We start from the raw sequence: 226,134 nt of genomic DNA on the forward strand, positions 1-226,134 counted from the left end.
TCATAACTGCCTTGGCTCAGAACAAGAACAAGAACACCATGAATCTGAGAGTTACTCCTTTATATAGTGTGGGCCTCTGATCTCATTTTCATGTAACAGGTGATCAGCTGACAAAGGTCCCCTCCTCAGGGCAGAGCGTCTTTCATACCCGAGGGAGTACTTTGCATGCACCTCCCTCTAGAGGTTTCCTGGGAACCCAGACCTAACTTCAAAAGTTCATTATCGTCTGACACATTGTTTGAAGCTCATAACACTTTCCAGGGTTTACATTAATCACGTCTCCCCTGCAGAGACGTTACATACAGTCCCACGGTAATACATAAACGTGTATTTTTAGTGCAATGAACTCCTCAGATACTTAATTCAATAAGGTTTAATGTAATTCATTAAGGTTTGTCCAGGATATTGCAGGGAATTGCCAGTTCTGTCACAACACTGACATTTTCAAACCTGCCGCTCAGCTGCTGCCTAATCTCTGAGGCACTTAAGCTTCCACTGATCAGCATTCGCCAAGCTGCCCAAGTCGTGATGCCACCCCACAGCTAACCAGCAAGGGCCCCAAACTGCTCAAGCCGAAGCTGGGGCAGTCCGAAAGGGGATTCTCAAACTAGGCTGGGGAACACTTCTCTCTCTACTGGGTCCTGATCCCTTAGGCATGCTCTGGGAGTGCCAAAGACCTGATACCTATCGGATCCTTTAGTGGAAGGCTGGATACAGGCCATTGATGGGGCCGGGAGACAGGGAGGACAGCAGTACAGCACCCACACAAGAGACAGCCAAGCGTCCTGGGAAACAGAGGGAGAACATGAGAAAGGTATCAAGCATGAGCAAGAGACGGAGAAACTGTTTCACCTGCCATGTGACCTGCTTTGGTGGCTAAGTCCAGGAGCGGATTTGTAGCTGACGATACTAAGCTGAGAGAGGCACCTATCTCTGGCCCACACCCACAGTCAGGTGTAACAGGACAGCTGTTTAGGTGCCTCAGACCCCTTTTCAGCATTTCACAGCTCGCTAGTTTAGGTGGCTCCCTAATCATTTTGCTGGCTTCTAAAGAGCCCTTTCTTAGGTGCCCAACTCTCCCCATTCACTGTATGGGGAGCCTGGGCACCTAGCTCAGGGTTGGAGATTTCACTAAGGGGAAGACCACCCATGGGTTAGGCATTGCAACACTGACTTGACCAACACTTAACTATCTCTGAGGCAGAGATATTAACACCTATACGATCAAAAGTTTCCATTGACTTTGAGTGCCCAATTTGAGATGACGAGAACCTGATTCCTTAGCATTATACAGCACTTGATAAGTTCAAAGTATGGCTTCCAATGACTTCCGCTGCAGCTGTGTGTGCTCCGCACTTCTGCAAATCAGACTCCAGGGTCTCCAGGCAAGCACCCAGAAAATGAGGAAGGTGGAATTAGTCATCATCTATGAAAAGTTTAGTTTAAGCCACTTGCCCAGCATCACACAGGAACTTCTTATCAGAGGCAGGCATGAAATCTCGTTCTCAGGGCAGCTTTCAACTGCCTTAATTTCAAGACTGTCTGGGACAGGATCACTTCTGGGGTCATGACCAACCACTACTAGGTTTTCAGTCAGGTGCACAAGGAAAAGACTGTCACCCCCTTCAAGCAGGGCACCACCTGCAGCAGTGTGATCCCACAATGACACATAAGGCACTAGTACCAAAATCAAACAATAATCCAACATCAGTCTGACCTTTCCTCAGGGAGCCTCTCAAGCAGTTCCCAGACCCAGCCAGGCTTATCTCTCAAAGTAATAGCTAAAAGTCTACTCTTCTTCCCAGCCAATTGAGGTCAGATATACACTACCACGGCTGGTCGACCTAAGCTAGGCAATTTGAGTTACGTTAGTAGCATAACTCAAGTCGACATAGCTTAGATCTACTTACCGCTGGGTCCACACTACGTGATGTTGATGGGAGACGCTCTCCTGCTGACACTGCTTCCACCTCTCGTTGAGGTGGAGCACTCTCCCATCGATTGAGCCTCTCTTCACTAGACCCGCTGCATCAATTTCCGCAGCACCGATTTAGCTCTGTAGTGAAGACAATCCTTAAGCTGGGCTCTTCTCTCCCCCTCTTAAACCCTTCCTCCAAGCTCGACACCTGTCACAGGTGTAGTAAGGTGGAGCTGACTGAACCCACACAAGCTTGTTAAGCCCTTTCTGTCCAGTGTGGGGTTTGTATAACCCATTACACCATCCAGTCTCTTCTTGCAATACCCTGAGTACCCTTGTACTCAGTCACTGCAAACCTTCCAACTTCTGGATCAAAATGAGGTAAGAGTAACAGTCTCCTTCACTACACAACCATGATTCAATCCCAGATCACTATTCATCCTGTCCACTGAATGAGGCAGGGGACCTGCGGGGGAAAAAAGTATGCAACCATATAATTAACGACTGTCTTGTAATGCATAGGTATCATGGGGCTGAATTAAGGCTCTAGAGGCCACCTTAATGCTGGCATTTCCTAACCTTTGAATGATTGACTTTGAAATTTTAATGTTCTTCTAACATAGTTTTAAAAAATAACTGAAAATACAGAAATTCTATCATATGGAACCAGATTATCTACAAACTTGGGTCATGAGTAAGACTTTTGGACAACAGCACAAACTTCTTCCACTCAAGCTAGCAGAATAATGGTTATCATAGCAGGTGGTTGTCCTCTGTGTGGACCTATCACAAGAGGGGGATGAGATATACACTTTGCAAGTGGGATTTACAGCTATTTGCTGAGAGCAGAGCAATATAGACACTCAGGATTTGTGGGTATGATTCCAGGCTCTGGAGGGGAGTGTAATCTAGTGCAGTGGTTCTCAACCTTGGGTACATGTAATCCCTGGGGATATGCAGAGGTATTCCACAGGGTACATCAACTCCTCTAGATATTTGCCTAGTTTTACAAGAGGCTACATAAAAAGCACTAGTGAAGCAGTGCAAACTAAAATTTCATACAGACAATGACTTCTTCATACTGTTCTATATACTATACACTGAAATGTAAGTACAACATTTATATTCCAATTGATTTATTTTATAATTATATGGTAAAAATGATAAAGTCAGCAATTTTTCAGTAATAGTGTGCTCGGTCACTTTTGTATTTTTATGTCTGACTTTGAAAGCAAGTAGTTTTTAAGAGAGGTGTAACTTGGGGGTACGCAAGACAAATCAGACTTCTGAAAGGGGTTTGGTAGTCTGGGAAGGTTGAGAGCCACCGATCTAGTTGTAATAGACTCTTCTTCCCCTGTACTACCCAAGCCTATCTCTATCGCCATCCCCTCCCATCATCCCCTGCCCTCTTCTCCCTGTATTATGCTTCCTAGCCATCTCTCAGCTCCTTCCCCCTTTACTCCTATTCACTCCCCACCTCTGTCTCCCCACCCCTTCTCCTCTGATTCACCCCCTCAACTTGACCCCCTGAGCTTTTCAACTAAGCAGTTGTCAGAATGTTTTTAACATGGGCAAAAGAATGTCTATTTCCCTAATGTGGTCTCAGAAACTGCTGAACCGTTTTAGCTGAAACGTCAAAAATAAATAAATAAAAATCACCCAGAGGCAGATACCAAGTATGGAAAATTTCAGCCAGAATGGTTAAGGGTTGGCAAAGTTATAAGCAACTGAAAACAGGGTCTTATAATGGAAAGTGTTGAGCAACCTTAACCATAGGTGATGTTACAAGCTCCACCTATAATGCTGTCACTTACCTTTCTTCCACCCCTGCTGGTAAATAGCTTTCACTACTAGGCTGTAATACTGGATTCCCATAGAAGAGACTTACCCCTATTGACCTTACCAGCTAAACTTTTCTTCTTAATACCAGCCTCAAGCAAAGGAAAATGTAGTCTGACTAATAGGAAACCATGCAAAACACCTGAAGTCCACTCGACTGATAAATGATCTCACAGGGGAAATAACGGCAGCTCCAACACGAGTTGTTTAAAAATAGACTGGACAAAGGTATTGAAGGATCCAACCCTACATTAGACCCGGCTGGAATAGAAAAGATTACTTGGTAGGTCTGTTCACCATGCCTAGTCATTGTAGTACTATTATTAACTGACACAATATATTCATTCTAGTCAACTGCAAACAATCCAAAAGTGCCCTGGAAAAGCAGGTTCTCACACCACAATTTCTCTCATTTAGCAGGGACATGTCAGATACCACAGAAAGGGAAAAGAGGCTAAAACCTGGCTGCTGCATCCTACATTGAGTAACGTGTTCCAAGGTTCACCATTGGGAACCTGCACTCCACACCACACAGGGTTTGTGTTGCCACTTGTATCGTTTGCGCCTACAATTATTCATCTAGACATTTAATCGCTGTAGCAGCCAAACCCGTTTGATTGACCACATGTAATTGAGTCACAAGTGACAGGTCAACCCATGGGCATGTCACTGTCACGCACATTTTCCTTTTGTGTTATGTTGTTGTCATTCGGCCCCAGCCTCTGGACATGTCTGGTCTGTCACCAACAGTGGTTCTTCTGCATGTAGCATCTGTCAGTAGCAAGGGAACTTATCCAGTAGTTGTGAGTTGAAGATTATAATGGTGTGTGGATAAAGCATGCTGTTAACTTATAGGGAGAAAACAGGAGCAGAAAATTTTGATCACACTTTCAGCATATGAAGCAAATAGGTGAGCAGTGAAAGCCAGATGTGTTTTATTTCAAAAAGTATAAGACTGGGCCTGATTCACCACCATGTTACTTTAGACTGGCACTGGCGTAACGCTACTGAACCAAGACAAGTACGTCCACATACATATCTGTGGCCCTGAACTTACTCCCATTGAAGGCAACGGTACAACCCTCACTGCCTTCAGAGAGTGTATAATCAGACTGGAGCATTGCACCTGAGTGGATTGTTAAAAAGCTAGTAGAAATTAGTGTATACTTCCACCTCTCTAACTTTATTAGCTGTAAAACAAATGTCTACAATGGCAATAGTCCTTATTATGGACTAATGACACGATCAACACCCACTGAATTGTCTCCTTTGACTTCCGTGCATATTGGCTTAGGCCCTACATTTTGTTGGCTTTTTTTAAAAAAAAAAAATCAATCCAAAGAGAACTATTTGAGTGATCTGAGTTGATAAAGGGCATCTGAAAACTGTTTTAACTGATAAAAATTACATTTGTATGCATAGAGATACCAAAACTATTCTAATGAAATTATGTTCAGCTTTCTCTTCCGTTTCCCATACCTGGCAACAGGGAGAGAAAATGCCCTGCCTGCTTGCCAGGAAGTGCTGCAGTCAACTGCTTCTCCAGTACTTTATTTCATTTTAAAACTCATTTATTTCTAATATTTGAACTCCAGGCACAGTCTGGCAGTCATTTGGGATCATACAGAGTTTTACTTCAATTTTTTAAAGCATTTCAGATCACTTCTAGACATAAATTCTGAACGTTTGTTCACTGTTACCTACAACGTTGATACTGTAGTACAGTGAGCTAATACATTAAAAGAATCTTCCGTATCCTTTATACGAACTCATGGATCAAATTTCTCTGTATAATAATGTGTCTCTTGGTAAATTTTAACAGGTACATTTGTAAGTATTATTATTACTAGTATTTCTAAATGGCTTTCACAAAACTCCTCGGAATCTGAGTACATACCCTAGCTGAAAATTTGCTCAAGTCTTTTCTGCAATACTAAATACTCCTTTGGCAGCATATGCAACATGCACATGACTAATGTATTCTGCACTTTATCTACATTGCTGGTATTTACTGTTTATGAACAAGCCCATTTAATTAAATGCATTTACTTGATAAGTCTATGAGGAGGAGGAAAAGTAGCAAGCAAGTGAATGGCTAGATCAGGGAACTGGAAATAGGCCCAGAGCCTTTTGGTCAGTGGATCAAATCCAGCTTGAGTGGTAGTGACTGAAAATTGTTAGCACTTGATGGCTCTTCAGTGCGTATGTGAAATAAGTCTTTAGTTTGAATTGAGTTCCTAATGGACGTGTATCTTCATCAGAATTGCAGTTATTAGCATTATCAGAAGGGAGGTCAGACGGACTGGTCATATGACTTGGCCAACGCCTATTTAAATCAATGGAAAGACTTCTGTTTACTTCAGTAGGTATTGGGACTAAAGTCGCTGAGACTGAACTGACACATATCCCGGGCGGGTTCCTTCCACAATAGGGATGGGGCAATGTTAACTTTGCAGGATATTTTCTGTTGATTTTTTAAGAATGTTTGCTCTATGGTAAAATTGTTAAAAGCAGCCAGTGACTTAGACGCCTGCGTCAATGGAACAGAGGATCCTAAGTGCCTAAGTCACTTTTGAAAATGGGTCTTAGGCTTCTAAGGCATTTAGGCACTTTTGATTTAGCTTAGAGCTTTGCCACCTCCCACAAGAAATGGGTTCACTTAAAAATAACTATAGATAAGTTGTAAAACCACAATTGTAAAAGCCAATTGTAAAACCACTTACTTTAAAGTACCGGGACACAGCAAGTCAAACACAAAGTTGTTTTCAGATTCACCAGAACTTCATTTCAATTAATCCAAACATCCTCAAGATTACTTGCTTTTGTAACATTTGGAGTTTTAGTATTGCAGACACACACCAGGTAAATCACATTTGTTTTGAGGCTTGACTCAGCAGTCAGAATCAGCAGTCTCTTAACATTGATCTGTAGGAGTTCATGTAGTACGTCAGGCTAAATGTTTAATACAAAGAGTTGCAAGCTTTATCATTATGACTCCCTGTTAAAAACCAGACTGATCTAAGGATAATACTAATATTTTGATACTTGGATATTAGCCCATAAATTATTTTATTTGGAGATAGCCCAGAGCCAAAACCGCACAGTCAAACCACCCTGCAACTTGGGAGAAAGGAAGGTTGAATTCTAAACTCTGATCTGAATTTTAGAATTGTCCCTTTTATCCAAAGGCCCTGTCCAAGACCCTAGATTCAAACACCCACAAATTGAGGAGTGAAAACCCTTATTTGATCTGAATTTGTACTTTGCATCCATCTTTATTTACTTCTAAGTAGCCAGGCATTAAATCTCCATTCATTTTTTCCTATAGAATTTGGCCTTTCTGCTCTTTTGTTCAAACTGAGCTCTAGGCACTTAATTTTATACTACTTCTCTTTGCTTACAAACATTCAGCTAAGTACTGTTTTGTCTGTTCTCATATGGTTAGCAAACTTATTTCCATACTTTAAGATCTCTTAATGGAAACATTTTCTGGGTTCTCCTGAGAAAACTATCCAGTCACATGCTGGAAGATGATCAAACCAAGCAGAGTTGTGGTTTTCATTATGTGACGCATGGCCAGAAAGGGTTAAGCATCCTGCAGAATAAATGACACAAATTCAACCTTTAGAGACATTTTAGAAAAGTATGTAAATGGTAATTAAGGCCATTCCATGTTAGATAGGCTAGAACTTTGAAATGCAAACCTGTATTGTTAGAGAATTAGAGGTGATACTATTTGTATGTGTTTACTTATATCTTGTTAGATGTTAGCCATATAAACAGATAGTTCCTGTCTATTACCTTAGCTATTGATTCAGAGATCAAAAGGAAATATTAACATTTAGATGACACTTGGGGAAGCTGTATATGAGCTACTTAATGGATACATTAATTTATGTTAATCCATGTGGTTGATTACGGGTGATGTTTGGGAAACAGAAGGTTACATCAAAAACCTACTGTTCACCCAGGACTGTATGATCAAGAGGTTACTAGAAAACTGTATAAAAGACTCTTGGGACCTGATCCTTTTTATTTCAGATCTGCTTGATGCTTCATGCAGAGGAAGTTTAAGTCATAAGCGGACGTTGGACTATAACCTACGGACTAATACTGAAAGAACTCTTTGAAACTGCAAAGCTCACCATCTCTACTATGAATCTGATCTCAGAACTGTACTCATGTCTGTATATATACTGATCTTTTAAACCAATACTCTCTCTTTTCTTTTTCAATAAATTTTAGTTTAGTTAATAAGCGTTAGCTGTAAGCATGTACTTGGGTAAGATCTGAAATATTCATTAACTTGTGGGGTAATGTGTCCGATCATTTGGGATTGGTAGAACTTTCTTATAAAATGAATAAGATTTTTCAGTAATCCTCATCATAGTTTACTTAAGTGTCTGGGTGGAGGCCCAAGGGTGAGTTGCTTTAAGGGAACTGTGTTGTTGGCTTCTGGGTAACCAGTAAGGTATTACAGAAGCTGATTTGTGCTGGCTTGGTAAATCTAAGTATTGGAATATCCACCAGCTTTGGGGATTGTCTGCCCCATTCTTTGCAGTTTACCCTAATTGAGTAACTTCAGTGTGGCTCCCCGTCACACATTATATAACTGAAACAGCAAATACAACACCTGAGAGCATGAGAGATATCTGAAGGGCATGGCCAGAATCTCATCACCACTCTACATAGTCCCCAGCTCTGAAAGGACAATGCAGGGAAAATTGCACTGGCAAAACATAAAACCTAATCAATACAGAGTTAATGCAGCTGTGCATAGGTGTGGTCTCCTTAAGCTCTCTCTGGCTAGATATGATAAAATTGATTGCCTTGCTGACCTGTGTGGCATTCAGTCATGGATTCACTTCTGAAATAGCTTATACCTCTTAGAGTCAAGGTCCCCTCTGTTAATACTTCTACATCTCCTTTCATCTGAGGATTTCAAAGTGCTTTAAAAATATTTAGCTTGAACGTCTGTAAGATAGGAAAGTATTCATGTCTGATAGATGGAGCAGCTCAGGCACAAAGAGGGGCAGTGACTTCCTCAAGAATACACAGGATCCGCAGAGCCAGAAATAACACCTTCATCTCCTGACTCCCATTTGTGGAAGCTGTTCTTCCAACTTTGTATTCATGCTGTACTTGGAAAGCCTAATCATCAGCCATTTGTAGGCAATGGTTTCTGTGCACTGCTTCTCATTTGTTAATATGTCTAGAACTTTATTAGCTCGTGCCTCTAGTGGGCATATCGAAGTTCCCCATGCTAGATACTCTCTGTGAAAAGCAGTAGCAGTTTGGTTCCTGTACTTCAGCATTCAGGACCAGAGCCTCAGCTGATGTAAACCAGCATAGTTCTGTTGAAGTCAATGGAGCTGTGGCGATTTAGACTGACTGGGAATCTTTACCACAAACGATAGGTTGTAACATACTCTGCAATATCTAAATTGGAGTTCTTACTGACTGTGCCCAGGTAAATCTCTTAATTTTGGATTGTCTCCTTCATTTGACCTCCAGTCACTGCTTACAGAGAGCAATGGAAATGATACCTTAGGGAATTATACTTCCATTCAGTTAGCATGCCATGGAGATAGAGGCTGCGTAACTACTTAGATTAGACAAACAGGTGTTCAAAGATTAGAATACTTAACCAAGCTATCCAAGCCAATCATGTCTTCAAAATTGGGCAGGGACTCTTGGGAGACCAGGATCTCATGTGGGATATCTAACACTTCCTGCGACTGTCAGGCTGAAAATATTGCAAGAACAGCCTTATCTATGATATTCTAGCATCTCCATTTCTGATTCTGGTCAGATTAAAGAAGCACAAAGAAACCCTCTACTACCGCTATTGCTGGCACTTTGCATTTCATAAAGGGTTCAAACTACTTTACAGATATTAAAATCCTTACAACAGCTCTGTGGGTTTTATCCCCATTTTACAGATGGGGAAAATGAGGCACAGAGAGGTTAAATGACTTGATTTAAGATCACACAAGGAATCCGCATCAGAGCTCATGGAAAAAGCAAGTAGAGCACACAGTCAGAATTTTCAACTAACACTCATCTAGGTGAGTGTTGAATCTGGTTACAAGGAGTTGTCATTTTGTTTTGCAACTTCTTTGTATTGCTGTAGCAACTAGGGGCCCCAGGCAGGGACTATGGCACCAGTTGTGCTAGGCACTGTACAGACATAAAACAAAAAAGAGCCTCTGCCCTGAAGAGCTTACAATCTATTGAACACTCAATTGACAAGAGTGCTGAACTGAATGGCGTTCTCAACCAAGCAAGCCCCCAACTCACATGTACATCTCTGGCACAGACTCTCTCTTTGGTATAAAGTATAGAAAAGCAGTAGGTGATCAAAAGGTGTGGGAGACAGTATACTGAAAACTGAGAAATAAAAATAAAAAAGCAAAGTGGGCAACTCTGGTTTCTCATCAGTGAGGGAAGTCAATTTTGGGAGTCTGACCTTGTCACAAAGCAGGGAAAAGTGACACATCTCAGACACAGCACATCTTCTGGGTAATTTCTAAACAAATTAACACACAACTGGTTGCAAGGGCTAGATTCTCAGCTGATGTAAGTCATCTTATTTCCACCGACTTCATTGATTTACATCTAAACACGAGTAACTGAAACATTGGTTTAGGGAAAAGGCCACGCTATCCTTTCAGGAATTAAAGAAAGGGAACTTTTCTCCTTTCCTACCCATAGAGATCAGCACCTTTGCTGAGCCATGGTGTTCCTGTAGGTGTCAGATGGGGATGAACAGAGATGCTTAATTCCTTACTTCCAGCAGGTTCAAAAATCTCAGGAACTTTGCGTAAATGAAGTAGGGCCTATCTGGAAAGCATGTTGCTGTGCTATCACAAGCAGCCAGTTTATGAGAGGATTAGACTGTCTGGCAAACTGTGGGCAAAGGCTGAAAGGAATGGGATTTCTGGGGCGGATTAGGGGAAGCAGTGTGCTCAAGGCAGCAATGAGATACATATTGGCTGAAAGGAAGAAAGTGGCCAACTGATGTTCAAAGTGGCCATTTTAAAGCTGCTTGTTTTGAATGCATGTAAAGGCCCAGAAAAAGCATGCAGAGAAAGACCCCTGTAAAAAGACATGAACTAGGGTGAGAGGTCAATTGTAGCCAGCTAGACAGAGAAATGATTGGCCAGGACTTTTGAGAGAAGCTCCTGTCCGGTATTGAACACCTTCAACTCCTGCTGAACTTTTTGAAGAGTTCTGGGCCCAAGCCTGCTGTCCAAATCTCCCACTTGCTTCAGTAAAAGTTGTGTGTGCGCGCAAGGACTGTAGGTCTAAATTCCCAAAACCTAATCCAGAATTTGGATGGCCAACTTCAGACTCCTTGAAGGGACCTGATCTTCAGAAAGTGTTGAGCACCTGGCCTTAGAAAATGTGGTCCTTTTAAGGGGTTGCATGTTGGGTACCCAAAAGTCCAGATATCCAGAATCACTGGTCACTTTTGGAAATGTAAGGCTGTATGTGATTTTTAGTAATTTTGTCCCTGACCCTGTAATCTGATCCATGAAGGCAGACCACTGACCAGCACCCACACACGCCGATCCAACTGCAGGATCAGGACCTTTTTCTATCCATTTAGTTGTATCTCACTGGAATTTTGTGTCCATCTGAAGTGGTTTGGTGGGTTTTCCCTATAAACTAAGTGCCTGATTGAACGCCCATGAAAGGCAGCAGAAAAACACCCAATTGAGCCAAATTCAGCTCTGGTTAGTCAATTAAGTTACACCAGGGTTGCATTTGTCCCATTTGCTTTAGTGAGAGTTGGATCAGGCAGTAACCTACAAAGGAATGAAAAAAGAATAGATAAAATAGTAAAGATGACAAATATCAAAATAGAGACAATGGATGCAAATTTTAACAGAGCAACAAAGTATGCAGGACATAAAGAGGAAGTGGAAATGGCCTTGATCTATTGGGCATATAGAGACAGATGATGAAGAAAAGAAGAAAAAGAGAAGTCCCACAAATAATACTTTCATTTTTGAAAATGGAGATATTTATTAAGTTAAATAAATTCAAATTATAAATATCGTAACATTTATTTCTGAAAAAGTTCCATCAAAATTAAACAAAGCAATGAACTTGTTCCTTCTGATCATGCTTGTTATGACTCAAGCTATGGAAAAAAAGGCATGGAGTACTATAAAATCTAGGTCTGTTATTGAATATTACAAATGGGACTTCGCTAAAAATCACAAGAAATTCTTATGGTATGTTTTGCAAAATGTGACTAGAAAAAAGACGACAACAATACAGTTGTTCAATAAGTTCTATCACAAAGAACTCTGCTACGTTGAGTCGTCTAGACATTGCTTGTGCACAGTCACCATAGCCATCTTGAAGGTAGACATTCTTTAAATCAGCACTGCACACTACTCGAAAATAAATAGATCAGACTGAAAGAACAGAACATGTGTTATTGCCACGCAAAGAAAAGTTATACTTTAGTCCTTGTAACAGTTTTAGCCATCAGCAAATATTTGCTACATTGGAAAGGATTAGATTTAAGCCCTAATCACAAGACTCTAAACAACAACACATTTTGTGATGTTTGAACACTTTGCACAAGTACTTTTGCCCCTGAGTGTGCCAAAATGATGCTGATTCAAGGAGATAGTGACACAGCATCCAGCTTGTGAAGGTTACATACATTATAAATGATGCAATAAATATTACATTTCATTCACAGGGGAAAAATGAGTTCATGGCATTTTACAATCTCAGAGCATAATTGTTTGCTAATTCACTTTAAATACCATGCCAAGAACATGAAATATTACATTACCATCACACTTTTCAATGAACTGGGCAAAACAGGAAGGAATGCAAATCCACAAATTTTTACAATGAGAGTGTGAAATTAACCACTGTGCATAGGGACTGCAAAATGTTGAAGACCTACATAACTCTGCCGCTTTGGGAATGGCTAGTATCACTAACCCGGAACCCTTGTTCTGTGTGAATGAGCAAGTACTGCAATTGTGGCCAGCCCCTAATGGCCAGATACAAGGAGAGAGAGGCTCCCTGCACCAACAGTCCCTTTCCCTCATGCATAAGATATCAGCTACAAACTGGTCCAGGTTAGCTCATCTTGTACCATTTTAACCACACACTACATTCCTGCTGACTAAAAATATGCAAAATTTCAAATCAATCTTCAAAAGTACTCATAATCAGCCTTGGTTTGAGTTTTGCTCGCATTCATGCTCCTTAAAGTTCCACAAACAAGGACTGTGATAGTTCACCCAGCTGGGTGGTTGGGGAATTTCTTCTCTCTCTAGTCAACCCTATTTCATCGCCATCGTTGGGACACCCCACTGCAAACACATTAAACTAAAAAGCAGAAAGTCCAAGCCTTGTTGAAAGGCAAAAAAGAGGCTGGAGGCAGGGATGGCTGTGTAGAGAGTCCCCTAGTGGGTTAGAGTTCACAGAGTTCAAACCTACAAAGACAAACTTTATGGGCTGCTTCACTTCTAGCTCCTGAGGGCCAAATTGCACTGTTTAGTTCCCAAAGAGAACACAGCATGGGTCACGCAGCCCTGTCACTGACCTCAGTGGACCTTCTGTGCAGTGTACTCACCAAGAGCAGAACTGTTTCCATTAAAATCAATGGAAGGTAGGAACCTTTGAAGATTTGGGCCTTAATCATCTTTGAAAAAATATTGGCCCAGGTTCATTTGACAACGACACATTTTTGCCTTTACCTGCATTCACGAATTCTCACCAGATTTATGGTTGCGTATACAAAATATCTATAATGAAAACACAAATTGTTGACCTGTTTTACCTTTCAGTTTGGTTTACTTACTAGAAGCCACTAACATACTGTGCCTATCTGCATTCACTTGTTTCCCATCCCTAGAATAGAATACTTGAGTCTATGTACTCAAAATATACAGTATGGAATTGTTGTTATTATGTTTAGACAGAGGCCCAAGTTAAAAAAAAAACACCAATAAAATGTAGGCTCGTGTCCATCTAGCATTACTCTGATGACATGATACAATCTCAGGCCATCGAGATTCTAGAAATACAAGGGGACAGACTTTTTCTGAGGCAGGAAAAAAGTGTGTTTACTTTCTGAAGAGATTATGTGCTTTCCTTGCAAGTTTCTTTATGGTTATAAAGAAAAAGCTTACGTTGCAATCTCCAGAACCACAGTAGGTGTCATGAAGAGAAGGTAAATGGAATATGAGTTGTAGCTAAAAGAAACCTTTCCTTCCTCAGTTTACCTCTCTTTTCAGTATTGTTACAAAATAGCCCAGCTCATTGGCACAACAGTTCTAATAATCTTTTACATTCACCATCATCCACATGCTAAATTTGACATTTCATTATTAAAGTGGTTTGCCACTATTTCTTCTTTGTTCATATTTTTTTTAAAAAATATCACTAGGCACCTTTAATCTGCCCTGCCCTTGTTTTTCACCATGGGCTTTCAGTGATAGTCAGAGGAAATCAGTAGTGACACATTACAAAATACAAGCATAAAGAAAATATATTGTACATATATCTAACTGAACAATTTAGAAGGCAATAAAGTTACACATACTTTCCACGAGTTTACATGACACCACTACTACTGCTGTAAAAATGGGGAAAGTAGAAAATGACTTACAAATGCAGATCTCATTTTTCTGATTTAGGAATAAGTGCTTTTTCTTCAAATGCAAAAAAACAAACAAAAATCTAGGTCTCTGAGTGACTGAAAATGTGTAGCATTTCTGTGCTATACGGGGTACTGTTTCATGGTTTTCAGCACTTTGGCCACATAATAGACTTCCTGATTTTTAAGTGTCTGGAAACATATGGGAATGCTTTGAATCGTCTTCAGTCCCACTTGTAACAAAGAATATTTGTAGTCCCCATGTGACTGCTACACTGAAAGCTTCTTCTGTTTTGAAAGAATCAACCAGTTTCAGGGATATTCCCAGAGCCAGATTCTCTGACTCAGTTCTGACCACATGGTGCTCCCTTAGTAGCACAAATAGCCCTGAATCGAGTCTCAGCTGGCTGGATCAGAATTACTTAGAGAACTCCACAGGTGTAAAGCTGGCCAAGCCAGTTCCTGTGCCAATTGCCCCTCCACTCTGGCACAGGGAGGATGTCAGCAAAGGGAAGGGCAGGGATGGACCAGAGTGCAGCTCTGCTAATTCTCAGCTGGTGGTGTATGAATAGTCTAGGATCTATTGCTGGTTGTCATAAATAAGACTAGCCATTAGGTACACAAAACAAATGCTGGGGAAGTTTGAGAATCAGGCAGCAGTAATTGACTCCTTCCGTTCTTGTGCCTTGTGGACCTCAGTGGATGAGAGAATCCAAATGTATTTAAAAGGCAGAATTATTGGTTTAGCTCCTTTAGAACAGTAGAAGCTTTATAAGGTGCATCTACTGTGTATAAACAGCCTATATATTATCTATTGGACACACATATGACATATATAAACTCACACATGAAAAAACGATGAAAATACTTTCTTTCATATATTATACTCCACACCGCTACTTTACACACATAAAAACGCTGCAGCAGGCTAACGATGACTATGAAACATGGCTTTCCACAAAAGGACCTAGGGAAGTACTTGCAGAGACTGATGCAAAACAAATGAGATCAAAACAACAGAAAAAAGATACCAAGACTAGAAAAACATACAATAAAACCAGGAAAGGTAACTAGAATAGTACAGAACAGAGGATGGATAGGAATTATGATGAGCTGTAGAATAATAATCAACATGTTTTTCTATTTGCAGTATTATAGACTATCGTTAAGTCAGGTTTATAAAGGAGGCCTAGATCTTTTCCCCAGAACTTTTGAAACTGACTTGCGTTTCATTGATGCTCTATTGACTGTAAGTGCATTACAAATATTATACAGATTCACTGTTTGGTTGCCCTCAGTCTAGGCTAAAACCAAGGACTATGTTACAGCCAGTCTATTTTCTAGTTCCTGATGATCATTGGTACTTAATGATCAAAACTAATTCCAGAGGTCCAGCGTCTATCACCATGCATTAGTATTGTGATGAAGAGAAATGGCACAGAACATGGGAAGAACAAACAGCAACTAAATTTTCAAGACAAGTAGCATCTGAGATTAGAATTGAACTTTTGATATAAATTATAGAAAGAACTTCCTAAACAATAAGTTTATTGCATGCAAAAGTCACCAGAAAAGGGGAAACGCCCCTCCTCCACCCCAAAAAGCAAGCGGGTGCTAGAAAAAAACCTATAATGGCCTCATTAAAGTCTAACAAAGTCTTTTGACAATGAGTGGAAAACATTAGTATGATTTGAATTCAGAGACAGACAATCTTTTATTTGAGGGTATGTATCTCTGTGAAACAGGTATTTATTGGTAAGTCTTCATTGCTATGATGAAGGTTTTTGTCTTTTTACTTGGTTCATAGAAACTTTATTTTTTACATTTTTTTCCCCCTAATGCACTATACTTGAATACACAGAATATTGTATGCTCCATTTATTTTACATATATATTGAAATAGGGTCTCATATTGGAAAACACATCCTGTCCCACTCAAAGTATGATTTGTTTTTGCACTATGATACCTTAATGTGGCAGGATTGTAAATTGCAATAACATGTCTGCTTCACAGTTGCAACCAACATATACCCATCCAAAGAAGCCACTTGTGCTTTGTATTTATGGAAAACAACTAGTTTACAGAAAAGTACCTTTAACTAAATAGCATAGTCTTAGAATAGTTTAAAAACGTATACATTTGAAAGGTTCGTAGGCATATTTCCATCAATTTTATAACTGTACAGCCAGACCCTCAGCTGGCTGAAATCTGCATAGCTCTATTGAAATGAAGAGTGCTACAATGATTTATGCCAGCTGAGAATCTGGCTCATAATTTGCTTCTGTGTTTTATCTGGACTTTCTTTTTTCCATTAAAAAGCAAAAACGTTCACTTACTGAGAGGGGTGGAAAACCCATACGGTCTGTTAAAACCTCTGACACAGTCTGAAGGCAGTATCCTCACTGTACCCTAAACCAGGAAGAGTGAACTGGCTGTTATCCAATAGGAACTATCTAAATTGCCAACAAAAACTTCAACCAACTTTTTTTAATTTTCAAAATAATCTTGCCATTGCACTCCCTGGTTCTGATCAGAATGGAAGTGCTGAAATAATAAATCAATCGTTTGTATAGTGATTTTCATTTTCAAAGCACTTCACAAACATCAACTAATTAATGCTTCAAACACCTTTAAGGCAGGTAAAATATTATTGCCATGTTCCAGAAGGGGAAACCCCAGCACGGAGGCAGGTCATTGTCAGAACTGGGATTAGAAACGAGAAGTTTGTGGCTCTGATGTAATCATGCCCCTCTCTGTGCATTACTAGTTGTATTTCCAGATTGACTGATATTGGAAGGACATGAAATCTCACATGCAAGCTTTTTCTTGCAAAATTTCCAGCTCTAATTAAACCTGAATCTTTTCCAGTGTGACTGTTACTATTTCTAGACTTAGGGCCTGGACCAAAGCTCACTGAAGTCAACAGAACATTGGCTTTGGATCAGCCCCTTCCTGAAATGTTTTTGAGCATCTTTCTTAGCTTTTATGGTGCCACTGTGATGTCTGCTGAGGAGATGGATAAGTTAACTGCTCCAGGGAGGAAGGGAGAGCTGGTAGTCTTTGACTAATTTAGGTCCTTATTCAGCAAAGCATTTAAGCATTTGCTTATGCCCCACTGCCTTACTATGTCATCATATATGTTTAACTCCACTACAATCCTGACTGGAATCTTTGTATGCTACTGCAAGACAGTATATATAATGGTAATGGAGGTTCACTGCCAGGGAAGGAGGATCAGGACCACAGAAGAGAAGTTACTTTTGACCAACATTTGAATCGTTCAATTTTTAGATTGCACCTGGGGGAACAATGCAGGTTTTCCAGTATCCCGTGCATGTCATTTTGCATACAGAGGCCCCAATCCAACAGGCAAAACTCCTAATTATTTAAATGAGACTAAATCCTTACTTGTCTCAGTCTCAAGAAGCACTTCAGAGCAACAAACAGGCTAATTTTCATAAGTGATAAGCCACTACCTCTCCTACTGATCTCAGTAGGAGCTGTCGTTGCTCAACATCTTTGTAAGTCAAGACAACAAAAAATATGTATTAACCTTGCAGTCACTGTATACTTCATAATATTGGTGGTAAATTAGGATCTGGTATAATACGCTGGTTTCAGAGCTGTGATGAAAGCAGGCCTAGCTCCAGCCACTAAGGTCACCTCCCAATACCCAGAAGCACTCAATGGAAGTAGGGCTTGTATGGTGCCATCCTGAGGTTGTAATGACCCCATACTCCCTTTGAATCAGACCAAAAGTCTTCACACTGTTGAGGGGAGAACATGGAATGCTGTTTCAACGTTCACAGAGTGCCCCATGTGGTTTGCTGGTTGGAGATACTATACAACAGCTTCATTTAGACACTTTTTATTTTCAAATGTTCATCATTTTGGAGATAGTCCTACCAGGGCTCAATATACACCAGTGAAAACAATTAACAGAAATCAGATAGCAAATGACATTCTGTCTTCCAGTAGCTGTATACCGTGTATAAACAGAAGGGAGTAAGTATAACTTCCTTTTGATATTTGAGGTTCTTTTAGGAACATTTGCCAGTTTATGTTTATTAAACAGGCTAGTAAATTTGTTAGTAATTTCATAACTTTCAACTATCAAAATCCTGTTTCAACTGCATTTTTAAAGCATTCACTGTACAAATGCCAGATGTCTACTGCCAAAGAGCAGTCCTAGTGACAAAACATTCTTGCCAGCATAAAACATGAAAATAATTGAAATAAATGTAAAACTAATACAAAAATATATCTGGAATTCCCCCAAAACCACCTAGAAATTATTTTAAAATAATATCCTCTATGAAAGTCTCAATACATGCTGCTTTATAGCCAAATTCTCCATTGGGTTTACACCCAGGACAACTCCATTCACTCCAATCGTATTTACGGGGTGTAAGTCAGCACAGAATTTGGACCTTTATCACCAAAATCCAGCCTATAGTTAGTTGGTAAGATTTAAAATGGATGATAACATCATTTATCAAAAGGTATGCTTTAAAGTGGTAGTTATGTATATATTTTTCCAGACTCCTTTTATTATTAATTATTTTAAAAATCAGTCAAAAGACTTCTGACTGATTTTAAAAATCATAATAAAAGGAGTTTGGAAAAATCTGACTTCAATAAGGCGACTGGACAGGAAAAAACGTGGAGGATTCCTTTAGAAAACCTTTACTTCTTAGTGAACCTGGACATGGCAAGGAAATCCTGGGCATCCAGAGAAGGAAAGTCCGTACAGAAGCAGGAAGGGAACAGTATCACATGGTATCCAGAGCCATCATTCCACAAAGGGCCCTACTGGTAGGCAATATAGCCCAAAAATGGATGGCACTGGACACAGTGGCATGGCCAGGGCACTCTGAGGATATGCCAAATTCAGCACATCTCCCAGGAAGTATTTGCCAACAGGACTCCCACAGAGCCCCAGCAACAGTTTAAAGCTGCCCTCCTGTGGAGGAATTACTGGGTGAAGGCAGCAGTGCAAATGTCACCTATCCAGTGGAGTGAATCAAGCCTATAGTGTTGCATCTGTGACATCGCAGTCTATTCCCGCAGCCATGACTGTGATGTTACAAACTCCTTGTTGACTAATTGCAGACTCAAGCAGAAGGCAGCAATGAGCTAAAATGAAGATATCCCAAATATTCTTTAGAAAACATACTGCAGTACTGTAGAGTAACGGTCCAAAACACTACAGCTTACAAAAGGGATGCTGCAGAATTTGGGGATATTCATTATAAGGGTACTCTTATGAAATGGCAAAGAAAATGATGGAAAACATGAGCTAGAAATTGAGGTTCATATTGTTACTAGGATACTTTAAAATGTTCTCCACTTTATATATTTCGGACCTGATCCAACACCCATTGCAGTCAATGGAAACACTCCCTTTGCCGTTAGTAAGCACTGGATCAGGCCCTTAAATAGAAAAACAGTAGATCTGGATAACTTGTACTGTAAATTTATACAGATCTGAAAAAACAAGACTCAGACTGCTCTGCAGATTGTTTTTAGTGCCAGACTAGTGCTTCCCACAGCTCCCATTGTCCGGGAACGGCGAACCGTGGCCACTGGGAGCTGCGGGGGGGCATGCCTGCAGTTGGTCAACGTAATGTCTCACAGCCCGCCAGCAGATTACCCTGATGGGCCGCGTGCCGAAGGGTTGCAATAGAGTTCCTCCCTGCAGAACCAAGAGGAGAAGTTTGTCCTGTGCCTCTGAAGTTATGTTATCCCTATTTCCCAAAACCACAAACTACTGAAACTTTAAAGCAACTTAAAAGAGAGTACCTTAGAGACACACTCTACTCTTAATCAATAGGAACTCTATGTGAGCTCTCCCACACCTCACCAACCGTGGGACAAGGAAGCCCTCACTTTTACCAGTACCAAGTGCAATGGCCTAACAAGATTCTACCAACCACAAGAGAGCTCTTGCTGCAGAGACATAGTGTAGTTATCTAGGGGAAGAAGAGTGGAATGCTTTCTTCGTCATCATCACCATCCATCTAAAGCATGAAGTTGCCTTCATGAAGGAGACAGTAACACAGGATATTAGCTTGTTGGAGGTGATATATGAGGGGGGGAACCTAGGATTTCATCAACTTCTTCATTGTGGCATGACTTCCCCTTCTGTTATAAACCTGTACTCTCCTCCTACACAGCTGCTGCAGCAACCACAGTTTACTTTACTTCCACTGGGACAGTGACAGGTAGCTTTTCCCGCAACATGGCAGCCTTCTGCTGATCACAAGAAAAACACAGACAAACCCAGGCAGCCTGAAATACAAAGTCTGTATCTGGAATTCTGAACTTTAATTATGCTTCAGGGTAGATCAAAAGCACATGAGGGAGCTTTTAGTGCACTGCAGTAGGGCCTACACAGACACTTAGTGTGTGTCGGGTTAGTGGGGGATAGATTCACACGCCAGCTTGTCATTAACTACGTGTTCATGTAGATAAGCCCTTAGAAATGTATGGGTAGAGCTATTACTTGATCCAGCAATATTCCTTATTCTTAAATAGGAAATACAGGTAGAATTGGTTAATATTCCCAGTACCAGAATGGAAGATTTTAAGTGTACCTTGGGCCTCTCTGGTTCTCTCAGCATTTTATAGGAGATCTCTCGGGATTCAGTATGATAGATTTCAAATGTCAGGAAGGACCCATAGAGATGATTAGGAAAAGATTCAGTAAGTCTGCTGCTTCAATAAAACAGAGAAGGAATGGGATGTCCCCCATGCACAAGACAATTGCTGAGGATCCCATCAGTGGCTCCAAGCCATAAGGTACGAACCCACCGTACTAAGCTTTCCAGTGAAGATACCAATTTTCTCATGATCCTGCTCAGATTATTTCCCCAAAGCCTGGGAGAACAGAATTCCAAACTGGTTACGTTCGTACAAACAATTTCTCAAGAAATACTTCACAATCCTGACATGTACAATAAAACACCAGTTATCTATTCTGGTCCCTTAAAAAGCTTAGTAAAACTTGCTACAACTTGCAGTAAGGAAATTTGATTCTCTGAAATCCTTCTTTGCTGAATACCCTTGCATAAATAAAATGAACAGGTCCATGATGAAAGAATTACCAGGTTATGCAGCATTTTGTCACATTTGTTGATTTTACCTTCTTAATATAGACAAAGATAAAGCAAATGATAGAACCCAGTCAAATTTGAGCATACAAATTTCTAAAACACTATGTAATCCAAATAATCTCCCACCTTCTTTTAAGACTGAAATGCAAACTTTAATAATGATACCCCTTTCATGTTCTGGAATATTAATCTTTAAAATGATTTTATTCTGAAATGTACAGTTAAAAAAAATCAGAAGTGTGAAGATTTCTCTGTTTCTGTCCTACACAGACATTTGAGGGATTTTTAAAATTATTATTTCCATATTGCAGGCAGCTGACACTAAAAATAAAATCATCATCAAAGCATGATAGGACATACCAAAAAAAAGCATTGCCTCTTTGGAACGAATATGCATAGCACAGGAAATACCTGTGGCAATCCAATGTCTGTTGTTCTCGTTTTTTGCCATTTTGACAGTTTGTAGCTACTAGTGATGGAGTAGAGAGCAACAAGGATGCAAATCTGAATTTAAAAGGCTAATCTTGCAGCAGAAATTGCAACAAAGATGACATACCAATATTTTAATTTTGTCACAGTCCTAAAAATAAGAGTACTAATTTACACTGCATTAGAAAGGTTCCAGGACCATGGGCCGGCTGAGAAATAAACAAAATGAAAACAGTCTGTGAAGCGATGAAAAGGCCAGAGCAGCCTAAGTGAAATGTACACACTTACATAACTCACTGATTTCAAGGAGAGTGACTGTGTTATGTAAGCACCTGACAGGGTCATTTACTTTTTGCTCACTATGTAGTTTTTAAAGAGTGCTCCCAAGGACAGTTTTATTTTTCAAACAATATCTTGGACCAGAGATGATCTGGGGAGAAAAATAAAAAAAATAAGACTTTACGGCCAGCATAGCAATACAAACAGGACGGGATCTAATCGCACAAACAGAACACCGCTTCAAGGAAAAAGGATTTTCATTGTTTTAACAAATTTTAAAAGACACCTGTACTCACTGTGTACCGTCTGTGCTAGAAGTAAATTAAGAACCTGGGCCTGCATTCCTTTGTGGACCTCAAACTCCCATTGAGATCAATGAGCATTTGACATAAGAAGGAATACAGAATTAGACTCAAAGAATGTACAGTAAATTGGTCAGGAGCAGCCCTTATTACAAAACGTACTATTCTACAACAATAGGCCAAAACCAAGCTACTTGAATTGTTTTTAGCTTCGACATTTCCCAAAGAATTTGTCAGCGTTTCATTAAAATTTATTACCATTTTCCAATCACCTCTAGTCCACAATGCTACATTAACATGGTTGTAAACTGAAGTGTTCTGGACTACCACTGCTAAACACTGTGGTTAGGTAGGGGTTTTCCAATATACAGGAACTGCTCTATTACAAAAACTGGGCACTGTTTCACCAGAGTCTAAGCACCCTCAGCTCCGTCCCTTGAAGTCACTGAGAGCTGGTGGCTTGAAGGAAGGTAGTAAGAAAGGAAAGAAAGAAAGGGGGTTGTGCTAATCTGGAATTAAATGGATTTTCAACAGCCAGTAGTATTTAGCACAGTCAGCCTCCATCCAACGCTTAATGCCCCTTTTAAATTGATCTTTTCAAATGAGAACCAATCAAGATCAGGGATGCTGCTTCCAACAGTAATTTCGTAATTATGCAGAGTGAATTCCATGAAAGCTACTTCTTTCTCTGTCCCATAACACTGTGTGTAAGGACTTGTCTCTTGTTTGGCCTTCATGTTATCAATGGAACATGTAGCATCTTTAAGGTCTCTGCAAATCCATAAATATTTTCCCCTTCTCTTTTAATTTTCTTTTTGGAGAATATGGAAATTAAAACAAAGAGGATCCCCCATGCTCTTCCTTATGGTCCTTAAGCAGAGGACTGGAGTAAAGGGGCCTCACATTGTTCTAGCTGCATTCTCAATACACCATTTTTATGAAGAAACCAGAGCTGTAGAAACTCTTCTGGCATGGCATGGAACCCAGAATCAGGCAACACATTGTCATAGTAATGATGGCTGATAAACCTTCCATGCAGGTCCACTGAAAAAGGCCAGAAGCCATAGATGGTTACTTCTTCGCACAGACCTAGGGCTGCGCTGACAAGGAAGAGACCTGTTGAAAGCCGCTTGGCATGGATTCCTTTGCTCTTCCAAAACTTGCCAATGTCACGGAGGAAGTTGGGATTGGCAAAGAGCACCGTCTGGTTGGCACCAAAGTCCTCCAGGGTGTAGTAAACCCGTAGGGATGGCTCTGTCCCTGTCTTCATAGAGAAGGCTGGCATATAGACGTAGCTATGGTTATAGACTTTAACACTATCCACAAAGGTTTTTCTAGACCAAAGCAGATTCTGGAATCTGTGAAAACAAAACAAAGGCATGGGGGTTACATATATTTTCCAGTTCATTTCAGAATCCAGCTCAAAACTAACCTCCCTGTATTTTCAACTATGCATGGATTTTCTCTAGCCAACCGTGTGGACTGTTTCTGCCATCGTGTCTACCCATTCCCTATGCTTGTTAACACTGGTCTCCTCTGTCCCTTTCTCCAATGCCATCTGGACCTGTCTTCCTGCATCTTTCCCCTCCAACTCTTCACTTCTTTTCAAATCTCATGTGAAAATGTACCTTCTCTCCTTCTTGTGCCTCTGAATTTCTCTGTCCCTCTGCTATTATTGTTTAGGTCCAGGAGAAAGAATGGGCTTGCAGTTGAGGCACTGGACTGTGATTCAGGAGAGCAGAGTTTGGTTCTTAGCTCTGCTAAAGACTAGACTTCCTGTGTGGACAAATCACTGAGGGTTTGTCTACGCTGCAGTAAAGAACCTGTGGCACCGAGTCTCAAAGCCCAGGCGAATTGACTCAGGCTCACAGGGATTGGGTTGCAGGGCTAAAAATTGCAATGTCAGTGTTCAGGCTCAGGCTATAGTCTGGGCTCTGAGATCCTCCCCCCTTGTGGGGTTTCAGAGCCAGGCTCCAGCTTGAGCCCAAACAGCGACACCTCAATTTTTAGTCTCCGTAACCTGAGGCCCATGAGCCCGGGCCAGCCATGGCCATGTTTTAGTGTAGATGTACTCCCAATCTCTGTATCTTAATTCCTCCTCTGTAACATAGGATACTTCTGTACCTCCAGGGCTTGGTAATGAAAAATCCATTATTGTTTGGGAGGCACTCAGGTACTACAGTAATGAGAGACATAAGTCAGGTATAGGTATAACTGAAATATGAAAAGCATTTTGGGATAGGGTTTATACAAAATAAATGAAAATTAAGCAAGTATATTGTAGCAATGGGTTGTACCTGTTTAGAGAAAAATTAGATCCAGTCAAATTTTTTTTTTTACCCTGTGAAAACTTACAAATTTTATTGAAATTTTTAGCAGAAAGTTTTAACATTTCACTGAAAATGTTTTGGTTTTTCAGCTGAACTGCCAACAACTGAAGAGTTTTCAGTCTAAGGGCAGCAGGGAGTGAGGATTTTTCAGGAAAACAAATATTTTCCTTTTATCCAAAACCCAATTTTCTGTCTGAAAACTTTTGGACAGAGAATTTTTTTTTACCAGCCCTAGTAAAAATCCTTGTTGTTCTGGCTCCTTAATAGTGATTAAAATTAAATTAAAAGGATCTCATTCAGATTCTACAGCAACAGCAGTAAGAAATATTTATATAACCAAAATGCATATATAAAGCCACAATCCATCATTTGTTTATGTTATATCTTTATGATTGCTTAAATATGGTGTTAGAGGTTAACATTGCTGCTAATTCTGTTTCTGGAACTACAAGGACTCTTAAGACCTGGCACTTGGCAAAAACAAGTTGCATGGAAGCCAATGTGTTGTTTAGGATAAATGGCACCACAGACCAAACAGACTGAGCTAAACTCGGAATTAATATACAAGATGGAGCAATGTTGTTAAGTGGGTTTACAGGTAGTTTATATTTCTAGATTACAAGTTAAGGAGCCAGAAAAATGTACAAGTAAAAAGACTCCTGTTGGCAACTACCAAGATGGTTTAAAATGGTGTAGATTTTTTTTCTGCTAAACGGCTCCTCTGACTTCTTGGCATGTAAATTACATCAGGTTAGACTTTTAAACCACTGACAAACACTTATTGATGAGTAAGGTTCACATTACTTTTGACTTCCACCCATGGTATCTAGTCCAAGGTAGTATTCTTTGATGAAAAGTAACCTCTCTATACTGAGGAATTAAATACTTCCAGAGATCCAAGATGAAGTGACTCTGGCAGGAAATTCCAGGTTAGTTTCGGATACACGCTTCCACTCACCATGGCGCACAGTGGCAAAGTACCATTGTTTGACACTGAAATGCCCTACTGAGTCATCCTGACAGGTCAGAGACTTTTCATGGACGATATTCAGGACCCAGTGGACAAACCTATTTAATTACAGGAGTCATATGCTTGGTGTGGGAGTCTGGACTGCACTGCTAGGGTTTGCCTATGTCTTGTCTTCTGCATGAATTCTGATTGCCTCAGGACAGAGTACATTTTTTTCTGCACAGACCTCAGAGAAAGCATCCCTAATATTAGCTCCTTTCCTAATAGTTGAGTTATTTTCTCTCTCACACACAAGCACCCTATATACATAAACGTCATTGCTGATATTTTCTCAGAGACAGAATTTATATTGTCTTCTCTCTACCCCTTATAGCACCCTACCCCTCTCAAATACTCAGCAGTCTTAAAAGTGTGACATTATATAGGAATGACATATAAGGTCCAATTTAATACTGGCATTGTGTAAGAGTCCAAACAGCAGAAAAACTAGGATTTCTGGTTACTCTTCCCCACTCTGCCACTGATATACTGCAAATCGTAATCTTTGTGCCTGAAAGATGGGTGTAAAAACATCTCCTTCACAGGGGTCTTAAGAGATCTAATTTTGTGTAAACAGTTTTGAAATGAGAGGCACTACATGAGCATACTAAAAAAAACAAATAAAAATAAAAACCTCATTGGTCTGAGTATGAAACTAGCTGACCTGGAGCAGTTGATTAACAGCTCCTACCAGATAGGGCTACCTAAACATGATAGATCATCCATGGGCACCAACATTGTGAGTGCACTTGACCTAATTCTAAAAGGAAATCACTTTCTTTTTAGCATTTACGGCCTAGTTGTTTGTCTAGCAATGGGGTTAAGCACAACCTAAATAGACAAATAGGACAATTCATTGCATAGTATATTGCATTTGGCAGCCTCTGATAAAGCTTATTGCATTTGGCAGACACTGATAAAGCATGTGAAGGTCAGCCATGACTGCAGTGTACTGGCAGAGGAGTGCAAAGGGGAGTTGCATTTCCCTTTACACACTGATGCACACAATAATGATTTGTAGAAGCCAGTACTCCAGTGCTATTCGTTCTTTGTTTTCACAAGTAAAGTGCAAGCCTCCCTGAATGAGGGGTTCACCCGCTGCCCATGTGGAAAAGCAAGAATCCTGGCCAGTTCTGGAACATTTGGGCTGATACATTTTGAGGCAAAATAATAAATAATAATAATAATTCCCCTCACAAGCACAAGCTAATGTTGGTAGCTGTGCAAACCCCAATATCCCAGTGCTAGCTTTGGGAGGCATTGCATACTGTCCACCCAGGATGCAGGGGGAACACCACCTCCTGCTACAACCTCAAAGGGGCAGAGTGCGTGCTTCCCTCCTCCACTGACCAGCTGTGCTACCCATTGCAGAGGGAGGGGTAGGGACATGTCTTCTCCCTGCTTCTTTCAGGGATTCTAGCAGCACCACTGCTGCTAACCTAGTGCAGGCATTGAGCTCAGGTGAGCACAAGAATGCATTTGTGGCCAGCCCCTGAACACCTGTGAGGAACTGGCCACACATTCTGGCCCTCTCCATCAAAACTGTACCAGATACAATAGGGGCAAAAAGGTTGGCAAATGCAGACTGAGACACCTGATGCTGGTATAAACAAATGGCTGCATTGTTTACCTCTGCAACACTTTGATCTCACAAAGCAGGACCAGCTAAGGATTAGCTTATTTCCCAACCAGCTCTGCAGCTCCTCCCCTTACACAGCCACCCACTGTTGTTACTTTCTCCCCAAATGGCAGCTCTAACTTCAGCCACAAATAGGTAAAACATCCTATCAGAAGCTGGAGATACAGCTGCACCAGTGGTAGGGGTGAGCTTCCACACACCCTCTCCCCCAAGTATGATTCAGCACTGAACAAGAGCAACCGCTTCTGGGGCCAGCAGATTTTTCAATCTCCATACATATTCAATTCTTGACTCCTCTGCTGGAATTTCTATATGGATGGAACCCCTGCAGAAAATATTGCTGATTATGGAGGCAATTCTTATGCTATGTGGACATCTGTCTACTAGGAACTGAAGTGACCGCAACTACCTCATCTCACACAGACCATTTAACAGCCACCAGATGGTAGTGACTCTGGACCTAATGCCACTTTCCTTGCAAATGCAATATCCCCATGTACTGAGCTCTGTGTTTGCAGGAAATGTGAAACTGGGTCCTTTCAATCCCTGTCAACCTGAGCTAGATTTAAAAATGATGAACTAAAGGTGACAGGTTCATTACCAATGCCTTCAACCAGCTAACCACCATCCTACCAGCAGTCCTGCTCAATCAATTAGAGTCACAAAGGTCAGAAATGGAAAAGACTAATTAGATCATTCAGTCCGACTCTCTGCCAGTATAGGAGATTGTTGCACGCAGCCCATTTCCCACCATTCATCCCACTTTGGTTTTGAATAACGAATAACTAAGCACATAGAGCCATGCTTTGACCTTTTGCAGTGTGCACATGTACACACAACTGTATACTTACATACACATAAAGAGGGCCTAACATTTATGTACAGTAGTAGCCAGATTCTGCAGGGTAGCGAGCATCTCCTGAAGACAGTGAGAGTTAAGAGGCTTAGCAGCTTGCAGAAACATGCCCTAGTACCTGGACTATATTGAGTGGAAGCAGGAAGACTGCTTTCACCAGAATTCTATCATCTCTTAATAGGTTTGAGACAGTTCACTTGCGGGATGTGTTAGCTCTTGGTTGTGACCATGAACAAGATCGCTTCTTCAGTGAAAGTTCTCCAGTCGGCAACACATGGCAAGTGTCAACTCAAAGGGACAGACTCTGAGTTGGTGCACATCACTATAGAGTCACTGAAGACACAGGAGTTATGGTGAGGTGCATCGGCTGTGGGGCACCCTAAGTATTGTGCTCTCTGACTATTGATGTCAATGCATCTAGGGGGAGCAGCAGAGAATGACATATCAATATGAGATCACAACTTTGTACTGACAGGCCCCCCAGGACTCCCACCCGCTATCCAACCGCTCCCTGACTGCCCCAACCCCTATCCACACCCCTGCTCCCGGACAGGTTCCCTGGGACTCCCACGCCTATCCAACTGCCCCTGTTCCCTGACTGCCTCCTGGGAACCCCTGCCCCTTATCCAACCCTCTGCCCCAGGCCCCCTTAGCATGCCGCTCAGAGCAGCATGTCTGGCAGCCGCGCCGCCTGGCCAGAGCCAGACATGCAGCCACACTGCCCAGCATGAGCATGCAGCCCCACTGCCCAGAGCGCTGTAGGAGAAGGGGAACAATGGGGGAGGGGCTGGGGGCTAGCCACCCCACCTGAGAGCTCGGGGCTGGGCTGGGCAGGATGGTCCCGCGGGCCGGATGTGGCCCGCTGGCTGTAGTTTGCCCACCTCTGTCCTAACCCCTTGCCAATGATGAGTGGCCTTTACAGACTGCAGTCTGCCCCAGTGAGTGGGGGCTAGGTGATGACTGGCAGTAGCTAATGAGGCAAGGGGGGTTTAGAGGGTTGGGGGTTCCCCTGGGAGGGGAGACCCAGAGTGTGGGGGTATTGCAGGGGCAGAACCCTGAGGTAAAGGGCACCGGGGTGTGGGAGGGACATGGGGGGGCCTGAGGCAGACGAGGCACTGGCCTGTAGAGCGTGCTCCGTATGCTGGAAAAGAGCTAATTCCCAGATGATCAGCAGGAGGTGCCGCGCCAGTGAGTCTCACTTCGCTACACAGATATTTTAAGAAAATGACATTACGTCATGGGGGGGGGCGAGGGGGGATCTCCCGGAATAGCTTCAGTCAGAGTTGGCAACCCTAGTGGGAGCTCCAGAAAGCATTGGTTGCAAAGTGGCTTTAAGCCACCTTTATGCTTCTCTGATCCTGAGCTAATTGGCTTGAAGTCTTCTCTGAATGACACCATTAGGATAGCTAGGGATCACTGATACACAGGATAGCCACTGCCATGCTCACTGACTCACCTCGCCACCCTGAGCTATGCCCCCTATACTGGCTGCTGGGAGAGATTGCGAGGCAGGAGCAATTCTGCTAGCATTATGCTTCTTAAGCATCATCCAATGGTAGTTATGTTGGCTGCACAGCCTGTCACAGCAGAGCAGGACAAATAGCACAAAGGTAGCTGAGTATCAGGACAGTAGACTTGACTGTTAGCATTTCATTCAACAGGAACAGTCCAAAATACATTTCAAAATAGTGATGCATTTGGGGTTCTTGCAGTACCTTACTGAAGTTCCCTTTTGTTTTACATACAAGGATGTGGTATGGGCAGTGGCGCATTAGCCACTGGGCCAGCAGGGCCCGTGCCGAGGGCCCCGGCCAATTGGGGGACCCCGGAAAAATGGGCACCCCAGCACCTTGACCTGTTCCGCCCACCCGGTGCTCCTGCTGGGGAGCGGGGCCAGAGCACAGGGGCTTGCAAGGAGCGACGGGCAGAGCAGAGCAAGCCCCTGTGCCCTGACCCTGCTCCCCGGCAGGAGCGCCGGGCAGGCAGAGCAGGGCAAGCCCTCCCGCCCCACTCCCATGTCCTCTGCAGGAGCGCTGGGGGAGGGGGGAGAAGAGAGCGACTGCAAGCAGAAGGGGTGAGGAGGGGCCCCCACTTGCTCTGGATCAGGGCTCCACAAAACCCTAATCTGCCTCTGGGTGTGAGAGGGGAACAGAGGCATTTTTACATGATTAAATTCTGTCTCGAAGCCAGCTTTGTCTTGCTCGACTGCTGCCAGGCCAACATGCTGCAGTGTACACTCAGTGGCTGCTTTGTATTTCCAGAGCAGTGCAAAGAACCCTGAGCATTCTGATCAATTCGTCCCTTAACTTGCAACACTAACAGAGTGGGGATTGTTAGTTAGAAAATGCAGGACCTTTCTTCACCCTCCCCCCCAACTTACAAAGAAAGTCCTAGAAAATTAATATTTTTAAAACGTTAAAGCATTTTTCATAATGCAAAATCAAGTCAGAAAATGTTATAGTTACAATTCAGGGCTAGTGTAAATCAGCCTGACTCCTCTGGAGCTACACTGATTTATATACGCTGAGGATCTGGCCCTCAGTCTATAATTACAAGATCCAAGTTATTTTAGGGATATTCATAAGTATCTAAAATTGTAGAACACACTCTACTACATTATATTATCTGAGAAGCAATTTGTGGACATGTACTAAAAGCCTGTACCATAATGCATGCACACAAAGGAGTGTTCATTCAATGTTAACATTTACAATTCCTGAATGCTGGGTGTTTAACTAGACAGAAGAAATGTGAATTGGCAATGACAGAACTGAAGGCATGAAGTGAGGAAAAATATAGGGGCCATCACAAGGAAGCTCCAACAGGAAGAAAGCATTTCTTTTCACCAGCTACATCCACTTCCATCTGCTGTTTAATGAAAGAAACTAGGATTGTAGATTCAAAGGCATAAACAATTTGCATCAGGTAGTACTAGTTTGCTTAATGACTCCCAATTCAAAAATCTAGTGAGTCAGGAAAAATGGTCTATTCAATGTGTGCCAGATGTTCCACTGGGTTATTTCTCATGCCTTTCTCTGCGTTTTAGGTGCTAAAGTACTAAGTAAGCAAAGTACTAAGCAAAGCAGGTATCCAAAAATTGCACCTGCAGTACACCCCCAGAACCAATCAGGAGATCAGCAATTTCTTCTTAAAGGTGACCTGCAAGCTGTTTACACAAAATTCCGTCACCTGCAACCATATGCCCTGAAGCTCCCCAACAGCCAGGAGAACAGAACATTAATGTCATTACTGGTTTAAAACTATTTTCTCTTTATATCTCATAATGTCCAAACCTCAGCCCAACCCTTGACTCCCACCTCGCTGCAACACGCATCTTAGATGTGTGCTAAACTCAGTGGTTTCAGCTGGCAGGGGTTTGTGCAAACCTTTGTTTGGTTTTGACCTGCACCACATCATGCCACTTAATTTCAAGCTTCAAAGCCAAAGGCAGGCAAAATTGTCTTCACTACTACCACGTTTCATATGGTATCCATATGAAACCATGAATGAGCCCATAATTGCTTTGAAATCACAGGGAACTTGGGCTGAGCTTTGCACAGTATTGGGTAAGACACAGAGTTTTGCAGAGTATAATCTGTTAGGTAGCACAGCAATGGTGTCACATCAGCAATAGGTTTCTGCTGAGAGATCAATCCCCTTATGGTCTGGTGAAAGTGCTCAGGTAAAGAGTTTTGAAATTCTAAAAAAACCAGGGATTTTTTAAAACTTTAATTATTGCACATGCTTTGAGGTATGAAATTCTAACAGGCTACATTATGCCATTGCCTTACTCAGCCAAGTAAGACCCCTCTGCATTCCCATGCTGAGCCTGCCAGGGATCTTAGGTCCACACCTGATACAGAGCCCTGCCCCTGCTCTCCAGATCCTCCTCCCCGCAAGCAACTGGGTAGGAAATGAGCAGAGAGGGGGTGAGGAGTAGACAGAGCACTGACTCTGCCAATGCTGCTCTCTGGACAGGAACAAGGAGGGAGAGTAAGCTGTTCCCTTTGAAGGGCTGCAGTAACTTATTTCACTCGGGAGCAAGAGAGGAATTCTGACTCTCTGAGTAAAAATTAATCCCAGCACTCTTGAGGCACAGCAATTATTTGACACCCCTAGAGGCCCAATCTAACCCAATATTAACAATACCAATTTTTGATAACTTCTCCTGGTATGGTCCTTCCATACAGATGACCTTCAGTGCTTTGGAAAGGTATGAATGACTGACAGAAGTTTTTCAGGTTTGGTCTCAGCCTGAACTTTAGTTCCCCTCCTCCCTTGGGTAAATCTGCACAAAATCCATAGTAGCCACTTTTCATTTACAATACTGAGAAAGACAAAAATACCTTCTTCCACAACCAAATTTTGAAACCTCTAAACTGAATAGTCCTCAGCAAGGAATGGATGCTTTTCTACATTTGAAAAATACTGATGCTAAAATACCAAAGCAAACCGGAAATTTGCATTTGCACAGTAGACAGTTTTAAGTCTCTGCTATGCCTTCTAAATATGGGGCAAAATTTTCAAAACTGAGAACACACTGAGTAACTTCAGTGCATAAGAGTAGTTTAAATCATACAACAAGGGGATGGGTCAATTCCACATTTTCTTTACACTAATCCAGCTCCTTCATTGGCATAAGAACCATAAGCACGTTTATTGCTATTTATTCATTAGGTGACAGATGACTGGTTGCTACTACTAGTGAGGTAAATGCTAACAAAGAGATGATGTAAAAATTAATAGGATCCTTCTAGTGTACTTTCCGCTCATATTCTCTTTGTGACCAACTGGACATAATTTGATTATTCAAGAAAACAAAACAGTGTTTAATCAATTTCTCCACCCACCTACTCTGCCTGTAGAGCATTACCATTGTTAATTTATTTACTACTGGCAGCATTCAGTGAGTGGGCTTAATTTCCACTTGTTATTTCTTACTGAAGGAATTCTTCCATGAGAACTACCTACACTCTCCTCCATTAATCTGCACTATGCAAAATAACACTGATTTTTTTCAGCTCATTCTGTTTCTTAGTGCAGATTTGTTCAGCCCCAGTGGAACGATGGCATTTGCCAGGTTTCAGTTTTCTTCTGCAACAAAAAAAGCTATTATGAATAAAGACTGGTCAGAGTACCAGCAAATCAGCTTAGCTATTTAATCTTATCCAAGGGTATGCATATATCTTTGGTCTGGAAATCTCAGTGATCTCAAGATTTCCAGCATCTGTGCTTTCAGCCAAGCCAGAAATAGGAGAATAGTCTTTTCTGAGGTATTTTGGTGGTACTTCTCCACATTCTAATCTAATTCTATTTAGGTTCTTATTTCTGACGTGTCTGAGCACAATCCAGACCCTGATGAAACCAGACTTTCACGGACCTGGTTGAGCTTTGTGCAAAAAAGTTCATGTGAGTTGTTATGTTATTCAAACCAATACACTCATAACTAAAATGCTTTGGCTTTCCATATAGCCTATATAACCTATAGTAGTCACCTGATAAAAGTCAATATTTGTTACCTGTTACCACAGAGTGATATTTGAGATGCTACAGTTTTTTCTCTTATATTTAAAAAAGAAAATAATTATAGTACTGTCACTGTTCGCTCACCTTAACTTTTTAATCATAATCACATTCTGTTTATTTTATGAATGGCTGCATCTAAGTTTATAATGGTACCATGATACCAGTTCTGTTATCATATAATACTGAGCCTGGGTATCAACTGGTCCATAAAACGAAACTGCTAAGCCACAGAGACTCCCTAACTAGCACTGTGGTACCAGAGGACAATATTATCGTAATGTTATTTATGGTAAGGAAGATGCTGGCCCTCTCTCTGTTTGGAGAATTTTTATTTTTTGAATAAAATTTTGTCTTTTTGTATGTTTGCTATTGGTTGCTGACTTTTCTGCCTTTTTAAGGTCCATTTGAATTTAAAATGCAAAATCCCAGGCCAGTCACCCACTTACAAAATATTTCCTCCACAGAGGTAAAGGACCAACCTCTTCATCTTTAATAGTACTTCATTCAAACTGCTGTTCCAATCCATGGCACCGCAACACTTGCTACCAAACTGGTCACTCCAGAAGTAATAGCAAGGAGGCATTCAGATATATATGGATCGATAGGGATCAGGGTCATGCTGATCAGCCGCCATGGACACAGGACTTAGGTGAGTGAACATGATACCAGAATTTAGAGTTGATGTTCCCAAAACCAATATGATTTTAGACACTTTCTTTCTGTAGATCAGTACTGTAAAAGGTATCCCATAAGGATGTACGAAGTCTAATATCCCATGAGGATGACACTATGTCTAATAGCACTGATATATGCCATGTACACTCCCTATGAACAACAATATACCACTAACTATACATTATTTTGTAATGCTTTACCCAAAATGTCAAGATAGCAAAGATACTAACTTAATCATTATTTATCAATGTTACTTACATAAAACCAAAGCATGATAGTAAAGGCCTGTCAGTCAGGTTGGGGATAACTAAAGTGTTCAGCTGATACTGTAGGAGCATCTTGTAAGTCATTCACAATGGAAAATAACACTCAGTGAAACAGTAATTAAACAAAACAATTCTTACCTGTCATTCAGGATTACAGGAAAGCTCACTACATAGGCATGGGAGGAAGGCACAGTGCTCTCAGTGGAAAGTTTTGTTCCAAGTGTCCTGAGTAACCTCTAAGTATAAGCAATACAATATACCTCTAACCACTGCTCCTGAGAACACTGTGTGCAATAGAGCCTGGAAGATGTTAAAGTGAACATAAGAATGGCCATACTGAGTCAGACCAAAGGTCCATCTAGCCCAGTATCCTGTCTTCTGACTGTGGTCAATGCTAGGTGCTTCGGAAGGAATGAACAGAACAGGTAATCATGAAGTGATCCATCCCTTCTCACCCATTCCCAGCTTCTGGCAAAGAGAGGCTAGGGAAACCATCCCTGTCCATCCTGGCTAATAGCCACTGATGGACCTATCCTCAATTAATTTATTCTTTTTTGAACCCTGTTATAGTCTTGTCCTTCACAACATCCTCTAGCAAAGAGTCCCACGGGTTGACTGTGTGTTGTGTGAAGAAATACTTCCTTTTGTTTGTTTTAAACCTGCTGTCTATTAATTTCATTTGGTGACCCCTAGTTCTTGTGTTATGAGAAGGAGTAATTAACATGTCCTTATTTACTTTCCCCACACCAGTCATGATTTTATAAACTTCGATCATATGCCCCCAGTCTCTTTTCCAAGTTGGAAAGTCCCAGTCTTATTAATCTCTCCTCAGATGGCAGCTGTTCCATACCCCTAATAATTTTTGTTGCCCTTTTCTGTACCTTTTCCAATTCCAATATATCTTATCTGAGATGGGGCGACCACATCTGCACGAAGTATTCAAAATGTGGGCAGACCATGGTTTTATATACAGGCAATACGATATTTTCTGTCTTATCTATCCCTTTCCTAATGATTCCCAACATTCTATTCGCTTTTTTGACTGCCGCTGCACATTGAGTGGATGTTGTCGGAGAACTATCCACAATCACTCCAAGATCACTTTCGTGAATGGTAACAGCTAATTGAGACCCCATCATTTTATATGTATAGTTGGGATATTTTCCAAAGTAAAGAAATATTTTACCTCTGCCTTTACTCTATCAAATGCTTTTTCTGGCATGAATCATCATCAATGCAAAGCTAGAGAGGTTTGCTCATGTTACGGTGCACCCAAGATGGAATTATAGCCTGAAAAGTGCAATTCTACCCAAAAAAGTGAGTGTACATGAAAACAGTAACTTATTATTCAACAGACTGGCTATATTCAGAGCCATAGCTACTATTTTAAGGACAAAGTTAAGTTTTTATTGCTGGCTTACTCCTGTTGGCCCTGAAAATCACACATCTAAGAGGGAGAGCACTGGATTCTATTACACTTTGTGCATCATCAACATTACTGATAAGGGATTGATCGAGCTCCCATTGACATCACTGAGCACTGGACCAGACTGTCGCTGCAATCAGTTATGTCTGTTGAAGGGAATCAGAAGAGAGCAAAAATGACCAATCCACTCTTTATGTCCTTAAAAGCACAGGATACTTAATTCATTGTGTTTTAAATATCCAACAATGACGGACAATGTTATATTGAGATGGGTGAAGGTGTCTAGCAGGGCAACACAGCATTGTGATTTGGAAGAGAAAATAAGCAGCATGCTAGTGATATTTCCAGGTGGTATTAAATTTGGATAAATGTCTCTAGGACAGAGAAATAATACAAAGGCACCTAAAGAGTTTAGAAATATGAGCAAAAATTAACAATTGTGAAAAAGCTCTGTCCTTGTCTCCGTGGGTCCCGCGTTTCCTGGTGGATTTTGCTAGCCTCAGAGGCTCACTGTGACCCTCCACATAACCCTTCTCTCTAGAGATAAGGGTCACAGTCTACTGAGTCATTTTCATCATAAGCCAGTGAGGGAGATGAGGAGAAGCTATCCTCCCTTGCACAGTCTCTGTTGTTTCTTAGTCACAGTGATTAATCGGGGGCGGGAGGGGGAGGGTGGGCAAAGGGGGGAGCCCAGGCCCGCCCTCTACTCCAGGCTCCAGCCCAGGGACCCTAATAGTATCAGCTATGGTAGATGACCTTTTAGAAACATGACATGTACAATTCCCTGGGCTACTTCCCCACAGTAGCCCCCACTTCCTCAAACTCCACTTCACCCTTACCTCAGGGCCTCCTTCCTTTTGTCTGATATGGTGTACTGCTCAGTCTTTCCAACAGCGCAATTTCCTCCCACAGCTCCTGACATCCGCCCCCACCTGACTGGCTGGGAGGCTTTTAACTAGTTTCAGCCAGTCCCTGATTGGCTTCAGGTGTCTCACTCAACCTAGCATTCTCCCTGCCTTCTGGAAAGTTCTTAATTGGCCCCAGGTGTCTTAATTGACCTGGAGCAGCTGCCATTTCACTTATCCTGGTACCAGGGATTTGTTTAGCCTGGAACTAATATATCTATCTCCCACTACTTTTCTATAGCCGTCTGGCCTTGCCCTGTCACATATCCGCCCCCTGCTCAACACCATAGAGTTGGGCGACTTGGGACGCCAAGCAGTATGCTCGTGAAGACCATCAGCGTTGCCATGGTGGCATCCAGCCCTGTGCCGTATGTGGAACTGGAATGGTTGGAGGGATAAGAACCACCTGGTGACCCTTGCATTCTTTTCCTTATTCCGCTGCATCCACTGGAGGGATGCATGGTCCGTCATAAGAGTAAATCGCCGGCCTAAGAGGTAATAATGCAGTGTCTCCATAGCCCATTTGACAGCAAGGCATTCTCTCTCGACTACTGCGTATTTCTGTTCTCTTGGGAGAAGCTTTCTGCTTAGGTAGAGAATTGGGTGTTCCTCTTCTCCCACCATTTGCGACAGAACCGCCCCCAACCCCACCTCGGAAGCATCTGTTTGTAAAATAAATTCCTTGTTAAAGTCCAGGGCTATGAGTATGGGGTCATTACAGAGGGCCATCCGAAGGTCTGTGAATGCCCCCTCTGCTGCGTCGGTCCACTTTACCATGTCTGGACCTCAGGCCTTCACCAGGTCCATTAGGGGACTTGCCCTAGTGGCCAAGTGGGTAATAAAACGTTGATAGTAGCCTACCATGCCTAGGAAAGCGCGGACTTGCTTCTTTCGGGTTGGCCGGGGCCAGTTTTGAATTGCCTCTAGCTTGTTCATTTGGGGCTTCACTATGCCCCTTCCCAAAATATATCCCAGGTACCTAGCCTCTGCTAGCCCTATGGGGCATTTAGCAGGATTAGCAGTGAGGCCAGTCCGCCTTAAGGTGTGCAGTACTGCCTCAACTTTCTCCAAATGGGTTCCCCAGTCTGGCGTATGGATGACAACATCATCTAGGTATGCGGCTGCATAACTAGTATGGGGGCGCAGCAGCTTATCCATGAGGCGCTGGAATGTGGCCGGGACCCCATGTAGCCCACAAGGGAGGACGGTGTACTGGAATAGCCCGTCCAGGGTGGAGAACGTTGTCTTTTCTTTAGCTTCTTTGGTCAAAGGAATCTGCCAGTACCCTTTTGTCAGATCGGGCACTACCCAGTCAGTCAACCAATTCGTTGATGCGTGGTATGGGGTATGCATCAAACTGGGATATTTCATTCAGTAAGTGAAAATCATTACAGAATCTCATGGTACCGTCAAGTTTAGGTACTAGAACAATTGAACTGGACCACTGACTGTAAGATTCTTCAATAATCCCTAATTCTAACATTTTCTTTACTTCGGCCTTGATTTCTTCTCTTTTGGCTGCTGGGATTCGGTAGGGTCTCAATGTTACCTTGGCTCCGGGGATCGTGCGGATATGGTGATAGGTCTCAGTTGTCCGCCCTGGTTTTGTAGAGAACACATCTCTGTTGCGATTAATCATGTCGGCTGCCTCGATCTTTTGGATCGGTGTCAAGTCGGATGATATCCTCACTTGCTCGTGTAAGTTATCCTCCTGGGGAAGGGTCTCCTGCATGACTAAGCATGCCTCTCGATTGTGCCAAGGTTTTAGAAGATTGATGTGGTAAACTTGCTCCAGTTTCCGGCGGCCTGGCTGCCGCACCTTTTGGTTCACCTCTCCCATGGCTTCGATTACTTCATAGGGTCCCTGCCACTGGGCCAACAGTTTACTTTTTGCTGTGGACACCAGTACCATCACCCGATCCCCTGGTTGGAACCGTCGAAGCTTCGCTTGGCGATTATAATGGGTTCGTTGGGTCTCCTGTGCTCTCTCCAAGCGTTCCCGTACAATGGGCGTAACTCGGGCTATCCGATCTCTCATCTGCAGTACATGCTCAACTATGTTCCTTCCGGGATTTGGCTCCTCTTCCCAGGCTTCTCTGGCTCTATCCAATATGCCCTGGGCGTGGCGCCCATATAGTAGTTCGAATGTAGAGAAACCCGTGGAGGCTTGCGGAACCTCCCGGATGGCGAAGATGAGGTAAGGCAATAGGGTATCCCACGCTTTCCCATCCTGGCTCACCACTTTCCTGATCATGGCCTTGAGGGTCCTATTGAACCTTTCCACAAGGCCATCTGTTTGCGGGTGGTATACAAAGGTCTGTAGGGCTTGTACATGGAGCAACAAACAGAGATCTTTCATCAACTTGGACATGAAAGGTGTCCCTTGATCAGTCAATATCTCCTTGGGTAGCCCAACCCAGGCAAAGATCTGTACTAGCTCCTTAGCTATTGTCTTGGAAGCTTATGTTGCGTAGGGGAACAGCTTCCGGGTACCTGGTTGCATAGTTCAGTACAACAAGCACATCTTGGTGGCCCCGAGTTGTCTTCTCTAGGGGCCCTACCAGATCCATGGCTATCCGTTCGAAAGGAACCTCTATTATTGGAAGAGGTATCAAAGGAGCTCTCAACTGCGGGTGAGGGCTATGTAACTGACACTCCAGACAAGAGGTGCAGTATCGTCGGACATCTTCCTGAACTCCTGGCCAGAAGAACCTCCACAGGATCCGTGCCTGGGTTTTCTCTACCCCTAGGTGCCCTCCAAACAGGTGACTGTGGGCGACACTCAATATGGCTTATTGATATTTTCATGGCACCAGAAGTTGTTGTATCTCTTGCTCCTGTATTGGCACCACACGGTACAGGAGATCTTTCTTCACTATAAAGTAAGGTCCAGGACCCCGGACCTTCCCATCCACAGGTATCCCATCGATCTCGGCCACCTCTTTCCTGGCGTTATCATATCTGGGGTCCTCCGCCTGGTCCCGCCCGAAAGTCTCTCTCCCGGACTAACCTGCCCAAGCTCCCAGGGGCCAGTTTCTGCTTCTTCCAATGGCTCGCCACCATCATGGCTGGGGGCAGCCTCTGGCTCACCTTCTGTGGTAGAAGTTTCTCTGCTGGCTGCTCGCATCCATCTGCCTACTAGGGAGGTCTTCTGGCTCCGGGTCAGGATCCGGGTTCCCAAGGCCTTCGCGGCCTTCCTTTCTTTTTTTGTCTTCCGGGTCTTTCAGGGGGCTGAGAACAGATCCTGAGAAATCTCAGCGAACATTGGGGGTTGACATTCCCCCGGTGATGAGTTGCTGTCCTCAGGGTCCCCACCTCCCTCCAGCTTCTCCGGGGGGGAAGTAAATTATCAAACCCTGGATAGTCCCTCCCAATGGCTACAGGATATGGGAGTTTAGGAACTACACCCATGGTCACCTCAATGGGGTTCCCCTGAACCTCTATCTCCACCGGGATGGTGGGGTAATGGCTCATGGCCCCATGCACACACGTCACTGCTACGTGTTTGGCTTGTAGCAGCTGACTACTTTTTACCAGCTTACCCGATATGAGGGTGATAACACTCCCAGAGTCCACAAGTGCTGTAGTCTCTGCTCCATTTATCTTCACTGACCTGGTGTAATTATGCGGGGCTAATGCGACCCCAGCGAGGTGGATAAGGGAGCATGGGACCTCCCAATCCCCCAAGTTACATTGCATAGGCTCCTCGGTGCTGGGACACTGTGCTGCTATGTGTCCCCACTCCCCACATGCATAACATCTATAATTGCTTTTAATCACTCCCCTATCCTGGGGCTTAGGGGGTTTAGTATCGGGGTTCCCCCCCTTCTTCCACCTAGGACTCCCTGGGGGTTTGGCTACCCAACCTTCCAGGGTTGGGGTCAGATGCTTCCTTCGAAAGGGGCCTTCCTTGGGTAGTCAGGTCAGTTCCCTGGATGTCATCCATCTTTCTACCACCGTGATCATCTCGTCGTAGGTGGACGGATCGTTCTGGCCTACCCATTTGCAGAGATCTGGTGGCAGTCCCCGCATGTAATGGTCCATGACCAGGGTCTCCAAAATCTCCTCCAGGCTGCACACCTCGGGCTGTAACCACTTCCGCACGAGGTGTATGAGGTCAAATAGCTGGGACCTTGGGGGTTTGTTCTCCTGGTATTTCCATTCATGGAACCTCTAGGCCCTTACTGCTGCCATCACCCTGATTGTGCTAGGATCTCTGCCTTCAGACGGGTATAGTCAGTGGCATCCGTGGCAGGTAAGTCAAAGTAGGCCTTCTGGGCTTCTCCACACAAAAAAGGGGCAAAAATGCTGGCCCACTGCTCCTGGGGCCACGCCTCAGGCTGAGCAGTCCTTTTGAATGAGAGGAGATATGCCTCTACGTCATCTCCTGACATCATCTTTGGCAGACAACCAGTGGCCCTCAGGGTTCGCGTCCCACCCACCAGCTGGTCCACCACCTCTCTCAAGAGGGCACGATCTTCGGTTGCCTGGCTCATCAATAATTGATTGGTTTCCTGCTGTAGCTGCATAGACTCCTGTTGCACCATCACCTGAACCCCGGTGGCCTCCTGCTGGGCTGCCATGGCTTGTACCAGAGCTCTCACCACCTCCTCCATTTTGGTACAAAGCAAACAAAAACCAAAAACAAACAAACAAAAATCCAAAACCCAAGTGCACTTTTTTTTTAAACCTCTTTCTTCCGCCATGCTGTGAATGACATCCCACTTCTCACACCAGTTGTGATAAAGCTCTGTACTTGTCTCCATGGGTCCCACATTTCCTGGCGGATTTTGCTAGCCTCAGAGGCTCACTGTGACCCTCCAAGTAACCCTCCTCTCTCTAGAGACAAGGGTCACAGTCTACTGAGCCAGCGAGGGAGGTGAGGAGAAGCTATCCTCCCTTGCACAGTCTCTGTTGTTTCTTAGTCTCAGTGATTAATTGAGGGGCAAAGGGGGAGCCCAGGCCCGCCCTTTACTCCGGGCTCCAGCCCAGGGACCCTAATAGTATCAGCTATGGTAGATGACCTTTTAGAAACATGACATGTACAATTCCCTGGGCTACTTCCCCACAGCAGCCCTCACTTCCTCAAGCTCCACTTCACCCTTACCTCAGGGCCTCCTTCCTTTTGCCTGATATGGTTTGTACTGCTCAATCTCTCCAGCAGTGCAATTTCCCCCCATAGCTCCTGACATCCACCCCCACCTGACTAACTGGGAGGCTTTTAACTAGTTTCAGCCAGTCCCTGATTGGCTTCAGGTGTCTCACTCAACCTAGCATTCTCCCTGCCTTCTGGAAAGTTCTTAATTGGCCCCAGGTGTCTTAATTGACCTGGAGCAGCTGCCATTTCACTTATCCTCGTACTGGGGATTTGTTTAGCCTGGAGCTAATATATCTATCTCCCACTACTTTTCTATAGCCATCTGGCCTTGCCCCGTCACACAATGCAATGCAGAGGTTTCCTGAGAGGGAGAAACACAGAACGAGAAATGGCAAAGGAGACCACAAAAATCAGAGATGTATATAATTCTTAGTGCTGTCTATTTTGTAATGAGTTTCGTTCTTAGAGATACAGACATGCACTCTGATACTTCCTACCAGAATGACCTTATAACATTCTGGGTTGTAACCTCATTTCCTAAGACTATTTCCACTAACATTCTTCCTTTTGAGTTTGTCTGTTATCTTCTTTGCCAGTTAATGTTATTTCCCTTCTCTTCCCCAGTCTGTTTTGTCTCATATGCTTCTTCCTTTTTTACTGATGGTTTTGGAACAAATTGCACACTAATGCCTTTCTCCTTACATTCCCTCCCCCTAACATATATAGAGAGGTCTATATTCCTTTACAAATACTTTAACAACTAGCTCCCCACAGAAAGATTCTCTTCACTAAAACTTGTAAGTGATGCTACAGGATTTGCTCTTTAAAATGCCAATCATTTTCCATACAGTGCAGATAAACAAAAGACTTTTCATTTATTTTACACCTAGAGAATAAAATAGAAAAACAAAGCAAAATAATTTGAACGGAATACATTCTTGAGTATTAGAGATTACCCACAAGGGGTTTTAGATGCTGCAAGTGTCCTTTCTATGACACGGAGAACCCCGTTTACAAACACAGGACATGCAAATATTACATTTGGGTGTTCAAAGGGATAGGGAAATCATGTAAAATGGCCATTCATGGGCATAAGTGCCAGGGAGAGTTCCCAGTTATGGGATCTGGAGTTCCTGTTAAGACACCCATTTTTGAAAATTATTCCCACAGTATGTTAGTGCATAACAATAAGCATAATAAAAGACAGTGTCCTGCGTTCTTATAGAAGTGTCAGTCACGGTCATAATTAAGATTGAAACAAAGTCTCCATCTTAGTCTTTGCCACCCCTACCTCCCAAGAGTTAGATATTAAAGCTGGGTGACATTTTTCAACTGAATCTTTTTTTGGCGGGTGGGGAGATGAAAAATGCAAATTCAGCTCAACCAAAACGTTTAACAAATTCATGCAGAGTTCCACAAATTGGTTTGGATACAAACCTAAAAAAACATTCTGCAAAAATCTAAATGTTTTGTGTGGACTTTTTTTTTTTTTTAAACCAAACATTTCAAATTTTCAATTTGAAACAACTTTTTGTTTCAAAATTTAAAGGTAAAATTTATTTTTTTAAATTTTCAAAATAGAAACAAAACATTTTGTTTTGACTCAAACACAACATTTAATAGGACCCAAAATTAATTATTTTTTCAACTTTTCAATTTGTCAAAAAATTCATTATTCACACAGCTGTACTAGAAACATGTATTTAAAAAAAATAGTTTGGACCAGGGCTGCAGGCTTCCTCTAGCCAAAGGCTGACTCTGCCAAGTCATATAGTTACTAATTGACTCTCCTCTATGGTACTGTACCTGAAAAGCAAAGGCATAGGAGAAAATAGAAGGGGTACAGTCATGAAAATTAGAATGACAAAGGTTATGCTGAGACACTAAGGATAAGGGGGCTTGAAATGACAGGAAAAAAACATGGAGCTGAGAAAGGGATGGGCACAGTGAAATACACACAGGAAGCCTGACAATCCCACCATGCATACAACATGCACCAGTGAGGAACATGTAACACATGTGCCATCCTGCAAAACAAAATTAGATGTGGCACAAAACAACAGGTGTTGCTCTGCCAGGCAACACCAGGGCAGCCTGTGCACAGATAATGCTCACAGGAGGAGAGTAATCAGGAGCCCAGCCAGCATGTCATGCTCACGAGGTCATGCTTCAGTTCAGAACCCTGAAAAATATGTGCATCCCCAGGCAGGAAATTGTGTATAAACTAAAACCAAACCACCCTCCCCCCTGCCCCCCCGCCCCAAAATCAGGCATCTTTAAAATGCACATCATGCTGCTGGGACCCAGGGGAGCATGAACAACAGAATCAAGCCAGATGTGCACAGCAGCTGGTGTGATCTGTAAGTGAGGGTCACATCCCTGATGGATTTTCTGTGTACAGACATAGTTCGTGAGGGAGTTGTCACTGTAATCCTGAGCAGGGTTACACATGCGCACACATGCTCTGTGTTGTGAGCTTGGTTTTCTCTCTCTTCTGTCCCCTCAATTATCCTCACTCCATATTGGGGACAGATTATAATATTTAGATCTTAGATAGTGCTACATATCTTCAAAGCACTGAGAGACAGCTATAATGAGATATAGAGATGGGACCAGAAGAGGCAGTCACACACACACACACGAGGCAGATGGAAACTTGGAAAATACAGCAATGGTGCACTTAAAAACATGCACCCAGAGGAGAAAAGATATAACATAAAAGAAAAAACCCATTCCTGATCTCATAAAATTCAATGGCAAAACTGTCATTGACTGTGATTGTGCAGGAAGAAGTTGCACAGATGCAATATATCATAACACTATTTGAGGAAACTGAAATTATCTTCACTTGATAAGAGTGGATTCATTATACGCTTATACGTTTATTGCACAAGAAAATTCACTGAGTGATGGAGTTATCCCAACCCAGCAAAGATTAATTCAGTGTCGTCATGATACTTATCCCATGTGTATGTACTTCACAGAGGATATATATTAGCTTAGCTTGAGGTATGGCATTTATCTTCATAAATTTAAGGGATGATGTATAGTGCACTGATGGTGTACTCGCAAGTGTGCTATGACAAGAAATCTTCTAGCAGGCAAAAAATAATGTGCTATCTGTAGCTAAAAATCTTACATAGGATGAAACAGTTACTCAACAGAATTATTAAAAATGACAAAGAGTCTGCCAGTGCAAATACTGACCACATACAAGGCACTATGCTGTATATAAACTGCTGATAACACACTAAAAGTATTGAAATATTTCAACACTTCACAAAGCTATATTATATTACTTCAGAACTGTGGAACTGTGCTATGTTCCAAGAATGATGGACCAAATTCTCTCTTCGTGGCATAACTCTATTTATGTCATGTCTAACACCAACAAAGTTACTCCAGTGGAGAATTTGGCCTAATATGTTTTAATCAATTTATCTGCAGAAGTTATGTAACACCTGCCCTGTTGGAGAAGAGAGAAAAGAACACCTTTTATAGGACCCAATCCAAAAACCCATAGGAGTCAATGGACATTTTTGCATTGACTTCAGTGGGCTTTGAATTGGGGCCCTCATGAAGAATGATACATAAAATTTAAGGTTTCAGAGTAACAGCCGTGTTAGTCTGTATTCGCAAAAAGAAAAAGGAGTACTTGTGGCACCTTAGAGACTAACCAATTTATTTGAGCATAAGCTTTCGTGAGCTACAGCTCACTTCATCAGATGCATACTGTGGAAAGTATAGAAGATCTTTTTATACACACAAAGCATGAAAAAATGCGTGTTTACCACTACAAAAGGTTTTCTCTCCCCCCACCCCACTCTCCTGCTGGTAATAGCTTATCTAAAGTGATCACTCTCCTTACAATGTGTATGATAATCAAGGTGGGCCATTTCCAGCACAAATCCAGGGTTTAACAAGAACTGCTGAGGGGGGGGGGGGCGGGTAGGAAAAAACAAGGGGAAATAGGTTACCTTGCATAATGACTTAGCCACTCCCAGTCTCTATTCAAGCCTAAGTTAATTGTATCCAATTTGCAAATGAATTCCAATTCAACAGTCTCTTGCTGGAGTCTGGTTTTGAAGTTTTTTTGTTGTAATATCGCAACTTTCATGTCTGTAATCGCGTGACCAGAGAGATTGAAGTGTTCTCTGACTGGTAAATTGGTTAGTCTCTAAGGTGCCACAAGTACTCCATTAAATTTAAGGAACAGCTTCTATAACAAACTTGCTTTTATCCCCTTGACAATAGAAAGAGAAACTGGGAGTGTGTGTTTGTGTATAATAGTTAGAGAAGAGTGATAAAAGTCTATAAAAATGAACACACAGCCACCAGTTTTTTTAAATAAACAACACGGTCACTGTCACTATCACAATCACTAAGAGAAACAAGCTCCATAATCATAATCTGACAGCCCGCTTGTGAAGCAGGAGTGTAGGTTGTCACACACCACGTACAGTACATCATACAATTTTTAATTTCCTAAGGCAACATTTCCTGTTGCAGCTGGCAACTTCTCTTTGTTCTTCATTACTAACACACATTGCTTGATCTCTTTATCTCACTGTCCTCATGGCCTGCATTGGGATCACTCACACAAAGCCATATCTACTTTGGAACACTATGGGTATGTTATGAATTGAAGTTGCAGCACAGACTGACATTAGCCAGGATACATAGACCATTCAGATTGCTACCTACACCCTTGTTGTGAGGACAGGGGGTGGAACATAATGAGGGAGAGCAGAAGGTAGAGACACTAAAGACATATCTAGGGGGTGCCTGAGGTCAGAGCCGGAAGAAAGTCGTTTTTGAGAAAAGCAGGCTCGAGGCAGAGAAGAGAAACTTCCCAATGTATCATCAAAAAGTGGTGAGGTCAGAATGAAAGTATGCAAGTAGTGATGGGCAAACCCTGAATGATTCAGAGTTCAGTCCAGGTCAAATAAGGGAGAGCAGAAGGACAAAAGTGACTTCAAAACATTTAAGCGATTTTCAAATTGAGGCTAGATTCAAAACCCAGTGAAAGTAATTGGTCGGAGGAAGGGCTTTCTATTGCCTTCACTGGTTGGATAAGGCACTAAGTGTCCAAATGTTTCAGAGTTTTTCTGAACATCCAAACTTCTTGTGGTTTGTTCATTGCTATTTATAAGATATTTATCTCCTAGCTTGATAATCATTGATCAGGCAGTTTACTGTAAAATCACTAGAACCCTTCATTGTCTCTATAAACTACATAAGGGCCTCACCCGCCCACTGAACAGTCCCATGATCAAGCACCTTCTGACTTCATTAAACTGAATCTCAAGACTAATCAGCTGATGACAGTATAATTATGTACAGTATGTGTGTCATAAATATAAAGGGAAGGGTAAACCCCTTTAAAATCCCTCCTGGCCAGAGGAAAAATCCTCTCACCTATAAAGGGTTAAGAAGCTAAAGGTAACCTCGCTGGCACCTGACCAAAATGACCAATGAGGAGACAAGATACTTTCAAAAGCTGGGAGGAGGGAGAGAAACAAAGGGTCTGTGTCTGTCTGTATGCTGCTTTTGCCCGGGATAGAACAGGAATGGAGTCTTAGAACTTTTAGTAAGTAATCTAGCTAGGTATGTGTTAGATTATGATTTCTTTAAATGGCTGAGAAAAGAACTGTGCTGAATAGAATGACTGTAGCTCACGAAAGCTTATGCTCAAATAAATTGGTTAGTCTCTAAGGTGCCACAAGTACTCCTTTTCTTTTTGCAAATACGGACTAACACAGCTGTTACTCTGAAACCTATCCCTGTCTGTGTGTCTTTTTTGTTACTTAAGGTTTTGCCTAGAGGGATTCTCTATGTTTTGAATCTGATTACCCTGTAAGGTATCTACCATCCTGATTTTACAGAGGTGATTCCTTTACTTCTATTAAAAGTCTTCTTGTAAGAAAACTGAATGCTTTTTCATTGTTCTAAGATCCAAGGGTTTGGGTGTGTGGTCACCTATGTAAATTGGTGAGGATTTTTACCAAACCTTCCTCAGGAAGTGGGGTGCAAGGGTTGGGAGGATTTTGGGGGGAAACTACGTGTCCAAGACGTGTCCAAACTACGTTTCCCAGTAAACCCAGTTAAAGTTTGGTGGTGGCAGTGGAAATTCCAAGGGCAAAGGGAAAAATTAATTTGTACCTTGGGGAAGTTTTAACCTAAGCTGGTAAAAGTAAGCTTAGGAGGTTTTCATGCAGGTCCCCACATCTGTACCCTAGAGTTCAGAGTGGGGGAGGAACCTTGACAAAGTGCCTTCACCAGTATAGCCTTATGCGGCAACATACAATTGGAAGTAAACTTCCCATTTAGCCCACTCTTCAGGGCGGGGGAGAACAAGATCTCACCATCCAAGGATCCTGCATCCCTTAGACCCACCAGCCTCTCCCTTGTACTTCCTTCCTGTCCTTTTAACTGTTCCTAGCTGACAGGTTGATTGCTCACATTAGCTCATCAGCCTCCTGCCTGATTAAGCCATTGAGTTCCCAGCACCCCAGTTAAATCCACTCAAGGGGCAAAATAGCTAGTACCTTAGTGACCGGAGAGCTGGGTCAGCTCTGGGCTGTTAGCACTCTTGTCACAAAGTGGCATAAAGAGGCCTCAGTGTAAATGAGAATCTGGTCCTTAATGTTCAGTTTTGGCCAGCACTGAAAATACTTCCTCGAGCATTCTTACTCAGCTATTCCTCCATTGGAGACATCCCCTGCACTGAAAGTAGGGGAAATAAGAACAGCTTCTCCCAAGCAACCATCATCCGTGGAGGTAACAAGAGATTCTCTACTTAAATAAAAAACCTTGATCAATGCCCCGGGCATACTAAGTTACACGATCAGGTCCAAACCAACCAGGAATAGATAAATCAATAAGGCATCACCACCAACACCATAAATTTTATGTTTTTCTGATCTTTTGTGGCCAGATCCTCAGCATAAATCAGCACAACCCTGTTTTTCACCATTGTGCTTTTTATGTTATTTTAAGGTGACTTTGAAAAAACATTTGTCATGCACCTGCAGTTGCAGATGGTGCAATTTTCATCCTTAAAACAAGACAGACATAAGGCACTGGATATAAGGCCTGTTCAAAGAGAGCTATTCCTACCCACCTGTACTCATTAGGCATTATCTGATAGCTCATCTGTCTGTAATTGAACTGGCATGAATTAAAATTGTATTATTCCTCTATAGAAGGAAACAACTTCTCTGTTGTAATATTCTCCATCTTCATAGCAATGGCAAAATATGGTGGAGCAGATCATCAGCTGTCATCCCTAGGGAGAGCTAGAACAATTTGCACCAGATGAGGATCTGCCCCTATATGTCTTGGTTTGGGCATCTCCTTAACGAAGTATCCAGCTGTGTGAGTGCTGCTTAGTGGTTACAGTGGTGGCCTGGTCTAGTCAGGTGCTGCACATCTCTTGAAAGTTACTGACCACCCTTCACTCCTATTAATTTCACTGGGAGTGGAGGGCATTTAGCACACTATATGGGATACTCAGCACTTGGCAGAATTGCACCCTCTGGACACAAGTAGTGCATTAGAGAGGAATGTTCAAAAGAGCAAATAAAGTCTGAGTGGTATTGCATTTTAAACGCTGCGCAAAAGATGGGTGGTTCAGGAGTCTTCTGGAAAGAAAGGAGGAGAGTGAGAATTGAATATCCTTTAGGGGGCTAATTGAAATAACAGTTGCAGTAAGAAGAAGGTTGAAGGTCGGGGGTCATCAAAGGAGACAAAAAGGCTGGTCCAGGGGAAAGGGGGTGTAGGATAGTTTTGGTGCTGGGAGGCCATTGGATCCATTTTTATGGTTTTTAACTACTTGATTTCTTTAAAAAGAAAACTGTACAGTGCCTAGGTGTTTTGATGACAAATGCATAATAAATCACGTAAACAAATAAAAGTAACATCTGCATTTTTGCACATTTTATTACCATAACAAGAGCTGTTTTCTACTGGGGACAATATTTCCTGCTGCCAACTTTACGTTGATATCTGTATAGAACAACAGGCCTGAATAAGGTTACTGGAGCTATGCATCTAAAAATCAATAGAGTCTCTCTACTGTAAATACAACAGAACTGATTTCTAAATATACAGATACAGATTTACCATTCATGGTAAGATTAAAGGGAGAAGAAAAAGAAAAAAAGAGAGAGTGTCCGTCTTCAGATCTGAGTTTTCAAACCCACCTAATTTCAACTACAGTCATAATCAATATTTTTTTACGTGTCTATTTAACCAAGTACACTTAGACATAACCAATCATTACTTTATGCATGTATCCATTCATCCACTATTTCTTCTTTCATCATGGTTGTATCTGAGCACCTTTCCTCTCCAGCCCCTCAAATTAAGAAGCCCCAGGACATACCCTACTTCTCATCTTAGATGTGTCTGAGGTGAGGGGGACATCCTGGGAATTGTTTTTGCGGGGTGTCCAGGTTCCTTCCCCACTCTGAACTCTAGGGTACAGATGTGGGGACCTGCACGAAAGACCCCCTAAGCTTATTCTTACCAGCTTAGGTTAAAAACTTCCTCAAGGTACAAACTTTGCCTTGTCCTTGAACCCTATGCTGCCACCACCAAGTGTGTTAAACAAAGAACGGGGAAAGAGCCCACTTGGAGACGTCTTCCCCCCAAAATATCCCCCCAAGCCCTACACCCCCTTTCCTGGGGAAGGCTTGATAAAAATCCTCAATTTGTACAGGTGAACACAGACCCAAACCCTTGGATCTTAAGAACAATGAAAAAACAATCAGGTTCTTAAAAGAAGAATTTTAATTAAAGAAAAGGTAAAAAAATCACCTCTGTAAAGTCAGGATGGTAAATACCTTACAGGGTAATCAGATTCAAAACATAGAGAATCACTCTAGGCAAAACCTTAAGTTACAAAAAGACGCTAAAACAGGAATATACATTCCATTCAGCACAGCTATTTTACAAGCCATTAAACAAAAGAAATCTAACACATTTCTAGCTAGATTACTTACTAACTTTTTACAGGAGTTCTGAGCTGCATTCCTGATCTGTTCCCGGAAAAAGCATCACACAGACAGACCCTTTGTTCTCCCTGCTCCAGCTTTGAAAATATCTTGTCATTTTGGTCATTTTGGTCAGGTGCCAGCAAGGTTATCTTAGCTTCTTAACCCTTTACAGGTGAAAGGGTTTTGCCTCTGGCCAGGAGGGCTTTTATAGCACTGGGGACAGAAAGGTGGTTACCCTTCCCTTTATATTTATGATGGGGGGGAAACCTGATTATAGAGGGGGTTGGCTATTGGTGTATTTCCGTGGAGATTCAAGTTGGTGAAATGTGAAACTCCAACTGAATCTGCTAGGGGTGATTCACTTCAAATTTCAAACCTCCAAGCAACTTTCACTGGCTTCTTATGTTAGTGAAGATCATCCTCTGCCCACTGAACTTTCATGTGTTTAGACTGAGGCTTATGACTGCATCCGATCTCAGACCCAAGGGTCAATTCAAGTGGATTGAGGTTCTGCAAAAAACCGTCGCATAGCTCAAGAAGAAATAACTGAGCCAACAGTGTAATCACTGGACTCACTATTATTCAAGGGTGTCTAGTTCTGCTTAGCTGAGATTTATGAATATGTAAATAACACCATTATTTTATTTCTCACATTAATTCAATCAGAAATGCGAGTTACAGCCAGCAATGTAGCAAACATTTGTTTTTCTTACGGGAACATTAGCAAAGTAATAATTAAACCCTGACAGTTTGATCATATGTTTTTCCCTTTGGGAATGAACATCAACTGCATTCAGAAACAAAATACAATCTGGTAATGTCTCCTTACAGAATAAAATATAACAAGCTGGTGCCAAGGAAAAATTCATGGAGCTATGATGATATTGGTAGCTTTCCCTTCTCCTTTCCTCCTCATCTTCCCTATTCCTCCCCATACATTGCTTAATGCACAGTATATCTGCTCTTCTCCTTCTACCCATTTCTCTCTCCCCACACCCAACACTTTTTTTCTTTCCCTCTTTGTTCTCTTCCTACATTTATTTGCATAGTGAAGTCTTACTGGAAATAAAGCAAATAATTTCATGATTTACATACTGCAATCTTATTGGCTGCAATTAAATAAGGCAGCAAACAACAATAGTGAGTAGCCTAACTGACATAGTCCTTATTGGCTGCATGCACACCTGGGTATATTTAGTTCTCCCCAGTAAATAACACACCACAGGAACCAACATATGCCTTAAAGAAAATGAAATGATCATTTTCAAGCTCATAGAAAATGGTTTCCCTCATCAACTCCCTTATGTGTAAATTTCCTTTCCAGAGAACCTCTAACAATTTCATTCACCTCAGACAGGAGAAAAAGCAGGTGCTGAACAAAATCGAGAAAGCCAAATACCCATATCAGCTTCATAGTCATCTTTGAACTGTTGCACAAAATACTTCTTTACCTGTGACAGATCTCTCATTAAAAAGCAAGGCACGTGAAACAAGGTGCTATATTGCCATTGCCTCTGCAAACACATGCCTGAGCATCTCGGGCCAGATTGTTGTTAGCCGTGCGTGGGGAGACCACACAAGGAGACCCTCATTCTTCTTCTGATCCTGTTCCAGTCCTTCAGCTTCCTGAACTGTGCGAGACTCGAGCTGGAGGCAACAAACAGGAGAGTCTAGCACCACCAGCAGCACAACTACCCTATGCTGGCAAAGAAGGGTAATGAAAGCCAGGATCACGGTTCTGCCTTCATCTTTTCAGGCTAGCCACCAAAAAGGAATAGTCTCAGAGGTGCACAGAGCAGCCTCTCTAAGGGTACTGCAGCCCCCATTCTGGGATAGTCTCATGCCGTTTCCTCAGAGAAACTGGTTGATGCCTTCAGAGCTTCTGCTTATGGAGATCTTCTCACAAATGCAGGCTGTGACATACATAGTCCTCAATATTTCGTCCTGCCATGAGTGAGCTGAGATACTTTATCTTTGATCTGTCCCCAAAGATAAAGTATCTCAGCTCACTCATGGCAGGACGAAATATTATCTCGACCATCCTTGATAGGTGTTTGTCTAACCAGCTCTTAAAAATCTCCAGTGACAGAGATTCCACAACCTCCCTAGGCAATTTATTCCAGTGTTTAACCACCCTGACAGTTAGGAAGTTTTCCCTTATGTCCAACCTAAACCACCCTTGCTGTAATTTGAGCCCATTGCTTCTTATCCTATCCTCAGAGGTTAAGGAGAACAATTTTTCTCCCTCCTTCTGGTAACAATCTCTGATGTACTTGAGAACTGTTATGTCTTCTTTTCTCCAGATTAAACAAACCCAATTTTTTCAACCTTCCCTCACAGGTCATGTTTTCTAGAATTTTAATCTTTTTTGTTGCTCTTCTCTGGACATTCTCCAATTTGTCCACATCTTTGCTGGTATGTGGCACCCGGAACTGGACACAATACTCCAGTTGAGGCCATATCAGCATGGAGTAGAGCAGAAGAATTACTTCTCGCATCTTGCTTACAACATTCCTGCTAATACATTCCAGAATGAGGTTTGCTTTTTTTGCAACAGTGTTTCACTGACTCATATTTAGCTTGTGGTCCACTATGACCAACAGATTTCGTTCCGCAGTACTCCTTCCTAGGCAGTTGTTTCCTATTTTGTGTGTGTGCAACTGATTATTCCTTCCTCAATTGAGTACTTTGCATTTGTCTTTATTAAATTTCATCCTGTTTACTTCAGATCACATCTCCAGTTTGTCCAGATCATTTTGAATTTTATTCCTGTCCTCCAAAGCACTTGCAACCTCTCCGAATTTGATATCATCTGCAAACTGTAAAAGTGTACTCTCTGCGCCACTAGCTAAATCATAGATGAAGATATTGGACAGAACTGGGCCCAGAACTGATCCCTGCGGGAGCCTACTTGATATGCTCTTCCACTGATAACTACTCTCTGGGAATGGTTTTCTAACCAGTTTTGCACACGCCTTATAGTAGCTCCATCTAGGTTGCATTTCCCTAGTTTGTTTATGAGAAGGTCACATGAGACAGAATCAAAAGCCTTACTAAAGTCAAGATATACCAAATCTACCCCTTCTTCACTATCCACAAGGCTTGTTACCCTGTCAAAGAAAGCTGTTAGTGTATTACCTTATTATCTTCTCAGATGCTTGCAAATTGATTGCTTAATTATTTGCTCCATTATTTTTCTGGGTACTGAAGTTAAGCTGACTGGTCTGTAATTCCCTGGGTTGTCCTTAATTCAATTTTTTATAGATTGGCACTATATTTGCCCGTTTCCAGTCCTCTGGAATCTCTCCCATCTTCCATGACTTTTCAAAGACAATTGCTAATGGCTCAGATATCTCCTCAGTCAGTTCCATGAGTATTCTAGGATGCATTTAATCAGGCCCTGGTGATTTAAAGACATCTAACTTGTCTAAGGAATGTTTAACTTCTTCTTTCCCTTTTTTAGCCTCTGATCCTCCCTCATTTTCACTGGCATTCACTATGTTAGACATCAAATCATTACTAACCTTTTTGGTGAAAACCGAAACAAAAAAGTCATTTAGCACTTCTGCCATTTCCACATTTCTTGTTATTGTTCCACCCTCCCCTCATTGAGTAAAGGGCCTACCCTGTCTTGGGTCTTCCTCTTGCTTCTAATTTATTTGTAGAATTTTCTTGTTACCCCCTATATCTCTAGCGAGTTTAATCTCGTTTTGTGCCTTGGCCTTTCTAATTTTGTCTCTACATACTTGTGTTATTTGTTTATATTCATCCTTTGTAATTTGACCGAATTTCTACTTTTTCTAGGACTCTGTTCTGAGTTTTAGATCATTGAAGATCTCCTGGTTAAGTCAGGGTGGTCTCTTGCCATACTTCCTATCTTTCCTACGCAGGGGAATAGTTTGCTCTTGTGCCCTTAATAATGTCTCTTTGAAAAACTGCCAATTCTCTTGAACTGCTTTTCCCTTTAGACTTGCCTCCCATGGGATCTTTCCTACCAACATCTCTAACTATGAATATGTACAACACCAAACAATCTCAAGGTGCTACTGTAACACAAATGTTAATAATGCACTAGATGCTGCAGTGCTGTTGTAATTTGATAATCATCTTTTTGCTTTTGCTGGCTCAGGTAAGCAATCATTGTGAGATCTCACTTGTTGTATGTAAAAATTGGTGAAGGTGAAACGGATACATTTATGACACTCATTGAAAAATACAGTAATTTTGCAGCGTTTGCCATTGTACAAAATAACATCGCTTCTAGAGGTAGGGTCGGGGCTGCCCTGGCTTCATGTACTTATATCCCACTGAATGACTGTACCTCTGATTTTTGAGTAAGCAACACACCTCGTAGCATTAACCATTACTTGTTCGTTTATTTGAATGTATTTCAGGATTTTTTTTTTTCCAAATTGATGATTAATGCTGTAAGAGAAACTGATGTCAATGGAGGTAAGCGTGCGATGTCAATGACAGCAAATTCAACAATAATAGGGCAGCTTCTCTGTTTGGTGTCTGATAGCAATGGGAAAAATATATGTATGTTTAAAGGTGATTAGAATATGTTTAGGAAGGGTGACTAGAAACACTGGCCCCAAATCTCAGTTTCATTAAGCCTCTTTTATAATGCCGTATGCTAGGTAGAGCTTTAAGATGATAAAGCAGGACCAAAACTAAGGCCAATTACTGTATTCAGTCTTTTTAGTCAATGCATAACCCATTAGAAGAAAGCATATTGTGAATGAAATCTTTTATGGGAGCCTGCAAATGCATTACAAATAAAGATGAGAAGCACAAGCTTCCTATCATAAATAATGTGCTGCTGTAGACATGTACTAAACACTGATAATTCCCAGAAAAATGAATGTTGGCATTATAATGAACAAAACTGGCCTGTTTTAAGGGAAGTCATCAAGAAGTCATGTTACAAAATGTTAGGCATCATCTTCTGCAACAAAGAATGAACTATCCAATTATATGTTCTAGGACCTGGTGAATCTCTGGTGTAGACACTGCAAAATATATAAGAACTCATAGCATTTTGCCTCACTAGGATTGTTGCTAACCTTAATCATAAATAGAAGGGCTTACTTAGCCATTTTTTAGTTGTTCATTGATCAGAACCAAAGTAAAAAACTGACATCAGCTACACATTGGTGGCTTCAATTCTCCTGCAAAAGACAAAGGACCACATTCAGCTCTCAGTTACACATGTGCAAATAAAGAGTAACCCTACCGATACTAGGTATTTCCGGGAGAACTTTATTCCATCTGTTTCTTAACATGTATTGAGTTTGCAAAAGGAAGTCATGATATTTCATATATTTAAAAAAAAGAGTTTGATAAGTTTCATGCTGGCATAAGGTGTCAAATGGAGAGTGACCTGTGAAGTGATGACCTCTATCCATTCACAGAAGAAGCACAACACAGGCAGTAGCAAATTACCCAAAATGGTAGCTCTGATGTGGCCTAGAGCCCTAGCCCTGACCAAAACCTAATCCAAATTGGGATCCCAATTTCTCACCTTCTCTTTTACTTTTTATCATGATTATTTATATGGTGCTAGTGCCTAGAGGCCTCAGTCATGGACTAGGACTGTACTGTGTGAATTACATAAAAGAAGGCAGTTCTTGCTCCTAAGAGTTTAAAGTCTAGGTAAACTCTAGTCATTACAAACCTAACTTGGATTTGAACAGGGAAAAGTGATAAGACCCAGGGCTTTTCATCTCCTCGAGCCATCCAAGTCACCTATTTGAAAAATGTTTGATACACAAATGGCAGCTGCTTTCAAATGTTACAAATAATTCCAGATAAACAAATTCAGTCCGAAGTAATAGTACTGTTCATTGTCATTCAAAGGCTTATTAGATGTGTCTCATCATTCGCTTGCCACTACCTTACAAACTCAAAGTCTTTTTTGAAGCATTAGAATGAGAATCACAATTCAGATACAGCTTCCCTAGCTACAGTAGATGAACATAACTATTGAATGAAGCACGTCTATTCACTGGCTCATGAAGCTCAAGGTTAACATTTTCTCTGGTTTTAAAGATAGGTTAAAAAGATAAAAAAAATAACATAAATGGGAATTTCCTTGACATTTACTGTACAATCAGAATCCTGCTTCCACTAAGTCAATGGGAGTGTTGCCATTGACCTAACTAGACATTAGAGAAGAAACAACTAATATTTCTCAAAAAGAAAAGGAGTACTTGTGGCACCTTAGAGACTAACCAGTTTATTTGAGCATAAGCTTTCGTGAGCTATAGCTCACTTCATCGGATGCATACTATGGAAAGTGTAGAAGATCTTGTTATATACACACAAAGCATGAAAAAATACCTCCTCCCATCCCACTCTCCTGCTGGTAATAGCTTATCTAAAGTGATATATGCCATCATGTGCCAGCAATGCCCCTCTGCCATGTACATTGGTCAAACTGGACAGTCTCTACGTAAAAGAGTAAATGGACACAAATCAGATGTCAAGAATTATAACATTCATAAACCAGTCGGAGAACACTTCAATCTCTCTGGTCACGCGATTACAGACATGAAAGTCGATATTTTACAACAAAAAACCTTCAAATCCAGACTCCAGCAAGAAACTGCTGAATTGGAATTCATTTGCAAGTTGGATACAATTAACTTAGGCTTGAATAGAGACTGGGAGTGGATTAGTCATTATGCAAGGTAGCCTATTTCCCCTTGTTTTTTCCTACCCCCCTACCCCCCCCCCCCGACGTTCTTGTTAAACCCTGGATTTGTGCTGGAAATGGCCCACCTTGATTATCATACACAATGTAAGGAGAGTGGTCACTTTGGATAAGCTATTACCAGCAGGAGAGTGAGTTTGTGGGGGGCGGGGGGGGGGAACCTGGATTTGTGTTGGAAATGGCCCACCTTGATTATCATACACATTGTAAGGAGAGTGGTCACTTTAGATAAGCTATTACCAGCAGGAGAGTGGGGTGGAAGGAGGTATTTTTTCATGTTTTGTGTGTATAAAATAAGATCTTCTACACTGTCCACAGTATGCATCCGATGAAGTGAGCTGTAGCTCACGAAAGCTTATGCTCAAATAAACTGGTTAGTCTCTAAGGTGCCACAAGTACTCCTTTTCTTTTTGCGAATACAGACTAACAGGGCTGTTACTCTGAAACTAATATTTCTATTATTGTGATTCACATTTACTGATTTTATAGAAGCCCCTTGCACAAGCCTCAAAACACTTCAGAGAAGGTGATATTTTCGAAGCTGCCTAAGTGATTTAGGGCCCAAGTCCCATTTTAAAAGTGACTTAGGCATTAAGTCCCATGGAGTTTCAAGAGTCTTTGGCTGCCAAGTACCTAAGACATTTTTGAAAATGGGACTTAGAAGCCTAAGTCACCTAGGCACTTTTAGAAATTTTACCCAGCATTGCAAACTAACATAACTTAAGCACTTGCCTAAATGCTTTGCTGAATATAAGCCAAAAGGCCCAGCCCTGTAAGGTGCTGAGTGGATCCCCACAAGGTGTCGAGATTACACTGAAGTCAACAAGAATCAAAGCTGCTCAGCATCTCACAGGAAGCATTAGCTACCTTGTAGGACTGCACCTTAAAATGTAGTGTTTCTGGAGTCATTTTAAGACAGGAAGTGAAGAATATCATATGGAAATGGAACTGCAATGAGAATTTAATAAGGCAGAAGGTAAATTATTTGTCAATGTATCTCTTTGGTTTTACTGTGGTGTTACTGCTGTGGTGAATCAGATCCTAAACTGGTAATTAACTAAGAAGTGTGATGGGGCAAGGCCAGATGGCTATAGAAAAGTAGGGGGAGATAGATATATTAGCTCCAGGCTAAACAAATCCCTGGTACCAGGAGAAGTGAAATGGCAGCTGCTCCAGGTCAATTAAGACACCTGGGGCCAATTAAGAACTTTCCAGAAGGCAGGGAGAATGCTAGGTTGATTGGGACACCTGAAGCCAATCAGGGGCTGGCTGAAACTAGTTAAAAGCCTCCCAGCCAGTCAGGTGGGGGTGCATGTCAGGAGCTGTGGGAGGAAATTGCACTGTTGGAGAGATTGAGCAGTACACACCATATCAGGCACAAGGAAGGAGGCCCTGAGCGAAGGGTGAAGTGGAGCTTGAGGAAGTGAGGGCTGCTGTGGGGGAAGTAGCCCAGGGAATTGTACATGTCATGTTTCTAAAAGGTCATCTACCATAGCTGATACTATTAGGGTCCCTGGGCTGGAGCCCAGAGTAGAGGGAGGGCCCAGGCTCCCCACCCTTTGCCCCCTGATTAATCACTGAGACTGGGAGACAACAGAGACTGTGCAAGGGAGGATAACTTCTCACCTCCCTCGCTGGCTTATGATGAAAATGGCTCAGTAGACTGTGACCCTTGTCTCTAGAGAGAGGAGGGTCACAGTGAGCCTCTGAGGCTAGCGAAATCCGCCAGGAAACATGAGACCCACGGAGGCAAGGACAGAGCTTTGTCACAGAAGCTAGGAATAATAAACCTCTTGCAAAACCATCATAGTGTTCCCTAGTGTACTATGTCTTTAAAGACTATGGGTCTGATTCTCTACTGTCTTGTGTAGTCATTTTATATCTGGCCACATTGGTTGTAAACCTCTACCACTGATGGGAGCAGTTTATCCCCAAATTGCAGTCAACTTGCACAGACTTAAATGACTACACAAGGCAAAAGGCCACAGAGAATCAGCCACCATTAGGTCCTTGGTTTTACATTTTGAAATGGTCTTATCAAAATATGAAATTCAGATCCTCTTTTACTTACCTAGCAAAATGTGAATGCAGCATTTTCTGCATTTTCCCTGAAACAGAAAATGAAAACACAAACACCTAAAGTATTTTGGGTCTGAACTTGCAAAGCATCAGCTTCGTGAAAGCAGAAAGAACTTAGCAGCCTGGAACGAAACTCCTAGGACCACACAGAACTGAGCTTACTGCCTACACACTCTGCCCTATTTCAAGTGTAAGGGATGCCATCAAGTATTGCAGAAGAAACACAAAGGCCTGAGCTCACATGTTGGCAGGAGAGAAAAGAGAAAGAGTCAGGGGGCTAGGCACTCACCTGGTATAATTTAGCATAGCTCCATTGGTTTCAATGGACCTATATAGATATATCAGCTGGGAATCTGACCCATTAGCTGTAACTTCTGCTGTGCTTACATTTCTAGTCCAATTGAATCCTCAAGTGGAGAAAGAAGCAGATTGTCATCATGTAGAGGGGCACCTGCCCCACTCCTGCAGAAAAGGGGTTAAAAGCAGCCCTAGAGAGGGCTGCAACAGGGAAAGGGATTAAGAACAGCTGTGGGAGGCTGACTGTGTAGCTGACCACAGCTGTGGCCAGCGCAATTAGGGCCCAGCTGGTCCTTATAAGAGGGCTGTGGGCCAGAAACTGGAGGAGTCTCACTCTAGCCCTGGAGTGGGAAGGGCTAGCTGCCTGGGAGCAAGGTACCAGAGCAGACAAATAGAGCTGGGGAGCTCCAGGCCTTGTTTAAGTCCCAAAAGGCACTGGGGCTGCAGAGGGGCAGCCCAGAGATAGGCAGAGGCAGCTGGTCCAACCTCCTTGCCAATGATGAGTGGCCATTACACTGCAGTCTGCCCCAGTGAGCAGGGCCTAGCTGATGACTGGCAGTAGTCACTGAGGCAAGGTGGGTTTAGAGGAGACCCAGAGTGGGGGTACTGCAGAGGGCAGAACCCCAGGGTAAAAGGGCACCAGGGTTCGGGAGGGACACAGGGCCAGCGGCAGGCAAGACACTGGCCTGCAGAGGGTGCTCCACATGCTGGAGAGCTAATTCCCAGATGACCAGCAGGAGGTGCTGCACTGGTGAGTCCTTGCTTTGCTACACATATGCAATTCAATATGAAAAAAGAAAACAGAGACTAGAGCTGGGAAAATAATCTGGAGCAAATAATTGACAACTTATGTTATGTTTTTCAGTTTCTGAGTTGTCCACAGACAGATTGAGATTTTTTTCAAATGTATTCATTATTCAAAGTTGTTAAAAATATTCCTGTCTGCAAATAATTCTTTGTCCGTATCTTGTTAGAGAGCAATTCACTGTGAGTATTGGATATTAAAAATTCAAGCAATTTTGAAGTCACAATGGTGGTTTTTCATTCTCTTAGTATGGAGGTTGATATACATTGATGTCAACAGAAATACACCCACTGACTTCAGTGGACTTTGAATTAGACCCCAAGACAGCAGGACTCTTTGACACTGGTTTCTTGTGCAGATATTTAAATTGTGAATTCAGTATTCACTTTTTATTAGTATTCTTCACTATTCACTTAAAAGTTACCGATTCAGTGAAAACTCCTGCCAATAAATATGAATATTTGCAGAAAGTGAAAGCAAACAAGGCACAAACATTGTGTGGGTGAATTTGTTAAAAAGTTTGAATGAATATTCACAGAAATATTGTCACAATGTTTGCCCAACTCCATTACTGACCCTCCTTCCTGAACACAGCCTGCATATCTTGGTGTATTAAGATGTCCTTTACTTTGAGGCAGTGAGGTACTGTCATGACAGCTGACTGAGATGTTTGCACTTCACAAATGCTTTGTGTGTACAACTGTTCATTCACTTTGCAGGACTCAAACTGCTGGCAAACTATGTAAAAGAAAGATACACAGATGTGCTGATCCATCCCAGCCAGCAGAGGAAGGGTGATGATCACTCCAGTCTACATGCCCTATGGAGAAGCACAAGGCTAGCTCTCAGCAGAGACATAGGGTTGCAACACAGTTACCGTTTCTCTGGTTAGGCTTCACTTCCAGCATGCCATTGTTTCATTGCCAAGTTATCCAAAAAGAAGCAATTTTGAACTTAGATTTGTAACGGTTGTTTGGGTGCTTATTTTTGGACTTCTTTTGACACCCATTTCAGCTTGTGGTTTTTGAAAAATCTGGCAACCCTCTGCAGCCTCGTGAGTGGGACTAATGGGGTCAGATGACAGACTTACAAACACATGGGCTTTATAAAAAGGGCAGAGAACTCAGGGAGACAAACTACAGGAAACAGGTTAGGCTCATGTGGAAGGTCTTGAGGTAGCGTATGCAGAATACAGTGAACACCAATGAGTGATAGATTGCAAGAGGAACTTCAAGGAAAGCAGCTTAGGAGTCAGCACTCTGTGACAGAACAAGGAAAGTTTTAAAGGTAGCCCAGGAGGGGCAGAAAAATCTTTTGGATATTTGGCTGGACTTTTGTTACCCTGGAAGGGGTTAAATTTGCTAAGTAACTTGGATGGGGGTCCAGACTACATCATGAACACCTTTCCATTTGGGAAAGGCCAAAGGGATGCACCTCGGAGAAGGGAAATGAGGCAGGAAGCACCTGCAAATGTCATCTTTGTCTAGAAGGGGTGCAATAGGATGACATATAGTTTAAGAGATTAAACCTACTACTAATACAATAGATAAGGAAAAATGAAGTGGCACAATACAATGAAATAAAACATGTATGTGATTACCTAGTATCCCAAATCAAGTGTTTGAGTCTAGACTATGACCTGTCAGGATAGCAAAAGAAAAATCACTCCAAGGATAAGTAATAATACTCATGCAATGCATTCAAGGATTTAAACTTTTTTTTAAAAAAAAAACCCACTTGTGCCAGAAAGTATAATTAACGCATTTTCTAAATGTGTAACTTGAAATGAAGGTGGGCTTGTCCACGGTCATACACCTAGTGAATGACACGGTTGGGAATGTCCTGATTCCCAGCTCCCTATCCTAACCATTAGACAACATTCCCTCTGCTTGCAGCAACTAATGTAATAAACTCAAAGTTTCTTCCAATTAGTGTTTCACACCTCTAAAACAAAAATGAATTGAAAATGTTGGGCCAGATGCTCAGGTGACATAATTGACAAAGTTAAGATGATTTACACCAGCTGAAGATGATTACACCCTCCAAGACATGGCATGGCTTCTGGTCAAAAATCATCGGAGGGTGGAATCTGTCCCTTAAAATACAGTTCTACCTAAGGGACAAAACTATGCTTTGTAACAAACAAGTGCAAAATAAAAAAGAACATGAATATCTTATGCCCATCTTGTATTTGCATTTAGAGTAAGAAACAACCACATTCATCACCACCAATCAAATTTTTTTTTTTTACCCCAGTTTCCAGGGTTGCAACTTCAGGTGGTTAGTTAAGGTTCTAAGAATCTGAAATTTTTCAGACAGCATGGCTAAGGGCACTATGTGAAGAAGTAAAAATAGTACTACAGAACTGAGCTGACCCAGTAATAGAGAGAAACACTGGTACAGAAAACAAAGGATGTTCAAGGCCTTTCAAAGGGCTCCCCACTGCTCTCAGTGATTGATTGGTAAATTGGCAGAATGGAATACTCTCCCCTGATCCTAATGGATAATCCCGACTCCACAGGAAAGTGAAAACGACAAGGTCCTGCCAACATGTGCTGGAGGAAAATTCTGACCACAGATTTGCTGAATGATGTAACCCTGTGCACATGGGCAAAGGAGCACCATGGATAAGAATCTAATGCCGCTATGCCTTGCCATAACATTGGTATCTGACAATCAACAGCAGTTTTTCAGACAACATGGGATCTGTAAATTAACACAGCATCCATCTAAAATTCTCTGTGAATTTAGTGCTGAATAACTATGCTGGATGGACAGGCCTGGACATAGAAGTCTACTGAGAACAGGTATAGTGGCCAGCTGTGGTCAATGAATTGAGCATTGGGTTAGGGGCCCAGGAAAGTTCTATCCTGGACTGTCACAGACTCATTGTGTGACCTTGCACAAGTCACGTAACTTCTTTGTGCCTCTGTTACCCTATTTGGAAAATGAGGGTGATGTTGCTTACCCACCTTTCCAAAGCACTTACGCCCCATACTGGCTTGCAACATCAAAATGACCTACTCTTGATGGACCAGAGATTGGCTTCCTTCAACACCTCCTATCTGTGGGCCAGAGACTACATTTCACACTCCATTCACAGGCCACACAAGTCTGCCATTGGCCACCTCCCTCCACTAAGGTCTGAAGATGCCACTGTCCCCCAGCAACTCTCCTGCTAGCAGTCTGATACCCATCCTAAGGTCCAGCTATCAACTCTGGGATGACTTACAGAACCCCAGGACTGAACTCACCCACACACGTCTTTCCTGAGATTCCTTTATACCTGACAAAGAAGCATGGAAGCAGCTTAAATAGTCATATAATGAAAGATCAGACTGTTGTAATTCACATTTGCATTAGGAGAGGATGGACATGAGCAAGAAGACAAGGTTAAACCTGGTGAAGCAAATTTAGCACTGAAGCTCCTCATGTTCCAATGTTTTTTTTTTTTTTTAAATCATCATTCAGATGCTGTAGTACTAAGTGACTACAAACCGCATGAAAGCACAGTTTAGGTTGTGAACAATTACACCTTCAATGGGCTAAATTCACTCCAAGGTTACACTAGCTTCTGCTGGCCTAGATCATGGTGCAGGGCCCCCTGCAGAAGAAATCTGCAAGGAAGGATTTGCAGTGCCACCCCCTCTTCTTTGCTGAGAGGTGTAAAGACAGAGTGCTGCCCTAACATGGGGAGGGGGCGCTGGCGGTGAAGGAGGAATGACTTGGACGCCTTGAGGATCTGCCCATTCAACACATCTGCATTTCAGCCTCCAGCTGTGGGACTCTTCAGGTGTTTCTGATGAAAACTAAAGCTACCTGCTCCCGGCAGAACTCAAGAGAGGACAAAAGTAGAAGTCCCTGCTATTCCCCTGTGGAGAATCATCCAGAGCATAACAGGCTTCATTGGTCCATGAAGTTGTGTTTCACACCCATCAGTGTATGCGTAGGGGTGAGGGGGTGGGAAGACCCTGGCCCTACATATACAGTGAGATCAAATCCTTATTTAACAATAGTCTGCTCTGCTCTCTTTACTCCTGACCTTTTCAGTTTTACAAGGCCGCCATCCAGGCTGTTCATCCTGTGTATCTTCCACAAACAATGATAACAAGAATAGCTCTGGTGCTGAGTCAGTATCCATGCTTTAGCGGTAGCCTTTAAGGGTGGGTCTCAAATGGGTGCTCTCAGCTTCTGGGAGTGTTTCCTCACAACTACCAGGGGAAGGTCAGTGTGGGAATAAACACTGGAAATGAATGAGCAAATAAGAATGAACCATTTAAAGGGACACTAATAGGTCAAGTTTCTCCTAACAGAGTCAGCAATGAATTTGGCTCAGCGTATTTAAGAAAGAAAAGCTCTCTTACCACATTGAAGTATGAAGTCGCATCTCAAAGTAAAAGACATTTTTAAAAAAATTCTTTTCACCATTTATGCTGCTTGCTACCTTTTGCCTTTCTTTCAGTTTTGAGAGTGACATTCTGTTTATACTGAATTTCAATTTATTTCTGGTTCTGATCTACCAGTGCAGTGTTATTTAGCTTCCAATCCAACAGGGAAATGAATAATACACTCCTGCAAACCCAAAAACTTAAAACTAAAATCTTCACAACTGTCGGGGGCGCAAAAAAAGAGATGAAAATATTTCTATATGTATTAAGCCTGACTTAAATAAAAGCAAAATCTTTAAACAAAATAGACCTTCAAGTTCAGAACAAATTGATGGTGTCCCTTTAATGTGTGTACAGGAGGTGGGGAGAAGAGTAGGCATGAAGAAAGAGGCAGAGGCTGTTATGCAGAGACCAAAAATGAACGTTAAAATCCCAAAAGAAAAAACAGAGAATCAATCTAGCTAAGCCCTCATCAGCCCCCAATCACTGTAATGTCTGAGCACTTCACAAATATTAATGCATGTATCCAACGCACACCTTTGTGAGGTAGGGAATTTTGACTATTGGATTAGGAACAGAGGCACAGAGAGAGATTATGTCCATGATTCTTCAGTGTCCTGCACCGTGTATAGTCATTTACACCTGTGCAAAGTGGAATCAGATTGGATAACATTTGACTGGTGATCATTCCGATTGGATAGTATTTTACAGCCACTTTCCAAAGGTGTAAGTTATTACACAAGGTGTAAGACAGTAGGAAATCAAGACCTAAAGCCCAGATCCTTAAAGGTGTTTAGGTACCTAACTCTTATTGATTTCAGTTGAAGATGAGGGCCTAAATGATTTGCACAAGGTCACAGAGGAATTCTGTGACAAAGGTTAGACTTGAACTCTGATCTCGCAGTCCCAGGACAATTTCTTAACCACAAGACACAAACAGAGGGCCTGATCCTCCACTCTGTTACACAGGTTTTATGCCAAAGTAATTCTACTGAAGTCAATATACTACCATAAAACCAGTGTGACAGTGGAAAATCAGGCCCAGAGTGTTTGAGTAGAACATAAGAATGGCCATACTGGGTCAGACCAAAGGTCCATCTAACCCAGTATCCTGTCTTCTGATAGTGGCCAATACCCGGTGCCCCACAACAAGAGGCTATTGTGAAGGCCAAGACTATAACAGAGTTCAAAAAAGAAGTAGATAAATTCATGGAGGATAGGTCCATCAATAGCTATTAGCCAGAATGGGCAGTGATGGTGTCCCAAGCTTCTGTTTGCCAGAAGCTGGGAATAAGCGATGGGGAATGGATCACTTTGATGATTACCCTCTCGGGACCTTGCATTGGCCACTGTCGGAAGACAGGATACTGGGCTAGATGGACCTTTGGTCTGATGCAGTATGGCCATTCTTATGTTATGTTCACAACATCCTCTGGCAAGGAGTTCCACAGGTTGACTGTGCATTGTGTGAAAAAATACTTCCTTTTGTTTGTTTTTAAACCTGCTGCCTATTAATTTCACTGGTGACCCCTAGTTCTTGTGTTATGAGTAGTAGTATATACCACTTTCTTATTTACTTTCTCCACACCAGTTATGATTTTATTGACCTCTATGATATCCACCGTTAGTCGTCTCTTTTCAAGCTGAAAAGTCCCACTTTTATTAATCTCTCATCATACGGTAGCTGCTCCATACCCCTAATCATTTCCGTTGCCCTTTTCGGAACCTTTTCCAATTCCAATATATCTTTTTTTGAGATGGGGTGACCACATCTGCACGCAGTATTCAAGATGTGGGCGTACCATGGATTTATATAAGAGCAATATGATATTTTCTCTTATTATCTATCCCTTTCTTAATGATTCCCAACATTCTGTTCGCTTTTTTGACTGCTGCTGCACATTGAGTGGATGTTTTCAGAGAACTATCCACAATGACTCCAAGATATTTCTTGTCTGGTAACAGCTAATTTAGACCCCATCATTTTGTGTGTTGTGTTGGGATTATGTTTTCCAATGTGCATTACTCTGCATTTATCAATATTGAATTTCATCTGCCATTTTGTTGCCCAGTCATCCAGTTCTGTGAGATCCTCTTGTGGCTCTTCGCAGTCTGCTTGGGACTTAACTATGTCGAGTAATTTTGTATCTGCAAATTTTGCTACCTCACTGTTCAACTCTTTTTACAGATCATTTATGAATATGTTGAAAGGACTGGTCCTAGTACAGACCCCTGGGGACACCACCATTTACCTCTCTCCATTCTGAAAACTGACCATTTATTCCTACCCTTTGTTTCCTATCTTTTAACCAGTTACCAATCCATGAGAGGACCCTCCCTCTTATCTCATGACTGCTTACTTTGCTTAAGAACCTTTGGTGAAGGACATGTTCATCATCATTATTGCTCTGAAATGTTTCTTTGCATATAAACCTTCTGTGAAGGTCCCCTTTCTGGAGAAATTGTGTCAACAGCATCAGAAGCAATAATTATCACACATGCACAAAACAACAATCTCGCACAGAACAATGGGGTAAATGAATTAAAAATTTTGGAATGTGTATATTTCAAATGGCATTTGCTGTTTTTATATGTAAAGAGGGGGAAATAGTGAGTTTAATTTGGGGAAAATGCATTTAAATTTTTTTAAAATATTTGCAAGAATAAACATTCTACACCTCCAAAGAAAAGGAAGTCCTAGAACTTTGTGACCTAAATTTTCTCTACCTTCTCTTTCTGAGAATGCAACATGGGGCAAAAATAATTTTAAAATACCCAAGCATAGATGACTTTATGTGCTCCAAATTGCTATAACATCAGCTATTAAATATCTGAAAATTGTTCATGTATGACATTTTAAAATAGCCTACATTAGGATGGAAGAATGTAAACTTTTTAGTATGTATTTTGCATGTAAGACACAGAACCTTAAAAGCCTGATATGTGCGCGAGTAGCCCCACAAATTTCAGTGAAACTCTTTCACATAGGTAAAGTTACACATGTGCATAAGCATTTGCCAGATGGGGCCTAAAGCTGTCCATTTAAGTACCCAAAAGTCAGAAAATGACAGTGATAAAGTTGTATGCTGTGTTTTTGTAGACCCGTCAGTCCCAGGACATTAAAGAGATAAGGTGAGTGAGGTAATATTTTTTTATTGGACCAACTTCTGTTAGTGAGAGTGTCAAGCTTTCAAGCTTACTCAGAGCTCTTCTTCAGATCTGGGAAACATACTCAGAGGGTATGTATACATAGCAATATAAGCCCAGGCTCAAGCCTAACCCCCCACACACCAATTGCGTTAACCTAGGGCTCGAGCCAAGGGTCCCAGGACTCTGCAGGCCTGGAGGGTCCGAGCCCATGTTAAGCTGGGATCAAGGGTCTGAGCCCTAGTGCTTTCCCGTATGCACAAGGCCCCAGCTTGACTCAGGTCCTAGAAGTCCTCTGACTGTATCCCAGAGTTCCTGGGGGCAACGTCCTTAGTCCTCTCTATGCTGACAATCATGGTGCAGTGTATTGTACTCCACTGCAAATGGAAGCCACACGTCTTTCAAATTGCAGCAGCTGAGGTCGGCATGAACCTTTTGTCTGAAGAACACCAGTCTGCAATCACACTATCAGAGAGCCTGCAGGGTTTTCAATGGAGAGCGATCGGAAGCTTTTTGCAAAGAGAGCCCGAGCGCAGAGTGGGGACTATGCCACGGCCCTGCAGCTCCTGGCTCAGCACAGCTTGGGGAGGGATGACCCCCAACACCCTGGCCACTCCCCCTCCCGCAGGGTAACCATTTGGTCCTGCTGCACTCTCTCTCCCTTGCTCCTGGGCCCCCCCTTCAGGGGCTACATGTGCAGAGGTACCTTGCCAGCATGCACCATGAGGGTGGTGTGTGGGAGTCAGCCCCAAAACTTCCCCATTGCCTCCCAGGGATCCCTTATCTGGGGAGGCACTTCACTGCCCCACAGCCAGCCAGGTTTTCTCTGAAACCTACATTTTTATATCAAACTTCAAAACAGACAAAAATCAATACAAAAACAATCCATCAAAAACACCTCCATCGAACATCCCATTTTAAAAAAGCATTGCAAAGTTTCATTTTAATAGTTTGACAACCCGGGAGACTGATATCTAGAGCCCTGCACATACGTGGATATCCGCTTTATATCTGCAGACAGCCACATCCATGGCTGTGGATAGGCGTGGATCATTTTTGCAGAGCAGATGCGGATACAAATTTTGTGTCTGCGCAGGGCTCTACCGATGTCCTAAATATCCTGAAAACAGGGGCATATGGGCATTTTCCTGCCATTGTGATTCAGCCTAGAGGTGGAGAGCCCAATTCTCAGATTAGATGGCAGGCTTCTCAAACGGTGCAGTTGTAGGCCTAAAATGTCAACACTTGGGGTGGGGGGCTGCTAGCCACTCTGGGATAGGGTTACTTTGACTCGGGTCTGTGCACTGCAGTGTGGACACCAGAGCCCTAGGTTCGAGCATGGGTCAGAAAATCCTTAACCTAGGGTTAAAATGCAGTGTAGATGCTCAAGCCCAGGGTTCCCTGACACTGGTCAGCTGACTCAAGTCCCATGAACTGCAGGCTTACATTGCTGTGTAGGCATACCCTGACTGTCACAGCTAAATACAAGGTGGACCAGATTGTTTAGCATTAGTAGTTAACACACATTTGAAGGGACCATTCAAGGTAAAGTGGAGCGTTAACACCCCTTCAGTCATAGGGGGGAATGGAGGGTGGGGAAAAGGCAACTGGAGGGCAGTGGTTGTTAGCGGCTTATAGATTCTTGCAATAGGCCTTAAATCCAGTATCTCTATTCAGTCCATGATTTTAAGTATCTAGCAAAGATATGAATTTAAGCTCCCACTCTTGTCTTTTGAAAGTGTTGTGCAGGTTTCCTTTGAGGATGAGGGCTGATAGGTCAGATATAGAGAGTAATCAGGCTGAGGAAACCCCATAGAGGGCACAGAGCCTATATGCAGATAACCTTGTCTCTCAGGAAGATACCAGAGATCTGCAGATTTCAGGGACTGAATCCACTGCTTGTCGGAAGAGGAATGCCAAACCCACCCCAAGGTGAATGTATCAGGAGGAAACTAGTTTTCTTAGTTTCCTTAAAGGGAATATTGTAGGATTTTCTTGCCCACTGCAACTCCTCCAGTTGTTTTTTCCATGAAAGGGTATGATAGGCTTACATGTTAAGTTCCTCATTTTCACACATATTAGATTCAGTCACAGATTTAATTAACTCACAAAAAGAAAAGGGAAATTGAAGAAAAAAATTCATCTTCATTAGGCATATGTTTGTGTCTATAACATATAAAGTTACTCTGATGTGCTTGCTACTGAGAGATTGAAGAAGAGTGTGTGTGTGTGTGAGTTTATTCTCTCAGTTTGCCAGGAGCATAAAACAATTATGCCTGCAATACATTTCAGAATATTTTTGCAATGACCTTTTAGGGCACAGTAAAGTTTGTAGGTAGAGCTGGTTGAAATGCGTTTTTGAAAAAAAATAAAATCACAAAATATATATCTGAAGTTTTCAAAATGGGATTTTTATTTTTTTTGGGGGGGGGGGGGAATCATGAATTATTAAACAGAAGCACTAATGCAGAATCTTGAAGCACTTCACTGTTCACTTTTTGCTATGATAAAAATTGACCATTCAAATCCTAGTTTTTGTTCCTAGTCTCCTAACCAGTTCTGGATTCATAACTATACTTTGTCTTTACCCTCAGGACTACTTAGTTCCCTTAGTAGCCTGTTGTGAGGTATTTTGTCAAAGGCCTTTTTAAAGTTTAAACAAAATATCAGCTGGTTTTCCGCAATCCACTACTTTATTGATCCATTTGAAGGACTTTCCTTTGCAGAAAATGTACTGGCTATATCCTACCACGACTGACGCGGTCTTTAATTCTACTTTTTGTTATAATTTCTGCCAATTTCCCTGATAGAGATATAAGGGCTTATTTGTCAATTTTCCAGGATCACCCCTAGAGTTTTATTAAAAATACATGTACAACATTTGCTTCCCCTCACTGCCTTGCTATAGCAGCAGTGAGAGAGAAATTAAGAGGCAGATTTTCTCTTAACATACTGTGACCGCTCATGACAGAGCCCCAGGCCAATTCACTTGTGTATTAGAAGAGATCAAAGTGATTATTAAATGTATAAGAGTATTTGATGTTTAAACTTCATGAAAACTAGTGGGATATTTCTTGCATTGTTTTCACTTATCTGTATCCCATTATAATGTAGTAGCAATAATAATAATTTTCCTTTCCTTAGCTAATAAACCTTAATTAGTTTACTATAGAATTGGCTGCCAGCGTTGTCTTTGGTGTAAGATCAAGATTACCAATTAATCTGGGGTAAGTGACTGGTCTCTTGGGACTGGAAGCAACCTAAATGTGGTGTGATTGTTGGTTTAAGTAACTTTTTAATCAAAGTCCTGTTTGTCTGAGTGGCAAGACAGGCTGGAGAGTCTAAGGCAGTGATGAGCAACCTGCGGCCCATCAGGGCAAGCCGCTGGCGGTCTGCCAGACTGTTTTGCACGGCCGCTCGTGGCCACTGGGAGCTACGGGCAGCCATGCAAGTGTAAACAAATGGTCTGGCAGACCACCAGCGGCTTGCCCTAACGGGCCAAATGCAACCCGCAGGCTGCCCACCACTGGTCTAAGGATACTTTCTGTGACTCCATGGTAAGACTGATATAGCGATCCAGGAGTTCACATTTGTTACTGGCTTGGTGAAATCTAATTGTAGAGCGCATCACCAGCTTGGGATGTCTGTCTTGTTTCTGACAGTTTGCCCTGAGGTAGTTACTCACAGTCATGAGCCACTCCAAATAGTGTGACACATACATGTACAAATACATTTAGCTTGCAGATGCTGTTAACTTGTTTCCCTTCCCCTGTTTGTTTATGCTTGTCTTTCCTCCTAATAGAGTATTTTTAAAAAAAAAAATTGAAGCAATCACTCACTGACTAATAACAAGATACATATTTTTCATTTGGCATCATTTTGGCTCTTGTACTTAGAGGGAACTGAGCTTAGATCTGAGGAAGTGAAAGGTGCATATAGAAAACAACCAATAAAACATACTGTCATGGCATCACACTCACCCACAAGCTAATGTTGAAATGTGAAGGAAGAGAAAGGGAAGGGGCTGCATTAGTTTGCACTCCTAAGAAGCAAACAATAATGCAGAGGAGGAGAGGAGGAAAGAGCTGCAGCAAGTGCATGTGATGCATCATGCATTGCCTATTTGTCATTCCAGGCACTAAATGGAAAGCAGACAAGTAATGTGACAAAGGCCCCTCTTGCACTTTGTCCGTGGTCCCCCACTGCAAAAAGTAAAAGTTGGATTCATTCTCCATGGTGACACTGCACGACAAGTGTCCTCACGGCTGAGTGGCCATTGAGATTAAACACTCCACACGTCGGTTTTAATAAAGGCAGGACAGTTTGGAGAGCACTGGTGGATAATAGATTCGGCTACCTAGTGCTGATATCCCTCCAGGCGTTCACCTGCTTCCTCACCTGTGGGCTGCTGTTCTTCAGGAAGGCAGCTGGTAGCCACATGCTCTAGCATAGTGTATTGTCAAAGCAATAGGTGTCTATTCATGCTTATGAAAGACACCCTCTCCACATTCCCTGTAGGGCGGCAGGTGCACCTACATGTCACTACTGATTCCACTGTGCTGAAATGACATTGAGTGGACATTGAGTGGCATTAAGAGCTGGCCAGACATTCCTCTTCAACTGGACATAGTGGAAGTGTCCCTCCATTATCCTACGTGCTTTCACAGAGAAGGGCTCCTCATGAACACAAGGGGCAATGCTGACAAGACTAGTCTTCAGGGCTGTCCCACAAAGATTTCTTGCTTGTCACGTCAGTGCAAAGATGTTTAGTCCCTGCTGCTGAATTGATACTTCTCCTCCAGAGCATGATGTTGGGCCATGTATGAAATTGCCAGATTCCATTTTTTGAGACACCAGTCCTGTTGACGTATGTTGTAGATGGCTGAGGTCTATCTGCCTGTTCCCTAGGAGAAAGGAAGCCAGATTGGATTTAAATCAGGGGTCAAGGTGCATGACCATAATGAAATGTTCCTTGCCCATTATGAATTGTGTGTGGCCATTACCAAGCAGTTTAGACATGTTCTCTACCAGGGATTCTCCAGTGAGGTCCTTTTTCTGGCTGTACAGGGTCTGCATGTGACTCAGTTTCTTCTCCAGTAGGCAAATCCAAGGTATAATTGGACTGATCCTTCAGTCATCACTGCTGGCAAGCTTTGTGGCCACATCAGAATGGCATAAGATGTCACACAGCTTCTTCATGAATGGCCAGTCAGAACAACCTAAATGCAGGCTGGTGTCAGACTGGGCCTAGGCAGTACCCTAGACAAAGTGTTTGTATGGCAACTCTCTTCACACAGCTGGCCTAGCATATGGAAGGAGGAATTCCACCTTGTCACCCCCTCCTGCTTCATCTGGAGACATGGTAGTTGCAAGCTCCCCTACAGCTTTCAGGATGCAGTGTGTTGTGCAAGATGGTTTGAAATGGCCGGGGGTCTTTCTGGCTGTGGTAAGAAGTGTCTTCACTTGCCTGTCCCCAGCCAGGAATTCTCCGACAACAAGATTCACCAGTGGGCAACATAAGGAATGCGTGCAAGTCCATCATCATGCCCTGCTTTCATTATGTTGACCACATTGCCAGATGACAGGAAGAGGGGCTGTAACCACTCCTCAGTGACAGCTGTCGGTTTCTGCAAGATGTCCTGGGCAGTCCAGTGAGTCTCGGAGCCACAAAATGAGAGTGGCACGCTGTCAATGAAGGGTGGTGCTGCCACTGCTGATCCAGTGTGCACTGACAGATATGTAATCTTTGGTCTGACCCCAAGTCCACGTGTCTGTGGGGAGGTGTACCCTCACACCTTCACCGTTGCCTGTGGCACCATGAACAACAGAACACAGCTCTGTCATTGCTTTCTTTGCAAAGAAAGCGTGACTGAGTATCCACCACCTTGGAGCAGCAGCAACCAACTCCGTGAAGCCTTCATTCTCCATGAGAGAGAAGGGGAGCATGTCCATAGCCAGCATCTTCATAGAGACTGCAGTCAGCAATCTTCCCTGTGAACAACTCCAAGTTGGAGATAGAAGATTGCAGATATATTTCTGTCCTCTCAAAATGCTCTCAGCTAGCATCTGCTGACTGGTGAGAGAAGAAGCACATGACAATACTCCTGAAGTCAATGGGGCTACAATGTTTTATATCAACTGAGAATCTGCCCCTCAGTGAGGAGCCCCACAAAGGGATCCTCATGGAGATTTCTTGGCCATCTCCCATTAGGTCTTACTGCAGGAGGTGATGATCCTGTCCCATATTTCTTAGCCCTCTAGGTCTCTATGTATTCTCTCTGGGTCTTCCAAAGAAAGCTAGTCAAAACACAAACATATAGTTGCATAGAAAATTTCAAAACTCTTTCTGTTTCACGGGTTCTAAATGGATTCATTTTCCATTTTTCCACAATGTTTTCCACAACATTTTTCTCTATTTTTTCTTTTAAATTTTTATCGAAACCATTACTAAGCATTTTGTTTGTTAAAATGAATTTTTGGAAATGAAAACTGTTGAATAACAATTTCAAACATGATCTGGAAGAAAATTTAAATGAAAAATATTGACAAATGTCTTGGAAACTGTAGCAAGAAAAAAAATTTCAAATGTTAATTATTCACAAAGAGTTCCACTTTTAAAATAAGGTAATTGTTCCTCTGAAAAATATTTTAATGTGAAGATTTTTGACCACTCATTGTCCTCCAGAATGTTTACAATGTGAAGATGAAGTTTTGGGCGGCTTTTTCAGTCACCAGCCCTCAATGGCCAGTCTAGCAACTTATGTCTCCCATCTCACGTTATTGGCCAGACTCAGATTCCTGAAATAACTTACTTCACAGTGGAGATCACTGTTGGAATGGATTCAGTGGCCCTGAAACCTTGCAACTTCGTACAAATCTGCACAGCTGTACTGTAATATGACATAGGAGTTTGTACATATATAATCTTTCATAATTTTTTTTAAAGCCTGTAAATTGGAATGCTCTCAGTAGACCTGGGCAGAAGTTGATTAAATTACTACTCTCCTCTGTTTTGTCACAATTTTTCTTTTATTCCATCTTCTCTTTCTCGTTTCCTTTCTTACTTCAGTTGTTACCTTTTGAATCCTGCTATTTAAAAAAGAAAATCTCCTTCTGTATTATGTTGAATCCGTTCATGAAATACATTATTTTTGCAGCAATATACACACACACACACACACACACACACACACACACACACACACACACACACGCTATCTCTATATCTGTGTAAGTGTCTTATATTTTTGCTTAACCAAACTCTAGAACAGTGGTTCCCAAACTTGTTCCACCGCTTGTTCAGGGAAAGCCCCTGGCGGGCCAGTTTGTTTACCTGCCGCATCCGCAGGTTCGGCCGATCGCGGCTCCCAGTGGCCGGTTTGTCTACCTGCCGCAATCGGCCGAACCTGCGGACGCAGCAGGTAAACAAATCAAAACATTGCTATTGAACCAAGAAGTGCTCAAAAGCTAGGAAATAACAAAGTTAACATTGCAAGTGCAGACTTGACTCTGCTTTTCTGTGCTGCTTTTCATTCTCACTTTCTCACGTTTTCATTTTGCTGGCAAACTGTAGCAGGAAAACTTGTTTCCCACTGTCTCCTTCAGAGACCATATTGAAGAGACAGCTGGCAAAACCAAACACAAACTTTCTTAGTAACATACCATTTCTCTGGATTGAGGCCAGAGCTCTCAGCACATTGCAGAATCAAGCCCTACAATAAGAAAATGAGGGGAGGGTGTGGGGAAGGGAGAAATCACGATTTTTTCCCCAAGCATTCCAAAACATGAAAACCCTCCTGTTTCACAAACCTAATAAGGGAAATTATGCAGCTAGGTATGTTACTAAGAAAGTTTGTGTTTGGTTTTGCCAGCTGTCTCTTCAATACAGTCTCTGAAGGAGACAGCGGGAAACAAGTTTTCCTGCTATAGTTTGCCAGCAAAATGAAAACGTGAGAATGAAAAGCAGCACATATGGGCTATAGTGATGATGTTGCTAAGACAAAAATTTGCATTTCAACAAAACAATGTTTTTTGCATTGGTGATTACTGTTATGATCACTATCAAACCCCCTAATTAAAACGTGAGTGAGATATACATGCATTTATTCATACAAAAACTACATTAAAATAACCCCTAAATCAGGAAATTCCATGGACAGACTTAATCCTGCTCGTTTCTGTGCCTGCTTTCAAAGTCATAAATTAGATGCTACTGTTCTACTAACAGAAGATCACACAATACTTCCTACAACCTTAGATATACATGTGTGGAATCTTCAAATACTACAATTAAAAATGGAGTAAAAGTAATTTATTATCAGAATGGTTCACTATATCATTACCCCATAGACATGGTATATGATAAGTTAACTTCTCTCTTAGATAAGTGACTTGCCCAAAGTCACACAGGAAATCTATGGCAGGGATAGGAATTCAACCTAGATCTCCCGAGACCCCTTCCCGTACCTTTATCACAAGATCATCCTTAAATGGGTATTCAAACACTTTTGTTAGTATCCATTTACTATATATTTTCTTTGCAACAAGCAGCGCAGAGACTTTAGGTGTAAGTTAGCCAGTTAATTACAAAGCAAAATTAGCTGTGAATTGAGGTGGTCAATATGCCAGCAAATTCTGACCATCAGTCAGGTCACATACAGGTTGTATAAGTAATGTTCATTGTGTCCTTGGCATACAGCATAAACGACTTTCTCTGATTGTCTGGCACTCCTAGAGCTATAGGTGAAACTGCAAGAAACTGTCCCTAGGTAACTAAGGCTGAAAAAAATATATATGATGTTATATTGAATGTTAGTAGTAGTATGTGACCGTGAAATTGAAGAATTATAGTGTACTTCAAATACAAAAGGGTGCAGAGTCAAGTCTGTACTTGCAATGTTAACTTTATTTCCTAGCTTTTGAGCACTTCTTGGTTCAATAGCAATGTTCTGATTTCAAAGCTTGACTGGCTTGCCAAAACTATCAATATCGCATGTAGGGCCTAATCTTTGGATGCTGTAAATCAGCATAGGTCCCTTGACTTCACTGGAGCTATGTTGCTTTACATCAACTGAGGATCTGTCCCATAGAATCCATTGTCTAGGATGGTTTGATTAGATACCACTGAAAGACTCTGCCCTATGTGTCTTAGGAGGACCACAGGAGGGAGCCCCTCTCCTGCAGAGCCAGAGAGTAGAAAGACATTACAGAGTGCCGTTGAAGTCAAAGCCTGCAACATTTTAAAGGATAAACCCCATAAACCCATCTATTAAGAGGGTAGAAGGAAAACAAGAAGGAGCTGTTTGTTTACTCTAACTTTTTTTGTTTCATCCATTTAAAATAGGGCTTGATCCTGCCCCCGTTGGTAAATGGGGATGGGAGAGTGAGTGGGATCAGACAATGTAAAACTTCCATTACTTAAATGGGGAACACTAGGCTCATAACATGGCAAAGTGACTTTTATCTGCTTTTTATGGATGAGATTCCAGTTATGCACCAAGTAGATGCACGATGATGACATAATCAAAAAGAGTCCTAATCAAAACATGGCCTTGTTCTGGCCCTGTGTGTTTGCATCCCTATGCTCATACACAGTAAAGTGAATCAGGAATTTGGGGTTCTATTCCTGGTTCTGCTTCTGGCTTGCTGACCTAGGGCAAGTCACCTTCATCTCTGTGCCTAAATTTCCACATCTGTTAAAGTGGGGACAAGAATGTGTGTTCCTCATGGAACTATTCCTAGGCTCAAGAACCTCATATTGAAAATAGTTATAGCAGTGCAAGATATTATTAAACCAGTAGGAAAGTGTTATCACTGAAAATCTGTACAAACTCTGAATGCCACGTGTGTTCCAATGTAATCTTCCATCTGTCACTGAAGCATTTGCTAGAGGTGATACTGTGGCAGCAAAAGACACTCACACGGATACTGTGGAGTAGACATACGTAGATGGCAGCTCTGTAAACTGAATTAAAACATAATTACTTGCATCATGAGGATTTCCTAATGAAACTCCTCAGTCAAAATAGGACTGGAGTGGGAATTAAATAGTGCATAGGTGTTGCACTAGCTGTCTGCACAGGGGAGAATTTTTACTCTAATTAAAACTTTGTATTAGTATCTTAGTATTGCCATCATCCATGTATTGTACGAAGACAGGTCAGGACTAGAGAATTCAAATTTTACATGCTCAGTTCAGGACACAGCATAATATTTTATATAAACAACTGAAAATTTTACGTCTAAACAATCAAATTCCCCCCTCTCCCCCAAAAAGCGAACATTTGTTCAGAATTTTGAAATGCCCAATCTGTTATAACATCATTTGGTTTTTCACTTCCCTGCTCAAAAGTTTTAATGCCCTTCATTATATTCCCGTAAACACTCAGATCATGATTAATATTCTAGCTCATCCCCATCTCTGTTACATTTGGGAGCTTGTTTTAAGTATAGAGGGAAATGATAGTAGCTCAGATACCACTGTCTGTGATTGTCAATAGTCTGATTTTTTTAACGGCATCTGATGTAGTTTTAATGTTCTAAAGAAAACTGCTTGTGCATCCTTGAAATAAAGTCCTTACCATGTCCAATATGTCTAACCATAAAATATCTGGTAAGGATAAGTCTTCTGGAAGGGGTGAATGGTGATGCAGCATCAATTCACTAAATCTGCCATAACACACTTAAGAGGTATTTGAGATGTCAAGCCTCATCAATATCAAAAACTACCTAAAGTAAGGACAAGAGGAGATCAGAAAAATGGTAATGAGTGTAGGAAATAACATTATCTGGGGCTAGCTAACTATAGTTTAAAGAGAGATTCAAATCAAAGCCAGAGATCTGAGTATCCTTGAACTTCATGGAAGTTTGGATCAATAGCCAGATCTAAACCTCAAAGGGAGTTTCTAACCCTAGAAAGGGACAAATCAAAATCCCAAATTGTTGTAAAAACTCAGATCTTCATTTGTATTCTACCTTTGAAGCCCAGGCCCATTTATAATATACTTACGATTAGCTGTAACTTAAAATGCAGCTGAAATCATGGAGTTTGGGGAACATGTGAAGGAAAGGTCAGAAAGACCTTTATAACATTCATCCCACTTTTCATTACTGATTCAGAAACCAGAGGTGGCTTAAAAATCATCTCCTCATGACCTGACTTTCTGGCAGAGAAAGAGGACTTTATCAACCTGTTTAAAAGCTGTCATCGCTCCAAGCAACTATGACAGTTTCCACCAATTTTCAACACTATATATTTGTCCTCCCTCCTTACATCTCTGCCATCTACCTCATTAAATGGCAAATTTCTCCTGACTGATCAACTCATATTGCTACAACCCTCATCGCCACTTTCTGCCCATCCCTCTTGCCTCAAGATATTGTGAGCTGCTTAAAGGAAAAAAACAAACAAATCAGACACTAACCAGCAGAAACTCTCCTCTTGCTTCGCCCCCTCCCACACTCACTATTCCATTCCTCCCTTCCTTCAGCTCTCACCTCCTACCCTCTGGTCTCTAAAGCTGAGGTGTCTCTTTTATTCTCCTCATCCACTCCCTCAACCATCTCGTTTCCTGTTCTATCACACTAGATAATTCCACAGTCGTCCTTACTTTCCATGCTTGGAAACGCTGTCACCTTTCACTCTTCTTTTCCCCTCACGCTCAGGCTATTGCTAAATCCTGCCACTTAATTTTGTAAACAAGTATCTAAAATCTCTTCTTTCCTAGACATCCTTACTGAAAAAACCTTTGTCTATGACCTGATAATCTCCTGCCTTGACTAACCTCCTTCCTGAAACTAACGCTGCTCATGACCCCCTCCCCTCCATTTTATCCAAAATGCCATAACCAAAATTAGTCTTCCTTGCCTGCTGCTCTAACCACTTCATCCCACTTTATAGATCCCTTCATTAGCTCCACAGTCCCTTCCACTGTGCTGCACTTTCAGCAAGTACTGCAGGCACTGCCCTGCCGTAATGGTAAAGGGCCTAGCACATTTGGGGTAATAAATAAATAAAAGAGCTGATTAAAAAACATGAACAGAAATTGAAATAGTGTCTACATTTTTCCCATTTTTGACTTCGCCTAAAACTGAAATTTTGAAAATTTCAACCAATTCTAATAAATAATGGGGGGGTTTCATACAGTGCAACAATCAGTTCTGGCTTTGGTTGCTTTCAAGATTGTCCTTGCTTACAACATAACTCTGTCACATCAACATCTATGATATAGATGAAACCTTCTCCTTGCTGAACAAAAAAGAATGTGCTTTCTACCTTTTCTCAATTATACTGGGATTAGCTGTCACCAGCTGGGTCTTGGATCCAACATCCTTGCTGTATTCACTGGACAGAGGAGGAAGGTTGCATCTGCAGAAACAAAGACATCCAAGGTTTTTAATTGTCATGTTCCAGTTTCAGGCTTTTTATACTGTAGGAATCCAGTTTGCACATAAGGTCATGCAAGCTGACAGAAAATTTGCAATACTAATACTGGGCCAAATGAAAAAATGGTTATGGGCTAAATCTTCAGAATTGCTTACACTTTATTTAAGCATCAAACTCTCCCAATATGTGTATCTACAACAGGGTATTTTTGCACTAAAATGTGGGTAAGTGCAAATTTATGCACTTTGGAAGGATGGTCCTATATTAGTGTATTGACAGTAAACTCTGAAGCAAATAATGAAAAGTGTCTAGATTTATATATCGAATGTCCCTGCTAACAGGCTATCGGCAAAAGGGGACATTATGCACAGAAATACATTTCAACTAACCTTTTTAAAATCCCATTCCCCTCAGTACATTTCCTTGTTGGCTGACTGTGTCCCAGAATGCATCATTCTGTGACATCACAACCATCATGGACTACCGTATCTTGCAAACTGTGAAGCCTGTGGTATTTTTGATGTCACATTCTGAAATCTCTTCAGTAGAACAGAAAGTACCAACGGGACTCCACAGGTGGAGGAAAAAATATTTTTTAGTGGTTACTTAACATGAATTTCTGGGTTTGAATGCCTCCCACAACCTGGCTGCGGGAGACATTAAGTACACTACTCTACTTTGCAGATCATTTTTAGGAAAGAAGATAGGTAAAGGGGAAGACTGGGAGGAAAAAAAAAAAAGAAGAGACAGAAACTCCTGTCACTGAAACTAGACCCAACTGCTCCACAATGAAGAGATGGAAGGTGGAAATAACACTAAATGTAGGCCAACGTGCACCAACACCAGGCATTGTTGTAATCCCAATGAATACATCTTGTGCAGAACCACATCCCTTGCCTGCTTCATTCACTGAAACTGCAGCATAGAGAAACAGAATATGATCGAAGGCAGCATTTCTCAAGCTGGGGGTCCTGACCCAAAAGGGGGTTTCAAGCCTATTGTAGAGGGATCACAGTATTGCCACCCTTACTTCTGTGCTGCCTTCAGAGCTGGACGGCCATAGAGCGGTGGCTGCTGGCCAGGCTCCCAGCTCTGAAGACAGTGCCGCTGCCAGCAGCAGTGTAGAAGGAAGGATGGCCTGGTATGGAGGGAGGAGGCGGCATGGGGGGCAGTCACTTCTTTTTGGGGGCAGGCTGTCATAGCTTGAAATATTTTCAAAGAGGGTCCCAGCAAAAAAAAAAAGTTTGAGAACCCCGATCTAAGGAAAGGGGGCATGGCCAAGTGTAATAGTCCTGCTTTTTATGCTCCCCCCCAAAAGTGCATGCTCAGAAGAGGTGTAAGCCAAGCAAAAAAGTAAAAAGCAGCCTCTGGTTCTTTTTCTTTTTCCTCTAACCTACACATGCAACTGCACTCAACCCAGTGGCTAGGGGGACTCAAAAGTCAAGCAGGGCAGGCTCCAGGATAGACAGCAACATCATTTCATATCCGTCTCCTTTTCTCCTGTTTTACCAGGATGACACAGATTTCTTTGGCCCAATTCAGATCCTCTTGCTCCTGTGAAAATCTACCTTATTTTTTGGCACTATACTCTCCCCCAACTCTCTTTAGCTCCCCTTTCCTAGATGTCCTGTGTTTATAGGACTGACCAGATACAAAAAAGTGTGCTCCATTAATCTGTTCCTTTGTGCACTACTTCCAGGCAATAGGTGTCATGTACCTGCAATGAACACTGGTTGCTCATTCCAAGCATCAACTAGATTCAGATTGCATGGGGCCTATATCCTGCCTCAGTAAAAGGTGGGAATTTGGGGGAATAGGGAATGGAATGAGCTCAGTTTCTGTGCCAATTTCTAGTATTACCGTAGAAAGGGTTAATGCTATAATGTTCACAGATTCTAAAGACCAGAAGGGTCATCTAGTTAGACCTCCTGAATAACACAGGCCATAGAACTTCCCTGAAATAATTCCTGTTTGAGCTAAAGCATCTCTTAGAAAAACTTCCAATTTTGACTTAAAATTTGCCAATGATGAATAATCCACCAGGATCCTTGGTAAGTTGCTCCAGAGTTTAATTACCCTCACTGTGAAAAATTTTGCACCTTATTTCCAGTCTGAAATGTTGATGCTGTAGTACGCATTCACTGCAGAGTGTCAATCAGGGCCAAGTAACAAGGAATGCTAGTACCATAGCAGTCTGACTGCTGCCCTTGGCAAGTATTTTCAGTGCATTCAATGAAGAGCCCCAAGCCCTTATAACATGAGGAGGAAGTACAGTGGCTGACCCCTTCTGCAATCCATACTATGTGTGCACTGTGTTATGTCCAGAGTTGGTGGGTGGGAGGATATTTGTGTGCACATTACACACCAATGTTTCTGTGCAATTTCAAGCATATTTATTACTAACGCAAATCTGCCAACATTCTCTAACAAAAACAGGACTGCACAAATTTGCATATATTTACATAAATTCAGATACAAGCCATCGGAAGCAAGGGTTTATATTCATGCTGTCAGAAAACTCCAATATGAAAAGATAGTTTAAGTCATTTGTAGAGAGCCATGTGTCACTATTATTTTCTCTTTTTCATGGTTGCAATTCTTAAAAAGAAGAAAAGGGGAATATTGACCCTTGAGCTGGCTGGGTTTTTGTTTTGTTTTTATTTCTTTTGATAATTGTTTTCTCATTAAAAAGGGGGCTTCAATAACGACAACATTTTTCTTGGAAAAAATTCTCTGTCGACATTGTTCAATGACGTTCCAAACAAAGAATTTCAATAAACATTTTTTTCAAAATTTTCAGTGTCAAAACCAGCAGGAAAATCCCACTCTGTCTTTCACTTTTTTGAAGTGGGAATTAGAGGGGTATAAAAAGAGAGAAAGTGTGAAATGAAAAATTTCATGAACTTTTTGATTAAATGAAAAAACTTGGGGTTCGGGGTTGGTGGCCTTCTTAATTTTTTTAATAAAATATACTTACCCCCTTCTAAACAAACTCTAATACCCCTTAGTTGTTATTTCATCACTCAAAAAAATCCCAACAAAGGCAGAAAGTCAAGCCACTTTCAACACTTTGTAGTGGTGCTCTCAGAAATCTTAACTATGAGGAAAGCATCATTAGCAACAAGATAAATATTTGCTTAGATTTCTGTCTTGCAAAGAAATCTGGGGAACCTGGATTTTGGATTATATAATGACGACAGAAGTCAAGGAAACAGAAGGTGACTTGGAGACATTTTAGGACCAGAGCTAATTCTTAACTCTCACAAATCACTTTCAAATTGCATGAGATCCCTCTATCAGGTCAAGTTCTGCCACCCTCATTGATGTTGCATAATATCTTAGACAGAGCAATGGGACTGCTTGAAAAGTAAGGTAATTACTCAGCGTGAGTAAGGGCGGCAAAATGGAGCTCCAACTGAGCACCAAGCACATCAAAAGAAACAGTAGATTGCTCCAGTTTCCCTGTAAACCTAGTCATCTGTTGTTACATGGAAATACAACAGATTGGCAATCCGGCTCATGGACTTTTTGCATTTGGGAGGATAAGTCTCAGCATCTTTATATTTAAACACACATGCACAGGCAGGTCAAGTTTTCACTGAATCAAGGTACACTCTTTTTCAATGCTTGTTTAAATCATTGTCCTTTATAATTGCATTGCCATAACTTTATCACCCAAACATATGAATAAATAAGTTTGATTTTATAAACCAGCCGCAGATGCATCATTTAAAATCAAGTTCCCTTCATCAATAAGTCTCTCTCCCAGCTTGTGCTGCAGCATGGAACATTAAGAAATTGGCTGAGGACCCAGCTGGAAATTCAGCAAGAAGCCAGCTGGTCAGCAGAAGTACCTTTCCTTTTTCAATTATTTTTTAGGCTGGTTCACACAATGACAAGTCCCAGATAGTTGTTGGACAGACTGTGAAGTGGAAGTTTCATACTTGCAAGGAGCATGCATTTTTAATTATACCACAACCACTTATTAGTCATTTAATGAATCTTTTGGTCTTGGGCAGGGGACGGGAGGGAAAAGAATTTCTTGAGGCCAAGAGCTTATGTAAATCCTCTGACTGTTGGTCTCAAAGCAATATGGATTTAAATACACTGGTCTTTGAATGGTATCTGTTGTATCTTCTCACTGAAACCAAAGCACTAGAAAAAATGCGATCAACATGCAGAGTTCCCTATGAGGTAGTACCCGTTTCACAGCTGAGACCCTCATGCCTTATAGGTATCTGGTGAACCAAGAAGAAACATAAAACTACCCAAGGCAGTAAGAACTGTACTATGATTATCCCACAAAGAAGTCACTCTTTCCATATCTTACTGGTAATTCTTTTACCATATTTGTTCTCTGTACTCCAAAAATCTAGGTGGGTGCATTGGCCATAAAAAGGCACTGGGTGTAATTCTTTAGACAGGACTAGAGGATTCACTAAGCTTTAAAATTATTGTTTTCAATGCATGGTCTTTTTGCCTTTCAATTATTAAACAGATGGAGGAGCAGCCAGCCCAAACCTGAGTGGCATTGTGACCCCAAGCACCAGGTCGTAAGCGCTAATCATTCAAATTTGGCTTGGTGTCATTCCCCTCCCGCTGTCCTGATGGAGGGGCAGCTGGGCCAGACCTAAGAGCTGCTGTGACCCTTCACACCAGGTCACAACATATGGAGCAGGGAGCAAAGCCTAACCCCCCAGGGCAGGGTGAGTTTATTAAAATCATGGAGACAAACAGAAAAACCACAGTATCCAAGAAATTTTCACCACTGTAATAAACCTGCAGCCCTAACGACAGTTTATGATACTTTATGGTACTATATAGTCTTACGCTCCCAGAGGAACTATTGTAGGTGGACCCTGCCCAGGGACAGTTCTTATTATGAAACCAGCTCAGTTAAACTCAATTGGTGGTCTCTCTTTTGGACAGGCCAAACAACTGACTTGCAAACCAGGCTTCAGGTGCACAGCTAGAGGTTAAGAAAGGAGTAGAAAGGGTTGCACAGAGATTGAAAAAGGTTAATGTAGTGCCAATCTTTAAAAAAGGGAAGAAGGAGGATCCTGGGAACTACAGGCCAGTCAGCCTCAACTCAGTCCCCGGAAAAATCATGGAGCAGGTCCTCAAAGAATCAATCCTGAAGCACTTACATGAGAGGAAAGTGATCAGGAACAGTCAGCATGGATTCACCAAGGGAAGGTCATGCCTGACTAATCTAATCGCCTTCTATGATGAGATTACTGGTTCTGTGGATGAAGGGAAAGCAGTGGATGTATTGTTTCTTGACTTTAGCAAAGCTTTTGACACGGTCTCCCACAGTATTCTTGTCAGCAAGTTAAAGAAGTATGGGCTGGATGAATGCACTATAAGGTTGGTAGAAAGTTGGCTAGATTGTCGGGCTCAACGGGTAGTGATCAATGGCTCCATGTCTAGTTGGCAGCCAGTGTCAAGTGGAGTGCCCCAGGGGTCGGTCCTGGGGCTGGTTTTGTTCAATATCTTCATAAATGATCTGGAGGATGGTGTGGATTGCACTCTCAGCAAATTTGCGGATGATACTAAACTAGAAGGAGTGGTAGATACGCTGGAGGGCAGGGATAGGATACAGAGGGACCTAGACAAATTGGAGGATTGGGCCAAAAGAAATCTGATGAGGTTCAATAAGGATAAGTGCAGGGTCCTGCACTTAGGATGGAAGAACCCAATGCACCGCTACAGACTAGGGACCGAATGGCTAGGCAGCAGTTCTGCGGAAAAGGACCTAGGGGTGACAGTGGACGAGAAGCTGGATATGAGTCAGCAGTGTGCCCTTGTTGCCAAGAAGGCCAATGGCATTTTGGGATGTATAAGTAGGGGCATAGCAAGCAGATCGAGGGACGTGATCGTTCCCCTCTATTTGACATTGGTGAGGCCTCATCTGGGGTACTGTGTCCAGTTTTGGGCCCCACACTACAAGAAGGATGTGGATAAATTGGAGAGAGTCCAGCGAAGGGCAACAAAAATGATTAGGCGTCTGGAACACATGACTTATGAGGAGAGGCTGAGGGAACTGGGATTGTTTAGTCTGCAGAAGAGAAGAATGAGGGGGGATTTGATAGCTGCTTTCAACTACCTGAGAGGTGGTTCCAGAGAGGATGGTTCTAGACTATTCTCAGTGGTAGAAGAGGACAGGACAAGGAGTAATGGTCTCAAGTTCCAGTGGGGGAGGTTTAGGTTGGATATTAGGAAAAACTTTTTCACTAGGAGGGTGGTGAAACACTGGAATGCGTTACCTAGGGAGGTGGTAGAATCTCCTTCCTTAGAAGTTTTAAGGTCAGGCTTGACAAAGCCCTGGCTGGGATGATTTGATTGGGGATTGGTCCTGCTTTGAGCAGGGGGTTGGACTAGATGACCTCCTGAGTCCCTTCCAACCCTGATATCTATGATTATATGATGCTGAATATTTGGTTCCATCTGTGGTTCTTTACTAAGAACCAAATTTAGCAAAATTTAACTGGGGATGGGAAATGTAGCAAATAGCAAGTGCACACAGTGCTTAGCAAATATATTTTTATCGGGTGGCCATGCCCTCTACTTCATCCTCTAGATAATCAAATGAAGAACAATGATTGTCTTCAGTCCTTGCAAGAGATCATTTAACCCATTTGCCCTCTTTGAGTGACCATGCAGAGGACAGGTACAATCATGACTACTTTCCCAAAAGACACTCAGGGTGTTTCCCTATTTTCAGGCTACTAAGCAGCATAATAAAGCAAGAACAGGAAACTGGTGACTGATTGGCTTTATGACTAAGATGCTTACACATCACTCAAACCAGCAAGGAACCATATTGAGGCGAAACAATACAATTATTATGGATGTGGATGGGCAATGGCAAGCTGATGTGGTAGACAAGCACAATGGTGTATAATCTGTATATCTGTAGAGGGATAAATATGCTGTCAATCTGGCTGGAGGTCAAAAGGACAAATCTGAATTTTTAAATGAAAAAATGTGTTTGAAAATGTTCATTTAGGTTCTTTATTCTAATGCACTGGCCTACCACTGTAGTACACATACCACTAGTGGGACAAAAGCCACCAGCAGGTGGCACCTGGGTTGGTTTAAAGCAGTGTTTCTCAACTGATGGGTCACGACCCACTGAAGCAGCTACAAAAGTTAATCAAGAGTGATTGCGGTGCATTGAAAATTTTATTTCAACCTAAAGCAAATAAATAAACAAACAAACAAACACACACACACTCAAACCACCTCGCTCCCCTTCTGCTGCCATGCACGATTTCCCTTCAAGGTCAAGTACTCTGTCAACATCTTAAAACACAAACAAATTATATAGGCTTATTGTTATCACTGATATAATTTCTATTCTTACTCTTACAGTAAACTTAAGGTAGGGTCACAAAAATGTGGTCTTCAAATAAGGGGAGGCAAACCTGAAAAGGTTCAGAAACACTGGTTTAAGGTATATTGTCAAAATAAGAATCCATTATGACTACCCTGAGTACAATTATGAAGGTGATATGCTAAATACTTTTGAATTTTAGGTCTGGTGGGCTACATCTTAAAGGCTGAGATCTGCTGCTCTAATGCAATCTTTGTATTATTGCAACATTATTTAGTGTATGTTCAAGCAACAGGTTTAAACTCCTCCATTTTCCACATTACTGTGTAATTAGCTAACTTCAGTGATTACAGTACATCAAAGAATATAACTGTAATCTTGTGACAGATCTCATAGGAGATGGATAGTAACTGAATAAATTTAAAATAAAAACATTTTGAACAGGGAAAAACTGCAATATGTTTAGAATTGGTATAATATTTGATGTTACTGAAGAGGTATTTTAAAGGAAGCTGCACAAAGATCTCTTATTAGCAAGCTGAAGCAACTTCATGTAATTTTTGGAGACATTACCAAGTAAAATATATATATTTTTACACTCAACTATAGAATTACAGCAATTAGATATGGAAAAGGCCAATTAAATCTAATGTACTCCACCTGCTAATGAAAAGCATTTCACCACCTATATATTATCCAGTACACTTAAAAGATCTTAAACCTTTCCCCATAAATATGACTGCGTGACTAATGCAATCCTGCTTGCAATCAGCTGCTAGATTTTGCAGGATTTCCCCCTACCACTTCTATCCAACTCACAATACACTAAAAATAGCCTATGGCCAAGTTCCCCTTTTGGTAGCGGGAAATGTTTTCCTATCAGTCCACAATAGATGCCCTTAAAAATGTTCTAATTGTCTTTGTAACTAATTTTCATTACTGAAGCACTCCTTAGGTATTCCATAAACCAGGTATAAGAAACTTTAGGGAATACTGTAATAATGTTATCTAGTTGCAAATGCAAAATGTAAATGTTTTAAGAGCAACCAATGCACTGTCCCCCTCCGTGCCTATTTTCTTTCCTGCATATATTTTAAGTGTACAGTACATATTTCTTTTTTCGGTAGTTTACTTCTCTGTTCTATTAAGGAAGGTATTTGGTCTCTTGAGTGCAAACCAGAATTATGGTAACAATGTTTGTTTTTTCACAAATTAGTAGTTTTATAATAAGCCATCAAAATCTGATCAGGGAACTCTTAGAAGTGGGAGTTAATTCTGCATCCATTTCAGAGCCATGAGAAACTCCTATAGAGATGAGAAATGGCACACTTAGCTTTCCTTCCTCCCCGCTTCCCCCACAACATTTTTCTTGTTCATGTTTAACAAAGAGGAACTAATTTCTTTTCCGCCCCTCCAATATCTAGAGTGCAGATCTAGATAGTGCCAAATTCAGTGAAGGAAGAACTATATAGCACAAGGTCCTGCTTGACAGATCCTAATACCTTCAGAAACGCAGGAGCAAAAAGAGAAGGAGGGGAGTTTAAAGAAAACTGTGCTGAGGAAAGAAGTCAGCTCTATTTTCAGATGGTCAGAACTGAATCTTAGGGGAGAAAAGTCACAGGAAAACATTTTAGCCCACTCTGTCTCATTTATGGGTCTCTCCCTGTCAAGTTCTGTGTACTCAGATTGACTTCAAAGGGGTGGGGATGAGGATATGAGTTTCATAAGAGGGCACTCAGCACCTTGTAGGATCAGACCCTGCCTAATGTAATTAGAAAGCAAAAGAAAAGGCGGCTTTCTCTCTCACTGCCATTGTGTTTGTCAGGCTAACGTCTAATGCGGCCTAATTCATCCATCTATGAGTCTCCCAGAGATAAGCTTCCCCATAGCCAGGGAGGGTATATAAGTCTGCCATTTCTGCCCTCCCCCCAAATCACTTGTGTAAATCACCCTGAAAAAGAAAAAAAAAAAAAAAAAAGGCAAGTTACAATTGATTAATCACAAACAAACGGCTTTGAAAGGTCGTAGACTTGGGGGGCGGGGGAGGAGGGAGGCAGTGCTGCAGCTGGGTTCTGTCTTACCGCATGACAAAATCTGCTTGATCTATTTGTCTGCCGCAGCCACTCTTCTTCAGAATCCCACCATTTCCCACCACGGAGCATTTCTTCAATGGGAGCTGTAATGGGGTAGCCTAGCAACAGAAAACAAGGCCAGTTTTTACAGAGAAGAACACACAATCTTTGTTTGTAGCAGCCACTCCTGAGGCCTATCAGGAACTAGGGGGGGATAGGGACAACAAAAAGGGCAAGAGGAGGGCGAAAGAAGCTTGGAAATTAGTCCAAAGTATGAGCAGTCTGACTCCCACTCCCAAAATCAGACTCCATCACTATCCAGCACTAAGATAATGTAGTTATTGTATGAAGCAGAATTTCAGAGTTATAAATTCCTGGTGTTCACAAACAGTTGTGCAGTAGGATGTATTTTCTATTCAAATTTACCAGGACAGAGTACAATAGAAGGAACACAAAAGAACAAGAGAGAGACAAAGTGGGTGAGGTAATATATTTTATTGGCCAACTTCGGTTGGTGGAAGAGAAGTTTTTTTGCTTCACAGAGCTCTTCTTCAGGTTTGGAAAAGGTAACAAGAGAGTCGTAGCTATATACAAGATGGGACAGATTGTTAAGCATAAGGGGTTAACACAGGTTGCAAGAAGCCACTTAAAACAAAGTGGGCAATTAACACCTCTGCAATCATAAGATAAAGGAGGGTTAAGTAGGTTGCAAATTGTTATGAGCCATAAAACCAGTGTCTTTGTTGTTACCATGATTTTTAGTGTCTAGCAGAATTATGAGTTTAAATTCCCAAACTTGTCTTTTGAAGGAGTTGGACAGGTTTTCTCTAAGGATGAGGACTTAGAGGTCGGATATGGAGTGATCACTTTGCGAAAAAATGTTTGCCCATGGATGATAGGGTGTTTTTCTCTTTTATTTTTCTGTGTGTGTTCATTCGAGAGCACAGTGATTGTCTGGTTTCACCTACATAGTTGTTGTTGGGGCCTTTGATGCACTGGATGAGGTATACCGCACGCTGTGATAAGCATGCGTAGGACCCATGGATCTTGAAAGGTTGTCTCTGGACCAACTTCTGTTGGTGGAAATCACCCACCTTGTCTCTCACATCTTGGGACCAAAACAGCTACAACACTACAAACCAAAGAATATAAAAGGCACCTTAATGAGATTATACACAAAAGACACATGGCAGGGGGGAAGGAATAAATGAGGAAGAAGTGTAGTTAGAGTAGGGTACTGGCCGCCAGGGCTCCTCCTAAATTCTATTCCTGGCACTAGCGCTGCTCATTCTGTGGCCTCAGGCAAGATATTTAGGGGTTGACTGCAACTCCCTAAAACCTCAGGCAATCAATCCTGGCATAAATTAAAGCTGCGGAGGAACAGCCTTTACTTACCATTGTTATAAGATCCCTTCTAGCACTTTAACAGTGGATCAATGCAGAGTTAAGGTATCATGAAAATGCTATGTGTTAACATTGTAGCAGTGCATGACAATGATAACATATTACATATAGACTAGTAGCTGAAAGCCTGTGCTCTCACACTGGTGTAATTCTTAAAGTCATGTGTGTACAAAAGCCAAAAATGGGGGGCATGCACTGTGTTATAGTGAGCAACATTGCTGTGGGAACATGTTCCCCAAATTTTTTGCACAGAGCTACCGGATGGCTGGAGGCACGACCACGGTTTGTTACCCATGTAACTGTTACCCCCACCTCCTCTGATCAGCTGTCACGTTCCAACTGCCACGGAACCTTCAGATGCCAACATTCCATCTGGTTCTCACGGGGCCCAGTGATGACTGAACCTGATGATATTCTGAACAAAACCAAGCTTGTAGTTGTTCCCAATCCTTCATGCTGACTCAAAAGACATTCTAGGCTTCAAAGTGCCATACAGAGTAACAATCCTGGAATCTTATTACATATTTCCTTTCATTTGGATTTTCATTTCTAAACTTACATGTAGAAGAGTCCTTTCATCTGCCTCTGAAATACATCCACCTGTGGGATCAGTTGTGACAGTGGTTTAAACAGCACACGGTAGCACTATCAATCAGTTTAGCACAGGAAATAAAAAAATACTCCATTAAATTGAAAATACCTGGGGAATTCAAAGTAGGTAGGATGAAGTTACCATTAATAGAATTTGTCCAGAAAACTTGGGTTAGTATTCTCTTCTTGTAAAAAAATGTGCAAGGATTTTTATCTCCCAAGGTTGTCAGAACCTCACTCACACAATAAAGACAGAATCATTCTATGCATCATCCTATGTCAATGCAAATGTCATGGTGCTGTGGTGGAGCTTCACAAGACAATTATTCTTCCCTGCGGGACAAATCAAAATGGTGGCAGTACTTATACTTGCCTAAGTATTGGAGGGGATGTATAGTGCAACATTATGCATTATTCTTATGTCTCCATAATGCACACACCAGGCATAACAGTGTAGTGAAGTACAGAGAACCAACCCAGAGTTTCAGTCTGAATTATGAATGTATCAGGCCTTTATGTTTTAAATCCATAATTTAGTTTCTTCCCCCTCAGCAAACTGGATTCTATTCAGCTGGTTATAAAGCCATCACCTGCTTTCTAATTAAGGATATCAAAACATTTTGTGTATGTTAATCCTGGATTACAATATGTTAAGGAAGAAAAACTAGTTTTGATTTACTGATGTCTGGCTACTGCTAGGAACACAGTGATAGCACGGCAAAGTGACACTAAGTATGCAACCACATTCTTGCTTGTGAATCTGCTTTCTCAAGAACATTTTTTTAATTTACACATTTATTGAACTAGGAATCTAGCTCACTTCAAAAGTGACCCTGACCAAATGACAACCTGCAGGCTGATTGAAAAAACATGTATAGAAATTTAGAATTGAAATTGTTGGTTTTCTTTAAATAGCAGTGCCTTCCTTACTCAAGTTATCACACAGTCCTTTACAAGCCAATTAGTTACATAACGATAGCTCAGTAATGGTGTATAGGCAAAATGCAGCAGCCATTAACTCTTCATTTTCAAGAGCTGTGAAAGACTTCATTATATAATTCCTGTTTTAATACATGTCACTGGGCTTAATCCCAAATTACAGTGAAAATGTAGGAGTTCCAAAATATTTAGCAATACTGTAGATCAGTCTTTCCAAAAGTGCGGTCCTTGGACTCCTAGGGTCCGCTGTGGGTTATGCCGAGGCCAGATTGCACCAGAACAGCATTCTGGCAATTTTGCCACATGGCAGGTGCCATTTTGTTCTCTCCACAGTGTGAACTCCTCTCACGCATGGTGAGTATGTCACTCTAGCAGGGATGTTACAGTAGTACCGGAAATGAAAGGGGTCTGGGATATTTAGTCAGATGCCAAAGGGGTCCTTTGGCTGAAAAAAGTTTGGGAACCACTGCTGTAGATTATAGTCTGTCCAGACATTCAAACCTACTTTATTGAGGTGGATTGTTGGCCAACACAGAGGGGTTTTCACTTATTGTTTCTAAAAGCAACAGTAATGTTTTACACTTGTATAACACTTTTAATTTCAAAATGCTTTATAAATGTCACCTACCACTGAAATGCAGTCACTTCTTTAGTTGAGGGAGAAATTTTGGCCAAAGACACCAAGGCAGACCCGTACTTACAAAGCGTGCCATGAGACCTTTAACATCCACGCAGGCCAGATAGATCCCCCAGTTTGAGATTATCAGAGGAGACTGGGGGATTGGCCACATAAACTCCCTTTGAAATCAATGAGGCTACAATCCCCTTGGAAAATCTGATCCTCAATTTTTAAACTAATAAATTTCAAGACCCAAGAAGGACAAACGGGGTAAGACCAAAGCACCAGGATTGCAGTCTGTGGTTCAGGGAGTCCAATAAAAAGAGTAGAGAGGTGTGTGTAGGAGGCAAGACATGGCTGTGCCCTTCTGCACCAGCCTGCAGAAGAGGTCAGTCACACCATACAAGGAAGGAGGATAGCAGGTGATACTTTTCCTAAAGGATGGAGGAGGATTTTGTGGAGGAGCTGTGGAATTCCACTGAGCTGATTGAGGCAAAATCCCTCCTCATGCTCCCCAGGTTTGCACCATTCCATGCACTAAATGTGTGGTGTCATATTATTTGACATACCTTGTGAAGGCATTGTACAAAATACCTGACTTCAACACATCAGAGATGGGAGTGTTTGTGAAGAGTTGAGGATTAAGTGTCCCTGCTGCTCTAAGGTATTTAAGATGTTCTTTAGCTTAATGAAGAGCAGTTGCTTGCTTAGGAAGCTCCAGGAGAAACTTCTCTTTCTTGTCTTACTCATAAATAGTTTATATTAAAGACCTGTATTATTGTTCAATTTGCAGAGGCTTTTGAGGGTCTCTGGTGTTAGCCTATTGGTACAGAAAAGCCCATCTGTTCATACAAATATCATACAAATCAAAATGTTGTCCATCACACAGTATGAAAAACAGTTTCTTTGTTTCTGTACACAGGCAATTTTATTTTTCATCTCAAAGAAATGGGTTAAAGGGCATAAGGTTAATCCTTAAAACCATATTCGTGTGACCCCCTCAACATGAAGTCGCTCAATTTAGAAGTAGCGTAAGCATCCCCACTGTAAGGTGTCAGTATAAGTGCTGTGCTACCCCTAGATGTCTGGAGGCATACTTCCTGTACCACTAGCTTGGACACAAGTGCTGTAGCTGCTCCAAGAACTAGGCTCTAGCCATCAGTAGGCTCCCAGGCTCTGAACACTCCATTTTCAGACCATTCCTTCCTTTGGGCTGCCAAAAATACAAGGAACAAATGCTCTAGGAACAATTAATTTAAACTACAGCATAAAGATCAAAACAACAGTCCCTAGTCCACTCTCAAGGGGTAGGTCCAGTACAAGGGCACACAGGTCAGATCCTCCTTTCAACCCTTCCACTGCACTGTCTTACTTGCTGGCTGCTTCCCTGCATCCTTCTCCTCCAGCTACCACTGGTCCCTTGTCAGCAACAAGCTGAGTCTCTGTCCAGCTCTCAGGCCACCTTCTACCAGGCAGCTGCCTATATTTGACTGCTCCCTGTTCTCATGCAACCTTCAGCTACCTCATCAGCTTGGTCTCCCCTCACCTAAAACGGTTCTTTTTCCTCTACTGGAGGGAGTAGGGAGCCCTCTCCCAGCTGGACACTGAACTGGTCCAGTAGGTTCATTCCAATAGTTTCAAGCACTACTCCTTCCCCATGTCAATGTTTGTGTTTTTACAATGATGTTTTCCTAATTTTGATAAATGTTTTTACCTCCCTTTGTTGCTGCAGGAAAGACCCACACAAACAGCAGGGGAAATTCACTAGAGCCCCAATTATGTAACAGATCCCACATGGACCAAATCAGTGGATTTATTGGAGCTCCGTGGGGGCACATGGGTCAGCTAAAATGAAAAAAAAAATAATCATGATTTTTATGCCAATGTCATGATTTTTTAATGCCTAGAGTTGTCATTACTAAGGGTGCACAGTGAAAATGGCAATACAAATAGCCATAGATTTAAATTAAGCAGTTTTCCCCTCATAGTAATCTCAGGTGTTACTTGTAACTTTGGTAGAAAAAAAAATTTAAACAGAATGTTGATATTTAAGTTGGTGTCCCTTTAAAGGGAAAATGACAGGTAGAACACATAGTGTAGTTCTAGTTATATCAGTCTCAGGATATGAGAGAGACAAGGCTGGCGAGGTAATATCTTTTATTGGACCAACTTCTCTCGGTGAGAGAGACAAGCTTTTGAGCCACACAGAGCTCTTCTTTATTTCTGGGAAAAGCACTTGAAACATACCTTTCCCAGACCTGAAGAAGAGCCCTGTGTGCCTCAAAGCTGGCTTCTCTCACCAACAGAAGTTGGTTCAATAAAAGATATTACCTCACCCACTTTGTCTCTCAAATAGAACACATTTGTTTTAAATTCCAAATCTATTTTACAAACCCCACCAAACACATTAACAAACCCCACAGAAATTAAAAACAAAAACAAAAACCACCACATGGATTTCCACCATTTATGCTCCATATTTTACTTGTTGCATTTCACTCACAGAGATAGCAAAACTTGACAGCTCAGTTCTCGGCCAGTTTCACTTAAGTGCTCATGTACTAGGGGGCCTGATTTTCATAAGTGCTGAGCTCTCACAACTACAGTTTTAGTCAGTAGGAGCTCTGTATACTTAGAGCATCTAGAAAGTCAGCCCTAGTTACTCTTCATTTTGGGTATCCAAAATGGACAAGGATAAGCTTCATTTTAAATGTATAGTTAAAAAATCATGAAAGCACTCATATTAAAATTACTCTTCTAAACTCTCGTTTAATTTTTGTAAACCAACAAAACCTAAAATGTTGGAACTAACCTATCAGACTTCCCTTTAAACGAGGTATCTATAGTAGAAAAAGGATATTTGACATCAGAAACACAGAAGGCCTGGTCTTTCCCACTGGTTCAAAACCAGTGGAAATCTATTGACATCAGTGAAGTTTCTCTGATCTACCCTAGCATAAAAGTTTGAGAAAAATCAGGTCCAAAATGTCTAATGACAAGCAACCACACAAAAACAATTCACTGAGAGACTCCCATTCAGTCCGGGGATAATTTAACAAAGCCTCTATCCAGCAATTCAACAATTAGTTTCTTCATTCATCTAGCAAAAATAAATCATTGCCATCAGTTTAAAGGATTATGATAAAACCCAGAGAATGTTACACACTGCTAAGGAAATAGAATTCATGTTAGATAATGCAAGTCTAATTCACTTCAGTTTCATTGTTATTTTGTTAAAACATTCATTTTTGTCCACTCACTGATAAAGACTTTAGCCAGCAGCCAGAGCCTTGCTGGGAAACTAAGAGTTACTAACATATTATGCAAACTCTCTGTTTTAACAGGGAAGAAGTTAAAAGTATCGGGAACATAAATGACAACAGAAAGGGTTTCTTTTTAATAAACACGGTTATAGAATTTGCTGCATTTTACTTTGTTCCTGGTGAGAAGCCAGCATCCTTATGAAAATGAGAAATTTCAAGTTGTTTCCTTTAGGGCTTGCTCCTATTGAAATCAGTGGCAACACTTCCCTTGAGTTATGTGGGAGCAGACTTCAGCCCTATTTTTCCTGCTCATTCGCTGAAAGAAATAAATGATACCTTTAATGAAAATTCTCTTTCTCCTGGTGTCTACATCATTTGACATGGCTTTAGTCCTTACACCTTCCTGTCAGACATCATAGGGGCGCCTTCCTTCCCCTCTTATTGTTTAGGAATAATCTTCAGTCTGATGGGCCTTTTGTTTCCCGTGGCAGAGCTGTCAACCAGGGAGAAGTGACAACTTTAGGCTGATTGGCCCTTATTTAAAAAAATGTTCCTAGCTAATAATGTCAATCAGGGACAGCATATTCCCCAAGTGGGAATGTCGAGAATAGTTTAGGCTATGCTCAATGGGTCCCTCCAGTGTCATTCTTCTGAGCCAAGCTGCCATTGTACTATATATTAACTGCACAGGGCCGGCCTAAGGAAAACTATGAGACTCTATAACAATCATTCTGGAATTTCACAGCCACTGTTGTGAGGAATTACCCCCTCCCTCCCCTTTGAAATAGTAACTCCACAGTTACTGGCCTGGGAGGTAGGCTGAGTAAAGCCGGTAAAAATTTTTCATTCAAAATGTTTTTTTGATTAAAAATGACTTGAGTCAAAACAAATGTTTCTATAGAAAAAGTACACATTTGACAAAAAAATTCTAGCTTTTTTTAAAAAAAAAACAAACGTTTTCAAAGAAAAAAATTCAACAGCAACAACAACAACAAACAACAAACACAACACCTTTCCTGTGTACATCAAAATTTTAGAAACCTGGATGCACCCTTAACTAGACATGTCTCATATTTGGTGATTTGTGTCGGATACTCAAATCCTTTTTGTATTAAACTCCACTTCTTAGTCTCACTTTCTAATTTTGCAATAGTAATTTAAATAAATACTGGGAGTATTAAATACAGCCAGTAAGACATACATTAGCAATAAACAAGATCTTGTATTTTTGTGTGAAAAACAGAAGTGCTGTGGGGTAGAAAGAAAATGTCCTTCTATGAATGCTAGGGAGATAGAAGAGGTTTTCTACATGACAAAATCATGCATATTCCAGCCCACCGTTTGACAATACATTATTAGTCACCAGTAACACAAAACGCATTATTATTTTAGCATCCTCATAAACAGCTATTGTCTCTATTTCACAGAGAATCAAGAAGACCAAACAGCCGCTGAATTTGAAATTCCTCCTGGAATTTTGAAAAAATTCCTATAATGATTCTCCAATTCAAGACTTTTTTCTTAATTGTGCTCTTTAAAAGGCATTGATTGACAGCTCTAGATATCTGAAACCCTCTGATTATGCACAGAACAAAAACAATACAGGCAACAGCTTCCCTGCACTTTCAGGCTATAGCGTTTCAACTATGACCTGGAGTATCCATATTAGCTGTGGGAGGATAGTAAAGTCTTCAAATCAGTTTAATCCTTGTGTTCTCTACAGAGACTGTTACGTTACTGCCATTTATGGTGCTGATTTTTATGATCCTTAGGGGTAGAGAACAGGAATTTAGGCAGGAAGGTTATGACAGGTACAGAGGTAGCAGTGGTAGTGACTGAAGCCATGGAAGAGACAATGAAGATGACGGGATGTGGAAGCTGTGGGATGTACATGATCCTAGAGCAGGTAATCTGAAAGAGCTTCATTAGTATGAAGTGCCGCCTGCTAGAGCTGATGGAAGAGAAGATCTGAGGAGATGCAGGTGGAAACTATGGTTGAGTTTCGAAGGGGGTTCCAGCAGATGATGGAGCAAAGGCAAGAGGAGGCTGAAGGGAAAAGTCAAGACTCACAGATGCAAACTGGACTGAAGAACTCGGAAGGGAGACTGCTGGGTGAGGGAAGTGGCCAATGGAAGCATGTGACTACAAAAACCAGGCAGAGGAAAAGATCAGCCAGTGAATGAGACAGAGCTCAGGAACAGGTTTGCTGAGCTGGAAAATAAAGGAGGGGCACAGACGGCCATAACTGAAGGAGGGTAGGCAAGGAAGAAGACAAAAGCAACTACCTATGAGAAGAAAAGAGCCAGTTGAGATACACAGAGTTCAGAGCCGCAGGAGGATACAGGATGGCTCACAGAAGATTGCAAGAGAGAATAAAAGACAAGAGGACGCACATCCAGAAAGAACAGGAGGAAGGCAAGATAATGACACCATCACCAGAAAAAGGCAGGTCTACGTGATTGGGGACTCTCTACTAAGAAGAACAGACAGGTCTGTCACCAGAGCTGATCCAGAGAACAGAAGGGTATCCTGTCTGCCAGGAACTAAGATACTGGATGCTGAATGGGAGCAGGAAAGAATCCACTGATAGTCCTTCACATGGGAACAAATGACACAGCTAGATTCTCACTGGAACACATCTATGCCAGCCTGAGGAAGACACTTAAGGAAATGAAGGCTCAGGTGATCTTCAGTGGGATTCTGCCTGTCCCTAGAGGAGGAGAATGAACGTGAGACAAGATTATGATGATCAACAGATGGCTCAGGCAGTGGTGCTATAAGGAGGGCTTTGGGATGTTTGACCACTGGGAGGCATTCATGGACAGAGGACAGATCTCATGGGATGGACTCCACCTGAGTTGGGAGGGAAATAGACTTCTGGGTTGGAGGTTGGCACAACTCATTAAAAAGAGCTTTAAACTTGGAACTCAGGAGAGACCATTGGGAGATGCTCATGTAATCTCCACCTCTAATTTTAATATTGAGAGGAAGGAAAATCAAGAAAGAAATGATACAGCAATGGAGAAAGGAACAGCAGTGGGGGTAGAATGGACATTAAGAGGAAGGATAGTGTTGATACCAGTCAGATAGGTGACACTGGCAGTAGAATGACTGTACCCAATTGGGCAGGAATGTGGGCAAAGCCAAGCAGCAATAGTTAAGATGTTTGCACCAATGCAAGGAGACTGGGTAACAAAAATTGAGGAACAAGAACTACTGGTATAGGATGTGAAACCAGATATTATAGGGATAACAGAAACATGGTGGAATAGTAGTTACGACTGGAGTACGTGTATTGAAGTGTATGTGCTGTTCAAGAAAGACAGAAATAAAGGCACACGTAGTGGAGTAGCATTGTATATAAATGATAGGGTTGACTGTAAAGAAATTAGAAGTGATAGAATGGATAAGACAGTGTCTGTCTGGGCCAAAATCACTTTGGGGAGGAAAACTACTAGAGGTTCCCCTGATATAGTGCTTGGGATGTGTTACAGACCACCAGGATTCCATTTGGATGTGGATAGAGACCTCTTGAATGTTTTAATGAAATAAATACTACTGGTAATTGCGTGATTATGGGAGGCTTTAACTTCCCAGACATAGATTGGAGGACAAGTGCTACTACTAACAGTAGGGCCCAGATTTTCTAGGATGTGATAGCTGACAATTTCCTCACCAAATAGTTGCTGAACCAACAAGAGGTGATGTCATTTTAGATTTGGTATTTGTGAGTAGTGAGGACCTCATAGAACTGGTTGTAGGGGACAACCTTGGTTTGCTCGATCATGGGCGAATTCAGTTTAAACTAAATGGAAGGATAAACAAAAAACAGATCTGCAACAAGGGTCCTTGATTTCAAAAGAACTAACTTTAAAAAATGAAGGGACTTAGTTAGCAAAGTGGAGTTGCCCGAAGAACTCAAGGATCTGAATGTGGAGGATGCTTGGAATTGTTTAAAACAAAGTTGCAGAAACTATCTGAAGCCTGCATCCCAAGCAAGGGGAAACAATTCTTAGGGAAGGGTTGCAGACCAAGCTGGATGAGCAAGCTTCTCAAACAGGTAATTAAGAGAAAGCAGAAAGCCTACAAGGAACAGAAGATGGGAAGGATCAGCAAGGAAAGCTACCTCATGGAGGTCAGAAAGTATAGGGATAAAGTGAGAACTGCCAAAAACAAAGCAGAGTTGGACCTTGCAAAGGGAATTAAAACCAACAGTGAAAGGTTCTACAGCTGTATAAATAAGAAGAAAACAAGGAAAGAAGAAGTGGGACCACTAAGCACTGAGGATGGGGTGGAAGTCCCAAAACCTAAACAAATACTTTGCCTCGGTTTTTAATGAGGCTAATGAAGAGATTGGGATTGTGGCAGAGTGGCTAATGACTATAAGGATATTGAGATAGAATTTACCACTTACAATGTGGAAGTGGAACTCAAACAGCTTAATGGGACTAAATTGGGGGTGGAGGGGAGACACAATCTCCATCCAAGAATATTAAAGGAACTGGCACATGAAATTGCAAGCCCAATAGCAAGGATTTTCATGAATCTGTAAACTCAGGGGTCATACCCTATGACTGGAGAATTGCTAATATAGTTCCTATTTTTTAAGAAAGGGGGGAAAGTGATCCAGGAAACTACAGGCCTGTTAGTTTGACCTCAGTAGTATGCAAGGTCTTGGAACAAATTTTGAAAGAGAAAGTAGTTAAGGACATAGAGATGAATGGTAATTAGGATAAAATACAACATGGTTTTACAAAAGGTAGATTGTGCCAGAGCAACTTGATCTCCTTCATTGAGAAGATAACTGATTTTTTAGACAAAGGAAATGCAGTAAATCTAAGCTACCTGGATTTCAGTAAGGCATTTGATATAGTTCCACATGGGAAATTATTAGATAAATGGGAGAAAATGGGGATCAATATGGAAATTGAAAGGTGGATAAGGAACTGATTAAAGGAGAGACACAGCAGGTCATACTGAAAGGTGAGCTGTGAGACTGGAGGGAGGTTACTAGTGGAGTTCCTCAGGGATTGGTTTTGGGAACAATTTTATTTAACATTTTTATTCCGGACCTTGGCACAAAAAGTGGATGTATGCTAATAAAATTTGCAGATGACACAAAGTGGGAAGGTATTGCCAATACAGAGGAGGACCGGAATATCATACAAGAAGATCTGGATGACCTTGTAAATTGGAGTAATAGAAATGGGATGGAATTTTATAGTGCAAAGTGCCAGGTCATGCATTTAGAGACTAACAAGAATTTTTGCTATAGGCTGGGGACTTATCTTTTGGGAAACTTTTGGGAAAATGGAGAGCCTATACAGGAAGAATGGGCTCCACCTAAACCAAAATGGAACCAGATTGCTGGCACTTAAAATTAAAAAGGTCGTTGAGCAGTTTTTAAACAAAGGGCTGAGGTAAAGCCGAACAGGTGCGGAGGAGCACGTGGTTCGACACAGACATCCCTTAAGGGAGGATCTATTAATGCAGATTCTTTATGTCAAAATAAGGAGGAGAGGATGGAAGATGATAAAATACAGGTAGGATCAGATGAGAAACAGTCAAATGAAAAAAGTCCCATTCAATTACATCAAGTAATGGCAGACAGCTAAAAAGTAGCAAGTTTTTAAAGTGCTTATATATCAATGCTAGAAGTCTAAATAATAAGAAGGGTGAACTAGAGTGCCTCGTATTAAATGTGGATATTGATATAATAGGCATCTCAAAAACTTGGTGGAATGAAGATAATCAATGGGACACAGTAATACCAGGGTACAAAATATATCGGAAGGACAGAACAGGTCATATTGGTGGGGGAGTGGCACTATATGTGAAAGAAAGAATAGAATCAAATGAAGTAAAAATCTTAAATGGACCAAACTGTACCATAGAATATCTATGGATAGTAATTCCATTCTCTAATAATAAGAATAAAGCAGTAGGGATATATTACCGACCACCAGACCAGGATGTTGATAGTGACTGTGAAATGCTCAGGGAGATTAGAGAAGCTATGAAATAAAAAAACTCAATAATGATGGGGGATTTCAACTATCCCCGTATTGACTGGGTACATGTCACCTCAGGATGGGATGCAGATATAAAGTTTCTTGACACCTTAAATGATAGCTTCTTGGAGCAGCTAGTCCTAGAACCTACAAGGGGGGGGGGGGCGGCAATTCTTGATTTAGTCCTAAGTGGAACACAGGATCAGGTCCAAGAAGAGAATATAGCTGAATCACTTGGTAATAGTGACCACAATATAATTAAAAAAGGAGGACTTGTGGCACCTTAGAGACTAACAAATTTATTTAAGCATAAGCTTTCGTGAGCTACAGCTCACTTCATCGGATGCATCTGATGAAGTGAGCTGTAGCTCACGAAAGCTTATGCCTAAATAAATTTGTTAGTCTCTAAGGTGCCACAAATCCTCCTTTTCCTTTTGCAGATACAGACTAACACAGCTGCTACTCTGAAACCACAATATAATTAAATTTAACATCCCTGTGCCAAGGAAAACGCCACAACAGCCCAACACTATAGCATTTAATTTCAGAAAGGGAAACTACACAAAAATGAGGAGGTTAGTTAAACAGAAATTAAAAGGTACAGTGCCAAAAGTGAAATCCCTTCAAGCTGCATGAAACATGTCCTATGCCTCAGCTGAACAGATAATGCTAACTATATCAAACTGTATTTGATGGTATGCTGATTTAGTGCCCTAAGCTCAAGCTGAAGCCATAACGTTCATTTTACTACATTTGGCTTCAAAATGTGTATTTCAGGAAAATTGAGTCAGGAAGCTACATCATCATCAGTTCAGAAAGAATTTGTTTGTTTTTATTTTAATGTCATGATATTAAGTAAATAGCAAGTGTGTGTGTGTGTGTGTGTGTGATCTTAAAAGGTGCTACTTTGCAGGCCTGGAAAAATCCAGTTAAAAATGGAAAACATTAAAAATAAAATATAATAATTAAATCCATTTCACTGCAGCATTGGGTAAATTTTGCGAGTAGGGAAGCTACTCTAGTTGAATAGTTGTTTAAAACACCCCTATGTAATAAAACTAGGCCTGGAAATTATTTCCCCAGAGTTCCAGGTTAATACATGTGCTAACTGGTGGAAATGCATTTTTGAAGCATGAGAGTTGCCCTGTTGTACATGAACAGCCATATTCCCCTATGGAAATGTGCATGGAACATATTAGCAAGCATGAAAGCCTTTAATGGCATTCTCTTACAGTCAAAGGCAATATTTACAAGCAAGCCGAGTATATTAATCAACATGTTTCCAAAATCAATTACAATCATGTTCAAACTAATAACTGTGTAAAAATAAGGGCAATACATACAGGGCCAGATTCTTTCCAGAGCCAAATCTACCTAGTACATGAAAGAAGGTGTCCCGCAGGGAGCCATTTATGATTCCCTGGCTCTCTTCCCTGCACAGCTGTGGCCCCAGTATAGGTCCCCAAGGTAGTTTCCAAAACCTAAGAATTGCAGGAACACAGCTGTGTTCTGATCACACCGCACCAGCCAGCTCCACTTATTTCACTCTCACTCCAGCTAAGAGCTCCCCTTCAACTAGGGAAAAATCTGAGCTGGCTAAATGCAATCAGTACAACCAGAGCCACATAAAAGGGGCCAGATCAGTGGAGAGAGAGTTTGTCCTATTGTTTCTATTTCAAAACAACAAAAACTGAAAAATAAACATTTTTAATGCATTCTGGAGACCATAAAAAAATTGAACAGTTTGCTTTTTCCCATGCAAATAAAAGGTTTGTAGGTCAAAGGAATTGACTCTCATATGCAAGAGTCCAAGGTAGTTAGTTTGAGAATTGGAATAAATCATAAATTAACCTCAGTGTCACTCTTGTGTGCAGTGAATTGGAGTACAGGGGCCTAAATATTGATTTAGGAGTTTATGTTTAGGCTTCTAATGTTGAAAATATTGGCCATGATGGGTCTGATCCGCTGTACATCCTTTGACACCAACATGATTACTCCTGATATATACAATGGGCACCAGAATCAAACCGTTCTCACGTATTTTAGAAATTATACATAAAAAGAAAGTGCAATCTTATAAATGTTTAATCTTTGCACTTAGAAAATTAATATTATATTCAAATAGTTAGATGCAATGTTATACAAATTTTGCTGGATGTTTTATATATACGTTTGTAAATATGGGATACGTTTGCTAAACATTTTGTAGAAAGCACCTGAATCACTCTAGCATCTCAGGACCAGAACAAGAGATAAATGGAGGGGCATCAATACTAGATTATTAAATGAAAACACAACAATTGTGGTCCATTTATGTTAATGTCAGATTTCTAGTCTGTCCAGCTGTAGCATACATGAGTGTGTCATAGCTGAACAGACTAGAAACTTTGAACAAATAGCAACATAGTCTTTTCACTTGGCCCAGTCAGTGTAAGTATATCAAAACATAATGGTTTTTCCAGAAAAGCGGGTTTGGGTTCTTATAAAATTGTGTTAGGAATATTATCCAGTTTATATTGAATAATATAGTAAAATGCCTGCAGAAAGAGCAGGTCCAGGAACTGCCTTTAATTAAACTGTAGCCTAGGGATATTTAGTGATTGTAACAGAATTAGAAATGTAGAGGCTATGTCTGGTTTCTAACTGGAAATGAGTGTGAATATGAACAAATACTATGTCATAGCACAAGGAGTTTTCAGTAAAGATTTTATCAGCATACATAAAACTGCTAATTACTTCCAGGATGCTGAATGGTGTTGTAAATGCATTAGTTTATACAGTATAATACCAAAATTCCATGTGGCTCAGTTAAGTATAATCTCAGAAAAGCAAGAATGAGAGGTATATTTTAAAAAGGTCTGTTGTGGCTGGAGCTATGTTGCTGTGTGGAGTTGCATCTTACTGAAATGAGGTAACAGGTTAAAAATAACTGAAGAGATCTTGAAATAACGTGCACAATAAGAAGAGTAACAGAGTTGTCACCGGTGACCCTCTAGGTGAGATATCATATAGTGTGGGTTCTAAACACAGTAGGTCCTCATTATCATTTGCACAGATATAAATGTAATTTACACCAACTTATGCTTCCTGTGACGGGGTGGACTAGGCCCAGAGGCCCTCTGCTAGACACCTCAGGGTCGTGTCACAGCCATTTCAGGAAAGGAGCAGTGGAATTAAGCCCTCTGAGCAGCCTAGAGAGACTGCACAGGAAGCAGCCAATCAGGGCCCAGGAGGGCCATATAAAAAGGAGCTGCAGCTCAGAGACAGTCAGTTCCTTGCTGGAGCCAGAGGAGGAGATCAGCGGTCCCCAAACTGTGGGATGTGCCCCCCTAAGGGGGCATGGAGGAACATTTGGGGGAGGGGGGAACATGGTGAGGCCGAGGCCATACCCTTGGGGGGTGAAGAGGGAGTGCCACTCAGCCCCGCTCTGCTCCGGCCCCGGCCCAAGCCCCAGCCACAGCTCTGACCTGGGTCCAGCCCCAGCCTCAGCCCCCACCGCAGCTCTGGCCTCTCCTCCTGGCCCTGGGCTCAGCTGCCGACCACAGCCCCCAACCCCAGCCACAGCTTTGGCCTTGCCTTCCAGCCATAACCCATAGCTCCAACCCCACTCCTGACCATGGCTCCCGACCAGGTTCTGTTATGGGTACGGGGGGGGGGGGGGGGGGGGGGACAGAAAAAGGTTGGGAACCACTGGTGTAGATGGTGCTCTTGGCTGGCCGAAAGGAACTGCAGTACCTTGGACAGCTCAGTGCTGGCATGGACCAAGGGAGCAAGAGAGAGTTCCTAGCTGGCTGTTGGGCCTAAACACAGAGGAGCCCTGAGCTAATGAAGCATCCGTGAAGGCTGGGGCCCTGGGGCTGTGGCCCAGAGAACTGAAAGCAGTTTCGTTAAAGGGACACAGTGGCACGTGGCTGCTATTCTTAGGGTCTCTGAACTGGGACCTAGAGTAGTGGGCGGGTCCAGGGCCCCCATAGACCACTGGGGAAGTGGCCTACAAATGGCCAGTGATTAAACCCCCAGAAGGGGATCTGAATTACTTACTGGCCAAGCTGGGGCCAGGAGAGCCCAGAGAATGCGAAACCAGGGAGAAAGCCCTGGGTGTATGGCCTAATACAGGGGCCAGGACTGTTTAAAGAGGGCCAGACACACACCCGTGAGAGATGGGTGCCATGCCATTACATTGACAGAGGGTGATAAAGGGGCCTTAGTGTAAATGAGAATCTGGCCCAGGAGTGTTTCAATTATTCAGACAAGCCGCTTTGCGGACAGGAAGAGGAATTAAAATATTTTCTGCATAGAGTTATATTTACTATCTGTATGGTTTCTGTAATTAACTTTTGTTACATAATATGGCAATGACAGACTCATTTCTCAATGCATGGTATCTACTATGTTGAATGTGTGTGTGTGGTTTGTTAATTCAAGTCATTCATATTTTGATCCTCGGTACATTCTGTTCACACCACTTCCAATGAAGTCAATGTGAGTTCCATAGCAACAAAGCTTGGGTAGGATCAGGTCCACAACAGAAAGTGTATTATAACTGGTTTTATGTATTTCTCTCCTAAAATGAATGCCCAATTACCCTACAAATCCAACCATCACATGTAATTTCCTACATTTTCTTAAATTTAACTTGCAGCACAGCATATCAATAGGCTCTGTAATTTCCATTTGACAACTTTCTAAAATTAAATCTAAAACTCATTTTTACAGAGAAGGTATTTCCTTCCCTCTCCCCACCCCCCACTAAGTAGCTGTTGTCTGTGAAAGAAATATCTGCAGATATGACAGTCAAACAAATGTAAAAGTTAAAGCCCTGGTTTTGAAATAGACTCCTTCTGACAGACATTTGTACCACTGTGCCGGAGAACAATGGCTGTGCATATTTAGCAAAACACAGAATGCCCTGGAAACACTTCAAGAAAAATGTTGTTCCTCTCTTCTAAAGAAGACTTAAATATTTCCCATCAGAACTCATAATACACATACACCTCTCACATTTTTGCATATTGTATCTTGTTTATATGGAAATACAACAGCATTGTATAAGAGTTCAACCCCATTTGCCTGATGATCCTAAGGAACATCCTTAAACCTTCAGATAAATGGGCTTTTGGATGAATGGGAAGCTGGCACGTTAGGACTGCCACCCATTCTGGATTTTCTCAGTTCATTCAGATTTTAAAGGGATTTGGGGGGTGGAGGAGGGCTAGCAATATCAGTCCTGCAAATAGGACCTGTCATCTTGATTTTTGTGATGTTTTCAGAAGTGCTACTTGCAGGATATTAAAGTAGTCCTTAAACCACTTTGTATTCCCATATTGACATTCATGCATTATTTGTTAACTGACAATGTGCTTAACCCTGTACAAATCAAAAAGGAGGCACAATCATTGCCCTGGGTAGTTTTGCAATCTTAAAAAAAAAAAAAAAAAAAATCAGACACAGAAACACGTTGAGACAAGCAGAGGAGGAAGCTGATAACATGAATATATTTTTAGATGATGATTAATGCCATGGGGTCGTGCTACAATGCTGTGTCTGAATGTGCCAAAGAAATGCACTGACATAATATTATACCATAAAGCTTTTTTTCTTTTCTTTTTTTTAAAAGCAGGAAAACTTTAATAAAAAAAAAAAAAAAAAAAAAAACCAACCAGATGCCAATTTTGGAGAAATAAACAAAGAAAAACATAACTCAGCTTTTGATAGGCAAAACCCAACTAATCAAAATTCCTGCCTGTGTGCTGTTATTCTGTACAATTAAAATCATTTTGCGTTTGATTTTCTACAATTAAATCTCTTACTATACCGATTATAATTTTATATTGTTTGATGGCATTTAGAAACAAGTCTGTTGCATTGTAAAGTTTTGTTGGCTATGTACAGTCAATGTTCTTAAAAAGTTCCATCAGTCTGAAAGAAACAGAATCTTTCAGACTTGTGGACCTTTTCAAAGGTTATTCTTTTGTTACTGTATTTTACTATATGTACTGGGCAAAACTGGAAGCCAAGTAAGTTAAATGGGTGTAAATGAGTGTAGAATTCCACCAGTTGTCGGTAAAAATTCATGATCTGAATATTTATAGATACATTATTGTGTCCCAAAGAAACAGTGGAATAGGAAGGAAGTGTGATCTCCATTGTCAAGTGCTTTGAGATCTATGGATAAAAAGCACTAAGTGCTACATATTATTATTAATTATAGCAAAAACTAATACCAGTTAATTAAAAAAAAAATCAAATCAATCAGTTAATTGAAAGTTCCTAAACAACAAAGTGTTGGTAACGTGCTGAGGTCTCCAGCACAAGGATTTTCTTCCCTATTTACCCAAAGTCCTATTTGTTAAAACATTTTGGATATCCCCAGAGAGGCAATAATTTTTAGGTCATGGGACTGGGAGTCCAGATTCTTGGGCTCTGTCCCAGCTCTGATACTGATCTTCAACAAAATCATTTAACCTTTCTATGCCTATTTACAGTTCACAAAGCAAGCATGAAAATAGGTAACTCAGGGGGTTATTTAATGTTTCTATGGCATTTTGAATTCCACTACAGAAGTGCAAATCATTATTACAGTTTTTGACAACTGGGCTTGCACTGGATTGGAAGAGCACTGTCCTTCCTTTGGGCCTCATTCAAAGCTCACTTACACTAGCATAAATCAGACATAACTTCATAGAAGGCAATGGAGCTACACCAATGTAAAACTGGGGAGAGATTAGAATCAGGCCCTTCCTCCTTAGACTTATAAGGACTGTTGGGAGTTTCTCTTTCTTAAGAACCAATACTTGAAATATGTTTGGGATTTCTTGTTTATTAAGTATAGGGGAGTTAATTCCCACCCCTCCCCCTGGTTGTTCAGTTTAAAAAAATCCATTGGGTTGACAGAGAGGAGGTTAAAGTCCCGCGACTGCTACTATCAAAGAATACATGACACTGTGGGATATTGCTTTTATTCCCTCTCAGTGGGCTGCCAGATCAAATTTCAATTTACAACTGAAGAGTTTATTTTTCTTTTCCAATTGACTGTTTTCAAAGTCCAACTGGGACCTAAAAGTAAAGTTTTGCTCTTTCTGGTTCACACGGACCCTCAGCAGCAGAGGAAAAAATCTGCTATTGGAACTTGTAACATTTTAAGATCTCCCCCAGTGCATCTGGTCCCATCGAGGTCTGCCTTGTAAACAGCTTGGGGCAAGTAACTGTCTTGTACAATGTCAGCACTTGACAAATAAATAATAAAAAAATGACTAAGCTGGCAATTCTGCTTAGGAGAGAGGCAACATAAAATCCAGCTTGCTTTTTCCTAGTTGAATGAGCTATGCAGGGTTGATGGGAGTGAAAATTTGCTTTTGATAGTAGAGTAAGTAGATATGACAGGGAGCGGGGCACACAAAGGAGAAGATCTGTTGCCTGAGAAGATGCCATTTTTGCATAGTCACATTTCTGAGCATAACTGCCCTTCCATGTGACTTGGTGTGATAAATGTAAGTGGGCGTAGCTCCCTTTTATGGACACCCAGTCAGCCAGTTAGCTATAAAATCCCTCTTAGTAGTTGTTCTCTACTCACCTTACCTGTAAAGGATTAAAAAGTCTTCCTGTGTAGGTAAAAGGAAGGGAGTGGGCACTTGACCGACAGAGTCAATGGGAAGGCTAGAACTTTTTAAAATTGGGAAAAACCTTCCCCTTTGTCTCTCTGTGTGGTTCTCCCGGAGAGAAGGGACAGAGCAGCTATGCTGTAAGAGTTTGGGCCAGGTATGAAAAAAATCATCAGATCATACCTAGAAGCTACTCATTTAAAACCCCAGATATGTACATATATCAGGAAATGTCTAGAAAGACGTGATTAGGTTTCTCTTTTTTTAACTTCTTTATGGCTTGTGTACTCCTCTGTGGTAACCCCAAATGCTTTTGTTTTGCTTGTAACTAAGTTGGACCTCAAGAAAACCATTCTTGATGCTTAATTATTGTATTTGCTTTTTTAAAATCTAGCAATAGCCTAAGTTTTCAAATGTATTTCTTTCTTTTTGTTTTTAATAAAATTTACAGGATTGGATTGTGTGTCCTAAGAGGTTTGTGCACATGTTTAATTAGCTGGTGGCAACAGCTGATTTCCTTTGTTTTCTTTCTCAGCTCTTCCCCAGAGGGAAGGGGTGAAAGGGCTTGAGGGTATGCCACAGGAAGGAATTCCCAAGTGCGTCTTCCTGGGTTCTCAAAGGGGTTTTTGCATTGGGTGATCGCAGCACCTACCCATCCAAGGTCAGAGAGAAGCTGTAACCTTGGGAGTTTAATACAAGCCTGGAGTGGCCAGTATTAAATCTTTAGAATTCTTGCAGGCCCCCCACCTTCTGCACTCAGTGCCAGAGTGGGGAATCAGCCTTAACACTTGGTTAATGTACCTCAGTGAGTGCATGTTAGACAAATGCCTTTAAACTCAAGCACTCTGGTTCCCAGCATTTTGATCAAGTCACTAGACCTCGCTGCTCAGAGACAGGCAGCATTGCTGCCTTTGTCAGGTTCAATCCAGCCTTAATATTATCTTACATCTGGTTATTTGTCTATTGATAAATGTTATCCCTCCAATAACACCAGTAAAGACAACAATTACTTCCTGAGCAAACACAGCAATACAAGACGACAGTGAGAATGGGGGGCGGGAGGGGGGAGGATAGTGAGACTGCAAACAGCTATTAACACACATCACACTTAAAGTAAGCCAATGTGAAAATCCAGTTTGCAGGTTTAAAAAGAGAGTTAGTTAATTGAAGGATACAGCTGGGATTTTCAATTTCTGAGTGCCTCAAAAAGTAGAAAGGTGGGTTTGACACTAAGCACCCATGTATTCACACCCTACACACTATTGTAATAATCTTTGTAAAAATGTGGCTTGTGAGTTATTTAAAAATTAATAACTCACAAATCATTAATATTCTTGCAAGATGTATGTACATGGTGGGTATAAAGGGTTATAGATATATGACAGAATTATAACTAAAGTGTGTTTAAATCAGGCATACCAGGGGATTTGTCCACAGGTCTGCACTAGACAAAGGAATGTGTTGTCCCTATATGGGAGTTACTTCCAAAGTACTTTGAAAATTAATGAAAATGGATTTTCATATCAGGTAAACAGACCCATCAAGCTAACAAGGGTTGGAGGCAACCCTCACACAAACAAGTGGGAGAGAAGATGGCATGGCATCTACCCCCAACAGGCAACAGAAGCCTGGGCTCTGTTTTACTTCTCAAATAATACATTGCAAAGATTTATTGGTCTGTAACGACAGGGAAGGCTGAACTTCAAGTAATAAGTAAGGCTGTCAAATCATTTTTAAAAAATTGCAATTAATCGTGAGATTAAAAAAGTAGTTGAGATTAATTGCCGTTTTAATCGCACCAGTAAACAATAGAATACCAATTTAAATTTATTATGAATATTTTGGATGTTTTTCTATATTTTTTAAACATACTGATTTCAGTTACAACACAGAATACAAAGTGTACAGCGCTCACTTTATACTATTATTTTGGATTACAAATATTTGCATTGTAAAAAAAGATAAACAAAAGAAATAGTATTTTTCAATTCACCTCATACAAGTCCATTCAGTCCTACTTCTTGTTCAGCCAATCACTAAGACAAACAAGTTTGTTTACATTTGCAGGAGATACTGCTGCCTGCTTCTTATTTACAATGTCACTTGAACGTGAGAACAGATGTTTGCATGGCACTGTTATAGCCGGCGCTGCAAAGTATTTACATGCCAGATATGGTAAACATTCGTATGCCCCTTCATGCTTTGACTTGTAGGCTCTAAAGTTTTATATTTTTTTATATGACTGCACTCAAAAACAAATAATTCTACTTTTGTAAGTTGCACTTTCACAATAAAGAGATTGCATTGCAGTACTTGCATGAGGTGAATTTGTTTTGCAATAATTGCATGCATTAACTGCGTTTGATACCCCTGTAAATAAGTAATTGAATCATATGATTTTATATATTACTACTGTATTATAAGACTGTATAGAGGTTTCTTCTGAAAGCTAATGATACTCGTGATTAATATCATTGTGAAACATATGTATTAACTATATAAGGAGTTATGGATATTCACGGATATTAGGCTGTACAGTCTGTACAGGAGGGAATGTCAAGCTGTCTCCTCTGTAAGTTAAGCATGGTATGACCAGAAATAATGGAAGCTCCATTTATACAGAAGTTAGCGGGGGGGGGGGGGGGGGTGCGGATGGGAAGACAACAGAAAGGGAAAAGCACCATGAGGTCATCATGCCTCTTGAAACAAAGTTACTGAACTTTGAAAGATATGAGCAAAGACAGCCGCTCTTTAGCATTCATCACTAGACAGTCCCAAGAGACCAGAGCTCTTGCAAAGAGAGAAAGATGAGTCCTTCAACCAAGGTCAGGGAGGGTGTTGAATTCTCTGGGACTGAACATAGTTGAGAAACCTGTTTAGGTAAAGATCTTTCACCCAACAAGGTGAAATCCTGTGACACTGAAGAAGTCATCTGTCACCATGTTTCACAGCATTTCTGTCAGTACAGAAGGCAATTTGGATGCATAAGTCCACCTCATAGAAGTAGTCTGGCTGGTGAAAGCAACTGCAACATGGCCCTTCCCTACATCAGACCAGAGCAATGCCTGCTATAGTAACCCTGAATCAATCATGCTGGATTACATCAGTCACATCCTTGAGTCATAGTGCACCAGATCCGCTCCCAAACCTTCTTATAGCAGACCTCACACGCTCCCTATGCAAAAAGACACACATGCATTTTCAAGAACCACCACATAATCTTGCAAATGAACTGTATCCATATTACCATTCTGTGGCAAGGGTGCTGCTAGAGAAGCCTTACTCAGCTCCTGCCACTCCAGCCCCTATCAGGGGGATTGGATTGGGACTGGGTAGATAGCATGATGCCAGCCTTGTTAGCAAGAGCTATAAGGCTGGGAGGAAGTGAGTGCAAGAAGGGAAGACCGGGAGGGGAAGGTCAGGCTCAGAAGAAGGTGGGAGTCTCCTAGTCTGTTGCTGGCCAGGCCTCTGGTAGGCCAAGCTGTTGTAAAAAGCCTGTATATAGTCGGAAACTGGTGGTGGGGACTTGATCACAAATAAAGAGCATGGATGTTGCACGAGCCTGAAGTGTTCCTGAGAAGAGGGGGAGAAGGGCCGGACCGAAGGGGCATGGCGTGCACCCCGTTACACCCTCACTAACACCTCCATAGCCAAAAGGAAACTTCGCAACCATTTTGAAGTCTACAAACTCAGCTAGAATAAAGCACACAAAGTCTTTGACACATTTGTAATATAGTGTGGCCCTGAAAGACATACCCTACCTATGGCCCACACACAATGCCTAACTCCTCTGTGCCTCTCCTGCACATCCCCCACCACCTCACTCCTGTGAGGAACAGAGGATGTGTGGGGGTTGTTTGTTTTAGGTGGGAACCACAGGCAATTTGGGTGCTCTGTGGCTCAAGCACCTACCAAAAAAAATAAGGGAGTGCTCAGCACCCACAGGGCCAGATTAATCTTTGGTGGGCCCCAGTGCCAGGACCAGGACCAGGACCAGGGCCCTGCCCCTGCTCTGAGACCCTGCCCACCACTTTCATGGGTGGCAGGGGTAGAGAGGAGCACCCATCGGCAAAAACAAAAGTCAGCACCTGTGGTGGGAACGCTATATCGGGAATGGACGTATGTTTAAGGAGGAGAAGAAAGCTGTATTATTCCTGACAATGGAACACTTTTGGGGCATAAGTTGATCTCCACATGTGTGAGCACTTCCCTGCAGTACAGGATTTGAATGCACAGTTAAGGAGTATGACTGGAGTTCAGTCTCCAGAGGGCACCACACGGAGCTACTCCATGACTGTGACATCAAATGGGCTTCCACAGAGTCTTCCCCATCTCAACAAAGTGCAGCACTGTTTCACTTTGACGAGTCAGTGTTTGCTATGTTCCCATATTTGCTTTGGAAACTTTAGTTAGGGAAATTCCTCACCGGCAAGTTTGTTTGCCCACTGCTGAGGCACCACGCACAGCATTGCGGTATTCAGAGCCGTAGTGTAGCTTGAAATACTCAGAGTCTTCTAAATTAGCTATGCTACTGGAAGCTACTTCCCAAACCATGTTAAAAAAAAAAAATCAAAACACTCAAAGTAGCAACATGCCCAGCAATCATTTGCATGCATTATCTTGTTGAAAACAGTGGCCCTTCTGTCTTAGCTGTACTACTCAGGGCACATTGCCCAAAAGTAGGAACCCTGGCCCCTTGACAAAGGAAGATTGTCATAACAAGTCCACTGATCACTCACAAAATTCAGCCAATGGTAGGGTTTGAATTCACAGTGCGTAGTTGGGGCTCAGGTTCAATGACCACAGCACTTCCCCTTAAGTGCTATGGGGTTTTTTTGCGGGGGGGGGGGGGGGGGGGGCATGCTCCACCTCAAGGACTCCACATACCAGACCTCCTCCATCACTCATGAAGTAAAAAAGGAAAGGAAACTTTGCATCTACCAGAACAGGGCCTCTAAGGGGTGTGGGGGAGAATCTCAAAGCACATTCCAAAACAATGTACTCACAACAGCATTCAAGGGAGTGGGGGGCTCAGGAGATTAGTTGTTATAAACTTTAGGTTTTAAGCCAGCATAGACTGGTAACAGGGATGGGACTGACCTCCAGTATTTAGAATGCTGAGGGCATCATGTGCAGTCTAGTAAATGCACCAACACAGCAGAAACACCAAATACTCATGGCTGGTAGGAGGACACTTGTGTTGATCATTTTCTTTCCTATGTAACATAAGTCACTCTCCATAATTGCTTTACAAATCTGCGTTACACACAACAGAATATGGTGTTGTGGGCATAGGTTTAATCCTACCATTCTTTGCCTTTTGGCAAACTTGACACTTTTCACTCTGATCCCCTCTTTCCCCCTCTCCTCCCTCCCTGCTCCCACACACACACACCCCTCTGCCCTTTGTCATCCTGAAAGTCTGCTGCCACTGCTGGCCATCCCAGGATTGCAACACTATTCAATAGTCACTGCTAGTTTTCCGATTCCAGAAATGGTACTGCACCACATGAAGCTGCTCCAGGAAAATCTTCACCCTCCTTCTCTTCCTCCTCTAGCCAATCTGGCTCAGCAGTGCGATAGCTGGCCTCCAAGTACAAAGCCACCCAAGCAACATGATTTCAAATACATGTGCAGCAGCCTCTGTGTGTTAATGACCCCCAGAATCATGGCATACAGCAGTGTTCTCTCCATGTTGGCTGAGAGCAGTTTGAAAATGGCACTAGCTCGCAAAAGAGAGATGAATCATGGGACACCACGAGAGAAATCATGGGAATAGGTAAGTCTTGGAATTCCAGTGGCTTCCGGCAAGTATCCCACAATATGCAGGAGAAATGTGTCAGAATGCATAAGAGCCCATCAGTGGAACAAAACACCATGGGACACCTGCCTAAAATGCTGACCTTATTTTGAAAAAAGTCAGTGCCACGTGCATGCACACGTTCTGAGGGAAGTAGGTGACCGCTGGTTGTGTGGATGCAATTATTTCAGAATAGTTATTCCACAACAGTTTGTTCACAAAATGATAATTAGCAAAAGCCCTCCCATGTAGACAAGCCTTTACCCAGTGCTAAACAAGAGAAGATTCAGGCTCCTTAAGTGGGAATTTGGAGCATTTGATCTTTATGGGTTATTTCTTATGTGTTAGTATAAGACTAGTATCATTTCTGGATAAGATACAGTAACATCCTCTCCTGTCTTAACAAAATATGCTCTCCTGTTTCGAATTATAAATCTTTTAAGAGATTCTCCTTTGAAGTATATAGATGTATTCTCCACTCCAAGACAAAGGAAAATGTGGACCATCACTAGATAACCCATCTTCATAACAGTCTGATGAGAAAAGAAATATCAACAAAGCACAGAAAAAGTTTTGGGGTAATATTAATATTCATTAAATGTAACTCAGAAGTCACCAGACTACTATATGTAGATGAAAAAGTTAAGGGTAGTAAGGAGAACCCAGACTATAAGCAAGAGCCTAGCCAAAGAGTATGAGCAAACTGTCACACAAAAGGAATTGTATGTAAGATCTGTAATTTTTTTCCTTTTCCAAATCAGCATTTCCTGAATGTATTTTCAACTGACTGTACAAATGGCATGTGAAGGGTATGCTTGTGTTCATTTTAAACAAAATGTGATTTAGAAGCTATGTATGCATAAAGAAGCATGCTGTGGCTCGCCACCCTAGGAACATTCTAGAAAAGGCCCAGGGGAGGAGGGTGAGCTCAACATGTGGAGTGGAGAAGTATAAGCATGTGATCAACAAATCCATATAAGGATTAAAAGGTTAAATATGATTGGCTCTAGAGGTTTGTGTTATGTAACTGCGATGTGCTATAAAATAGCAACAGGAGGGGCTCCTTGCTGGAGGGACTCTGGCTGATTTTTGTACCAGGGGCTCTCCCTTTCTGCACATTGAATAAAGTCTTGTTGAATTGAATAGAAAAAAGTATCAAAGACCCTTGATTCTGCCCGGCATCTGACTCATTTGGTTATTATTGGGAACCACAAAATCCCAGCACATGCCATGAACAGGACCATAGGATTTGCCATCCTGGATCTATCTGATCTAGTCCAATTTCAGAGAAAGACAATAAAACTCTAGTTAATTAAAGAATGTTGTAAAAGTCTTGGGGAATTAAAAATCCTTCCAGACCTCTGCTAATGCCCTGAATTAAGGAACTGTGTTCCCTATATTTTCACAAACATAGCTATAATTATTAGTGCTCATAAAAAGAAAAGGAGTACTTGTGGCACCTTAGAGACTAACCAATTTATTTGAGCATGTAAGCTGTAGCTCACGCTCAAATAAATTGGTTAGTCTCTAAGGTGCCACAAGTACTCCTTTTCTTTTTGCGAATACAGACTAACACGGCTGTTACTCTGAAACCTGTCATAGTGCTCATAAAGTTATTCAGTACTATTACATATCCAATCACAATTTATTTCCCATACACTTATTTAAAAAGTGTTACCTTTTATTTGTTCAAAATTTACAAACCTTTAACTTCACTTGGTGTAAAGTTGGATGAATCGTTTGTCAAATGTTACCTTTTTCCTGTTCACTAATTGTTCATGAATAACTTTTCTCAAATCCATCTGTGGTTTTTAATTATTCACTGGATCTCTCTGGCAAATACTTGTTGGCCTGTAGATTATTCACATGAAGTTCACTTCAAGTGGTCAGTATTCAAAACTCCAGCATGTGTTTCGATTGGACATAGAGGTTGCAAGGTAAGTGTTTGTTCCCTGATTGAACAGACATTCTGAGCATCATATTTATGGTGTGAAAACTTGTTTGGGTGAATTTAAAATTCTTTCTGCAAATATCTGTAAAAGTGGGCTTTTTCCAGTAACTGGCCTCAAAGCAGACTACTTCTAATTCACTTTTGTCCCTCAGGGTTTTGAGTTATATCTCGGCTATTTTCTTGATCTGAACCAAGTTTGCTTAACCTTTCCAAAAACTCCAAAAAAATTTAAAAAAAATTATATACATATATTTTGCCGGTCTCCTTTCAGTCCAGTCAAACAATAAAGGGCAGGAAATGCCAGCTACCCCTTACTACATACAGCTTCATCCCTAACAGCGGGTTCCTCAGTCCCTGCAGAATCTAACAAGATTTTTCTTGTCCCAAGTTCTGTAGGTTCCTGTGTTTTGTGCTGGATTAGGCCCTCCTGCCCTGACTCTTACTGAAAGTGTCCTGCCCCTAAGGAGAGCCCCTTTCTTCTGAGAGACAGGTCTTATCTGCTGGAATATTCCTGTCTCCCTCTGATTTAACCCTTGTTATGGCAATCTGCATGCAGGCTGTATATTCTTCCTCACACTCTTGCAGTTAATGTTTCCTAAGAAGAACTCAAAAGTGCAGAGCTGGTCAGTATACCATCAGTCTAGACAATTTTTTTGCTAGTGTGTTTGACCTTGTATTTATTCAAGTTCAGTTATAATCATGTTCCCATTTTCCCGGTGTGTTTAGGTCCACCTAGAGTTCTCTCAATCCTCAGCAGATATTACTAACTGAAATAACTTTGCATCAGTACCAAATTTCAACAGCTCTCTCTTTACTTCCTTCTTCAGGGTATCAGATATATTAAAGAAAACAGATCCCAGTGCCAAAACCCCACCATTAACTTATCCACTGCTCTGTTTCCTATAATTTTTATAACCTGCTTTCCATCCATAACGAGTTTCATCCCTTACCCTGTCACCACATGGGACTTTATCAAAGGCTTTTTTTAAATCCAAGTTTATTATGTCTCTTGGGTCACCATTATCTATTAACTTTTCAAAGAAATCGGTTAGATATCTTCTGTGATGGAAACCCATTACAGAAGAGGACTACAGCTGTAACCTCCAGAAAATGCACTGGTATGACCTGATCAAGTTATGCTAATATCCATCCTCACTGATCGTGTGTGTTACCTATTCTGTGTCAGATAACTCCTGTGTTTTCACATTAAAGTTCAGGCACACAGTATGAACTAATTTCTTTGAACGTGAACTGAAATCTTTAAAAAGAACCCTGGACCAACCATACTAGAACAAACATACTACTGGATGCGCAAAGATCAGCAGCTACAGCACAGAAAAAGTTACATTTTAAATGTAGTTTTGTTTTCCTGGGGGTAGGGGGAAGCTGCATCCTCTCCCTTTGCACTGCAGGGATCCCCCTTAACTAAGCTGTCCCAGCATGCACTGTCTTAGTATCATCAGTATACTTTGTGATCAGCTCTGGGGCAGGGAGTCTGCTTGCCAGTCAGTTTTTCACTCAGTCCATGGATTGCTTAAAAACTTAATATTTTTATTTTCTATTCCTCAGAGGGCACCTTGGCAGCAATCTGGAGTACAGTATAGGGAGCATGCCTCAGTGCACAAAAGGAAGGCAAATGGTGGAGGATTAGGAGAGTGACCATAGGACCTGCTGTGGTCCTCTGTCCTGCCACAGAACAGACATACAGAGGGTCATTTCAGCTAATGGGCTGGCGTGTGGTAGCCTTTGAAGAGTATGAGGTGCAAGTGGTGTTCTCATCCGTCCTCCCCGTGGAAGGAAGAGGCCGGGGTAGGGACCATTGCATCGTGGAAGTCAATGAATGGCTATGCAGGTGGTGTAGGAGAGAAGGCTTTGGATTCTTTGACCATGGGATGGTGTTCCATGAAGGAGGAGTGCTGGGCAGAGACGGGCTCCACCTAACGAAGAGACGGAAGAGCATCTTTGCGAGCAGGCTGGCTAACCTAGTGAGGAGGGCTTTAAACTAGGTTCCCCGGGGGAAGGAGACCAAAGCCCTGAGGTAAGTGGGCAAGTGGGATATCGGGAGGAAGCACAGGCAGGAACGTCTGTGAGGGGAGGGCTCCTACCTCATACTGAGAATGAGGGGCGATCAGCAGGTTATCTCAAGTGCCTATATACAAATGCACAAAGCCTTGGAAACAAGCAGGGAGAACTGGAGGCCTGGTGATGTCAAGGAATTATGATGTGATTGGAACAGAGACTTGGTGGGATAACTCACATGACTGGAGTACTGTCATAGATGGTTATAAACTGTTCAGGAAGGACAGGCAGGGCAGAAAAGGTGGGGGAGTAGCACTGTATGTAAGGGAGCAGTATGACTGCTCAGAGCTCTGGTATGAAACTGCAGAAAAACCTGAGTGTCTCTGGATTAAGTTTAGAAGTGTGAGCAACAAGAGTGATGTAGTGGTGGGAGTCTGCTATAGACCACCGGACCGGGGGATGAGGCTCTCTTCTGGCAACTCGCAGAAGCTACTAGATCGCACGCCCTGGTTCTCATGGGTGACTTTAATCATCCTGATATCTGCTGGGAGAGCACTACTGTGGTGCATAGACAATCCAGGAAGTTTTTGAAAAATGTAGGGGACAATTTCCTGGTGCAAGTGCTGGAGGAGCCAACTGTGGGGGGAGCTTTTCTTGACCTGCTGCTCACAAACCGGGAAGAATTAGTAGGGGAAGCAAAAGTGGATGGGAATTTGGGAGGCAGTGACCATGAGTTGGTTGAATTCAGGATCCTGACACAGGGAAGAAAGGTAAGCAGCAGAATACAGACCCTGGACTTCAGGAAAGTAGACTTCGACTCCCTCAGGGAACTGATGGGTAGGATCCCCTGGGGGAACAACATGAGGGGGAAAGGAGTCCAGGAGAGCTGGCTGTATTTCAAGGAATCCCTATTGAGGTTACAGGGACAAACCATCCCGATGTGTTGAAAGAATAGTAAATATGGCAGGCGACCAGCTTGGCTTAACGGTGAAATCCTTGCGGATCTTAAACATAAAAAAGAAGCTTACAAGAAGTGGAAGATTGGACAGATGACCAGGGAAGAGTATAAAAATATTGCTTGGGCATGTAGGAATGAAATCAGGAGGGCCAAATCACACCTGGAGCTGCAGCTAGCAGCAACAAGAAGGGTTTCTTCAGGTATGTTGGCAACAAGAAGAAAGCTGAGGAAAGTGTGGGCCCCTTACTGAATGAGGGGGCAACTTAGTGACAGAGGATGTGGAAAAAGCTAATGTACTCAATGCTTTCTTTGCCTCTGTCTTCACGAACAAGGTCAGCTCCCAGACTGCTGCGCTGGGCAACACAGCATGGGGAGTAGGTGGCCAGCCCTCTGTGGAGAAAGAGGTGGTTAGGGACTATTTAGAAAAGCTGGACATGCACAAGTCCATGGGGCCGGATGCGTTGCATCCGAGAGTGCTAAAGGAATTGGCAGCTGTGACTGCGGCGCCATTGGCCATTATCTTTGAAAACTCGTGGCGAACGGGGGGGAAGTCCCAGATGACTGGAAAAAGGCTAATATAGTGCCAATCTTTAAAAAAGGGAAGGAGGAGGATCCTGGGAACTACAGGCCAGTCAGCCTCACCTCAGTCCCCGGAAAAATCATGGAGCAGGTCCTCAAGGAATCTATCCTGAAGCACTTAGACCCTGCACTTAGAGAGGAAAGTGATCAGGAACAGTCAGCATGGATTCACCAAGGGAAGGTCATGCCTGACTAATCTAATCGCCTTCTATGATGAGATTACTGGTTCTGTGGATGAAGGGAAAGCAGTGGATGTATTGTTTCTTGACTTTAGCAAAGCTTTTGACATGGTCTCCCACAGTATTCTTGTCAGCAAGTTAAAGAAGTATGGGCTGGATGAATGCACTATAAGGTTGGTAGAAAGTTGGCTAGATTGTCGGGCTCAACGGGTAGTGATCAATGGCTCCATAACTAGTTGGCAGCCGGTGTCAAGTGGAGTGCCCCAGGGGTTGGTCCTGGGGCTGGTTTTGTTCAATATCTTCATAAATGATCTGGAGGATGGTGTGGATTGCACTCTCAGCAAATTTGCGGATGATACTAAACTAGGAGGAGTGGTAGATACGCTGGAGGGCAGGGATAGGATACAGAGGGACCTAGACAAATTGGAGGATTGGGCCAAAAGAAATCTGATGAGGTTCAATAAGGATAAGTGCAGGGTCCTGCACTCAGGACGGAAGAACCCAATGCACCGCTACAGACTAGGGACCGAATGGCTAGGCAGCAATTCTGCGGAAGAGGACCTAGGGGTGACAGTGGACAAGAAGCTGGATTTGAGTCAACAGCATGCCCCTGTTGCCAAGAAGGCCAATGGTATAAGTAGGGGCATAGCCAGCAGATCGAGGGACGTGATCGTTCCCCTCTATTCAACATTGGTGAGGCCTCATCTGGGGTACTGTGTCCAGTTTTGGGCCCCACACTACAAGAAGGATGTGGATAAATTGGAGAGAGTCCAGCGAAGGGCAACAAAAATGAGTAGGGGTCTGGAACACATGACTTATGAGGAGAGGCTGAGGGAACTGAGATCGTTTAGTCTGCAGAAGAGAAGAATGAGGGGGGATTTGATAGCTGCTTTCAACTACCTGAGAGGTGGTTCCAGAGAGGATGGTTCTAGACTATTCTCAGTGGTAGAAGAGGCAGGACAAGGAATAATGGTCTCAAGTTGCAGTGGGGGAGGTTTAGGTTGGATATTAGGAAAAACTTTTTCACTAGGAGGGTGGTGAAACACTGGAATGTGTTATCTAGGTAGATGGTAGAATCTCCTTTCTTAGAAGTTTTTAAGGTCAGGCTTGACAAAGCTCTGGCTGGGATGATTTAATTGGGGATTGGTCCTGCTTTGAGCAGGGGGTTGGACTAGATGACCTCCTGAGGTCCCTTCCAACCCTGATATTCTATGATCAGCACTGCAACTGCTTGTTCTATGTGGGTATGACTCCGACCCATTCCTGCCCTCATCATCATCGAATCCAACTCCACTTTTCAGGCCAAAGACTTGGCCCATAGTGCAAAAAGAAGATTAGGCCAACATTTTCAGAAGTGGTCACTGGAAAATCTTTGACCAGTTCCAGGGATGCATTTGTCTACAGGTATTACCTAACTTGACTGGTAGAATGTTTACTTTTCTGTAATACAATAATTTTTATATCAATGGCCTGAGAGCATCTAAATTGCATTTATATCAGTATCCCACTACTGCTTAATTTTTATGCATTTTAGTGTGTGTGTGTGTGTGTAATCAATAAAATTCAGTTTATTCTATTGCATCAAGTATGGCAAGTTCCCTAATTGGGCTGTGAGTTAGTTCCTACTGCAAACCAATGACTGGGTGATGATTTGAGGAATGAAGTCTTCTGTTAACCCAGAATGGCTTAGCACAGCAGATGGATGGTGATTAAGTGTTTTTATTCATCCTGGAGGAAATATTTCTCAGATTATATCAACATAGCTGTGATCATTTACGTTCCTGCTATATCTGCTGAGCATTTCAGAGTATTACCCATATTTTATAAAGCGGTTTGTTGTTAAGCTATTGAACACTTCTGAAAGGAATATTCATCTTTAGCTCACTAGCAATTGGCAAGCAATTTTCGTAATAGATGTCATTCTTCAAAGTAGGGGTTTGAAGTGTTAAGTCCAAGGTTTTACCTGAAATATGAAGCTAGACAAATACTTTATGAATTCACTATAAATAAACCTTCCTAGGCTTTTAAGTCTAGTGGGGTTTCACCTGTTAAAGGTTTATAAAATTCCTCTGTGTTAAAATGCACAGGGATAGCAAACCAAGTTACAGATGTTGCCAGAGTTGTGAGTTTTGTTGCTCTATGTTTTCCTTTAGTTTTTCTTCCTCCTTTCCCATTATGGTATGCTTACTGGGTGAGACTATACTTATTAAACATCTGTAGACTTGATAGGTAGATATCAAAGTTGGTCAGAAAAATTCCAATGAAACATTTTGTCAGAAAGTGCTGATTCATCAAAATGTCACATGAAGGGGATTTGATTTCAGCAGAATTCCAACAGAACCAAGGCAGAGGTCTGATGGATCCCTGCCTGCCAGGGTTTCCATCAGCCTGGTTTCCTATTGGTTCACCTGACAGTATCCTCAGTAACTTGGGCTTCCAGACTCCCAGCTCCTCAGCAGCCCATGTAACTGGCTCTGGGGAGCTGGGAGCCCCAATTCACAAACTCAGACCCTTGGCAAACCAAGCTCCAAGGGCTTCCTGAGATCATGGTTCCAGGGCTGTCAACTAGGCAGACTGCCACATTGACCAAGGCTCCATTTCCTTTGATGGAGAAATTTGAGGTTCTGAATCATAATAGACCCAAATTTGAAAATATCTAAATTTTCCCCAAAAGGGAATTGCCTCTCTGCCCAGCTCTGGTAGACAGCCATATTGATTCTAAACCTATTTTTTTTGAAATGTTCAAAAAAAAAAAGTAGTTGTGATGGCTGTAAAATTAGCATTTTTTTTAAACGAAAAAAGCTATGAAGATTCATCACAGCTTAGAAGCCTTAACAATGCAAAATGGTTCACATTCAAGCTGCTCGCACCATTACTGACAGAAGCGAGTAGGTCTAAAATCAAGCTGACCTATCCAGGAATGTATTGATGTCTTAATCTGAATGCAAAGCAATTTACAATCTCTCTGCACCAAAGAATGACAGAAGTCAATATAATGAACTGTCTCTCTAAAAAATACAATTTGTTTATTAATCCAGTAAAATATGTAACAACTTTAGATCAATGTTACAGCTTCTATGGGCATTCAGAATTCAATTCGTAGATTTCTTCGCCACCCATCCTCCCCCCAAACATATTTTCCAGACAAAAAATAAATTTTAACAAACCACCTAACAACAAAAATCACAATCAATCAAGGCTGTTAGGTGTTTTTCAAATCACATGTGGGCTGTGCTTTGTATTTTGTAATTTAAAACAGTAGAGTCCCAGAAAAGAGAGAGTTGCCAAGAAGTGAATAACTGGTAAGTAGAAGTTGGCATTGAGGGTGAAATCCCGGTCCCCTTGAAATCAATGGCAAAACTGCCATTGATTTCAATACAGTCAAGATTTCACTGTAAGTCTTTATAGGGAAAATTAATCATTTATTTACTAACTTCATCTTATTTAAAATACACCCACCCATTCTGGTTACAAATACAACATTTATCAATAACAAAACCATAGACAGTATCATGAGACCAAAGTCCCAAAATGAATTACCTTTTTGATACCCCCTAACCAAAACTCTCTCCTCACCCCATTCTATTAATCCATCCCTCTCCACCAGGAAAAAAAAAACAAAAACAAACAGAACTGGCACAATAGAGAAGCTCTGTAATGTGACTATCAGGTCAAACTTTAAGACCAGATTCTGATACTGTGGATCAACTTTACTCAGGATGAATAGCTCCTTATTCCACAAGAAGTCCCATTAACTTCAGTGGAACTATTTGTGGAGCAAGGTGTTACTAACTATGGTAAGTGACACACAATTTGGCTCTTAGACTCTGCAGGGGAACCAGAATTCTTCAGCAAGTCCTGAGGTTGAAGGCCTCATACACTGATGGTGCCCTACCTGCAACAGAAATGAGGAGGTGGCCCCAAAAGGATCCAAGTGAAGAAAGTAATTACACATAGGAGGTCATAGGACCAGGAGCAACTAGAGGGGGAAAAAAGGCTTTCTGGGAGAAGTAGAGTGTTTCCTTGGAGATCTGAGTTGTCAAACTAACATCTAAGAGAATTTGGAGGCACTGGTTGATGGCCAGCCTCTTGCAAATGAAATCACAGGGTTCAACTCACAAACATAGGCCTCTACTCAGGAAAGTACTTACGCAGGTGTTTCAGTCTTAGTGACTTCAATTGGATTACTCACACACAAAATTAAGCACATTTAATTATGCTGCTGGGTCATGCTTAGCTCAGAAGGTTCATAGATCCCTAACTCCAAATATATCACTTGAATTGATCCAAAGGGGTTCTTAATCCCTTTTGTACCATTTAAAACAGAAAATGTTACTCAGCAGTTTAGTAAATTCCTCCATCATTTTTCACCATTTCAAAATGAGATCAATTTAAAACAAATATTTGACCACAGGACATTTTTTGCCCTTCAGTATTACTTAAGAGGAAAGAAAGATCTCTGTGGTTTCATTTACACTGGAACTCAATTTATCAATATACTTTTTCATAAGAGAATAAAAATCAATTGCCAAATTTTAAAATGCAGAAATGTAAGTTACAGCTGCAAAACACAATGTACGTACACGCATTATACTTGCAAACGCCATGTTTGTGCTTGTAAGCAATTAGGTAGCTGCACAAATACCCAAAGTGCAAATGCCTGTTTTTTGTGGCTCGTTTGTTTATTGTTGGATTGTGCGTGCCCACCTGTTCCATTACCCTCTTTTGGAAACTGTGCTCCAATTTGTCCTTAATAGCCTCTGGTGACTGTAGGCTAGTTGTTAAGGACTGCAAGATTGGGCCCTAAAGACCTGAATGACAATTTTGCTTTCTTAGGGAATGCAGGATTGAGCCCTTGAAAAATAAATAGCCAGAATATCTTTATATTCTACGCCGTGGTCCATCTGCTATACTCAGTCAAACTGATGAAAATCAGAAGTAACCTCAATTCTTCCAAATTCTGAACTTGATGTGTTACTCCAGATTTAGACCCATATAATGGAGATCAGAATATAGCCCATCATATATATAAGATCTTTAAATTTAAATGCTAAGGACTAAACTCATCAATAATGTAAGTGGGTGAAACTCCAAGGACTTCAACTGAGCTGCTCCTGTTAAGACCAGCTGTGAATCTGGGTCTAAATATTATAGACCAGAAGCAGTCTTTCTAGAGAATGGGGAGGGACAAAAGGCTTAAGCCAAAAATATTGGCAAATCTCTGCATGCTATATAAGCAAGGAGAACTTTAAGATTCTTCACTGTATGTTTTGTAGTGTTGCCAACTCTTGTGATTTTATCACTAGCCTTGACATATTTGAGGTTTTATTTAAAGCTCCAGCTTCTGGAAATGTGAGAATTTAAGCATTTATTTAATGTAAGTTCCTAGCCCTTGTGGTTAAATAGAAAAGGTTGAAATATAACCGGAGTGCTCCCTGAAGGCTCAAAACCCAACAGGCAAATAAAAGGATCCAAAACATTTTTTAAAATATCATAATTTTTATGTTACTCTCATGATCTTTTGGGTCCTGACTCATGATTTGTAAACTTTTGGGGAGGGCAATACTGAGAAGTGGCCATGGGAGGAATTCAAACTATAGCTAGTCTTCCTGCTGTATATGCAATGGGGGTGGGGAGACAGAGGTTTGCAGTGCCCCTGGCTAAAAAAGGAATTACAAGAAAACTTCACTCCTTCACGATAAATGTTACAGATTATTCCTTACAACTAGCCTTTTAGCCAGCCTGATTTAACATATACAGTTATTGTCTGGAGAGGAAATAGAGGGGTAAAATGAAAAGAACAAGACAGTTACTGACCTGTGGGAAAAGGGAGTAAGTTGCATTGTCAATAGTGACAGAATGTAAAAATTCCCCATCAAACCAGAGGTTCTTTCCCAGTGGAGAGTTCTGTTTTGTCATAGCAAAGAGCTGACTGGGGTCACAACAGTCTTCCAGCTGTTTCCTAATAGCGGCAACAAAGAGAAAGAAATAAATGTATTAGTTAGGGCTCAGTTATGGAAATCTCATAGTGATGCTTCCCATCTTTACTTGAATCTCCACCCAACTGAGATTATGTAAATGCTGTTAAGTCAAGCCTCTTCTACTAATAAAGAGCCAAACAATAGAAGATTTCTACTCTGAATATTGGTATGATAAGTTTAATGGACTATTTAGAAAACAAGGTATTTAGACATTCAAATTCCAATCCAATGAGTTTGCAGTGATTACTGCACTTGCAGAGGAACTAATAATCGTGATTGTTATTGACATTCTTAGAGAAAGCTAGTCCAACATATTCCATCATTTTAATTTTTTTTAAATAAAATTGGGAACAGTTTTTAAGCAAAAAATATGCCCATTTTCAACTAGTTCTAATTAGTAAACATAAAAACCACAGGTCTCTAGTACCCTTTCAAGAGTCACAGGCATGGAAATTAAAGAAATCATAGTTTAAAAAAACTGTTTAATTACATAAAAGTTAAATACAATGTTTTATTGTTTATTACCAGGCCTATATAATACCCCACAACTGAATACTCCCCAAACTTTGGGAAAGTTGAGACCCAACTCCTAGTTTATCAGTTCAGGTTTGTTTCAAGTTACTAAAAATCCTTGTGCTACTTTCACAGCTTCTGCAATCTGACTGAAGTCCAACTTGGATAATTGTATTCTGCTATATTATGGATGCCATGTCGTTTTAATGGGATAGGGCATTCTCCTTTCCTCTCCTATAAATTGTTGTATCATTGTGCACTATTAAACAATGTTGTGTTCCGCCCAAGAGGCAGTTGGGTTTTTATGAAAGGACAAGGTTTCCTGTGTACAGTATATGGGCCCGATTCTGCAATTGCCATAAAGAGAAATCCTTACTGATAGGACTGGAGGATTACTCCCATGAGGAAGGCTCTCCAGTATTGGTGCCACAGTTTGCAATTGTGTTGTTGGGCTCTTTGAGCAGAACTGATGTCACAAAATTGCACATCAGAGCAGGATCTGATGTGGTGGGCTTCTCTGCATTGAAGCAGACAGGCATAGAGCTCCCCACAATCTCCCAACTGCCACCAAGTTTGATTGCACCCCAAGCGGGGTTTAGGTGGGTGGGGATTGTTTTGTGACTAAGTAGTTCTGGACCTCAGCAAGCTGGACTATGAATACTTGGAACTCTGGGGTAACAAAACTCCAGAGTTTTAAATATTTATATACAATAAAATGATTAAGAGATCCACTTCCAGGACACTACAGTGCTAATAAACGATGGTCACATAACCACCACCCTATACCGGAAACCTACTGACCGCTATTCCTACCTACATGCCTCCAGCTTTCACCCTGACCACACCACACGATCCATCGTCTACAGCCAAGCTCTGCGATACAACTGCATTTGCTCCAACCCCTCAGACAGAGACAAGCACCTACAAGATTTCTATCAAGCATTCTTACAACTACAATACCCACCTGCGGAAGTGAAGAAACAGATTGATAGAGCCAGAAGAGTTCCCAGAAGTCACCTACTACAGGACAGGCCTAACAAAGAAAAACAACAGAACGCCACTAGCCGTCACCTTCAGCCCCCAACTAAAACCCCTCCAACGCATTATTAAGGATCTACAACCTATCCTGAAGGATGACCCAACACTCTCACAAACCTTGGGAGACAGGCCAGTCCTTGCCTACAGACAGCCCCCCAATCTGAAGCAAATACTCACCAGCAAACACATACCACACAACAGAACCACTAACCCAGGAACCTATCCTTGCAACAAAGCCCGTTGCCAACTGTGCCCACATATCTATTCAAGGGACACCATCACAGGGCCTAATAACATCAACCACACTATCAGAGGCTCGTTCACCTGCACATCCACCAATGTGATATATGCCATCATGTGCCAGTAATGCCCCTCTGCCATGTACATTGGTCAAACTGGACAGTCTCTACGTAAAAGAATAAATGGACACAAATCAGATGTCAAGAATTATAACATTCATAAACCAGTCGGAGAACACTTCAATCTCTCTGGTCACGCAATTACAGACATGAAAGTTGCAATTCTTCAACAAAAAAAACTTCAAATCCAGACTCCAGTGAGAAATTGCTGAATTGGAATTCATTTGCAAATTGGATACAATTAACTTAGCCACTCCCAGTCTCTATTCAAGCCTAAGTCATTTTGCAAGGTAACCTATTTCCCCTTGTTTTTTCCTAACCCCCACCCCTCAGACGTTCTTAAACCCTGGATTTGTGCTGGAAATGGCCCAACTTGATCATCATACACATTGTAAGGAGAGTGATCACTTTAGATAAGCTATTGCCAGCAGGAGAGTGGGGGGGGGGGGGGAAGGTATTTTTTCATGTTTTGTGTGTATAGAAGATCTTCTACACTTTCCACAGTATGCATCTGATGAAGTGAGCTGTAGCTCACGAAAGCTTATGCTCAAATAAATTGGTTAGTCTCTAAGGTGCCATAAGTACTCCTTTTCTTTTTGGAAATACAGACTAACACAGCTGTTACTCTGAAATGTCTCTTTTTCCCCCAGAAAATGATACCGAGGTTCCATGACCTCAAGGATTCCTGAGTGCTTGTGAGTGGGTATGAAACACCTGCAAAAGTGACCAGAGAGGTTATATTTTAATTTCCCAGTGCCAGAAGTAGAAGTACAGCTGAGTAGAGGCTTGAGCCATAAGATTGTTTATTTTAGAAAAGAACCACTAGACAGATTGAACCTGAGCCTTAGTGCTGCCACTGGCTCTTGGCTGAAGGGTTATAGGTGAAAGGCACAACATAACTGATTAACGTGTTTTGAACATTTTTTTCTGTCAAAAATGGCCTTTATTTAAATGTTGCCTTTTCAATTTTTATTTTTTTTTTGGTAGTCACAACTTCATTTAAAAAAATCAAAAATATTTATTTACCAACATTCTGAAGCTTCTTAGTAAATGAAAAAATGTCTGGAACTGTTTCAATAACATTTGATACAAATTTCAAGTAGCACTAATACGAAAATGGGTCCATTTTGAACCTGGTAAAATGGAAACAGTGTCAACATATTTCACAATTTAAAAATAAAAAGTGATTCTCTGCACTCTAGTTATGATTTATTTCCCAAATCCTGGTCAGGATGTTGATTTACTTGCTTTGACGCTGTTGCTACCAGTGCACTATCTCCCAGGCTACCAGAGAGCAGCCCATTGAAGGAAACAGAAGAGGACAGGAAGAGCTGCTGGTGGCAGGGAGGAGAGAAGGATAGTAGATAATGATATAGGAAAGATGGATTGAGCCTGGTATTGAGACACTAAAGGCGACATCCAATGAAAATGAAATGCAGAAAGATTAAACTGGGAAAAAGAAATGCATTTGCACACAGTGCACAAATTGCCCATGAATTTCACAGGGTCACGGTAATAAGACCAGCGGTAGGAGTCCAAAAAGACCGAAAGCTTATATGATTAATAAGAATAAAAGCTTTGGAAGGGATGCAGATACTCCCATTAGTTAGAGGTTGATTTATGCCTAAAACCTGGAGTTAAGAAGAATTTTTCCATCAAGCAGGTTCCCCTATAACTGCAGGGTTTCCTCAAGACTTCTGAAGCAGCTTGTCCTGACCATTCTCAGAGCTTGTGCCTACACTTAAAACACTACAGCAGCACAGTTGCACTGCTGTAGCACTTCAGTGTAGACACTACCTACACTGACGGGAGGGATTCTTCTATCAGCATAGGTAATCCACCTCCCCAAGAGGCAGTAGCTATGTTGACAGAAGAATGCTTCCATTGACCTAGCACTGTCTATGCGGAGACTTAGGTTGGCTTAACTATGCTGCTCAGGGTGTGGATTTTTCACAACCCTGAATGTTGTTAAATCGATGTAATTTTCCAGTATAGACTGAGACTCTATGACAAGATACTGAGCTCCCTGGACCACTAGTCTGATCCAGTATGGCAATTCCTATATTCCTACACGTGCCCAGTGGTTGGGGTGAGGTTTTCCAATCTCTATACACTAGAGAGGTATTTCATGTCCTCCCCATCTTGAAATGAAATCCAAATGAAACCTCTACCACAGAGCTGTGATGACTGGAATGCATGATATTTTAAAACAACCACAAGAGATTTGAAATCATTCACTGAATCACATTTTGAAAAACAGCTTAGAGCAGACATGGAATAGAATGATATTCCCCATAGAAGATAGTCTTTCAGTTCAGGAGATCTGAGTTCAATTCCTGTCCCTGCTACAGAGAGCCTGTGTGACCTTGGACAAGTCACTTAACCACTCAATGACTCACCTCCCCACCTATAAAGTGAAGATATTCTTCTTTTCCTCACCCTTTTTCTATCTTTTCTATTCTAATAAGATTGTAAATATTTTGGGGGTAGAGACTCTTCGAGGAACTAGCACAACGAGACCCAATCTCAGCTGGGACCTTTAAGAGCTACTATATTACAAAAAAAATAATGGGCCAGAGCCTGCAGTTCTCATCTTCAGGGGAAGTCTGGCCCGAGTGCCAGCTCCTGTGAAAAATAGATCTATTCATCAGTGAGAAAACCATGTATGAAATGTTTTATACTCATTAGCCAGATCTTCAGCCAGTGTAAACTGGTATAATTTCATTGTCTTCAGTGGAGCTACACTGATTTACACCAGCTGAGGATCTGGCCTTCGTAGACGTTTTTCCTCAACATTTGAATACAGTCGTTACGTACATAAAGTTTCTGTAGGCTTCATCTTCCCAAAAGAACTGCTGTTGTTGCATATCTTGTTAGAACTGGAAGACCTGAAAAATGCTCGCTGTGTTACAGAGATTATTAAAGCCTGCCATTCTTATCTTGTTCATTACACAAGAAATTACCCATTCCTCTGCCAACACCATGTCTTGACTATAAGCATTGGATTGTAACAAGATGTTTTTAGAGAGAAAAAAGCTATAAGCAACTTTGTGGGTAAAATGAAACCCTCCTGGTAACAGCTTATATGAAAATCCTACATCTGACATGGGAAAAAAAATCCTCTTCCACACAGAGTCTAGAGCCTGAAGTTTTGGTTTACAGTGAGTTTTCTGAAACTTTTGTTTCTGTTTACACTGGCTTGAACCCAGAGCAAAACTCAGAAAAAAAAATGTAAAATTAGAACATTTCCCAAGGTTATAAGTCAAAACCAAAAATCCCTCCCATGCATTAAGATGATTTGTGGCCATAACTGAGGCCAAGGTACGGGTGGGCTTTTGGGCTTCAACAGGAAAGGATTACTAAGCTGTACTTGAACTGCGCCACCTAATCAGGTCCATCTAATCATTACACAAACACGGAAGTACAGACATAGTGGTAGGCTGTCTGACTATCTTTGGTAACTGAATATCGAATGGGGGACTGTTGGGATGGTGCTGGATAGATGTGGCCATACTGAATGAATCGTGAGAACATGGTTTGACATGACTGAACTGCAAAAGAATTCTGGGAGCAGAATCCTTCTCTTAGCATCAGGCAGATGGTAGAAGTGAAACTGACTGGCTCCATGCTGCGTGTATGATCAATACTGATGTTTGAGTCAAATATGTCCACTTGAAAGCAAACATGTGTAGAACATCCTGAGTGGAACATGGGCTGACTCATCACACAGGGAGCTGAAGTGAATAACGGATAAGGGAGTGAATGTGCGGTAATGTTCAGTTGGCACCACTCTGCAGTCTCCTCCTAAAATATTAGTCAGGTAAAAATCGGTAGTCACATGCCCACTGGGCATGCTTTTAAGACATGTGACTCCTTTGAGGAGAAAGTATAAAAATCAAGCAAATTCAATTACTGTTGGGGGAATTCCTTAACTGACGCTGCTAGACAAAGTAGCCAAAACTCTGCTCCGTGGGCTCAAGTAAGACTGATCAAAGGGGTTTCCAGGCAACCAAGACCTTGCCTCGAGGGAATCTGAGACAGACCAGAAGGCTGAGGAGACCAGACCTGGAGAGAAGAAGTCATCCATAAAATTTGGGTAACCACCTTTTCTGTTTGCCAAGCAGAAACTCTGTGAGGCCAGTACAGGGCTGGTTTCTGTACATTTGTGAAAGAGGCTCACCAAGAGGAATGTATAGCTCTTACTGTATAGTTCTTTAATGCCTAACATAGGAGTTATGTGCTTAATGTAACCCTTTACTGTTTGTGTAATTCCTTCTCAAATAAACTACAGTGTATGCAAGTTATTGTGGACCTTTTTCACTGGTATGACAGTAATCTGCTCCTCTGGGAGCCATTAAAGATCCATTCAGGCTGCTACTCTGAAATTCAGGGGTAGTATCCCCCTGGTGCCAACACTGATAGCAGAGGATGGTTACTGTCATGTCCAAGAAAAAAAAAAAAAAAAAAAAAGATCTTTAAACTGAATCAAACTGTTTTCTGAACTGGTGGCCTTTGAGGAGCTTGGTCTCCTGAATCACTGGTGTTAACCAACTGATTTAAATATTGTTCTGAATCAGTTCTGACTTATATTAATTTTAGCTTGGGGGACCAGATTTAGTTACAGTATGCAGAGAGGAAAATATACTGGTGAGCGGGGTTGTATTGGTCGTTCCTAGAGTTGACGATGTTTTGCAAACACAGACAGGAAAGGGTTGAACCAGAGGACAACGGAGATGCCCCGAATCCTCCGGGTGTGGTTGATGAGTGTTTATTAAGACAGGTGTTTAAAAGCTTGGGGTCTGATCAATATCTGGTTGATGCAGTCCCCACAAGTTGTTTTGGACAACTTGCTGCTGAGGTACTGAAAAGGTTACGCTCCCGAGAAAGCCCAAACAGAAGCACATGTCATCTGTGCTATGTATTGTGCTGTAGATAAGCTTGTAAAGGAGCAAGATGTTGTGCAAGAAAGTTTGGAACAGGAATGGGAAAAACTAAAATTGCAGAATGAAAGCCTCAAATGTGACTTGAAAACTTATAGCACAAAATGTAACCAAGGCTCAGCAGATAACAGCTTTAACCCATAAATGTTCAGAAATAATAAATATACAGGTGGAAGAGAAAGAGGAGCCCCTTCCAGGTCCTCCGGCAGTCCAGCCAGTAGTGATAGCAAAAATGCCTCAGCCTTCACGGCAAATACAAGAGGAAGTAAATCATCCTCTGGCTGAGCCTAAAAAACAGGCACTGGCTAAACAAATGGACTCTTTGACTAAGAGAACATGTTTGTCTTGGCTGTTTGAATACATGGTTAGAAAACATTTAGATCTTGAAGATTTAAGAGAACTGATAATAACTTGTGCTGGCCCTACGGAAGGAATGGCTTTGTTCGCAGAAATTGAGGCAGAGTTAAACAAAGGTGACCAAGATGGTGTTATCCAGAAGTAGCCTGATACTTTCTGACCCCCTCTGAATTGAGAAGGGCAGCTTTGTTGATATATCAGAAGGAAGGAGAATCTGTTATGGCTTATTGTTCTAGGTTTAATTGGTATGCTCTCTGGCTGAAATTGAGGAGGAACAGCTGACAGGTTTTATCTATGATCGTTTAAGGAAACCTATTAAGGTGTTCATAGGATCCTGGATGGATTTAGATCAGGTTGAATGGATTAAAGCAGCTCAGGAGGCAGAAAGGGTAGTAAGTGGAAAAGGTAGTTCTTCTCAGAAAGTGATTAGTGAGGCTCCCAACAACAATCAAGCAGGCTAGAATGGCTCCAACCACATGAATATGGGACATGGTAGTTGCAATGAAATAGGACGAGGACGGTATGGTAGGAGATGTGAAGTGTTTAGTTGTGGGGGGGGGGGGGGTGTGAATCATTGAGAGCACAGGTATGGACTCAACTTCAGGAAAGAGGGGCAGATATGGCTCATTTGGATGGGCAACCTCTGAAGACTTTGCTAACTGCTTTAAGTGATTTGATGGCAAGGACTAGATCACAGTCAATGCTGCAGCCAGGAGTTAAGGCTGTTGAGGCTGTGGGAACAGGTACAGAAGATCTGCTAGTAAGTTCTTATGGCTTGTTATCCCTGGAATTGGCTCAGATGAAACTGGCAGCTCCCTGTCAGGGTTGCTCCACATTTCAGAAAAGATGCCTTGGCCTTAGCAACCCCTGTCCCCAAAGGTAGATGTTAGTAGCCAAATTACAGCCATACAAAATTGTTAAAAATCTTACATGGAAGAGGGGACAGAAGAAAACATAATGGTTCCTTACATTAATCAATACAGGAGCAAAGGCAACTTTAAGTATTAAAACACCTGCCGTGGGTTGTTGATCAAACTGCATTTTAAATACAGTGGTTTGTAACAGCATAACTGAAAAAGCTATATTAAAAGTAGATATGGTACAACTGGAAAAGTGAATGATTAATTTGGCAGAAAGGCTGGTTATGAAGAAAGACTGTAAATAACCTGGTTGTTTCAGAAGGATTACGAACGTGAGCCTGTAAAGCTATGGCACTGCCAGACAATAAGTGAATAAGGGAAATTTCTCATGGTTTGGGCTAGAAAGAAAAGGCAGTGGTAAAGATAGTGGGGGGGGCGGGGAGGGAAGAAAAATGTGTAAAGCAGCTCCTCAGTATTCCTATCCAGCGGAAACTGTTCCCCACATTAAAAAAACCACACCCCTGTTGCAGGATCTAAAAGCACAAGGGGTAGTAGTAAAGTGTCAAAGCCCCTGCAACTCCCCAATCAGGCTTGTACAGAAAGCAGATGGCAGGTGACATGCCATGATTATAGAAATATAATTGTAAGTCTACCCTTGTTGTAGCCAACCTTCCAACTATAATGGCCAGAGCAGTGGACAACGCTAAATGGTTCTGTGTACTGAATTTGTTAATTGTTTCCTTATTATGTCATTAACCTATTTGAATTAATAACAGGTTAAATTATAAGAACTCCTGAGTTCCTGTTAACACCAAAAAAAAAATGCCTGAACAGGTACAGAAGATGATCTGGGTAGCAAATTTGATGCAAACACTGGAAAACATTTGGACAGAGAAATCAACACAAACAAAAGGAAGAGCCAAAGAAATTAAAATATTGATGAAAAATAGAAAACACAGTAATGCTTAAAATTGGTAAGCAAAGGTAAAATAATCCCTATATAAAGGAAACCCTTTCCAGTTAACAGATAAGTATATGGCCAGTCCCATGGCAGTTTTAGTAACCACTCCAGATAGAGACGTGTAAAAAATTCTGATCAAATCCACTTATACTTGCCAAGGGACTAAATATAACCATTTTCAGAAATGAATGCATAGTATGTACTAACCTATAAGATCCAGTCAGAGGCCTTGTGTGTTTTGTTTTTGTTGCTTATGTTTTTGCAGGTTAATCTATAAATTTATGGAAGCAAGAAGTATGCTGTGAAATTTGCTATGACTTGTTGGCAATGTGATTACTAGACCTATCTGAAGAATAAGCCAGAAGATTGTTAAATTACACAAATTTCAATACAATGAGCACCCTTCTTTGAGGCATAAGCATAAAAACATGCTGGGTCAAACTAAAGGTCCATCTAGCCAAGCATTCTGTCTTTTAACAATGACCAATGCCAGGTGTTTCAGAGAAAAATCAACAGACCAGGCAATGATTCCATTGCAGCCCATTCCCAGCTTCCGGCAAACAAAGGCCAGGGACACCATCCCTGCCCATGTTGGCTAATAGCCTTTATGAATTTCTCTTTTTACAACAATAAAAAACCACCTTGTATAGTCTTGGCCTTTACAATATTTTCTGACAAGAAGTTCCACAGGTTAAATTTTCCTGTATTTATTTCCTTTTGTTTATTTTAAAACTGCTGCTTAGCAATCTTAATTGCTAACCCCTAGTTCTTTTGTTATAAAAAAGGAAGTAAACACTTTATTTACTTTCTCAGTCAGGATTTCATAGACCTCTATTTTATTCCCCCTTTAGCTGTCTCTTTTTTCTAAGTTGGAAAGTCCTAGTCTTGTTAATCTTTTCTTATATAAAGTTGTTCCAGATCCCTGATTATTGTTGCTTTTTTCCCTTGTGCCCCCCTTCCCCACCCCCCACCCCCAATAAGGCTGTTGCACATTAAGTGAATGTTTTTAGGGATCTATACACAATGATTCCAGAACCTTCTCTCTTTTGGGTGGTAGCGGCTAATTTAAACCCCATTCTTTTATATGTATAGTTGGAATTATGTTTTCCCAACGTGCATTACTTTGCATTTGTCAGCACTGAATTTCATCTGCTTAGTCACCCACTTCTGTAAAATCCCTTTGCAACTCTTTAAAGTCTGTTTTGGACTTGACTATCTTGAGTTTGTGTCATCTGAATTTTTGCCACTTCATTGTTTGCCTTTTTAATATATAGATCATTTAACAGTATTACCTTTTCCCTGTACAGACCCCGGAAACACTACTGTTTACCTCTCTCCATTCTAAAAACTAACCAGTTATTCTTGCCTTTTGTCTCTTATCTTTTAACCAGTTATTGATCCATAAAGAACTTTCTCTCTTATCCTGTAACAGATCACCTTGCCTAAAAACCTTCCATAAGGGTTCAAAGACTTTCTGAAGATCTGAGTACACTATGTTCACTAAATCACCTTTTCTATATCCTTGTTAGTCCTCTCAAAGAATTCTAGTAAACTAATCTTTACTATAATTTCTTAATTGTAAAAGATAAATGCAAATTTCTTTAGTTCTTCTATACTGGCTTTATTCTTCTTGGTAATTAAGATCTTCTTAGCACCTTGGAACACCCCAGCAGCCTTACTGGGTGTGTAGTAGGCTTCCTGTTTTGATGTATTATCAGTATAGGAAAACCTCAAAATCTGAAAGCAGCCTCCAGGTTTAATTCTCTGAGGAGGGGAAAGTTTAAAAAAAAACAAACAGCTTTTGGAAAGTGTAAATTCCAGTATTGGGATAGATAACAGTGCAGATTTATTCAAAGTCCTAGCCAAAGTAAACCTTACTGTGGGCAACAACTTGAAGCCAACCTCTTCAAAATGTCCTGTACAAAAGTCATGTTAAAGTTGTTTCCCTGATAATGTTTACTCTAGCAGCATTTTAAAAAACAGGGCTAAAAAAAAAAAAAAAAAGCAAAGTAAAAGGGAATAAAAAAATTTTCTATCCGGGTAACTGATTTTCCAGTACAAAAGCTCTCCACAACTCAATAAAGGAATATCAAGTTGATAAACCCAGTAAAGGGGATAAGAAGGAAGAATGTGGAAGATGGGGAAATCTCGCACTCTATGGTAACAGAATCTGCTATTCCCTTTGAGGCCATAAAAGACACTCAGGGAATTTGGACATTTCATGTACCAAATAAGGCATGTATTTCTGTGTGGGTACAGGGATTAACATCCAAGATATTAACAAAAAGGTGCCAAGAAGCTTCAGGAAAAAATTCTTTAGTAGTTAAGAGGGAATATAAGCCAACTAACAAAAGGTGTTTAGGGACCTCAAGTGTAACAAATGGTGCATATGCATTGGGGCCAACGTATCCCAAGCAATTAATACCAAAACTGGGGAATTGTGGGACCCACATATGCCACCATAAAAAAAACCCCTCAGACACACCAACACCATTGGAAAATTATGAATACATAATTCAAAAGGCTTGGGTTTAAAAATTAAACTAAAATTCCAGTCATAAATATACAGTCAACTGTAATATTGTATAACATCCCTGAGAATATAAAAATGTGTCAATAAAGATATAATTGGTGCACATAGAATACATGTTTACTGGGATATGGTAATAAATCTGTATTTAAAGTGTCCAAACAAAAGTACCCTAACATAAATGTGCTTTAAGATGCCATACATCATATGGGGACAATATGTAATACATGGAAGGATAAACATGGCTTAATGTAACCTAATCAACAAAAAAACATCATAATGTTCCTGAATGTATAAAATGATTAATTCAAAATTGTAATCATAGTGTGCATATATATATATACACACACACACACGGAATCTAAATTTAAGACTTCTGTAATCTTAGTCCCTAAGGAGTGAATAATCAATAGTCTGTTACAGAGTTACCAGACTAATGCTCTAAAACTGCTCTACAAAGCCAGTCAAAACCTTGGTAAGGTATGCCTCCCCTCACACTATTACCGGGGCAAAAAAGCCTAAGTGGTCTTGGCCTTCCTGTGTCTGACTTTGGGGAATTTAGCATCCCTGCAGTGAGTCCACCTGTGTGTGGCTCCTAGGGAAGCCAAAGGGCTGTATAATTCTCAGCCAACATGGTAAAAGGGAGGGTTTATTAATCAACAGGTACACAATGTGGAAAGGACTTGTTGGCACAGGAATCGGTAACTTTAAGATAAATCCATCTTGGACTCCCCACCTCTCCCTCAATCACAGACTGCTCAGCTTCTAGCAACCCAACCTCCAACACACCCATCGCCCCTCCTCCTGGTCTTTGGCTCACTTCCCAGACAAAGTGGCACCTAGTTGCATCCCTCCCTAGGTTTTAGGTTATGAAGGGCACATTCTATAGCTTACATGCAGGCAACTGGAGTAGCCTTTCCTGCCCTCAAGGGTTTTAGCAAGTCACACGCCCTTCTTCCTACCACCTAAGCATTGGTGCAACAGGAAAACTAAGGCACCACATAGTGTTTTTTTTTTCTTCATAAAGAGTCAAAACTCAGACTCATGACAAAAAATGTACCAGGTAATATATGCCAGCACCTCAAAAATAAAACAGGGTACTACGGAATAGTACCAGAAGGAAATGGATTATGGTAAATACCTAAAGTGAAATGATACAAATTGGAATATGAAAATACAAACTAATCAAGGCACACTAGACCAAATAGAACAGTCAACTAGATTTACAGATATTATCAAAGGTATGCTTGCTTAAAAATATAAAATTGTTTAAAAAGCTGTAGGAAAAATAAGATCTCAAATGTGTGCTTGGTATAATGTTGTATGTCAAGTAACAGCATAAAATGGAGTTAATGTTATTTTAAACATTTCTGAAACTGCAGCCTTATTCCTTATGTTTCTGTTTTAAATACCAAATGTGTAAGCAATAAGAAAAAACAAGCTTTATGGAATTGAGCTGTTGGATTATATTACTAAAAATCTTTTTAAAATGCTTTAAGTTTTATAAAAACCAGAAAAGGACACACATGATCAAATAGTGTACAAATTGCAGGTATGATTGATGGGATATTACAATTATCTTTAATAACTGACTATCAAATGGGGGACTCTTGGGACGGTGCTGTATTGATGCAGCCATACAGAATGAAAGGTGAGAACATGGCTGAACTGCGAAAGAGGATTCTGGGAGCAAAATCCTTCTCTTAGCATCAGGCAGACGGCAGAAGTGAAACTGACTGGCTCCATGCTGCGTGTATGATCAATACTGATGTTTGAGTCAGCAAATATGTCCACTTGAAAGCAAACATGTATAGAACATCCTGAGTGGAGCATGGGCTGACAGGGTCGTATCGACCCAGTTGAAGGACATCACATGGGAGGGCTGAAGTGAATGATTGATAAGGGAGTGAATGTTGGGTAATGTTCAGTTAGTAACACTCTGCAGTCTCCTCCTAAAGTATTAATTAGGTTAAAAAAAAATCAATAGCCACACCACCACTGGGCATGTTTTTAAGACATGTGATTCCTTTGTTTGTGTATGTTTGTGAAAGAGAAGCTTGCTAAGAGGAATGTATAGCTCTTACTGTATAGTTCTTTAATGTGTAACATAGGAGTTGTGCTTAATGTAACTCTTTACCTCTTGTGTAATTCCTTCTCAAATAAACTGCTTTGTATGCAAAGTTAATTACTGTGGACCTTTTTCACTGGTATGACAGTAATCTGCTCTGCTGGGAGCCATTAAAGATCCATTCAGGGGTAGTAGCCTCCTGCTGCCATCAGGACTCACTCAAAAGGACCCCAGCAAGTGCCTAAACCACTAATGGCATAGGCCCAATTAAACAAAATATCTTACTCTCCTAACTCTGAGTGCTCGAATGTGTTTCTGTAAGGCCACCATACAGCTGTAACCAGAGAACCCCAGCACTGCTAGAATCAGTCAATAGGACATGAATTTATGGTGAAAGACAATAATGTGCCCGAGGGGCTTATTTTTAGCCTTCAAGAGCCAAAACCAAACCCAATTCAATAGTTTATGGATTTGGGACTGATCTGAGTTGAGGATTACAAGGGTTTCAGACCCTTTTTCTAGGTTTCGATCCTTGGTCCCCAACATGAAAGCCCATCTTCCTCCAATAAGAAGTAAATACCACCACCCAAATTCTTTAGCAAAAAGAACTGACCCAAAAAATTAACCCCGCTCTGTCAGCCAGACAGGTTGGAGGTGTTCCAACAATATGGCACAGAACCACCTCTTCTACAGGAAAGGAGTACTTGTGGCACCTTAGAGACTAACATCGTATGCATCCGATGAAGTGAGCTGTAGCTCACGAAAGCTTATGCTCAAATAAATTTGTTAGTCTAAGGTGCCACAAGTACTCCTTTTCTTTTTGCGAATATAGACTAACACGGCTGCTACTCTGAAACCTCTCCTACAGGGTTCATGGACTATGAAGCCCGAAGGAACCATTTTGATCACCTCGTCTTACAAGCTGCATAACACGGCCATAAGATTTCCCTGAATTAATTCCTGTTTGAGTTAGAGCATTTCTTTTAGAAAAAAACATCCAATCTTGATTTTAAAGATTGCAAGCAACGGAGAATTCATCACAAACTTGGTAAATTGTTCCAATGGTTAATTACTCTGTTAAAAATTTGAACCTTATTTCCAGACTGAATTGGTCTACCTTCATCTTCCAGCCATTAGACGGCATTATACCGGTCTCTGCTAGACTTGAGATCTCTCTATGGTGCAGTATTCTGGGACCAATTTAGAAAACTTTGATCAGCTTCTTAAGGTTTTGGAAATTCTACATGTGACAGAACAATGTTTCTTTTTCAGAAATGCTCAATTTGTCACAGAGTTTTTTAAAAAGCCAATTTAGTGCTCCAGATTTCTGCAGGCTGGAGTCTTCCATTCATACACAGAAAATAGATAGCACTGGCAGCATCAATAGGAGTTTCCCCAACAAAACCCCACCCATACACCTCATCTCTAATCTAGAGGGGCCATTTCTCAAGATGAAATAGTTATAGTCCTTGGCTTCTGGCCCTTCAGGTAACTCCTGATTGTTTTATCTATGGCACAGACTTAGAAACTTGTCTATACTTTGAATCATTGTACTGCAAGCCAGGTGTGACTCTGCAGTGCACAAGCTAGTGATGTGTGAACATTGCTACAGCCAAGCCATACTCCAGGACTTTCAATGTAACATAGCAGTGTTCACACAGGATGTTACTGCACAGCAAGTTAGCATACTGTAGATTGCTGGCTTGCCACACAGGAATTCACCGTGTAGCCAAGCCCTGAGTTTCTTGGGAGCTGCGGGGGGGGGGGGGGAAGGGGGGGAAGGGAGGGGGCGAGTTTAAACTTACATTTCTCATACTATAATAAAAGAGCTGAATTTATTTCAGTGATTATGCTCTCTCGCTGTGATAAAGTTCTTTTTTTAAATAAAGTAAATTCAGGGACAAATTTCCCACCTACGTAAATAGATGAAACTTCATTGGCTTAAACAGAGTTGCATCCACTTACACTACTGCTGAATTTGAATTAATCTCACGGGTGCAACAGAGAGAGAATTTCTAGACACTAAAATTATACAGGTACAGCTGAGGCCACAGTTTGCCATATAGTATCTGCATTATTATTAATAAAGATGCATGAGCCACAGAGAACTCAGCTTGTGCCTCTGACCCTATGCTAAATTTGCAGAGCAGGCAATTACTAATCTCCTTTCCTACCAACCGTTTTAGTTCTGAACTGAGCAAGTTTGATCTAGAAGCCACTGAGAGAATAAGTATGGAACCCCACAGTGTAATTGTTAGAGAGTGTGATTCTGCTCTGAAAAGTGAGTCTAATATACTTTGATTTTGATGTATTTTATTCCTACAAGTCTGTTTTAAACTGCTGTGTACAAAGCATGCTTATGAGCTTTTGAAATATGAATCACAATGCATGAATTCTAATTCAATTAATTAGGCTAAAGAAAGCTTTTCCAAAATGGTTATGTCAGACAGATGAAGGGCCATATACTTCCTTCGGAAAAAAAAAAAAAAAAAAGAGTAATTTTTAGCCATAGCTCAAGAACCCTATGGTAGCACCATTTTAAGCCTTGATTTTTCCAGTGAAATCCACTAGAATGGACCTATACATGCAGGTGGAGTCCCACTGAAGTCAATGGCACTTTATGTAGATTCAGGGATATATGCTAATGGAGCCTGATAAAGAACCTAACCCTTAATTTGTAGCAGTTGGGGCCATGATGCACACACGATAGATGTGAGAAATCAGTTTCTCTCTGCTATAAAGGAAAAATAGGGCTTCATCAGATATTTCCATATTTCAAATAAAAGGCCTTTGCAAACATCTTACAGCATATCAATGTTGACCTCAAGAGCTCTCAGGCTCGGATACAAAGCCCATTAAAGTCAACAGAAGTGTTGTGGGGCGACGACTCACCGATGCGGCACTTCCTGTCGGTCATCCTGGGAATTAGTTCTTCCTGCCAGAGCGCCCTCTGCAGGCCAGTGTCTCGCCTGCTGCTGGCCCCTGTGTCCCTCCTGGACCCTGGTGCCCTCATCAGGGTTCCGCCCCAGCAGTAACCCACAATCTGAGTCTCCCCACCCAGAGGATCCCCCAACCCTCTACCCCCACCATGCCTCAGTGGCCACTGCCAGTCACAGCCATCTAGCCCCTGCTCTCTGGGGCAGACTGCAGTCTATGAACCACTCATCGGCAATGGGGGTTGGACCAGCTGCCTCTGCCTATCTCCGGGCTGCCCCTCTGCAGCCCCAGTACCCTTTTATAGGCCTTTCACTAGGCCTGCAGCCTGGGGCTTTGCTAGGCTGGAGCTCCCCAGCTCCCTCTGCCCTTCCTGAGTACTGGTCCACTTCAGGTACCCTGCTAGTACCTTTTGTGTGTCCTTAACTAGGCCTGCATCCTGGGGGTTTGCTTGGCTGGAGTTCCCTCTGCCCTTCCCCAGCACTGCTCCACCCTAGGTACCCTTCTTAGCATCCCAGGAAGCCAGGTCCTTCTCTCTCTAGGAAGCTAGAGAGGATGTGTCTTTCCTCACTTCTGGCCCACAGCCCTCTTATAAGGGCCAGCTGGACCCTGATTAAGCTAGCCACAGCTGTGGCTGCTTTCCCAATCAGCCTGCTTTTCCCATTCACAGGCCTCCCAGGCTGCTTTAACCCCTTCAGGGCAGGAGCGGGGTAGTCACCCCGCTACAAGGAGTCTTTCCACTGTCTTCGGTTGGTTTTAGATCAGGCCCCTGAAAAGAACAGGGACTGGCTAAAAGGAGGTGGTTTTGTACCCTGCACTACTAGCACAGACTTTAGCATCTTGAAATCTGTGAAAACTCAGGCTATCCACCACACGTGTGCACGCACGCACGCTATCCTGCTGGGGTGAGCTAACTGTTTTCATTGCTTCTAGAGGCAGAGATATGCGGCAGCTAGGTTGTCATATGTCTGTATGTATAGTATAGAGAAGAAAATGTTAAATCATCAAGTGAACAGTTTAAAATAACCATATGTTTTCATGGTCAGACAGCTGGGTGCTTGGGAGAGTTTTATCCACCCACGCCTGCCCGCCAAAATGCACTAATAAAAAAAATGCTCTGAGTCTGGAACAAAACTCATTTATTATTTCACTTCTAGTGAGAAAATTTAGCCACAGTATAAAACAAATTAAAGCATTACTTTTTAAAATATGAGTAAAAAGGAATGACTGAAAAAATTCTAAACAATGATCTTCATCCTGGGTTTCTTGACATAAATTCTGCAACATCTGTAAGCTGTGAATTATCAGTCGTGTCCTTGTATACATATAAAATCATACACCGGCTGAGCTGTGATTGTCCCATTTTGGATTGAAGCCACATTTTAATACAATGTAGAGCACTGAAACTATGCTCACTTATCATATTGGTTGCTGGTACCACTAAAATCATCTGATTAAACTTCAGCACTTCAGAAGACAGCTGACATTTGGTATAGCTGAGCAAACGGATATTTCCGACTGGACTTCAGTGATCTTTCCTTAAAGTGACAGTTGGCTTGCAACAGAAGAAGCTGAGTAGTCAGTCAGTTATGGTTGAAGTTGTAACCATACACTTGAAGCATGTCTTGAACTTGCATTTCTGTTATGTTTGGGGTTATGAAAGTTTCAAGATTTTGAAAAACCTTGTAGCCTCTCTATTCAAATCTCAATTGAATACTGGACATTGTAAAATCAATTATTTCGAAGTAGATGTACATATAAAGTTCCTTTGCTGAATTTGGGTAGCTAGGTCCCTATTTGCATTTTCTTGGGAACTTTCTTTCTTGGAAGCTCTGGCTTTCCAAGTCTCTCCAACTTTAAACTTTTCTGGTGGATTTGCTCCAAGAATAAGTTGCAGCTTTCATCCAATCAGAGGGAATGAAGTGAATTACATGTAATTTTCATGAGAGATTGGCCATCTGTTGCTGAAATATCTGACCCTTGCAGAGTTTGGGACAGGTTGTCTATGATGTTTAGGACTTGTCGACCTAGTTCAATGTCAAAAAGGAAGTCAGACTTTTCCATTTGATCTGCAGTGCCACCAATTTGAGCTCTCATTTCAGGGTCTTTTGTTGCATCCTTCACAACCTTCCAAGTTGCACACAATGCATGGTAGTTCTTAGAAACTGAAGCCAGTGTTTCTGCATGGAGAGTCCAGATGCCTGGTAACCTACTTAACACTTCACAGTTTATGTCCTGAATTATAGCATCTCATTTGGGCGATTTCCTAAACAGTTTCAAGAGTATCTCTTAGGAGAGTGTTGTTCTTAATAGTGCCCTGGCATATCAAATTCAAAGCACGCCCATAGCAATGCGTATATGCAGTTCATGGGTCCTCCTGTTGCAGTCTGGTTGCTACACCTGATACTAAGCCTGTCATATTAGTGACACCATCATAGAATTGTACACAACAGTTGTTGCTCCTCACATTTAGACTCAGTAATATCTTTCATTACTGAGATGATTACCTCTGCTGATATACAGGCTACATTGAACAGAGCAGTGAACTCTTCATGAGCATCCACTTATCACGGACATAAAACCACTAGCTCTTTGTTAGAGGAGTCTGTTTCATCTACCATAACAGCATAGTGAAGCACTTTCCAGAAATTTTCTTAGATCTCTCTCTTTCACACAATTTTAAGAGCCATGATTTTCCATGATCTCATTTTGAACAAGTGTACTTGAGAATTTGCCTTGACTGTTTCAGCCACTTTGAAACATCAGGATCATATTCTTCCAAACAAAGCAGTTCAATAAAGTTGCAGTCAACTATTCCACTTATGGGCATAATTTCAGCTCATTCAGTATGATGGCATTGCAGTGCAAGTCCTTGTTTGGAAAGATACCATATACGGCTCAGTATTTCCTTTAGGATCTTCCTGCTTTCTTTGGGAACGTACTGTAACCTCAGCATGTTCTTTGTTGTCTTTTGAAGAGTATCAACCGCTTCATGATGACAAGGAAGCTTGCTGCCTCTCAAATCTGTCTCGAGCCTTTTTCCAGTTAGACAATCAAGACTATATGAAGCATCATCTGTATAATTAGTCAAAAGTAGCTTGCACCTAAAAGCTGTGGAACAGTAGAAACTAAGTATGTCTCTGTCACCAGCTTCAGAATAATGGAGCTGTTGAGTCATTATACCAGGATGAGCTGCAAGAATAGCCTTATTTTCCAACGTTACACAGAGAGAAAGGTTTAAGTCCTGGTTGATAAGGTGTCTCAGAAATGCTAACAGTGTCAGACAACTGGTGTTTGGTTCCTTCCTGGTGCAGGTGATGGTGGAGACAGCTCAGTAGTGCAGTCAGCGGAAGTTGACCCACTCCTTGTTGGAAGTTTAGTTTCCTCCTTTCTATTAGCCATGGTTTTAAGTGATTTTATTTTTGAAAATATACAATTTATTTTTCTACTTCACTTAGTCACTACACAGTTAGTAAGAATGGTGTAGGATTGCTGAATTAAAACACACCCTCTTCCCCACTCTCTGACAAAATCAAAACATTTAGCTGGCCTCTTGGCTTTATATAATCACTGCGTTCTTTGCAGACTGATCTAGAATGTGGCAGAATGAAGAAAGTGGACAGCCCCTGATCCGCTGATTACACTAGAAAATGATTGCTTTTAATGTTTTGCTTATGTAACCCCCTGGGTTCCTCTCTCACTCAGACTCTGACAAATAAAAGGGCAGCTGGAAGTCCTTTGACCCTCAGGCATGATGGAACTGGGGTAAGAGTCTACAAAATGACAGCCAAAGAATCACAGCCTCCATGATGTCTGGGCTCCTCTTCCCTTTGTGAAAAAAAGCACACGACACTCAGGGAGGAAGCAGGCAGAGGAAAGAAGAGAAGAGCCAATCAGGAGGCTCTGGGAATAAGTCCCAGAGAACTGGCAGCTAGCTGAATGATCCCAGGTCTCCCAGGGGTGGGGGGCGGGGAGAGGGGCTCAGCAGTCTTTGTGCACAGAGAGGTGGGGAATCAGTAGCCTCTGGGAGAGAAGAAAGGGAAACAACCAGATAGTTGCAGAAAGAATGGAAGCAGCACAGACTGGTGAGCCTAACCCAAGTACACCGAGTTCCCCTTCACAAGGAGACCCTGCTTGCTGAGCCAGTTCCCAGCCAGGGTAGAAAAGAACCAGAGCCTATTGCAGGAAAGACCTTCCACCCGTTCCTGGCTACCAAGAGCTGCTGATCCCTGCATGGAAAGAGGGGGATGTCAAGCAGTCAAGACCGTCAGAGGTTTGGGCGCTTCTTGGGCTGAACAAACTGAGTTATATGGGGACTGTCCCCTACAATAATTAGATAGGATATTCAACAGCTTTTATTATTTATTAACTCCACACACCCAAATGCACCCCCGGTTTTAACAAGCATATTTCTTCTCAAACAATGGAAGACAATTCACGGACAAGAACCAGTCACTCACCCCACTGAGCATAGCCAACAGCCTTTCAATCATGTTACTGAAAAGGACAGTTCAACCCTTAAACCGAGGTCCTGAATCTCCTCTCACTTACAGCAATATAAATCATCAGGTGTAATTCCATTTAAATTACTGGGGTGATGCCAGTGTAAAACTGTTGCAAGTGCAAAGAGGATCAGGCCCAGGAACTTTTAACACTATAATGGCCGAGTCTTGACTCTATTATGGCCTGATCCAAAACCCAGTGAAGTCAATGGCAAGACTCATTGACTTCAGTGGACTTTGGATCAGGACCTCAGAGTCCATTCTAACAGTGGACATCAGCTTGGATGCTTTGGTTAACAATCCCATTATATGAATTGTGAGACCTGGAGGCAGGGTGCTGTCAGTGACGGTAATTTGCTTCCCTGGTTGGCCTAATGACCCCAAGTTTGTTGACCCTCAGGGCACACTGCAAAACCTCTCTTTTGATTCAGGTTCTTGCCTGAGGGGGTGACTTCAGGAAGCAGAATTTCTTTTGAAGTCTGGGAAGTCTGAGTCAACATTCTGTCATCCTGGCTGTCCATTAATGTGTGGTGCTTTGAAACTGATGCCTATGCACCAAGAGGCTTCAATAGGCATGCATTATTGATGTATTTAAACTCTAGGTGAAGCGCATAGAATATAAAACACAACCTTTGGCCAAATAAAAAAATAAAAGAACTTCAGTGGAATTGAAAGCTTAAAAGGAGAGAGAAAATTTTTAGAGGAAAAAAAGTAACTCTCATGGATACCAGTGATGGCTCCATCAGAACTTCTCATCCATCCCATGCCACCGCCCACCCACACCGTGAAAAGCATAGCAATAATTAAAATTTTGAAAGGATGAAAATCTCTAAAGGGCAAAAGCATTTAAATAGAAAAACAAAAGCCACTTACAATGTACAAGGAGAACAGACGGCTCCAGAGAGAATCAGACAGAAAGTTCCTTTTGGTCTCCACTGCCATTCAAACACATTATGCCATCAGAAAAGCTGGCCAGATTTTTTCAGCAGCTAGTTTATTCACCAAAAAAAGCAGCTTCAGTTGACCTGAAACTATTCACAAATGTATGTCAAGTTTGCTAAATAGTTTTGACTGAAGCAAAAACTGAAATGTTTCAGAAATGTTGAAATGAAACATTTCATTTTCACCCAACCTGAAATATTTTGTTTCAGATACAAGCATGTTGGAAAAAAAAAAAAGCAAAGGAGGACTAGATTTATAACATGACAGGAACCTCACTTGTAATCTTTAGCCCAGTGGTTAGGGAATTCATCCAGAATGTAGGAGAACCCTGTTCAATTCTGCCCTCTGCAATGAAGAGATTTGAGCACAGGTATCCCATATTGCAGGATAGTGCCCTAGCCATCAGGCTGTGTGATATTCTTCGATGAGTGTTTCTCAGTCTCCCCGTTGAAGCTGTTCTACTTTCTATAAATAATGAAGTAGTTATTGGAGCAGGGACTCTGGTCTCCCACATCCTAGGTAAGTACCCTATCAGGCTATACAGTCATTCTCTCTCTCTCTCTCTCTCTCTCTCTCTCACCCGACTATCCATTGTCAATAGGAACTGCCACTATAAATAGCAATGAATCAAGTTCTCTTCCTTTGATCTTGTCAAAAAGCCAGAAAACAAAACAAAAAATGTCTGGTCAAAATGAAACATTTCAGCCTGACTCAAAATTGTTTACTGTTTGATTCACCAAAATTTGGGGGGCGGTAGGGGGATTGACCCAAAATTTAACTTTTTTTAAAATTCTATTTTTGAATTGCTAGTGAACTAAAAAGTAAATTATTCACCCAGCTCTAGACGGAGCCCCTTAAATACATTACAGTATGCTTCTACTTTAAAGTGGTGTAGGGCTGAGGGTTTTGGTTTTGTGGAACATTGGTCCACCTTCTATGGGGATAGGAAGCTGTATAGTTTGAATGACCTCCACCTCAGTATATGGGGAACCAACTTCCTTTGGAACAGGCCAACTAGAGTAGTCGAGAGGGGGGTCAAACTAATAGAAAAAGGGGAGGTTAAGAGACAAACATGGGCACTCAGCACAAAATTGAGATATTGAGAACAAAGGACTTGAAGAGAATAATTTCTGAATTGCTATACACCAGTGCGAGGACCCTGGGTAACAAACAAAAAGAACTAGAATTGCTCATTTCTGAGTATAAATTTGATCTAGTTGGTATTACTGAAATTGATGGGACAATCTGCACAACTGAAATCTTAAAATCAATGGTAATAACCTATTTAGAAAGGATTGAGTGGTCAGAAGGAGAGGGGGAGTGGCGCTATGTCAATAATGGCATTACCTGTTTCCAAGTCACTGATAACTCAGAAGAAAATGCTCTTGAATGCTCATGGATCAATGTCCTAACAGATAAAACACAAGACAAGGTACTAGTTCGTGTCTGCTACAGGCCACCAAATCAAACTAGGAAACAGGATGATTGGCTTTTTACGCACTTATTGACAGTGTGTAGGGGGGGAAAGCTGCATGGTCATGGGAGACTGCAATGTGAGTGACATATGCTGGAGATCTCAGCTTCCAGTACTAAAACATCCAACACAAGGGAATTCTATATTAGACCTTGTCTTGACAGATAAAGAGGAACTAAATCACAGAACAAAAAATTAGTGGTAGTATAGGTACAAGTGATTGTGACTTGATCGTGTTTACGATGTAGAAGTATAATAAAGTCCAGACAAGTAATATATATTCTTGGTTCTTTAATAGGGCCAATTTCTCAAAGTTGAAAAACAATCTGGAAGGAAGAATGTATATCAGAAAAAGTGTGAATGATAATTGGGAATAATTTCTGGAAAACCTTAATAGATGCCCCAAAAGCCACAATTCTACAATCAAGGACAAACACTGTATGGTTAAAAACTGGCCTTGTTTAGCGGGGAAGTGATGGCAACTAAAAAAAAAGTATATATGATATAAACATCAGAAGTTAGGAATTGTAGAAAATTGATAAGGGAAGCCAAGGGATACAACGAAAAATATGTGGCCAGCAGAGTTAAGAACAATAAGAAGAGTTTTTTTTAAAATATATTAGGAACTAGAAGAATGCTGACAATGGTACTGATCCATTACTAGATGGAAACTGTAATATTATCAATAATAATGCAGAAAATGCAGAATTGTTCAATAAACATTTCTCTTTTGTGTCTGGGGAAAAACAGATAGTATAGTCTCATCATATAGTGAAGATAACACTCTTTCCATTCCACTAGTATCTCAGGAGGATGTTAAACTGAATCTACTAAAGTTAAACACTGTTAGGTCAGCAGGTCCAGAGAGCTTGCATCCAAAAGTTTTAAAAGAACTGGCTGAGGAGCTCACTGGACCATTAATGTTGATTTTCAATATGTCTTGGATCACTGGGGAAGTTCCAAAGGACTGGAAGAAAGTCAATATTGTGACAATTTTTTAAAAGGGTAAATGAGATAACCTGCGTAATTATAGGTCAGTCAGCCTAACTTCGATCCCAGGCAATGGAGCAGTTGATACAGGACTCATTTAATAAAGAATTAAAGAAGGGTATGGAAAATAGATCCTGTCAGATGAACTTGATATCTTTTTTTAAATGAGATTATAAGCTTGGTTGGTAAAGGTAATAGTGTTGACATAATATTTAGACTTTGGTAAGGCATTTGACATTTTGATTGAAAAACTAGAAAGATATCAAATAAACATGGTGCACATTAAATAGATTAAAAACTGGCTAACAGCTTGAATCATCACCAAGCAGGTGTGTGTCCAGTGGGGTCCCAGAGGGACTGGTTCTTGGCCCTACGCTATTTAACATTTTTTATCAATGTCTTGGAGGAAAAGATAAAAACACCACTTTATAAAGTTTGCAGGTGACACAAAAATTGGGGGACTGGTAAATAACAAAGAGGACAAGTTACTGATTCAGTGCAATCTGGTTCACTTGATCAACTGGGCACAAGCAAACAAGATGCATTTTAATATGGCTAAATGTATACATCTAGGAACAAAGAATGTACCCCATGCTTACAGGATGGGGGATTCATATTGAGGAAGTGGTGACTCTGAATAAGATTTGGTGGTCCTATGGAGTGGGAGGGTCCCAGAGCTTGAGCTCCAGCCTGAACCAGGAAATCGATACACCAGTGAAACAGCTCCACAGGCCAAACCTCATGAGCCCAAGTCAACTGGCACAGGCCAGCTGCGGGTTTTTCTTTGCTGTGTAAACATACCCTTAGGAGGCCCCAGCCACAAATACATAACAAAGAAACAGGCCCTGTCCCAAATAGCTTACAGTCGGTTGATCTGGCTTCTATGCTCTGAGGTATGGAGTCTTTTATGTCTGTATTTAAGTCTGGCTAAATTCAGCGGTGACTATAAATCATTATTATCTATTGCCTATTCAGTTGCTTATGTGATAGGAGCTGATGACCTCAAAGCAGATCCTTTTGGACATATGTCTACATCACAAAATATCAGCACAACTGACCCTCTTCTAGATTCCCAGCAGAGGGGATAAAGTGTCAATACAGAAGCATCAATTCACAAACTACAATACTGCCAACTTTAGAGAACACAGTAAATATGCCTATAAGACAGGTTTCCAAATTGAACATGCACAAACCCATTCTCAGTATTTATACATCTGTCTTGTGCATGTTTGTTGCTAGGAGCATCTTGTCCTATAAAGGACTGGAACGTTACAGGAAAATAGTGTAAGAACAGTCAATTTTGAATTCCCTCTTTGAGTTATATTGTTTCCATTTCACATCATCTCCTCACCAGCAACCACATATGGAGCAACTCTCTTTTGCTGAGTATGTAATCCCAGTCAGTCCCTAGCCCACCTTTATGCTTTTGCAATTGTCAGGAAGTGCATATCGTTTCCTGGAAGAGAATTAGATGACCCTAGACCTAAGTTACCATTATTTCCCCCAGAATCCCAGGAAGAAAAACATTCCATTGTCTTTGTTTTGTTTTAAATTATATACACACACATATCTGAGACACTCTAGCAGTGAATCCCAGCTTACAGGATTCTCCCTACCCCCACACACTTCACTTGACCAAATTTATATTGATTCCCCAGCCCTGAGGGCACTAAGAATAACCATGGGGTTAGATGTTGATTGATGTTTGGCTGCGTGTGTGTGTTCCCCCTGTGTGCCGCCCCAGCCCTGCGCAGACAGCTAACAGACCTTGGGCAAACCACCCAGTGACCACAAGACCCATTAAGGCACGAAGACACCCAGCCAGGTTTATTGTCGACAAAGTGCGGTACTAGTATCCCACAGACTTTACCAGACCAGTAATATATGTATGCCCGTAACAATGGACCAGCTCAGTGAACGGCGGGACTTTCTGTTCCTCCCTAGGCTAAACAAAGATACTCCTTCTGAGAAAAAAGAAAAGGAGTACTTGTGGCACCTTAGAGACTAACAAATTTATTTGAGCATAGCTCACGAAAGCTTATGCTCAAATAAATTTGTTAGTCTCTAAGGTGCCACAAGTACTCCTTTTCTTTTTTGCGAATACAGACTAACACGGCTGCTACTCTGAATCCTTCAGAGATACATCTTTATACCACAGTACAAACAAGTCTGTTACTGCCCTTCTGACATGGCTAGTTATTACCCATCACCTTGTACATGCTGGTTCATTAAAACATCTCTACTACATACTGTCATCCTGACCTTATCTTTTAGGAAGTGTAAGTGTGTTCCTGTTATCCTCAGGGAACGTTTTTATACCATCCTTGATATCAGGATGTTCTGGTACTACTTGATATCAGGATGTGTTTGTATGAGTACTCTGTGACTAGCACTTCTTAGGAATGTGTATTTCTGCGCTATCAGCCTGTTCTTGCCAGGTTCTGTGAGCAGGTCTGGTCTCATACCAGGCCTCTGATACAAGGGCTTATGTCTCAGGCTCTCTTCCTACTACAAACCATGACCTAGTGCAAGCAGAGAACATAAGCCTGGCTTTTCAGGGCAGATCTTCAACTGGAACTGAAGGTGGAAACAGTAAGGCAAGCTTCAGTCCTCTCTCAGACTTTCAAAATAGCCCTGGTTTTCACAGGCACATTCCACATCCTGCCAGGGCTCTTAAATATTTCCTAACATAATCCAGGCTTAAAAATCAGAACGCAGCATCAACCACCTGCACACCACACTTCACCATTAGGCTACAGCATCCCACACAAAATTTTGCCTTTAGCGTGAATTTTTACATATACAATATGTAATTATTAACTGTTTATATCCCAAAGCACTCTAAAGGGAAGGCACAAACATGGCAGCACTGCATCACTGCTATTTTGTCTGTCAAGACAGAGAGGGCAAAGGTAGAATCCCTAAGCAAGCAGCTGCTGGCATAGGAGCAGGTGAAGTACCACCAACCACATTCTATTCTACTCTAGTCCAGTCTACATAGGTTCTTATACATGCTTATCACTGTATTACCCAGAGCAATAAAACAGCTTCCCCGTGAATAAACCTGAATCATCTAGGATGCCTGTTTGGATCTGAAAACCTGAAAAGAAAGCAGCACAGTTAGCTTTGCCTCCTCTACCCAACGTGACCTTTACGAGTTAACACTGTATATAAGGGAGCTGATTAAGTCTGTCACATATAAAACTGAACTGATTACTACATGCTGCAACTTTTGCTTAACCTTGTTGAGATGCTCATTTGCCATTTACCTTCTCACCTCCTGCCATCTGATGAAGCTGGCCCCAGCTGTGTAATTTCTTTCCCCACCCACTCCACACAGAACTTTGCTAACATTTTATGGTTCCAGTTCTGTGAAATGGCCTTCCTGTGGCTATTGGAAACACTCCTTGTCAGAGAATACAATTTTGGAATTTTTTTTCCTCTTCCCACATTAGAGTCACATTTTCACATTTCTTAGACCCAGAAGACAGGCAGATGCTGTCGGTGGGATGATAATCTGTGAATTGTTGTTGTTTAGTTGGCTGCCTGGCATGCTGCATTAATGTGAAACATGCTACCGTGTAACGCTTGAGAGAATATATATCGTGGAGCGTTAATGAAATGCCAAATAAAAACTGAACCTGAAGTGTTTGACACATACAGCTGTACGCATCACAGAAAACTACCTTTGCCTGAAGGATCCCTGCAATCCTGTATATAATTAGCTGCTGTGCTCTCGTTTTCACACAGCCTATAACCCAGATAAACGTGCATCAAATGCTGAAGTTGGATTTGTAATGGGACTGGGATAATGGTGATATTGGTTAATAAATTATCTGTAACTATGAGAGAAAGGGTAAATGATCCTGCAGCCAGCTCCATGACAGGTCTCCCTGGCAGTGGAACTAATGCGGGTCTGCTGTACAGGAAAGGATAGGATTTGAGCAGCTGCTCAAAGGTTGTGCTGACCTTGAGGCACAGTCAACACCACCCTTCTGCATAGCGGTGCTAGGGGACTGACTGGGGTCAGGAGGGCCACCGTTGCTCAGATCTTCTTGTCTTCCATCGCCATCTCACAGTGGGCATTCATGAGGAAGACGGAAAGTTACTTCAACTGGTGAGGAATTAATTAACCTCTGTGGAGCAGCTCTTTCTCAGCTGTTTGGCCTAGGCAGGGAGATTCTTCTCCAACTCTATCCATTCTCTCCCCCACCCCCACATGGGCCCCAGCATACAGTTCAACTTACTCAGGCTGGACGCTGTATTGAGCAATCCCTATCCTCCTCTGGCCCATGCACAGATCACAGTTCTGAGTTTTCTGTTACGTGGGTGTCTGTCCCCTGCCGCAGTATGATTGAATATTCTGAGATGCTGCTGGCAATGGAAGTTTCCTGACTGGTCTGGCATTTATACTGGAAATATACCAATCTGGGGTGACAGTAACCTGCAACAACTCATTATTGTCTAGATCCAGCCAGGGATCAGACCCATTATGTTAGACACTGTACAGACATATAGCAAAAAAGGGACCAAAGAGCTTATTATCTGGTGTTCATTCCTTTCCTGCAATATTTCTTCAATGGGCATGTGACTGATGTGATGAATTGCCCATATCCATTCAATCAGTATATGCAAATCCAGTATGTCTCCTGGGTCTATGACTGTTCTTTCTATTATCCAGTGGTCATCACAAACATTTCTTGACATCCCGAGGAATGGTAAAGTATGAGAGAGTGCAGGAACACTTCTACATTTTGGAGCCATGAGGCACAACAGTAGTTGGGTACCACAAATTAATGCAACAGCTACCCTTTGAGAATTCCTGAGGCTGAGCATTTAGGTAGATTCACAGCCCCCCAAAGCAGATGGGGGCAGCCAGAGCAGGAGTCACCGTTTTCAGGACTTCCACCCACAGCTTTGAAAATTCTCCTAGTTTTTTAAGAGCATTCCATAACTAATCACGCTGATTCCCTGCCACATACACCTTTGAAACTTGTCCTACACAAGGTCACATCTCATCGTGATGTTCACTTTTCTTTGAAAAAAGGATGTACAGCAGTGTATTGTCACAGGAGAGTCCCTTTCTAAGTTTCTACCAGATATTCAGATAGTTAATTATTTAATAACGACAATCATATTTCAGCAGCAATAACTGCACTTTTAAGAGCATTAATCTGATTTCCTCTGTGGCTAAGCCATTTAGCACAGGGAGTGAGCTGCATTATTAGTTTTTTGGCAGAGAAGATAGTACTTTTTCTGGTGGAATGCTACAAAGTGTTAATATGAACAAGATTTTCTTATAAGTTTGAAAAGTAAGTAATTTACTGAATAAGGAGATGTGAGGCAGAGAAGTCAGAGAAAAGAGAAAGCAGCTGTCTAAGAACAGCATGTATACATTTTACAAAATGTTAAGGAGGACCAAAATCCAAGTATTCCTGAATTTGAAAACTAACCCTAACAAGATTCAAATAGGGATTGGTTACTCATGTGGATACCAGTAATATCTAATAGGCTAACAGACGTATTGGAGCATAAGCTTTCATAGGTGAATACCCACTTCATTGGATACATGTAGTGGAAATTTCCAGAAGCAGGTATAATATAATATAATATGCTTGCATATTTATACCTGCCTCTGGAAATTTCCACTACACGCATCCGACGAAGTGGGTATTCACCCACAAAAGCTTATGCTCCAATACGTCTGTTAGCCTATAAGGTGCCACAGGACTCTTTGCTGCTTTTACAGATCCAGACTAACACGGCTACCCCTCTGATACTTGACAATAATATCTAGTGTTGGTAAATTAATATTGACAAATTTTGGAAGAGATCATAAACCTTGTGCTTCAGGGCTTAAGCTAAACAACAAGAGATCATGATGTTGACTTTATGTGGGGAGGGGGGCAGATTACCCCACATCTGCTCTCTGTGGGAACAGAATACCGCAGAACAAAGGAAGTGAGAGAACATTTTGGGGAGTGTTATAACCACACCATTCATCTGAGCCTCCTCCATGCCTAGAGATCAGTTTAGAAATGATGAATTTGGGGATATGCCGTGTGGAAGTTTGACCTCTCCTTTCTCAATTCCCTTGCCCTCCTAAAGGTATTTCATTATTCAGAACCAAAGTTACCCAGAATGCAATAGGCCTGGGAGCATTACCAGGAATTCTGGGATACTAACCTAGACAGCAATGGACCAGAATCAAGACAGCACAGTGCAGCCTGACACATACCACAAGTATGATGTAGATTACGTTGCTGCAGTCCTAACAGTGAATAAACAATCAGTTTAAGGTACATCAGTGTAATGATATCAATACATATGACACTGCTGGAGTGTTTTAATGTTGATGATGCCTTACTAAAAGTGCTGCGATCTCTTTAAAATCCACACAGAGCACCAAATAGGACCTCAATTTTAAAATCCTGTTTGAAAGTTGTGGTAACTCGCCTAAGTTTTGGATTTGAGAAATCAAGAGGAGTAGTATATATTGTAATATCATGCCCAGGTGTGAGCTCCAGGTATTCCAGGGGAGTGTTCACACCTCAGGGAGCATAATCAGCTGGACACAAACATTGTGACTTTTCCACTTGGGCACTTTTAATCACAGACTGAAAAAGCCAGCAACTAATGTTACAGTTATTTATCTGTCTTAAAGATGACCATACAGACACCTTCCCCACCCCAGTTCTTAAGTAGGACAGATACCGGAGACAACCGCAGGGACTGGGCACAAATCCACTTATTTCTTTCTGCTTGCTGAGGTCACTGCTTTAATGGTAACCACTGAAGTCAGTTGATACAGTATCCCCTGCCACATGACAGGGAACTGCCCTCTTCATTTGCAATTTCAACTGGTAATTTGCAGCATCCTTGTTTATACACTCTTTATACAGCCTGCTGAGCCTGGTCACTTAATTACCTGAGTGGATTAATGATGATGATTGACAGTTAATTTACCTAATGAATTGCCTGATTGCCTATTGTTCTTCATTGATTCTTACAACTCACTTTAATTTTATTTATTATTTAATGTAATCAATTATTCCCTCTCAATCATCTTGCTCAATGATCTGACCCTTAAATGCCTAATTTTATTGATTATTCCATATCTGTCCTGCTCTTAATTGATTTTGTTTGATGGGTAGTAAATAGAAAAGCAGTTTCCTAATCATGGTCCCGCTTTTTTTTTTTTTTTTTGCACTGCCCTCATGTATCACTCTGTTGCTTCTCAGTGTTATTGTCTGCTCTAGCCCCCTCCATTCCTGATCCCCCATCTCCCCTCTCTTTTTACTTCTCCACCCCCCGCCCACTGTTGCTCCCTCTCTCACTAACCCCCTTCTCCCCCCCCCACACACACACCTTTACTTCCTACTTGCCTCTGGTGACTTCTTCCTTCCAATCCAACAACCATCCCTATGCCATCTGTATCCCAGTCCTTCCCTCATCAACCTCATCCCAGACTCCTCCCCTGCTTCCCCACCTCCACCCCCCTTCCCTTCTGCTACTCACTCTGGAATGCCAACTCCCTCTCTGAAAAAGTTCACCACCATCCAGAACTCCTTCATCTACCATGCCTTTAATCTTGAACTGACTGAAAAATTTCCATCAATGCTTTTTTTTAAATGGAAACATGGGTTTTCATCAAAACAAATTTTAGTGGCAAACACATGCTTCCCTGGAAAACTATTTTTCTTTTTAATCAAAGAACCCCAAACCTACATTGTTTGGATTTTTGACAAGTTGATGTTTTTCTATTGGAGGGGAAAGAAAAGCTGTTTTCCAGCCAGCTCTCTTTTCATCTCCTCACACTCACAGTATCTGGATTCCTCCCCTCTCTTGCTCCCGCCACTTCCAGCCCCCCCCCTTTGTCTTGCTCACCTTCTTCAAATAATACTCCATGCAACAACTTCTCTCTCTCCAGGTAGCTGCCTACTGACCCCGTTCTGACTCCTCTCTTGGTCTTCCTCTGATTTTGAGACCTGGCTTTCCCTTTCTTCAATGTCCCATCATCATCCTTGTTCTTTTCATTCAATCCTTTGGCCTCTCATCTGATTTCAAGCTCTGAAGCAACTCTCTCATTCTCCAAATCAGCCAGTCTCTCAACCTTGTTGCTGCTGAACACTGTTTCCTCCCAGTACCTCATCTCTCTCATCATCACCGCTTCTTCCTTCACACTTCTAAAACCCATCCTCTCTTTCTGCCCCAAACCTTTCTTCCAGGCCTCTTCATCCCATCTACTATGATTTTCCTCCCCCTCACCAGCCTCTCAAGCACCCACATCACTCATCTCAAGACCAGATAAAATGCAGCTGCCAAAACAACCTCTCCTCAAGACTCACCGTTGCCATGACATCTATGAGAAGTTACCCAATTAATGATGGGAGTTGAGGGACATACAGGGATAGTTGGCAGTTAGCTTATCCATTTATAATTTCAAAATATAGAAATTCTTATACCAATTGCATAGATTTGATTGTATGCTTCTGGCCCCTGTCCTTTATCACTTGTCTACTTAGACTGTAATAATGCCTTTGTAAAAACTGACACCAGTTAGGCTGTTGGTGTGCAGAGACCACAGCTTAGCATGCCGACTAATATTGTTTCCTTGTATTTCCCCATCTGTCGATAGCCATCTGTCATCTCTTGTCCTATGCTTCCACCGTTAAGTCCCTTGGTGCAGAGACTGCCTTTTTGTTCTGAGTTCGTTGTGCTAGGTGCTATTGAGTCTTGATCCATGACTGGGGCTCCTGGGTGTTACAGATAAATAAATTCATAGTAATAATAATAATTGTAAGTTCTCTGGGGCCACGACCATATTTTCTGTGCATCTGGTAACTAGACTACAAGTCCTGAATGAGGCCTCTCAAGTAAGTATTTAAGAAGTAGGAGTCAAATGCTGTCAGTCAATGAGCATACATTATGAATAGTGACATTTAACTGCTATGACATTTCAACAAAGTAGTCACAGTTTCATCATTACAATTAGTAGGCATAAATAGATGCAATAAAAAAAAAGTTCTTGTTGAAAACTCACCATGTCATAATGTAATTTTAACCTTCTCAAAAAGCCTCTCCTTCCATCTGACTCACCCAGATACACCCTGTCTAGCTGCCAGCCACCCCTGCCAGCGTGCTTTTACACAGCCCCCAGCTGGGCTTGCTGCAAAATGGGATGCATTTTCCTCTAAACGTGGGAAAGAAATAAAAATCTTCATTTTTTTCATAAAAACAATTCAAGAGGAAAGAAGAGTTGATTCTCAGTTTTGGTTCCCCCTTTTTCCTCCTCCATTAAAAGGTGTGAGGGGGGTAGGAATCTAAAATGCCCAAAAGTTTTCATTTTTGAATGAAATAAAAAAAATTGTATCAATAGAAATTTTTTAAAAGATAGTGAAAAGTATTTAGGGAGCCTACTTTCCCACTTCTCATCTATTTAAACAATGATATGATACTTCATTCATTCCCATTTTAGTACAGAGGTTAACTAGTAGGCCATACTAGGATTAACTTTGAGAAAGATGAGTAAAATTTCAAGCAACACACACACACACACACACTTGAGAAATTTGTGATCTGTTTCTGAATAATTAATGATCACAAACAGAAGCAAAAAATAAAATTGTTGTGAATTATTTGCCCAAATTTTATTATGTACGTGGCACAAATAGGGAAATGATTTTTAAAAAGCACTTATTTAAATGACAAAAATTCAGATAACACATTGCATTTATGTGGTGTAATGCTGTCCATCAGCATGAATGTGTACTGTTCTTTAAATCTCTAGCAGGTAGCAGACATGACAGGGTTAGGAAGGCTTTAGGCAGGTTCACTGCAAACTCCGTTAAACAACCGTAATTGTTAATACCCTCTGGATAGCTAGATCACAATTCCTGGCTTAGATCCCAGAAGTAAAGCATTGTGGGAGATTTCTCAAGGCCACTGGTGCATTGTGGGACTTATTGAACATTTTTCAGCTGGTTTTCGTTTACATTGGCACTAAAACCGTTCAGAATGAAACAATTAAGTTTTAGTCTATACCACATGCAAGCCATCTGTAGACTGGGATGGTTCATGTGTGGAAGCAAAGTGTTTTACAAATTTTCTAGGGTCTTTCATTTGTTTAATTTCTCTAGTGTAAACTAAGCCACAAGGGTTAAGCCAAAAGGCAAAGGTCACGTGAAGTCTGTAGAAGAGCCAGCAACAGAACCCAGGAGCGGCACAGACCTGCTACAATAATGCAATCTCAAACCAAAAGAAACCTGTGTTTTGGGGCTGGGTGACAAACCCAAAACTCAAGGCTAAGTTTGCCAAGGTCAAATGAGCCTTAGGCAAGTTCAATGCTCAGATGAGCTGAGGTACAGCTTGAGCTGAATGCACAGGAAACCCAGAGGTGTTCGACCAAGAAGCAAACAAAATTTGGCAGATTTAACGCCATTTTGATATGAATATTTCAGCTGATTCAAACCTCAAATTCAAAGTCTCTGAGACTATGTGACCGAAAACTGAGAAAAGGTTTGCACAAACCCCTGCAAACAGGAAACACCAACATTTGCACAGTTCTAGTCCTGCCACATAGCAGACTGCCCTAACCTCTATAGACCCTGGCCACTCCACTCTCAATTACCCCAGTGCTGGCATAAAACAAGGATAATGCCATTGATTTCAATGGAAAACTCTGGATTTACACCACCGCAAATGAGAATAGAAGTTTGTCACACTAAACAAGCTATCAAACTGGCATATGACATTTTACATTCAGACCAGTCTGTGTCATTTTCTACAGATGGAAAAAAAACACACACACACACACAAAACAAAAAAACAAACAAACAGCTAAATACTTACAGGCACCCTTATGAGTCTCTCCGACTGCATTTTAAGCAAGTTCACATCTAAATACTTTCACTGACTGTGACTGGTTTGATAAGTGAAACCAAAAATGATTTTAAAGCAGAATTAGGAAATTCTGTAAGCTGATTAATCAAATGCCAAACAAAACCTTGGTGTGATATCAGAAGCTGGGCCCATTTGTATTTACTGAATTATAACACACTAAATCTTTTCACTTGCACAGAACAATGGCTAAACTGAGCGATTGAGACAATTTTCCCATGACTATTCATTATTTTTAGGCACTCTTGCATAAACTAGCATACATTGCACATCCAGGTTATTCCCTCACACAGCTGAATATGAGTTGTGACAAATAAACTACAGCCTTGTCTACACTACAGGGGAAATTTGATCTAAGCTAGGCAATTTGAGTTACGTGAATAGCGTAACTCAAATTGACGTAGCTTAGATCTGCTTACCGCGGGGTCCACACTACGCAATGTCGACAGGAGATGCTCCCCCTACTCTTCTTGATCGGTGGAGTACAGGAGTCGACGGGAGAGCAATTATAACTCTGACAGACCCCGGTCAGTGATGGGCGGGATTGAACCTGGGGCCTCTGGAGGTCAGTGCATGAGACTCTACCACATAAGCTAAAAGCCAACTGGCTCTTAGCTCAGGCTCTAGCGCAAACTCATTAATCTCTTTCTCTCTGTCTCTCAGTGGTCTTGGTGACACTAGATGGCACAGAGCACTACACCCAGGAGGTGTGCAGGTTACTTGATCAGCAGTTGATTTAGCGTGTCTTCACTAGACCCGCTAAATCGACCACCAATGCATCGATCGCTGCTCGTCAATCCCCTGGTAAGCATAGACAAGCCCTACATCTCCACCCCACATTTCTAGTTCTTCTCTGACCCAGCCTTTCCCACCACTGTCCGATGCTCTTAGCTTCTACACCCAATCCCACATGTTGCTGTCACCACCACTCTGAGGCACATTCTCTCTCGCCTTTTATACTAACATTTACACAGAAAAGTTATATGTTGTACAAGCAGGAGACTGCCAACAGGATTTGGAGCCCTTGCCAGTAGTGACCAAAGGCTATGTGGTAGCTGGAGGACTAATGATGTTTGTTTACGTTCTACAGTGCACAGTGGGGTTTACTCAGGCTCTGTAAATTACAGAGAATATTTTGCAAGGGCTGGTGGCTGACCCAGCTGAGTCTGGCTTACTGCTCTCTGCAGTCTGCTCCATCCCATCTTTTTACTGGCTTCCTGAGGTTGCTCTTGTTGGCCAGGCAGATCATCAACAATTATGTTTATTCATAAGTGACTAGGCACCAACTAAGAACACCACCCATTGTACTCAGCCCTGCACAAACACACAGTAGTAGATAGTTCATACCCTGAAGATCTTACAATCCAATAGACAAGACAGACACAGGATGGGGGAAGAGTAAAACACACAAACAGAATAAACAAAGTGATGGTGGCAAATGTCACATTAGTGCCCTGAAGAGTGTGGGGATGGGAGGTTTCAGTTAGGAGCAGATAGGCTAAGCAGAAAGAATAGTGAAGAGAGTGGGGACACTGAAAGGAAGGGGTGAGGGGAACAGGGCAGGGAAGAAGAGATGGGTAATAAACAATAATACAATTTATATAGCACTTATCAGTAGATCTCAAAGCACTTCCCAAAGGAGGTTAGTATCATTAACCCCATTACACAGATGGGGAAAACAGTGTCTTGCCCAAGGTCACCCAGCAAGGCAGTAGCAAAGGCAGGAATAGACCCTAGGTCTCCTCAGTCCCCGTCCTCTAGCCACAAGTGGGACAGGTGTGGTGGGAGGCTGAGGTGAAGAGACTGTGAGGGAAGAGGCTGGACAGCCAATCAACAAACGGCAAAGAAAATCCTGCCCAAACTAGACAATTCTCCGACTTCAGTGTCTTTTGGTCCCTGCTTTCGCTGCTCCGGTGACTGCTCCTACTGCCTTCAGTTCACGGCTGGCTCCTCCAGTTTTTCCCCAAGGCCACATTGCTAGGAGTGGCGGGGGAGGAGCGGGAGACATTACATTGGGCTTAGTACCCAAGTGGAGTGGCGGGGGTGTCTCCCCTGCACAGTTCTGGGTCCAGGGGGCGCTATGGGGAAAAGATGGCCCCAAGGTGCAGATGGAACAGGTGTTTACTTATTTCATGGACTCAACATAAAGGTCTTCTCATAGCAGTACTCTTTAAAGCTAATGCCAAACTGTTCTAGTGGGAACACCAGGTCTTTAAGAGAGGTTGATGGTGGCACAAGGAACTACTATATGTTTAAAGATGACACGTAAATTTTTCCAAAGCACTGAAGTCACTTAGAGCCTTTTGAAAATGGGACTTGGGTGCTTTTGAATACTAAACCCAGCAAAGTCTATATTGTATAGGACTATACATCCATTTGATTTCTGGGGAGGAGGGTGAGTCAATATTTTTCCACCAACAATTTTAATGTGCTTTACAAACATTAATAAATTTCCCATATAATCATCATCTCCATTTTACAGATGGCAGGAAATGAGGCACAAAGAATGTAACACAGCCACACAGGAAATCTATTCCTGACTGAAAGTCCTGTGCTTTAAATAAAAGACCTGCACATGCCCCCATTTAAGCAGATAACATGCCCCAAAAGCAGCAGCAGAAACAGGACAGTTACAGATTTACCAGTGAGCAACAGGGTCTCCAGGCTGTGACATCAGTGGAAGGACAGATAATTAAGAATATAAGAACGGCCATACTGGGTCAGACCAATGGTCCAGCTAGCCCAGTTTCCAGTCTTCTGACAGTGGCCAATGCCAGGTGCTTCAGAGCAAATGAACAGAACAGGTCAACGGTATGATCCATTCCCTGTTATCTAGTCCGAGGACCTGGCAATCAGAAGCTTAGGGACGCTCAGAGCATGGGATTGCATCTCTGACCCAAAACAATTAAAGCCTGTGCAAACCCACAGCACAAGCATTTTGCATCATTCTTCTAGAAAGCACAACATCCCATTAACAGACAACCCAGGTATTTCTCTACGATAAAAACTGTACTAGAACCATTTGCGAAATGGAGAGCAAAATAACTATCATTCACAGCTGCTAATATGTGTACTGGGGTCGTACGTTGCTATTTATCTTCTTAAACTGCAAGCTCTTCAGGACAAGGAACATGTCTCACTCCCTGTAAAGCAGAATGTAAATTTATGGCACTGCATAAATGATCATTGTTAATAATCATCTAGCTTTATTTAGAACTCCCCACTGATTTCAATGGGGAAATCAACCTGGAGATCAATTGCACGATGTGGCCATGTATGTAAGACTAAAATTATTCTATTACCTTATATGTATAAAGCCAAATGTAGCACTGGTCCCTAGTCGCCCCTAACAATTTTTTTAAATGGTGAACTTTTGTGAAATACCTAAATGACTCCTCCCACCATGTCGTAAATGGTGCCAAAGTCCTGTGGGGAGGGGAGGGGAATGGCCAAAACTATTTGGCATATTTGCATCAAGTTAATCAATAGTTTCAGGTTTACCAGAACTCAGTTTATGGATGAATAAACCACTTATGAGCAACTCATGCATGTTAACAAGAGTTTGGGGGTAGTGAAACCTACATTTAAGAGTAAAACTGAGATGGTTTATCACGCACACTGTGACAATGTTCCTCCTCTGCCCTGGTGGGTCCTGCGCTTATTGGCGGATTTGCTTGCCTCAGAGATTCACGGCTGCCCTCAGTTTGGCCACTTTTGCTAGTGGCTCAAACCTGCCATTCACTCAGCTAACCTCATCACTGGCCAGCTTGGGGAAAGGGAGGAGAACAATCCCCGCAGACTCCATTGACCCACCTAGTGGGTCGGGGGATAGGCCAGGGACCTTCCCCTCTGGTGGGATCCACAGTCCAGGTCACCTTCTCTTGTCTCAAATAGGGAGTTGAGGAGGATGGGGGGAACCCGGGCCCACCCTCTACTCCGGGTTCCAGCCCAGGGTCCTGCGGATTGCAACTGTCTACAGTGTCTCTTGTAACAGCTGCGTGACAGCTACAATTCCCTGGGCTACTTCCCCATGGCCTCCTCCCAACACCTTCTTTACCCTCACCGCAGGATCTTCCTCCTGAAGCCTGATCATGCTTGTACTCCTCAGTCCTCCAGCAGCACAGCACAGCGCGCGCGAGCGCGCACACACACACACGCGCGCACACGCCCACGCACACACACACACCTACCTACCTACCTACCTTCTTTCTTTCTTTCTCTCTCTCTCTCTTACACACACACACACCTGATGGGAGGTCCTTTTTAAACCAGGTGTCCTGATTAGCCTGCCTGCCATAATTGATTCTAGTATGTTCTTAATTGGCTCCAGGTGTCTTAATTAGCTTGCCTGTCTTAATTGGTTCTAGCAGGTTCTTGATTGCTCTAGGGCAGCCCCTGCTCTGGTCACTCAGGGAACAGAAACCTGTTCATCCAGTGGCCAGTATATTTGCCTTCTACCAGACTCCTGCACTCCCGAGGCCCGCCGGGGATATCAGTTGGCGGCTCCTACATGGGGCCGTGAGCACGGGCGTGTACTTGGCGCGGTTTACCCCAATCCCGGACACCTGCCCCTTTTGCGGCGTGAGGGAAACCCTGGTGCACGTCTATCTGGAGTGCGCCAGGTTGCAGCCCCTATTCCGGCTCCTCACCAATATTTTATTAAAGTTTTGGTTGCACTTTTCCCCTCACCTTCTTATCTACGCACTCCCTGTCCGTGGCCCCACTAAGTCGCGGGACCTCCTGGTCAACCTCCTCCTGGCCCTGGCTAAAGTGGCCATCTATAAAACCAGGGTGAGGAGGTTGGCCGCTGGAGTCTCCTGCGACTGTGCGGCCTATTTCCGATCCTCCGTCCGTTCACGCCTCCGGGCAGAGTTCCTCTGGGCGGCGTCCACCGACTCCCTTGACGCCTTTGAGGAGCGGTGGGCGCTGTCCGGGGTCCTCTGCTCGGTGTCCCCGTCCGGATCCCTTCTTTTGACCCTTTGACCGCACTCCCGTCCCTGTTCTTCATTAGTTGTCCACCGTAATTACTTGGTTTCCAGGTCCTGTGGATCTCCCCCTTAGGCTGGGGGGGGATCCTTTAGCAGTGGGCGAGCTTTGCCCGCCCACTTCCTGGATCCCAATAGGACCAGACTCCTGCACCCCACTGGTCTCGGTCTGTCACAGCACACACACATTCACAGTCGTATACTGTAATATCTTCATTAAAATATCCTACAATTTGCTGGGTATAATGTAGCCATCACACCTTTTTATGATAATAAAGACTTTTTATGAGGACATATTATGTACACAACATATATGTTGTGATGATTTACACATGACAAATTACAGTTTCATGGGATACTTGTCATGCACCTATGAGCCGTAGCGGGGCAACTGCACCAGAAGTGGAACAGACAACAGGAGAAGGCAGGTGGCTGGATTGTTGCACTGCTAGAAGTGAGCAGCTTTACAATCTGGCTGGAGCTCCACTATCTGGGGAAGGTGCTGACATCTCCCAGCTTACTTGAGCCACCCTCTCCTGCCCTTCATAGGCCCAGCCCCACGTACTTTTGAGTCTTTACCAACCAGCTCCAGCCCTCACGCCAAGGGGCAGGGCTTGTGGGCTTTAACTGCCACTGTAGCTCCACTCCTCGTGGATCTGGGGTGGGGGGAGGGGGCGTAAAACTCACAGAGAGAATCTGGCCCCCTCTTCAAATTTTATGGATGGTGTTTACAGTGGGCCAAACCAAGCCCCCGGGTCCACTTTCTCTCCCTCCACACAAAATGGAATCCCCCCACTCATAGGTGTTGAAAGAAGCCACCACTACTTCTCCCAAAAGTTGAATTTCATAATCTCACCCAGCTCTCAAGGCCAGTGGCCCCCTACTTATCCTTGCCATAGCTGCTTGCCAGTACTTCTCTGCCTCCTCATCTGACTAACCTCCCCCAGCCAGTTCCTGGGCTGAAAGGCAACTTAGGAAGTAGCCGCAGATCATAATACAGGAATGCTTAGCAAGCAAACATTCATTCAGAAATGACCTCCTCTTTCTTGGATGGACTTCTAGCATCACCTAGCCTGACCAGCAGATGTTCCCATGTTAAAAACACTCAATAGGAAATAAACTTTAATCTTTAGTCACTGGTTCAGGAAATCACCCATTTCAGGAAAATACTTAAAGCACATGCTTAACTTTAAACACCTGCTTAAATGCTTTCCGGTCTCAAATCTTGAGGTACTTCTGTGAGTGAGGTTAAGGATATACAAAGATCACTCCATCACCTAGTTCAGGGGTGTAATCCACAGAGCACACAGTGACGTTATGTAACAATTTAGGACTGGGAGTGCAGCAGAATATAATTTCTAACTGAAACTTCAGGAACCATTTAATCAGACTAAATGCAATTACTAGAGTTGAAATTTAGCCAAAGCACCACTCTATTTTTTCCTGAGATATCTCTACTGATAAAAAGGATTTTGTGGTTTGTTTTTATTAATCTTGCAGAGGACTAGAAAGCAGTTCCTCAATTACTACAATGATGGGCACTCTAGGCATGGCAAAAATAGGCAAGAGAGACTTCTTTCAGGAAAATGAGGGAAGCACCTGATATGCTTTCCTAGCATTCCTTTAAATATGTGCAAGTGAGAAGTTACACAGCTTTTAAATTAGAACTCATTGTGCATCATGGAACATAAAAGTCCTGATAAGTACAGACTTTATCTAACTGCTATCTAAAGCAAAAGTTTGTGTTTTTTCTTGACAATCTGATAAAGGGCAATCTGACATTTAAGGAATGGTAGTGACAGATGCACTGAGCAGTCAGCAGTAGCTGCAGGGTTTTGAAGGTGACTGGTGACTCTGTGAGAGAGGGAGATGAAGAGGTAAACATTCTTACCACAACTTGTCTACAGCACTACTCTATATGACAATTCGAGCTAAAAATAAGAAAAGGTGTACTTGTGGCACCTTAGAGACTAACCAATTTATTTGAGCATAAGCTTTCGTGAGCTACAGCTTACTTCATCGGATGCATACTGTGGAAAGTGTAGAAGATCTTTTTATATACACACAAAGCATGAAAAAATACCTCCTCCCACCCCACTCTCCCGCTGGTAATAGCTTATCTAAAGTGATCACTCTCCTTACAAAGTGTATGATAATCAACTTGGGCCATTTCAAGCACAAATCCAGGTTTTCTCACACACCCCCCCCAAACACACACACAAACCCACTCTCCTGCTGGTAATAGCTTATCTAAAGTGACCACTCTCCTTACAATGTGTATGATAATCAAGGTGGGCCATTTCCAGCACAAATCCAGGGTTTAACAAGAACATCTGGGGGCGGGGAGGGGTAGGAAAAAACAAGGGGAAATAGGTTACCTTGCATAATGACTTAGCCACTCCCAGTCTCTATTCAAGCCTAAGTTAATTGTATCCAATTTGCAAATGAATTCCAATTCAACATTTTCTCACTGGAGTCTGGATTTGAAGTTTTTTTGTTGTAATATAACAACTTTCATGTCTGTAATCGCGTGACCAGAGAGATTGAAGTGTTCTCTGACTGATTTATGAATGTTATAATTCTTGACATCTGATTTGCGTCCATTTATTCTTTTATGTAGAGACTGTCCAGTTTGACCAATGTACATGGCAGAGGGGCATTGCTGGCACATGATGGCATATATCACGTTGGTGGATGTGCAGGTGAATGAGCCTCTGATAGTGTGGCTGATGTTATTAGGCCCTGTGATGGTGTCCCTTGAATAGATATGTGGGCACAGTTGGCAACGGGCTTTGTTGCAAGGATAGGTTCCTGGGTTAGTGGTTCTGTTGTGTGGTATGTGTTTGCTGGTGAGTATTTGCTTCAGGTTGGGGGGCTGTCTGTAGGCAAGGACTGGCCTGTCTCACAGGATTTGTGAGAGTGTTGGGTCATCCTTCAGGATAGGTTGTAGATCCTTAATAATGCGTTGGAGGGGTTTTAGTTGGGGGCTGAAGGTGACGGCTAGTGGCGTTCTGTTATTTTCTTTGTTAGGCCTGTCCTGTAGTAGGTGACTTCTGGGAACTCTTCCGGCTCTATCCATCTGTTTCTTCACTTCCGCAGGTGGGTATTGTAGTTGTAAGAATGCTTGATAGAGATCTTGTAGGTGTTTGTCTCTGTCTGAGGGGTTGGACCAAATGCGGTTCTATCGCAGAGCTTAGATGTAGACAATGGATCGTGTGGTGTGGTCAAGGTGAAAGCTGGAGGCAGGTAGGTAGGAATAGCGATCAGTAGGTTTCCGGTATAGGGTGGTATTTATGTGACCATCGTTTATTAGCACTGTAGTGTCCAGGAAGTGGATCTCTTGTGTGGACTGGACCAGGCTGAGGTTGATGGTGAGATGGAAATTGTTGAAATCATGATGGAATTCCTCAAGGGCTTCTTTTCCATGGGTCCAGATGATGAAGATGTCATCAATATAGTGCAAGTAGAGTAGGGGCATTAGGGGACGAGAGCTGAGGAAGCGTTGTTCTAAGTCAGCCATAAAAATGTTGGCATACTGTGGGGCCATGCGGGTACCTATAGCAGTGCTGCTGATCTGAAGGTATACATTGTCCCCAAATGTAAAATAGTTATGGGTAAGGACAAAGTCACAAAGTTCAGCCACCAGGTTAGCCGTGACATTATCGGGGATAGTGTTCTTGACGGCTTGTAGTCCATCTTTGTGTGGAATGTTGGTGTAGAGGGCTTCTACATCAATAGTGGCCAGGATGGTGTTATCAGGAAGATCACCGATGGATTGTAGTTTCCTCAGGAAGTTAGTGGGGTCTCAAAGGTAGCTGGGAGTGGTGGTAGCGTAGGGCCTGAGGAGGGAGTCTACATAGCCAGACAATCCTGCTGTCATTTGCTCCAGACAGAGACAAACACCTACAAGATCTCTATCAAGCATTCTTACAACTACAATACCCACCTGCGGAAGTGAAGAAACAGATTGATAGAGCCAGAAGAGTTCCCAAATTGGATACAATTAACTTAGGCTTGAATAGAGACTGGGAGTGGCTAAATCATTATGCAAGGTAACCTATTTCCCCTTGTTTTTTCTTACCCCCGCCCCCTCAGACGTTCTTGTTAAACCCTGGATTTGTGCTGGAAATGGCCCACCTTGATTATCATACACATTGTAAGGAGAGTGGTCACTTTAGATAAGCTATTACCAGCAGGAGAGTGGGTTTGTGTGTGTGTTTTGGGGGGGGGGGGTGAAAACCTGGATTTGTGCTTGAAATGGCCCAACTTGATTATCATACACATTGTAAGGAGAGTGATCACTTTAGATAAGCTATTACCAGCAGGAGAGTGGGGTGGGAGGAGGTATTTTTTCATGCTTTGAGTGTATATAAAAAGATCTTCTACACTTTCCACAGTATGCATCCGATGAAGTGAGCTGTAGCTCACGAAAGCTTATGCTCAAATAAATTGGTTAGTCTCTAAGGTGCCACAAGTACTCCTTTTCTTTTTGCGAATACAGACTAACATGGCTGTTACTCTGAAACCGAGCTAGGAATGTGTGTTTTGAAGTCGAGAATACGTGCCCAGTGAATATAAAGAAACCACCACAAGGTCAGCCAGAAAGCTAAGAGAGGCCTAAAGAGACAAGGTGGGTGAAGGGGATATCTTTTATTGGACCAACTTCTGTTGGTGAGAGAGGCAAGCTGTTGAGATACACACAGCTCTTCTTCAGGTCTGGCAAGAAGAACTCTATGTAAGCTCAAAAGTCTGTGTCTCACCAACAGAAGTCCTATAAAACAGGGGTTCTCAATCTTTTACTTTCTGAGGCCCCCCACCATTCTATAAAAACTCCACGGCCCACCTGTGCCACAATAACGGGTTTTCTGCATATAAAAAGGTGACATACAGTACCTCATGGGAACACCCTATGCCCCCATGTTCATCCTTATAAAATGATGGTGCTGTATCCAATGCAAAGTTTGTCATGTTGGGTGTCTTCGGAAGGCTTATGATGCACTGAGCATTGTTGTTACAGTAATGTTATAGTATTGTTATAGGTTATAATTTCATGTATATAGTTATGAGGCTGAAAATGTATCCTCATGGCTTAAAGTCAGCGCAGGCAAAAACTCCCCAAGAGCCAAGTGGGGCAGTTCACACCTCATCAAGCCATGTATGGGACAAACCCAGCCCAGCCTCACAGGAACAAAGGACGCTGGCCTAGACAGCAACAAAAGGATCTGTTGGACTCTCGACCCCCTTCCTTTGGTCAGTTTGAGATTGCAATATGGTAATGCTCACCTGACCCTTATGAGGGGTGCAAAGCCAAGAGGGAAGAAAGAACATGATAAAAGGGAGGGATGTTTGCCAGCTTTTCCTCTCTCTTCCACCTACATCTACAGACACCACACCAAACATCTGAAGGGCTGATCAAAGGGGAGAGCCTGGCTGAAGAGCAACCAGCCAGCCTGTGGTGAGAACCATCTAAGTTTGTAAAGGCATTGAAAGGGTTAAGATCAGCTTAGAATGTGTTTTGCTTTTCTTTCATTTGACCAAATCTGACTTGTTATGCTTTGACTTATAATCACTTAAAATCTATCTTTATAGTTAATAAATCTGTTTGTTTATTCTACCTGAAGCAGTGCATTTGGTTTGAAGTGTGACAGAGGCTCACCTTGGGATAACAAGCCTGGTACATATCAATTTATTTGTTCAACTGACAAACTCAAATAAACTTACAGCGTCCAGTGGGCATAACTGGAGGTTCCTAGGGTTGTGTCTGGGACCAGAGATATTAGCTAGTGTCATTCAGTTGCACAATCCAAGGAGCAGTTTACATGCCAGAGGCTGTGCGTGAATAGCCCAGGAGTGGGGGTTCTCACAGCAGAGCAGGGTAAGGCTGGCTCCCAGAGTCAAGGATTGGAGTGACCTAGCAGATCACCAGTCCAGATAACATCAGAGGGGAATGTCACAGTGGCACAGCAAGCAGCGTGTATGTGCAGCTTGTTACTCCAATTGAAGTTCATACTTTAAGCACTGATATTTGTGATTTTAAATGAGTCTTAAGTGCAGTGGCTAAGAACAGTAAGGAGGAGGTCACAGTCTTGTTATTTTTTGTTTGCTTATTTTGGGAAAGGGAAGAAAGAACAGAAAAGCATGAAAATGAGTGAAACCAGTGAAGCAATTGCAAAGTTGGAGCTTTTTAGGCTGCAGGCTGAAGAAAAGGAGAGGGAGCACCAGAGATTATTGCAACTGAAAGAACTGGAGATAAAAGAAAAAGAGGCAGCCAGAGAGGAGGCTGCGCACAGAAGGGCCATGGAAGAAAAAGAGTGAGAGGGAGAGAAGAAAGAGAAAGAGTAAAAGAGCGGGAACAAAGAGAGACAGAGAGAGAGTAAAAACAGCAACTGCACCTGCTAGAGACGCAGAACCAGAACCCACCAACCCCAACGACTCCCATCGCTCCAAAAATCCACAAGTGGGAACACTTATGTCCTGCATACAGTGAGGACGATGATATTGCTGAATATCTGACTACCTTCAAAAGGCTGTGTGTAATACATGAAATCCCTGATGAGAAGAGAGTTCCTACCCTGATTGTGAAATTACCGGTAACTGGTAAAGCTCGAAATGTATTCATGGAATGCCTATTGAAGATCCTTTATCTTATTGTACATTTAAAGATACTGTTTTGCAAAGTTTTCAGATTACCCCTGAAACATACAGAGCAAAAAGAAAAGGAGTACTTGTGGCACCTTAGAGACTAACAAATTTATTTGAGCATAAGCTTTCGTGAGCTACAGCTCACTTCATCGGATGCATTCAGTGGAAAATACAGTGGGGAGATTTATATACACAGAGAACATGAAACAATGGGTGTTACCATACATACTGTAACCAGAGTGATCACTTAAAGGTGAGCTATTACCAGCAGGAGAGCGGGGGGGAAAAAAACCTTTTGTAGTGATAATCAAGGTGGGCCATTTCCAGCAGTTGACAAGAATGTCTGAGGAACAGTGGGGGGCGGGGCAGGGGGGGAGATCACAGAATATCAGGGTTGGAAGGGACCTCAAGAGGTCATCTAGTCCAACCCCTTGCTCAAAGCAGGACCAATCCCCAATTTTTGCCCCAGATCCCTAAATGGCCCCCTCAAGGATTGAACTCACAACCCCCGGTTTAGCAGGCCAATGCCCAAACCACTGAGTTATCCCTATACAATGGGGGAACATGGGGAAATAGTTTTACTTTGTGTAATGACCCATCCACTCCCAGTCTCTATTCAAGCCTAAGTTAATTGTATCCAGTTTGCAAATTGATTCCAATTCAGCAGTCTCTTGTTGGAGTCTGTTTTTGAAGTTTTTTTGTTGAAGAATTGCCACCTTTAGGTCTGTAATCGAGTGACCAAAGAGATTGAAGTGTTCTCTGACTGGCTTTTGAATGTTATAATTCTTGAAGTCTGATTTGTGTCCATTTATTCTTTTACATAGAGACTGTCCAGTTTGGCCAATGTACATGGCAGAGGGGCATTGCTGGCACATATCACATTGGTAGATGTGCAGGTGAACGAGCCTCTGATAGCGTGGCTGATGTGATTAGGCCCTAAGATGGTGTCCCCTGAATAGATATGCGGACACAGTTGGCAACGGGCTTTGTTGCAACAATAGGTTCCTGGGTTAGTGGTTCTGTTGTGTGGTGTGTGGTTGCTGGTGAGTATTTGCTTCAGGTTGGGGGGCTGTCTGTAAGCAAGGACTGGCCTGTCTCCCAAGGTCTGTGAGAGTGATGGGTCGTCCTTCAGGATAGGTTGTAGATCCTTGATGATGCGTTGGAGAGTTTTAGTTGGGGGCTGAAGGTGATGGCTAGTGGTGTTCTGTTATTTTCTTTGTTGGGCCTGTCCTGTAGTAGGTGACTTCTGGGTACTCTTCTGGCTCTGTCAGTCTGTTTCTTCACTTCAGCAGGTGGGTATTGTAGTTGTAAGAATGCTTGATAGAGATCTTGTAGGTGTTTGTCTCTGTCTGAGGGGTTGGACCAAATGCGGTTGTATCGTAGAGCTTGGCTGTAGACAATGAATCGTGTGGTGTGGTCTGGATGAAAGCTGGAGGCATGTAGGTAGGAATAGCGGTCAGTAGGTTTCCGGTATAGGGTGGTGTTTATGTGACCATCGCTTATTAGCACTGTAGTGTCCAGGAAGTGGATCTCTTGTGTGGACTGGTCCAGGCTGAGGTTGATGGTGGGATGGAAATTGTTGAAATCATGGTGGAATTCCTCAAGGGCTTCTTTTCCATGGGTCCAGATGATGAAGATGTCATCAATGTAGTGCAAGTAGGGTAGGGGCATTAGGGGACGAGAGCTGAGGAAGTGTTGTTCTAAGTCAGCCATAAAAATGTTGGCATACTGTGGGGCCATGAGGGATATTGGTATGAGTAACGGGGAATATGTAAACAAAATGCAAGATTTGTTGGGAACATGGCTGAGGGGTAAGGAGGTGGCAAGTTTTGAGGGAATGTTGGATCTTGTTGCTCAGGAGAATTTCCTAAGCATATGTAAAGCTGATGTAAAGCAGTGTCTGTGGGACAAAGATATAAAGTCTGTGGATGAGATGGCTTTTTTAGCTGATGCCTTCAAACAGAATCAGGAGTCTGTTGAGGGCAGGCCACAGAAAGAGGGGCTTAAAACTGGTGGGAAGGGAGGATCCCATTTTGCCCCTGGAAAGAGAGAAGGGGGTTGGGAGCCTAAACATTCTCTTTCCCAAAAACATTCGTCTAACCCTGATCCCAGATCTCCTGTAAAAGCAGAAGATCCCAAAAGGTGCTATCAGTGTAATTCCACTGATCACCTGAGGAATAAATGCCCTGTGCTAGGAGGAAGCAGGCAACCAATAGCTCATGTTAGTTCTGCTGTCCTCGATACAGAAACCCCCCCAAGCAATTGAAACCTATCATATTGGTTTTGTGAGGTTAGCCTCCGCAGAACCAGATATGGAGCATGTTAAGGCTGTCCAAATTGATGGCAGGGAGTACTTGGGACAGAGGGATACAAGGGCCCAGATCTCTCTGGTTAAGCAGAGTATGGTCCCAAAGGCCAGTATGTTGCCTGGCCAAATGGCAGAGATTGTGGGGGTGGGCAAAAGCAGATTCCTCATACCACTAGCTAAAATCCATGTGGTTTGGGAATGTTTGGAAAGTGTTTTGACTGTGGGGGTAATAGAACACCTCCTAGTCAACCTACTCCTTGGTAATGACTTTTTCCGTGTAGCTCAGTTTAAAGTATTTGCCTGCAGCAGGAGGGAGTTTTATCTGGGACCCGCAAGGGAAAGGGTAAGGTCTCAAGAACTGCTGAGAGAATGGGAGAAAGTCTCCTTGATTCTTCCGCAGCAGGGAGAAGCCACATGCTTCCAGGTGGGAGGGTGGTTGAGACCAACTCCTGCACTGCAACTGGAGGCAACACCATTTCAGTAAGGGAGGGAAGGGTGTAATGTGTGCCAAGGAGAAAACTGTCCAGGTTGTTAGCTGCCAGCACGTTGCAGCTGAACCAGACAGACCCGGCTTTAGGGAGTAGAGAGAAATATGTCCCAGAGGAGAGCCCAGACAAGGGGCAGGGGATCTCAGAAACCACTGAGGTGGGTGAGGATCCCTGTGACTCTGTAACACAGGAAAGCAGTGTTCTTCCAAGTATGGGAAGGGCTAAGGCTAGCTCCTTTTCAGCAGAAGGCAACATGCCCTCAGGCACAGGGGCAGAAGAGGTGTTTCTCCCCTGGGCCCCAGCAAGTCTAACACTGGCCCTGCTTGGCAACCCCCCTGAAACTTGCTTACGGCCCCCCAGGCTGCCTCGGACCCCTGGTTGAGAACCATTGCTATTAAAGATATTCTCCTCACCAACCTAGTCTGTCTAATATCTTGGAACCAACATAGCTACAACAACAATACTGCAAACAAGAGAGGCCTAAGGAAGCTGAAGGATGGGCAAAGCTAGAGAAGAGGAGGAAGTGGGAAATATTCAAAGCAGCCACACAGGAGATGCAATGATTCTTGAAGCAAATAAGGAAGTAAACCTCTATGTAACTCGGAGCAGCTGTATAGAAAAGGTTGGAGGATTCACTGCAGTCTGCTTAAAAATCTATAAAAACAATGGTCAGAAGCCAGTCTTCTATGCTGGTGTGCACTGTGTTGTGGAGGGAGAAATCAATATAATCTGATTGTGTTGTCTTTATTTTGAAAAACTATAGTGGAAATTCTGCTGCCTATTATCTCCTGTCACCTTAAAGTGAATATTGAACAGAAGAATCTGAGTTCACATCCCCTTTACATCTTTGTTCCTGAAAGGGACATTGGGGAAAAATCATTCTAAACATCCTTGTTAGAGTTTTTAGATTTCCCCTCCTCCATCTTATTCGTCCCAAATATACTTCTGGTCAAAGCTAATAGGACAGGTCATTTTGGAGCTCAGAACCTCTGCCATATTTATTCCCAAACAACAATCTTTATTAAGGTTAGGTACCTTAAGAGCTCCTTTCCCCCTCCCAAACTTTCTCTGTCTTGTCAGTGTATATACTGTAAACTCTTTGAGGTAAGGATGTTTTTTTATTACACATTTGTAAAAAGAGCCTAGCACAATGGGACCCTAATCTCAGCAGGGGCTTGCAGGTGCCTCTGTGATCTAATTGTAATAGCAATAATTCATACAAAAGCACTGTAAGGTAATTATTTTAAAACAACAAAAGCCAGAAACAGAGTTAAGGTTACATTTAGAAAAAACAAAGCATTTAGAAGTCTGGAAATTCACAGTTAAAGAGACACGCAACTTTCAATCTAGTCAATTTTTAAAAATGAAACAATTTAAAAATTAGTATTTTCGGTATTAAACCTGAAGACCAGAAATCTAACTGGATCTAGAGGCCAAGGCTGGCCTGTTTACATTTCAGATCTTACTATGTGTAGCTGTTTGTGTAGGTTTTGCCTCCATTTTTCAGCATATGAGTTCTTAGGCTAAATTTCTCAAACTTGAGTGCTTAAAGTTAGGAACCTAACCCCAAATTTAGGCACATCAGTAAGAGTGGCCTAATTTCCAGAGGTGCTGCGCACTTGTAGCTCCTATTGACCTCAGTGGAAGATGCGGGTGATTTAGCAGGTCAGTAATAGCATCATGATTTCCAGATGGGCCTTAATGTGAATTTAACTTTATGTCCCCACATTTGACTATTTTAGCTTATGCATCTTACGTAAAAACTTAAGTATTGTCTTTATACCCTAGGATCTGTATTTACCACACAGAGAGAGGTAGAAACAGATACACAGAAAGATTTAAAATTAAGTATTTTTAGTGCTTGAGAAATCAGTACAGCACAGATTACAGCAGTACAAACAACTTCCCCACATGATTAAGCCTTAATGTATTGGAATAAATTCTAAAAGCAAAAGGATAATTCATAATCCCTGGCCCTTTTGGTGTGATCATATATCCAAGAGAAACTAGACTGAAATCTCTAACTCTTTTCGCGTTCACCACTGAACAGCTATCAGATGATAACAACTTTCAGTCTCTGCCGAACAGAGTTGGATTCAAATTAACACTATAGAGATCAATGGCAAATTATTGCTTTGCAGATTACTGAGTCCTGGCTTCATCCAGTCTCCATGCAGAAAAAAAGAAACACACACCCCCAATAAAACATATAGAGGACATTAAGCATCAAATTCTGGCATGAACGAAGACAGCACAGTTGTCAACGCAATAAATATTTCACAAATCTAAAGAAAAGTGACATTGCAAAACTGCAAAAGTAGATTTTAGAATAAAAGTTCATTATTGTATGTCAGCCATGTACAGGAACATATAGAATCAAAGGAATAAATTCTGTTAAGGGAACAGACAGGAAGGATGGTTACAGCTGTAGGCTGGAGCTGGGAAGTTCTGGTTTCAGTTCCTGGCCCTGTTGCAGGCTTCCTGTGTGACCTTGCATAAGCCAGTAAATCTCTCTGTGGTTCATTTTCCCTTCTCACCCGCTTCGTCTGTCTTTTCTCTTTACCTCATACACACCTAATACAATATAAAAATATTACCACCAAATGCAGATGACCTATCACATCACTGAGCCCCCACTCCTCTGTTGTGGAAGGATACTGTTCATGATAGTAGATGTATCAGATATACTAATCAAGATACTATTATGGACTATGTTTTCATGCCCCTTTTGTGTTTACTTTCTGTGAATATCAATCAGACCCAATTAATTTAAAATGTGAATATTAACAGAAAATATTGTACAGGATTCACACCCGAGTAGTCCCATTTGATGAGTAAAATGAACAGGATCTTTCCATTTGAAAATGCAAAATGAATATGCAAAATATGAATATTTTTGACGTATTTAGAGAATTGTCACCAGACCCTGAAGCAGTGCTGTCCTAGTCTAGTATTTTCCAGCTGTAAATAGGTTCAGATACATTTTATTCACTCTGGTCACAAAAGAAAAGCACACTTAGTCGCCCTGTAAAATAATTTAATCATTGGTTAAACTTAACTAATCAACTTGAGCAATATGCAATTTAACCTCACATTTACCTTGAAACACACCTTCAGAGAAGTAACAGTTATGCAACTAGCATTGAATGCATCTAAGGGCTTGTCGACACTTAAAACACTGCTCTGAAGCAGCTGTGCCACTAAAGTGGGCGACTCCTCATCGTTTGAGGGTGATAGCCAGTTATCGCTGCTGGATCTGCAGGTGGCTAATGAGACCGATGTACAGATCTTGTCACAGTTGGAGCAGACATTTCCCAGTGAAAGGGGCAGATCTGGCTTGTTGAGACAGGCTGCGCCGGCACATCATCAGCGTCAGCTTTCTGTGACAGATGGCTGCAGAGGTAAAAGGAAGACTGAGCCACTGTAGTGCTTCAATGAAGACACTACTTACACCAACAAGAGTGCTTCTTCTGTCAGTGTAGGTAATCCACCTCCTGGAGAGGCGGTAGTTATGTTGATGGGAGAAGCCCTCCCATCGACATAGCACTGTCTACACTGGGAGTTAGGTCAGTATAACTGAGTCACTCGGGGGTGTATGTTTTCCTCACCCCTGCGCAATGTAGTTATACTGATATAAGTTAGTAGTGTAGACCACGCCTCAAGGACAAATAGTGGCAGATGGGGCTAAAGAGAATCTTCACTGATTTGATGTTAACATTTGTATAGCACATTAAAAGGAGAACATTGCTTTAAATACTATATTTAATAAAAAAACTGGAATGTAGAATGATTTACTGCAAGTTATAGTCTTTAATGACATGATCACGTATTATTTTTCCCCCAGGATCCCTGCCTCATTCATTGCACAGTACGGATGGCGCTAACTGAATTACCAGCTGTTCTATATTTTGTTTTAACCTCATTCAATGTATGTCCACAGCCTTTATTGACTGCACACTATTCAAACCCTGCTCTGAAGATAAAATTATTAATCTCCACATGGGCTCTCCTGTGGCGCTCATCACTATAGTATCCAAGTGAGTCACAAATATTGAATTTACCTTAACTCGCCTGTGAGGTGAGGAAGGGAAGGTATTATTCCCCATCTGCAAAATAGGGAACTTTGAGTATGTCTACACTTAAAATGCTACAGTGTAGAACTACCTGTGCCAATGGGAGAATCACACCCATCAGTGTAAGTAATCCACCTCCCCAAGCTGTCAACTGAAGTGTAGAGGGGCTTAGCCGGGCTCGTCCCGCTCCAGGGCAGCAGGGGATCACACTGCCTCATTATGTCCTCACCAGTGCTGGCGTGGAATCAGTCCAGTCACGGGAGTCTCTCACTGGGGTGACCGGGGAGGTACCACAAAACAGTTAGTCGTGCCCAATCGTGGGCAGTCAGTGCCAGTGGGCTGGTGGCTTGGGCCCTCAGACAGGGCTGAGCAACAGTTCTACAATTACCAAGCCCAGGCCCTAGCTCAGGGCGGGCAACAGTGAGGCAAAGGCTCAGGCCCTTAGGCAGGGGCTGAGCAGCAGTTTATAAGTAACAGGCCCAGGCCCTGGGTCAGGGCGGGGCCGCAAGGAGTCAGTGGCTCAAGCCCTCAGGCAGGGGCTGGGCTAAGACTAGTTAACAAGCTCAGGCTCTTGGCTCCAAACGGCCTGGGAGAGGGAGGAGACTGCCACCCACGAGTTGGGTGGTAGGGGGGATGCAGACTCTCCCACTCCGCTGCATCCCAACCTGGGGCCCTAGCAGCAACCGAAGACCCGCTGCTGTGTCTGGGGGGATCCTGACATTGGCACTGGCAGTGCTGCAGCCAGACTAGGGTCGGCTGCCCCCGGGCCTCTTCCTAACTCCCCCTCTAGAGGTACCTGGGTCCAGACAGTGTCCTCAGGGGGGTCGAGCACCAGGGGGTCCTCAGGGTAACTGGCAAGGGGTAGGCTTGGCAGCTCCTCCAGGCTCTGGTCAGCGTCAGGCATTGGTTGGGTGGGCCAGTCTTCAGATCCGCTGCTGGTCACCGAGATCTCCCAGCCGGAAGCTAAGCCGGAGGCATCTGGCATCTCCAGCGGCTGCACCCCAAGTCAGCTCTGGGGCCATGCTTTTCTACTTCCTGTCCTGAGCCTGACCTTCTGGGAGGTGGGCTCAGAGCTCTCTGGTCCCGCCCACTCTGGTGTCCGGAGGGGCTCGTCCCTCTCCAGGGCGGCGGGGGACCACACCGCCTCGTTACATAAAGAATTCCTCCATCAACCTAGTGCTGTTTATACCCGGGGTTATGTATTTTTCACACCCCTGACAGATGAAGCTATACCAAAGTAAATTCCTAGTGTAGACCAGGACTGAGGCAAGGTCAAAAGTTTCCACTACTTTGGATGCCCAATCTGACATGCCTAGGACCTGATTTTTCAGAGTACTTTATACATTCAATGAAAAGCTCTGATTGACTTCAGCTGCAACTCTGTGTGCTCAGCACTTCTGCAAATCAGGCCCTGAAGTATCATGTCAGGCACGCAGAAAATGATGAACATGCAATTAATAATCACATGTGAAAAGTTTGGTTTAAGTGACTTGTCCAGCATCACAGAAGAGGCAAGAAACAATTCCAGCTCTCCAGAGTGTCATTCAACTGCCTTAATCTTGAGACCATCCTTTCTCTTTCTGCTGTCCCCTGACTCATTCACTGTAAACCTTCTAACTTCTGCCACAAATGAAAGGGTTCCTACAGGCAACTGCCTTCTTCACTTCACAACCCTGATTCATCCCCCAAATAGCTACACCCTGTGCACTGAATGAAGCAGAACGTCTGGCATCCTTAACAATAGGTGGTGCTACCAGCCCTGCCTATAACTGTACATAGCACTTTGGCTATTTGGATGCTTAGTGATGCTGAGTATTGGTAATAGTTTTGTCCTCAGGAGCAGATCAACTGTGGGAATAGATCTTTTCATTATTTGCAATAACTTTAAGTGAAATAATCATACAAAAAAGAGAAAGGAAAACGTATTCTTTTATTTTGTTTACCTAAGTAATAACAAAGGAAGCAGTCTGGAGTACCATAGTTAGCAGGAGTTTTGCCTAAATAAGGACTGCGGGACTGAGCCCTTAAAAAACTGAAGAAGCCACAAAACAAGTGGGATCTAATATTAAACCCCACAGGAAAAAGACAAGTCATTATTAATTAGTGACTTGTAATGACTTTGTCTCATACCTATAAATAATATTTTTGCCACCATATAATCTGAGAAGTACAAGAGTAAGCAGTTTTCCACTTGACTGACTGAAAGTTACTCATGGTTTGTCAGAGATCAACAGAGATTGTTCCATGGCAGTCACTTTGGCTATTCTCAGTTACGAATGTCTTTAAACTGCAAGAATGCAAGAATGATGGTAATGCTAGGCAGCTATTCTGCTCTTCTTTAACAAGATCAAAAAGAAAAGGAGTACTAGTGGCACCTTAGAGACTAACCAATTTATCTGAGCATAAGCTTTTGTGAGCTACAGCTCACTTCACTTCCGATGAAGTGAGCTGTAGCTCACGAAAGCTTATGCTCAAATAAATTGGTTAGTCTCGAAGGTGCCACTAGTACTCCTTTTCTTTTTGCGAATACAGACTGACACGGCTGCTACTCTGAAACTTAACAAGATCAAACTCCCATTGACTTCAAAAGAAGGCGTATCTAAATAAGGAATGCCAGATCATACCCAATCTCAGTAAACTAAAATTATACCTTACTAATGAAGGGCCTATCCTGCAAAGCTTTAAGTACATCAGCAATCTTTATTCAGATGCACAGTACTGCTGATGTGCACGTAAGGATTACTCACCTAGGTGAGGTTTGCAGAATAAAGCCTAAAATATGTGCCTAAAATATGTAGTCATCTCAATGTACCAGATCAAAGGCTTGACCCTGCAACTATTACTACTGGCATGAGCTGTCCTTACTTATGCATGCAGCCCCATTGAAAGCCAATGGGACAACACAGATAGGGAACTAAAATACTGAGCCGCACAAGAGTGACACGTCTGTATTTATAAGAGGTAAATTCTCACTTGGGAACTGATTCCGCAAAACCTCACACAGGCAAGTAGTCCTGATGGAAGTAGTTCCACTAGTGTGCATGGAGTACAGATTATTTGCACAAGGAGGAGGTTGTGTTGAGGAAAGAGCCAGATCATGCATCAAGTGCTTTGGGAACATGGTGCACAGAGGGTAGTTTTGTGGCTAAGGCATTGGACAAGGACTTATGAGATCTAGGTTCAATTCCCAGATAGTCCCAGAAGACATCTGTGGCATCAATTAATTACTCAATCTGCCTCATTTCCTGTTACCCCCAGTCAAGAGCAAAGAAGATGTTTATTCACAACCTCAATTGGTTTCCAGTAAGAATTGAAATGAGGGGCTCTAAGCACACCTTCCCCTAAATATAAAACTGAATGATTCTTGAGTTTCCATGTAAAACAAAAGCCTCCTTATTTTAGTTAATACTTTTACAATATAGACAAAAATTAACTGTCATGGGTTTAACATGATATCCTGCCACCAAAATTAACAGGAGCAAATGCACACAGGGAAAGTTTAAAGTCACTTGACTATTTTGGTATATTTTCCATTTATAATTTCCAACGCAAGCGTCCCCATTAGCTTCTTGTCTCCAGAAGCAACAACTTCTTTTATTTGGCAAGTTTCTTCCTTTCAAAGAAACAACTTTGCAATGATCAGTTATGCTTAGGGGTTTGTGGGAAAATGCAAGTGTAAATGAAGTAAGTGGAGGAGGCACCAAAAGCTGGTGTTTGTAAACAGTCTGAGGGAAGTGGCTAAAAAGTAAGGTTAAATTTGAAAGTTGTAGCATCAGTGCAGTCATCAAACCAGCTGTTGGTTTATAAAACTGAAAAGTCATATAGCAAATTATTTCTCACATCACCTATCCAGGCACCCCCCAAAAAGAGTCACCCAAACAAGGAACTGGGAGCCTGTAGCATAGATGGGATGAAGAGGAACCTGCATCTAGAAAGATCAGCCTCGTTTGTCGCAGACTGAAGCATTTTCGAATTTATTCTCCTCTCAATAGTATGGAACAAAGTCCTCTGCAGCTGCTTGGCTGTTATTGCTAGCTCTGCATTAAAGAAGTACCTTCTGTCATGCCTGGCCAGTGAACTGATATTAGCAAATACCCCCTTATATCACCCAAGATTGGTTATATTCCCTGAAAGCCTCAGAGGATAAGAATCTGATTTTAAGGAATTGAATGATCGGTAAAGTTTTTGTTATTGTGGCAGACAGGACCTAAAGTAATTGCATCCTAGGCTGGCTCCAGTATAAGATTTCAGAAAGTCGAATTACATCTAAAAATCATTCAAGGATGCAGTGCTTAATTTGTGCCAGGGCTTGACAGGGCTGAGCCCTGGCAACTCTAGGGTTGGCAGTTCATAGCCCCAGTTTCTCTGAGCTTGCCACATCAGTTATGAAAGTAAAAAAATTACGTAAGCCCCTGCACCTAATTGCTTGATCCCCGGCATCTCTTTCATTACAAATTAAGCACTGCAAGGATCATGTCATAGAAAAAAATTCAGTGTTCTGAAAAAGAGTTCCTTGACATTCAGACACGATTTATTCTGGCACTCACTACAGACAGAGGGCCTTTTGGAGGGAAATTGAATGCTACTCCCTCATCTTCCATTTGCTACCAAGAGGAGAGGAAGAAAGCCAGATGATGGGGGACAAAGGTGCTGGAACTAGTGATGCTGGGGGTACTGCTGCACTCTCTGGCTTGAAGTGGTTTCCATCGTATACAGAGTTTACAGTTTGGTTAAATAGCTCTCAGCATCCCCACTATACAAATTGTTTCAGCACCCCAGAAGGGGGTTGGAAGCAAGAGAAAAAAAAAAGAAGTCAGGCTATATATTCCCAAAGATCATATGATTAGTCAATATATGGGAGTGGTTTTCAAGGCAACGCAGACCCACATTGTACCTAGTTTCAAACCAGAATCATTGGAAAATCCCCTTAGTAGCAGGAGCCTGGTCCTTCAATGAGTCCTAACTGCAGCATTCACCTTTCCCTTTGCAGCTGGAGAAGGTGAAATTTACACTTTGATGAACGGCGCTCTGGAGATGCACAGACATGTACAAAAATAACCCACCAGACTCGCCACATGTTTTGCATAATAAAGCGCTCAGCAAGGGTCTCCTTGCAGCTTTGATTCCAATGTTGGGGGAGTTGCTTACAGATCTTCCCTCCCAATCCCTGGAAACACTCGGGTGTCTCAGGCACACATTGAAAAATCAACAAGCCAGGGGAGCACGAAGGGCTTTTTCTTTGTTAGGGGCCAAAAGGCATCACTGCAGCGTGGCATGATCCCGGGGTCCAGCCAAGCCCGCAACAGCCAGAGAAGTGAGAGCGCCCGTTGCTTTCCCGGGAGAGACCTCGGTGTTGGTTTTATTTGGAGAAGAAAAGAGAGAAACATGGGTCTTCCTTTAGCCCTCCCCCACATAGGATCCCAAAAATACCAAACCACTACCCCCACCCCTTCAAAAAAAAAAAACTTTTCACAGCAGAAGGGTCTAGCCAGCCCCCCACTAGTTAAAGACGCCAAGTGTTTGTATCTGAACTCTTCGGGGCGGGGGGGGGAGGGGGTTAAAGATAAATATTTGAGTGTGACAAACAAAGTCGGGTTCTTTCGGGGGAGGGGGGCTGTACACGGGGCCCACTGCGCTCCGCTCCGCCTGTCCCTGGCTGCCCCTGGGCTTGGGGCAGGGAGGCTGGTACCTGAAGCCGGTGACTGCGGTCTGGTTGCTCCTCCACGCCTTGCCCTGCTGCAGCAGCACCCCCTGCACGACCTCCTTCTCGTCGGGCAGCCGGTACACGGGGAAGATGTAGAGCCAGCAAAGGACAAAGACACACAAGGCGCTGGCCCCCCCTACGGGCAGCCGGGTCCGGGGACACTTACACACCGGCCCCGCGGCCGCCATCCTCCTCCTCCCCCACCGGCAGACCTTCCTCCGGGCCGGGCTGCAGTCACTCATCCGTCCCGGCGAGCGGCCGCCGGCGCGCCAAAGCCCCCCGCCATGCACCAGACCCAGGGCCGCCGCGATGGCGAGCCCGCTCCCGCGGGGGCTCCCCGCCGGCCGCCCCGCGGCTCTAGGGACGGGGGCCATCCCGGAGGCCGGCGGCGGATGCCATCCAGCCCCGCGGCTCGCAGCTCAGTCCCGGGAGCGGCAGGTCTCAGCCGCTTGCTCCCTTCCTCACAGGCATTTGGTCCCCTGCTCCCCGTCCCCCTGCCAGGCACTCGGCACCCGGGGAGCTGTCACTGCAGCAAGTCCTGGTGCATTTCCACTCTTCCCTCCTTTGCGCCCCAAATCCGACGGGAACAAAGAGCTGCCCCTCCCCCCAGGAGCTGCCGGCAACCTTCGCCTGCACCTCTGAAATCTGGGGGGGGGGGGGGGGAGGACACGACAGCAGGGTGACCGGAAATCAGGGCTTTTTTTTTTCCCCCTCGCAGGAAAAATTGATCTCCTTGGACCCGTTCAGATCAGCGCCTCCCGGGCTGGAGCTGGCAGCAGGTTTAGCTTTTTTTGCTCGGCTTCAATAAAAAAAAAAAAAAAAAAGGGGGGGGGGCGAATCAGGCTGAGCCGGGCAATGGCAGGAGACCCCCCCCCCAAGTCCCCGCCCACTCCCGCCCCCCAGCTGCTGTGACACTGCATCAGTCACTCGCACAAAGCAGCCTCCTTTCTTCAGCTCGCCTCGCCGAGGAGTCCCCGCGCGCCGAGCCACGAGCCCCGCGGAGATCGCGGCCCCCCCCCTCCCCCACACAACCCCCCCCCCCCCCCCCAATCCACCCTGCAGCCTCCCTTCACCCCACACCGCTCTTCCCCAGGGGCTCCCACCCTGAATCGCCTCGGCAGGTCGTCCCCCCCACCCCCCCGACAGGCGTTCACATTACATAACTCCCCCCCCCACTCCCCAGCACACCCAAACAAACCCAGGATCTCGCTCTCACCCGGACAGGCGAGTCCCACCCAAGCCTACCCCGGCCCCATCCTAAATAACCCGGCGGCAGGATGCCACTCACCCCGCCTTAACACCATGCCCAGGGCAGGATTCCCGCCCCCCTCCCCATCAACCACCCTGCTAAACTCGGGGTCTCACGGGCACACAGGGACATGGCTCCGGTACATGCCCCCCACCGCCCCCGGCAGTAAATGACGCCACACCGGCAGGATCCTGGATCCAGGCTCTCCCTCTCACACACACCCTCCTCCTCTTATATACGGCACCCAGATGTGCAAGCAGCTGGGATCCAGCCGGACACAGACATGCACCGCATGGCGCAGAGCCTTTGCTGCGACCATTTCTACTCATTGTTTATACTGGGACATCACGTTCCCCCATTACACCCTCAATCCCGAAACCCCTTTAAAATATCAGCCGAGGCCATTCTTAATACAAAAAAGGGCCCATCCATCCCAGCCACCAGAGTATAGCAAAATGGGAAAACCCCAGCATCACACCTCCCATCCCGCTCCTCATTCTGCAGCGCTCTTGAGCACGCCCTTGCGGCTGATTTATCTAGCTGCATACAACTAAAGTGTCAGCCTTGGATAGTTGTATTGTGCTCCAGGGTCAGATTGAGCTAGCCTGAAGAATGGCAGAGTACAGGACAAACAGAGACTGGATTTCATGTGGATTAGCCTGGTCATCCCTCTCACCGCTCCCCCCATGTTTTTGCCCCTTTCCAGTGGAGTTAATTCTGTTGAAATGCTAGCCTATTTGATACCTGGGGGGCATACTCCTTTTTTACCCCACAGATTTGTCTTCCTCCTGAGAATAGCTACACTAGCCAGCCAAAGCATACCAGTTGTACATGGACTTTTACTAGCAACCTGAGACTCTCTTAGTTATTTACCTTCCTCAAACTGCCAGCCACTAGAAAACTGAATCCACCATCTCCATCTCACATAGGCCACTGTATGGAAACTAGATGATAGTGTTTTGTGGTCAGTGCAGAGGTCTGCTGGATTCAAACCACTATCCTAGAAACAGAGATTGCCAGTCTCTTGTGCTGTGCCACTGGTATCATAGTGACCATAAAGGTATTTTTGGATGATACAAGGTATCAAGCTACTGGCATTGGGAGACCTGAATTAAGGACAGTCTCTAACAGGCAACCACACTATCTTAATTAACTTCTCTACATTTTTCATACAATTGTCTTTGATCTTTAGAGGCAAAGCACTTTTATCAAGGCAAACTATTTTGCTGCTCCCTTAGGACAGCTGTCAGTGTATTTTAAAATAGTTCTGATATGTTGTAAAATAAAGACAATTTTTACTTACATTAAGGGCCAAATTCCTCAATGTGTGTGTGTATGAAGTTTCAGGAAAATGAGAGAAACTGATCCCCGAACTTGAGTGTAGGAAACTGGGGATGCACCCAGGGCTGAAATTCCTCCAATAGTGTTAGCATATGCTGAGTTACAGTATCATCAGTCTCTTTAACGATATGTTGTAAGGACTCGGCGTCTTCAGACATTTCTTTCCCATGCTTCAGTAATATTTCTTGTGAGGCTGGACTAACTGCAGACTGTTTTTGAAATACCACTCTAGCCATCGAATGGACGGTATTCTTTCCATCAATGGTCTCTACCTTTATGTCTATATGATCATCCCCTTCATGGACGAGATTTCCACCAGCATGAATTGACACAATTCTATTTGGAATGAATATACCTCCCTGGAGTCTTTCTACTTCAGTTTTTTGCAGCACTAGTGATGAACCACCTCAACTCATAATTGATGCAGAATTCATGAAGGCATAGTATGTCAAATAAACTATGTGACCAAACTCTTGGTGTAGCTGTGCAGCAAGGCTTATGTGCAGCGGTGTGATAATTTTGGAAATATTAAATACTATGCACTCTGCAGCTGAGAAGCACCTTCTTTGAATGTCTTCGGAAGGAGGATACTCATTGCTGGCTGAATAATGTGCCTCATTATCTAACCACCAAGGGACAAACTCCTTCAGCAACTGGGCCACAAAAGTAACTACCTCTAAACTACAATCACCTTTGGACAATATTCTGAGACTATCGTTTTGCCTGTTTCAGACCAAAGGATTGAAGGATAATTATAGAAAACTTGTTTACTTGAAAGCTGTTCATCAGACTCACTCACCAGAAGAGCATCCACAAAACATTTAGATGACTTAAATTTCTGTTTCAGGTTACTAGCAACTTGGAGAGTGTCAGCTAATGTTATTGCACTACACAGAACAATGGTAGACGTGTCTTGTCCATGCTGTGCTTGGAATTAAATTGCAGAACCACAGTATTTTTTCTAATCTTGCCTGTAATTTGTTACAATTTGCAATTTCTGCATCTGAGGGAAGCAGGGTTTTATATCTTTGTAACTGTTTGGACAGGAGAAGAGCTTTATTATTATTATACATAAGACGATTGTCTCTCTCTTCAATCAGCTGATAAAATGCAATGTATCGTTGCCATTAACTAGATTCATTTTACTCATGTAGGGGAAAAAAAAGGCATGTTGAATGATAAACAGCATCCTTCTCAATCACGTCTTCCACAGATGTTCTGCACAACATGTCATCTCCTCTCTGAAGTGCTGCCTCTCTTAGATTGGTTGCTCTCTCAAATGCTTCTATTTCGTCAAGTTTCTTATCTTGTGTTCAATACAACTCTGACATGCCAAATTGGACTTGAGTGTACATTTCTGAAAGCAAACCCTGTGATAGAGTATTGATGGCAAGGAATCTAAACTAGAAAACTCATCCAATAGCCACCAGTACAATTAATCTCTCCTGGCTACTGCTGCCAGCAGCATAGAATTCTGTCCAGCATTGGTGGCTTTTCACAGTTTTGCATTCTTGCGATTTTCTTGACAAATAAGCACATTTTTCAAAGTTTGTGGAGACCCTTCTTCTCTGATGTAAGCTTTAGGGGACTTGTATCCTCAATATCTTCACCTAGTGTAACTTGTGTAGAGGTAAGATTCCCAAAGTATATTGGTTTCAGACTGCCATTTTGTTTAGTGAGCATTTTGACTGAAACCCAACATGAAGCTGGGTATTGTCATCTCTAACATTAACATCGACCTGTGCATAAGTGACACAGAATTCAAAAGCTAATTTCTAGAATATTTCAAAGGCTAGTACTGCATGCATAGGCAACAACAAATTAAAACCTTATACCAGGTAGACTAGATGCTACATTGTATGTACAAAAACTTACAAATGGAGAAGCATTACATTAGGAATTCGCATAGATTTATATCTATTCACTGTGCAATATAAACTATGGGTACATTACATACTGCTACTGGTGTACAACTAACTGTCAGTGAGAGACTGATCTGGTCAGAAAATTTCAATTGAAAATATAGAAAACTATAATAGTCACTTGTTAGATACTTTGACAATTAAGAATATGCAATGTGAAAACATTTCATGTTAGTATATTGCAAAATGTTGATATCTGCCATTTTTGCCACATGCTAAACACTTTCGTCATTTCTGGGGGAAAAAACTTGCACATACAGAATCAATAAAAATCTTTTAATACATTGTCATTTGGTAGTTTTGACAAAAACACCATATGAAGGTACTAAAACTCACAGTAAAATCTGTAGTCCTAATCTTGTTGCAGTGTTTCTGGAACTGTGCAAAAAAACAAACAAACAACAACAAAAAAGATGACATTCATTTTTGATACCATTGTTTTACCTCACCTACAGGCTTACAACACCACTTTTCAGCTCCGTATCATACCTCATCTAAATGAACATAAAATAAGCTTTCTAAGGGTATATGATGTGGGTGTGTGTAGGGTGGGTACACTGAACTCCAAAAATATGGCCCTTTTTGGAGAACTGCTACGTGCCTGTGAGAACAATAGTATTCTGCCAGTTTCCAGGCTATTCACAAAGTGACCCCTACTTTGCGGGAGAGGAGTTGCAACCTTTTAGAAATTCATTTTTTAAAGCAAGTGCTTGTAGGAAGGCTCCTAAGCCCATGTTTAGGTACCTTAGCTCTGGAACCAACCAACAAAGAATGGAGGGTTTTCCCCTCAACTTCAACAGCCCAATTCATGATAAATCTCCATCTCCTCTGCTTTGCAGGTTTCCTTGTGGGCTGAATATCTTTGAATTTATGCAAGCCACAATGTAAAGCTGGAATGTAAATCTCCAATAATCTAAGTGCACTCAGCTCTGCCTGCCTAATAAAATAACTTGCTTTATGAAATGACCTCTTGATGTCTACTTTTTAGTGTTCAAATAGTAGAGAATTATTATGATTGTTGTTTATTTTTAAGGATTTTTCCCTAACAAACAAACTGATGGGGCAAAACTGCTAGTGTTCAATGTATAGCTGTATCCCTTGAAATGTGTTTAGAGAATTTATAGGTGCAGTAAATATGTATCCTGGCTAAGTGTTCAACAGCTAAATATTCAGATGTCTTCATCTAAAATAATACCTTGTTGTGATGGATGAATTTTTGTATTATGTCACCATTAACTTAGAATGCTTCCTGTATTTCCTGCTCTTTAATTACTAATTTACTCCAGTAAATTACCATCTTAGAAATAGCCTGGCTACTACAAGGCATACAAACATATTTGTGACCACACAAAAAATTACTTAGTGCAAAGTCTTGTTGGGAGATTCTACCAACTCTTCCTCTGTCAGATTTCTCTGCACATAGCTGTAAAAACTGCTTACAGATGTGTATTCAGACTGATAAGACATTTAAAGGCCTTGATATTCAGACTGATAAGACATTCAAAGGCCTTGATATGACAGACATTCATATATAATCCTCTTGGAGAGGAAGAATTACAATTGCGGCCAAGTACAATATTAAACAAGTGTACCAATATTTATGATAACATTTTCAGCTGCAGGGAGGCAGGAGAGAAACACACACAGTACAATACAGTAAATGAGGGGAAAGGATCAAAAGAGCATTAAAGAAAGCATTAATTCTCTAAAGGGCCTGATCTTGCAGCATTTAACCATAAATCAATAGGAGTTTTGCCTGCATGGGTGCTGTAAGATTGGTCACTAAATGTCAGGTTAGTCTGTCATATAGATTCAATTTTTTCTTCCCTTACTCTCAAAAGTTATCTTACTGGAGGAACCTAAGTATATAATAGAAAGTATTCTAGTGCCTTCATAGTGAAGGATTGGGTTTAGCTTTCTACTTAGGGAGGTTGTTAAATTCTTGAGTTATCCCTGAAATCAGTCTCCTATATGGATTATTTTAAGGAGCACTGTCAAAAGTCACATACTTGACATTTCACACATGGCTACATTCCACAGGAAAGCTTAACACAGGGCAATTTTTAAAAATATACAACTAAGAATGCAAACTTTTGACTTTTTCACCTTAACTTTTATTTTTCACCATGGAGGTTTACAGAACATGAAATATTCATAGAAAACTTCTATTCTCCAACACTGTCTCCCTAGGTCCCCAGCCCTGGGATGTTTGCTCTGGGCTTAACATATTCCAAAAAGGCTACATAAAATACGTATGTGTGAGAGCTTGCATGCCGTCAGGGGGCTGGGGATAGGGCTGAGCAGTGGAACTCCTGGCTCACTCCCTGCCTTGTGCACTACAAACTCACTTTCAAATCCAACATAGAATCACCCACAATGCACACCCCCAAATCTGCCATATCACTCTCAAAACCACAAGTTTAACACATTTGATTTAGCACACCAACTCTCCCACTGCAAGTATGACTGTAGGCAATATCTCTTCATCTAGCTGTGGTCAGAGTTAAGGTGCTTTTGAGTGGAACTGGATGAGTGCTTTGTGAGCGGACAGCAAGTGAATTTGTTGTGGAGCCATGGAATCTGAGGGTGTGTTCAGGTGCTAAGGTATGTGAGCGAAGGTTGGCCTGGATATTAGTGTGTGCTTAAATGGAGATTTCCCTTTTTTTTTTCTTTTTTTTATTAAACAGATGGTGTAGTTGGAAATTCACTGGAAAAGCTTTAATTTTGAGTTAATAATGTGCATGTATGTTGGAGTATATTGGAGGCTTGTGTATCTTAAATTGCAATTTAGCACCCATTTCCCATATTTACAAAGGTTTTAGAGAAGCAAGATACACTGAGGATAACACAAGAAAACATCTGGCCTCAGAACTAGTGGGGGTGTCTGCAAAGGATGTATAATTATTATACATCCCAAAGAGTATGACCTTAAGCACATTAGGGGCAGAGAGAGAGGAATCTGATTTCAGCCCACCAGCTGCCACTGCAATATTTATTACATTAATTTGCAGAGCACTGGAGGCTGGAAGAGACATTCCCTCCAAACAAAGAGATCAGTTGCAAATAATAGTTATAAACTCAAAGATGGACACCACACAAATACTCACTGTAATGGTGGTAAGAGGTATTTATTCCAGTTCACCAGGAAGACTATTTCCTCAAAAAAATTGCTGTCATACTCATACTATTAAGAACCGGAACGGTCAAACCCTTACATGACTAGTCCCTACTGACAAAAACAGTCTGCTTGGAAGTCAGTGGGATCCCTCTCAAAGAAAAGCACTGCACACGAGTACGGGTTTGCAGTCTTGGCTTCTGTTTTTATACAAGGTACTTAACATGTACTGTTACACCCAAGCTACTATGGTTGTACTATGACATAGATCCTGTCCATTACTTACTGTAGTAATAGCTGTATAGACTTAAAATGCTTATCCATAAACACACACAAGCTTTGCCTTAGCGAGAAGTAGGAGGCTATTTTACTAGTGGAGCTACTTTTCCCTTCAGGAGGCAGACAGCTTCTGACCTCACATCTGACATTAAATGAGATTTCAGTCTCTGTTCACTATAGTTGCTATCACCAAGTCATCATTCATAATTTAGCATTGTTTAAGAGTGTCTGGTCATGTGAAGGTCGGGTTTGATTTAGATGGGAATATATTAAATTCATTATTCTAAAAGACCAGGATGCAGCTTACTGTGAAAAAGCCAGGGTAAGCTCATTTACATTGCAGCTGTATCTTTTGTGCAAAGAATGAACCCTAGAAGTCATTACAGAGAGGTATGGCTTTTCATAAAGGGCTTAGAGGTTCCCTCACTGTTCCTCAGACTGGTGGACAGGTGATTGCATGGTGACCTGTAGCTTTGTGTTAAAGGCCATGAGCTATTCTCTTCTATGGTCAAACCCAGAGCAGAAGTCTGCGAGGATCTCAGTATGTTTAAATATGAGGGGTTTCAGCCACAATTCCCCACCCAAAGAAGGGTTTGAGCCTCTATGTAGCAAGTAGGACTGCAACTTTCAAATCCCATAGAGCCTAAGGATCTATGGCAAGAATACCACAGCTGTGCACTGAATTGGCTATGTCCCCTTGGGGCAGCTCCAGTGTCAAAAGCCAAGGTGGGAGGGAGGCCCGCCCTCCAGGGCCCCACTGTCTCCCAGCCTCTTCCTGTGGTATTAATCAGTAGACGGAAGGGCTCCCTTTCCCCCAAACTGCTGAAGGTGCATTTTAGGGCTTTTCCTTCCCACAATAAACACACACATAGACACATCTAGAATGGAGGCCTGGGTAGATCAGGGTTATTCTGCCTCTCTCTGGCCATCTGTCAGCAACTTTTATCTCCAGTGGTAGAGGACTATGTTTCTGGAGGAGAATGTTCTACATTCTCTCCCTATCACATCTATGAACTTCACACGGGCAAGGTGTGAAGCACAGTTGAGACAACTAGACATAGCTGAATAGTACGAAAAGCAATTACTACAAACCTGTGGGGTCATATCCATCCTGCATGTGGAAGTGTGAAAGGGAAAAGAGGATTTGTGTGCAGTTATTTTAGTTTGGTTAAGAGACAGAACAAGAAACAGGACACCTTAACCCTAATAACGCGAGATTTGTAGAAGCAGGGTTTGTGCGAGGCGGATGGAAAAACTACAAGGGACCTTACTTTAAGATAAGAATGGAATGGAATGTTGACTAAGATAATGTGAAGAAAAATGTATAAACAGGACACAGCTATATGTAACGAAAGGGTATTAATATTGCTTTACATTGTTTGTACTTTGAAGATTTGCCTAATGACAGACACTCTGTCCAATTGCTGTCTTCCCTGCAATTGCATGAATAAATGGTCTCTGACTTGTGGCTGACAAACTCAGCATGAAGACTCTGTTTTCTTCCACATGCACCAATACTGGGACAAATGCTAAGTATTTCTGAACAGGTTCATAGCTGCACAAAGTTCCACAAAACCACACAGACGACTGTCCTTCTGAAAAATCATACGTTTGTCATTCGCTATTTTTCTGTTCAAAAAGTGTCTGCCATCCATTCACAGACAATCCAAAGACTGGAATTTGTTCATATTCATCAAATGGTTTATAACTATAGATAGTTACAGTAATGGTAAAAGTTTGGCTTGATTTACAAGTGAAAAAGGGGGCTACACGTTTAAATTATATATGGTGAAAAATATTCAGTGCTATCAGCTCTAGTGACAACTGTGAAGTCTCAGCTGGCCACAGCTTTTACAATATTTGTTTTCCTGCCTCCAAATATATTAAATATATTTCATGTACATAAAATACACACACAAATATGTACATATATTTAAATACATACCGTAAGTGGCACCAACTGTGCATATTTATTTATTTATTTAAATTAAAATAAATAAAGATACTTATACAAATGTCTAGGTGCCCTGACACTTAATTAATACTACAATGAAAGCCCAAAAGCATTAAAATAACTATTCAAAAAGGAGCTCTAACCTAGGATTTGATTCAGCCCTAGCCAGTCAAGTTCAGGTAGTCTGGTTTGTGAGCAACCACTAGGTTCTGTGTTGTTTTTTCTAAAATCCGTAGTACAAGGGAGTGAGTCTTTGCTTGGCACTGGGTATTTAGGGATCGTTCACTTTGAAATAATAGTTATAAAACATTGAAAGGTCAATTAGGAAAAGGACACCTAAGAGGACTCCTTCCCTCACAAGATGCTGAGTCACAACCAGAGGTGAAAGTGAGCTGGGCCGGTAAGCTGGGCCGGACCGACCAGCTTCCACAGGCTGGTGATTTAAAGGGTCTGGGGCTCCTGGCAGTGGCTGGAGCCCTGGGCCCTTTAAACTGCCACCAGAGCCCCGCTGCCAGAGCCCCTGGGTGGCAGAGGCGGCTCCGGCGGTGATTTAAAGCCCCCGGCTCCTGCCGCTACCCCGAGGGCTCCGGCAGCGGAGCTCGGGTGGCGATTTAAAAGGCCTGAGGCTTTGGCCGCTGCAGGGAGCCCCGGGCCCTTTAAATTGCCACTGGAGCCCCATTGTCGGAGCCCCGGGGTAGTGGCGGCGGCCCAGGGCTCCGGCAGTGATTTAAAGGACCAGGGGCTCCCGGCCACTACTACCTCAGCGGAGCCCCGGGCCCTTTAAATTGCCGACTGAGCCCCAGGGGCTCCCGGCTGCTGCCGCTACCCCAGAGCTCAGGCCACTGGTGAAGAATTAAAGGACCCGAGGATTTAAAGGCCCCGTCTCTTCAAGTTGAGGCCCCTCCCCCTGCTCAGGACTCCGGCGTACCAGTAAGTCCTTTAAGTTACTTTCACCCCTGGTCACAACACAGTTACCCAGTGAAATAAGACAGAAGAGTTACATCAGGATATTCACTGGCTGTCCAGGGATTCTGAGGCACCCAAAAATTCTGTCGTATTGGCCCAAAACACTGCAGTATCATTACTGCAAACTTTGGTGTCATGGGCCAATAGTAAAGTACTTCTATGGGGCTTTGCTAAACTTCAGTCTGCTTTAGACGCTTTGGAGAGTTAATTATTTCTTTCATGGATATCATTCAGTAGTGATGAGCCCTCTGTTCCTACCCAGATTTGACAGCATATGGACTCCACCCACTCTACTTCAATTCTGGAAGCATATTTTGTTCAGGTCTGTCAGCACTTTCGACACTGTCTCTGAAGGAACACAGCTACTTTGTCCACTGTGTTGTACAGGTAGTTGTACAGAAAGGCTTTCCAAGACAAAGAAATAAGATGCTTCCCCCTTTGAAAAGGAAAGGGGAAGACGGATTGCTTTGTCTCACGAAACACCAGTCTGGAAAGTCGGTCACATGATAAAGCTCAGACAAGACGAGGCAAATTTCACAAATCATTAATTAGACCAGCTGGTGGTATAAAAGTCTAATACACAACACAAATCTGTTGGGAAAATAAACATCAACAAATCCTTTTTGGAGACACAATATACACTTCAACGTATGTATAGATTTGTGGGAGATATAATATCAGCAAAGAGCTTTTTCCATATATATATAACTGTTGCTGCAGACATACCACACGCAAATAATCGTTCTGGGGGCCAGGAGAGGCTAAGGAAGAGTGAGTGACATGTGAGAATAGAAGCTAATGGCAAAATCTTTAGCCCAGTAATAAACAGGCATCTGCTTTTTTTTGTCCCCAAGATCAGTGGTGCGATTATTGTCTTTTAGATATCTAAGTCACTGATTTTGTAAGTTCAATCAATCATTAAGACATTAAAATGACCTTAACTAAACTCAGTTCTTTTAAAGAACAACTTGTGGTGCTAAAACAGAGGCTGGTGTTTAAAACTACAGTATTTCCCAAACAGTTCAAATAACTCCTTATCAAGTGGTATTCAAAAAATAATCTGTCTCAGAAGAGAGTATCATTGAATAAGGGAAATCCAGGTGTGTGTTGCAGAAGTCTCATCTATACTCCTGAAGTATTCAAACACAGTTCAGCACTGGAAAATGACGGTAAAAATGATATCATAGTCTTCCATGTCTCACTAATCCCGTATCAAATTTGTTCCGTTCGTGCATATAGGCTCTCCCTCATCCCCCTTCTAACTGACATCACTCCAAACTCAACCTGAGATATGAAAAAATCAAACTGGGTTCCAATGCCAAACTGTATCTTAATGACACTGTGCAGCTCCATGTCTATCATGAAGTAGCTTGGGTGAAACATATGATTAAAGATAAAACAGAGATACAATGTGATTAACGGAATTTTCACTCACTTCCATGCTTCTGGGTTACAGCAGAGCCTGAAAAAAAAAATCACTGAAATACCATATAGAAGTCTGCTCTCATGAGATTTCCAGCCTAGTTTTGGAGATCCAGGAGGTTGAGAGAATTTGGAAATGCATCTGAAATGTAGACTACTTAACCAAACTGAATGAAGCCACCAAACCTTTAGATGTTGGCCCAACACTAAACTCTCAGTTATAAACAAACATTTTCAATTACCTTAGCTACAAACTGAAAAATGATGAATTTTCATTTTTGAGATTGCGCTTTTTCAAAGTAGTGTGCATTTTAAAAATTCTTCTGTTTTTTTAAGGAGTAGCTGCTGATAGACTTGTACCCAGAAATGGACCATCTGGCTTTATGATTGTGTGAGTTGGGAGCTAGTCTGTTTTAACTCCAGTACGCTGCCCCAGGGAGGTGGTTTTCCTGAAGTCGCTGTTGAAGTCCCAAAGCTCTCTGTGTTCCCCTTTTTGCTTCCCACTGAATTTTGTTTACTATTAGATTACTTTTTTTCTTTTTAACTAGCCCACTGGCTTAAATGCAGCCCCAGGCTTTAGAGACTTAATTTGCTGTTTGGTGGCCGAAATGAAATTATTTTGATAGTCTCAGTCCAGTTCCCAGCGGACAGGTGTCTACAGCAGATAGTGGTACTGATCAGCACTGTCTTTGGCCTCTCTGCTGGGGATGCTAGGACTGAATGTGACATGGAGATTTCACTATATCATCGCTCCTTATGGTGGTCCTTCCAGGGGCAAAAGTGGCAATATATAGCACATCATACTGAAGATACTATTCAGCATATGGGAAATCCACCCCCAGGCAGGGCCAACACAAGGCCAGTGCACAAGTTACATTCAATGTCAGCACTTTTGTGAGAACGGAAGTGGGATTTAAGTGGCGTATATCAGTGGTGCCAACTGGGGGAGGTGAAAACCACCCTCTCTCCTCATCCCAGGTTTTTGTACTTGCTTAAGTGCAAGCTCCATAGGCTGCAGGGCTGGGGGACAAGGGGATACAGCCTGACCGCTTTTAAGCAGTGGTCCTGTGCAACCATTGCCAGAGCATTCCTCAAATACATTTGTTAGTCTCTAAAGTGCCACAAGTCGTCCTTTCCTCCTGCTGCATGGTTGCAAAACCTCTGAAATTTGACCCAGCTGCCCCTCTGTACAGATGGAGAGATGGTCAGGCCAAAATATCAGTGAGTGGCATTGTGACTTGGGACACCACTCAGATTTGGCCCAGCCACCCAGATAAAGAAGTGGCTGAGCCAAATGATGTTGTGACCTGCCTGGCACACAGGGAGCCTGTTTTTGTATGGTGGAGCACAGGGGACTCTCTGAGAATTCAATTCCTGTTGGCACCAGCTCATGCACAATGTGGGTAAAAGAGAAAAGACTCCCCAGCTGAGGGAGACCTGGGGTTTCTGCAGATAAGGGGGAGGGGAATGAGTGGGGACTGAAATGAGGTCCCTACTGCGGGGGGACACCAGAATTTGTCACTCCCCCACAACCCCAAGAAATACCTGAATTGGTGCCACTGCATATATACCTTGTGCTGGCTCTCTACATAGAGGAGAGGTTCACCTTATGGACCAAATTGCAATACCTTTACTCACAGTGAGTAAGTAGTACTGGATTCCTTGTGAAATCCCATTGACAACAATGGAACTATTAGCAGAGTAAGGTACTACCAAGCATGAGTAAGGGTATCATAGTTTTGTCCTGTGTAAAGAAGTGGTAGACACAATAAAAGATGTTTAATAGCAAAAATTGTTTATGCTTAAGAGATCTGACACAAAAACTTAAAATTCTTATTAAAAAGAAAACATAACTCCTACCTATGCATAGATCTGATTGTCAAAATACTTCCCACGACTGGGAACTGGAGTAGAAGGCATATACTTTATTGCTGCTTAGACTTATTATTAGAACAAATATTAGGTCTGTATTTTGCAGTTACAGTAATTAGAAATGTCAAACATTTGCAAAGTCTGCATTTCTCCTCTGCTGAGTTTCAAACCCAAGAAATGCTGAATAGGCAGAGAATCTCTCTGCTAGAAAACTGGGAGTTTTGGTTTCATATGTTTGCATTGTTAGAAAGATACAACAGCTCTCTGAGGTTAGATATGAAATGAATGCATCGGAATTTCTAAATATATCTTTGAATAATATTACATAGGAAGAGCTGAACTGGTCTACAAAGAATCCAACCACAGTGTTGCTAAGGCCTGCCCAAGACAGCATTTTAGCATTGAGTGCAAGAGAAAGGACTACAGTCTGGCAACATTTCCGTTTCTATGATTTCACGTCAGACTATTTCTTGCTATCTAGCCTTGCATTGCAGTTATAGGTTTACTCAGCTACTGCTGATCATCCTATATGTCAAGGCTCAGAGACATACATAACTAGGTTTTCATCTGAGTAGTAGCAATAGCCCAGACAGTGTCCAAATTTTCAAACATGGACATGGTGTTTGATGCCTCAGTTTGAGTATTCAGCTTGAGACAACCGTGGGCCAGGTTTTCAGAAGTGCTGAGCCTACAACTCTAAGTAAAGTCCATCAGAGTTGCTGTTGCTCAGCACCTCTGAAAATGAGGCCTAATGGTGTTTCCAGATGGACACCCAAAAAACAGACACACCAAAAATCGGTGGTCATTTGAAAAATTTGGACTAAACCCCTCCCAAATGGAATTTATAGACACTGAAGTGCAACTGATCCAGGACAAGCTCCTGCGAGGATACCATAAGTGATCCAAAGAGATCCCAAGTACAGGTCAAAGAGAATTCATCCAATTGCACTAAAATTGTCCTTTCAGGTATGACCAGAAGCAATTCAGTACTGTTCTGGTCACACTTTCACGAGGGTTTGATGATCTACTACAGCAGATGTTGCTGATATTTCCAATACTTCCACCCTGACAATCTCTACCCTTTGTGAGAGCACTATGACTGACCAGAGCAATTTCATGTAGTGTCCCTAATAAATCCAACCTGCAATTTTTCATTTAATTCGTTACTGTTGAGAAGTTTCAGCAGCTGCACTTTCAGGAACCATTGGACAAATATGTCAAGTTTGAAACTAGTGCATAGTTGCTGGAACCTTAATTGAGTCAAGTAAGGTCTTCAAGGGCTGCTTCACTGCTTTGAGAGTCTTGTCCTTCAAAGCCAATGGCAACTCTATAATTATGAGCAAGACAGGCACCTAAACTTTCCACCATTCCAAAAGGAATTGTGTTTTGTCCATGTTCCAGACCACAGGAAGGTAAGATGAAATCCAGCAATTCAATGAGATGGTTCAGAAATGAAAACCAGTCTGACATCCCCATCAACCCATGCAACAAAAAGACTGAGATCTAAGAACCTATTAGCATTTTCAGGAACATAAATACTGTTTGGAAAAAGATAATTGAGATAGTTGTCAAGTTTACAAACACAAGCCAGTCAACAAAGTATTCTTAAAGGATCCTGTTTGTCTAAATGGTATTATTTTTGAAGAATACTGTACCATATCCTGACTACAGTATATTTACCAACATAGCTACTAGCTATGTCAGCCCAGACATCTTCAGTAAGCCCAGAAACTTCACTCCATTCCTTCTGGATTTCTATGTTGTCAAACAGCTTTATGGGGTACAATGGAATTCTGGGACATGCACTGAAGTTACTGTGAGCAGCCAAGAATTGTGAATTGTTACTACCAATCCATTAATTTACCCTACAGTAGGTCTCAATTTTCAATATTGGTGTTTGACATTCGAACACATGGACCTGGCCCAGGTTTACATTCTATGGAACAAAGTGTTTTAAAAATCAAACTGCTCCACATCAAAGATTCACTGCCTCAAATCTCAACTCTTGCAAGCTTGTTTTCTTTTGTGTTGTCCTTGTGTTGTAGCAGAGACTCTTGCTTATTTTGCAGTATCTTCCTTAATTTTCATAATCTGATTCCTGTCTGAAACATGATTATGTCTCTTGGTTACTCTCTTAGCCATGAGGCAGCTGAATAAGCACTTCCACATGTCTCACATAATCTTGAAATGTGTTTGCTTTTTATTAACAAAATAGATAATCTACATTGTATTGACTAGGTCCACTAAACCAGGCACATGTATATTCATATTTTGTTCAGAATTCCTACAGCAATTTGACAGATGCATATCTTGCCATACAATGCAAGTGTACATGCATATAATTACATACAAAAATGACATGTGGGTGTGTTATCCCTGTGATAAATTACAGAGCTATAGAATCAAATAAATGTTTGTGTGCTTCACCACTTTACTGTCTTGGAAAACTATTAGAACCAAAACTGCAGAGGTAAAGTTTTCAAAAGCACCTTTAGGAGCCTAAGTCCAACGGAAAATCAATGGAACCTTTGGCTCCTAAGTGATGTAGATATAGTAGTTTTGAACATTTTATGCTGGCTCTTGACACCCAGAAGTAATGCCAACTGTGTCATTTCTCCTCTATGTCACGCCTCTCTCTCTAATGTTCCACATCACTACACATTCTGTTTACTAATCCATCTCCCCCAGGACTTTCTAACAATCCAAACCCCCAAGTAGCTTCAACCTCTGCCATTAGTTTTTAAACTCCCCTATTATAGAATAGTTTCCTATTTCTCCCAGTAAATTTTGAGTTTGTGAATATATTGGAAAACGACCACTGGCCAGAAACATTTGCATTTCCCACCTTTGCGGAAGAATCAGAGAGAACTTAAGAGAAAACTATTTTGGGGAGGGAAAAAAATAAAGAATTCACTAACAGAATGCAATAGCAGTGGGACCTGGATTTAATTTAGTTTCTGCTTCTCTTCATAATCCCTTCTATTTGTTTTAGGGGCAGGTAAGAGCAACACAATCAGACAGCAATCCGCTCTGCTCTGCTGTTCATTAGCTTTGGTCAGGTCACATTTACCTCCTCCTTTCCTGCTGCCTGTCTCTACATTACTTTAAGTCTGACAAATTTTCTTTGCATTCAGTCTATTTCATTGGCTGCCAACTCAGTCTTCTGTTTCTGGCACTGATATATTTGTATTCAGGAAGGAAGGCAGCATGATGAAAATTAATATCATAATTACAATGTTCAAACAGATGATATGAATTAAATCTGTGTGTAGCGGCCCAAAAATAGTTTCGGTTGTCAGTGGAGTGCACCATTTGTATCGCCTAGAACAGACTCAGAAGAGAGTTGGTAGCTTGTTCCCATGTGATGAGGTCACCCTGAACAATTACCCTCCAAACTGAGAGCAAGCACCTAATCTGTATTTTTAAAAGAACTTATTTTTCCTGTTATTCTGTGAATCAGAGCTCTTGAACCTCCTAGAAAAATGAGGCATATTGGTGTGTTGCATATATTCAAAACAATATTTAAAAAATTCTAACCAAACAACAGTGCTGAAACAACAGCCATCGTCTCAATTACTACTCCACCCTGCCAGCCAGAAAGGGCCCCACAGTGAAGCAAATGCCTGGTTGAAACAATGAGCCTTACTTCACTATGAAGGCCAGAAAAATTCAGCTCTCTTGCACATAGCTCCACCTCGAAAAGAACGTGCTGTGTAGAAAGCTTTTCTCATGCTGACTTGTGATATTGGTTTGGATCCAAGTTCCTACGGAGATGTAATAATAATCTTTGTTTGATTACAGCATAAAGGACACTCAGATTTCTTCAAAAATCTGTGTTGTCTTGTAGCTTATACATTGATCTTCTATATATTAAGGCAGAGCCTCAACTGGAATAAACTATCATAGCTCTGTCAATTTCAGAAAGATGCAGCTGACCATATATTTATATTTGAGATAGATGATCATTTTTAAAAAGCGCAACATCTTAAGAATATTTTTAAATTCAGTCCAAAAATATTGAATTGACCATTTTCACAATTATCTTAATCAGAGTAGAAGTCTGCCTAAACCCTTGATCACTAAAATAATCACCCCAACAACCTATTAAAAGTCAAATGAACAAAGTCAGTCCCGGGGTAAATCAGGTTACACCAGAATTGAATCTGGAATATACAATTTTAAGCATACATGAATGGTTGACTGATCAAATGACAGAGAGAAGTAAAAATAATGATGGATTTCCAGCTAAGCCCCTTCATCAGAAAATTGGTTATTTCCATTCCAGAGTCTGGAAAAGCAGGGGTATAGCATATCAGAATTGAAGTTCATTGCCTGAATTATGTGAAAAAACTTGCAGTCATTGACTAAATGGGAATCACTTGTCATGGGCAACATATGTTTTTCAGCTGCAAGCAACCCCCTGTTTGATTTGTTGTAATAGTAAATTATGTCACCTGAAACTAACCTTAATGTTGTATATGTAGAGTTAAAATGCTAATGGTAGCTGCTCATCCTTTCAGCTCAGTCATGAATGTTTATGAAGACAAAGGATCATCTGTTCAAAGAGTCAGGTAGCTATTTAGTTGATTCATTCAGACTGCAGGAATGTGAAGTTCACCTTGAATTTCTCTTCAGACAGCTACATGAATGCAGAAGGAAAGACTTATTAGCTTCCAATTCTGCATGTGCATTAGTGGAATACAAAGCAGATCTCAAATTCCAGAATGATATTTAGGTTATTTAAAAGGCTTCAGATATTTCATCAGAGGCACTAAATTTCCATGCATCTCAATCATTCAGAAGGAAAGGAGAATGGAAAATAAGAAAGTAATGCACATTGGAAAACATAATCCCAACTATACATATAAAATAATGGTGTCAATTAGCTACCAATCAAGAAAGAGATCTTGAAATTGTTGTGGATAGTTTTCTGAAAACATCCACTCAATGTGCAGCGGCAGTCAAAAAAGCAAACAGAATGTTGGGAATCATTAGGAAAGGGATAGATAAGAAGATAGAAAATATATTGCCTCTATATAAATCCATGATCTGCCCACATCTTGAATACTGTATGCAGATCTGGTCACCCCATCTCAAAAGAGATATATTAGAATTGGAAAAGGTACAGAAATGGGCAACAAAAATTATTAGGAGTATGGAACAGTTTCCATATGAGGAGTGATTAATAAGGCTCGGATTTTTCAGCTTGGAAAAGAGACTACTAACGGTGGATATGATAGAGGTCTAGAAAATCATGACTGGTGGGGAGAAAGTGAATAAGGAAGTGTTATTTACTCCTTCACATAACACAAGAACTAGGGGTCACCAAACGAAATAGGCAGCAGGGTAAAAAACCAAGAAAAGGAAGTATTTCTCCACATAACACACAATCAACCTGTGGAACTCTTTGCCAGAGGATTTTGTAAAGGCCAAGACTATAACAGGGTTCAAAAAAGAACCAGATAAGTTCCTGGAAGATAGGTCCATCAATGGCTATTAGCCAGGATGGACAGAGATTCAAAACCATGCTCTGAAGTGTCTCTAGCCTCTGTTTGCCCGAAGCTGGGAATAGGTGACAGGGGATGGATCACTTGATGATTACCTGATCTGTTCATTCCCTCTGAAGCATCTGGCATTGGTCAGAAGACAGGATACTGGGCTAGATGGACCATTGGTCTGACCCAGTGTGGCCATTCTTATGTTCTTAAAGGAAACAAGGTCATACAAATTGAACTGCTTCCTGATTAGCATTCAGCCAAAATTACCTCAGAAACTGAGGACTCCTACTTGAGAGATTTCAAAGAACATGAACTTATTTAAATACATTTTAAATGACAAGGTGGGTAATATCTTTTATTGGACCAACTTCTGTTGGTGAAAGAAATAAGTTTTCAAGCTACATAGAACTCTTCTTTGGGTCACTTAACAGAGCAGTGCTTGAATGCGTTCATAGGAATTCATAGTTGGAGGATGAGCTGTTCTTTTTTCCTGTCTTACCATTCCACTACTTGTCTCTTCCTTGCTGTTGCAATGGCTGGTGAAGGAGGGTTCAGACTGAATGGGCACAGTACTCATCTTGTCTAGATTAGGGAAAAAGTGCATTCGCTAACACAATTTAAATCCTTCATGCAGACAGGGCAAGCTGTATTTCTGCACATGTAACCGGGTTCACTTCAACCAGCTAAGGCTTTTCCCTAGTGAAGTCAAGACCCTTGTGTAGACAAAAGTGTTCTTACCATGCGTAGATACGGTGCCATGGTAAAATCAGAGTGAAGAAAAAGCTGTTGTAGTTTTAACACATTAGCCAGGTGAGGTAAACCCTATGCTCCCATCTAGTGTTTACCTCGACCTGCTAACACATGTGAAAACTTAAAACTCTAGTGAAGACAAAGCAGTTTGAACACATGGTAAGAAAGCACCTTTTTCCTTGTGTGGACACATGGTAGGATGTCAAGATGCATTATGTGCTAGCTAACACATTTCAAAGTCTACTGTACACAAGGCAAGGATATACTTTAAGATGTGCTAAACTGGTCAAATAAAACCTAGGCTCCCACTCAGCCAGTTTAGTGCATGTTAAAGTATACCCTAACTTGTCTTCACCAGACTTTGAAATGTGTCAGGCCTTGTCTAACACAAGTTTATTATACACTATACCAGTGTGGTCAATTCAATTGTGACAGCCTGAACCCCTATGTTCACCCCCTTTACAAGACTATTTAGTACAAAGTATGCCTTGTGAGGTATCATTTGAAAACTCATAATTTACTAATTATTGTCCTAGTAAAATGTGTGACATTGAGTGTAAAGTTGTATATTACTAAAGACTACTACTACTACTACTATATATTACTAAAGACATGTTCTGAGTCTGAGGAAGAGTCACAAACAAGTTCCCCAGAGGCACAAGATTAGCTTACACCTCAGCCAGGTGTCAACAAAATCAAATGGACTATCACCTGGTTATGTGGCCATTCTTCGGCAAGAAAGAGCAGATCAGCAAAAATCTACATCCTGACAAAGAAACAGCTGGGCATTCCTGTCCGTACAGACTGTCTCCTGAACCGCAGCTGGAGATGATTCTCAAAGAAGAGAAAGGACTGTAAAAGGAGAGAGGAGACGCCCCAAATTATTCCTCCTTTCTCTCTACTCACAGCATCCACAACTGGAAAACAAAGGAAACAGCTTTGGACTGAAAAATTCAGCCAGTGAGACTGCTAAAACTTGTGGTGAGAGAGACCTTTGCTTTTAATTCACGCTAGTTTGTTAATTTGGGCATTATTTGCAATTTATTTTTATTCTCTTGTAACCAGTTCTGACTTTTATGCCTCATTACTTTAATCACTTAAAACCTATGCGAGATGCACATTTCTGGGGGAAAGTCTGGGACTGGGAATTTGCTGGTGTTGCTCTGCGGTGTAATTCAGGAGGGGCTGGCTATAGCACTCACGCAGTGTAACTGAGAGTGATTTACCTCAGTGAGAGTGGAAGTTGTGCGTGAGTAGCCCAGGAGTGGTTGCTCTCACAGCAGAGCTGTGAGAAAGACGCTCTAGGTTAGAAAACTGAATGGAGACAGCTGTTCAACAATCCAGATTGTACCTTAGGTAATGTCACGCCGGTACAACCACCCTAGGCTCTATGCAGTTGTTCATGTATAAATGCACTTTATACAGTATAACTATTTCCATACAGAGAGGGGAAATAAGCTAAATTGGTATAAGCACCTTTGTGCCAGTCTAACTGTATCCACATGAAGAGTTGTATCTGTATAACTATTTTGGAAAAAAGCCCACACCCCTAAACCAAAATAGTTATAACTGGTACAAAAATCTCTATGTAGAGTAGGCCTTCGCTAGCACATAACATCCTTAAATCCTAGCCTAGACAAAGCCTGAGCTGGTCAAATGAACCCAGCTAACACATACTGAAAGACATCTTGTCTACACTAAGGTTTGAGCAGGCTTAAAACACGTTAGCTGACACTTTTAAATCTAGTGTGCACAGACACCGAGCATGCAGCACCAGCTCTTCCCTGGTGGCCCTATCCGTTTCTGCAGAACTCAAGCTTTCATTTTAAACTCTCATTTCTAGCCCTTAATATCATGAAGAAAACTTTCCACGTGTGATTCAATGCAGAGTCTGGAGAGAGAGTCACTCAGGCCATGCCTACATTACAAAATTATGCGGACCTAACCTATGTCAGCATACAGCCGCCACAGTTATTAAATTGCTTGTGTGCATGCACACTTGACTGTTTGTGTCAACAGTGGGCATCCTCACCAGAAGCGCTTGTATCAATTGTATTGTCAGTGTGTGGAATTATGCAACAGTTCCCGAAGCCAATAACAGTCGATGTAAGCAAGCAATGCAGTGTCTACACTGACACTGCGTCGACCTAATTACATCAGTTGTGACTCTACACCACGTGGGGAGGTGGTGTTACTAAATCGACCTGCAGAGGCACTTACATCAGCAGGAGCCAAATTTAAGTGAAGACACTTCCACAGCTAGGTTGATGCAAATCAGCTTACATCAATCTAACCCTGTAGCTTAGGCCTCAGCTGGCTAACTATATACCTGGTCTAACTCCATTGACTGGGATCAGTTTGGCCTTACAGCTCTTAGAGGCATGTGAATTGGCCTCATTTGTCTCAATGGAGTATTAACCTTGAACCAAAGGGGTGACAATTTAAAGGAGAAATGCAAAGTTGCTTTTGTCCTTGACCGCTTCTTCCTTATGTGTAGAGACTGTATTCAAAGTTTTTAAAAGAGGTGGCTTTTTATTTGCTTGTTTATTTTGTTAGAAACATCAGGGGCTCACTTCCCTCTGGAAAACACTGGGAAGTTCTTTAGAGGACTGGAATATTATTTATTTGTATTCTGGTAGCACCTAGGAACCACAGTCATGAATAAACTACAAACAGAGAACAAAAAGACAGCCCCTGCCCCTGTATGTTGCTGCAACCTGAGCTAGAGCGCTCCTCGCCAACAAACAAGGAAGCTGAGAAAGCTCAACACCTGGCAGGATATTATCAGCACTTCGCAGGAGGGGCAAGGTCTGTTTAATTTGCATTTTGGCAGCTCACTACGGAAGTGCTCTTTTTCCATATCTCACGGCCTAAACCATGTTATTTCTTCAGCATCTAGAAATACTGAGATGTGGACAGCTTTAAGCATGCAAAACAACATTATATAATGCTTTTCATCCTGAAATTAATAACTATTGTTACTAAATTAATTGTGATTTGTCATGTTTGGATTATTTTAAAATAGCCCTGCTGTGTTAATGTTTGTAGTCCTTTCGTTAGCACATAATAGCATACACTAATTTTAAAGGGAAACTGCAGTAACTGGTCCTAATGCCTTAGGCCTTTTCTTGATGGCAAAAGGCAATATTAGCTGTGACTTGATGGGTCTTGAAGCAGTCAAGCTAATACATTTGAAGCTATGGATCCTATCTTGGTTAAAACAAGGCCAGTTAACACAGCTTCAAACCCGGGAGCATAGGCAGAAAGTATAATAGGCTGGGGCGGCTAAGCCTCCGCTGTGGTGCAGCCGCCGACCCTCCGCTTTTGAGAGCACGGACACCTGGGCTGTGGTGGTCCTGCCTGTGGTGTGCCCCAAGGCCCCTGCCACTTTCCCCCAGTGGCCCCACCCACGCTCCACCTCTCCCCGAGACCCCCACTGTGTCCCTCCTCTCGTCCCCCAAGCCCTCAACACTTGCTGAGTCCCTCCCCTCCTTCACCCTCCCTCCCCCGAGGTACCCGCCACCCAGTGTTCACTGAGTCCCTCTGTGGGAGGGTTACCCAAGACAAGACACCAGGCCAGCCTTATGTTCTATGCAGTCAGTGGGTTCGACTTTCCCTCCCTTCCAAGCCGCTGCAGGGCTGGATCCCTCAGTGTGCAGCAGGCACCACCATGCTGTCCTCAGGGCCAGGGCCAGCTAAGCTGGGCGGCTGCTGAGCAACACAGACTGCAATGGCCAGGATCCCCCTGCCACCTCCACCCTGCCCAGAACCCTTTGGAGCGTTCCTGGTAAGCAGAAGTGGCAATTAGGGGTACATGGGGGCAGTGAATGCTCCTCCCGTTTTTGTACTTGCTCAAGTTCCATGATGGGTGGGGGAAGCGCTCAGCTCAGGGAGGGGGAGGAGATCCCAAGCGGCAGGGGCCTCTGGAGTGGGTGGGTGGAGGAGAGGAGGGACTCAGCGAGTGGCGTGGGTCTCTGGAGTGGTGGGGTGGAGTAAATCAGTGAGCAGCAGGTGGGGGGCCTTGGGAGAGCAGAGGTGGAGGTGTGGGGTGACTCAGTGAGCAGCAGGGGCCTTGGGCGAAGGGGGGTAGAGGGATTCAGCGAGCAGCAGGTGGGGGGCCTTGGGGGAGCGGAGGTGGAGGTGTGGGGTGACTCAGTGAGCAGCAGGGGCCTTGGGTGAAGGGGGGTAGAGGGATTCAGCAAGTGGCGGGCGAGGGGGCTTTGGGGGAGGAGGCCGAGTGTGGGCAGAATAGGGGCAAGTCCACAGGGCAGAGCCATGATCTGGGCACCAGGGGAGCTTCCAGCGCTCAGGCCAGCCTCCCAAATGCCAGAGTCACCTGCTGCCCAGGCCTGGTAGCATGCCTTTAGACAGGGCTTTTAAATCAAGTTGTTCTAACTCAATTGAGCTACCAGAACTGAAATATCCACTCACCCCACTGCCGCCTTTTGTTCAGCAAGACAGGGTTTGGTAGCAAAATGTACAGAGTAAATAAAATTAGTTTTAAGATTTTTTTTAAATACAAATATCTGCCACTCTTTAACTCCTCTCCCTCCCCACTCTCCCCACTCACTCCCAGCTGTGAATCTCTCAGGGCTCGTCTAGACTAGGATAAGGGATGAATGTTTAAAAACCCACTGTAGGTTGGGCGCGTTGTATTGTAACACACTTAGCTGGTAAAGTTAGCTAACATTTTAAAAATACATCTTTCATCCTTGTCTAGACCAACCCCGCAGCGAAAGCTGCCATTGTGCAGATACATCCTAGGTGTAGCCCCGTAAGGTCTGATCCTGAGAGATGCTGGATCTGGCTCCTATAGAAGAGGATTTGGGAAATGCAAAACTCTTTTGAATACTCGACAAAAAAGGAATGTAACATTTTTTGATGTTAAATTAAATCATTTCTTCCCATTAATCATTGGAGCTTACCTTTGAACAGCTGAAGATCTCATGCAGTCACATGGAGTTTGCATTTTCTGCACAACAGCATGCTGAGATACAGCTTCCCATGTGATTATTTTTAACCATTATACATACTTCCTAAACAGCCGTTCTAGCTATTTCAAAGAATTTACTTATTTTAAAATAACTTTCTACAGAAAGTTCCTCTCAGGTGCCCAGGCTAAACTATCTTCCATGCAAGCTCAATGCTCCACTCAAAAGGTTCTGATTGTAGGATCAGGACCATGGGCAAAACTTTTATTGGCTTCAATGGGGGAGCTTCCGTGTGGGACCAAAGCATAGTTAGGGCGTGATTTTGATGGAATTGACTTCTGACGATTTTACTGTTCTCTGCTTATAAATGTGGCAATTATACTGTATGCAAAATGAAATAATTTTAATGTGGCCTGTGTACGCTCATTTAATTCCACTCCTTAAAATTGTAGCTTATTCTTCAAACCAAAAGAAAAGGGGCGGTGGGATTCAGAGGACAGTTTTTTGGCAGTAAACCATAGAACTTTTTGACAGAACGAACTACAGAAAAATTAAAGAGACATTCAGGTAGTTATTTTTCACACTCCTGCTGTTTGGTATCAAATAAATCTGCAGCTAAACCACTGAAGCTTTTAATTATTCTACGCATCTTATGTCAGACTTCCTAAATGTCTGAGCAACTTCTTTAAAGGGTCTCAAACAAATTATTTCCTGTCAAAGGAATTTCTCTTAAGTATAAGACAAGGAACATGAGAAGATTAGCTGTTTATGCTATATACCTTATAATTGTATGAAAAGGTAATGCCTTTACAGTTTGTTAAATTAAATGCGACACTACTTGCTTTTGAATATGCCCATTACTGATATCTGAGCACAGCTCTCCTATCTCCACATCCTCAACTTATTAAAAACTTCTCCAATTGACTAGAAATTAACAGTTCTGAAAAGAACCAAATCTGAGGGCTGGTCTACATGAGAAAGCAGTACCAGTTTAACTTAAACAGTGTGAAAACTGATTATACAGTTGCAAAACCCTGGATAATTTACTGGTGGGAAAACCCTTCGATTTCAGAGTGACTTACATTTATTTAGCTTAAGCCAATTCCATTCCATACTCACTTGAGCTAAATCCAAAGAAGCCACTCTTAAACCAAAATACGGCATCTACACAGAGTTTTGCACCAAATTAAATCAGTCTAAAAAACCCATGCCTTTAGTTAAACCAGAGCAAGTTTGTTTCCAGACAAGGCCTTACACTTTAAAGAGTGCTGTGTTTCTATCCACATAGAGTAAAATCAGATGTTTCCTGCTGAAAAGCTACAAGTACACCAAGAAGAACAGTTCTGAATAGAGAAATTACTGTGTACCACACTTTAGAGAACTTGTCAGAAGCTTAGGCTAGAACTCAATAAGTATTTAGGGAGAAATACCCTCCCTCCAGTTAAAACAATGAGGAGTACTTGCGGCACCTTAGAGACTAACATATTTATTTGGGCATAAGCTTTTGTGGGCTAAAACCCACTTCATCAGATGCATGGAGTGGAAAATACATTAGGAAGATATATATACAGAGTACATGAGAAGATGGGGGTTGCCTTATCAATTCTAACGAGACAATTCAATTAAAGTGGGCTATTAAATGAATTGTCTTTAATTGACAATTAAATAATTGAATTGTCTCGTTAGAATTGGTACGGCAAGCCCCATCTTCTTATGTACTCTGTATATATATCTTCCTACTGTATTTTCCACTCCATCTATCTGATGAAGTGGGTTTTAGCCCACGAAAGCTTATGCCCAAATAAATTTGTTAGTCTCTAAGGTGACACAAGGACTCCTCGTTGTTTTTGCTGATACAGATTAACACGGCTACCACTCTGAAATCTCTCTCAAGTTAGAAACTGAATCCTTTTTAAATATTCTCTTTCTTTATCCTCCTGCACCCTCAGGTGTGTGGGGAGACCACCAGTTTCTGCCATTTATTTTGGTTTCGTGCTGGACAGTTCTGGCTTCTGAGTGTCATGTTGATGGATCTTGCTTCTTTCTCTATTATTTTGCATAATGTTTCTCTAGGACACCCTCTATTTCTCTTCCCAGGTGGTGTCCATATTATCACTTCTCATGGAAATCATGCTAGTGGCATCCTTAAAGCATATCCTAAATACATCCACCACCACCACCATCATCATCTTAGATTTGATGCTTTAGGTTGGTTTACTCTACTTAGAATGTCTGATGTTGCAAGAAACTCTTTTCAGGGGATTCTGAAGATCTTCCACAGCCATTTATGAATATTGTACTTCAGAATGGTTTAATCTTGTTATCAATTTTTGCTCCATAAAGGACAGACACGATGACAGTGTTAAAAATTCATATTTTTGTATCTGTGCCACTCAGGCTACTTTTCCAAATCTTTTCAAGTTTATGAAAGTTGTTTGCTACTTTTGATATTCATTGCTTGACATCTAGCCTGGTGTCCCCATCATTGCACATATCACTCCCTAGACAGGTAAAATGACCTACTTCTTCTAGAGTTTCTCCATTTATTTTTATGTTTGCTTATGGGACATTAATAGCCATATAGTTTGTCTTCCCCTTTTGATAACTAATCCAACTTGTTTGCTATGTTGGTCAACAACTGGGTCTTTTCTTCCACTAAGTGATGTGTTGAACTAAGGAGGACACTGTCATCAGCAAAAATGAGGTCATCCAACTGTGTTTTTATCATTTGTCCATAAAATTCTTTGGTTGCCTTCTGCGATTACTTTCCTCATAACATAGTCAATGACCAGTGCAAACAATAATAGGGACATAATACAATTATCATTGCTGTGTATCGAGTAAGGCCAGGGTGTATCATAACTTTTCTAGCCAGAGCCTGCTAAAATAGTTTTGCTGACCCAGCCAGAATGCCTTCAGGAACATGGGGGAGTGAACAGCAGAGCAGGAGACCTTGAAAGGGAACAGCATACATCCTTCTCTGTGCCAGCCTGGCTTTTTCAGGGTACATGATTATGGGCGTGGAATGAAAAGCTCCCAGTATCTGTGCACCAGATGCTGAATTCAACATCCATTGAAGTGAATGGAGAAACTTGACTAGTTGACTTCAGTGGGCTCAGGAGTGCAGAGACCAAGACTGTGGTTAGTTCACATGCAAATAAGCAAGAGGTGAAATGGGAAGACAGTTTGTTCCTTCCTCCTCCACTTCTTGCACACCAAGAGAGAGGGAGCTGCAATCTCGCCCTGAGTGTATAAACCAATAGTGCTTCCACCAGTATTTGTCTCATCCCAGTGGGTAGTAATTTAAAACAAACCTCTGTATGGCGATAGAGACTGGGTAGCTGTTAAATGGGTACAATTGTAGTAGGTGTGCTTCATATTTACCAAGTAACCTATTTGTCTGCAGCATACATAGGTTGAGCCTTCAGAAACTGAAAAGCTGCCTATCAGCATTCCAGAGTGCCCTAGGAACACCAGGGTAACATGCTCCATAATATCCTCTTATCTTAATCCACTAGTTCTATAGCGGCAATATTTAAGCAGAGCAATGAATACATATACTCATTGTTAAACACACACGTGTGAGGGAACACACACTACACACATACTTTCAAGTGTTCTTCATTCCTACATCTACAGATAAGTGAACACAACGTCTGTAGGAACCTATCTTTTGGCTTTCCCAAGTCATTCGGTATAACCGCTCTTTTCACTCCTTTGTACATAACTAGTGAGTGGCAACTAACCTTCCATTGCCCACTAAAGAGAAAACATTCATAAAATATGCCTGCTATGCATCCAGCATGTGCGCCCTTCAGACCTCTGAAAAAGAAATATTTTCTATTTATGTATTATTACAAAATAAATGGCCAACTTTATGAGATAAACCATAACATACTCCTGGGACAATCTCATGTCACAAAATACTGATCTGACACAGAAGCGTCATCCTCTGGTGGATAGTGAAGTCACCAGGCACAGTCATACAGTGCCTGCAACACTACTCCACTGAGGAACACACTCAACTCGGGCTTCTGTAGGGCAACTGTCGCAAGAGCACTAGCCCCACCTTAACCTCTCTCTCTCATACACACACACAAGTGTGGCATGGAAGATAAGAAGCACAGTCACGTTACCTTCCCAGTCCTCCTTGCCTCATGCTGAGGTGTGCAAAGTTAGCCAGTTGGTTTTCTGTCATATATGCAAAAATCAGGGACCTCTTCAGATAAAACCTGGAGAACAGTGGCTGCATTAGACGCCACCCTCCCATTATACAGCATGAAGCAAAGACCTAGATCCCGGCTTACTGACATCTGTGTTTTGTACAGTTATTACACGGTGAAATGAATGGAACGAAGATGAACGTACAAGATGAGGAACCAGGGAGCCTTGGCAAGTTACCAAGTCTGCTAATTAACCGAGTAGGGTCACTGGATTGGGATTCAAGTGACTTGGGTTCTGTTCCCAGCTCAGCCACTAGCCTGCAGGATGACCTTGGGCAAGTCACGTCTCCTCTGTGCCTCAGTTTCCCCTATCTGTAAAATGGGAATATGATACTGACCTCCTTTGCAAATCACTATAAGATCTACTGACGAAAAGTACTCTATAAAAGCTAGGTATTGTTATTACTGCAGCAATGCTGTATTTTTGACAAGTTCCATGTTTGTTTTGGGTTGGGGACTCATTTTTCTTTTCCTAAACTTCACTGTCTCTTCTATCATTTCACTAACGGCTGTTTTCCAGACACTAGACTTTCTATATATTTTTTTCTTTTTAGATGTTTCATCTCATTCATTGTGTCCTTTTTTTTTTTTAAGGGGTTCTGCCTTTCCTCATTTGCCTTCTCTGTTTTACCATCCATTTATTCTCCCTCCCTTCCCAGCCTCTCTCCACTACTGTCAAAATTCTCTACCTTCCTATAACAACTGGCTGGAACCTGTGCCAGGACACTCCACTCACCACGAGAATGGTGCATCCTCCTGGTCAAGCTGGGGAATAGGAATAGCTCACAAGGCTGACACACCCTCCCCTGGTTGCATGCCATCCTCTGCCTCTTTCAGTCCGCAGCCCCGCTCTCACTCCACAGGCTCCTGCTGCCTCTGCCCTGCAGCCAGGTCACGATACAGATTGTCCCCTTCCACAGCACCAAAATCTTTCTCCCGAGCCATCCCATTGGCTGGCAGGAGCATACATATGGTAATGTATAATTTCAAGTGTACACACACACCTTGGTTGAGTAACGGGCATTGTAGACGTTAGTGATGGAAAAGGCCCACTGACTATAGAGTCCACCCCACTCAAAGGACGTACCAGACACAGGTCAACACCCAATAACCAAACTCCAGAATGGCCAGGATTTGGTTATGGCACCTAGCAGCTGCACGGTAGTTGTTCAGGGCCAGAGCAAAGACAGCAAGCAGGGAGGCTGCAGCGCAGAACAGGATGCTGGTAAAGGAGGGTGCCAGCCAGGCAGGGAGCACAATGGAGTTTGGACAGGGGATGGGAGACGGGGGGAGGAAGAGTTGTTCTGTCTGTGAGCCAACTAAAGCTGCCAGCAGCTGTGCCTCCACTTGGCTTCACCGAGTCTCGAGTGCAGATCAGAGCTCCATTTCTTCCAAGCTTAGAAGCTTTTCAGTCTGACATAACTTAAGAGTTCTTCAGAGCAGAAGCTTCCCAGTTATCCAAAAATTTCAGATGTTCCCCAAGATCTCCAGATCAGGTTTTACTTTGATTAAAGTGATCCAACACTTGATCTTAAAAATAAAACAAACCCACAGACACTGGCTTCCCAACCCAGACTTTAAGGGCACGTTCATATCCACAGCAGTGACAATCCTACACATTTCTATTGGCCGAGATAACCGTCTAGTGGTGACCTACAGGTTTATAGTAAACATTTACAAATAGACACATGAAAGCAGTTTGCATAATACAGACAAACAGTGTAAAGCCTTGGCTCACACACACTTACATAGCGTTCACTGATTTATGCATTTGACTCAAATCTCAGGTAACCTGTTAGCTTGGACTCTAGAAGATCCATTTTTTTATGCAGTGTATTAACCAGGAAGCTAGAATGACAGCAGGTGCAATATCACAGACCGTCCCACGCAGCAGACTTGGTACCATTTTTAGCACAGCCTCCTGTTATACAGCTGTTTTGTTTTGAAATGTACAGTGCATAAGAGGGAACGCATCCCTGGGCATTTCTATTATACCAGACAGAGTCTCTATAGACTTACTAGGTTTGGCAAAGAAGCCAGAATGGATTTGGAATAAAGGATTCAGAGTTTCAGAAATTGGGAAGTTCACATTTTCCTCTTGCAAGAGAGTGCCTGAAACACGACAACTGGTTACCCCTCATGTAAGTTACATGGAAGGAGGGGCTTGTGGTTAAGGCATTGGGATGGGATTCCGTTCCCAACTCTGTCACACACCCTTGTTTGACCCAGGGCCAGTCAGAATTCTAGTGCTTCCATTCCCCATCTATAAAATGGAGATGATAATATTTCTTTTCTCCTTGCCTTTGGCTGTCTTATTTATTTACACTATAAGCTCTCTGGGGCAAGGACTGTCTCTTACTGTGTGGCTATACAGCACCTAGCACAACAGAGCCCTGATATCAGGCCCCGCACTGAGTGCTACTGTAGTACACTATTATTTGCCAATAAAATCCTTAGTGATTCAGACTAAAAAGCTTCCATGTATCACTGTCTAAGAACTGAAAGGAAACACCATCTCCATAGCCAGCACAGTCACAGAACCATCACACACTTGGCATTTGCCTTTTTTATATTTGCATGTGTCTACCTTCTCCTTACACTTGGATCTCTCATAAAGTTGCTAGATCTGCTATTTGTATGGTCCGATGCCCTACAGGCTGGTGAAATCAAGCCAGATCTAGAGAGGCTTAATGGTCTAGCATAGACCAAACAACAAGGGAATACATGCTTGGCCATAGCCAACTTCAACTCTAGAGGAATCTATAGATTACAATGAGAATAATGTTTTGCTCTTCCATAGCATCCTTCATCTGTGCACAGTAAAATGTTTTCAAGAGTATAAAACTTCTCAAACACTTGCAGGGTAAGTAGTAAACCCACATGGGTATACTGAGGCAGAAAGGCAAGTTTTGGAGACAATATCTGGTGGGACATTGTTCCAAGAATTAGAACAAGTTCCTGAAAGCCCAGGAATAGGGCAGGTTGGGACTTTGAGCTGGAGGAGTTTTCTACAGCTTGTCTTCTATCCTGATCATTAGGTTGGAGATGGGCAGTGGATATCATGGAAGCAGATGTCTGTGAAGACCTGCCCCTTGAGTCAACAAAAGCTTCAAGCTCCATTAGCTCCTATGTCCTCACCAGTCCTTACGTGCTAAGAGTGGAGCAGAGCACAGATGTCAGAGAAGCAGACAGCTGACCTGAAATTATATTTTAAAGTTGCATACTTCCCAATTGTACTGTGTTCTGCTCAATGTTTAAGCTAAGAGCAGGGGCCACTCTATATAATACTGCTCCCTGATCTGAGGAGCAGCTTTTGTGATTCAGTCACAAGTACAGTTACTATAACAATTTACTTATCAAAGTGTTTGGGCGGGGGGGAAATGGCTAAGTTTTCCTGATTAGTCAGACACGTGAATCCATGCTTGAACACCTAAACAAGGGACCTGACTTTCAGATAGTCTGAGCTCATTGATGTGTTTGAACTTTCCAAGCTGCTGGTGGAAGTTTCCCTTTGAACATAATCTCTTCTTTACGGATCATTTCTGATACAAACTCAGGAAAGAAGAAGAAGGGAAGGAATATGCACAAATGCAATGAAGTTCTAGCATAAGTGTACTTACAGTTCATTCATTTGTTCCCTCTCTTTTGGGACTGCAACTGTCCCTGCTTGTGAATTTCTCCTGTTTTTGATTTGCATCCTTTGCTTTATCAGAAGAGCTCAGGAGGAGACAATACTGGCAGCTTGGCCCCTACCTCAGAGGTAACTCTTGAAATTTTTTCCCCCATCTTCTAGCAAAAAGGAGAACATTTGATTTAGTTAGTCGAGGATCCCCTCAGTTAAACTAGAGCTGGCTTGCTAAGGGTAAAAGTAATAGCCTTGTTTTCAGGGTGATTCAGAAAGAGGATGAGTGGTAAAGAAAACTGCCAGTTCCTGGTACTGGGCAGAGACAAGCACAGCTGAGATTAACTCAAAGCTGCAAAGATGGACAATCAGCAGTTATTGAGAAGCTAAAGGGACTGATCAGTATCAAGGCCAGGTTTACTATGCAGCATTTTAGACCTACATAACTTTTATGGTTAAGCTGGTTGCTTCTCTCTCTCTGAACTTTACTCTTTTGTGTCTTTAGCTTCCCCATTTACTCTGCAGCAATGCTTTTTACCTAAGCTAAAGATCCCTGTACCCCCCCAAAATACTATGGGGTTTGCTCATCAAGTGGGTTACTACCAATACAATTGTAGTGTGAAAGTGGGGATAGGGACGTGCTGAAACTGTGGCATATAAGGGTGGCAGCTTGAAAGTGCTGCTTGACCCAGGCCATTGAGTATGGGGACATATAAGGGGGGTCAGCTTGAGAGTGCTGATTGACCCGGTCCACTCAGACTTGCTCTGTGTGTGTGTGTGTGTGTGTGTGTGTGTATTCATCTGATTCTGGGGCTGGAGGAACCCAGCCCTGGGGAACCTAGGTCCTGCAGGATAGCTCCATTGGGAGGGGACTTGCAGAAGGAAGGAGTAGAGCTCCATATGAACACACAAGTGACACAAGCAGTAATTAACAGAATTACAGAACCCCTCCGCCCCCGAAGAGTAACCCTAATAAATGAGCATACTCCAAAGTAATAGGCACATCTGGTAACAGGACTGAATGATCCATCCAAGCTGTGGATGTGTTCCAGAGGGACTTTCAAGCCAGCAAACTCACCAATACTGCTAGGAACCTGATATATGGACTTTGAAGTCTTTGTATGTATGTGATTTTTTTACCATTTAACAGCTCTCTTCTTGTTCTTTCTTTTGCCTTTATAATAAACATTTAGTTTTAGACACTGAAGGATTGGCTGGTAGCATGGTGTTTTGGGTAAGATCCAAACCTATACTGACCTGGTAACGTGGCTGACCCTTTGGGGTCAGAAGAACATTTTGTACAGGTGAGCAGAGTTTTTTAAATAACTTCTCACTGTACTGGACCTAGGTGCTGATTGGGAGTCAGAGAACTGGAATGCGTGATTTTTTTTTTGCTTCTTGATAAACAGTGTGGGAGACCAGCAGCACCGTTGGTGACTGGTTAGGGAGTTCTCAGCGTTACCTACCAGTATCTGCTCTCCGTTTTGCAGCCTGCCCTGACCTTGGCATTTCCAGTGCGGGCTGCCCCAGGCACACTGGATCACAGACACTATGGTCTCTAACCAATGATCTATATGTAAAAGGCTTCATCTGTCATTGATTAGATAGTCAGGAGATTGGTAATTTTTAACAGAAATATTTTGTCATATAATAGCTCATTGGGATAGCCATTCTGATTTGGTGGGGCTCCCATGGGGACAGTTGAGATACCATCTTTCCACTTCAATTGAAGAAAATAATTTTCTTCTATTCTAAAATGTTCATATAACGTGAAGCAGCTTTCTCTTCTTGAAATGATAAAGTTGTTTCTTCTCATCTTGAAGTTTTCAGAGTAACATTTAGAGGATCCTACAACTGTAAAATGACTTTTTTAAACTGGTTGTGGATCAAGATTTAACCTTTTTCCAGTTTGTCTAGTATGATAAACTCATGCCTTGTTAGTTGCATAATTATAACACTGAATAGCCTTGTTGAGAGCACTGCCTGGGCTATAACAGGGATTGGGATTTGGAAGTGTTTACATCTTCCTTGTGGCATGATTTGACCTCTAGAGTAGCAGCAGCCATACATATTACACCTTATAAAAATATCCAGCTAAATCATATTTCAAAATCTAAATATTCCAATCTATTGTACTCACATGGAGGGGCAAATTGGCACAAGTCAACTTCTGGTTCACTCACAGCCAATCAAGTGCGTAGACGCCACTTTCATTTTTCTGTCTGCTAGTTTTTAAAAACACATGTGGGAGCAGACTACTGAAACTGGCAAAATTCCCAAAGATTCTAATAGGAGTTTTGGCCTTGTAAGTATAACATCAGGCCTGTTTCTGTGATATTCATAAAGGCAGTGTCTTGTTTTTTTCATTAATATGTTCTCATGCAATTCCTATACACTTGCATGCTGTACATACTAAAATACTGATATAAAAAATTGAATTACTGTGCTCCCTCAATACCACATGCCGTTTACAGCTGCAATAGGTGAAATACAGTATTCCTTCAACCTGGGTTATTATTCACATCGGTTTGGTTATGGGTTCTTTTAAAGAAGTATGGCCAAGACAAGCAGAAAACAGTTGATGGAAAGAGTTGGAAATGTGTTACAAGTCTTTTCGATTTTTTTTTCCCTTTGGTTCTCCTGTTCTAAGCCTTTATTTTTTTAGATACAAAACTGTTACCTGGGAGTAATATTTTCCCCAATCTGAAACATTTAGGCTGTCTCTCTATTTCTGCAGAGGCAATTCAGGTTTGATCAAGAGGTTCCAGAGCCTGGCCATGCCCATTCTGTCCATACTCCAGATTGATTGTTTCCAAAGCTGTATTCAACACTGAAATCTTAACAGTGGATTAAATAGTAACATCTTATTCTACCCTATGGGACCCTAGAGCTTTCCCTGTAGAGATGGATGGACCAAGGAGTTTTGGAAGCTATTGGATTTATTCCTTCAGACTCCCTGATTGTCCAAGTTTGCTGAGTTTCAAGCACTTAAAAGAACTGAACCCCCTTGTAGAGGTGTCTCCTCGAGTGTCGTGGCAGGTCTGGGGCAGAGGCCTCAGGAAGCTTTCCAGACTCAGGGCCCCTTCCCTGGCAGAAAAATGGAGCCACAGATTGGGAACATTGTGGGAGAGCTCCCCTTCTGTGGCTCCTCAGAGGTCCCTTCACAGATGGAGCACCTCTTGGCTGGAATCAGGGTGGGGTGGGGGAGAGGGACAAAGGAAATACATTTGGTGGGTGGTCCCATTTGTAAACATTATGCAGATGAAACACAGGGGTAAAGAAGACTGCTTGCAGCTGTACCAAAATGGATTTAAAGAGAGGTGTGTGACTAGAAGATATGTAAATTTTATTTTATTTTTAATTCCAAGTTTTATTTAGTTTTTAAAATTACATCAGCTTTTAAAACAATATTTTCCACCACATTTGAAAGTTCCTGCTTGGCCACACATATGAATGGGTTCTACTTTTCAATCTTTTTGTCAGTGCTATATAGCTGTATTCATAACATAGGACAGTTGAGTACACCCAGGCTGCTCCAAATCCAAGATCCTTTGAAGTTAGTAGTTTTGTCATTGACGTCGAGGGCATCAGGATTTGCCCTGAAAAGTAACCAGGTGAGTTCCCACTGTTGCAGCAGCATACAATGGATTCTCTAGACCAGTGATACTCTGACTGAGGCTTGTGAGCCGCAAGTGGCTCTTTAATGTGTCTCCTGTGGCTCTTTGCAGAACATATTAAATCACTGTGAGATTTGATTATTACCCAGTCAGGGTGCTTTTACCATGTTATTAATCAATTGTATTTATCAGTTGATAAAATAATACTTGGTCAGTCATTTTGCTGTGAAACTAATTTTATATATATATATTACAAAAATATGAAACAATGAATTCACACTACTGTGGCTCTTTTGGGTAATGTTGATCACTAATTTGGCTCCTGAATCACTGAGGTCTGAGAATCACTGCTCCAGACATTAAGGGCATGTCTACACTTGCCATTTAAAGCGCAAGAAGTCCCTTTTTTGTGCAAAAACCATGGGAGAGTCTACATGCCAATGACTTTTTGCAGTGAAACTCAAATTTCACTGCAAAAAGAAAACCACCTCCACGAGAGGCATACAGCTCTTACTGGTGATGCTTTTGCAGTGATGTGCAAATGAAGACATGTTCTTCCTGTTTACATAGTTTTTAGCCTCCGGAGGATATCCCACAGTGCCTAGGTGACCACTCTAGCCAATAGCTCTGCTCCTCTGTTGCCAGGTAAACAGACATCCACCCCTCCCCCTGCAAAGCCCTGGGAACTTTGAAACTCCGCTTCCTGTTTTCTTAGCATGAGCTCAACTTGTCTGGCCAGATGACGATGCCTGTTCCAGGGAGCAAGCGATCCCCTGCTTGGAGCAATGCTGAGCTACTGGAGTTTATCAGTGTTTGGGGAGAGGAGGCTGTGCAGGGACCCAGGATACCTCGCAATCGCGCGCCCCCCCAAGACCCATCATCAAACTGGAGAGAGCTGCACTGTGGGATAGCTGCCCTAGAGCGCTGCTCTCATGGCAATGGAAGTGCTGCTGATGTAAACACACTCTGACGCCTGAGGAATTAAGTGAGTACACAAACCAGTGCTTTATCTTCACGGGTTCCCTATCACTGGTGAAACTTACAGCACAAAAACTCTGCAAGTGTAGACATACCCTAAATAAGAGAAGCTTTACTGATCACTGCAACAGAATTAACAAAATGTAATTAAGCTTGATGAACCAACTCCCCTTACGGGCACCCAATTCAAAACCTTGTTAAAGAGATTACTAATCTCTACCCTTCTTTATATTTGAAGATGCGCTTGCCATGCCATTCCAAAAGTTTCAGCATGTAGCTATTATATGCTGACCTATAACGAACAAAAAAAATCCAGTGGTTTAATACAGAAATTTATTGTACAAAGAGGAATCTGATTTTCATGCTCATATACAATGGGATATTTGGGTCTGACTACACAGAATATTTACATTCAAGTTTACACATTTATTCAAGTTCCATTTTAGATGTTGTCAACA

At 42.1% G+C, this 226,134-nt stretch overlaps 1 protein-coding gene across 1 annotated transcript; it reads right to left on the reverse strand.

Moving 5' to 3' along the window:
• Positions 1-18,249: 18,249 nt before the first annotated feature.
• Positions 18,250-188,724, reverse strand: ST8SIA1 (ST8 alpha-N-acetyl-neuraminide alpha-2,8-sialyltransferase 1). Its single transcript, XM_037915679.2, has 5 exons — positions 187,923-188,724; positions 128,207-128,351; positions 90,485-90,594; positions 80,957-81,049; positions 18,250-23,880 (listed from the first exon to the last, which is right to left on the reverse strand). Exons 1-5 carry the CDS (start codon positions 188,309-188,311, stop codon positions 23,394-23,396), a joined length of 1,224 nt encoding a protein of 407 aa, XP_037771607.1. The 5' UTR covers positions 188,312-188,724; the 3' UTR covers positions 18,250-23,393.
• Positions 188,725-226,134: the final 37,410 nt, after the last annotated feature.

The sequence above is a fragment of the Chelonia mydas genome, chromosome 1, assembly GCF_015237465.2.
Source record: "Chelonia mydas isolate rCheMyd1 chromosome 1, rCheMyd1.pri.v2, whole genome shotgun sequence".
In the NCBI taxonomy this organism is placed as follows: Eukaryota; Metazoa; Chordata; order Testudines; family Cheloniidae; genus Chelonia; species Chelonia mydas.

What these genes read in the sequence shown, in the direction of transcription:
- ST8SIA1 (XM_037915679.2), bottom strand. Translation starts at nt 188,311, where the DNA reads ATGGCCCCCGTCCCTAGAGCCGCGGGGCGGCCGGCGGGGAGCCCCCGC. An exon ending in ACCGCAGTCACCGGCTTCAG is followed by an intron (nt 128,352 to 187,922) that starts GTACCAGCCTCC and finishes TGCCGCTATTAG; the next exon opens with GAAACAGCTGGAAGACTGTT. An exon ending in CAAGCAGATTTTGTCATGCG is followed by an intron (nt 81,050 to 90,484) that starts GTAAGACAGAAC and finishes TTGTTTCTGCAG; the next exon opens with ATGCAACCTTCCTCCTCTGT.